Here is a 288358-nt window from a genome sequence, read left to right on the forward strand (position 1 = left end):
AGTACCTACATCACCGAACAGAGTGAATTGATGAAAGGATGTGGCTTGCATGTGTGCTTATACACTGTTAACCTCTGCTTTGACGTCTCAGCCACATGAATCTTGTCAGCCTGAGCGTGTATTATGACGCACTAGATTGATTCACACTACATGTGAATGCCTGAGTAGAGCCTGATTTAACACAATTATAAGCATTGTTAAAATCACCATTAAATCTGACTATTCTTTTTTTAATTTGTATTATTTATTAAAAATGTTTTATCCATGCACATTGTTGTTTTCTTTTCACTTTTTTTTTTTTTTTTTTAAATTGCTTTTATTTGGTACTATTTTCACATGTAAGGGGTACATTTTCAAAACTCTTTGTACAAAACTTTAAACTGATCACACTTAACACATTGTCATTCTTTCAAAACCTGATCTCATGCTTTCATTCTAGTTGCACATATTTTCATTTCACATAATCATTGTTTCAAAACACAAGATCATTGTGATATGTAATGAGAACATTTGGTTAAATCACCAAAACACAACAGTTAGATCTTCTTTCAACTTAGTACTTTTAACAATCAGTTCATTCAGTAGCAAATAATACAAGGTACAGGTTTAAAATCACCCTCACTGCTGAATGAATGTTACTTTACTGTAGAACTGTATACACAGACATCACAATGGATGTTACACTTAGGTTCAAACAAACTGTCAAAAGCCATATTTAAAAACAATTTTTTTGAAAGTTTATACAGTTTATAAAGTTATAACAGGATAAAAGAACACAACAAAAGTCATTTACATAAGCATAAAAAGTATTGGTAACGCTTAGATTACAGCCCGGAAAGTACTGCGTAATTAAGACAAATTTACAGTGTAACTTTCGGTAATTATAGTGTACCTATAAAGTATTTGCATGTAAGTATAAGGGAACAATATGTAAAGTTTGGGGAATAAAGGGGTAACAACCAAGAGAATTACAAATTATTTATACTGTAAGTATTATAGAACTAAGAGGTACTTATGATACAACAATCTTACATTTGGGAGCAATTTAGGAAATAATGGTACATACTGTACTGTACCAATACATACTGTATAGGCTTTTTAAATTTTACATATCTATGCATTTCTTTTTTTATAACAAAAGTGCAGATGTTTTAGTCTGGGCTTACATGTTTCAAGGCAAGTAACTATTGCAATTTCTTTTAAATACTGGGAAATATACTCTTGTTCCATGTACACTCTTAGAAAGAATGTGTCAAAAATGACACAACCTGTGTTAAATTTTAACACATTTGTGGGTGAGCTCCAGGACTACTAGTTTTGTGTTAATTTCAACTCATTCACTGTGTTAATGAGTTTAACACACTAAATGTGTCAGAAAGGTTAACATAAAGATGTGTAAAATATGTGTAAAAGATGTGTAAACATGTGTAACATTACCACATTATGTGCTATCCTTGGCTACACACACTGTGTTAAGAAAGGCATCTAAAATCCTAAATCCTAAACAAAATAAGCATTTGACAAAATAAAGTCTGTGGTTGATTATCTTATTTATTATGACTGACATATCAACAATTAAATTCAATCCAGAATAGAACAATACAATTTAAAGCAGTCAAAAAGGAAATGTCCAACATAGGATAAAACAGTTATTTTCTCAATCTCATTAGGTAACATGACACACTTCCCCACCTTCAAAATAATTTTTTGGCTTGATGTACATTGGTGGCCAAGTTTAGAAAATATTAAGCATTTTAATGTTTTTGAAAGAAATCTCTTATGCTCACCAAATATTTTATTTGATACAAAAGTACAGTAAAAACAGTAAATATTGTGAAATATTATTACAATGTAAAACAGCTGTTTTCTATTTGAATATATTTAAAAAATATTATTTTATTCATGTGATCAAAGCTGAATTTTCAGCATCATTACTCCAAGTTTTCAGTGTCACATGATCCTTCAGAAATCATTCTTATACGATGATTTGATGCTCAAGAAACAGTTCTCATTATTATTATCAATGTCTGTACTCCTCCATCTTTTTCACAGCATTGAAGTAAAAGTGATCATAAAATCAGTCTTTAATAAGCCAGTCTTTGGGAATAAGCATTTGGTTCACCTTTGGGAAAAATACATAAATGAACCTAAACCTAAATTAACTTATCCTGTTCAGAACTTAGTCTTGTTTAGCCAGACCTATCCCTAGACTCTATTGCAGCTTTTCTTGACCAAGGACCACCCAAGAGGACGTTTGACTGACATGTAACGCAACCAATCACAGTTTGTTTTGTTCTGCGTCATGTTTAGGGGCGTGATAATATATGATGTTGATGTCCCTACAATAACAGACTGGCTGCATCTAATAAATTATTCATTCAAGAACGTTAAGCAATTTTACGGCAACAATGGAGCCGCGAACTTCAAATACTTTTGAAAATCCAGCGTTTAGTTGACCCTGGTAAGCGCTCATTGTCACAGTTGTAAGCACAATAGCATTCTTCTTCCACGAGGGGTTTTGGTGTCACGGCATTTGTTTCCAGGCGAACCGATAAAGAACACGACACTCACATCTCCCGAACATCCTGTAGAATTCAACCAATCAGATCGCGACTTTGAAACTCCTGAAGTGTTTCCAGAAAAGTGTGACATATGCATCAGTCCCGTTTCCTGGATGCAAACGTGTCCACCAACACAAATGTGCTCAGTTCTTCTTCAGAGAAGATCGCAGTTCCAACACTATATAAAAATATAATAGGGAGAGAGAGAGAGAGGAGAAAATTACACAAGCATCAAATTGTTTTTAATCTCCATCATACTATAATTCAGAATATATATATTTGTAAGTAACACCCTTTTGTCAGCACATTCAAACATTTCAGTTGAACTGTAAACTAAATTATGCCAGATTAAATTTTAATACTTACATTTCCTTAATTCTCTCCTAAAATGCTGAGATTCGTAGGCTTAACTGCAATCAGGGATTTAGGCTAGCCAATTTCAACTTGTTTGCAGTGAAGGGACAGCTGTTTGAGACAAATACACAGTAAGATACATACATGATGCAAGAAATCCCCATGTGATGATCTTTTTCTTTCCCTCAGTAGTTAACCTACCTGTGCGCTGATAGGCTATGCTTATTAGGCACCTTCCTGGTCAGGTCGGACTCCTTGGCCTAAAAATAGATCAAAAGAATGCAAAAATAAAAACTTAAGTTGTTTAGAATGCTTGATTTGATATGAATGAATGATTTAGTGAGTTTTACTGCAATGCTTACCTGAATAAATTAAATCTGGTGAGACTGAACACGGTGGTCGGTGGAAAATGGTCCATCTTCTGATTGGTTCATTTGCTGTGTAATAAATATTAGACATAATGCAAAGGTCACTTATTTGATATAAAGTTAGCACATGTAAGTTATTGTATGCTAACAGTTACCTAGCCTGCACATCACTGGCTCAAGTGGCTGGCTGTATTGTAAGTCGAGTAGCACTAAGTTACAATCTAGGTGCGGTCACGTTTACCATTGCTTGGCGAAATTTTGCGTGTAAAATCCATTTATTAATAAAGGTCTCTTCATTATCTGGAATTTCGTGTGAAAGTGGAAAAAAATTATGCCGATTTTGAATCGGGGTTTCCACGCAAATTTGCAGCATTGATCAACATAAAGCTGCTTGGTTTAAGTTAGCCGTGCTTCAGCTAACTTTAAAGGGGTGGTTCAGGATTTTCGACATCGGACCTCATTTTCAAGTGAGCCTGGTTGTTATTCATCAGTGGAGACCGTTTTCAAAAAAATTCATCCAGTCCTTACTTTTGGATAGTTCGCCTATGCTAGGCTAGCGCGAGTCAACGGTGCACGTTAGCCTGCCATTAAAAACAGTTTTACCCACTCCACAGCAGTGGTGGACAGTAACGAAGTAAATGTAATTCGTTACTGTACTTAAGTAGCTTTTTTGCGTATCTGTACTTTACTGAAGTATTTAAATTTGGGAAGACTTTTACTTTAACTCCACTACATTTCAAAGTCAAATATCTTACTTTTTACTCTACTACATTTTCAAAATCAGTCGTTCCTTTTTATTTATGAGTGGATAAAAACTTAACTGGTCAAATGAGCCACCAATCACAGTACAGCGCGCACGCTTTGTTTTGAACTTGCCTTGGCGGTATCTACTAAGCGCGAACCAGAGCCGTTAAATATGAGGGTTGCGACCATAGACAGTATCTAAGAGGTTGCGACACACTAGGCTTGTTCGACTTGAACCGGCGCTGCACAGACCGATCAGTTTATGACATCAAAGTATAGAGCGAAATCGCGAGAGCGACTGAAAAGCATACAGAGCCGTCTACTCTCTAATCGCTCTCGCGGTATTTTAATGTCATTCACCGATTGGTCTGTGCAGTGTGCAGCGCCGATTCAAGTTGAACAAGCCTACTGTGATCTCGCCGCCGCGCGGTCACATGATTCGTGTAGCTCTCAATAGTTCCAAACAAATCGCGTTGCCAATGATTTTAAGCGGCAGCTATTATTGCAGCAATTATCAGTAAATATTGATGCATAATGAACATTGCTTATTACGTTGACACTAAAATGACTTGCTAGCATTTTTTTTTCTGGGGAGCAGCAGAAACACTGCATTAATACGTTTTGGTGTTTAATTTTGGAGGGAAATTGGCTGCTCCCATAACGTAGAATATATATATGTGTGTGTGTGTGTGTATATCAATGGCATTGTGCAGGTTTATGTGAATGTATCATAACATTATGATGTTTATAATTATGACCATAGACGCTCGTGAAAAATATATACAGTAAATACTGTAAATGTATTATACCTTATGGGAACAGTCCCCTTCCCTCCAAAATTAATCACACAAAAAATTTATTCAATTCAATTCAATTCAATAAAAAAAAATATATATATAATAATAATATATATATAGACTAATTAATGTCATTTTATTATTAGATTGATGTGCCAAGAGTGACATTAGAGTCTTCACGTAGACTGAGTTAAGCAAGAGTCTTGTGAAAAAAATTATAATAGGACATTATAGCCATAAAAAAAATCATAGTACATGGATACTTAAGTACATTTGAAAGCAAATACTTTTGTACTTTTACTCAAGTGAATGTTTAAAGGCAGCACTTCTACTTTTACTTGAGTAATATTTTACCTTGAGTATCTTTACTTTAACTCAAGTACATGGTATGTGTACTTCGTCCACCACTGGTCACGTGTGTATAGCTTTCTTCTTCTCACCGTTGATTCCTGATGGTTTCGAGGACAATTACTCGAGTCGCCCCCTGTCGTTTCAATGAATAGTACAACGGCGAGCACGTCAAGTCCGTTTGCGGAGACTCGCGTTGCGGAGCCAGGCGAAAGTATAACCAAGGCTTAAGAATGTAGAGTCGTAGGAGCGAGTGAAAGTAGGAGGGAGCTGAGCCTGTGATAGATCTGTAAGCAAGCGTCAATGCCTTGAACTTGATGCGAGCAGCGAGTGGTAGCCAGTGCAGAGAGATGAAGAGAGGTGTGACGTGGGCCCGTTTGGACTCGATGAAGGCAAGACGAGCTGCAGCGTTCTGAATCATTTGTAGAGGTTTGATTGCACACGATGGAAGTCCAGACAGAAGAGCATTGCAGTAATGCTCATGTTCTTGTTTAAGACAACAACAAACTTTTTTTTTTTTTGTATAATGTTACAGCAACAAGGGAAAGGATCAGAACATTACTTTCTTACACTTCACCATTTTTAGATTTGGCCTGGAAATGCAGGCCTATCCATTGTATATGGATGAACCTCATAGATCAGTGCAATGTGAGCGACACTGAATGTGAGCGACTTCATTCTGAAGAACCTGCAGCAGCGAAAGGAGCTCCACCTTCTGTGGACTGAGGACATTTTGTGAGTGTTGTTGAATATTGCTTTGGCAAACACAACTGACTACAGCAGGTGCAATAGGACAGAGATAAAGCTACAAGAACAACACTGGTATTTGCAGTACAGCTTTACTCACTATTTAATCACACAAAATGTGTGTTTAATTCGTTAATTCCTTGTTGCAGTGGTGATTCATGAATTATAAAGTGAGCAAATGTGTCTCAAAAAAGTTCAAAGACTTAATGAGCCATTTGTGTCATTAGTTGCATAATTGTAAATGCCATCTAAAAGTTGAGACATGCAGAAGTTGGACATCACAGAAGATTTGAATTGCAGGTGTGTCAGTGACTTAATACAATAACCTGTTGTCATGAACTCTTATTTTTAAGTTTTGTGTTTCCATTGTTGCTTTGTTCACCTCATGTTTCCCTGCTGCTCTGTTCCCTTGTTTGTTGCCATAGACACTCATTTGACCACACCCATCTACTTATCAGTTTCCATGGTAACTCATTAGTTCATTGGTTCTGCTCAGCATTTGGCCACAGAGCTTGACTGGACCATGGATTGCAGCATGCCGTACACTGAGGGTCCTGAGCCTAATCTTCAGCCATCACAGACGCCACACCAGTGTTCCCGGTCGTCATGAACATCGCACTTGAAGACACCCTGGCATTTCAAGGGCATCTGAGGCTGATCTCCAGTTTGGCGGAGTCACCGCTAATTTCAGCAAGAGTGGCTGGCATCCCAAGGCCTGAACCCTCAAGCCTGTCACCTGCAGCGCTGTAAGTGTCAGAGGCTGTACCTCTATCTTCAGTGCTCCCTGTTATGGCAGTGTCCATTTTGTGTGTTTGGGCTACACACACACACTGACTCGGCTCTTACCGAGGCAGATTCCGCTCCAGTACACAAGTCAACTCCAGAGCCCTCTCCAGTCCATGAGTCAACTCCAGAACCCACTCCAGTCCATGAGTCAACTCCAGAGTCCACTCCAGTCCATGAGTCAACTCCAGAGCCCTCTCCAGTCGAAGAATCCGCTCCAGAGCCCGCTCCAGTCCATGAGTCAACTCCAGAGCCCTCTCCAGTCGAAGAATCCGCTCCAGAGCCCGCTCCAGTCCATGAGTCAACTCCAGAGCCCACTACAGTCCATGAATCAGCTTCAGACTTCAGACTTTTCTTTATTGTCATTCTCACAACATGGATGAGGGGAACGAAATAAGAACTCAGGTCTCGGTGTTGACCAACTACTTCAGTGATTAATAAATACTTTAAAAAAACATAAAAAACACTTCCTTCATAAACCCTGTGTTGTAAAGTTTTCTTTCATCTAAGCAGAGACCAGGAGACAGTTGGGATCGCGTTCAACGGAAGTTATTCTTTATTGAGATCTCCGCTGTACGTTGCTGCAGTACTTCCAACATAATCTAACTCTAATACAGTATGCATTGTAGTTATATACATTCCAAGGGGGAGGGATTACATAGAGGTGGAGACTCTGAACAAAGTATGCAAATTAAGTATACAGGTTAAGGAACCCCCCCGACTCCAGCGGGTTACCAGTCTCAATCCAATCAGCATAACCATTCAAAAGCATATGTGCTAATCCAATCAGCCTAACGATTCATCGTCTAGGGCTGGGGCTCGAGCCATTAAAGACAAAAGGTGCGTCTGGGGCTACGGGCTCGAGCCATTAAAGACAAAAGGTGACTTACAATAGAGAAAAACAGGACTGGCAGAAACTGTTGTTACTATTATCCTAACCTAACCTTAAAATGCTAACTTCAATGTACTCAACTTTTACTGTTGCAAACTAAATTAAACATTTAATAAATTTGTAATCCAACACCTGTCATACTTAAGACATTTCCAATTAAAATAAAATAATTTACAAAGACAGTATCAAAATAGCAGCAAGTTAATAAATAAATAAATAAAGTGCTAATTCTTGAGAAGACAAAGGCATGGCAGTGTGGAGGAGTTCATTAGTCTGACCACATCCGGGTAGAAGCTGTTCTTCAGCCTGGTGGTCCTTGCCTGGATGCTACGCAGCCTTCTGCCTGAGGGGAGGTGGGGAAATAGTCAGTGTGCAGGGTGGGTAGAGTCCCTCATGATGCAGGTTGCTCTGTCCCTGCATCAGCTTGTGTAAATGTCTGAGAGGCCTGGTAGGTTGCATCTGATGGTCCGTTGTGCAGACCTTACCACCCTCTGCAGCATCTCTTTTTCTGCCACTGTGCAGCTGCCATACCACACAGTGATGCAGGAAGACAGGGTTCTCTCCACCACGCACCTGTAGAAGGAGCTGAGGATGTTAGTGTCCAGCTTTGCCTTCTTCAGCTTCCTCAGGAAATATAGGCGTTGATGGGCTTTTTTTTGGGTGATCAAGGTGTTTGATCCAGTCCAGAGCCCGCTCCAGTCCATGAATCCGCTCTAGAGCCCACTCCAGTCTATGAATCAGCTCCAGAGCCCTCTCCAGTCCATAAATCCTCTCCAGAGCCCACTCCAGTCTATGAGTTCGCTCCAGTGTTTAGTCAAGAAGCCGCTCCAACCCCTGAACACAATCCTGTGTCGACTCTAGTCTGTCCTGTTATGACGGTCATGCCTTGCCAGTCCGGTTACGACTGTGGATGTTGTTACTGAATGCCCTACCAGTCCTATTACGAAAGTGAATGCCAGTTCTGAACTCTTTGAGTGTTCTGTTATGAGAACATCTCAACTTTTCAGAATGCCGTAAGCGCAGCGCAGGGTCATGTGACAAAAACCAACCGATCATCTTTGGCCTTTCCGTAACAACATCGAAAGCTTTGCCGAACAGCTGATCATAGCTGTACAGGGCGGGCTTTTATTTCTCATCTCCATAAATATATCTAGTAGTAAAGCTAATGCAAGGGCTGGAAATCAATTAATCCTTTGCTGATACTTCCTCGTCATCATGGAGAGCGCAGTTGACCATGGCTCCCAAATTACGATATTTTTGTCATCCTTGATAAAATACTTCCACACATCTGATCTGTTAGTGACGTTCGCCATTTTTAATTCATTTATGCTTGATGGCATGCACGCTCGAGTAGTCGATTGTTTCCAACAGCGCGGACTAGTGGTTGAAGTAGTCAATCTTTTGACTACTCGTCTAGTCTGTGCAAGCCTTAGTTGTAATGGACTTTTATCTTAAAGTTCTGTATTTCCATTGTTGCTTTGTTCACCTCATGTTTCCCGGCTGCTCTGTTCCCTTGTTTGTTGCCATGGACACTCATTTGACCACACCCATCTACTTACCAGTTTCCATAGTAACTCATTAGTTCTGCTAGCATTTATAGCCCTGCTTGTCATTAGTTTGGTTATCAGTCATTGTATTTACAGACTTTTTATTATCTTGTTTGCTCCAGTTACCTTGTTTTTATTGACCTTGTAGATTATTTTAATAAATCTCACTGCATGTGGATCTGCTTCCCTTGCATGCCTGAATGCCTCATTGTTATACAATAAAAGAAAATTTGTATAAATTGTATTATTATTTCCTGAAAAGTATTGTTGTTGGATGAATCTCACAAAAATATATACATGTTATTTTTCGCCACAACATCAGAAGAAAAAAGGCATGAAATAGTTTTTTAAATGAAGAATATGGAGCCCATTTTAAGACTTAATCCTGTCATTTTCAGAAATGCTCGGGAGACTAAGAAACAAGGCAGAACAACCAGCTTAACATTAACGACAACTGAACAGGACAAAACACAGGGCTCAAATACACAGGAAAACAAGAGGAACTTATGAGACTAATTAACGACACACCTGAAAACAAGGAACCTAATTAATTAGTAACCAAGGAGACAAACAGGTAGGGAACAGAGGAGAACTGATCAACCGACTAAGATTAACAAAGAAACTCAAACATTCACTGAACAGAAAAGCAGGACAAAAACAACCTCTAAACATGACTAAATACACCCAAAAACGTGACAAAAACGTCCTGAAATTAATACTTGCCTAAGAACTCCTGACACATGTGTATTAAACTGTTTTTGTCATCTTCACATAATTACATACAGACATCAGGAATATGACTGTCCTACAGCGATGAAAGGAAGAAGCGCAGCCACAGAGCTCTCACTCACTCTCTCTCTCACTCACTCTCTTTCTCACTCTCACTCACTCTCTCTCTCACTCACTCTCTTTCTCACTCACTTACTCACTCACATACACTAGGGAGACATTAGTGGGTCTTGTTTTCTCTGTGGAGGTTCTTTGGCGTATCCATAACCTGTGAAGGCTTCATGAAGCTCGCGGCCACAGCATGTGTATCCGAACCCAGATATTGCTTGTGCTTTTAGTGCATGTGGTGTCCTCGATCCCTTCTGGCTGCCCAGAGCGCTGTGTGTGTGATGACCAGCATGTTGTCCAGTGCGCTGAACAAGATCTCCGCAGATTCCCAACAAGACTCCCGCTGACCACCCGCCAGCTCATCCTGTCCAACAACCGAATCTCTGATTTACCTGCGCTCGAGCTCAATTTCCTGTCAGACCTTATGTATCTGGACTGCAGCAATAACTCTCTCACACACATATCAGAATCCACGTTTGGAAACCTGAGGAAGTTGGCATATCTGGACCTGTCCTTCAATTCCTTCGGTAAGATTGAGGAGCAGACCTTCAGAGCGCTGGAGAGCCTGGTGATGTTGAGACTGACGGATAACCCCAGGCTGTCAGAATTTCACCCTCATGCATTCTCGCACGCTAGTGCTCTTCAGGTGCTGGACATCAGCAGGAACAACCTGAGCAGACTCAATGTGAGCTCCCTCATGGCACTCGGCGGGCTCAGGTCGCTCGGGCTGAGCGGGAACCCTTGGCTGTGCGCCTGCGACACGGAAGAGCTCTGCTTATGGATGCACACGGACACCGTTAAATTTCAAGGTAGGCTATAGACTTAGGTTACAGTTTGGGTCTAGGGTTTGTCATTTTGCCTGTTTAGGCACATTGGGTAATTTTATTTTAAATAACTTATTTGGTAGCAATTTAAATAAAGTTAATTAGATAACATTAGTTAATATATTAAATTAACTACCATGAACTAACCATGAGCAATACATTTGTTACTGTATTTGTTAATCTTTGTTAACGTTAGTTAATAAAAATACAGCTCTTCATTGTTTGTTGATGTTAGTTCACTGTGCATTAACTAATGTTAACAAGATTTTAATAAAGTCTTAGTAAATGTTGAAATTAAAAAAGAAACATTAAAAAAGATTTATAAATGCGGTGTAAGTGCAGCTAACTAATGTAGTTAAACAATGTTAACTAATGAACCTTTATTGTAAAGTGTTACCCTTTATTTAATAGTGTTGCTCTAGAATAGATTACTATAACAACATTATATAAAACTTAACAGATTTGCATCAGATTTATTCAGGGAGATGGGCAGTGCTTGAACTTGGTTTTGTTTTAGCATCTATTACTCACTGATTATGTGTGTGTGTGAATGTTAGTCACACACAGATTTATAATACTGTCACCCAGGAAAGCAGTGGTCATGTCAGCCCTGTAGTTCATTTATGAATCTCCTCAGTCTCCTACATTCAAATATATTATATGCAGTTATAGACGGATAAATCATCCAGGCTGATTAATCTGCTGAATTTGAGATATATGCCCACTTGGCAGAGTTTATAGTTTGGGCACTTGATTTAAAATTAAATGCTGTACGGCTAGCTGATACCTTTTAATCCAGCAAATATTTCTTAAAAACTTAGTTATGGACAGTGTTGGGGAAAGTTACTTTTAAAATGAATGCATTATTATATTGTGTTACTACCAAAAAAAGTAACTAATTGCATTACTAAGTAACTTTTAAAGCTGCAGTCCGTAACTTTTTTGGGTTAAAAATTACCCCAAATAATTTTTTGAGCAAGTACATAACCAGCCAGTTTTCAAAACTATCTGCTTTCCTTAGCTCGATTCAAAATGGTAAGCTTGTAATAATGTTTTTAATTCCAGTGGTACTGGTGGATTTCAGCGGGAAATTCGGGCATGTCTTTGCGTCATTACGTCACATCTGTACACATAAAGAAGGAGTCTCGGCTAGTAGGCTATATTGAGTGTGAGGATGTTGGAGGTGGAGATTTATAGCCTTTTCTCACAGCACTTGATATAATTAAACTTATCAATTTGATGGCGGATCCAGAAAGGTTCAAACGACAATCACCAGTGACAACTGGAGATTCACCCTTTGTAAAATGCAAAAGACTTTGGACTTCGGAGTGGCTACAGGCTTCAGAGTGGCTGTGCCGTGTCGAGGCACAACGCACGTAAAGTTGATAATTCCGCGAATAAAAGTTGCAGATTTCGTACAGAGATGGCGACAAAGAGGAAAAACTACGGACTGCAGCTTTATTGAAAGTTACATTTTCTCACCTGGGCTGGGCTTGCTTGTAACCATCATGATCACACAAGCACAAACAACGTTTGTTGTACATTGAAAAGTAAATCATTACTTAACTAGTTACTTGAAAAATTAGTCTGATTACGTATCTTGCACTACTTATAATGTGTTAACCCTAAACACTGGTTACTGACATATAGTGTTTGTGATGTGATGATTATCAGTTGACCACAAGAAAAAAAAAGTTTCATGACATTTCGAAACCATGATGTACTAATCTGCTATTTGTTAATGTTTGTAAGTCTTGCTTGTTATTGGACACTATTTTAGATTTAGGGCACAGTAGCACACTGCTAACAATAAATGCCTCACCCAGTCATATTCTGTCTTCAGGGCTTGATGAAGAGGGGGAAATAGACTAACAGCTGGCAATGGATTTGTAAAGGCCATCTGATTGACACGCAAGAATGTGATGCTTAGAGGATGGATGGATGACTAGATAGAGACATAGAGATAGACATATATATTTAGACATACATACACACACACACACACACACACATGTATATATATATAATATGGTATTTGCAGTGTATACACATACATTCTATACTTTATCTGCAGATCATTGTTTAAGCTAATCTTGAGTTCATCTTTTTGGAATGTTCATAGAGTCCAGTTATATCCAGTTATGTTTAGGCTAAGGGCCTCTAGTGTACAAAGCCACACTGAACACTCAGACATACACAAACACACATAGTGTGAGGAATAATACAGAGATATCTCCTGCTTTTAATTGGCACAGATGTATTCCCTCAAGTGCTGCTAATTATTTTTCTCTACAAATGAACATGCAACTATTCACAAACAAAATCTCTCCCTCTGCTGTAAGCTTCTCTAGCCCCATATATGCTGGCCTATTTTTTACCTTTTACTGGCTTTGTAGGGGCTTATTTGTAGGGGCCATTGTAACATAAACTCAGTTGTTCTCAAAGCATGGGGTGCGCCTACCAGGCATAGGTAGCATACATACAGCTGTCAATGCACATTGGCTCAAGAGTCAATATTGAGCTTTTTATCTTAAAGGGCTCGTTACATAAGCATATCAACTATTTGAATATTTATTTCAATGAAAGTGAAAAGCTTTGAAGACATATTCAAAGAGTGAGGATAAGAAAATATGGCGCAAGTACAAAGGGTATTGGATGAGAGAAAGATAAAGGAAGAGACAGACCATACAAGTACTGCACATCAGATGGGTTGTGGGTATTCAGTCACCATAACTAAGGAGAAAGTAATTGCAAGGATGGAGACAGTGGAAAATAGTGAGATTACTGTACATTATATTCCTCTTGCATTTCTTTCCTCATATTCCTCATTTATTAGTGTTTTTTGTTAAGGAGGGAAATCACTATTATTTTACAATGAAGGTAAAATAAAGAGAGAATTGGAGTAGAAGGCGACGTGTCTCCTTACAAAAGCATAAGAACAAAGACTAAATGACTCAGCCAGCCATGGGTTTGAATTATTCAGTGTGTCAGTGTGTACGGTAACATAATATCCATGTATGAAAGGATGCCAAAAGGCACTGCTTTAATTTACACCTAAATCAGCAATGCTCATTTCCAGTGCTACTCATGAAGTTAACCTTAAAGGAAGACATTCATTAGCCATCTTATTTCTATAATTGCACCATGAGGAAGCGAGAAAGGAGGAGTGAGAAAGATTCCTGAGGAGATATGAGCAAGGATGCACAGGTGTATCATATGCTTAAGTCTTTATTGTCGAATTTTACGCACTTAATAATAACTTTATAATTCTCCTCCCCCTTCACATCTGTCACAATAATTTTAATTTATGTTTCTTAAATAACCAACTTAAAGCCATAAGGGCAGATCCTTTGAGCGCAGCTGATGAGCGCTTTGAAGTGATGCTCGAGTGATCAAGGTTATTAGTAGGCTACAAATAAGCTTTCTTTCGATTCCTCCATCCTCATTTTCTTTTCTTGCATCCTTCACTCAAATCCTACGTGTGGTGGGGCTGAGAGTTGAGGAAAGGAAACAAGGATGCACAAATTAGAAATGAGAAGTACCCCAGGTGAGCTCTGATCCTCTCCTACTTCGATTCCTGCACACTACCCACTATAAAAAATTGTTCTGGGAAGCAGTGGTTTGCTATTGGTCAATCTCCCATGAGTGACAGGTTATCCCACCCTCGCACGAGTAAACACCATTGTAAGAATTGAGAAATTCTGGGCAGTCTGGTTGAGGAACGACCACTCCCGAGAAGACAAAGGACCTTCCTGGAAATTAACATTTGACTCTCTCTTGAGAAACTAGCATCCCCGAGTCAATCACCTCCCCATGTTGTCTCTCTCTCTCGCTGAGATCACCAGATATTCACCCAAAAATCTATATGGTTTAGTGTGATTAATTATCATAGAGTATTATTCATGTTTGGGATCATTTGAAATGTCTCAGTGCGACTGGTACAAATGTCTCATTCCCAAAGAAGTAAACCAAAAGGAAATAAGTTCTTCAGAGTTTAGAGATAACTTGCACATAGAGGAGGGGTGGGTCCTCCAGGCAAATGGCATTCTGCTCCCAAAAAGGTGTAAACTCTGAATGCAAAATCCCATTGTTAGCAAATGTTTCCATGTGAAAGAAGTTTCTGTCTATATAAAGAAATGCAACTAGAGGATCAGGGCGATTAGCCGGTCACTCCACATAATGTATTTATAATGTCAGGTTCACATCTTCTCTCTTTATTCCAGACCATTTGATGTTTTGTATTTATCATCTTTGAACTGATTATTAAATTGGCATGATACATTTACCTGACATAATAAATTGTTACATTTGATTTTATTCCGACTGATTCTGAAATTGTTTTCCCAAGTAGATTAAAGGGATTCGTATGTTACCGCAAGTTTTGTGTCAGATTAGTGACGACTAATATTTGGCACTAATTCAAGTGTACTTGGTTTTGCAAAGACAAGAAGTGAATTTCAGTTTAAGGCAGCAAACGTGCTGCTTGACCAACCTAAGTCTGGGTGTGTGTTACCTCGGTTTTAATTTAATGTTACTTTAGATAAGTGTACGTGGGAAACCACGGTATGGCCAATCCAAAGCTATTATAAGAGAAGTAAAGTTGGTTGACTTATATCTGTAGTAGTGGCCATACCTCTAATGAAGTATCAATTGAACGTTACATTATATTCAAGTGTATGCAATTCCATGGGGGCTATACCAAAGTATCTTTGATTGTGTAAGCGTGAATGGGGCCGATCTCAGGTATATAGCAATTACCTCTGTTTGGTGACCGAAGCTAGCGAGATTGTGATCGTGAGACCCACGTTAAACAAGGCGTGAGGACCTCTGAGCGACCTAGCTTCCTAATATGAACGGGTAAAATATAAGTAAAGAGTTAAATAGAACAATCACATGTATTGCTAAACTATTATATAATTGACCAATAACCAATTGGCAATCTAACTTAAATTCGAGGTTGTGATGAAATGGAGTCAGATATAAAATGGAGTCAGATAAAAGCTTAAATGGAATTAAATTACTTTGCCATGCGGAAAGACAGTAACACGCAGAGACCTTCACCCATTCTATCGGATGCCGCCTTTGGACCAATCTAGATGGGCTTACACCATCAGAGAAGAGATGTGTCACGGTTGGTTTTGTTCATGTTCTTTGTTTTCAGGTCTTTTATTTTGAAGTTTAGTCATGGTCATGTTTCCTGGTTTGTTATGTGATTCCCTTGCCCTCATGTGACTCCTTGCTTCATGTGTTATGTTCTCACTGGTCATGTCACCTTTATTTATATAGCGTTTTTTGCAATACAGATTGTTTCTGTAAGCCCGCGCTCAATCGGCCCAATCTAGGCATCCGGTCAGTGGGGAAGGTCTCTGCGTGTTACTGTCTTTTCTCGTGGCAAAGTATTTTTGATTAAATGAAATACATTTTCTCATATGTATTTTCTCGTTATTTCGTCCGACTCCATAAATGAAAAGGTTTTAATGATATCTGTGCATCATTAAATGTGAGTGAATGTTTGACTCTTACTTTTAACTCTTTACTGAAAATAATGTCAGAGTCGATTAGAGTAAAATCAAATGTTTACAATATATTATGTCAGGTAAATGTATCATACTGATTTCAGAATCAGTTCAAAGATGATAGATACAAAACATCAAATGCTCTGGAATAAAGAGAGAAGATGCATTACCGTGACATTATAAAATACATGATGCGAAGTATTTTGCTTGCACTTCGCATTACGGGCTGATCTGGGTTACAGAATCACCCTGATCCTCTAGTTGCATTTCATTATACAGACAGAAACTTCTTTCACATGGAAACATGTGCTAACAATGGAAATTTACATTCAGAGTTTACACCTTTTGGGTGTAGGAGACCATTTGCCTAGAGACCACCTTCCTTTGTGTGCCAGTTATCTCTAAACTCTTAAAAATTGTATTACCTTTTGTTTTACTTATTTGGGAATGAGACCTTTGTACCAGTCGCACTGAGGCATTTCAAATTATACCAAACATGTATAATACCTGATGATAATTATACACATTAAACCATATGGATTTTTGGGTGATTTTCATGTGATCTCAGCATGACAGAGGGGGAGTGGGGGAAGAGGGGAAGAAATGTAGATTAGGATTGCTTAGGTGAGACTTGCGTCTCGAATGATGGTGCTAGTTTCACAAGAGAGAGTTCAAATGTTAATTTCCAGAAAGGTCCTTTGTCCTCTCAGGGAGTGGTCGTTCCTCAAGTAGACTGCCTGGCATTTATCTAATTTCTCAAGTCTTACATCGCCCGTGATGCAGAGAGCCGCCGAGACTCTCAGCATCATGTATTTCCTAATGTCGGGTTCGCATCTCTTCTCTTTATTCCAGAGCATTTGATGTTTTATATTGATTATCTTTCAATTGATTATGTAATTGGCATGATACATTTACCTGACATAATAAATTGTAAACCTTTGATTTTATTCTACGGACTCTGGCATTATTTTCTGTAAAGAGTTAAAAAAGAATAGTCAAACATTCACTCTTAATGATGCACAGATATCATTAAAACCTTTTCATTTATGGAGTCAGATGAAATAACGAGAAAATACATATGAGAAAATGTATTGCATTTAATCAAAAATAATTTGCCAGGAGAAAAGACAGAGACAAAAGACACATTTCAAAGCAGCTTTACAGTGATAACTGTAAAATAATGAAACAAAGTTTGTTTTTCGCCTGTACAGCAGATATATAGCGTAGAAGAAAATAGCATCATAGTCCAGCTTAAGTAAGTTCAGTGATGGTTCATTGTTGTTATTAATTAAATAAGTTATTCATTTTGTTCATATTATAGAAAACTGTAATGTCATCCGTCCAGCTCAGTTCAGTTCTCATATAATGGTGTCAATGCAGGCAGATCAGTAATTTTGTTGAATATTAAGAGTCCCAAACTAAGCAAACCAAAACTCCATCAGGTGGCAGAATGGAGAAAAAAAAACTTAGGAGAAACCAGGCTCAGTCAGGGGACCAGTCCTCCTCTGGCCAACGAACAAACAGTGTATGGTTATGATTCAGGCAGCATTACAGGTCAGAAGTCAGATTGGATTGGAACATTCAGAATATTATCCAGTTCCATCTGGTTGAAGATCGGAGTCACGCCGGTATGGAGACGGGTTTGTTGAGGATCAGTGCCGATGGCTGTCGTGTCGATGAGGCCTTCACAGGGGAGAGTCTAGTAGACACAATCTCTGCTGACACTTCAGAGATGCGTTGTGGTCGTGTCTAGGCGCAGGTCCACCATCTGATCTGGAAACCATATGCCATACTTCTGAAATTGTTTTACTTGTGACAAAATCTTATTTGTGCAATTTTGTGTCTGTGGTTATCATGTTAGACTGTCATGTTTATTAAGTTGCTAAATATATACCAACAATACAAATGTTTATGGAGTTAATGGAATCTTTTTTTTGTGTGTGTGTGTTTTATGTGACTAGAAGAGGGACAGACAGTGTGTGAAGGTCCTTCATTCTTACGGGGGCAGCATCTCTCGGAGTTGGGCCTTTGGCTGAGAAGACATTGCCATCCAGGACTGGGTCACCAGGACTACCTGTTCTTTGTGGTCATTGGTTTTGTCATTTTTGGAGTAGGCATTGTACTGGCTTGGGTCGCCGGCATGGTGATAGTGCTCTGCCAACGCTGTGTCAGATGGAGGAAGGCTAGACCAAATGTTGAAGCGAACGAAGGGGAAAATAAAAGTGGCATACCAGGGAAAAGTAGTTAAGGGGACTTGAGAAATACCTGAACTAGCATAAACCTGAGTCCGGTCCTGTAATGAGTGTTGACTGGGAACATTATGACAGAAAGTGAGGAGACAATTGTTTTGCTCATGATTATGAGCCAGTTGACATAGGGCTGTGTGTGAAAGCTGAAGTAAAAGTAAAAAAGGAAGGCATCAAGGCACATCCGAATTGTATATCAGTAGATTGTATTCCTGTCTACTGAGATACCTTCATCTGCTGGATTTCTGAAGGCAACACGGATGTATCCTTCATTGCCTTTGATATCCCATAATCCTGTGCATTCGATTCTGTGACAGTAGAGCTAAAAAATAAAATGGCGTCTAAAGGTTGCGGATGGTGGTCAATTTGTGTGTAAATATTTTTTAACTTTTTTTAACATTTCATTTCAGTTCTAAGTGAGAAATTAGTATTGTAGAAATAAAAAATTTGCTTGGTTATCTGAAAAAAAAGCTCTCTCTATTTTGTTCATTAGACAGTTACCTTAAAAGCCTGTCTGAAATCAGCTTTCTTTGTACGCAAACACTACCTGCAAAGTAATTTGCAAGGTAGCAAGGCAGCTGCCTAAACTTTCGGGCACAGCTATTGCAAAATATTAATTTATGGGCCATTCTACAGAACTGATGCAAACTGCTGTCCCACAACCAAAAAACAAAACAAAAAAACAACCACATTTAAAAAAAGCATTAACTACTAAAATCGTAGATGTTTATAAACATACTTCTATTATCTATTGAAATCCACAGTAATATTTAAAATATCAGTAAGCTTAATATAGATAAAATCATAATTTATTGGGTACTTTCAATTGGGAGGTGGCTGTCCCGAAACCTAACCCCTAAATTTCAACTTGAGAAAATTATATTGAAATAATTTTAGCAATTTTTTCCATTGTTGTTTTTAAAAATATCTTTTTTGATTTTTGAAGTTCAAAAAAATTATTTATTTTATATTTTCTTCGTAAATCATGAAACTTTATGTTAAAACATTAACTGTTTTTAAAACACTACCTGTTAAGACCTTGAGATATTTTGTGTGTTTATATAAACTGTCCTTGTGTGTATATACTGTCTCTCTCTCTCTCTCTGTGTAGACAGGTTTGTGTTTCAGATGGGCATTACCTCTGTTAACCTGTGGAAGACTCTGATTGGTCCTGCTAAGCACCTGACCCGGATATAAGGACCGCCTCTAACACTCAATGGAGGCCCCTTGAGGGTGTTGACTTTGTGCTTCGCGTTGGTTCTAATTGATTGTGTTTCTCTTCACCTTTGTTCATTTCGTCATCATTTAAATAAGAGTGTCGTGCCAGAGAGATTGTTAGTGTTTAGTGATACTGTGAGTGTGTGTTTGTTGATTGTAATCTTACTTCTGATATTCTCTTTTATCTGACAATTACCTGATTGACTACGCCTTGAATTCCGATTCTTTTTATTTGTACCAATTTTCGCCAATTTAAAATTTTCGCCTTTTTCACTCTGTTTATGGTTAAGGGAGTAGCTGTATTTTTGTTTTCTTTATCTTTTGTTTGAGGTCATTTAGGTTCTAAAAGAAGATTGTTTTGTTTGTTATTTTGGCCTTGTCTACCCCTTTATTGTAAATAAAGCTCCGGTTATTTGTCATCTCTCTGGTAGTGTGACTCTCTTTGTTTTTCCTGTTGCGGCTGACCCCTAGATGGTCGTAACACTACCGAAACAGTGTATGTTTTAGTCCATTGGCTGAGACGGATTTTAACCACACCTGTCTGGGATCTGTCTTTGTTTACATTGTCTCTACCTTGCAAACGGAGGAAGAGGAAGGTTTGTGCTGTTTTACTGTCCACTGTTCGTCCAGAGTCCATCCCAGAAAAAGAAAGTCCAGTGTCGGCTCAAGCCCCAGAGCTCAGTAGGAGCCTGCTCAAGCCTCAGAGCCCACCATTCTTTCTGCAAGGGCCACAGAGCTTGTTCTTGAGTCTACTGCAGCACCCCCAGAGATGCCTGAATCTGTTACAATACCCCCAGAGACTGAGTCTTCATTGTTTTCTCTACCTTGCAAAGGGGGGAGGAGGAAGGTTCTCTCTGTTCTCCCAGAGCAGCATGAGGACAATGTCATGGACAAGAGTGCCAGTCCTGAGCCACCCTTTCTGTCTGTCATAGCCACAAAGGACATTCCTGAGCCACTCACTCTTCCTATCATGTCCACAAAGGCCACTCTAGAGTGTCTCGCATCCTTTGGTGTGACCCAGATGATCATCCCAGAGCCATTGATTCTATATGTCCCAGACACAGAGGGCATCCCAGAGTCATCTGCATTACTTGTCAGGGCCAACAAAGGTCATTCTTGCCAGTCATGTCATGCCCACAGAGGTCGTCCCAGAACAGCCCTCTCTCCCTGTAATGTCCATGGAGGTCATTCCCGAGCAGCCTGCTGTCACTGCCATGGAGTCCTCTCCGCCACAGAACAGCCAGAGCCCGCTTCAGCCCCAGAGCCACCAGAATCATCAATTATTGTTGGTCTTATTACGGCAACAGAGGCTGTTCCCAATGTAACTTTAGTCTTCAAATCTTCTGAACCATTTTCCCTGCCAGTGCAGTCAAGGCAACAGAGTTTGTCCCCAAGTCTGCTCCAGAGTCTACTCTATTAACTCTGGAAGGCATCCTCCGAGGGCATTTCTGAGTCTGTTCCTGCGGCCCCGAAGGGCATTCCTGAATTTAATTCTTTAGCCAACAAATATGTTCCAGAGTCAGTCCCTGAGTTTGTTCCATCAGCCCATGAGGACTCTTCTGAATTTAATTATGCAGCTCCCAAGGGCCTTCCAGAGTCCACTCCAGTAGCCCAGGAGGGTCCTCCCAAGCCTACCTTTTTTTGCCCCCGGGGGCATTCCAATGTCTGTTCCTGAGACATTCACCTTCCCTGCAGTGCGGTCATGGCTCCTGAATTCATTCCTAAGTCCCTCTCTATGCCCCTGGACCTATCCCCACCCTTCCTATCCCGTCCTCTGTGTTTTCTGGCAACTATGAACCCTCAAATCTAACAATTCCCCTGCCCTCCCAGTTGGTACCCCCTTGGTCCCCTGCTGTGTCAGTGCTCTCTTATCTAGATTGGACACCAGGAGGCGTCCGTTGGGGGGAGGGTACTGTCAGGGCTCTGTCTTTGTTTAATGTTTCCATGTTTGTTTTGGGCTTGAGCACATGGCTTTGTCTTTGTTCATGTTGGCCATGTGCTCCCCTTGTCTTGCCTCCTAGTTTCCCCTTACCACGCCCTCTCATTTAGTCCTCATTTCACTAATTTTGCACACCTGGTTCTCGTGTGCTCTACTCCCTTTATATTGTGCTTCCTTGCCTCATGTCTTTGCTGGATTGTTGTGTTGTGTTCATGTTTTAGACCTTTCTGTAGTATCGTCTTTATACCTTTCTGTAATATCGTGTTTATACCAAGGTTTGATTGTCCAGAGTAGTGATGGGAAGTTCGGATCATTTTACTGACTCTTTTGTTCGATCTCGTTCATCAAAATGAACAAATCTTTGTGAAAAAATCCCAGCACTCTCACGATAAACAGCCCCTTGTCTCAGTACAGTGGTCTGTCGTGTAAGGAGGACGAAATTACCGCCACTCACGCAAGATGAATACCCTCCTGTCTCAGTGCAGTGGTCAGTCACGAACATACGGACCAGCTCTTCGTGTGCTCAAGTGCTTTTGGTGAGTGATTAACCTCGCTTATCTCCTAGTCTTGCTGTTGACTACATGGGCTCACAGTTGTCACCGCTATGCCTGCTGACGCTGTGCTCATGTACATACTGATATGTGATCACTGCTGTTATGTTGCCCTGTATCCTTCAGTGCAACTGGCTATTCTGATCTAACTGCGTTTGCTCACAGTTGTTGTCGCTACGGCTGCTGACGCTGTGGTCATGAGTTCTTTTAGCTAGGTCAACTGCTTGGCTTGCTGTCGATCTGGACCTTCGCTATCAACACGGCGGGATTCTATAGGTCCCCGTAGCGCCACCTAACGGTGACACAGTGTCGAGAGACCGACTCGAAAGGGAACGTCTCACTGCGTGCACTGGCGTGTTACATATTTCAGAGTCTTTGTCGGCTGTGCTCTGCTTCAGTCCAAGATTCTGAGGCAATGGCACTCAGCACCGCCCTATAGTGTGGGGGAGCCCGCCTCTATTTTGTGCGCTTGAACGCCATTGGCGGGCGAATTCTCGCCCGCGAGATTTCAGAAAGCTTCAGTAGATTCGGAGAAAGAGGGATAACCCAGTAGCGCCACCTAACAGTGACGAAGTGTCTCTTTCCCTCCTCTCAGGGAACCGAGGTTACGCTAGGTAACCGGAGACGTTTTTCAGTCACATTACTCCAGTGTTTGCCCTGCCTTGTACTTATTTAATGTTTTAGTGGTTTTGTTCTTGTGTCTTTTTTGTCCCCTGTTGTGTTGTGTGTGTGTGTTCGAGTCCTGTCCTGCCCAGCCTGAGACTCCTCTGACTGCTGGTTCCCGGGCTGCTCAATACTGTGCCTGAGTCTCATGTCTAGACCTCTGCTGTGGGACTGTCTCTGGACTGTGCAACTCTTACACACTTTCTTGTTAATAAATCACCATTCACCGCTTCTCTCTGTGCTTGGGTCCTGTTATTTCCAGTGGTTCCTGACAACACCCCTACATTTTTGATCAGGAATTATTCCTGTGTCCCTCTCTCTCATATGGCGAGCAGATACCATCACTTTGCGGTAAATGTGTTCAAAGGTCTGAAAATCTGTGTGTAACTTTAAGGAACATCACTACCAAACACCCTTTTTAAACACCTCAATTAAACTTTTTTGGGTGTAAAAAAAATATATATTTTTTTTTTATGTGTGTACAACTGTTCGGAACTGTGCTAGCTAACCATGTGCTGATTAGCATCTGTTGGCTAGGCTCAAAAGTATCTAAAATTGTCACTACCGAAACAGTCAGGACCAAAAATGGTGTGAAGTTTCGGTTGTGACAACATTGTTTTGGTAGAGACAAAAAGGAACACATAATCCTTTCTTTGGGGGAAATAAACAAAATGATAGTACAGTTATGCAAATCATTAATATTTTAGTATGAAGTATGAAGTATTCTCTTCTTATGTCGACGTTTCTTATTCGGTCTCTTCTTGTCACCCCTTGGATTTTCCGTAAGCAATTCATTTCAATTCCTGACACTACTGAAGGGATTATTCTGCCCTTTTCTTAACAGCAGGTCTTCCTATGCTAATAAAGTTTATAAGTCCATTTTTTTTTTGGTGGAGCGGGAAATCCTACCCTACCTTGTCACTGTACCGTTGTCAACTTGCTGAGTTGGTTCTGGAAGAACTGTAATATGAGCTCTATTCCTTCTCAGTGTTCCCATCTCAGTTTCTACCTGATACGATCTGGGCATTGATGCTTCTCCTCGGACCGTTCCAGTGGTCTTCGATGTCCTGATCCACACTTTCTGTCCAGGGATGATGACTGGTAGATTTTTCGCTCTGTGTCTAGATCTGAATGTTTCTTGTTGTTTCTCTTTTAACAAGCTATCTTTCCTTCTGAACACTTTCAGGTCAGGCCATCTTGGCATGAGAGATTTAGGTGGAACTGGGACTGTTGACCTTATTCTCCTCCCCATCAGGAGTTCTGCAGGTGAGATCCCATGAGCTAATGGAGTCGATCTGTAGGCCAAAAGAGCTCTCTGAGGGTCTTGGTTCTTTCTCAGCATTTGTTTTACTGTACGCACCGCTCGCTCTGCCTCTCCATCGTGGTATCGTGGACTGCTTGTGACATGTTCAAAGTCATAGTCTTGAGAAAACTCTGCAAACTCACAAGATGCAAACTGTGGACCGTTATCTGTCACCAGTGTTTCAGGGATTCCAAACCTGGCAAAGATGACCTTCAGCCTCTCCACTGTTGTTGCTGTTATGAGTTTTGGCAAGTTTGCAACCTCAATGTATCTCGAGAAATAGTCAACCACCACCAGATAATGGCCTCCTTCCCATTGAAAGATATCAGCTGCGACTCGTTGCCAGGGTCTCGCTGGTAAAGATGTTGACATTCTCTTATGTCTCTGGCCACCATATAGATTGCTGTGCTCTTGCAATGCACGTCGTCATTCCTTGATGACCATGATGAAGTCTTTCGAGCATCTCTCTCTGCATGGGTTTTGGAATCAGAATCCGTTCTCCATTCAGTAGAATCCCATTCGCTACATAGATATCTGTTCTATGAGACCAGTATGTCATGAGATGTTCCGACACCGTTTTCTGATGTTCTGGCCAGCCTTTTTGCGTATACTGTTTTAGTTGTTGGCAGGTTAGATCCTCATTCTGCATTTCCTGAATCTTCAGTTTTGTTTTTGTTGCAGGGATTTGTTGAACTATGAGATCCACAAATACTCTGCACTCATCCTCCAATGTTTCGTTTTCTGTTGATTTTTCAGGTCCCGATGGCGCTCGTGACAACGCATCTGCAGTGACCAGTTGTTTTCCTGGGACATACGTGATATTGTACTTATATCTGAGCAGCCTCAGTCTGAACCGAAGAATTCTTGGAGGTAAATCATCAATTGGTCTGTTGCCCAACAGTGATATTAGGGGTTTGTGGTCGGTATGAACCGTAAATTCCAATCCAAGCAAATATGCACTGAGTCGCTCACATGCCCATGTTGTTGCAAGAGCTTCTTTTTCGATTTGTGCATATCGTGTCTCTGTGGGTGTTAGACTTCTTGAGATATATACGACAGGCCTCCACTCACCGTTTTTTTGTTTCTGCATGAGCACCCCGCCAAGACCATAGGATGAAGCGTCGGCTGAAACTAGTCTCGTTGTTCGGACTATACTGTGCCAGTATAACTGGTGAGCTGAGTTCTGTCTTTACTTTTGCAAATGCTTCTTTCTGCTGTGCATCCCATGTCCAGGTGCTGTCATTCCTTAACAGGTCTCTCAGTGGCTTTGTGAGAGTCAGCAGATGAGGTGAAAACTTCCCGACGTAGTTAACCATTCCCATGAAACGTCTCACTCCTTCCACATTCTGTGGCTCAGGCATGTTGAGAATGGCTTTAATCTTGTCCTGGTCTGCTTCGATCCCTTGAGCGCTTATTGTATGGCCTAGGAACTTCACTCTATCAACAGCAAAGACACACTTATCATTCAGCGTCAGTCCTTTTTTTTTAAACTTCTTCAGCACCTCACACAGTCTCTCATTGTGTTCTTTTTTTTCTTTTCCAAACACCAGGACATCGTCTGCATGGCAAAGAGCTCCAGTCGTTCCTGCAATGATCTGCGAGATTCTGAGCTGGAAATGCTCCGGGGCCGAAGATATCCCAAAAGGAATACGCCGGAAGCAGTATCTCCCAAAGGGTGTAATGAATGTTGTTAGTGGCTCTGAGTCTTCGTGTAAGGGTATTTGCCAGAACCCAGATGTGGCATCTAATTTCGAGAACACAGCTGCTCCCTCTAGTTGTCTCTAAAGTCTCATGCACAGCTGGCAGTATGTGTCTTTCTCTGCACACATTAGAGTTCTCAACGTGCCTGAAAATTACAACCCGACCCGACCCGGCCCGTGGCTTTTAAAGCCCGGACCCGATGTAACCCGACACATCAACATGAATTATCTGCCCGAACCCGGCCCGACGCCGCGTCGTTTTTTTTTTTTTTCTCATACACGTATTATCATGACCAGCAGACGGGAATTCAAATCAACCTAATGTTCACGCCTTTTAACAATACAAACAATACAAACAACTGAAACAATAAACTTTAAATATATAAATAGGCTGTAGTAGCGATGGTGAATTCACCTGCGGCAAGTTTACTTTTCACCAACTCCATCTTCTTCTCTCCAGGCTAAAGGCGTGCACGCAGCGGCGTCAGGTCTGCCCCCGCCCCTCTCCATGATGCACGTTGCACGCAGCAGCCAGACTTTCTTTACGGTGAACAGCAGCGATGATTAATAAATGTTTTTTTGTTTTTTTCACTGAGCGGAAAAGATTAAACCCGAGGTCCGACCCGACCCGAGTCATTTGATTATATTTTCGACCCGAACCCGCGGATCCCGTCGGGATCCCGACCCGTTGAGAACTCTAGCACACATTCTCATTCAACCTTGTGAGATCGACGCAAATCCTGATATTGCCATTCGGTTTTGGCACGACAACCATTCCCGCGCACCAGGGAGTAGGCTCTTCGATTCGTCGAATGACTCCCATTTCTTCCATTCTGTGGAGTTCCAGTTTTACTTTCTCCACGAGCGGCAGTGGTACTCGTCGTGGGGCTGATAGTGCATACGGGACGGCTCCTTTCGACAGTTTGATTTTGTAGCTGCCCTCTAATTTTCCGAGTCCCGAGAAAACTTTGGGGAACATTGCCTTGTACTGCTCTCCAGGTTCATGTAAGTTGGCTACCTGTTGCAGTAACTGTAAGCTTTGGATTGCAGGCAGTCCCAGCAGCGGCATTACTAAATCCGTTACAACATATATATCCTGCCGGATTCTCTTTTTGTCCTTCTGCAGGCATGCGCTGAACCCATCACTTTCAAAGGAGTACTGTTAGGTCCCAAGATCACCTTTTTGGAATCTCTGAGTTTCCCTTGCTTTTCAGCTGAATACATATGCTGGAATTGCTGTGACTGCTGCACCTGTATCTATTTTAAAGGTGATTGGTTCTTTATTCACCAGGATTTTCTGTTGCCACATATTCTCTTGTTTTTGGGTCTGGATTGTTCCCAAGAAAGCAGACTCATATGAACTGTCAACTATCGCTTCAAGTCTTTGAACTGACCGGCATACTGCAGCAAAATGTCCTTTCTTTCTACATTTTCTGCATTCCGATTCTCTGGCTGGACAGGCTTTCCACGGGTGTTGTGGACTTTTCCCGCATCTCTTGCAGGAATCCATCTGTTTTATTTTATGAGCTGCATTATAAAAACTTTGCGTTCTCTGAGCTGTCCCCTCTGCTTTCTGCAATGTCATTCTTGCTTTAGATGTTCTTTTTGTCACGACTGCATCAACGTTCACTTCTTTCACTTCAGACTTTTCTCGTCTTATTATTGGCTGCTGACGTTTTATTTCCTCATTTTGTCTGACCTGAGTTATCGTTTTATCCAATGTCAAATTTGGATCTAGTTGCAGTCTTTCTGAAAGCTTTGCATCTCTTATGCCCACTACAATACGGTCTCTGATCATTTCCTCATGGAGGTCACCGTATCTGCAGTGTTCCGCGAGCTTATACACGTCCGTGATAAAACTCTCTGCTGATTCACCAGGCTGTTGATTTCGCTCTCTCATAAATAACATTATGTCTGCCAATAAAGTGCTCACTTAAAGCCTTCTTGACTTTTTCATAACTCTTTTTCTCTTCCTCGCTTAGGGGTAACGTATTTAATATATCGTCACTTTTCTCCCCCATAATGTAAAGAAGAGAGTTTACCAGGTAGGCGGAGGGTTTTTCTGCAAGGCCCGATGCTACTCTGAATCGCTCAAAGCGGCGCATCCACTGTGGCCATGAACTGGGCTCTTCCAAATTGAAACTTCCTGGAGGTGTCAGTGAAAATATCTGATCCATATTTTGACTGTGTTCACTCACTCTTAAAGTGTAAATTGCAGGTTAAATTTTTCACGAAGATAATGCAATGTGTTTATTAAACATAAAGATAAGAACCGCCCACCATTGTTTTTTATACCAAAATGCTGAATATAATATGAAAAATTGGCAGTGACTTTTAACAGTGGTTTTAACTGCTCCCGCTCCCTTCCACTAGATGGGGCGTGACGTCATAAGAGGAACTCACTAGTAGAGTTACCGGCATAGTCATAGCTATAGATGCCTTACATAACTACAGAAAAGTTGGTTGTATGTTTTATTTGATAAAAAAATGATGGATAAAATAACTCAACTGTAAACATACTCGTGTGTGCTGACTTCAAGGGGACCGTGATCCTGCCTGAAATGAGAATAAGCTATTCGCAAAACAAACGGGTTCAGGCACCGGGTTCAGGCACGTCAGATCAGCCTTCGCAGGTCGAGCTGTTCCACTAAACTCCAAAACGCATTCACCTTACGGCAGCACATACTCTCCACTGCTGATTCAATTGGGTGGCATAGCCCACACAAACACAGTGATGGGGACATCGATCTTTTTCTTTTCTGACAATAAACATCGCTAATTAAATCGTGAGAAATAGCGTGGATTGAGGAAGGGTATTACATGACGTTTGAGGCGTCGATGAGACTAGCGATTGGTGTCTGTGCAGTGTGTGCATCTCTACAGCTCTGACTTGGACTGACACCATGTAAGTAAATAATGTCTTCATTCGTTGTCCCTCCTTGCTATTCTACATGACGGCAAACTTTTGAAAAGACTGGCTTGTTCCCTTATATTATCCGGGTTAAGTTTGCACCAGGCTAGCCTAGACTAGCTCTAACGTAGCTACTCACCAGGACACCTGGCCAACCCTCCACTCATTCTCCTCACACCAAGCATTAATAACTCTTTGAGTGCCATGGGTCCTGGCAATTTCCTCCCCTCTCTCACGCCTGACCGGTTAAAAATTGTAGGGCTGTGGTCCATAAAGAATTTGATGGTTTCCCACATCCTCAGTCGTTCTCCAAATAGCCATAATACAGTAGGAATCTAGCAGAGTATGGGTTGCGAGTTCCTCTTATGACGTCATCACCAGTAACTGAAAAAACACGCTACATTTGAAGAAACCCCAATAAATGTTATTTTAACACATTTTAAGACAGAAATAATTAAATATATACAGTACCAGTCAAAAGTTTGGAAACACTACTATTTTTAATGTTTTTGAAAGAAGTCTCTTATGCTCATCAAGCCTGCAGTTAAAAAAAAAACAAAAACAAAAAAAAAACAGTAATATTATGAAATATTATTACAATTTAAAATAATGGTTCTCTTTTTTAATATATTTTAAAATGTAATTTATTTTTGTGATGCAAAGCTGAATTTTAATCAGCAAGTACTCCAGTCTTTGGTGTCTTATGATCCTTCAGAAATCATTCTAATATGATGATTTGATACTCAGTTATTATCAATGATGGAAACAGTTGTGCTGTTTAATATATTTTTTTGGAATACTTTTTTCAGGATTCATTGATGAGTAAAACGTTAACAGCATTTATTCATAAAAACAGCATTTATTCAAAATAAAAACATTTCTAACAATATAAATCGTTACCATCACCTTTTATCAATTTAACGCATCCTTGTTGAATTAAAGTACTAATTTCTTTTTTAAAAAAAAGTTATTGTTCCCAAACTTTTGAACGGTAGTGTATATTGTTACAAAAGATTTCTATTCTAAATAAATACAGTTCTTTTTAACTTTTTATTCATCAAATAATCCTGAAAAAAGTATCTCAGGTTATAGAAAAAATATTAAGCAGCACAACTGTTTCCAACATTGATCATAAATCAGCATATTAGAATGATTTCTGAAGGATCATAAGACACCAAAGACTGGAGTACTTGCCGATGAAAATTCAGCTTTGCATCACAAAAATAAATTACATTTTAAAGTATCTTAAAAAAGAGAACCATTATTTTAAATTGTAATAATATTTCATAATATTACTGTTTTTTTTTTTTTTTAACTGCAGGCTTGATGAGCATAAGAGACTTCTTTCAAAAACTTTAAAAATAGTAATGTTTCCAAACTTTTGACTGGTACTGTACATATAGAGCACTTTAATTTACACATTAATTGGCTGTGGTGGTTAACCTACAACTTACACTTTAATCTCGGGCGCACTGCTCCGCTGTTCCTTTTCTTTTCACAGGCCAGTTCTCAATTGCACTCGTGCACTGTTTACATTTTCTTTGTTTCTAGCAGTCAGTGTGCAACATCGCATTCTTTTCTCACTCAATTCCTTGTTTCATTCTTTTCAGGTTGTGGAAACCACTTCTGACACCATGTAACAGATGGTTATATCTTAAACTCTGAAGTGAAACATCAGGACATGCAAACAGCTCAGACACTGAACATCCATTTATTTTTATTCTTCCCTATACAACACTCTATACCCTTTACTGAACTGGAGTGCCCTCTAGTGTCCAGTTGGTTACACTACAGATTAAAGTCCCCATGAAATCAAAATGTATGTTTTTTGGCTTTTGGTATGAACATGTTAGCCTTACTGTTATCTATAACAAAATTTGCATTTAGAAGATAAGCATTCAAAACATATAGTCTCTCACTTCCACCAATATGGATCAATGATTTTGATGACATCACTCTGCACTTCACCAACTTTTTTCTGTCCAATTAAATGCTCTCTAGAATCTGAGGCTCCGCACCCTACATTATAAAGAGACGCTGAAGCTGCGGCTGAAATCTGTCACTAGTTCACACATTTACTATTTTACATGGTGAATGGCACTGTTGGCACATAGTGCACTATATAGGGGATAGGGAACTATTCAGACAGTGTAAATGTGCTTTCCATTGGGGCGAATGAAGTCTGGTTTCATGTTAGTGTCACGCGAACCCCGTCTGCTCCGGTCCAGAGACACGAAAGCAGAGAGTGGATCATATGCGTGAACCAGAAAACATATCGGACCCACTTGAATTCTGCAGAATACTGTATTTTGTTATGGAATATGCAAATTTTTCCATTATAAATATGCCTTTTTGTGTATGAAGCACTTATGTATTGGAGTCAACCATAATGGTAACCTTATATAATGAAAGTGTTGTTATAAAGCAAGACACTAGAAGTTGTTGTTAATTGATATATTAAGAAGATGGTTTATACAGAAAAACACTGCAATAGTTTTTGTAAAATCATTTATTGAGAAAATGGTTTATAAAGAAAAACACTGCAATTGCTGTTGTAAAATCATTTATTGAGAAAATGATTTATAAAGAAAAACATACCACACTGAATGTTGTCAGCATTTATTAAGCAAATGGCAGAGTAGAGATAAATTGAAAATGTATTAGAAAGAGCTTTGCTAAAGAAAGAAGAAGAATGCAGTCATTACCGTCTATGTGTTGCAGACGAGACACAGAATGCAACAAGAAGAGGTCCGAAGAAGGAGGACGAAGAGGCGGGGGGTTCCAGGAGGGGATTACCAATGAACAAGTTTTAGGGAGTTTCCAGGAGGGGATTTCTGAAGACGTCAAAAGGTTGATGGACTTTAAAGGTGCTCTAAGCGATGTCACGTGTTTTTTAGGCCAAAACATTTTTTGTCACATACAGCAAACATCTCCTCACTATCCGCTAGCTGCCTGTCCCCTGAACACACTGTAAAGAAACGCGGTCTCTGCAGACAGCCCAGACTCCACAAACGGCAAGAAAAACAAACTGGCCCAGCCTGGACCACAAAACATAACAAACTGTTCCACCCAATAACCGACAAGAAGGATTTGGGGGTGGGGTTTGGGGGGTTAGTGTGCGGATGAGGAGGAGGGAGGGTCTAGCTAGCCTCCGTTTTGTTTGACAATACTTTAAACATCAACAAGAAGTGACCAGGAATGACATGTCCAGTCAGACGCTGATTCACCAAGGACGGCCTCTCCGGTGTTAGATGCCTTGCCATTGTGCCTCATGAAGTTAAAAGCTTGTAAATTATTTGGTTTTGATTTACTTTTACTTTATATATTAGTACCTTTTATGTAAACTAGTTAACCTGTATTTAATAAACAAGTAATAAAAACTCAGTGAGTGTTTTAGCGCAATTTTCTGACGTCATGGGATCACAACACTAAGAGATAGTAAATCTTTTTATGTTTTTTTTTTTTTTTTTTTTGTGCGTTCCCGAGATTAGACCTTCCTTAACATAATGCCGAAAACCCGAAGTCTCTAGGTGGTCTGGTTGAGGAGGAGATAGAAGTGCAAGATTGGTGCGCACAGACAGAACAGAAATCATGAGTTAACAATCGCAATTTTGTCCGTTGGAAAATTGCGCTAATAAAAATATATATAATTGAAATTAAGAAGCTCGCCTGCTATAAGTCTCTGTTTAACAAAAGATTGAGCTGAACTGACCACGGAGAAGTCTTCTGTGATCTAAATATTGTAAGTATGGAAATTCAAATGCTTATTATTTAGGACAGATTTGACTTACTTTACCTAACCTGAGAATAATTAAAATAAGGTAAAAGGTGTTTAAAATTACGCACCATAAAACAGTTTTAAAGCGATATGGAGGAGATTAGGAGGAGAAATGGTTAGAGAATAGGAGGAAACTGTGGCTTTACTGAGCTCAATGGCTCTGGCCGAGCTGTGATATAAACCAAATGCTATTGGCTATTTAAAAAAAAAAGTTTGATTACTTTTTTTTTTAGATTAGATTTTTTTAAAATGGGCTTTGCAATGAAGTCACTCTATGTTTGGTATTGATTATGTTTGGTCTTTTCATTTGTCAAAGTAGTAGGCCTATTATTAATAGATATTTTAATTTTCAGGGATGACATTGAGGTCTTTGTGCAGGATTGTGCAGGCAACATTGGCTTAAGAGCAGACCTTATTCACAAATATGATCGTTAAATATTGTAATATCAGTACAAACAAAATCCACGTAAAAATAGATCATCTAATAAAAGGAAATGACGCTTTAAGGTGTCGTAAATGAATGGTTAATGAACAGAAGCTCTTCCGGTCTGTGACTGCTGGACTGAAACTGCACAAATCACGCGTGTAGATCATGGTGTAGATGTAGATGTAGGACAGAGGGGAGGGAAACTCGCTTCCGATTGGGATTGGTGTTTTAGTGGGAGTGTCTTGTCTTCTTCACAGCCCTCCTGTGGACACACACATTCACAAGTGCACCTCAGAGGACGACGCATTGAATGTTTGTATAATAAACTTCAGGTGAGAAGGAGAATCCTAATGGAGAAAACCATTCAACTAGCATATTCTCAAGATCGCAGTAAATATTATACATCATATACATGTAGTATAATCAAACTAGTGTTCATAGTGTACAAGTTTGAATAATTGCAGCCGTTGTTTCCTGATTCATCGTAAGCGACTCTGACATGTTTTACTTAAGCTGAGGTTCATATTTGTCGCGTTTGTTAATGTATCGTTTCAGTGAGACGTCACGACATTAAGTCACTATAAATTGTGATTTAGATTTTGTTGCGAACAAGGTGTTGGATCTGTTCACAATCATCGCATGAAATGAACCGAAAACAAAACTAAATTCTACTAGTGAAAACAACTGAACTAGGTGGACAGAATGTGGATTTATTTCCGTGTTTGATCTACAGCTTTAAATAACCTTTACATTTTTTTACCTATATATAATCATTTTAAAAACCACGAAAAGTACGAATTACGAAAATTAACCATATTTATAATAGAAGTGTAGAAAGCACGTTTTATTGGTGGATTATCATTTTTAAAACCAATTTTAATATAAATACCTTGGTTAAACTATGGCTAGTATAGCAAAACCATGGGCAATTTATGGTTACCATAGTTTAACTACAATAACCATTTGGTTTCATGTAGTAAAACCATAGTGGATGGATTACCATGTTTTACAACGAAACATTTGTGACAAGCTTGTCTGTCTTTCTCCAGAGCAGAAATGAGTGATCCTCTCCTTAACCCACTGACCGTCATATGTGCAGGATCCTGCTTTGCCTTCTCTGGACTGTTTTATAAACTGTACTCCGAAAAAAGACAAGAAATACAGAAGCTGAAGGTAATGATTTCCCCTTCACGGCTTGCTATGTAACAGAACTATTAAACACTGTTGTAGTGTAGCCTAGATCCCAAAAGCTCTGATTCATAAAGTATCATCATTGTGTCTTTGTTGAAGACGCATATCCTCAGTTTACTCTTTATATGAAAGTTTGTCTTTGGCTGAAAGTGGAACAGAATGAGTCAGCTAAATTGTAATATTTTTATAAAAGCTTGCTCGTCGAAACATTGGCCTGTTTCCTCCACTTTGCAGGAGATACCAAGCTTTCAAGCAGACCATCACCTGCTCAGGATTCTGAAGGCATCGTCCAACAAGAGACTTAATTATGTTGCTGTAGAAGGTAGACAGATAAAATACTAAACAACACCTCATACTTTGAAAAGTCTTCATTTATGTATCTTTCTTTTGCCTCCATTGCAGGATTGGTGCAGGCCATCGGAGAGCCCATTTCCAGCAGGAACGTGCCACGGTGTTATGGTGTCGTTCAAAAGATAACTGTGCAGGAGCACTGGAAATACTGGAACTCTGTTCTCAAGTCATGGTAAATGCTTCACTGCCAATCATTTGGCTTGTTTGAAGGATTAGGTCACTTCAGAATTAATATTTCCTGATATTTTACTCACCCCCACTTCATCCAAGATGTTCAAGTCTTTCTTTCTTCAGTCGAAAATAGATGGAGGTTTTTGAGGAAAACATTCCAGGATCTTTCTCCATATAGTGACTTCAATGGGGTCCAATGGGTTGAAGGTCCAAATGGAAAAGTGCAGCTTCAAAGTCTCGACACGATCCCAGCCGAGGAATAAGAGTCTTATCTAGACAAACCATCGCTCATTCTCTAAAAAATAAACATTTATATACTTTTTAACCTCAAATGCTCATCTTGCACTAGCTGCGATGTGCCATAAATTACGTAATCATGTTGAAAGGTCACGCGGCGGAAGTACCAAAGCAAACGTGCAAAGACTAAGTTAAACACCATTAACAAAATAAATAAATAAATAAATAAATAAAAGGTAAAAAAGGATGTTGGACGATTTTCAAGTTGGAGGAGAAAATGAGATTAAGTTTTTCGCCCTACGTTAGGTTACCGCCTGACCTTTTCAACGTGATTACGTAATGCGTGAAGTCATGGACGTGCAAGATGAGCATTTGTGATTAAAAAGTATATAAATATTATTTTTTTAATAAAATGAGCGATGGTTTGTCTAGATAAGACTCTTATTCCTCGGCTGGGATCATGTAGAGACTTTGAAGCTGCACTGAAACTCACATTTGAACCTTCAACCCGTTGGACCCCATTGAAGTCACTATATGGAGAAATCCAGGAATGTTTTCCTAAAAACCTTCATTTGTTTTTGAAGAAAGAAAGACATGAACATCTTGGATGAAGTGGGGGAGAGTAAATTATCAGGAAATTTTCATTCTGAAGTGAACTAATCCTTTAAGCAATTGGATATGAGAAGCCAAGCTGTATTGTGAGTTGAACCAAGGCTATAAGGCACGTTATAAAGTAGATAGCAGATATAGTCCCTGGCATATACAGTAGTCAACATTTGAAGTGGATCAAAACCTTTCATCAAAGTTATACATGAATTTTGAACAATACCCGTTCTTGTCTTAGGATAACTTTGAAGAACTCTTTTGATCCACTTCAAATGTTGACTACTGTAGTGACTACTCTTCATACTGTAACTGTTAAGGTCCTTGCACACTGAGTCTGAAATTTTCTCCAAAGGGTCTCCAAAAATGTGAACAAGAAGCAGACCACCAACACGGTGCCCTTCAGCCTGATCCAGCCCGGGTCCTACACCAGTGAGGTTTCGGTGCGCGTGGACTCGCCTCTGGAGGCGTCCGGTGATTACCTGGAGCAGGTGCACAAGCGCCTCAGGACTGCCAAAGAGGGGCTGGTGGACGTCGTCCTGAATGAACTGAGCGGGGAGAAGCCCGTGGCCCAGGAGGAGCGCGAGGAGCTGCTGCGTGTGGGGACGTCCCTCACGGGATTCGGGGAGCTTGTGCTGGAGCAGGATAAGATCATGAGGCTACAGGCACCCAGAGATGGACGCAGCTTTGTCCTGATCCCCGGAGATCACAGGAGCTTCATGCAGAGACACGAGAACAGCGCTAGCATGTGGAAAGGGCTGACGGCCCTGTTTGGAATAACGGGGACTACATTATTAGCGGGGTTTATCCATAGTAGTCTTAAGGATAAAAAGAACTAGCGCACTGTGATATGAAACAAAATCATGCACATAATTATAAAACTAAATCATGCAACTGTCTTTGATTTTATTTCAGAGTTTTGCTAGTGAAAATATTTTTCAAGCCTAGTACACTCCAAGTGATTCAAACTATCCTTAAATCAGCGTTTTCTCTTTTTATATGAATCTAATATTTCAGATACACTGTGTCACCAATATTAAAAACTATTCACAACTCACGGGTGATCATGTTGATTTTAATCACTGTAATTCTGTTGTGGACGATGAGGTCCAATGAGTTTGTTCTTAAAAATACCTTCCGAAGAAGAAGAATGCATGAGGGTAAATAACAGTATGTAAATTTTCACTTTCGGCAGCAAAACAAGTCGTCACATGGAGAAGATACCATGACGTGTAGGTGTGTAAAGTGTACGAGTCACGCTCGTGATGGTTTACGTTCATCCATCTTCCTCTGAAGACTCCTCGGCCTCTTCTAGCCACTGAATGAACTTCAAGAGCTGTGGAGAGACGAGAAATAAGCACAACTCAAACAGAGACTCCAGTCAATTACCAGAAACACTGATTTTGATCATTCACACTGCCTTCACATCTTTCCCATGTTCTGTGCTTTCATTCACACATCATTGATGGTTTCATAAAGAGGTAACACTTTACAATAAGGTTCATTAATTAACTACCTTAGTTAACATGAACTAAGAATGAACAATACTTCTTCAGCATTTATTAATCTTAGTTAATGTTAATTTCAACATTTACTAATACGTTATTAAAATCAAAGGTGTTTTTTGTTAACATTAGTTTATGCACTGTGAACTAACATGAACAGCTGTATTTTTATTAACTAACATAAACATTAATAAATACTGCAACAAATGTATTGCTCATTGTTAGTAATCCCATCCCAGTAATATTACTAGGGCCTGATACTGGGATTGTATTTTCCGGCATTCTGGCTCTGGTTTGCGTTCATGCACACAGCTTTCCGGCAATTTGTAAGCAATTTTCACGAATCAATGTACAGTAGCTACAGTATCAGTTTCATTTTACAGCAGATACAGTTTAGAGAATCCCACCCCTTGATTCTGGCGGAGCTGTTGGCTCTTCTCTGAGGTGGCACCCTGAGTGAACCAGCGCATGATGACGTCCTCCTCCAAGATCTCCAGCTGGTACATGCTCATCAGCACCTGAAGTGGACAGACAGTACACACGATCAGCCAGCAACAGACAGAACGCGTGTGTTGTGGTCGACTGCAGAAAGAGAGACCATAACTGACTCACTTTGACCATAACTGCCCAATGAGTGTCACATTCAAGGAAAACCTCCTCCATGGAAGTCAGACAGTCCATCTGGTCTTGAGCTCTCTTCACGTAGTTCTTGAAGACTGGCGCCCACTTCTTTAACAACTGTGAGGAAAAAACACAGGGACTGTTTTCAGTATCTTCTGCTATAGTCAAATAACTGAATGTACAGGAGAAGCATCCGATTTAAGATTATACACATCCAGAGATTAAAGTTCTCCATGAATTGGATTGCAGAGAAGCCATGTGTGAGATCAGTGCAGATCTAGATTGGATATTAACAGGGGCTTGTGGTGAAAGTGCCCCCCAAACTAATTCTTAATTCTTGTCCCCACGACTCACTAATACGTCAGCATGTTTTACTAATTAGTTCAACGTGGCCACGATTTAGTAAAATGAGGGAACAAATTAAGGCATATTCTTAACCCAAATAACAAAACAAAAATAATAAATGATTTAACAAAAATAATTCTTAATTTGTGGCTATGATTTTACGAAAACGAATTCTTAATTCAAGCTACAATTAAATGAAACATTTACGATTTAACCAAAACAAATTCCTAATTCGAGGCCACGATTTAACAAACACAAACAAATTCTTAAATTTAACAAAAACAAATTCTTAATTCGTGGTTACAATCTATATTTCTGTCTGCAGAGCGTAAATGGCTGATCATTTGTATAACTAAAGCGTGTCAAGCATTGCACACAAAAGTATCAGGTTTATTTAATAGATTAAAAACAGCTTTGAAATGAAGCAAACAGGCAATAAACAGACATACTCACAGGGCGCAGGTGTGATGAATACTGAGCTGTGCTGATATGTGCCCCCTGCTGGTGGAACGGAAACTCAAGCACAACTCTCATCAAGATCTGCATTACTTCCTTCATAGCAATGTTGTAGGCATACCTGAGAAGTGACAATGACATTTAACCTATTGCAGAGCATCTCCTCTTGTGCGCCATAGAGAAATCATCAGCATTTGATTTGCAACACGGGATCAGTAATTTATCGCTTCATTTTTGGGTGAACAAAGTGTTAAATAACTGGATCTTGGTAACTTTAACTTACTTGAGTGAGTTAATCTCAAGAACCAGATTGTCGCAGCCTATGTTCTCATCCAACCCTCTCTGTAACGTACCCTGAACCTCGTTCTGAAACACTGAGGGGAAAAGAAAGGCTGGTATAAAACTGGGACTTCTGGAAAATATGCATGCAACATGTATGGATTCAACAATGATGTATTTCACGTTTACAATTCTCACCTGTGACATCATCCAGTTCAGGTGACGCAGTGTGGCTTCCCAGGTCATGTGATCCCTCACTGACCTCACTTTCGCTGTCACTCTCTGGGTCGGGATTCAACACTAGGCCTGGAAACATGACATCCCCATCAATGCCTGCATAATCCCCTTTTTAAAATGAAAGTTCACCAAAATTTTTAAATGGTCCTTATTCAGACTCTCACCCCAAATGCCATCCGCAAGCTCATCTTCCTCGGTGTCATCAAGACTGCTGGTTTTCCATCGGTATCCTTTACCCTCTGAACCCACCTCTGCTGGGTTAAACACTGACAAAACACAGTTTGCTCATGTCAATCACGCATTGAACATTTTTATGAATGTTTTTACATTTAACGTTCCTTGTCAATATAGAATGACATCTTTTTTACCCCAAGATTATAAGAACACACTTTATTGTCATGTGTCTTTGTTACGGTGTAATCAAGAACTGAGTACTATTAAGAAGCTGCACGCTCAGTGTTAATTTACTGTTACTGCTATAATAAATACATGTAACATATGACAAGGACACATTCAAATAAAATCACATCAGATTTTTTAAATCTACGGCCCACAAATTACGATCATCCCAGTGACCTCCAGCATTTAAAATCACTGTCAATGTGAACGACAGTCACAGTTATTAGCGTTTCACAGAACTAGTTTACTATGTCCACATAAGGAAATAAAAAGAGCACGGACCTTTCTGTTTGATTTTGTCTTTATTGTAGCCAACATCATGGTCATCACTCAAGAACTCATCATCATCTTCCTCATCCTCTTCATCTGGATGGTGCATGGACAGGACTGTGCCTTCTTGAAGAGTAATATCTGGACCCACCACAACCTGCATATCAACAATTGCTTAGAAAACAAGACAAAAGCTGATTCATTTTATACACACAAGATGGAGAATATTCAGCCTCTGTAAAATGAACTAGGATCAAGTCAGGTGTAGAGACCAAATACTCGTTTAAAAATGTGACCACCTTTTTCTTCAATAAGTGTATACACTGGCCGGCCATTATGCGACTAAAACTTAATTTGATGAAGTTTCCTTCTCGCGATAAGGCATTCCAAAAATCATAGCAACGGACGTTGGTATGTTTATGTATATCCCAGCCACTGCACTGCCCATTATTATTAATCAAAGGAGACGCATGTGTGTTATCCAATCATTAATGGCGAGGAAAGACCCTTATACTTGAGAGCGGCTCATATGAGGTGTATCTCTGGGTGTTTCTCACTCATTTCTGCTTCCAGGTCTTGATTGTGGCATTTCTTTGAGGTTTAGAATCCATTATTCCTGTAATTCTTCTGTCTTTTATGAATTTAATAAAGAACTCTGTCTCGTCTTCTGTCCAAACATACCGCGTCATCTGTCAGTTTCCATTGTAGTTTTGCGAAATATTTCTTTTTCGAATTGCCTGAGAAACCACCTCATGCGAGCGTAAAAACTTTTTTGCGATAAATGGGAGTTTTTGTGAAATTGACGTGTTTCCATTGGGCGTATTTTCAATTCGCAATTTCAATTTGCGCAATTTGAAGGGTAATGGAAACGCGGCTTATGACTGGATCATTATTGCTGTGATTATTCTGTTTCTAGCATGTTACATGTTTGGCAACAGTTCTTCTAACACTAATTGATGGAGTGTGTAGCTTTTCATTTCTTTAATAACCATGTATGAAGACACATCATGGCCATATTCCAGGATGACTGTGTCCAGATTCGTCAGGCTCAAACTGTGCAAGAATGGTTGTGAGGAGCAAGAAGAATAATTTTCACACATGAATCTGCTCCTCTGAGTCCAGATCTTAAATTCATTGAAAGTCTTTGGGATGTTCTGGAGGAGACTTTACAAAGCGCTGGACTCTTGCACTGACAACACAAGATCTGGACCAAAAATTTATGCACCTCTTGATGGAAACAATATTTATGTTCTTCCTACATGGTTGTTTAAGAAACTGTTGCCAAACATATTACATGCTAGAAACAGAATAATCACTGCAATAATGATCCAGTCATACACTCTTAAGCATTTGCCTATTTAAATCCAAACAGCGACTTTTTTTGGGCAGGCAGGCAGTGTATATTAAATATATATAATGCAACAAATGAGTGGTTTCTTACGTTGTAGGCAAGCACACACTGATCATTCAAAACGACTCCATGTTTCACCTCCACACAATCACAGATAACGGACTGCTTGACCTTCACATCGTTGGCTATGTGGACTTTATTCCATATGTACGCTCTTTCCAGAGTCACATTGTCTCCTAAGTAGACAAAACAGCAGTTAGCAGGGTGTCAATCAAATAGATTTTCACACTGTCACATGGCATTTCCAACAATTTCAACTATAAAGACAGTACCGATGACACAGTTTGCTCCAATCACAGTGTTTGATATGGTGCAGTTTGCTCCAATCACTGTATTTCGGCCAATAAGCACGTTTTCCTCCATCTGGCTGCCGTGACCCAGACTGACCCCGGGCTCACGGTACACGTTGTGTCGAGAGTGTGTACAGCTCTGGCCTTCTTGGTCTACAAAGTTGGCCTCAGGTGTGATGGGATAGATCCAGCGTCGGATCATGTCGGAGGAGACCGTGTCGTACATGAGGAGGTTGGACACACGAGCCCCATATCCATCTTTAGTGACATGCATGTGGATCTGGTTTCCTAGGATCTATGGAAAAAGAAACCCTTGATAAGATCATATACGAATTCTTAAATAAGCAAGTCATTTGATTGTGTGTTTCATACCTCTTCATTGACTAGAAGCCCACGGACAAAGTCGTTTTTTGTCTGGTAGTCAAAGTTGTCTGTGAAAAGCTCTGCAACCTGCGTTACACAATATTCATCAGGCAATACGTTTATGAGTTAAACAAACAAACAGGGCTGTAAAAACAAAAAAGCCACACTCACCTGTGGAGAACAGATGCTAATGTGACAATCCAAAAGATCAAACCTAATTTCAAATTCGTCACTTCCACTATGGAAAATATTCTGTGTGGAAAGAAAGAACAACTTTCACAACAAAGAACAAGAGTCAATATACACCAATGCTACATTTTTCTAAATGTCATAATCATTTGTTAACAAACATTCATTCATTACTTCGATGAGCCTTAAATTAATACATTGTTTAAATTAATATATTTTTAGCACCTCGTGTAATTTGTTTATGTACATTTCTGAGATACATAACTAAGAGTTACCTCTAATAACAGATCACTCTAAATTGTAATGTAGAAAGCTGAAACGGTGCTTTGAAATTGTAAAAGCGCATACAAATAAATGTGAGTTGAACTGAACAACTACAGTAGTCAACATTCAACAAGTGGATCAAAACCTTTCATCAAAGTTATACATGAATTTTGAACAATACCCGTTCTTGTCTTGTCGAGCTGACTGAGAATGTATTCATACATTATAGTTTTATTTTTTGGACTGCCGACTTTCATTGAGAACGAGTATCACAAACTCAAAAGTAAAACAGGAGTAGTGCTACTATTTCTTTATGCTAACAGACTTGCAGCAAGTTAGTCTCAGCCTCAGACGTCACGCCCACGGAACGTTGGCTAAACGTCTGATGCATATGGTACACTTAACTGGAAACACTTCAGGAATGTCGAAGTCGTCATCTGATTGGTTGAATTTTATCGGATTTCCGGGGGCGCGAGTGTCGCGTTTATTTTCGGTCCGCCGGGAAACAAAGCGCAGACGTGTGATTGCGGAAGAAAAACTGTTGTGTTTACATGAGTGACAATGCGCATTTATCAAGATCAGCTAAACGTAGGATTCTCAAAAGTATGCGTGCACGAACAGATCAATGACTTACTGCTTGTTTTCTTCTCCTTCTTTGATTTTCTGTGCTGACTGACTTGTTGCAGTCTATGGTTGCACGCCGGTCTGTTGTTGTGGGGACATTTCCACGCCCCGAAACGTGACGCTGAACGAAACGAACTGTAATTGGTTGTTTGACATGTCGGTCAAACGGCCTTATGGGCGGGCCTTGGCCAAAGAAAGCTGCTATGAATTCCAGACCTTCAGCCGTCAGTCTGAAGGTCTGGCTACGCGAGACTAGCAGCAAGTAAGCAACCAAAACACCCTAGCAATCATTTAGACCGTATGAAGCCCCTGCCTGTCCCAGACGAAACATGGCCAATCGGTGGTCGATTTCAGTGTTAATGGCTCCTAAACGCTGGTCCTACTGTACATCATACAGTGAAAGAGGTTTAAAGATGGCCGTTGTCACGGTCTTACGACTAAAGATAGGCTGTGATAATTTTCTGACAGTGTCAGAAATTGTTTGCTGCTATAACCTACGTCTAACTAGCCAATAAAAATGGAATATGAAATGGCATAATGATCAACACGGCATGACGCTAAATCTGAAAACTACTAACCTCAAACTCCATTTGCTAAATTGGCAAGCAAAGTTGGCATCTTTTCACTAGCCATGACCGCATATTCTCCTCTTTCCTCCTCTTTTTTTCGGCGGACATAAAAACCTAAACTGCCAAAGTTTCTCTATTTGTTTACCACTAGCGCATGCTAATGACGTTTTATTCCTCTATACTAACTTGCGTCGTAGCCTACGATTCAATAGGTGTCATTATCGTACAGTCTACATAGATGCCGTACCCACGTTTATTAGATCCATGTCGTACAGTGTGATTTGTAATGATCTTATAGGATTGCCGAGATCACACAGTCTGTAGCAGGAATTAGCAACTACCTGACAACGCCCTAGAAACCAACCACAACACTAGCAAGAGAGTAACAATGCCTTGGCAAACACCCACAACAACCCCTCGTGTTGGCGAGTTCTACACAGGAATGCCACACACACATTTTCTTCATAAAATGTATTTTGATATTCAAGGGCCTCATTTATAACCGGTGCATCGCACAAAACATGCCCTGAAAGGGGTGTACGTCACTTCCGTCCCATAAGTTGTGATTTATAAAAACAAAATTTGCGCACCTGCACGCAAACTCTGACCCATGCGTTATAAATGTTTTGGAGACTAAGCAGTTTGGCGACACCGATGGTGAGCTGAGGTACTGACCGCAGATGAAGGAAAACCCCTTTAAATCTTCATTATGAGTCCTAATCTTAAATACAGTGCATGTTCACAATAACAGTTTAAATACATAAAATAAAAGATTTAAACTATGTTTTACATCTGATTGATATGCATATTTAATCTAAGTGTGCCATTCTTATTAATGGAGTTAATCACTTAAATTACATTAAATCATTACTGAGAAGTTACAACTTTTACAATAGATAGAAATAGTGGATGCGATGCTTTTGAACACTTTTCCTGTGGCATGCTGTGTTTTAATATTTTAACTACAGCGAGGATTGCTTAGCGCAAGATATGGTCTGAGGAAATATTTTTGCACAAATAATGATCAATAATGCACAATAAAGCCAATCTGTTTCCATTAGAAAATATAAAGAAATTAAAAATACTATTTGGCCAGTGGAAAAGATTGAGAAAAACTTTCTCTGAAATGTATTTTATAAAAATAAAAACAAAAACAAGGCAAGGATAACTTTTAGCAATGTAATATGACGGCACGTCCGTTAGTGTTGGGCGATATGCTCCATTTTCATATCGTCCTATCGTCAGCCTGTGAGATCGGCGATACACAATATTATCGTGAGGGGGGCGGGGCTTACTTATTTGATTATTAACTTGCTTATTTACTCGTTAATTTGCTTGTTTTATTAGTTCGTTTTATATATGAGAATTGTTTTCTATTTTGCTAGCAAAGGTGGAGTGTTTATTAATAGGCTAAATCAGGTTATTTCCCGGTATAGTGAGGTAAAAAAGATCCTATAATCATTCTTGTATCTGACTCGGAGTATTTCAACATGTCAGCGGGAAATTTACGGACACACATTATCCTCTCATGCCGTTACAGATGCAGCATTTTGACTGTACTTCTGCACGAGATGGGAACACGTTTTAATAATTTCTTAGGTCAAGAAAGAGTTGGAGTTTGTGATACATGTCCTCCTACCAGTGCTCTCTCTGTCTGGATGCACTTCACATATCGCACTTCAATAAGCCCGAAGAACGCGGGTTAATGTGTTTTAAATGCCGGGAGAAATCAAAGGCAAAAATCTAAAAGTCGATCGGTTTATACTTAAACTTATGACTTGACTCCGATAAAGGAAAACGGGTTAATGTGTTTACATGACATGCATTGTCAGTTTATTCAGCATAATCGAGTTAATAACGTGCATGTAAACGCGCTCATTCCCTGAAAATGAAAGCAGAAACGGACTGAGCTTTCGCTGCATTAACGGCGCGTTCTCTGAGATGATGGTGGATATAACGGTATAGCAACTATCTTAATTTACTGGCTTAATATTTCTCTTGTGGACTTACATTATAGACAGTAAAACAATTAGAAGAATATTACTTGTTAAACAAGTGTTTGAAGTTGCTTTTGATTTTCACAGATGGCAGTTGTGCTGCGTTCGTGAACTAAAGACTGTTATTAGGCCTATATAATTTTAGTGATATTATTATTATCATTAATATTTTGTAATTGTATTGTTTTTAGTGTTATTAGTGTCATTAAATGTTTTGTTAATGTGCTATGGAAACAAAATACTGACGAACAACGATGCCGTCTTCATCTTGGCTCTGTATAAGAATGATGCGTCTGTTAAAACAAGCACTCTTGACAATTTGTGAATGGATCTCATACGCCGGTGATGTCGCAAGTGTGGTTATGTGGTGATGTCGTTATGAATTTATGCAAGGCAAATTAATTGTAGTTCCTAATTAATTTAATAACAATACTAGCTTCAGACGCATGTGCGCACAATCTTCCGCTGACTGGGATTTATTAAGGGAATTCAGCGCAGGTTCTGGCGTACGAACGGTTTTATAAGTCTGAATATACACTTTTAGTAAGGATCCTACGTACAGTGTTATAAATGAGAGCCCAGGAGATTCACCCGCAGCACTGAATGAAAGCCTCTCACCATAGGGAACTGAAGTCTCTTTAGCGTCTGAGCTCTCTGGTAATGGAGAATACGCTTGCTCTTGCTGTCCATGGCCACTATAACGTCATCGTCTTCAGAGCGAGTCTTGTGGCCGGGCGAGGACTCTTTGAAGATCATGGTCATCACTGAGACGTTCTTGTCCATTTTGCGCCGCTGTCTTTAAAAAAACAACAACTCAGGTTTAATGATCTATAAATGCGAAACGATGGGCTGTTTCCTGTGGAGAGAAGACACTCACCTGTGTTCCTGTAAAGCCTGGGAAACATCAATGTTGGACACCACGTCCCCATAAACCAGCAGAAAGTCAGAGCGGACTAGAGATTTGGCGTCCACGTCCCTTAAAACATCTCCGAGGGACCGGTACAGATCAGAGGTGATGATGTGGACCATATTGGGAGATGTGGGGCGACACCACTTCGACTTTCTGTAAAACAAGACAGCAAATACAAAAACTGAGTCATCAGGATCACAGTCATTCTCCAGTATCAACATACAATGTCACAGTGTCTCACTGTAAGTGTTCCTTGATTTTGCTGGACATCCAACAACAGAAGACAAACGTCTCTTGCACTCCAGTGGATGTCAGAAACTCTAGTGTGTAGTCGATCATGGCGACGTTAGCCAGAGGCAGAAGGGCCTGATGGGAGAACGCAAGAGTGGAAAGTTAGTCTAGAAATCAACGTGTCAACATCTCTACAGAATCTAAAATCATCTGGTGATACCATGGTAAATTATCAGGTGCTAATAGCATGGTACTTTTATACATTCAATGTTACTAAATGATTACCATATTCACAATCTGAATTAAGCAGGAAAAAATAACATACTGTTTATTTTATTTTGTTATCTTTTTTTATATTGACACGACAACAACCGCATTCTCTAACCGAACTCACACTTTTTTTTTTTCAGGACACACAACCGCATCTGTGTGAACGATTAGCCTAAAAAGCTTGATTACATTTTCAATGTACTTTTTGAAACTTTCAATGAATGGAAAACAATTATGACATAATAAATAAAAAAAACCAAAAAAAAAAAACAATTAGAAATATTTTTGGTAATATCTTGTACAAAAAAGATCACATATTTAAAATGTGCTATTCTCAAAGCAATCCATTTTAAAAATGTAAATAAAGGCAAAGATCTGAAGCCAGTAGATATTAATTTTATGACAACATTGACATTTCTTTCATCATTATAATTTATCTTTCAATAGAATGCATATAGACATCAATGTTTATGGACTTGTTATGAACAATAACAATGTCTTTCTTAATAACATCCTTATTCAGGTCAAATTTTATACACGAATCAAAGCAGCTTTCTTGAAGGTGAAACCTAGGTTATCTATTTCACAGAGTTTATTTCTAATACGTTATGAAAAATAAAAATGCAATACCTTTCAGGAGTATTTCAACATGATCGACAAAAAAACACGGATCCTTCTGTTCTAATGCAAAGATGTATCTAGTTGTTTCCATGTAAATTATTTTTGTAAATGACAACTTGTTTAAATAAAAAACAACTTTAAAAACAAATTTAAAGTAAATATTGCATGCTTAATAGATACTATTATCAGAGCCCTTTCTATTATCGTAGTGCGTGTCCACATTGTTATCAATATGGCAACATGTTTTTTTGTACCAATTATCTATTTCTTGTAGAATGTGTTTGTACAGTATTGTAGTGATGAGTTAGCAGGACAGAACTGGACAGAGCCACACACACACACACACACACACACACACACACACACACGTCTGGTTCACTATCTTTGTGGGGACTCTCCATAGACTTAATGGTTTTTATACTGTACAAACTGTATATTCTATCTCCTTACACTAACCCTACCCCTAAACCTACCAATCACAGAAAACTTTCTGCATTTTTACATTTCCAAAAAAACTCATTCTGTATGATTTATAAGCTTGTTTACCCATGGGGACCTCAATTTAGGTTCCCACTGTGACACGAGTCCCCATGAGTTTGTGTGCATTCAGGTTGAAGTCCCCATCGGGATAGAAAAACATGAACACACACACACACACACACACACATGTGCTCGCGGTGATGTTGACTTCACTCACCCGCGGCTGGTCTTTGCTGATGGGGAAGAACCTGCGGTTGAAGCTGTCGGCTATGAGAACAGCCTGTAACGGCTGCTCCTCTTCATCCTTCTCCGACACTGCCTTTCTGGGCCGATTCTGTTTCCCTGCTTTGCCTGCCATGTTTGCGTCAGCTGGGTCTGCAGTGTGTGTGTGTGTGTGTGTGTCTGTCAAGGAAACGCAATACAACGGCAACAAGCTTGAGTTTAGTGACCCGGAAGTTGTCTCTAGTAAGTCGGTATAATGTTTCTAATATTAATTTGCTTCAGTTTTAATCCTTAACTGCGTAACATTAGTTTAATGTCATAGTTACAGTTGCTCAGTGTCATTACTCAGTTTTAAATTATTATCCAGATAACGGCTGAAGAGCAACGTAAACGGCGTTATCACGTGACACAAGTTACTTTTCTCAGCGATGGTTCAGAATGACTGGACCCATCACAAGCGAAGATATTCTTCTTCTTTTTTTAAAAAATAAATTGATACTTTAATTTAGTAAGGATACATTTAATTGATTTAAAAAAAAAATACGGTAACACTTTACAATATGGTTCGTTAGTTAACATGAACTAATAATGAATAAATATTAATCTTTGTTAATGTTATTCAACATTTACTAATACTTTATTAAAATCTTGTTAACATTACTTAATGCACCGTGAACTAACATGAACAAACAATGAACAGCTGTATTTGTATTAACCAACGGTACAGTAACAAATGTATTCCTCATGGTTAGTTCATGTTAGTTAATACATTAGTTATTGTTACAATGAACCTTATTGTAAAGTGTTACCAAAAATACATAGTGATTTTCATTGTGAAAGACATACTATTTGTGATTTTCAGTGTTATAGCCTTGGTGATGTTAAGGTTTCAGTATGGGACAAAAATTCTGTCTGCCATGTCCTGTTGCCCCTAAGATTAAAGGGAGAGTTCACCCAAAAATGAAAATTGTGTCATTAATTACTCACCCTCATATCGTCCCAAACCCTGACACACTTTCGTTCATCTTCAGAACACAAATGGAGATGTTTTTGATGAAATCTGGAGAACTATTTATTCTAGTAATTATAGTACCGCAATAAGACTCTTTGAATCATGTTACATTTTGTGCTATGACGACTGAATTAGCAAATGTTTCAAATTATTTCACAATGCCAAACTATCTAAACATGTAACAGTTTAAAAGTAAATATACATTTTTCTCAAGAGGGGCATCTTCCTCAATATTTGTATTTCTAATATAAGTGTATATTATTATTAGCCTATGTCAGTGAGGAATGTCGGCATGAAGATGAACTAAATCGCAGGTATTTATTGAAGAATGAGGTGAGTACATTGGCAAAAAATAGTAACACTTAGCACTATACTTGATAAATGGTCTATTCACAGAAGATAACAGACATTGAGTAACCATTGAGGAGATTTCCTGCAATCGAAGGAGTCACAGGAAAAACAGGCAAATTGTTGAAGAAAGAGGTTAGCAATCCAAAACAGTGAATAGGGTTTGAGTCCTAGTTCAAGACCAGAAGCCTCCTGACTCTGACTCGGCAGTTCAGGCTTCATGATCAATTTACACCAAAACAAAACATAACATGTATGCCTTCACCTTTCTCTTAAATTTCCTAATGAGCTCGTTTTCAGTCAGTCCTTTTTTTGTGAATTGGAATGTGTGCAAAGGATTGTGGGTGATTGAAGGACATGAAGGATACACTTGATGCATCCTTCAAAGTGAGCTGAACGAAGGACTCAAAAGGAAGGCTGCCTTCCAAGGATCCATCAAATTGAGCGGGACGGGATTAGGCAATCATGTAGCGGCTTCAGCGTGGGTGGGGGTAATAATTAGGCAGGGAATCGAAATTAAGTACACCACCAACATAGCGGGAGAGCTCTCCATGGGGGAGACGAGGGAGACAGGAGCCACAGTGACTATTGCTATTAGCCTATTATATCATTAACCCTCATCCTTCCCTCGCACTTTGTTACACATCTTTCCCTCGTGGGTCAAAATGACCTGAAGCCCTAAAATTATACTTTCAGAAAGCTTATTTTATTTAATTTTTAATTTTTTATCAATAAATAATAAATAAATAGTAATTTCAGCACATTCCTCACATTCTTTCATCTTAAATTTAAAATAACTTACTATTTCATGCATAACCCATTTAATTCAGCTCAAAATATCTTACATTGGGTGTCTCTGCCGACCTCTTGTGGAAAAATAATAATATAACATGATATTTCATGGCTCTTGCCACTAGATGGCCTTATAGCTCTATATGGAGCAAATGAGTTGTTTCCGCTGGGTCCTAAAGTCATTTGTCTTCAGTATGCACTCAGATACACATGTAGACATTATAACATAATTTTTTGGTAAAGTTTTAGCATTTTTAGTTAGAATTTCGAGCTTTTTTTAGGTTTTTCTATGTGTACTGAAGCATCCCTTGCATGAGAGATCCCCTGATATGATTGTAAAGCACTTTGGGTGTACAGTATGAAAGTGCTAAATAAATGCCTCAATCATTCATTCATTCCTATGGGCGTCAATTTGACCCGTGAGTGAAATTTCAACCACAAAACTCCTTGAATCCATTCAATTTGATTTGTGTGTATTCGTGGTTCAAGTGAGAGAAAAGTCCTGGGGTCTTGGACCCCTTTGATGAACACTCAATATTTCAAAATAACCCAAGGGAAGGATGAGGGTAAAACATGCTATTGAATGCCAAATAAATAACAGGTTTGATATATAACCTGTATTGTATAACCTTTATTTATATAGGTTTTTGTAATGTATAATGTAATATATTATATAAAACCAAAGATAAAATGCATTAATTGTAGATTCCTTGTTACATCTCAAACTGGTAGTTTATCATGTTGGTGCAACAATAAATAGATATGTATTATAATGCATGTGGTAACAATTATCCATGATACTATATAAAGAAAAGGCTTCAAGTTACCATAAGTTATAGCACCACTGGATTTTCTCACACACACACACACACACACACACACACACACACACACACTAAAAAAACCTAATCTCTGTAAACTTTTTAAAAAGTATATCCCATATGTCATGATAATTAGCCATTCACATTTAAAATGCATTGCATTACAAACTCTACATTATAAACTGTACTGTGTTTTTAGGTCAGCTTGAGTTGTGAACCAGGTAGGTAAGATCAGGTAAAACACACTCAGGCGATAGATAAAGATATGTTTATTGACACATATCCATCAGTGCGGCCTCCAATGCAATTTAACATGCAATACATCCACATCAAAACAGATCATTGTTCCAGTGCTTATTTTACTGAACACATTTGTAAAAACCATGTTGGATTATTGAGGAGGTATTCATCATCTTGATTCATGAGTATGTACACTGACGGAAACCGCTTTGACGGGGAGCTGGGGATGTTTTTTATTGATATTATTAAAGAAAAAAAGCAGGACATGTTGCCTTCATCATGGTTCCACATGCAGAACTTCTGAACTTTGGTTGACAACATTGAAGACATGCAATAGATGGTCCGCTCTGTTTCAAACCCTTTAGGTTCTGGTAAAAATCACACTGTAATAGATATGTTTGTTTTCAAAGTATGATAATAGTAAAGATTTGTTTGGAGAGGAGCGCAAACAGATATGGCAGTAAAATTGTTATCCAAAAGGCACTAGGTGAGCCAAACGCTACAGATGTTTAGTTCTACAAATAAATTACAATTCAAACAGTGCAGTTACATTTGTTAACTTAATGTTTTCCTTTTTGAAACATTTATCTATGAATCAAATGTAAGGCAACACATTACAAAAAAAAAAAAAAAAAAAAATTATTACAGAAACAATGTACCCAATGAACACACACACAGACAATTTATTTTCAATGGTTTCTGTGACATTTTATGCCTCCTGATGCCATTTTGATGGTATCCTATGGCTTGGAGCCTCCAAAAACAATAATAATGATAATGACAATTATGATAATATTATGCATAGACTGTAATGATCTTCCATGCTCCATAAAAAAACCTCAAAATCTTCCCTCAGAAACTCTCAGTACCCAATACTTTGCAACCAAACCCAATTCATTTTGAGGCATAGAATAAGGCAACCAGAGTCCATCAGAAGGCGGCATCAAAGTGGATCGAAGTGGAAATGGTTCGCAAACAAAAAGACCCTTTTACGGTTAATTCCCCAAATTTCCCCATTTGCCATGGTGCCAAGCTATAGTCCCAATCCCAGAGGTTTCAGAGTCCAAACAGAAAGACATGGCCATGAGAACAGCCTATAGTTTCCTTCCCAAGCTGTGAAAAGATGTCAAAGCTTTCCTCTGGACAGTAGGATATGTGGTGTGGAAAAAATGGGGAGAAGAGGGCAGAAAAAGATGATGCCAAAAAGAGTCCATGATGCCTTGCGGTAGGTAAATCCTGAATTTCAGCACCAATTACTGTCTGTTTTTTTCAGTTGTGAAATGCAACTTTAAAAGGTTAATTACATGTTTGTTACAGAATTTTGTGTATACTTTTTTTTTTTTTTTTTTTTTTTTTTAGAGAGGAAAGTACAAAAATCCCAATTTAATCCAGAGGTTCAGATGGTTAGCTGGAGGAAAGAAGAAAAGAAAATGTCCAGTGTTTGAAATAAAGTTTAAATGTAGGATCACTCTTACTGAAATTCCATGTTAAACAGAACTTTTCAGTCATCATCATAATATGATTCACACACATCTCTCGACGTGGGTGAATCGAACAAAAAACCACAACATTTGACTGCAGAAAACAGAGAAACTTTTAGAAGTTATATTTTGCATGAAGGAAATACAGCCTGAAGATATTTGTATGCATTATGACATTATTTTTATGATAAGGACATTTATCCTTAAAATTACTACAAAGCATCTGGATGTTGTATTGAAATCTCTATGGTAATTCTTATTGTTTATTTTAAATGACAGTAATAAGAATAGCTAACTGTCATCACAATACAGTGGCCACGATATGTATTGCAATATAGGTGAGTTTAGTATAACAGCTGGTTACTGAACACTGTATAACAGTACAGGTAGTGGTGTAGGAGTACAACAATATTCTGCAATGTTTGTCTTCAATACAGACACAGAAGCAGCTTTAGTGATACTCAATGTCAATTATGCGACAATACAAAAAACATCCTAAAATTAAGCTTCATCTTCTTCAAGCAAAATATAATCACTTCCTTTGTCAGGTTTTGTGTGATTGACATTTTGTTACCATCATAGAAATTTAAAGAACAGAAAAACGACATCCAGTTCCCCCTCTCTGGACATTATGGGTGTCCACAAAGCTTAGCATTGTCAAAAATACCGACTTTGGTACCAAGTCGGTACTGAAATTTAAAAAATGTGACGATACCAGCATTTCCCTCTAGCATTTTGATTGCTGTTGAAACAGATTCTTAAACACCTCTGATTGGCCATTGTTAACGCAGTCAACATATATGTTTCTGATTGGCCATTGTGTTCACACAGTCTACATATGTGTCTCTGATTGGCCATTGTGTACACGGGCTCAACATATATGTTTCTGATTGGCCATTGTGTTCACGGGCTCAACATATGTGTCTCTGATTGGCCATTGTGTTCATGTGCTCAACATATGTGTCTCTGATTGGCCATTGTGTTCATGTGCTCAACAATTGTGTCTCTGATTGGCCATTGTGTTCATGTGCTCAACATATGTGTCTCTGATTGGCCATTGTGTTCATGTGCTCAACATTTGTGTCTCTGATTGGCCATTGTGTTCATGTGCTCAACAATTGTGTCTCTGATTGGCCATTGTGTTCATGTGCTCAACATATGTGTCTCTGATTGGCCATTGTGTTCATGTGCTCAACATATGTGTCTCTGATTGGCCATTGTGTTCACAGGCTCAACATATGTGTCTCTGATTGGCCATTGTGTTCATGTGCTCAACATATGTTTCTCTGATTGGCCATTGTGTTCACAGGCTCAACATATGTGTCTCTGATTGGCCATTGTGTTCACAGGCTCAACATATGTTTCTCTGATTGGCCATTGTGTTCATATGCTCAACATTTGTGTCTCTGATTGGCCATTGTGTTCATGTGCTCAACATTTGTGTCTCTGATTGGCCATTGTGTTCATGTGCTCAACATTTGTGTCTCTAATTGGCCATTGTGTTCATGTGCTCAACAATTGTGGCTCTGATTGGCCATTGTGTTCATGTGCTCAACATTTGTGTCTCTGATTGGCCATTGCGTTCACACAGTCAACATATGTGTCTGTGATTGGCCATTGTGTTCATGTGCTCAACATTTGTGTCTCTAATTGGCCATTGTGTTCATGTGCTCAACAATTGTGGCTCTGATTGGCCATTGTGTTCATGTGCTCAACATTTGTGTCTCTGATTGGCCATTGCGTTCACACAGTCAACATATGTGTCTGTGATTGGCCATTGTGTTCATGTGCTCAACAATTGTGTCTCTGATTGGCCATTGTGTTCACGGGCTCAACATATGTGTCTCTGATTGGCCATTGTGTTCATGCACTCAACACACACTATATTGCCAAAAGTTTTGACATCCCATTCTTAATCGGTAGGGTTTAATATGGAGTTGGCCCACCCTTTACAGCTGTAACAGCTTCAACTTTTCTGGGAAGGCTTTCCACAAGGTTTAGGAGTGTGTTTTATGGGAATTTTTGACTATTCTTCTAGAAGCGCATTTGTGAGGTCAGGCACTGATGTTGGATGAGTAGGCCTGGCTCGCAGTCTCCACTCTAATTCATCCCAAAGCTGTTCTCCCGGGTTGAGGTCCGGACTCTGTGCAGGCCAGTCAAGTTCCTTCACACCAAACTCGCTCATCCATGTCTTTATGGACCTTGCTTTGTGCACTGGTGCTAGTGTTAATTTTGTCAGCTATTTACATTTAGTCTTAGTCCTGTGTCAAATGTACTTTTTAGTTTTTATCATATTTAGTCAACCTTGCCCTGTTTTCATTCAGTCACGTTTTAGTCGACTAAAAGCCTGGGCATCAATGAAAACGTAGTCATATTTTCGTCATGCTGCATAATGGTTAAACTGATAATAGGCTAAAGATTATTTTGCTTAAGGGGGTCATGAAATGAGAAATCAAAATTCCCTTGATCTTTTAACATATAAGAGGTCATAAAAGTACTATAAAAACATCCTGTAAGTTTCAGAAATCAAAACTTTCTTGTTAATCTAAAAACAGCTTATATTGAAGCCAATCCACCTGAGCGCATGAACACAATGGTCAATCAGAGACATAAATGTTGAGCATGTGAACGCAATGGCCAATCAGAGGTGTTTAAGAATCTGTTCAACAGCGCTCAAAATGCTAGAGGGAAATGCTGGTATCGTCACATTTTTACAAATATCAGTACCAACTTGGTACCGAAGTCGGTACTTTTGACAACACCAGTTGGGTTATGTTTAGTGATAGGGCTATGGATGTGGTTGGACCATCTAGCTCAGGGGTGTCCAAACTTGGTCCTGGAGGGCCACTGTCCTGCAGAGTTTGGCTCCAGCTTGCCTCAATAAGTTTCTAGTATGCCTAGTGAGATCTTGATTAGCTGGTTCAGGTGTGTTTGATTGGGGTTGGAGCTGAACTCTGCAGGACAGTGGCCCGCAGGAGCAGGACTGGACACCCCTGGTCTAGATGCACCCATTACGCCCAGCGAAGGGGAGCTGGACGTCAATCTTCACCCATTGTCTCCTGCAGTGGATACAAGATACAAATGGCAGAATATAGGGGGAAATTTCAAGTTTTAAAGCCAAGACCGTAGAGAGCCTCTGTCCAGATAAAGGAAATTCCCTTTTAATTGGTTAAGTTTGTAACAGAAAGAATTTGCCATTCTTGTAAACAAAAACCCAGAGTAAACAGAAAAGGACAGGCCTCTAAAGAGCAACTGTCCACAGTTAACCTCGACCTTTAAAGCTGTGAATGAAGGCACTGAACAAACACAGCAGCAGTGGACTACACCATTAGACATGTAAGGTGTGGAGAAGCTGTATGATGTTGTCAGCATGTACTGGATGTTGTGTCTGCCGCATGGAGACTGGACTGCGCCCTGCTACAAGACAACAGCAAATAAACAGCCCGTCACGAGACTACCCTGCCTCTACAGCCAGGAACTTATGGCCTTCATTAGCAATAATTACAGCTCTTTATATCTCAATCTTATAAAAACATGTGCCAGTCACATTTCACCCCAAATGTAGTATATATTTTAAAAAATGAATAAGGAATTATGTTAGCATGAAGTTTATTCAACAGTTTGAAACACAACGTAACTGATGAGTGCATAAGTCAATGTTTTGTCATTAATTTTTTTTATCTAGCTGTTTTATTTTATTTACCATTATTTCCTACAATGAAGAACAAAAATCTAATTTAAATCAGCATAAAGTCAGTACTGCAAATACTATGAAATAAATACATTTTAAATACATATTTTTTAACGCTACAATAAAGTTATTTTTGTATTATTGTCACAATACCAAAATAGTGGTCTTTAACAATACATTTTTACACAATTAAACACTCCTTTTAACCGTTTAACTACTTGAGATATTTATTTATACAAATTTACTTAAGCAAAGATGCACATCAATCAACTGAGAGTTCAGTATTTTTCTTTTTCTCTCAGCATTAGCATTATTTCTTTTTGATTGTTATTAATGATAGCACAGACAATATGCACAGGATGTGACGGTGGCAATTTCTTTCTTTTCTTTTCCTTTTTAAAAATAAACAAACACACTGCCGTGGCGAAGGGCCATCGACCACCAGACAGTGATGTTTGGGGGTGGTGTGCACTTTGAGAGGGCTGGGGGAAACGGGCAGGACAGAACCACCCTCAAACACTATAGAATAACACACGACGCCTCACTCGTATTGTGCAATAAATGTATGAATAAATCATATGGTGGAATAATTCCCGCCTTCCGTTAGAAGCTCCGATTTCTATAGAAACAGTCAGATGCGCTTCCACTGCCAGCTTGATCCAGCATGAACAATTTTGTTTTCTGTCATGAATCGAGCATTTAGAAACAAAATTTCTGAGACAGTTGTTGTCAGATTTCATTGGTGATTTCAAATATGAAATTTAATCGAAAGCTTGGTGAACAGATTTGGAGAATTTGATGTTTCCCCATTCAAAGAGATAGGAGCTGCACTTGCATGCCCGAGAGGCGTTTCAAAATGGTCGCCGAGTGAAATGACTTGTCTTAAAGGGACTTTGATGAATGATCACTACTAAATGGAACGACCAGAATCTGCCAGTGCTGCAGAAAGATTATTGAATCATGTTTTTTATTTCATCACTACATTACAGTAATAAGAAATGGGGGAAATGTGTGCTTTTTATTGTCCTGAAGACATTTTATTATTTCTTTTGGAGTGAAATATGACTTGCAATCAAATCCAGAGAGAATGCTTTCTGGTTAAAACTATGCTGCACTGAAAATCCTATTCTCTGCTCCAAATGCATAATGTGCTTTAAGATTGGTGTGACACGGTATGGTTGTAGTTACCTTGGCTTTCCTGGCATGTTTTTGGGGTTCTTGCGGAAGGACTGGTTTGCTACGGAGCGAGTGGACATTGTGCGTGGAGACGCCCTTGAGAAGGTAGAAGGAGGGGTCTTGGGAATCTTCTTGCCGAGATGACCAATCCATTTCTTCTGCTCATCTTGGGACAAGGCCAGAAGCAGCATGTCTCGAGCTGATGTCACATCATAATTAACTGAGGGACAAGAACAAAATGAGTGTTGCTGTGAGATGCCTTGTCATTAGCCATTTTCACAATACAATCTTTGCTGTAGATTAAATGTAACTTTCTGATTAGAGGGCCCGTTACCTGCATTTTTTAAAATCAGCATTTACAGGTAAAATTCACTGTCAATCAAACAATCAAACAAGAAGTGCAAGAGAAGGGGTAAACAACATCTCCCGCCTCGCCAAGTTCTGCCACTGTTCGATCCAAGATATCGGTCACGTCATGAAAATCGTAGAGGCTGACAACCAGGTCTTGCGAAACTCTGATTTACTTTGCCGGCATTTGAAACAAATTACATTACTGCTAAAATCAAGCCCACCTTTGGACCCGCATCACTGATTTCAACTATGGAGGTGAAGATGTAGAATGGGAAGCGGACTGGCCACAGCGACATACCAGCTGAGATCTGGAAGATGCTTGGAGAGTGTGAAGCAGCAGTTTTGAGGTCCTCATTCGAGTCATGGCTGAGAACAAGCCCCCCCAACACCTGAACAACCAGCACAACTGTGCCAATCAGGAAAGGTAAGGGCAACTACCACCCAAATTCGATTGTTCAAAAGGTATTTCAGTGGGTACTGGACCAACACCTCCAAAACATCACATCCAATCAGTGTGGCTTCATCAAAGGATGTGGCACCATGATGGACCCTATCTTGCCACCTGGTTGCTGACGGAGAAGCATCTGGAGAAGAACGGTGCACATGGCATTCCTGGACCTGGAAAAGGCATTTGATTGAGTTTCACGCAAGTTATCTGGCGAAGACTGCAATCTCATGACATCCCTGAGGTGTATGTGGTCTAATATCTTTCCTGTAATGTCACAAGCATGGTTTGATGCCCAGTTGGGATTTCACCACATTTCAACATCACTGTCGGTGTTCACCAAGGCTCAGCCCTCTCGCCCCTTCTGTTCATCCTTTGCATAGACACAGTGACAGCAGACTTCCAATCACCGCACCCCTGGACACTCTTGTACGCAAAGCATTGCTTTTGCAGGAGACCTGCTCTGTGCTTCAACATCCAACGGCTTAGTGAAAGCAGAATGCGGCTAAACATTCAAAAGATTGAGTACCTGGATTTTGGCCCCCCAAACCAATGGCACCATCAACATTGATGGACAGGATTTGAAGAAGATCATCTAGTTTAAATACCTTGCGACACCATCCTCGATGCCCAGGGAAGAATCGATGCAGCATCGCTCAAGTGGAGACAGGTCAAAATCTATAAGACCGTAGTGCATTCAGTGGCCCTTTATGGGGCAGAGTGCTGGGCCACAACAAAGCAGCACGAGCAAGTCCTCCACACCAAGGATGTGAATGTGCTCCAGGAGACACTTGGCCTGACCGTCTCAAAGGCTTGGAATCACCTCGATCATGGAGAATATGCGGGAAGCATTGTATACGGCTATATAATGAGCAGTAACAAGAGCTCTGTGGCAAAAACAGCCCTCTGTTTCAACCCAGGAGGCCACTGACAGCATGGAAGACCAAAGAAACGGTGGATGGACAGTGTTCCAGTATATATGTGGGCCGTGGACCTTGCCCAGAAGATGCTAAGGACTGGGCCAAATGGAGAAGATAAAGCTGAATTGCAAAAACCTTGTAAAACGATGGGATAAACAGTAGCAAAGAGAGATTCTTCATAAAACTAATTTACACTGCGTGAGAAAAATAGTAAGTTTGTTGTTATATATTAAATCAAGATCAGTATGTGCTGGAAATAATTTAATCTCAATCATTTTTATTTTATTAATCAAAGAAACAAGTAAGAGATTAACTCAATATCAAAATAGTTGATAGTTCATGTTTGCATGTTGTAATCAATACTTAGTTTCAGTCAAACCTTTTAAATGTAAAAAAAAAAAGAATAATAAAAGAGTAAACACACAGAGGCATTTTCTGCTTGTGGCTCACCTTTGCAAGGGGCGATAACGTCCTCCTTCTTGTCCAGATGGTCCTTGTGGCACTTGACGTGGCAGCGGCGGCACTCCAGGGCTGGCGGCGGCTTGAACACGTGCCACAGGGGTTTGGAGCACGCCTCACAGTTAGAGGGGAAATGGTAGAGGGTGGGGATGAACTCATGGCCTTTGTGGGGCAAGCAGTTGGCCTTGTCACCCTGAGGAACACTCTCCATGTCCGCTTCCTTCCTACACTCACCCTCATTAGCATAAAGTATCTGAAGAACAAAAACATATTTTTCAAATTGTACATTTAAGTAAAAGTTAGAGGGTCATGAAACATGTTTGAGACATTAACATACATGCATATTGCACAATGTATCACACATTTTTATAAAAGCAAAAACTGTTATAGCTGTTTTACACAGAATCCTGCCAATCGCATCAATTTTATGATTTGGGCTTTTGTACAAAATTTTTATTTCTGTGTAAACTGTAAACGTCTCTGGTTACTTGTGCGGGTTCTCCGCCTATATAAAGTAGTGCCGAATTCCAGTTCTCATAAATTCAAGAATTAGAAATGCAGCCAGCTTACGCAATATCATGTTCCTTCATCTCAGGGAATCGAGGATATGCATGTAGCTGAAGACGTTCCCTTTCCATTTTGGTTCACTTGACATTGCATCAGTAACTGATACTATGGGGGACTGTAGTTAACTAGCTAACAATAGCAACGAGTTAAATAACTCTGGGCAAGCTAGTAGATTTTAAGCTATCTGGTGAAGCGACCAGGTACACACATCAACAGTCCACTAGTGTAAAACCCTTTGGAAAAGCAGGCCCAGACACACTTAGAGAGCAAACAAGCGGTTCTAATGGCTCTTTGGAGCAGCAGCAGTACATACATCATGGTGATGAATCTGCTTGTTTGATGCAGCAGCATGTTCTACATTCTCTTAACAGCATGCACACATCGGCTTATATTGTTCATCTTCAACAGGGTTTTTCACACTGCAATTAACCCCGGGTTATCGTTGTACTAAATCTTTGAACTCCGGGTAAAGAAACGCTTCACACGTGTAATTTAGAAGCAGGGTTAACACTTCTTATCTAGGTTTATGAATCTCTGCTCTGGAGGTGTTAACCCTGCATTGATACGGTGTAAGAATGATGTGGCTAGAGGCTTAGCAAAGGACACCCAATCACATGTCTCATATTCACATGCTTTGGTTAGTCACAGAATTGCTGTGTGTTGTATAAAAAGTAGACTATGTTTCAGCAAATGGTGACAGAAAACGTGAAATTTACAGTCTGAAAAGTCCACTCAGTATTAACTTGATAGTACAGTCGTCAATATATTATACAAGGATGCACAATGCTAGAGCCTTTTCTGCAAACAGGTCGTGTGCTGTGTTCGCCCAATCAAAGACACTGACATTTCACACATGCAAATAAGGACATTATCCGAGGTTTTAGGAAAGTACAGTGTGAAACGTCAGCTTACGAATAGTTTCCCAGCACAGTTTTTGAACTATGTCTATTTATGCACACAGCATTGATACAGTGATACGTCATTACAGGGAATTTCATGAATATTTTTTAAATAGAATCTCCGTGCAAAACATTGAAAATAACTGACCTGGAATATTCGTGGAATTTCATCCGTCTCAGCTCGATAAACGTCGCCTTGTGTGACAGGACGTACATGGAAAAGTTTGCTGTTTTGAAATAATATATTTTTGTTATTTAGCAGAAAGTGTAATCATTCAATTTTACATACACGAATGAATCAAGTGGCAAGTTAACATGGATAAACTGATCCATGGATAGTTATTCATCAGAATACTTACTCAATATCTAGTACCATAGAGGGGTTGGACTGCTCTTTGTCTTGTTCATCATTGTAAAAGAGAATCTTTTTACTGCTCACCACAACATACTGAGGGAAACAAAAACAAATATTGAAAAGGGGGGAATAGAGCAGGTCATGCACGTCTAAATTCATGGACAATAATAGTTTAATACATAATTCTTCATGGAAGTCTTACCTGCTTTTTCCAGCCATATCTTTTTATATTAACCCTATTAGGTATTGCGAGCCAGCCTTCGAGCCTTGATTCTGAAAACAAATAAATTCCATTATATCCAAGTCAGAATTTAAACAAGCAATAGAAATAGACATGCTGTAAAACTGGGAACACAAACCAAGGTTGTGACACAATCTACAAAAACCGATTGGCTTTTACTAACATGCGTAAACCAGGTACACTTTAAAACAACTGCCCACATCACAGGGTTGTAGTTGTAAAATCCCATGCTGTTTTGTTAAGTGAAACTAACAAGGAAAACAGGGCAGGCCTTTATTTTATCGATCAAGGATAAGTAAGATGGTGAAAATGAGATGTCCCATACCTAAACAGATCCTGATGTTATTGTGAATGTGAGAAAACAATGGCTAAATAGATTTTTGACTCATTACCCAATCAATATTGACTATAATAGCTCACATGGACCACAGCCTTAGTGATGTCAGTGGAGGAGGAACACCAAGTTATTACATTTTCATTAACAATTATAAAGAATTGTATTTCTATTTGGAATAACGGGCACGATTGCTCAAAACAACAGCAGCTACAGTACTAGCTCTCTGGCTTGATTAACATGATCAAATAGGCCAATAGGAGATGCTAATTTATTACGGTACTACATCTGTATGTTTTTCTGAAATATTGCATAATAAACCATCAAAATAAACCAATTTTATCATCAAAGAATGTAATTCTGCCCCTTTTCTGGAAATGTCAACAGAACTAAGATGCAATTAAATTAAAATGTTACTGGTTTAAAGGCATATGTTCACGCAGTGGTTGTGAGGAAGACAGGTAGGTCACATAAGAATTGTTTTTAAAAAATCATGCAAAAACTGTGTGACCACTACTGAGTGTGAATGCTTAATGTCATTCATTCTGTAGTGAGCATGCTTCCAGTGCAATAGATAAACCAACCGTACACATAGTCAACATACAGGAACATGTGTGCTTCACAGGGCTGGGTATTGACACGGAATTCCCAATGTGATTAGATAGATTCATTCTTTTGGGAATATGTTATTTTCAATTAAATTTTCAGGTCACTTTGGATCAATTTTAGGGTTGGATAACTTCAATCATTTGGATAAATTAAAGGGGTCATGACATGAGAGATCAAATTTTCCTTGATCTTTTGACATATAAGAGGTCTTTCTACCATTAAAACATCCAACAAGCTTCAGAGCTTAAGATCTTGCCCTCATTATAAACTAGCCATTTATCAAGCTCAAAAAAGGCTTGTTTTGTTTTTGCAGTCACTCAAGGGTTTTTCTGAACCTGGCTTCTCAGAAATCTGGTTGCAGCCATTGATAGCTTCCTTTTTCTGCCCTGTCCAGGTAGAGTAACCACTGTTCCTTTAACTTTGAACTCGCAAACTATGCTTCCAACTGTGTCTCTAGGAACATGTAGTGCCTTCGCTATCTTTTTGTACCCTGGTCCTTGTTTGTGAAGGGCAATCATACCTTCTTTTAACTTTTTGGACCAAACCTAGCCAGTTCAGATATTTCATGTGTTCTAGCTCAAGCACACCTGGTGTAACTAATGAAGCCCTTGATTAGTCGCATCAGGTTTGCTTGAGACAACACTTGTTTTGCAGATGTGTTCTGTCGAGAGGGATTCGATTCAGGGGGTTGAATCATTTTGAAACTGCAGAAGTCATTAAAAGTTTCATTTTCAGTTAAATTTGGGCAAACCACTTGAAACATTTGTTGTGTTGAGCTATTTCATCAGCTTTTGTTTGATTTGTTCATTGCACACATCTGAAAGTCTGAATATTTTGATTGCAACTGTTTTTTTTTGTGCACACAAAAACCTTTACTAACATTGTAAGCGATCCCTAAGGAACACATTAAAATATATATAAATATAAAGAAAAAAAACATGTCATGACCACTTTAAGGGTTTTCAAACTTTACAGAGCAAGGGAGGGACAAGCCATGCTAAATGAATAAACTTTTACTTTTGCAATTATTACATGATCTTTTGTGAGTAACTTGCAATTTGAAGGCAACGCCAAGTTCTATATCACATTCACATATTTCTATTTTAACCCAGGCCAATAGGAAAACAAAGAGTAAAGCTATTACACACACACACACACACACACATTCAAAGAGTGTGACTTGACCTAAAACACCTCTGAAAGGTGCTCAGAGTAGGTTAGTCTAAAAAGATTTTAATAAGCAAAATATGTTTCATTGATTTCAGCAATTTCGTTTAATAAGTCTATTTTAGCATTGCTCTAGCTGTAAAGTCACTCTGAGTAGCTTATTTCTGAGGCATCACCAAAACACATTTGACATTCAGTAAGATGCGTTCATTAAAATAAAAATAAAAAAGTAATGAGAAGAGACAAAATGCCACCCAAGAGCACAATCCAGGCATAACGGGATCCCGATCTTAAGGTTACTCACAGAGGAAAAAGAATAGAAGATACACAGATAAGGAGAGCAAGAAGAACTGACTATATATGAGGGAGAACAAGAGATTAGACTTTAAACACAGACATTGGAAGATGATGATTATGTACACCACCTGGCAACATGAAACATCATCACCTTCATCCTATCATCACAACATTACAAGTCATAAGGACAATTTGTGTGCTAAATCTAAACAGAATACAGGCATAATCACTTTAAAAAAAATATTTTTTCATGTTTATTTAAAAAAAAAAATGCATTCCAAAGTATCCCCTCTCTCCAAGTCTTTTTTTCCTGAAATGCTGACCAGCATTGTGGTAATAAATTAAAATCTCAATTTGTCTATACTGTTGATTTTACTTTCATAGTTTTAGAAGAGTTTTACCAGTGGCTTTCATATTCATTTTGAGTTATAGCATGCAATTCTGTGTGGTGATGGAAGTTGGAACAATATGAATGACTTTTGCCTATAGGTGTCATAACTGCTTTCAGAGAACTCAGTTTGGGGTATTGGGATTAAGGGTGTGTTCACACACGTAGTTCGATTCTCTTGGTTCTTTTGGTCCAGACCAAAAAAGAAAATGATACATCTAGTCCTGGTTCGCTTAGCGTTCACACTGTCATTTTGTAACTAAATATAGAAGGAAAAAACCCAACTGTTTTTATGGCGTATATTTTGCAACAAAACTTACCGGACATCCAAAACAATGCTGTGTGCTGGACTAAACGCGCTCGTTGTGTGTGCGGACATATGATGGTATTTTTATTAGCTGAGAACTTGTGAGGAGCTTATAAAAACTGTAAAGGAGTCAAAACAGCAACAGGATTTGCTCCACTGCACACAAACGCAGATCTGCTGCGAGGAGACGTGGTTTCAACACCTGTACTGAACTGTCATCAGCAACACAAGTCCTATGATGAGAAAAACCAGGTGTGCTTGAGCATTCTGTCCTTTTTAAGGTCCGATCTTGTGACATAACGTCTTGTCTTTGGTCTATGTTGCGTTCATAAATCTCAGCTAGGGATGCACGATATATTGGCCACCATTTCGGTATCAACCCATATGTAAATGTTTTATGTTTTTGATATATTAAAGCCGATAAATAATGGATTATTTCCTTCAGTTGACACATTTCAGATGCGCACTGTTCAACATGAGGGTTTTGAATTGCTTGAAATATGATTGAAATCATTTCAAAAAAGGAAAATACAGTTAAGTGCAACATGTCCAGCACAAATCTGTTATACAGACTACATAAAATGAAATGAGAACATTATAATTGTGTGCTTGGGAAATGGATTTTAATGGTGAGACTTCTGTTTTTGTAATCAGGCCCTCAAAAATTATATTAAAAAAAGATTCGGATTTTGATTTATCGGTCAATATATCGGTTATCGGCTTTCAAATATAAAGAATTATCGGTAATCGGTATCGGCCAAAATGCTCATATCGGTGCATCCCTAGTCTCAGCTGAAAAAAAAACCCCATCGTATGTATGAGTCCATAGTTTTGGATGTTTGGTAAGTTCCGTTGCAAAATATACATTATAAAAGCAGTTATTGCATCTTTAAGTTGGCAAAACTTACAATTTTTAAAAATATAAAACAGGGCAAAATGTATACATTTTCTTTTTTGGTCCGAGATTCGAACTACAAGTTTGAACACACCCTTAGTCACACCAAACTTGATGCGAACAGGCCCGTACGGTGGCATTATGATAACAAAGGCAAGTTTGCTTAGTAGTTACCTATTCTAGTGTTGCATTTTAACAGTGTCACATGCTGATTGATAAAATACAAATGAGCATTGAGAAATATGGGTAAACTGCTTCTAATTTTTTGCATTTCATCTACTCTGCGTGTTTTTTCCCCCCAATGAAACGATTTTAAATCCATTCCTAAAAGACTTTCAAACATGGACAGGGATGATAGCAAGACGTAGTCAAAGCTTCAGAATTATCTGGGTATTGTGGGCTTTCCAATCACTACAAATGCTAACCAAATTACTTAAAATTCTATTCCTTAATTTACCTGACATTTATATAACAGAAATATTTATGCTTTGTGAACGTTCCCTTACCAGCAGTGTTACTGTCCAGCTCGTCCGTCTGCAGGCTGGTGACGCTGGAGTTTTCCACGCGGAGCTGCAAGTCGTTCAGCTTCTCGCGGAGTTGCTCGATGTCACTTTCTTTGCTGTCCAGTTGCATCTGCAGCTCATTGCGATATGTGCACTCCTCAGCACATTGCTGCAAACACACACAACATCATTATCATGCTGATTATCATGCTGATTATCATGCCGATGTGGCTTCCTGGAGTGTGCAGTCATGAAACTTAATAAATTTTCATGAGGCAATCCTCCACTAGAACAGTCTTGTTGAAACTGATTTAGAGAATCATCAGATTCCACTGATGTTGGCATCAGTTTTGTCCCTGTGAAAACGATTAAACATGAACATGAACTTGCCGCTTGCATCTCGTTGAGCTCCTTCTGGTACTTGATGGCCATGTGGTTGAACTTCTCCTTCTCCTGGTTCAGCTCCAGCTGCAGTTTGCGATTCTCCTTCTCTTTCTTGCGCAGGTCAGTGGTGCTGCCTCTCTTCTTCTGGTCCAACTTCATGTCCTTCCGGTTCATAATCTCAGCCAGCTTATTCACCGCCTGCAGGGACATGATGAGGTGTCAAAGTTTGAGCAAAGAGCAAAAGATTCTTTTCCTTTCAGACATGTCATATAAGCTGCCTACACAGACAGAAACCTAACTAAAATGGATCCTCATAATTGAATGATAATGAACGCTCTTTATAGGCACCATGTAAATAGTGGCAAAGCACATAATAGATTTTGATGTTAATATTAGGGCTGTCGATTTAATGCTTTACTTTGATTAATTAGTTATGGAGGAAAAATAACACGTTAAAATTATTAACGCATTTAGCGCAGCAGCTCCGCAGCCCAGAGCTACAAAGGTCATCTTAGATTTCATCCAGTTGCTTGGATGATGATAAAATTTAGATTTTTGGGTGACCCATACCTTTACTGGGTTTTTTATTAATAAGGAAATATAAAATATTTTTATATTTATATTTTTATATGTGAGCATGAAGCATCACTGTGTGATGGAGCCTATAGATAATTAAGATATTATATAAGATAATATAAGATAAGCCTCAAGATATTAGGGCAACAACGCAAAAATTCTGTCTCATATTTATATTATTTGGTATAGTTAAGCAATTTCACACGTGTAACAAGCGCAATATCACACAAGTGCTGTTTTGTTTCGAATAGCATGAGAGCAAATGTGATATTGATTTCATACAACAGTTCAATAAATAATAAGTTGATATTGTGTTATATTTTAGACACAATATGGTCTAATTTTAGCTTGATTTTGCCAGTGAAAATATCAATGAAAATATTACCTGAAGAGCCAGAGCAGAACTGTTGAGCATCTCCGAGAACACACACAGTGATGTTTCGTTCTGAATAAATCTGTGTTTTGAGCGAATCAATCGGGTGAACCAATGATTCAATGACTCATTCATAAAGAGAGCCATTTACTTCATTCCTGAATGAATCAGCTGTTTGAGCGAATCGAATGAATCGAACTCCATGACTTCGTCATTAAACATTTACCATTACCTACTGGTAGTTTTAGATTCTTATTGAGAGTATCATTTCATTATTTTTTTTATTTTTATATTTCCATATTAATAAAAAACCCAGTAAAGGTATAGTTCACCCAAAAATCTAAATTTGATCATCATTTACTCACCCTCACAGCTGTTGAGGCCTAAAAGTTTGTGTAATAAATTCTTTTGAATAAAAAAAAAATATATATTTTTAAAGCTAATTTTTTAAATGTCTATTTGATGCTTTTTTCATTTAACACAATAATGACTTTATTTTTGGGGGGTTAATTTCTCAGCCAAATTTGATGTGCGATTAATTTGCAATTAATTATATTAATTAATTGCCACATTGTGTAATTAACTAATTAATTTTTTTTATCTCTTGACAACCCTAGTTAATATATTAGTCAACGACCTGATATTCTAATAACAATAAAATTACACATATACCATATAAATATTAGGTAAAATTGCATTGATTAATTAGGTTAAATTTGAAAAGATTGTAATGTTTCTAATAATGAATTTTCCACCAATTTGGATGATTTTAATATGCTTTAAGACAAACCATGTGTAAATTCATAAGTCAACACCATTGCTGAGTATTTTCTTCCTAAAACTGCAGTGAACCAAAGAAAGCCTCAAAAACACGGTTTGAAATCGCTGGTGTTTCTGACTTCACAAACTACCTTGTAACCAATCAGATCAACGTGTGATCATCAACGAGTGGATCTCTGAGCTACTGTGAGTGAGTGGAGGCGGGGCTCATTTGCATATTCATTCATATAGATGAGTCAAGGGTGTAGAGTTACATTCAAGCTATTTTAAGGCATGACGAATTATTTTCAAGGAATTCTTCAAAGAGTTTTATAGAATACAAATATTGACTACAGGGGGACTTTAAATTTAGTCTATGTTTACATTTGACTCTCAAAAGACTTTTTGAGTTCTCATATTCTGTTCACTTTCACACATTCAAATCTATGGTGATGATGACATTGACTTTTTCACTATTAACACATCCATTACAGAGTTGCTGCATTGTGGCCATACCTGGATCTTCAGAGTTCTTTCTATATTAAGGATCTTCTCGTAGTTCACCTTTACTGAGTTTTCCACCTCCTCCTTCTCTGCTGCAAACTCTACAGGAAGACATTAGAAAAGTCGTGTTAATGCGTAAAGATAAACTGTAGTTAACCACTTGGAATTAAGATTACCTTCTTCTTGAGCTCGGAGCCTTTTATCCAACTCGGTCTTCTCCTTACTGAGGATCTCCACGTCTTTGGTAAGGGTTTTAATGGATTCCTCAAGCTAAACGAAAATGCATTATACTCCAATTAAAAGCCACTGATACAACCACAAAGTTGACAATAATGACAGAGTAAAATTGCAGGAGGCATATAGAGTTCTAATCCTGAAAATGTGCTGGAAGACAAACGGACTACATAAATGAAATAGTCAGATTGAGAGAAGGATGCCTGTCCTTCGCTAATAACAGACCTGTGTGATGCTGGAGTCTTTCTCTGAGATCTCCAGTTTGTAACGTGACACAGCCTTCTTGTTCTCCTGAGAGAGTTCAAAATACTGTTCTTCCTGAAGCGCACGGGCCAACTGCTCCGACTCTGCTTTCGTCATGGTGAGGTCCAACTGAGCAGAGAGCGACTCCCTACAAAAAACATTTATGGAGGAGGAGTTCACAAGAACGTTCAACGGTATTTCTAAGTCACAAGACACTCTTTAGTTCCTTTAACATTTTTCTAAAAGCAACAAATTCATGAAGAGGACTTTTACTTCTCTGAGTACATGTCCTGGACTTTTTTGAGAGCGTCTTGAATTTGTCGATTCCTCTCCTCTATCTCCTCCTTTAGCTCCTTCACCTGAGTTTTATAGAGTGTCTGAAAACAGGAAAAAATGGCTTGAGAATATATAAACGATGCTGATTTACTCTCATGATAAGACCACACACAAGAACATAACACCCTGACATGGCCTTAACTCATTAAGCTGAGCCTTATACCATGGCATTGTCGATTATTATTTGTTGATTGATGTTTTTAAAAATGTTAGGTAATTTGTATTATCAAGTTCAATTTCCATTTCCATATCACTTTGCCAAACTCCATCAATTCCGTCCTAAGCCAAGGCTAGTGCCAAGTTAATCAGAAGAGTGGCTTCAGGCCAAAGACCTGAGAAATGTATTGAGAGAAATGTAGTATATTAGACATGCACATCTGTAATTATGGTAAAAGCAGAATACTTAACTCTGCACCACTTAATTGCAGTGGTGGTCCTCTGTGTGTTAGGAGTTAGAGGTTTTTAATTAAGGAGATGAGATTGGAAGTGACTATCATATTTATTTAAGAGCGGGACACATCATGCCGACGGTTTTTGAGCATCGGTCGGCTTGGTTTTTTCTGTGTGTTCTGCACTGTTGGCTCTAGTCGGACGGCGTCAGGGTTTTTTGGGGGATTATTCAGCATGTTGAATCAGCGTCAGGCTGTCGGTGAGAGGGATCACTGTGATTGGCTGTTTAGCTTAGCGAACGAATCAGTGCATGAGAATAAAAGCGAAAGTGGTGAAAATGAGTAAAGAAGTCAAGACGGTACAGACAGAAGGCTGTTATAATTTTACATAATCTTTGGCCTTGTTTACACCTGGTATTAAGATGTGTTTTGGTCGATCGGATCATAAGCAGACGAGTGAGACACATGACCGTTTACACCTGGTGTGTTAATCCGTCTCTTTTGTCCTCTTTCAACCACTTCTGACTGATTTCTCCGAGGGGAGGGTCTATGGGTGGGTGAATGTATGGGCTTTTTCAGATCTTTCCATCTAGTGGACAAAATAAGCTCACGCAGTTTAATTATGAACTGACCGGAGAAAACAGAAAAACATACGGCGAGCAGCAGCTTTCGTTTCTGCTCAAGATCAGAAATGGTGGGAGAACATTGTGTTTGGTACGTTTTTCGTCTTCAAACCAAACTTGGGTCTTCAGCCGACAAAGTTTAAATCCCGTCTGGCTACACACTTCCCATGTTTACGCATTAGGTCAGTTGGCGTAGAGAAGACGATCATTTGTGGCTGTTTGAACGCATTCGACCACATGAGCGTTTACTCTACGAAAGCAATCCGGGCGAATGAGTTTTTGACTCCCTCTGGAAGTGGAAACACTCAAAACATTTGAGACCCTGTTTACACCTGTATTTAACGTCGTTCACTTGTGATCCGATCGACCAAAATGATTTTAATATCAGGTGTAAACAGGGCCTTACCTGAGCATTTGAACGCACTAATATTTTCATAATAACATGAGCCGCCTGGAATGAAGAAAGTGATCAGTGTAATTGATATTCAAAATGGTCAGCGATCACTGCTTTGTATTTATGCAGTCCTAGTTTTGGTTTCCCTTTTTGAATGATGGAAATAGACTATTGATGTCTAGACAGATATTTCCTTACACGCAGGAGCAGAAACCATGTGATAGTTGACAGTCACCTTTAATTGTTTTACTGTGTTCAAGCGCAGCTTTTTGACCGAGACGCAGACGACGAGAGGCGACAACAGTCAGTTTTCACCATTGCTAGTTCTTTGACGTCAGCTTGGTGTGTCCCGGGCTTTATTCTGGTTACTGACAAATTTGTTAATCTCAAGAAAATTGGTAACTAGCTAGGCTTCCATCAATGTATTTTCATGCTCATTTTGTGACATTGCATAAAAACACACACACACACAAAATGCTTGTTTGCAGTGAATATGTTTTTTTGTGCATAAGATATTATGGAAACACATCAAAAAAGTCATGTGACTTCACCTAAACAAGTCCTGTGATAATTTGCTCAGAGAAGACATTATATGATATAAGCATCTGCCTCTGTTGTGAATTGTGTTGGTTTGTCTACTTGAACTAAGCTCAAGTCATTTATTACATTAAAAAAAGAAGCCACGCACGGTAGCTTCTCCTGTATCTACAATTTCCATTTCTGTTGATATACTGAAGCATTTCTCTTGTACATTCTTTTCAAGAATCCATTTTTTTTTTTTTTACATAAATTGAATTCGCAACCTGGCACATATGAAACATGCCTTGAACCCAGCAAGTTTTATGGGACTTTATATGCGCTTTACACCCGGAAAAGGTAACAAAAGCATTGCTAAAGTTGAGAGTCATGGTTAAATTTTTTCTTTTTTTTACCGTGATGCTACAATATCAGGATTAGGAAGTATTTTACCTCTGTGAGGCAAGAATTGCCAACGACACAACACTTTAAGCAAATAATGTAATGAGCAAGATGATGATCACACACACGAGGAACGATCGCCTAAAGCGCTTGATGCGTTTTCACCTCATTAAGGAAAAGGAAACTTGGAAAGGAAATGTTCAGCAGTCTGTGATACTCACTGAGAAATACTGTTCAGCCTCCAGCTGGTCCTGAAGTTCCCTCATCTGACCCTCATTTCCTCTGTACTGCCTGAGGAGACACACGCTTCCATCAATCAGAGTCACTGCAGCTTCACAAACGGTATTTATTCAGACTCCACAGCTCAAGCAAGTGGAAATGAGTGTAAACCTGGCAGGTCCACCCACTAGGTCTTTTGACACATTAGGGCAAGTAGTCTCAAGCAAAAGTCATTTGATAGATAAACCAAGTCATTATATTTTGATAAAAGATTACAGTTTTTTTTTTTTCTTGGATTAATGTAAAATGATGCATAACTCACAATAAGGTCAGGAACCTACGGGAGCTTGTTTCCGCCAAGCAATGTCTTTTTGACTCACAATTCTGACATTTTTTCTTAGAATTGCGTGATATAAACTCGCAATCTGGACTTTTTTGCTCCAATATAAATTATACAGGTTCCTCTGGAAGCTTGTTTCTGCCACAGAAAAGATAATTGCACTGACAAAATCTCGCAATTGCGAGAAATAAAGTCAGAATTGAGAGATAAAAAGTCGCTATTCTCTTTTACATGTTTTTATGCCGTGGCAGAAACAAGCTTCCATTGGAGCCTGTTAATATAAATCGGTTAATGATTTTATGCAGACTTTAAGACGAAAACAATCCGACAGAGGGGAAGTTAAAAGATTAACTGGCAGTGGATCTTGACCAGACGGAGGTCAATTCTTAATCCACTCGTGTAAATACTGGCAGCCAATAGTTTTGGCCAGATTTACACATAATCGGCAATAATAGCCTTTTCTACAACAGAAAAGCCTTCTAAATATTCAGTAATGTAATAGCTGTTGCCAGTAAAGCATTTTATGGACAGAACAGTTACAAGTAGGGTCCAACATGACCAATATAAATGCTTGTACTAAAAAAAAAAAAAACAGAAATAAATAAGTTAAAAGGATGGTTCACCCCAAAATGAGAATTCTGTCATAATTTACGCACCTTCATGTCATTCAAACCCATAAGACTTTGGTTAATCTTCGAAACATAAATTAAGATACTTTAAATGAATCAGAGGTTTCGGTCCCTTCATTTTAAGTCCAGGTAATCAAAACTTAGAAGACCCAAAAAGATCAGGAAGGCACCATAAAAAGAATCCATATTAATTTGAACGGTTTAATCCAAGTCTTGTGAAGAGATATGATTGGTTTATATTAGGGATGCACTGATATGAAAATTTTGGCCGATACCGATTACTGATAATGCTTTATATTTGAAAGCCAATAACCGATATATTGGCCGATATATATATATATAATTTTTATATAATTTTTGAGAGCCTCATTACAAAAACAAAAGTCTCACCATTAAAAGCCATGTCCCAAGCACACAATTATAATGTTCTCATTAGATTTTATGCAGCCTATATGACAGACTTGCGCTGGACATATTTTCCTTTTTTTCAGTGATTCCAATCATATTTCAAGCAATTCAAAATCTTCATGTTGAACAGTGCACATCTGAAGTGAAATAATCCATTATTTATCGGCTTTAATATATCAGCCCAATTTTCTTATCGGGTCGATGACGATAAAACCATAAATGAACATATATCGTCCGATACCGATACGGTGGCCGATATATCGTGCATCCCTACTTTATATAATGAACAGAATAATTTAGGCTTTTATTTATATCATTTGGACCCTGTTTAGAAACTAGATAATTTTACTATGGCTGGCTAATAGTTCCAAAGAACATGAGTTTTGTGTCTTTTTTAAAAAAAAGGGAGAAATGTACATATATATTCATGACCCTTTGAGGGCAGGAGAGCAAAAGAGCGTACTTGGTGAGCTGTGCCAACTGGAACTCGACGGAGCGTTTGTTCTCGAGGGCCGCGTTGATCTCCTGTTTGAGTTGCTTCTCCGATCCTTTCAGGCGTTCAGCCTCCATCGTCCAGCTTTTCAGCTCGTTATGGGCCAGCGAACGCTTCCCAGACTCATGCTCCAACTGCACCCGCAGCTCCTTGACCTGGTGGGGAGGAGAGAAGACGAAAGATGCTGGATTCATAACACCTTTAACAGTTTGTAATCTTTTCAAGCCAAGCTGTTAGGTGGGTTGACACTCACCTCGTCCTCCAGCCTCTCCTTCTGCTTCATCAGCTGCTCCATCTTCTGCACAGACTGTTTGAGGTCGAACTCCAGCATGGAGCACTGCTTCTCCACCTCCACCACCCTGCTCTCCGCTCGCATCCGCAGGGTGGTCTCCTCCGACACCTTCTGCTCCACCGCTGACAGAGAAACAGAAAGACAAAGACTGAACACCATGGACAAGAGCAGTCGATCGATATATTGGTCGATATTTGGCATTTCAAAATTTTGACAAATATGCAATTAAATGAATCACTGTTAATTGTATCAGGCATAGTATCATAAAAAGTGTACTTTGAGTCTCTGACTTATGAACGTTTTGTGAATAAGATGTATTTTGTCCCTGGACATGCATGAGAGATCAACTTTAATTGTAGATTTTTTGTTCATCAGCCACTGTGGCTAGTGGTTTTCCAAAGTTACTTTTCATTTTCACTGCATCGATACAATGGGGGAAAACGGCTTCATAGATATTTTTAATATTATCTCGTAATTTGACAGCAGGTTTATTAGGCTGCTGTCACTTTAAGATCTGACACATGGATCCATTATACTGTTATTTCTTTCTCAACTGTTTACGTTATTTTGTGACATTATTAGTTTGTTTTGTTTGACTGTTTAAGCAGCAAAGTCAATTTAGTAATGTGAGGCGGCTTTATGTGCGCGCACTTTGGGTTTGAGCACAAAATCTGCAGGAATGAGTTAAATTATGGGCAATAAACGCAATCCCACACCGAAATTCCAGCCCTGTAACACCAACAATATTCATCCGGAGCAAATGAAACGAGTGAGTGAGGGGGTGGTGTCCGGGCATGCAGCTAAACATGACGCCGTGCAGCTCTGGACACGTAGTAAGATGGCATTGGTGCGTCTTGCACACACACATACCGTGCATAGCAGCTGACTTGGCTTCCTCGATAGACTCATATTTGTCTGTGAGTTGAGCCTTCGTGATGCGGTGCTCGGTCAATTCCTGGTCTAGCCGCTGCTGGAGAGTCTTCAGCTTGTAGTTTAGGTCAATTTCCAGACTGTTCTTCTCCTGAGGACACAGAGAACATAGAAACACCGGTTACACAAAACACAGTTACTACACACAGAGAACACATAAAATAAAATGTATGTGGGTGGATTTTTCTTTAAGTAAACACTTTCAGTTATCCTTGAGTGAGACTATGGCATGAGACTATATTTTCAAAACGGTTTATCTCGGAGCAATTCTAAGTGTAACTGTAAACCAGTCTCATTCTACTGTGTGTACAATGGTTATACATTTGAAACAGACTTTTTAATGGTGAGACAGTTGCAAACAGTGAGAAATGTTAAATCCTAACGTTGCTGCCTAGGTTTCCATTCTAAGTGCATTGCTGAAAATGACTAGTTCAGTCATGAAACTGTAAGGCGCAGGCTGATAGGTCCTTTACATACAATCTGCTAGCAATCACATGGTTTACCACATGGTTTACTACATGGTACAAGCTGATTGGCCTCTGCTGTATTGCAGCCAATGAACTAGCTTTTTCAACATTTGAATAGTCTGGTTCAGTGTTTGCTGTAAGCCGGTCTATCAGAGTTTCGGAGACCCTCCACCTCCCCCAGCTCCGCTTGTTTAGACTTGCTATGGGATTGAAAGTGCACCTTTTTATGTGGCAGCAGCAGCATGTCTTACATGCTCACAGCAGAATGTCTGTGTATGTATTGGCAGTAGCAAGTCTCCATATTTGCTCTGCGGCAGCAATAATAGCAGCAGCATGCGTAGCAGTCATGTCACTGTCACTAACATGCTAAGACTATCCAGAGAAATACCATGAGAAGTGATATATAGCCAAATCAGCTTAAATGTCAAAGTCTTGAATCTTCCCGCCCAAACTCTATTACCAAAATAGTGCAGACTGACCAACAAACCATGTCAAGAGAATGGTTAAACTCAACATTTAAACTAACATTACATTTACTTTCCTACACTGTCAGAAAAATGTGAAAAAATGTAGCTTAAAAGAGCATTGCCACTGGACCTTATAAGGACAATTTTATATCTTATCTACCCTTAAAATTGATAATGTAATGTATGGAAAAGTAAATCAAAATAGTCACAATGCAAAAATATCTTAATAGCCCCTAATAGACTGCAATTATTATGTAAAATATATTTAAAAATTGCATTTTAAAATATGTTTTTATTCATTTTAAAATAATATAAAAACGCCAAACCTTCTCAAGAACGTTACATCTGTCTTGGACTTGTTTCCTCTCCAGCTCCACTTTAGACAAACTCTGCTTCAAGTTCTTATTGTCCTCCTGTAGACCAGTGATCCGAGCTTCAAAGAGACAAAGAACAGACTTAGATCCCACTGGATTATCACAATAGTTGCAAAGGGAATGTTTTGAAATTTTAAATGAATATTATCTACACTATTTGCACACCATAGAAAATGTTTTTATTAATAAAGAATTCAGACCTTTACTTTTTCACATTGTTTTGTTGCAGCCTTTTGCTAAAATGCTTCAAATCATTTTTTTCCACGTCAAACTACACCCCATAATTACACAAAAAAAGTGATAACTTTGTTAATTTATTAAAAAGAAAAAACTGAAATATCACCGATATAAGTATTTAGATCCTTTGCTATGACGTTTGAAATTTAGCTCAGGTGAATCCAATTTCTCTTTGAGATGTTTCTACACGTTGATTGGAATAAATCGGTGGAAAATTCAATTAGTCGATTTGTGTGGAATGCATCAATTCGTCGCGCTGTTTATGTTCCCCAATGAATGATGCATGCTGAAAATCAGCCGTTATTACAAAAATATCTGGCTGATCTAAAGTGTAAGTGGAAATGTTTTAAATCGAGTGGCTTCAGCTGTTTGATCATGCAGTTGAATGAACATATTCAAGCAGGCACTTTAGATTATTCAATTAAAACAAAAAAAAAAACTCTTAAAACTACATTCCGTGACACAACAACAGTGGTATTTGTAAAATGATGGTGTTTGCTCGTCTGCCATGACACTCGCTGTGAGAGAAATGCTGCAAGCGGAGAGAATGCTACAAACAGTGATATGGTTCCTGTGGTGATACTGAATTTTTTTTCTGTAATTAATTGTGATATCGCACATTCAGGTTTTTAATATATTTTTATATTGTAAAATACAGTGCACCAAAATGGATTCAATTCATTATTTTCCTCAATATTCTACAAACATTACCCCATAATGACAATGAGAAAGAAGTTTGTTTGAAAACTTTGCAAATTTATTAAAAACATCCCCACAGCATGATGCTGCCACCACCAGGCTTCACTGTAGGGATGGTATTGGCTAGGTGATGAGCGGCGCCTGGTTTCCTCCAGACATGACGCTTGCCATTCAGGTCAAATAGTTCTATCTTTGTTTCATCAGACCAGAGAATTTTGTTTCTCATGGTCTGCGAGTCCTTCAGGAGGCTTTTGGCAAACTCCAGGGAGGCTGTCATGTGCCTTTTACCGAGGAGGGGCTTCCGTCTGGCCACTCGACCATACAGGCCTGATTGGTGGAGTGCCGCAGAGATGGTTGTTCTTCTGGAAGATTCTCCTCTCTCCACAGAGAAACGCTGGAGCTCTGTCAGAGTGACCATCGGGTTCTTGGCCTCCTCCCTGACTAAGGCCCTTCTCCCCCGAAAGCGGCCAGCTCTAGGAAGAGTCCTGGTGGTTCCAAACTTCTTCCATGTACGGATGATGGAGGCCACTGTGCTCATTGGGACCTTCAATGCTGCAGACATTTTTCTGTACCCTTACCCAGATCTGTGCCTCGATACAATCCTGTCTCGGAGGTCTACAGACAATTCCTGGGACTTCATGGCTTGGTTTGTGCTCTGACATTCACTGTCAACTGTGGGACCTTATATAGACAGGTGTGTGCCTTTCCAAATCATGTCTTCAACTGAATTTACCACAGGTATTTCAGGGATGATCAGTGGAAACAGGATGCACCTGAGCTCAATTTCAAATGTCATGGCAAAGGCTGTGAATACTGTGATTTTTTTAGTTTTTTAATTTTAATAAATTTGCAAAGATTTCAAACAAACTTCTTTCACGTTGTCATTATGGGGTATTGTTTGTAGAATTTTGAGGAAAATAATGAATTGAATCCATTTTGGAATAAGGCTGTATCATAACAAATTGTGGAAAAAGTGAAGCGCTGTAAATACCTTCCGGATGCACTGTATACACAATATATATATATTGTGTTAATATAATCTGCCTGTGTCCTCATCTGTGGTCTATGTTGATGTAGTCAAATGAGGGAAAGCGTGAGCCGCTCTCACCTTGCAGTTCTCTGATCTCCTCTGAGCCCTGGCTGCAGGAGCGTCTCTCGGTGTCCAGCGTGGTCTGCAGTTGCAGAAGCTCTTTCTCCAGCTGCTGTTTGACACTCTCTGCAGCGCGACACTTCTCCTGCAGCTCACGGTTCACTCCCTCCAGCTGGCTCATGGACTTCCCCATCTCCGTGTGGCTCTTCCTCAAACGCACCACCGTGTCCGACTCAGCCCGCAGGAGGTCGTTGGCTTCCCCCAGCTGTGTGAGATGATGTTTCTTAATTATCATGTGGTGTAAACACCTTTCGAAGAACCCCAGAGCCACACTTGTTGGATGATTTTTTGAGGAAATCATCCCACAAATGACTTCCAAAACAATTACACAATACCATAACAAAAGCTATTGGAACACTTTCCCTTTAACTATTTAAATATATGAAAATAAAAATACATAAATTAAATACAATTAGTAAGTCAATTATTAATGCTAATAATAATTATAAGTTAATAATACATTGAAGCATTAGCATGTAGCCTTCAAACACTGCTTTAAAAAGAATCACATTGTCAGTAATAGAAGAAAGTCAACTCTAAAGGCTTGAAGCTACTAAATGTCTTTGTTTTCTTTTTCTTCTCAGTGTTGCGGCAACAGGATTATAAGTCTGCATTTACACGACACAGATTTATCCTGACACTTTGTTGGTAATCTTTATTGTCAATCGTCGCAATTTGGGGAGCGGGGCTCAACGCTAAATAGTTTTTCTACTGCCCTGGTGAGGCCAGTGGTTCCCATTTTTACTTGCCCTAAAAACATATTCACTGGCCCAATCCCAAAAAAACAGGAGGGTTATTAAAACCAAAAACAGTTATTGTTAAAAGTTATATATTTATATTAATATATTTAAATTTGAGAAGTGTTCTTGATAAGCTTACTTGGTTCTGTAGCTGGGCGATCTTGTCATTGTTTTGACTCATTTTCCTCAAGTCTTCCAGTTGCTCCTTCAAAGTAGACACTAGAGAAAAGGAAATTGGATTTAATACTGGGCGGGGGAATGCTTCATCTTTCCTTATAACATGTTAACAGAGCAATGAAATGTGTATTATACGGACCTATATGGCGCTTGGGTGAATTATATTCATGTTAGGGCTATTGTCCTGTTTCCATTAGCTAATTTACAGACTGTCATAGTCAAAGATCAGACAAATAACTGCTCTTTGCTGGATGTGGTTTTCCACAGAACATTTAATGACCTGCAGTGCTCAACTCAAAAGCCTGTTTAAGGCTGAGCAAATATGCCATGAAAATGTAAACATTTTCCAATGATAGAGGTTCTGCCATGGGGTAAACTCCAGAAAGCAGGGTTAATGTACCTTCATCTAAACCCAAAGCTCTCAAGTCAATTCACATTTATTTCTATAGCACTTTCTATAGCACTTCAGATTGCTTCAAAAGCAGCTTCAATTTCAGCTGAACAGCTCTACAGAAGAAAAGTGAGTTCATGATGAAAACCCAAAGACATTGCCAACAAATTGCTGAATATAAGGCATTTTTCAATACCAAGAACGCCAAGTACGACTGAGCAGTACGTCTCCTGAAGACAGGAGGATGCAAGGACTTTAGTATGGTGCCATTTCAAAATGTCACTCCCCGTAAAACGTTCACTCCCCTGCTTCTGATTGGTTTCAGTGGAGCTGCTGCCTGCCGGCCCCTATCTCTAAAGCCCACGCCTAATCCTCACCCTCATAGGAAGAAGCAGAAGAGTCATAGGCCTTTTATCAATACGCGTCCTCAAGAACACAAGTGCAGAGAATGCATTAAAGTGCTCAGATGTGTTCTTGATATCGAGAATGCATCGAGTGCAGAGTTGAGAGAATCGAACCGAAAACACCAGAAATCAGCACAGGCGGACGATGAACAGAAGCCTGTAAGCTTTAAACTTCTCTTGTTCTCACTCAAGAGATTTCTGCTGAAAGCTCGCAAATACCCGGTGGCTTGTGAAAGTCTGCAGTACTTTTTAATTGGCATATTTAAAACAATGTTAATGTTACACAAATACTCATGTAAAATAAGATATCCAATAATAACAATAAGGTAAATAAGTAAATATTTTATTAGGTTATGACATCTGCGATGTTATGTTTTATTTATTGTGCTTTGGATGGTACTGTCCCACTGCCTAAAATGTGCTGAACGATCCTCGTGTCCTTCCGAATTCGTTCTTTCAAGGTAGCTGGGCAAGACCAGTCTTCGAAGAGCGCAAGTCCGTTCTTTACATTGAGAAACTTATCTTGGAAACTATGATTACCTTTCACTGTATACATATTTATAACAAAATGAAATGAAATGAAAAAAACACAACCTTGCCTCTTTTGGGTTTTATTTTTAAACTATTAAAAAAAAGGAACGGAGCAAAAACACATCCAGGGATTTGAACTGTATTTGGCTAGAAGTGAACTCTGAATTGGAACAGTACTCGGGCAGAGACTGATGAGGTTTCACAAGTATAGACAAGAATGCATATTGAGAAATGGATCAAGATCACCATAGGAAAAGGATGGTAAAAGAAGCGCGCCATACATTCACTAGTTATGCAATCCTTTTTTTATATATATAGTTTTTTCTTTTTCTTCTTTCACCATGTCATACTTTATTGACAATGTTTGATGTTTTGAAACAATGTTTTTTTTTTTATTACTGTGAAAAAGAATATATTTGTAGGGTTATAATATAAGTTTGAAGCTAAATAAAAAAAATAAAAAATCTGTGCTAGCAAAGATAATATGGCTCTAAGTCTTTTTTTAAATATATAGCTGTTTTACTTCCACATTCGTGGTAAGGTGAGATGTATTTCTTTTATTTCATTTTTTTTGTATTATAGAAATACATTATAACACTTTGGAGATTAGAAAATTAGAATGCGACCCCGACGACTCCTCACCCTCATTCTCCAGATTTCTTCGTTTTTCAGCCTCCTGGTCAGCCTTCCTTTGCTGTTCTGTTGCTCGGTGCTGGATCATGATCTTGTCTTTCTCCAGTGAAGACATGTTAGCCTCCACACTCTTCCTTAGGTTACTCTGAAACACGTATATATTTCACCAGATATAGTTAAATTTAACTTGAATTATCTATTGGAGCTTTGCATACAAAATGCATATCCTCTGTATTCATTCAGATACATGCTTTAGAGATTAAATCATTTCACTCACCTCCTCATCTAACTCTTTCATTATCTTGTCTAGCTTTGTATTGGATGCCCTGAGGGGGAAACGAATCAAAGAACAGATTTCAGACGCCTGATTTTTGAATTTAACTTTAGGTTTGGATATAGGAATGAGGAGATTAAATTGGGGAAAGATGGATTTATTGTTGGGGATAGATGGATCTTCACATGGCTGGTTGAGAGTTTGATTTGAGATTGAAGATGGTGATTTGGGATAGGTAGATGATGTATTGTGGCTGGATGGACAGGGTTCCCACACCTTGGTTAACTTCAAATTCAAGGACCTTTTCAAGGACTTTCCAGGTCCAATACCCTCAAATTCAAGGTCTTAATGTGGGGACACGTTTCAAGTGAGAGAAAGGTTACATCGTGTTACCTTGTTAATACATTGTTACAGTTTTGTGCGAGTGAACGTCATGGCAACGTACAACAAAAAGTACCTCACGTGGGAAACACTTAATGTAAAGCGTAAATGCGCTTAACTAGCGTAAATCAAGCAAGCTAGTATGCATAGGCCACAAAGTGTTGGCGAAATAACACATTAGCGGACCGGAGGGAATACTATGGAATTTTCTTTTAGAAAACTTCTTGCACAAAATGAATTCAAGCACTTTCAAGGACCTGTATCTATGTATGTTTATTTTCTAAAACTTTCCAGGGCCTTGACATTTTTTTTTTTCCAGATTCACAAACTTTCAAGGATTTCAAAGACCCGTGGGAACCCTGGATGGATGAAGTGTTTGGTTTGGTTGGATGTATGATGGATAGATGAGGCGTTTGATTGGTTTGGATCGGGTGTTTGGTTGTAGGTGGATGGATGAAGTGTTTGGTTTGTTTGGATCGGGTGTTTGGTTGTAGGTGGATGGATGAAGTGTTTGGTTTGTTTGGATCGGGTGTTTGGTTGTAGGTGGATGGATGAAGTGTTTGGTTTGTTTGGATCGGGTGTTTGGTTGTAGGTGGATGGATGAAGTGTTTGGTTTGTTTGGATCGGGTGTTTGGTTGTAGGTGGATGGATGAAGTGTTTGGTTTGTTTGGATCGGGTGTTTGGTTGTAGGTGGATGGATGAAGTGTTTGGTTTGTTTGGATCGGGTGTTTGGTTCTGGATGGATGGATGATGGATGGATAAAGTGTTTGGTTTGTCTGTATTGGGTGTTTGGTTTGGGATGGATGAATAAGGTATTTGATTGTTTTGGATGGGGTGTTTGGTTCTGGATGGATGAATGGATGGATTAGGTGTTTTATTTGTTTTGGATAGGGTGTTTGGTTCTGGATGGATGAATGGATTAGGTGTTTTATTTGTTTTGGAAAGGGTGTTTGGTTCTGGATGGATGATGAGATGTTTGATTGGTCTGGATGAGGTGTTTGGTTTTGGGTGGATGGATGGATGAAATGTTTGATTGGTCTGGATGAGGTGTTTGGTTTTGGGTGGATGGATGGATAAGGTGTTTTATTTGTTTGGATATGGTGTTTGGTTCTGGGTGGATGTAAGGTGTTTGGTTCTGGGTGGATGGATGGATGGATGAGGTGTTTAATTAGTTTTGGATAGATGGATGAGGAGTTTGGTTCTGGATGGATGGATGAGGTGTTTGGGAGGTTTTGAATGGCTGCGTGGTGTGGATGAGGTGTTAGATTGGTTTAGATGGACAGATGAATGGTTGAAAAAGGTTATTTGGGTGGATGGGCAAGCAGACAGATAATCACCTGCACTTCTGCTCCATCTCGTCTCTCAGCTGCATCTCACTGTGAAGTTTTTCTTCTAGCTGATAAATTCTCTTCTGAAGATTCTCCAACTGAGAGATCAGAGAGAAACAATCAATCATCCTCACAGTTTAAGACAAAGATTCACTATTATAGTGCTATAAACTCTTTAATTTAAAGTCTCTGTTTAGAGGTTCTTACGTGACTCTTATCTTCCTTTGTTGAGCTGCGTTTGTCACTCTTTATAGTTGATTCCCGAGGAAACCTGATAGGGAGTAAATAATCATTTTTTTCTCACTTTTACCAATATAACACAAACACCTGGGATCTAAGCACTGACTGCCTGTACTCACTGGTTATTGCTGTAGTAGGTGAAACCCACGAACGGAAGCTGGTTGCCTACGAACGCTTTAGGAATGGGGAATGTCTCCTCCTCCCCTCGATCTTCCTCAATGTCGTCGAAGTTGCTTGTGTCTACGTCACTGCTTAACTCCGGCACCACTGGAGCAGCCGCTACATGCAACAATAAAGTAGTACATTTTAATGAGAACAAACAAAGAATGCTACAAATGCAAAAAGTAATGTCTGATGAAAGGAAGGTACAATTTCAGTACAGTTGTCCTTGGTATATTTGTGTCTCTACTCAGAATCAGATGGACAGCATGCCCAAAATTACAGCAAAATTACAAAAAGAAAAAAATATAACTGAAAACTGGTGAATACAATTCCAATGGAGTAAATGTGGCCAGGACACCGGGGTTACACACCTACACTTTTACGAGAAGTGCCATGGGATTTTTAATGACCACAGAGAGTCAGGACCTCGGTTTAACGTCTCATCTGAAGGACGGTGCTTTCTCACAATAGTCACATCCATGAGACGAACCATCATTCCCAAACCTACAGCTCAAGTTTGATGTAAATCACTCAATCCATGCAGAATATTTCAGACACTCCAATAGGATTTCTTTTGTAATTTTTTCTGACTCAGTTAGACAATTGTGGGTGGAGTTAGTGTAAATAGCCTCTGCCAACAAGCCAGGCTATTTGCACTTGGTGTGAACAGATACTATTGAATCTTAATATAGAGAAGAACACTAGACAATACGCAATGGATTCTACTGCACACGTGTTTATATTTTCTTAAGGAAATGTGAGTGTTTGCCATGGACTTATTATGCAATTGCTTAAAGGTTCCCAGTGGGTTTTAGTGCATTGCTGTGTTGTTGCTAGGGTGTTTTGGGTGGTTGCATTGTAACTCAAGTCAAAGGAGCTTACCCCCAAACTTCAGTGATTTTTGTGGCCAGATTTACTAACAGCTAACAGATTACTAACAGATTTACCAGCGCAAACCCTTTTTTGGCGTTAAAAAACTACTGTCAGGATTTACTAAAGACAAAAATTAGTGCTGAAAAGGCACGGACAGGGTTATTTTTGTGGCTGACCTTATTGCATATGCATTTGTAAGAGTTTCTCTTTCAGATGCAAAATTTATGGGTGGAGAGTATATAAATTAATGATGCAAGGTAATTTACTAAGGTCTGCGCTAGTCAATTCACTGATATTTGCACCATTATTTACCGCCCCAAAAAGCATGTCTTAGGGGACGTTTACACGACAACGAAATGCTTAAAACAGAGAAGTTTTTCCTTTGAGTTTTCCGCATACATACGACACCATTGTCAAAACGATCCTCATTCACACGGATCCACGAAAATGAATAAAAACGTTGTATTTGCTGCCAGGCCATTAGACGGCGATTAAACACTATAGACTGAACACGTAATGTGCATGTGCAAGACGTCATCGTCTTCAGAGATTCACGTTTTTGCTGTTTAAATGGAGACTGTTTTCAAAAACTTGCACTTTGAAACCCGTTTTCAAAAGTTCGCGTTTTCAGGCACCCAAAACGCCGGTGTCGTGTAAACGAACAACAAAAATGCATAAAAAGTTTGACGTTTATAGTTGAAAATGGTGTCAGGTAAAACAGCCCCTTAAACCAGATGCTATTTTGCACTGCTCTTGGTAGATTGCACTGGCCAATATGGAAATGATCCATTAAATGTTCTTTCATTTGCGTGTCGTCAGTAGATCACGCGCAGAACTTTCCACTCCCATCGGCACTTTTATTGGATTGCGTTCCCACGCTAATTTGCCTTGTTTAGTAAATCTGACCCTTGGTGTCTAGATCACGTCAAACTCTGCTCCTGTCCAGCAGAATGCATCTCCAACCAGCTCCAAAACACCTGCCTGGACGTTTCTAGTAATCCTGAAAGCTGGTTCAGGTGTTTTTATTTAGGGTTGGAGCTGAACTGGACAGTGGCCCTCAAGGAACTGAGTTTGACACCCCTGGCCTAGATGATTCATTTTTTTTTTGAAAAAGTGCATTTGAAAAAGGAAACTCTCTCACTGAAGAGCTCAACTCAGCCCTCATGTTCTTTCAACCTGTGTGCATTTCTTTTTCTGTGGAAAATGAAAGATGATATTTTAAAATGTCTTAAAATTATTATTTTTTTGGTCCATATAATTAAAGTCACTGGGGTCCAGTGTTGTTTTGGGGTCCAGTGTTGTTTTGGACCCCAGTGTCTTTCATACCGTAGTATATACAGTAGATGGTTTCAAAGATAAAACACAAGAATCAAAAAGGTCAGAATTTTGAAAAGATGACTAAGCTGGCAGATCTGAGGTTCAGAAACTCAACTCACTGTCTCTGATGTTCTCCCATGCCCACTGGTCGTTCTTGAAAAAACCGTGTCGCTTGATTTCATCGACTCCATTGCGTCCTAACCGCACTTCCCTAGTGAGAGATGAGATGAGATTAGCACAGTGTATTTTGAGTTAACATGCTTTCGTTCAATCCCAGATATGCAACTGATCGGTGCTGAACACATACTATATATTATTTGTAGTTTTAAAAGTATTTTTTGTATGCAAACCTGTCGGTGAGGAAAGCACAGATGAGGTTTTTTGCATCCTTTGAGATGTCGCTGTCCTCGGGGAAGGTCAGGGCATTCTTGTGATTCATGATCTTGCTGTAGGTGCCCACCAGAGAGTCAGCATAGAATGGCGTGTCACCTGAGGATACATTGAACAACACATAACACTTATTCTTCTGAATGCTTCCTCTATCCCAATCTTTGTGATCCCTCCATCTGTTGGGAAGTCTCGCATTCTTAGGAATGTGTCTTCGTCTTTCGAGTTTAGTTTCACCTGGAGCTAAAATGAACGAACAGCTACTCTTGTGCTTCTGCCAAGACCTTCCCTCTTGATGAAGGGATCTATGCTCAGAAGTGTACATTTATGCATTTGGCAGACGCTTTTATCCAAAGCGACTTACATTACATTTCAAGGTACACATTTACATTCTTATCAGAATGTTGTCTATTAAAAGTGTAGCTTTTAATAGACAACTTCTATGGTAATTTGCAACATGAGGATTCTAAACAAAGCAGTTTGAAATGTGACGAGATAAAAAGACTGCGCCACAAAATAATACGAATAATAAGAGAACATGTGTTTCTAATGAGCTGTCCTTGCACAAACACCATGTACTCTGATTCACCAACAAATGGCTTATAACCTGGTTATTTAATCAAATCACACAAGTTACCGGTTCATACATAAATCAAGAAAAGAACACTCCTTTTAAAATCACTTAAGCGGTCCATCACTTCTGCGAAAAGTCTAGTTATAATAACTGAAGCTGACTACACTACACAATGAATCTCTTGTTTTCATCGAGTTTGCACTTTATTGATTATAATGAGAGGTCGCTGAGCTCAAACTCGAATGAAACTGTTCTGAGCAGCAGATTCTGAATAACTTAAACACCTCTGATTGGCCATTATGTTTAGGCGTTCAAAACCACAAGGTAAACATTAACCTTTAATGCTCTTCAAAGAGCAAACTCAAATATACTCTGGAACTAAATACGAAAACTAAAATTAGTTAATGTTTGTGGGGCTGTGAAACGATTAATCACATCCAAAATAAAAGTTTGTTTACACATAATAAATGTGTGTGTACCGTGTATAATTATTTTGTATCTATAAATACACACACATGCATGTACATATTTAAGAATTTTTTTATTTATATATAAAATATTTAAATTTATATATAACACAATTTATATATAAATATATATATACAGTATATACATGCAAATATTTCTTATATATATTTTTTTAATTAAATGTACACTATGTAACTTTTGACCTTCTAGCGGTTAAAAAGCAAAACTGCATGTATTTTGTGGAAGAATATTGTTTTGGTTGTGCTTTGGCTCCGCGGGACTGTGCGGATGAATATGACCCTTCACTTTAGATACAGTTTTACAATGAACTCTGTTTGAGAGCTACACATGGCACTTTATCTGTTCAATAAAACACCTTACTCACCACTAAAATACAACATCACATCTCGCCATCTACGAAAAGCCAAGCCAATGTTGATTCTTGTTTTATTACGAACTCTGTCGTGTTCTCATTTTGCAATATTGACATTTAGCATATAAATCCATGTATGGGAAACGGACTACCACTTTAATGCAAATCAAACCAACTTTTCGTAACAGAGGAATCATCTATAATACGGTGTAGTGCAGTGTCGTCAAACGCAAGCACATGACATTTACTATGCTGCTTGAATTTGTTCTGAATAACAAACATATTCACATAAGCTAAATTTGCTCCTGTGAATATGAATTATTTTACCTAAAGTATTTTTCTTAGATTACCGACTGACTGCAACCGTCAAATCTAACCCAATGGCACAGAAAGGTTGACTAGCACTCATGAAAAATAAACGTTCGCCTGATAACCTGTGGGCAAAAGCTGCAAATGCATGCAAGCTTTTTTGCAAATGCGAGACTGATGCTAAACTCACCAACGAGCATCTCATAGAGGAAGACTCCCACAGACCACCAGTCACACTCTCGGCCATAGTAGCCGTCTCCTCCCTGCGACTTCAGTACCTCTGGAGAAATATAGTCTGGAGTTCCTACTGCTGTGTCACATCGTACCATCCCATCCTGAGAGGAGGAAAACAACAGAATATAGTCTGCGGCAGAACTCAAACAACAGTGCTTTGTAGGAATGGTTCAGGATGTCATTCACCAACTGACTTGTTCATTTTTGAGGTTGAATAGCTTTAGATGTAGATATTTTTTAGATTATTGTTTTGATTTAAATATTTTTTAGTAATGGTGCTTTAAAGGTATAAGAGATTGTGTGGATTGCTGTAAACAACATTCACTGCTCTGTGAGACAGACAGCTGCCATATCATCCAGTACAGAGGATAATTTACATTTTTTTAAATGTTTATATATAGTTGTATTGATAACTATGATGGTGGGTTATTCTTGGGTCATACCCAAGTAGAGAAGCTAAAGAAAATGTTTAATTAATGATGAATCATATGATGAATTATTCTTACTTCGTCTGTATGTCAAATGCAGATTCCTGAACACAGCACCCGACTTTATAACTGTCTAGTGAAGTTATAAATGTGAATAGTTTTGTTTTCCCTGTAAGCAATTGTTGTATTTCAATTGTTAAATGTCTTAATTTCCATTGAACATCAAGTATGGGGTTATAATTGATGTCATTTTCCCCAATAAGATTCGGACACAGTTTAATTTACAATATATCAGGTGAAATTCTATCATACAGTAGTGGCAAGAAGTGATGTCCGGCATAGGAAAATTAACATCTTCAAACTTTATTTAAATATTATTAAAAATTAGTTAAAGATATGAACATGCAAACACAAGAGAGAATCAACAAAATATTAATGTACTGTACAGTACTGTGCTAAAGTACAATCAGATGCTTCACAAAAACATTTGTTTTTAGACGATTATTTATATATATGAAATAAATATTATTAGGTAAAACTTTACAATAAGATTCCATTTGTTAACATTAGTTAGCAGCATGGACTAACAATTGAATACACTTTTAAAGCATTTATTAATCTTAATTAATGTTAATTTTTACATTTACTACTACATTATTAAAATCAAAAGTTGTATCTGTTAATATTATTAATGGACTTGAGCTGACATGAACTAACAATGAACAGCTGTATTTTTATTATCCAATGTTACCAAAGACTAACAAATACCATAACAAATGTAATGCTCATTGTAGTTAATGTTAGGTAATGCATTATCCTACGTTAAGTAACGGGAACTTATTGTAAAGTGTTACCGTTTATTACACAACAATATGGTTATCAGATCTAGGAAAGGATTAGGAATTCTACACTAAGCACACACACACACACACGTGACAATGACTTTTATGAAAATGTGTAGTTTCGCACGTCTCTAGTACCTTGTTCATTTTCATGCAGGTCCCAAAGTCTGCCAGCTTCAAGTGGCCTGCCTTGTCTAGCAACATGTTGTCAGGCTTCACGTCCCTAAGACGAATGTTAACACACGCATATTGGTTATCTTCAAAATTTCAAGCAAGCAAGCACACCAGAAAAGTGCAGTTTAATGTGTGTGTGAGACCTGTGAATGAAGCCCATGGAGTGGATGCCGTCCAGTGCCAGCACAACCTCAGCAGTGTAGAACCGTGCCCACTTCTCAGGCACGTCATAGTTGCTCATCAGGTTGACCAGGTCTCCGCCTGGCATATACTCCATCACCATGTAGAGGTAGCGGTTGTCTTGGAATGCATAAAACAGCTGGATGACATAAAAAAGAAAAAAATTATATACATCATATATTAATAAACATCTCAACTGTTTATGTTCACTTAAGACACATCTGACTGTTTACAAGGATACTTCCCAATATGGGCATTTTTAAGCGCAAGACGACGTGAAAGAGTTCAGTATTCACGCGTATTCTGCAGACACAGATTTCTGATGTTTATGCACAGAGAACGTCCCACACAGCGAGTACTTGAGCTCTCTTTCTCGTCTTCTTACGCTTGAATATTTCATGTGGCGAGGCTTAAACTTTCGTGACGATGCATTACTGGCCCATCAACTGTCCCGAGAGTCGTTCACGTTTGTTCGTGTTCTCACAACATTGCATTGCTAGAATTCATAAAAACATAACCGACCAACTGGCGAATAGGGCTGTCAAAATGGCTGAAAAGCTAAATTCAAATTTCTTTGAAGAAAGTATTGTTTTTGAAGAAGTATTGTTCATTCTTAGTTCTTGTTAACTAAGGTAGTTAATGTTAACTAATGAACCTTATTGTAAAGTGTTATCACAATATGTTCTAAGAAAGCATTAAAAAATAAACTTGATCAATGGCAACAAAAACAATAAGCTTTATGCCGAGGGTCACATGAACAAACAGGAAAACAGCTCTCATCGTATCCGCTCGTCGGAGAAAGTGTTAGCAGACATAAGAACTGAAGGTGATATCTATGCACTTTTATGCTAATCAGCTAACCTAGCTAGCTATTTTTATTGTTGCTTAAATAACCAAATTTTAATTGGGAGAAGAAAAAAACTTTTAGATAACAATCTGCATCTGCGATGGACATCGGTTATGGCTCCGTCATTCGTAGCTGCTTTGAAGGCATCTTGAGCAAAACGTTATATTTAACGAAGCGCATACAAAAGGCCTGAGGTTTGTTGCACATAACCTGAATGTAATGTATTCAGTTTTTAAATCTGTTTTTATATTAACTAGAGAGCAACTAGACATCCATCCACATTCAAGACAAATCACACAGCTGATTATGATTAATAAACATAATTAATCAATGGATTCATACCTGTACTACCCAATTACTGTTGGCAAAGGCCATAATATCTCTCTCTTCCCAGAAGAAAGCAGAGTCCGACCTCTTGATCATCTCAAACTTGCTGAGCAGCTTCATGGCGTACACTTTCCTCGTGGCTTTGTGCCTAACCTACAGAACAGGAAGACAGGGAACATGAATAGAGCTTGTTATTTACTTTACCTTCACTATGACACACTAAGAAAACAATATAGAAAATAACACTCACATGCCTTCAACTGTATTCACACTGACGGAAAGTTAAAAATGTAAAGCAAAAACAAACTGCACATGTAGAAGTGCTGAGCAGTGTGACCAAAAATCGAGATTCTAGCATTCCCACTGTATTTTATTCCTTTCATTGACTGGGCATTTACTTATAGTTGCTTATTTCTGTCAGCAATGGTGCACAAAGTACTACACAAATACAGTAAAGAACACACAGCTTCCCTCATAAAATATTACTCCTGTAAAAGTACTTATTTTCATTTTACTTGAGCACAAGTATAAAAGTACTTTATATGTAATGTACTTAAGTATTAAAAGTAAAAAATACTGACAGATGAACCGTGATTATTTACACTAGTAAATTAGTGCAGACAATTTGCAAAAGACAATCTGCAAAAAAGCAAGTTTGATTTTATTAGCAAAACCTAAAAAAATAAATAAAAAAAATCGAAATATTAAGCTTAATATACTAAAATATACATTTAAGATACTCAAGTTATTCAAGTGTACAAACAAGTAGGGCTGTGAAATGATTAATCGCATCCAAACTAAAGTTTGTGTTTAAATAATATACGTGTGTGTACGGTGTATAACTAATTTGCATATATATATATATATATATATATATATATACACACACATATATATAAATAATTATACACAGCTCACACACACATATTATCTGAACACAAACTTTGATTTTGGATGCCGTTTCACAGCCCTACAAAGTATAAAGAATATACCATATTGTATTTTAAAAAATGTTTGGGAACCACAGCTACCAGTGAGATGTCGTATGGGGCAAAATGTGTTAACAAAAGTGCTATACTGTTTTATACTGTATAATTTGACATTTGCGGGATCTGAGCACTTTTCATTCAAGAATGGTTGTCTTCATGTCCTCAGTCAGCTGCGAGTCATTTTCTCCCACAGCAAGAACGGTTTCATTGAAGAGATGGAGCTCTGGTTTGAGGTACGAGACACTAACACCAGTGTTCACCAGACAAGGCATCAGTGAGCTCCTGAAGTGTCCTCAACACCTTGTTCACGGCCTCCAGTAAATTCATGTCCTGCCAGCTTTCAACACCTGACTTATTTGATGTACTGTAGCGACTAAGCATCTCCCAGCTGTTGTTAACAGACTGTTATGCTAGCTGACTGGCTAGCAATACCCAACATGCCATTTGGCGGTGTAATTCTGCGAATGTACACTTTTTATAATAAGCTAAACGCTACACTTGCTCAGCATTTCTCATGTAAACTTTCTTTACTGTAATGTACACTGTGTAATCATAATCATATATTTATGTGCTTCATGTTTCATGTTTAGTGTTCTGCACATGTCAGAACATGGATGTTTATGTTGAATCTTTGTCATCAGAAGACCGAGGTATATGATCACGCATGTACATCATAGTAATAAGTCCTGGAAGACAGGCGATAGAAACTGATGATGATTCTTTCTAAAGAAATATGAAGCAATGCACACTTTTGGGCTAAATGCCCCAATGCTTTTTTGTGTTCACAAAAAAATATATCAATATCTATCAATTGGTTTAGCATGTTGACAACTGTCACTGTAATAGTTTTATCATAAATAGAACTCATAAAAAGTCCAAAATCATTCTAATGATAGACAGTTTGTCAAGATGAAATAAGAAAGCCATGGTACAAGCTCTTCATGATGAACAGCGTCACGTAGTTTCAGCTATGGTAGTATATAAAAAATACATATAATATGTGGAATTAAAACTGGCACAATATATAAATGTAAAAAAACAACAACTGAGAGGTAGTTTTTGGTAAAAAGTTGTAACAAAAAAAATGTATGTAATTCTAGGTAATGGTATATACAGTATGACAGCATTAAAACTAACCAGTAATGGCAGTGACAAGGCCGATATATCAGCCGATATTACGCCTTTTTTAAATATCCGCTTTTCTGTTTGGCCGATGTATTGGAAGTGGGACTTTTATTTTGCCGGCGCTGAGAATGTGTGTGGCGGTCAGTCCGTGTGAATTCAGCGCTGACAGGAGAGTTCAGCTTCACTGGAGACACTTTAAACCCTTGATTTTAAACTATGCAGCGCTATATCCAGTTGCCCACTGTGTCGTATTTATGTCATTATCACTGTGTGCTATAAGTAAAATTAGTGTTACCTTGTCTTTATTTAAAAAAAAAAAGGATTCCCAGTGTGCACAAACTTACCACATTACTGAGTGCTCTATTAGTTACTTTTTATTCATATTTTTTCAAACAATTTCTTCATTTGTGAAAAACACTGGAATATAGAATCAAGAAGTTGCCATCCAAAGTAAGTGTTTAGTTTAGAGATTCTTTTTTTAAAGATTAATTTAAAAAAATATATATCGGCTTCATATCGGTCATCCTGCCCTCTAAGATATCGGCATACAGCATAAAAGACGACAATACGCGATACACTTACCAGTTGTACTTCTCCAAATGCCCCTCTTCCTATGACCTTTACCACTTCATAGTCCTCTGCTCTCATCCGCAGCTCCCGAATCTTGCTGATGGTGTCCTTATCTAGAAACAAACACACATATGCACAATATAACCCAGAGCTACAAGAGGCCATCAAGGGGCCAATTTTATAAAGCGCTTTGGAGATTCATATTTTGTGAATAAAGTGATAAATTATGTTTTTTGCACAAACAAAGCATTCGTGTCGCTTCATAAAATTGAGGTTAAACCACTGGAGTCACATGGATGGAGAGACAGAAAGCTCTCAGATTTCATCAAAACGTTCTTCATTTGTGATCGAAGATGAATGAAAGTCTTACGGGTTTGGAACGACATGAGGGTGAGAAATGAATGACAGAATTTTCATTTTTGAGTGAACTAACCCTTTCATGCTACACCTTTCTGTTTGCTTTCTGTTTTTCATCACAAGGCCGTATCATTTCTGTGCTTCAGTCGAGCAAATCACTGTCCTAAAAGCTGGATTAACTGATCGCAGCGCACTCTCTCAGTGTTTGCACACAGCATCGGCTGCCAGCTGGTCCAGCTCGACGCCGAATGGCACGTTTCGCCACAAGGGTTGTTCGGCACAATGGTGGAAAAGCAGCCAGAGTGAGTTCTTATAAAGTCCTGTAGATCTCCCCCTCCACTCTGATAAACCATTTTATCATATGCACTTCTGGCTGTGCCTTTAGACAAGCATCTGCATATTGTTAAGAATCCATTAACAAGAGAGAGAGTGGAATTAGACAACCTCGCTGTAGGAGGAAGTGGAAAGGAATCCATTTAGGTGAGTTTGTGTAGCACTGAGGGCCCTAAAGGCTTTATCTGACACAACAGCTCTGCTTCCCTAGGGGACAGATAACATTCAGACACATTTAGTCATCGCAGAGCGAGACACATTTGGCACAAGTATGCATGGACGGGGCAGAGGGGCATCCAACAGATTTAAAAATACAGCAGAGAAACAATATGATTTGAATCATATTCATTCAATTTAATGATTCGTACAAGTTTGAAAACGTTAGAACAAATAGGGCAATTGCACACTTGCATGTGTGGCTCATTACAGAGTGTTTTATTAATAGCAAAGAAATGTAAATGTATAATGTGAATTAATACACATTTATGGTTAATGTATTTGTAAACATTTTTGGACCACTTACATTTAATTGAATTAATAGTTAATAAAGGAAAGTTAAAAGCATTTAAAGGTACAATATGCACGTTTTCGCCACTAGAGGTCGTTTACTCTAAACAAAGGTGTAGTTTGATGATGCCTTGATTTCGCTGAATCATGGGAGTTGTTGTCTTCGCCTCTACAGCCGGTGGAGAATACGACGGGACTCGGGCAGAAATCATATTCATGGATGACCGGTAATGTTTTAAAGATTTATTAACGTTACAAAAGCCGCTGGAGCGAAACGAGCCGCTGGAGCGATTGCTAATGAGAGACGAGCGCGACACACGGCTCGAGAGCAGTGGAGCTTTTATTATCCCGCAGATGCTTCCGCTTCTTCCGCTCATGAGTATGTGTGGTAATACAGCGCTGTCATATTAGACACATTTGAGTGTGTTGAAAGTTGTTATAAAGCTACTCTGTGCGTTCGCTCGGCGGCTGCTATACGAGACACTTGCACACGGCAGTGAGCAATGCAATACGTTGCACACGGCAGTGAGCTAGATCGATATTAGGCATGGTAAAACGGTACTCGCGGTAAATCAAGAAAATGAGATTTCAACATTAAGACTAAAGCACACTGAGTCCGAAATTATTGCATGCGTTTTTTTCTTGCTACGGATGCAGAAAATCGAACCTGATTCGATTTTTTTTTGACAGACGAAAGTTTCGGAGGCAGTGTACAAGCGTGATTGACATAACGTGAGGTCGTATTTATTTTTTAATGTGCAAAAAATTCGGACGCGAATTTCGGACTCAGTGTGCAAGGGCCTTAACTGTCTCAGTGTTTCCCACACATAGACTAATTTGTGGCTGTGCGTGTGTGGATTTTGAGTTAGCTGTGTGGATTTTGTGAAGGTGTGAAGCATTTTTGATTAATATTTAATATAATAAAGTTCTGTGTAACAAATTATTAACGAAGGAATTATTCTGAACCACATCATCAGATCAGCAAAAGGACGAGACACCTCAGCATGTCCTACACATGTCAAAGTGCTCATTCTATAAAATCTGAATACAGATGTACGCTATGTAAGGTGTGCACATACAGCCTAATTTGCCTTGTACAGTTATTCACTAAGGTTATGCAATTATGTTGTGTTGTACAATATTATCTTATTTTGTAAAGTAATAGTAAATGTACAAAAAAGGTTAAATTGGTGTAATATCATAGAGTGCAACATAGTAACAGGGACTATTATTGCAAAATGTATTGTTTTTGTGAATTAATTTCTGCAAAAAAATCCCAGATGTTAATGCTTAGTATTTCCTGCACAGATTTACATATGTAAATATATTTTGTGTTGAGTTAATCTAACTTGTGTCGTCAGTGTGCAGTAGACATACCCATTTAATTGATTTCATACATTGTAACATTTACTGTCTATTCAAAGGTGCATTGCGCAAGTCTCTGAGTTTTTGCAGAACTATGCCCCCTCTGGCGACAAGCGAAACTGCAACCAGAGGTGTGCACGCTCATGGACCACACGCACACGCACGCTTGCACGAGCACGAGCTGTTCATAACCAAAGGAGCATCAGCCGCACAAATCTTTTGTTTACAGTCATAATGTCTTCAGAGGTAATAAAGTTATAAATCTGCAAGTCATTTTAAATATGTGAAAGGAAAGGCATTTGAGTAAATTACACACTTATGTGTGAGGGGAAAACGGGGGTAGTAGAAAACTTCGGTTTTTGTTTCCATCTATCTCCATGTTGAACTGTTTTATGTGTTTACTGTATCCACTTATGATTGTATTATTATGGAAACACGTTCATGAACAATATAAGTTATTACTTTGTTATTACTTTGTAAAAGCTCAAAATAATAATCATACCATACACAGTTGGTCAACAAAGTACACTCAAATGTCTCAAAGTAATATTCATAGATTATTACATCATTTGTTGTCATACATAGATTTGCCGTATCAGACATTAGAGACTGGGCTATATTTTACCGTTTTATCAAGAAAAAAGCCAACTGAGGATCCCGTTTGAGCCCTAGAGCAGACCGGAGATTCCAACGAACAGTATTTATATCGTTTTTACCTTTTGTACACAGCCACGTCCAAGTGATCTGAGGGCGCGGGCGCGGGCGCTTCCTAGTGTGTGCAGCAGACCGGAGATCTCTCCATTTGTTGAAAGCCTTCCCGATGTTGACTCTCGTCTTATTCAGACGCCTGTGGCACTAGACAAAAGTTTTCTTTTCTTTGTCTTACGTGGAGTTTGCGTTGGGGTTTGGAATGAACTACAAGCCGGTCTCTTTGAATCCATCTTTTACTTTTGTCTAAAGTTGACTAAAGTTTTGTTTTGTCGCTCGAGTTGTCTTCGCTGATACGGAGAATGGCGGCGAATACACAAACCTGCCAGACATTACCAGGTGAGCGTGAACGTGCATGACGTCACGCCAAGTCTCAAATTCCGTCCCGAATCCCTGTTATTTATTTTACTGTACAGGATTATAGAGGCAATCACAGTGATCAGAGAAGGGCTCATTCAGCCCATCAGGCAATTGTTTAAGCATGTATGGGTTAGAAAAACGGGTATTTTAACATGAAATGTTGCGCAATGCACCTTTCAAGCAGGATAAGCAAAGTAACAATTCATTTACAAAAACTAATCCTGTGTGACTGAAACACAGGTGACTTTAGGTCAAGGTTTTGGCTGTTTGGCTTGAACGCTTCACCGCCCGCTGGCGGTTTTTGTGAGCAATCCAGTCATGGTGAATGAGATCAGGTCCCCCATAGATGAGTGGCTAGAATGCAATGCAATATTGTTGCTTTTCGTTTTGTTTTGGAGCAAATGGGAATGTGAAAATTATATTTGCTATGATGTCTTATTTTCTCATTTATCCTAATATAGTTTACTTCTGCGTTCCAAACTTGGAAATGTAAAAAGGATCCATTGTAGTTGCTAGGTTGTTCCGGGTGGATGGTTACTGGCCCAAGTCCAAAGAACCCACCCGTGTCTCTATGACATTCTACATCCCAGATAAGTCTATTAAGAGTAACAGCACAATATGTGATGCTGTTTGTGTCCGTAGCACACATTATATTAAAGTTACAGGCCCAAGTTTACTACTTAGAGCAGTAAAAACTGTCATTCAACGTTATGCCTCCAATGTAACGGTGAGAGAGAGAGAGATAATGACATGTGGGTGACCACCATGCAGTCCCGAAAGACCTTTTGTTGAGGGAATACTTGGACAGACAAAATAGTGTCTGCCTGAAAGTACTGACCCAAAAACAATCCCCGCTTGCAGTTAAGCAGCCTCCAACAGTTTAGAACAAGCTCCAGACAAAATACTTACATCTATTTAAGAAGTTATCGATGCTTTTGTTTTTCCTCAGGGCCGGAAAATCAAGGTCATAAACCAGAGCATCCAAACTGTCCTGAAATGAAACAAAAAAACAAAGATTACTTCAGTGGAATGTGCATTTTGTATCTTCTGATCGGTAGTTGAGCTGCATATAATCATTATTTATCACTTTCACAGAATAGATGATAAATGTTTTTGCATCCTTTTGTTTTTGCAAGTCATCAATGAACCATCTGTGGTAAAATGAATGAATTTGCAGTGTTCTCTGATAGCAGAACCTCTAGCGTAGGTGACCTCAGCCTGTCAACATGATAAAGCACAGCACATTGTAAGCATGCTAAAAACTAGTAAGCATGCTAAAAACTTGTACAATTCTATTCTTGAAATTGATCATCTTCAAAGCATAGCCATTTCAAATATTAAAGCTCAAGTAAAGTCAATGCACCTGTATCCACAAATCATTAGTTAGTTAAGTTTGACTTATATAGCACATTTAAGAATGACAGCGTCGACCAAAGCGCTGGACAAAAGAAAAATAGATACATAAAACAAATAGCAAAATAAATAAAAAAAATTTTAAAAATCACACAAAAATGAAGAAAAAAAATCACAAATTTACCCAACAATAAAAATTCACACATAGTAAAGTATTATTACAGCAATTACTCCAGCCCATGACCAATTTTAAAATGCTAAGTCTTAAGCAATGATTTAAAAACCTGAGGAGAATTGGCAGATCGTACACAGAATGGTAAATTATTCCACAATCTGACCGCTGCCGCTGAAAATGCACAATCTCCCTTAAGTATTCGATGACCTTAGAGGCCTATTGGTCTGATGGTAAGAAAGAAGATCAGACAGTGTCAAGCCTACCAGGGACTTATAATAATACCTTAAACTCAATTCTAAACTCAATAGGAAGTAATGCAAACTATTTAAAACAGGACTAATACAGGAGATGTTGATAAAAGTAACCATCTGATTCTGCACGATCACACACTGATTGATTAACCTGTTGTTTAAATACACACCAGCAAGTGCCGGCTCATTGTTATGTGGCAGGCTTGCAGCCTTAGGCTATGTGTGTATTATTTTTCACATCCATCTCCATGCCTCAGACTGACAATACAAAAAGCAAATGTGTGATCAACTGTGAATGTACATTTATGGAACAAAAAAGTCACTCACTTTGCAACAACCAAACAAAACATGCCTTGAAAGTGACAGCAATATTTATGCGGCCATCTGTGTCATTAATGTTAATCAAACAATCTTATTGTTCTTTACTGAATCGCTTTTGTAAATTGAATAAGAATAAATGTATAGCCAATTTAATTTACACAGTTAAGACTAAGCAGTGTTTTTTTTTCTTGTACATTTGATTACTTTATCCAATTTATGCAGTATTTCTATAGGCCTTTCTAGAGCCTGAAGTTTTTTAGGTAGGTCTATTTCATTTTTGTCCATTGTAGCTACTTTTTTGTTCTATTACAAAAAAAAATCTATTTAAAGCAAAAATAACTATATTGTGATATACATATCGTGAAATAAAATAACTAAAAGTAAAGTTAAAAGTAAAAAAGAAGTTCATATTAAGTGACTTAAAAACTACAATATTGTCTATATGGTCTATTTTTGCTCAATTTCGCCAACGAAAACAGATCTGAGAAGAGCCCCAGCAGAACCGTTGCACGTCTTTGTGAAGGACGCATGACTCAAGCAATGTAAGGTTATCCTGGAAGAAAACTTGCTTCCTTCTGCTCTAACAATGTTCCCCAACTCGAAGGATTGGTTTTGCTCCATGTCACACAGTCAGGACAGTCAAGGTGAGGATGGAGGACCACCAGATCTAGACCCTGTCACAGCCAGCCTATTCTCCAGACCTGAACCCAGCTGAAAACCTCAGGAATGCGATCAAGAGGAAAGACACAAAGTCACAAGCCATCAAACAAAGCCGAGCTGCTTGAATTTTTGTGCCAGGAGTGGCATAAAGTCACACAACAGCAATGTGACCGACTGATAGAGAGCACGTCAAGATGAATGATAGCTGGGATTGGATGTCAGGGTTATTCCACCAAATATTGATTTCCGAACTCTTCCTTAAATAAAACTTTAGCATGGTGTTGAATATAAACTTGTTTTCTTTGCATTTTTCGAGGTCTGGAAACATGGCAGCTTGTTATTTTGACCAGTTATCATTTTCTGCAAATAAATGCTCTAAATGACAATATTTTTTATTTGAAGAAACATTGTCAGTAGTTTATAGGATACAACAAAAATGGTAATTTTATTCAAACATATACATATAGTGCTAATTTTGCAGTGGTCTCTTTTATAATATAGGCATATATATATATATATATATATATATATATATATATATATATATATATATATATATAGCATTTTTGAAATAAGTCTATTCTGTTCGCCATGGCTACTTTTATTGAATCAAAAATAAGAGTACAAACAGTAATATTGTGAAATAATATTACAATTTAAAATAACTTTATTGTAGTATATTATAAAATGTAGTTTATTCCGGTGATCAAAGCTGAATTGTCAGCATCATTGCTCTAAATCACTCTAATGTGCTGATTTGCTGCTCAGGAACATTTGAAGGATCGTTTTGATAAACTATTATTAGACCTGGCAGTGAATCCAGAGACAGAGATTAAGGCTTGTTTTAGTCTGTATATGACTGCACAGAGTGATTCTCAGCAGAGATATTCATTTAAAAGGGACCTATTATGCAAAATTCACTTTTATAAGGTGTGTGTGTGTGTCCACACAAATGTGTGTAAACAACAACCAGCCTATAATGGTAAAAATCCACCCACTCCTTTTTTATAATCCCAATAAATCATAAATAGTCTCTCCAAAAGAGCAGTTCCAGATTTCCCTCAACTCTTACATAAGCCCCGCCCATGACTGATGACGATCTGCCCTATTAGCATAGATCCCGCCCTGAGTGAGACGCAGCAGCTGCTGTTTCGGTCTCCTCGCTGTAGCAGCTGGAGATATGCAATGTCACCCAAAAATTAGGGATGTCCCGATCAGGTTTTTTTGCCCTCGAGTCCGAGTCCGAGTCATTTGATTTTAAGTATCTGCCGATACCGAGTCCCGATCCGATACTTCTATAATGCAAAAAAAAAAAAAGAATAAAGAAGAGTGAAAAAAACAGATCCAGGATGTTCCTTATTTTTTATTTAATTCACCTTATTTTAACATTCAACAACTCTTTTAACAAACAGAGCACTTCTGTGAGGTAGCTTGAACAATCAAGTAATAAATTCTTCACTTTTGGACTTTAGTGCAACAGTAAATATTAAAAAAAAGTCTAATATATAAACAAATAGCACCTCAACTTAAAATATCCGGTAGGCATGTAAACAAATAAAAAATAAAAGTGCCACAGTGTTTGCAAAGCCAGTAATGTGCTTTTAGGAACTGCCCTCCTAACTCTTACGCTGGTTTCACACTGCACTGTTAGCAGAGCGTGCAGCGCGTATTTTTTTCGCCGCCCATGTTAACAGATTAAACCAGGCTTTAGAGCATTCACACCGCACGCAGAGGTGGCGCGGCAGTGCGTAGCAGAGCAGAGCAGGAGTGCCGTGATCGTTTCGGCGCCGAGTCTATTTTTGCTGTGCCGCTTACGCTGAATTAAAGTGACAATGCATTGATCATGGCCAAAATACACCGCAGTTTTATCCAAAAAGTGCATTGATGATATCTATTGTGTTTTAAACAGTCAATCAAATGACCAACAGCAATTTAAAAAGAAAACAAATGTCCAAAAACAAACTTGTTGCCATAACAATAAAAACAAAGATGAACCAAAAGTTATATAAATGAAATTATTAATAAAATAAGCTTCTTGACAAGTCTTTTCTCTTAAATGTATTTGAAAACGAAATAAAGCAATGCCAACTTATCCATTATAGACTCTGTCTGTACACAACCCGCGGTTCAGCCGCGCGTGACAAACGCTGCCAGTATGAAAGCAAAACGCGCGTGTCCTGCTCCTGCTCACCATATGCACTGCTCCTGCGCTGCTTACACTCTAATAACGCGTGCAGTGTGAAACCGCCGTAACTCTGTGTCACCGCATAATAGAGGTGTTAAAAAATAATGAGAATATAAATACATATATATCCGAGTCCTGATCGGGAGGTAACGTCCGATTCCGATCGAGTCTGAAAACACGCGATCGGGCCCGATTTCCGATCACGTGATCGGATCGGGACATCCCTACCAAAAATTAAAAGAAAATTACAAATGTTCTGTTACTGGATGTACCAACAAGCATAAGAGTCTCCACAGACTCCATAGCATCTGAGCCACTGAGGACACACTGGTTGAATTTCGTTTATGAAGGAAATGTGCCCAAGAAAGCCGTTAAAGTGTTATATATTTGGGCAAATCATTTTATGCCAGACTGCTTCACAAACAAGGGTCAGTTCCATGCTGGATTTGCACTAAAGTTGTTTCTAAAAGATGTTTAGATTAACATGACGGTACATGCTAGTCGATGATTGAATCAACTCCACAACAACTACATAAATGTATCCACTAACCATTCAGAAAAGTCTAAAAGTTGTAACTTCTTCCTGAGTTTCTCCATCATCATGTCCGACTCCGGTTCGAACGTGTAAGGCTCAACACCGCTACTGACCATTTCTGACATTTTGGCTGCGTGAGATTCTCCAGTTTTGTTGTTGCCGGAGTATCCAAGGCACGAGCTGTAAAGGCTCCGCCCTCTTCTGGAAAGGGGGCAGGGCGCAGCAGCTCATTTGCATTTAAAGGGACACGCACAAAAACGGCGTGTTTTTGCTCACACTCAAAGAGGGACAAATTTGTCAAGCTATAATACATTTTCTGTAGGGTATTTTGAGCTGAAACTTCACAGACACATTCTGTGAAGTTGTGTGAACATGCATCAGAGACTTATATTACATCTTGTAAAAGGGGGCATAATAGGTCCCCTTTAATTCTTGCAGTTTTTAGCTGTCCATCTCTCTGGAGTGATGTGTCACAGGGATGCCAACTAAAGTAAATTTTATGTGATCAACTTTGTGCCTGACTACACAAAACACCACTGTTGATCTCGAAATAATCATCAAAATAATGTGCTACATTTAATATTCATTTAATTCAGCAATGAACATTACACCATAAGCAGCAATGAACATTACACCATATTTTAGTGTTTTCCTGCAAAGGGTGTCAAGGAAAATATCAAAATGATAAAAAAGACTGTCATGCCCCCTTTAAAAGAGGAGCCTGAAGATTAGGGTTGGGCTCAGTTGAGTCTGAGGGTTTGAGTGATCACACGCTTGAACTAGTCACGGGTGACTTAGACATTGAGGATTACACTAGATTAAGATTAATCCTGTTGATGTCACTTATGCCACTGCTAACCTGGTTAGATCAGTCTGCAGTTTCTTAACCTTGAAAAGTTGATGGGCATGTATACATTGTATACAGTATGTACAGTATATACACTGTACGCTACCAGTCAAAAGTTAGAAATAATATAGTTTAATGTTTTTGAAGTCTCTTATGCAAACCAAGGCTGTATTTGTTTAATCAAATATAGTAAAACCAGTAACAATATAAAATATTACAAATTAACTCTTTCCCGGCCAGCGTCTTTGAAAAATGTTGCCAGCCAGCAGAAAAACAGAACATATCCTCTGCTTTTAAACAAAAAAACCTTTTTATTCTACCTTCATGCATTCTTTTTTTTATCAACAGTTAAATTTGTGAAAAATATATGCATATACATAAAAAAATGTGCATAAAAAAGCAACATTTTAAACAAAAAGCTGAGAAAATCGAGTTGTTGTCAAAGACTACATCTGGATCGGATTCAGAACGATGATCAAAACACAGATGGAGTAGATCGAGTCCATCATCCCTAATGCTTCACAGTCCAATACCTCGTCCTGGGTCGACATTTCATTCAGTAACGTTAGGCATTTTGATTTATTTGCTGTTTAATATGATCATCATGTTATTTTATATACAGTTGTGGTCAGAATTATTGGCACCCCTGGTAAATATGATCAAAAATGGCTGTAAAAAAATAAATCTGCATTGTTGGCCACAATTATTGGCACCCCTAGAATTTTTTATGAGTAAAATATCTCTGAAGTATATTCCCACTAATATTTACCTTTTTTTTAGCACACCAGGGTGACTAAGAACATGAAATTGTCCAGCTATGACTTCTTGTTTCACAGGAGTTTAAATATGAGGAAACACAAAGGCCAAATTCCCTTAATCATCCATCACAAAGAGTAAAACCACAGAATATAGTTCTGATGTGCAGCAAAAGATTGTTGAGCTTCACAGAATAGAAAGTGTTGTAAGAAAATAGCTAAAGCGTTGAAAATCCCCATTTCCACCATCAGGGCAATAATTAAGAAGTTCTAATCAACTAAAGATGTTACGAATCTGCCAGGAAGTCTATATGTGTCTATATCTATATTGTCTTAATGCACGGTGAGGAGGAGAGTTTGAATGGCCAAAGACTCTTCAAGGATCACAGATGGAGAATTGCAGAGATTAGTTGAGTCTTGGGGTGAACCCCATACATCCCCACATGTTGTTTGGGAGGGTTTCAAGAAAAATCCTCCTCGCTCATCCAAAAACAAACTCCAGCATATTCAGTTGTCAGACACGACTGGAACTTCAAACGGGACAGGATTCTGTGGTCAGATCAAACTAACAAAATAGCTTTTTTGCAGCAAACACACCAGATGGGTTTGGTGCAAACAGGGATAAAAAGTCCCCCATGTGTACAATTTAATATACCACTGGATCTTTAATGTTGCGGGCTTATTTTTCTGCCAGAGGTCCTGGACATCTTGTTCAGATACATGGTATCGTGGATTCTAGCAAATATGAACAGATAAAAAATCAAAACCTGACGGCTTTTGCTAGAAATCTTATAATGGGCCGTAGTTGGATCTTCCATCAGGACAACGGTCCAAAACAAACTCAAAATTCAAGAAGATGAGTGGGCTGAACTGAAGAGAAGAAGCACCAGCATGAACTTGTGAATCTGAAGGATCTGGAGAGATTCTGTATGGAGGAATGGTCTCTGATCTCCAAACTCATCAGGCGTTATAGGAGACGACTCAGAGCTGTTATCTTGGCAAAAGGAGATTGCAAAAAGTATTTAATAAAAGTGTGCCAATAATTATGGCCAACGTGTTTTGGAGAAAAACATTTATTTCATAATGTGATTTCCCCCGCACTTTCAATTATTTTACTTAAATGAACGATTCGATTTTTGCACATTTTTGGAATGAAAGATCAAAAGGATAAACAATGCAGATTTATTTTTTACAGCCATTTTTGATCATATTTACCAGGGGTGCCAATAACTCTGACCACAACTGTATGCATCTGCTTACATATGATATCGCTTGTTTCTGCTTCTTCTTAGCCTGTGTTTTGATCAGGAGATTCAGTACATTCAGAAGATGCCTAATAGCGCTCCCTACCTTATAACAGTGAAAACAATGAAAGCCGGAAAATTCCGGCAATGGCAGGGAAGCGTTTTCTCATTAATGACGGAAATTTTTGTCAATGGCGAGGAAAGAGTTAAAAGAATGTTTTATTTTATTTTAATATTTTAAAATGTAATTTATTCCTGTGATGGCGTTCAGCTGTGCTGCCGTTCCTGGTTCCAAAAGAACAAGATGCAGGAAGAAAAACAATTGTCATCAATTACTCAACCTCATATCGTTTCAAACCCATAAGACTTTTGTTTACCTTCGAAACACAAACGAAGATAATTTTAATGAAATATGAGAGAATTATATATTTTCATTGACAGTCCACACAACTACCACTTTAACACTTTAAAACGTTCTTAGTAATGGTTTAGTCCAAATTTTGCTTTATATGATGAACAGATTGAATGAATTTTATTCACATTTTATTTTATTACAATTGTTATATTTTACTGTAAAAAAATGAGTATCATACCTTAATTATAATCGGTTAAACTTTATTTTAAGGTGTCATTGTTACAGTGTAATTATATATTTAAGTACTGAGTAATATTAAGCAACTACATGTACTTACTATAGGGTTAGGGTTTGGTTGTGGGTTAGTTGCATGTAATTATGCATAATTTACTGTTATTACTACGGTAATTACATGTTACATATGTAACAAGGACACTGTAAAATAAAGTGTTACCATAACAGTAAATTATGCATAATTTCATGCAACTAACCCTAAACCAAAGCCTAACACCAACCACAAATATATAGTAAGTACAAGTTGTTAATTAATATTACTCAGTACTTAAATGTATATTTACACTGTTACAAGGACACCTAAACTTTAAAATAAAGAGTATCCTTAATATAATAATAATTTAACTTTACATTACAACTAGAGCTGCACGATTAATCGTTAAAAGATCTCGATCTAAACACCCACACAATTTCATTCCTAAATGATGATTCGTCTGTGTCTATTAAAGGTCCCGTATTATGCCCCTTTTCACAAGATGTAAAATAAGTCTCTGATGTCCCCAGAGTGTGTATGTGAAGTTTCAGCTCAAAATACCCAACAGATCATTTTTTACAGCATGTTTAAATTGTCATTTTTTGGGGCTCAGAAAAACACGCTGTTTTAGTGTGTGCCCTTTAAATGCAAATAAGCTGCTGCTGGACGACCCAGGGGGCGGAGCTTCATGAGCTCGCGCTCAGTCTCTCAGGACAATTTCATCTCACGGAATGATGATAATATCAGAAACTCTCAGTAACGGTGTTCATTTCGAGTCGGACAATAATGCCTACAGAGTCAGAGTGCTGTATAGAGATGAAACAGGTATAGTTTAGTAGTTTAATTACGGTTATTATAACGTATTTGTCATCTGCTTGTATGTATACATTATTTATTAATAGCCTACAAGTCTGCTGTTTCGGACCAGGTCCGAATGATGATCAAACATATACTGATGAGTTTAATAAAGTTTATTGTACATCACACAAAAGATGAAGCGTCAGTTTTACTTCAGAAAATCACCGTAAGAGCTGAGTAAACACAGTAAGTTATAAGAAGTGCGCAAGTACATAAACGAATTTCGGTAGAGTTGAGGGAGCATTCCTGTGGGCGGAGGTTAGTCAAAAAACTGTTCTACTGACGTCATTAAAGAAGGAAGTAGAGGGATGTAATCCAAACGGGCCGTTCGATGTAGGCGACTTCTGTTAAATAAAATATCTCGCTTGGCATTGAACTTTGAGCTTTATAATTTTACAGATATTATTTATGCTCTAACAACAACATTACACACTAACTAAAGTTTGAAACATGGGATCACGAAGAACGGGACCTTTAAATTAATAAATCACGACAAAATCACACCAGAACATTCGGATTTGTGTTGCCGCTCTTCTGATCCAGAGAGAGCAGTTGTCAATGAAAGAAGAACCAGAATGAAACTTTATTGTTCTGAAATAAACACTGCTGCTACGGAAGCATTAAAATACAGTAAATCACCTTTAGAAAGTAACATGGCACTTCAAATAACGCTTTAATAGATTACATCGTTACGCCATCGTTGGCGAAAAGTAGCCTAACTTTAAAAAAAAAAAGTTTTTTATTGAATTATTCATTCAAGAGATTTGTTCAAAAATGCTGATTCATCCAGTAATGAAAAAAGTTAAGTATTTACGAATGAGTCATTGAATGATTAATTCATTCAAATCTTAAATAGACTCAAGCAATTAACATCTTGTGAGAACCTCTAGTAAATTACGTTATTTTGTTATTAAGTTGTCTTCAGAATCGTGATCTTTGTTTGAAACAAAAAAAAAATCGTGATTCTCAATTCATCCAGAATAGTGCAGCTCTAATTATTACAACTGTAAAATTGCAAACAGCGGCAGACAATGAGCTTCTAATGTGTAAAAACACACTAAAACATGTGGCGCACCATATTCATTTTATCATCAAATTTGCAGTTTGATAATCGCATTAAGCCATATTGCAATTTCAGTTTTATTTTGATTATTCGTGCACCCCAACATCAATGTCTCTTTTTTGGCATTCTGAGCTATAGCTTTAGTGTTGTTATTCCTCGACATACCCATAGTTTATAATTCTCCTCTTCCAATCAGCTGTCATTAAAACAATGCCATGAACAATTCTGTGCCCCATTAAACTGAAAACTGGACGTGCAGATTCAATGATTTTGGGCACCAATGTATCACAAGTACTTGAACGTACAATTATTTTTACTTTTTAAATCACACTAGATGTAATCAGACACAATATAATATATTTTTAAAGCATTTTCAAGGACGATATTCAAAATTCCGGCAATTTTAAACCTTGAAAAAATAAAATCAAGCATTTTCTAAGCATTTTACAAACTGTGGTAATAACAAACCTCTCCGTTCAGAAATGAATGTTTGCATAACATCCTGCCAGAGAGAATTCTGGATGGCCACAGTCACATTCCTCAGCAGGACTGTACACGTCAGAGAGCTATTTTAAGAATGCAGCCAAACAAGCTCCCAACAAAGTAGAGGAAAAAACAGCCGAGACCACAGTCAGAAAGTGAAGAGGGCCTTGCAGGGCTCCAGACTAAGATTCGAGAGGCGTGCCTCCAACTTCTACAGACGGTGGCACCGCACATGCAATAGCCTATTATTAATATTACATGTGTTGTCTCTCAGAAATTTGACAGGAGCTCAATCTGGGATACAGATGTACATTTATTTTCATAAACCCAAAAAAATATTTTTAAGCATTTTTATAAGATAAAATTGTAATATTCTAACTGACGGAGTTAAGATTACTACCTAATTAACATTAGCCATTGGTCTTCAATAGTATCATCCATATCATCCAACTACAACAGTAAAATTTAACCATGGTTTCTGTGGTTATTTTATGAAAAATAGCCTAAACACATTTAAAAGAAACTAATACACAACAACTGCTATAGCTTAATATTTAATAAAATTCTATATGAATATGCAATGCATCTGCCACAATACCATGGTTACAGTTAGTGTTAGTTAGTGTTAAATCCATGGAAAATGTTGATGATTTGTGGGTTAAAAAACACACAGACTGGATCGTTGTGGCTCAATGTTTCTCCTGTTTTCCGCATCAGCGTTGTTGAAAATGTAAGCACTGGTTCATCTGGCTATAAACTAGTTGAAATCACTGAGACATTTGTGTTTTTTATCGGAGAAATCAAACAGTTTGATCACGTGATCGTGACCGGTCAACGAGTAAACGTATTTGTTCTAAGCTCATGCTGAGCTGTTGTTTGGAGCAAAGCTGATCAATGGTCCGTGTGGAACAGGAATGGCAGCACTTATCGAATTGGTGTTGGCACCCGTGCAAGCAGGTCCTTAACCTGTAGGCTATATCAAAAGATAAACATGGAGACTGAGAACAGTTTCTAAAAACCGGCCAAAAGCCAAGGCCATAATAAAAAGTGTTTTTAAAATGTCTATTGTAACCTCAGCAATCACAGATTTGACTAGTGTTGTAAAAAAAATGTAAATACTGAAATTGTAAAACTGTAATGTTACCAGTCTTTCTGCAGTATTGGTAGTATAGAGTACTGATTTTGTTCAGTATTTGAGGACAAATGGAAGACAAAGGGAAGTGAAACAGAAGATATTTGAATAAATTTGGGATCCAAACTTTCATTTTCCACAGAAAAAAAAAAGAAAGTCATACAGGTTTGGAACAACACAATGGTGAACAAACGATGACCGAATTTTCATTTTTGGGTGGACTAGGTTAACCCTTTAAACGCCATTCTTCCGTCAGAAAAAAAAACAGTGCTTGACAATAAACAGCAACTGAATGCTCCTAGGTGTAACAGTTCAAGTGAACACAGAGACTGGGAAATGTTCTCATGCACTGTCATTTACTTTTTTTAACACAGTATATGATATTTTCTTACGCACATACATCTGATTATCTCTCAGCATAAGAAAACCTTCTGAACACTAAAGTCTGCCTAAGAAGCATCATTTCATGACGAGAAATCATATTTGCTTTGATATTTTGACATATAAGTGGTCTTTGTACCATTAAAACATCCAGAAATTTTCAGAGCATAAAACATCCTCCTCATTATAAACAAAGGATTTATTTGATCAAGCTCAAAAACTGCTCGTTTTGATATTGCCGTGACGTCACACGGGAAAATACATTTGCATATGACTGCATCCAATGCAAAAACATAGACGAATAGTTATACATCATCGCACCATAGGCCCCGCCCACTGGCGTTCAGTCGCTTAACGGCTGACATTTGCCTAAATTGGATGTGAGGATCGCATCAAAAGCAAATTATAATGGCACCCATTATAATCACTGACGCTGTCTACACCTGATACAGTATACAGATGTGCGTTCAGTTTCTGACATACTCTACACGCTCGGGTCTGTCAACAATAATCACAATATAGGCCATATTATGACCCAAATTTAAGCTCTCTTACAACTATAATCAAGACTTTTGTTATACCATTTACAGTGTTTCCCCTAGGTTTACAGGTTTGGGCGGGGGGGGGGGGGGGGGGGGGGTTGGTTGGTTGGTTGGTTGGTTGGGGAAAATTGACACAGACACTATCTATCCATCTATCTATCTATCTATCTATCTATCTATCTATCTATCTATCTATCTATCTATCTATCTATCACATTAATTGGCTGTCTGGGAGGGTAATGCTATGTAAAAGTTAACATAAAACACAAATGTTTAAAAAAAATGTTAACATAAGATATCTCTTTAAAAAAATTAAATAAACATATTTAAATCTTTTTAAAATTGACTTTTCCAAATAACCTTTGTTAAATTTATAGAAGTATTTGTTAATATTAATGGACCAGAGCTTAAATATTTTTATTTTTTAACTAACAACTAAAAAAAGATTTATAAATACTAACAAATATATTGCTCATTCATTGTTCGTTAATGTTAGTTAATACATTTATGACAAACAAATTTTAAATGGGCTTTTTTGTGAGAAGTTTTTATTTCTATGATGCATTTATTGGAGAGAATAATCCTGTCAGACACAGCACTGCTGTGAACGCGCGTTCACGTTTAAACACAATTTAAACAATGTATTATTCAATGCATTACTTCTATATAATTATATATTAAGTTGCTCAAGCAAGTGGTAAAATATTTAACCATGTATTTATATTAAAATCTTTTGCATTTCAATTTTAATACAATAAATCTTGCATGTCACAAAGAACTTGTTTTTCCACCTCCACGAATGTCATTATGTCGCCTTGTTGAGGTAAATTGTAGTTTTCCTTGCTTTACCCCGGTCTTAAAATGAAAAAAAATAGTATTTAATTAAATAAATTTATGGTATAAATACATACATTTTATTTAATTAATCGCACTTATGGTGAAATGACTACATTTTCAGGTCAATATGTGTTCATTTTGACCACGAAACATGCGCTGTCACTTTAATTCAGCGTTTGCAGAACAGCAAAAATCATAGACAGTATATAAACGGCAAAAGTAGACTCGGTGCGGAAACGATCGCTGCACTGCTGTATACGCACCGCAACTGGAACGGATCGATCATCGACGGACTGCATCCGCGTGCAGTGTGAAAGCTCTGTAAACATGGGTACGGAAAACATTACTCTCCGCACACGCACTGCAAACGAAATATGTGTGAAACGGGCGTAGACTTGGAGCAGGAGAGCTACTCCGGCTGCTACTCGCAGTAGAGCGAGTGTTGCCATCTTCAGTTCAGCGACATATTTCCCGCCGCGCGCTCTGTCCGCTAGTGCTCATCTGTATTTGACGCAAGTGTTTGTTTGTGTGTGAGTGTGCGCGCTTGCGCACTCATTGGATAATTGTAAACGCGCAAACACATACAGAAAAGACATGTCATCGTGGAAATAAGATAAATAACATATTACTTAAGGGCTATTTAGTTTTTGTAATAAAATAAAAACATTTAATCTGGCGCTATAAAGAAAATCAAATCAAATTGACTTGACCTTCAAGGGGGGCGGGGGGAGCCGTTAGGAGGGCGGGGCGCCCCCCTTATATAATGGTAGGGGAAACACTGATTTAAGTTATTTAAGATTTTTCTATTATCTTAAATTTGATCAAAATGAATTCAGTCAATTCAAGACTTTAAGGACCCGCGGGAAAACAATGAATTTCTGTGTTCCTGAACATTTCTACGTGTGCATGATGATCTCAGTATGTGTGAGTGTGTGCAAGCATGCATGCGTTTTAATAAGGACAGCACAATTTAGAATGGTGATTAAACGGACTGAAACTACCTGAACAGTTTTAATACTTGCCTTCCAGCCAATCCAAAATCCAAAACCTTTTTTAACATAAGTGAATCTCAAGGAACATTAAAATAATAAAACAGTTAAAGTCATGACCCCTTTAAGCCCCTTGTACGTGATACACTTCCTGCCACCAGTTGGTGGCGCTATGACCATTCCTCACATCCATGTGATCAGCCTTCTTCACCAAACATACAGCTCAAGTTTCATCTAAATCACTCGACTTGGGCTACACACAGTAGACTTAGTATTAGATATTTATAGAGTGATTGCTCAAACTTATGGTTTGTCCTTTTCTTTTTATTCTGCCAAAGTTGGCCCTCAGAAAGCATACTCATCACCTAAAAATAAAAATTATATTCATATTCTGGTCTCATGTGCTTTTCTGTATGCTTTATTAGTATGGTGTTTACTGAGTTTGGTCTTTTCATATCACTGTTTTAATGAATTAAGCCACGTTAGTGTTTCAGAGCGTCCCAGAGACCGCGGGTGTCATGACAGTCTCGTACAAAAAAAGTCCCATTTCATGCCAAACAATGAAACGACCCCTTTACGCTCTCCCCCTGCTCGGCCGTTGCAATTGCACTAGTTAGTTATGCATCAGATATATTAGATAACAGTTGCAAAAGTCAAGGTGCGAAAATTTGAAATTGCAGTGACAGATTTGAGAAGTTGCAAGTGCCTAATAGAGGTTGTACTGTGAACGTGAATGAAAGAATAAGTGCAAATATGTACTACAAGTTTGTGTCTGTTATAGTATTTCTGTGAATGGCATTTCACACATCAGGGACTACTTGTCTGCAGCTTCAAATTCAGAATACAGGTTTGTGACAATGCGAGTGCAAATCTCAACATTCAACAATGAGTGTGTGGTTTTTTACCATTATAGGCTGGTTGTTCTCACACACTGCGGACACACATCGGAGTTCAAACGCCTTACAAAAGTGCATTTTGAATAATAGGTTCCCTTTAAATCCAAACTATTGCCAAATAAGCGCTTTTACATTTCGCTTTGAAACCAAATCTTCCGCCACCGTCTTGTCAGTCAGCTCACCTAACTCTCGTCACGCTGAGTCCGGCTGCGCATCTGTGCTGCTACTCTCGTCCGGCTTACGCTGAACTGAGTCGACACGTTACATTTTTAACTGTAGTGTCTGTTCTCTAGCTGAAATAAATGTTTTTTATTACTATAAAAAAATCTAAACGACAGCGGGGGACGGTGCCACGGTGGGCAAGTGATGTAAACACTGACAGTCGCAGCAAGCCTAGTACACATTCAAATTCCATTGGAAAGTGGCATTTGAGACACAGACATTGGCGTATAAAGTGAAATAAGTGCTGCATTATGGGACATTCACACAGGACATTGAATGGAACAGGAACTGGCAGTTTCATACTGACAAGCACCACTCATTTTCTTCAAAAAGCTAGTTTGAAAAAGGAAATTATGAAAGTTTATGAAACAATCCTTTTCTTTAGAATATAAAGTGACTATTTCGCTTCACCTACCTGCCATCAAGATCACATCTAAACCACTTCTTCATTCTGAAATACATCCGTGCATTAGCTGTGCTTCGCTGCACATGTGCTGGTGAGTGACGTCACAGCTGAGACTTTGGCCGTTTCTCAACATTCACAGAGGACACATAAAATTACCTGGATGTGTTTTTGATAAGGACGCATCGATTGTGGACTTGATCAAATCGAACCAACAGAAATCCCAGAAGTCATTGTGGGCAGAAGCCAGCAAGTATTAGAATATTTTTGTTCTCAATTAAGAGATTCCCGCAGCAAGCGCAAATGTGTGATGGCTGATGAGAGTAGAGTACACATCTGTTGTTTTGTTTGGCATAATTTTAATAAAGTGATAAAGACACTTCATCACTTCCAGAAAGCCTGCAGTACTTTTCATTGGTATATAACATTTAAAAACCATGGGCATAAAAATGTTTTAAACAGTCTACCAACTTAAAATGTGAGCAACAAGCTCAATCCTCACAAACATGCGTTTGGTGTCCTCGTGTCCTTCGTTCTTTCAAGGTAGCTTGACTGGTCTTCACGAGAACGCAAGTTCTTTGTGTTCTTGGGAGTGAGAAACAGCCTTACTCACCACTCATTCACCTCCTACTTTAGCAAGCACTGACAAAACCACAGACGGTTTTTCTCTAGTAATTACGTGACATACAGCATGAGAAAGCCCGGAAGTCTTTCAGCAGTTAACACAACCTCAGGGCGAAGAAACAAATCTGCTAGCAAGAGGTGTAAAGGAAGTGCCATGCTTTGTTAGTATCACAAAGTCTGTTTTTTTTTGAAGTGACACTGAACCACTAATCCAGATCTGTTGTGTGGTGTAGGCCTGGACTAAACATCTAGTTCAGGGGTTCCCAAACTTTTCCATGCCAAGGCCCCCCAAATACCACTAGGTTCTGGCCAAGGCCCCCCGTATTGAACCCATCGACAATACTACGGCACGGCACATGTAGAAATAAATAAATAAAACATCTAGGTGAACATCAGATTATGTGATGGTGTTTGATACCAGCCAATCAGAAAGATGAGATGCACCGATTACAATTTTCAAGGCAGATTCCGATTTTTCATTGAGTTTGACCTGCCGATACAGATTTAAGCCGATTCTGATTTCATTTTTTCTAACCACTTTACAGCACACACAAATATTTATTTTCTATATATATATATATATATATAATAAAACACCACTTTTACCCAAACTGGTTAATAAAAACAAGTTTAAATGGATACATTCTCTATAAATATTTTTGTCTTCATTTTCTTTTCTGACATAGCCTACTCCTTGTTAAAACACACTATACATGCAAATTATGTGCATTTTTTTGAGTGAAATCATATTTATTTTGTCCATCAAAAGTGCTTTCACTTTAACTGAGCGTGAGCAGCGCTACAAAAATAGACTCGGCGTCGAAACCCTCCGCTTCACTGCTGCTCATGCGACGCTCCTGCTTGACGTTCACGCGCTGCTCCAGTTCGCGGTGTGAATGCACTCACTGAACATGCACGCCGAAAAAAATACTCATATTAGCAAATATTTATTTTTTAACTTTTTTTTTTTCAACTTGCTGCGGCCCCCCTGGCGCCCCCCACTTTGAAAACCCCTGATCTAGTTGACCTCATACTCAGCCTTTTTTACACAGTTGTACAAGCCAGCAACACTGATACAGATACAGTACATAACATTTTGCCTTCTGGTGATCTTGTAAATAAATTAATGTCTCTGTGACTAAACTTTCTCAATGAAACATCTTACTCTAATTCACTTGCCATATTTGATATGCTCTATGCATGTGCGTTGATCAATATTTATATTAGTGTTGTCAAAAGTACAGACTTCGCTACCAGCATTTCCCTTTAAGTGTTTTAAGCGCTGTTGAACAGATTCTTAACCCTTGTATGGTGTTCGGGTCTGTTGGACCCGTTTTCATTTTTTATCAAAAGAAAAATGATACAATTAATTATTTTTTCAAACTGAGACTCATTGGCCTTGGCTCATTTTCTGTGAGGAATATATATCAGAACACATTTTCAATGAAAACACACCGTACACCCCCCCTACACATTTATATTACACACAGGATGTTTAGGATGCTCATACTAAAACATACTAAATGGTGTTTTTTGAAAATCAAAAAATGCCAAAAGTTGTCTGTGATTAGTAGGTTTAGGGGTAGGGTTAGTGTAGGGGGATAGATTATCCAGTTTGTACATTAGAAAAACCATTATGCCTATGGAGAGTGACTGTACACCACATATCCAAGTGTGTGTGTGTGGGGGTGTGTGTCTGTGTGTGTGTTGTGGGTGTGTGCATGAGTGTGTGTGTGCGTGCGTGTGATAGAGAGATTGTGTGTAAGTGTGAAAGAGTGCAAGAGTGAGTTTTGTGCTTCTACTCCTGCCATTCCCACACGAGGTTGCAATTCTTAAATGTGATCTAACAAAGGTAAAGAGAAAATATTAACCATATATGCTGTTTATATTGCTAGTAACTGGGATGAAGTAAACATCTGTTGAGTATTTTAACATAACATTTTTGATTGTGTTGAATTAAAAACCCAAAAATGCAGCGGGTCCACCAGACCCACGAACACTGGCTGAGTAACAAAAATATGAACACCACACAAGGGTTAAACACCTCTGATTGGTCATTGTGTTCACACGCTCAACATATATGTCTCTGATTAGTCATTGTGTTCACACGCTCAACATATACATCCCTTATTTGCCATTGTGTTCACAAGCACACGCTCAAATATGTCTCTGATTGGCCATTGTGTTCACGCACTCAACATATATGTCTGTGATTGGCTACAATGATCAACGTTTCAAAAACATGTCTTCACCGAGCGCTTACACAGATACACACTGGAGTGTTTTAAAGCAGGCGTCTTTCAGTGGATCCCCAATATATCCACTGATAGACGCCTGCTTTCAAACACAAGAAGGGTGAATGCTGAGAAACGGCCAAAGTCTCAGCTGTGACGTCACTCACCAGCACATGTGCAGCGAAGCACAGCTAATGCACGGATGTATTTCAGAATGAAGAAGTGGTTTAGATGTGATCTTGATGGCAGGTAGGTGAAGCGAAATAGTCACTTTATATTCTAAAGAAAAGGATTGTTTCATAAACTTTCATAATTTCCTTTTTCAAACTAGCTTTTTATTTTTCCTGAAGAAAATGAGTGGTGCTTGTCAGTATGAAACTGCCAGTTCCTGTTCCATTCAATGTCCTGTGTGAATGTCCCATAATGCAGCACTTATTTCACTTTATACACCAATGTCTGTGTCTCAAACGCCACTTCACAATGGAATTTGAATGTGTACAACAGCCCATGTAGACAGTTGTCAGCTATTAAAAGATTGAACACCAGTGGGCACGACCAATCAACAGTGCAATATGTATAACTATACGTCAATGTCTTGCTCTGGAGGCAGGCAGTCTTATGCAAATGTGTCTAATATTCACCCATTTAATGGATTTTAAGCTCTACACCACCTCTCAGTCAAATTGATATTTTTTTCAGATCAAGCGCAATAAGACCGACTGAGGTGTTTACAGGAAGGATTTGTTTAGTTCAATTGAGGCATCAAATGGATTATTAAATGGATTAGTATGTATTAGCATGTAAATGTAGCCTTGTTTTCGTTTTGTCACATTAAACTCTGGCCAGGTCTATTATTCCTCCTTACTCAATTTCTGTTACTGTAATGAAAAAAGGTTCTGGTTAAATTCACACAGTCCCTGTTCTGGTCCACATCAATGTGATAGGGTCTTAGTACTTTCTTTACACACACACAGTTCATTTTTTGGATGTTTGTATATAGTAATAATGCCCTGATTTTCAATTTCACATGCCATTACAAAGCTATCAGGTTTAAAACCCTTGCTCTCGAGGACCGAAGGATGACTAAAAAGCAAACGAGATCAGAGGCTTTAACTCTAAACACTGCAGAATATGCATCTCACACTGACAAGTCAAAACTGTTTGAGTCTTCAAGAGATAGAAACAATTATTCATATATATTTTTTTGTAAATGGTCAAAAGATTGTCACCTGCTCTAGACACATCCAATGGCCCATTTAGTTAGTGACATACTACGTAATTCAGGAATGGGAAAAAAAATTGCTCCAACAAAGTTTCATTTTTCCACATGACTCAAACTTTGCTTGTCTAGGATCAAGTCCTGCTATTTATGAATCACCAACTTTTTTTTTTTTTCCAAACTGCAAATCTGTGCCTCGAACCACAAGAATATACATGGGCCATAAAGCATTGCACTGTAACACGCATACACTTGGAGCCACCCTGTGGTCCAAGACAAGAGGTTTGTTGATAATCTGGGAATTTTATTAAGAGGTGGGTTGGGTGGCCGGAGGGTGCAGGAGGGAGGGGGCGAGCAAAGGACTTCATTTATCAATGGAAACTTCTTAAGGGCAAAAACAACACTCTCGTGTTCAGAGGCCTGGGAGCTTGTCTTCAAAGATCATTACTATTCATCCTCAACCTATATAAAGAGATCATTTCACTTCACTAGACTTGGGTTTAACCGCTCTATTCATATGGATTTGTTTTACAACACATCCTTTTTGGATCTTTTATGTTTTGGTGATCTGGACTTTCAATGGAGGGGCAGAAACCTCCCGGCTTTCTTTTAAAAAAAAATGGTGTTTCAAAGATTAAACAAAGTCTTTTGGGTTTAGAACAAGATCAAGGTGAGTAAATGATGACAGAATCTTCATTTTTTGGGTGAAATGTCCCTTTAATGTTAACCAGAAAACAACTGAAAAAGAGAAAATCACTCACTGCTCTACAATGAATTAAACTTTTGTAGATAAGTATTGTTGTGGATTTAATTCATACACTGAAGACTATGCAGTGTTTTGTTTGTATATATAACTTCTTATTTTAATTGATGAAAATTGCAAATTCTTAACCTTAAATCAGCAGTAGCAGCAGTATCTTTCTTTCTTAAATCACCCATTGTCGACATGATTGTCAATAACTTGGTCTTATTACTATTACAATGAACGTTTCCTTACAAAAAAATATGCATGCTTATGCTATGATCTCTTTCTGTATTTTAGGACCAGTAAAATGGGATCTCCTGTTTGAAAGATCAGAAGATTCCTGAATGCTCATTACTCAGGAGTCAGGACTTCCTGCATCTGTCAATGCGTGATGTATTGAAAACATGCTTTCACTTCACAGAGTTAAGACTTATCTGATGTTAATGAATTCATTCATTTTAGTTCAACGAAGACAAAAGCTCTTTGAGAGTGAAGGCTCATGGAAGCTGACTCTCGTTCCAATCCTTTTTGCAATATTTAAAACTGATCAGCTGATCAGCCGTTTTATGTAGACCAGTTTTTATTTTCTCATGTTTGAGTCTAAGAAAAATCACATTGGTTCAATGTGATGGTGATAATTCCAATAGAAACAAAAATCAACATGATCACAAACGTGACGCTGATTTTATGCAACCGTTCCAGAAACAAGAAGTTTATTACTAAGTAAAAATAATTTTAGACACAATTGAGTGGTGCAGGTATGACATCACTGTGTAGGCCAAAACGCTGTAGCAAGTTCACATTTTAGCACTTCCGGTTCCATCGTCCCGAAGTCAGTGGGTTTTTTGAACGGGGTTTTGGTTAAAAGGCTGAAATAAGGTCTGTGGTGAACACTCAAGACACTTTCACGTTTTATTCTACGACATTAAATACATCAGTATTATTACCCCACTCGTGATTTTTTGAAGCTGTTACGTGTCTTGAAAAAGGCGGTTGCTAAGAAGTGGCTAATGAGACTACAGAGGCAGTCGAGGAGATTAAACGTCATCAGACGAACAGTTAAACTCAGTCCTCTTTTACAGCAGCGTTATGCTTATAATTGTGCTCGTATAAACTATTCTAACACAAACGCTCTGGGAAAATGTTTTTAGATAAAAACTGAAAGATTTGTCGAAAGCTTAGTGATTGTGACGTTGAAGTCGTGGGACCGCGGTGTGGTTCATTTATAGCCTTTAGCTTTTTACTTCTGGCGACTGCAATTAGGCTTCAAAATTCATCAAAGTTGTGTTCATCTGTGATAATTATCTTGATGGACAAAACATGCAAGTATCATAAACTTTTGTTGATCACAGAGCTTGTTTTTGGCGATAATCCAAAAGTCGATGGGAAAATCCTATTGGGTTTTTCTCGAGGGAACCGGTGTGATGCGAACTGCCGGTTGACCAACAGTGACGTCATTCCTGCACCGCTCTATTCGGTTTGTTTTTGCTATGCCAAAAAAAAGTCCCAAACAAGGTCATGAAGTCACTTTATGTCTCCAAGCAACACCCTGGTGTTTCGTTCCTGATTAAAGACTCAATGACCCCATAATGAGACGTATGCTCAACAGCTAGAGAATACCCATAATGCACTGTGAGAGTCGCGCGCTGAATCTCGCCAGGAGATGGCGCCCGCAGCTCAACCAATCATCCATCCATTTTCCAAACCGCGCTGGACCAGCCTAATATCATACAGGTATAAATTCCCTTTTAATACTATTAATACTATACTTTACAAACTATGCACGAGCAGCAGCCCGAATTCCAGTGTCCAAATTCACTCACTTGTTTTCATTCACTCCTTCAAGTGGACTATATTAGTGGACCAATGATGATTTTATTTGATTGGCAACAGCCCTATGGTGTCTTATTACTATTCTGATTGAACTTACTGATTCATTTCTGGCATTAAGTCAATAATTTTATAAATAATCTTACAATACAACTAAAAAAGCACCTGATTTATACTGTATTATATGTATTAGAGGGTCTAAACTTTGACTATGTTCTATATTCATCTGTCTAGAGACCTCAAAGCATAGTCAGCTTATTGTGCAACTCCAATGAAGTTCTAGTTGATGTCATTTGTAGAGTAGGTAGGGCCCTAACAATGACTTAAACACATTCACAAAATCAAAATTAGGTCAGTGTGCGGTGAGAAATGTTGTCGAAGTAGTAATTTCTGACACATTCCTCCAGGAATGTAAAGTCAGAGGAAAATATAACATACGCTGGAAACACTGATGCCGGTCGCTCAGAGCAGAGGCCAGGGAAAAGAAACTGTCACGAGCTCCCCGAGCACAAAGTGTGTTTGATCGGCCAGTTGCCCTGAGGTAAACGCAGTTCTAGACGCTCTGAACACTGCAGCTTCATTAGACATGTCATATCTCGAACTAACCCTGGATTAGGAAGCATTAGAGGCGGATGCGGGGACAGGCGAGACGATACACATGGAAAAAACTGGCCAGAGGTGAAAGCTTCAGATGAATAAAACAAAAGCGACTCTACTCTTTCTGTTTGCTCTTCGAGAGAGCAAACACAAGGCGTAAACCCATACAAATGTGTACAACTGACTGAAAGGCATCTGAATTTATCAATCACTTGTGCCATGTAATTCACAGCCGATCTAACAGGATGTTTTTATAAACCCATCGACTCTAATCTACAGAAACTGCATTACCATTCATTCATTCAACTTTTCCAGTAAGGTTCCAAGCACCCAACCCAATAGATATATGTATAATATACCGCATAATTTAAATGTAACAATTTATTTGTACAAGTATGTATAATGTATTGTGGTTGGAATACTAGACATAATTACATTTTATATTTTATTTAATATGGACCCCAGGAAGACTTGCAACTATTTTATGGAATCTCAATCTAAAGTTATTGAATCTGAGTTATTTATGCGTGACGGTGGAGTTATTCATGGGTTATTCATGTTCACCCTCATCATGTGGTGTTTATTTACTGGGAGTCTGAAAAACGCTCTAGAAGCCCTAGATAGCTGTGATAATAACTTCCAAATAATGAAGCATCTCAGAGCAGAACATTATTTACCCTATAGAACAGATAGATAATATACACCTACTGAGAATCAATTATTTTTTAAGGTAAGTTGCACCAGTTTAGCGTAAGTTATAACCTTAGTAAAGTTGGCCAGGACATATGAGAAGTATGTTAATTCCAGAATGAATTGTTAGTTTGATTTCTCAAATATGGATTTCTCAGAATGCTTTTATTTCATGAGCACAAACAACTGAATAGAAAATGTTTTTTTTTTTTTACATCCTGATCACATGGTTTGCCAACTTCAGAGGTGCAATATTTGCACAAGATTATAGGTGGTATTACAGCTATTCCATACAGTCTCTCTCACACGCGCACACACACACACACACACACACACACACACACACACACACACACTTCATGTAATCACGAGAGCACCACGACGCATGCGCGAGAACTGAGAAGATGACGCTCACGATCAATTGATGGGAAAGCGTGAAAGGTAAGCCATTCATTCGGACATGCAGGAAATGCACACTTTAGAACCATTTTAAACGCGACATCAAGACCCATCTGCGTCATCTTCTCAGTTCGTTACGTCACGCGCATGCGTTGAATAAAGTCGTTATTTTTGTGTGTTTTTTTGCGCACAAAAAGTATTCTCGTCGCTTGATAAACTTATGGTTGAGCCACTGTACTAGTCACTTGGACTATTTTAAACAATGTCTTCACTAACTTTTCTGGGCCGGCAGATGAAATAACCTCGCAGCCTATGAAGGAGTGAGACAGCTCTCAGATTTCACCAAAAATATCTTAATTTGTGTTCCGAAGATGAGCGAAAGTCTTACGGGGTTGGAACAACATGAGGGTTTCATTTTTGGGCGAACTAACCCTTTAAGTGTTTTCAGCGTCTGCCGTCTCAATATACGAGGACATGAACACGTGAACTTCATCTCCAGAACAGCTTTGAAAGTCACTTCACAGGCTTTTCACCGATTCATTTGAGAAAAACTAGCATAAAATACACACTGAAACTGAAAATAAAACTGAAAGATCTTCACGACAAACCGTCAAAATAAAAGTTTGGTTTGACTTCAAGAAATTATGACAGAAATACACTAAAGTATACTAGTGAGTATAGAATTACATTTAGAGTATACTAAAATGTACTTCTCAAAGAAATAATAATAATCTTTTTATTTCTAAGTAACATCATACAGCCAAGATATTTTTTCATCCGTGTTTTAAATTTATACAGTTCTGTTGTGCAGAATCTTATTTGACAAAAATAAAAATGCAATGTTTTGTTGTAACAAATTAAATGAAAACAGAATTTAGGGGGAATAACATGGATTTCATGGGGCCCTACATTTAAAAGTAGTAATTCTGTGGAGTTTAATTGTGAACAAACAAGATTACATTCATTCTCAAAGTCTAACAAATACTGTATGTGGAAAGCATTTCCTTCCCCACGAATGGTAAATGAATATCGTGATAATTGTCGATATCGAATGATATGGAAAAAATATAGTGATAATATATTTGGCCATATGGCCAGCCCTTTATGGAATTGTATACAAATAAGTTGTTAATTTTAACCTTTAATATTATGTGTACCAGCTGACTGGGTTCTCTGTATAGTTTAAAGCATTTTGAAAGTTTTTTTCCTTGAGAAAAATTATGTACTGTACCTTATATTTATCCATATGAATCAAACTGAATCTATATCGGAATCGAATCACAAACTTATGCTTATTTTTAAGAAAATTTGTGTCAATGTCCAGCCTCAAAAACACAGTACCAGTAATTGTAGCAGTGGACTATTGATGATTTCCGAGGAGGACAGAAAACCGGAAGGAGACTGGTCAAGTTCAATAAAAAGACACTTCCAAACACTGGTGAACACAAGTGATTTCCTTGATACATTTATTTAGTTAGAATAGGTATAACTCAATATTTTAACTAATTGAAAATGCTAAATAATCGATCAAAGCCTTCTCATTAATTGGTGAAATAATCAATGATTAGTCGATTAATCGTTCTAATAATCATTAGATTAATCGATTATCAAAATAATCATTTGTCGCAGCCCCATTATATGGTGTGGCAGAAAACTAGTTGTTTAGTTTCGTTCATTCAGCGCGGGTTTGTCGAGAATGTGGTTCTGAGTCCTGAAAACGTGCAGGTGTCAGTTCGGTTACAGACACGGTTCACAATCGTAAAAAACAAAGCGCTGCACTACTAGTCATGAGCATCTGCTCTAGGCAAGTCTTGTTTTGTGAAACAAAACAGGGGATTAGGGATGAACATAAACAGTGAGACGCATACACACATTGCACACAAATAATCGGTGACGTTGATTACGAAAATACGTCAATTTGTGTGGAATGACGTGTCGGAACAGGAATTACCCCAAAAGCAAACTACCATTTGTAGTTTGCTTTTGGGATCTGATTGCCTGAAAACTGAAAAATATATATATATTTTTTTTTTGCACACGTCCCTATTTCATACTTGAAGCGCATTTAATGAGGACATGGCAGCGAACAACAATACCTGCTTGTGGCAGCGCTTGAAAATAACCTGCATCTGAGGCTGTCACTAAATATTAGTATTATACTTTAGATGAAAACTTCTTGATTCTGTAATCCTATTACAGTATTTTCACAAATAAAGAAATTGTTAAAGTCCCCCTATAGTCAATCATTTTTCCCTTAAAACTCATCTTTGATCACCAAAATTACACATTTAAATGTTTTTTTCCTTGAAAAAAGATGTCTTCATGCCTTAAAATAGCTTGAATGTATCTCTACACCCTTGCCTCATTTAGTATACGTGGTTCTATGAATATGAATACACTCACTCAGCTCAGAGATCCACTCGTTGACGATCACACGTTGATCTGATTGGTTACAGAGTAGTTTGTGACGTCAGAAACACCAGCGATTTCAAACCGTGTTTTAGAGACTGTCTTTAGTTCACTGCAGTTTTAAGCAGCAATGGTGTTCACCACATAGACATATAAAACATTAAAAACTTGGGTTTCACCACAGGGACACAAGGACTTTAAAAAATATGAATAAAAGGAAGTAAACACTGTAACCAACAGGGCACTCAGTATAAACACTAATTCTACATACAGCACACAGTGAAAATGACATGAATATGACAGTGGCCGAATGGATACTGCGCATTGAAGTCAAGGGTTTAAAGTGTCGATCGTGAGCCTCCAGTGAAGCTGAACTCTCTTGTCTGCATTCAGTTCACACAGACCAACCGTCACACACACAGCACACGCATTCATGCAGGCTACACATGCGCACTTCAGAACATCTCACAACTGGATTCAACTAAGTCTGCAAGGTTTGTAAATGTTTATTAGATATTCAAAGATTTGTTTATAAAACGGATAGTTCCAGTCCTTGATTCTGATTGGTTGAGCCGCGTTCAAAGCCGTTGTAAATGACTCAACAAACACACACCTGTGACCGCATTACATTAGTGTTACTGCGCAACTGCCGTTTGTGATGCTTTGTTGCTGCATGTGTTGCTTAGCAACCTCTTTGGAACTACATTGGTGGAGGAATAAATGTGTTACAACGTTATATTTTTTGTTGCTGGTGTTTATTTTATGAATGAAATAAATATTGAAATGAATATTTTTATGGAGTAACCGTTTTATAAAAGCAATAAGCCCCTTGAAGTCGTGTTTTACAGTGGATTACAGTGGACTCCGCTAAGGGGCGTTGTTAGGTATGACGCGGAGCGGAGTCCACTGTAAAACACGGCTTCGCGGGGCTTATTGCTTAATTATTACATGTTATAAATGCTTATTACATGGCTTGGTTGAATTCTAATGTAGAATGTGGTCTGTTATTTCTTGATAACAGACCGCTGCTAAGTATAACAACACCGTTGCCATGAAAAACAGAGCGTTGCTATGGACGCAGGATTCTAACCGTAGAGACGGAACAGACTATTTTCTTTAGCGGAAGTAATACAATAGTTTTTGAATCAATAAACTCCTTTTTAAATCAATATTTTGTGTCAAATTATTGATTTATTTGGTAGGTAGCCATGTAATAAGCAGAATAATGTAGAGCTCTACATTATCCCTTACATATTTGCTAAATGTTGACAGTAAATGAGAAAGTATTATAGTGTTTTCCTTGTTATTACTGATAATATATAATCAAAAGCTATAGGCTATAAGCTAATACTTTTTCATATAGCCTAGCTTTTAATTTCTTTGTTTAACAATAATGTGATAAACTGTTAAACAGAGACCATAAACTAATGAAGACAGAGAATGGATGCGCTGTGTGCTCAGGCGTTCTCAGCGGCGTCAAAATAAAAGTCCTGCTTCAGACACATCGGCCAAAACAGAATCCCTAATGGCCTGATGCTGAAATTTGAAAAATGTCAAATATTGGCGATATATCGGTTGACTACTATAAAAAAATGTATTCAAATAAGTTTTGAGTCAAACTGCCTTGAGCAACGAAACTTATATCACCACTTAGCATCCAACCAGTACAGCACTAATACTTGTATTGCCAGTTTGAACACCGCTATGAAAATTATTATAACGTGGCATGTCTACTCCACAGGTAAATACAAAATATTCCCTTTTAGCCTAATAGTTAAATTGTTAAGAAAGAAATTGCATGTTGTGTAACAGTAAATTTAACCTGTGCATAAGCTCTTAAAGTGACAGCTGCCTAATAAACCTGTCATGTTAATCAAAGAACAAAAGACAAAGAGAAAATCACTTGCGGCTTTTGACTGAATAACTTTTGTCACTTTAATTGCAAGCATTTTAATAGGTATAATTTTTACAATGGAGACAGACTATCAAGTATTATTTTACATTTGATTACTTTATTTAATCTCTGTAGTATTTCTTACCTGAATACTACTGTTGGACTTACCTGAAAAATGTAAAGCCACATTTATTTCATTTGTCTATTTATTCTGTTGTATGTATTTGTGCTATCATTTGCAATTTCTTTATTTGTTCTTATTTTATTACTGATGTTTAGTTGTCTTTTTTTGTAAATTTAGTTCAAAGTTTCAAATAAAGCCTCCCTGTGCTGTGTGAAAGCAATTCCAACAAAATTACCCAAATGATAAAAAAATTATGAGATAATAATAAAAATATCTACATGGCAGTATAAATGGCAGCTTTCCCCGTGGTATCGAAATGGAGTAGAATATTGATATTTTTTTAAGGTATTCCAGTATCGTGACAACACTACCTTACAGTGCTCTTTGTAGCTGAATTCTTCATATATTAAAATGTTTCAGAATAAGTGGGAGACATTTCATGTCAAATAGCACTACAACATGTCATGAGGTATATGATAAAACCATTCAAAAGACCTATATTCTATTCTAAAACAATAATTACCACAAAAAAATAAATAAAAAAAATAAAACATTTCTAGTATATAACTGTATAGCTGTATAACTCCAGCAGCTGCATGAGCAGCCGAATGAACTGATAAAATGCATACCTGAATGCAAAGCAAGTTGCTATAAGCATAAATATAGCCTATGGTGTGGTAACAGCTATTTCGTGTCACAGCTGTTATTTTATTGGAGATTTTACTATGGCTGGGTGATTTTTCAGATTTTTTAGATTAATTCGAATTTAATGTTTTGCCTTTTATCATTTTTTAAATTGAGAAATTGCAGTTTTGAATACATGTTAGCAAACGTTACAATTAGAAATGTTGACAACACGGCAATGATGACTAAAAAAGCTTATTAGACACGAGTTGAACTTCTAACTTGAGCGCCGCTTTTTTAAAATGGCGTTTCATGGTTGGGACGCTGCAAAAGACACGAGTGCAACAGCCAAACACGTCCGCCAAACATAAAAACTATAGAAAAGCAGCACAATGGAATGCAAAAACCTGTAAAGAATACTGTATGTTTAATATTTCATGTTTGTATGATGGTGACAGGCTGAAAGGTGCTGTTATTTTGTTTTTACAAAGCATTTGCTGTTAATAATGGCCTATTACTGGTGTTATACTTAGTCATTTTGAATTTGAATGGCCTTGACTTTTTGGGTTGACCTCTAAAACTCAATGTCTACTTGTTGGCTAAGAAATATTCAGCATTTTTCTTATTTTATATTATTTCTGAGTATATAGGATATGTTTTAGATATTTGCCTTCATATTTCATGCATATTTTCTGCAAAGATATTTAACAAATAAGTCATTTGTTTTACATTAACACCATGTTGATCACTTCAGGTGTGGCGCACTAATAGAACTTTTTAAACCAGATGGTTAATAAAGAGAATGTTTGTTACTTTAATCATATTGTACTTACATTTTTAAGTTGACGAAACAAAACTATCTGTTTTAAAAACAAACGCACTTGTAATTGATCAACCGGAAAGGGTTATGAATGGCTGCAGTCATGTATAAATATGCATTTATACACACACACACATATAATTTATAGCTGTCTGATTCAATACTTTACTATACTGTGAAATCCTGTGACCTGTATTTACTACAGTGGTTGTCAAAGCCTGTGAGACTCAAGACTACACAGAAAGAGTACATATGAAGTGGCATTGATGCCACTATTAATAATTGAAGCTCTCAGTGAGAATGCTATTAATGTAAGGCAAGATTTAATACTAAGCTATAACTATAACACACACAATCTGTGTGCCTGAGTATGCAACGTCAGGAAGGCTCAAATTCCTAAAGAAATGTAAGAAATCACTTTACAAATGGCACATTTCATGACGGGTAAACGCAGAGTACAAATGCAGATCAAATGTAAGTTTATTGAAAAATCTGAGCATGGAATATGGGTGGTGAGGCCTAGTGGTTAAAGACCCTGCTGGTTACCAAACGGTTGTAGGTTCAACCCTGAAAAAGTAGGCATGAACTATTCCCTCCTTTAACAAGAAACTGAACCTGCTGGTTCCGGGGCCAGTGGTCCTGCAATGACTGTGTTTGTACTCCATATGCAAACGGCTAACTTTGAAATAGCCAGAATTAATACAGTAATTATCGTAATTCATGAAAAGAAAAAAATAGAATCAAGGTAACGTTAGTTACAATCAGTAAGAATCTAGAAAAAATATTCAAATTTAAATTCAGCATCATTACCAAGTCTGACCTGTACACAAGTAATTACAGGCTGGCGCGTGCACTGCAATGTCATTAAGCACGATTTTGCATATTTACAGCGTATATAGCGTATTATTGTACTGCACTGTACTGTATGCATGCATTTCAAGATTTATATTAGATTGTGCCTACCTTAGTAACAATTACGCAAACAAACTCCTTGTAAAATGTTGCAATAAATCTGATAAACTCACCAGCAGACAGTCTGTGTTGATCTCCGATTTGGGATCCTTCAGCATAGCATCGATCTTCTCGAAGCGCGCTGTCAAACTTTCTCCAGCAGACATATTCATAACTGATCCGATTCAGACGTATGAAAGAGATGCGAGTCTACTGGCTAAGGTTAGCAAATTAACTCGCCAACTTCCTCTGCCCTCACAAAGCAAGCACTAGTTTGATCAAAGCAGCGTTTTGTGTCTTACAGTCTTATTATCGCTCTCGTTGAAACGTGTACAACACCGAGAGGTGACGAAAAGCCACATTTTCAAAAACAAAACAACAACAAGACAAGGTGTCGGATTAGTCCATGACAACTTGGCAAACACAAAAGCAGCAGCAACAGATTATAGTGCGCTAAGCTAATTTAGCTTCAGGAGATATGTGGAGAACAAGCTCTTTTAAAACAGACGAACAGATCATATCCGCGCAAAAAGAAGAAGGGATAAAACAAATGTTGCAGAGTTAGCATGCGGCCACAATGAAATGAAGTTTCTCCAGGCCTCTGTCCATAAATGCCTGCCAGGCCAAACGAGTCTGACAGCTGCAAAGTGAGAAGTGGCGAAAAAAACTTCGCCTTACAAATTTCGATCAGTTAAAACAAGATCCTGGTTAAAACGATCCTTTACGGTTCTTCTGCATTAAACATCTTCGAGTCCGCACGCCGGCTTCTACTTTTCCAAAAAAGTATGTAATCCGCTGTGCTGTGACTGTAAGGATAGTTCAAGCTTTAATCGATGTTATTATTCAAAAAAAAAAAAAAAAGAAAGACTGGGTGCCCGATTTTCTCCCACTGCCTGACCAACATGTCCGCCTTCCTGTTGAAACACCCCGGAGAGTCAACTTCGAAACCTCTCCGACTGCGCATGCGCATGCATGCTTGCTCGCTCTCTCTCTCTCTCTCTCTCTCTCACACACACACACACGAGTACAATGGCGGGTCGTGTTGTAGTAGTATCCGCTTGCAGAACGGCATAGCCATCAGTTTCAGGACAGCAGCTCCAGGCCAGTCTCTACTAAAGCTACCGTTTAAATACGGCAACTTTTCAAATCGTACATGCATAATGTATCATGATTTATAACGAGCATTTTTTTTTTTTTTACATAGTAATCATGTTTAAAGTTAATGGATACAAACATAATAGTTCGTTACTCACATTGCATGAAGTAGAATATACAATTTTGTATTAAAAATATGAATAAATGCTTAAACTATATTAACCAAGAGATTAACAAATACATAAACAGTGCGTTTTGACAATATTTTTAACCTGTGCAGTTCATGTAACCTGTTGTAAAGTGTTTCTCATTTGACCTAAATGGCTGTTGTTGGCCTGGTGTTATAGACCAGATAAACTAAAACAATGTATATATATATATATATATATATATATATATTTACTTTTTTTTTTTTTTTTTTTTTTTTAGTTTCATAACACCAGGCCAACAGCCATTTAGAAGTCAAATATGTGTATTTATAATATATATATATACTGTGTATATATATATATATATATATATATATATATATATATATATATATATATATATATATACATTATATATATATATATATATATTTATCTATCTATCTAGATAGATAGATAGATAGAAAGATAGATAGATGCAATAAAGCCTGACAATAAATTCAACCTTCAATAAATTACTGAAGCTTTCAAAGCTTAATACATAATATTTCTTGAGGATGTGACAGTGATGGTATTTGGCTTTTTATCCATAATTTTTATTGCTTGATTGTAAAGTGAACCAGTATGTTTTGTTGCAGACGGAGCTGCTTGCGCCCAAACTGTCATGCAGTATGAAATATGTTAAAAGACCATAGCATGCATGTACAGCAGGGCTGCCTGGTTTGGCATATAGTTTCTGATTAGTTTAAAACAGTTAAGATTACTTTGTATTGTTTTAGAGATGTTCTATATGTTTAGTAAATTTAAGTTGAGGATCTAGGACCAATCCAAGATATTTCAATTTTGTAACAGAGTGAATTTTTTCATTTTGTAAGTTAATTTTAAATCTTTCGTTTAGATCAAGTGTCTTAATAGAAAAACACATGGAGACTGTCTTTGTAAGATTTAGCACCAACTGATTTTGATTGAGCCACTGTGTGACATCTGCCATGCATGTAGACAGTACATCAGCAGCCAGCTCTGGGGCCTCATTTATAAACGTTGCGTACGCACAAAAGAAGGCGTACGCCGCTCTCTACGCAATAATTGGTATTTATAAAAAGCAAACTTGACGGGAAAATGTGCGGTCCTTCACGCAAGGTCTGACCCAGGCGTACGCACAAAAACGGGTGAAATGAGAAATGGCGACACCGTCGGCAGAATGAAGAAACACGTGAAAGTGTGTGAAACTGTAGAAACTGTAAAATAAATGGCAATACTGCCTCTCATAAATAACATGAAGACTTAGCAAGTCTTACAATTAACAGCCGACACGAACACCCGTTTGATCGATCTGCAGTGTAAAACAAACAAAAGCAAACGAAGATTACAACAGAAATGCAAATTAACACATATTTGCAAAATGAAAAGTGAAATATGTTCTGCAATAATATTGGCATGTTATGCAATTCATCCTCATAACACATCTGTAGCTTGTCAGATGCAATCAAATGGATGGTAATAAAATGCCATGATGCCGTCACAAGGCGTAATGACGTGAGTGAAGTTACGTTTCTTGGTTTTCCTCTGTGTTTGCCATGATTTCGCAATCGATGAATATTAACTTGTGGGCGTTTCACGGACTATTTATGGGCAACTATGGGCGTGACATGAAGCCGCAAAAGCTGTGCTACATTTAGAATTGATTGTGATTTATTAAGGGAAAACTGCGTAGGATGTGCGTGCGCACGGTTTTATAAATCCGAATATTTCTTTGCGTACGCACGTCCTATGTTTCATCCGTACGCCACTTCTGACGCAAATCCTACGCAAAGTTTTATAAATGAGGCCCCTGGTGACTTGGCGGTGATAAAGAACTGCATCATCTGCATAGAGCTGGAAGCTGGCACCTGAACAGTTTAATGGTTAGATATTTATAAAAAAAACTGAACAGTAAAGGACCAAGTATAGAGCCCTGTGGTATGCCAATTTTGATGTTCAAGAGCGAAGATTGAAAGACGTGCACAGATTCAGTTTTTTAAAGTCCCACTGTAGTCAATAATTCTATCCCTTAAAACTCATCTTTGATCACCAAAATTACATATTTAAACATTTTTTCCTTGAAAAAGATTCCTCCATGCTTTAAAATAGCTTGAATGTAACTCTACACCCTTGCCTCATTTAGTATACGTGGTTCTATAAATATGCAAATGAGCCCCACCTCCACTCACTCACACCAGCTCAGAGATCCACTCGTTGACGATCACACGTTGACCTGATTGGTTACAAGGTAGTTTGTGACGTCAGAAACACCAGCGATTTCAAACCGCATTTTTGAGACTTTCTTTGGTTCACTGCAGTTTTAAGGAGAAAACACTCAAATTTCCCTTGATCTTTTGACATATAAGAGGTCTTTGTACCATTAAAACATCCTGCAAGTTTCAGAGCTTAAAATATTCCCCTCATTATAAACAAAGCATTTATTTAACAAAGCTCAAAAATGGTTTGTTTAGATATTATGGGATCTGTGATGTCACAGGGGCAAATACATTTGCATAAGACTGCCTCTAGAACCAGACATCAACGAATAGTTAAACATACTGCTTAAACATCATTGCACCATATGCCCCACCCACTGGCATTCCTTCACTTAATGGCTGCACCAGTCTACAAAAGCAAACAGAACCCATTATAATCACTGACACTGTCTACACTAGATATAGTATACAGATGCCCGTTAAATTTACACTCTACATGCATGAGTCTGCTGACAACAGGACAAATGGAAGAGTAAAATAATGCTTGCTTTAAAGCATTCTGTTTTAAACAGCTCATTTGCGACTCTGCACCCCTTGTGGAGGGTTTATTTTTAATGGCGTCCCAGATCGCATTAGAGGATTATATGTTTGTTCGGAGCGTTTGACTTCTGTATTAGTCAAGGCACGATGTAGTAGAGAGCTCACATAAAACTCTCTAGCAGCCAACAGTATTAGATCTGACAGCTACCTTGCTGTGATTGTGACTTATTGTGACTTATATCTGAGTAAAATGGCTTCTCGAACAAGAAAAAATGTAGGGCAGGATTTGATTTTGTCCATCCGGAATTGATTCGACAGTTGTTGAGGTTATTGTAGAGGAAGGGAAAGTTATTTTGTTAAAGAATACGATAGCACATGAATTAAAAAAAGATGTGCATGGATAAATCATTTAAAATAAACACTGCAATATTATATAAAAAAATAAGAATTGTCAATTTTAATTTTATGGTGACTTAATAAAAAATAAATAAAGAGAGATAAGATTCCCTTATTTTCTCAACCATCCCCCAAATTCCCTGCAAACTCCATTCTCATTCCAGCTCATACATCCTATCACGCATGCTCAACATTTTCAGGAATATTATAAACATCACATTAATCTGATATCCCCTTTGTCATTATATAAAGCAGAGGTCTTCTACCCTGCTCCTGGAAACCCACTGTCTGCAAAGTTCTTCTCCAACCTGCTTCAGCACACCTGCCTGTGATTTCCAAGCGATCCTGAAGGGCTTGATTAGCTGGTTAGTGTTTGAGCTAAACTTTGCAGGACAGTGGGTCCCCAGCAGGGTTGAAGACCTCTGATATAAAAGGGTTGATTTTTTAATCTTGAAGAGGCAGATCCAATCTTCTCTCTCATTGCCCTCCACACAACATGATCAGGAAGCAAACAAAAGTTTCATTTTTTCAGTTCTTTGTGTTCTCAGCATTATCATAAATATTTTCATCATGAACAAATGACATCTCTCTTAGGCCTTACTTCTTCCATCCATTACAATCCTAATAGCTACTATTTCTGCTGAAAACACAGATCGCGGGTCCAGAACCTCCAGGCCCATCCTGGAGGTGGTGGGCCACAACACTTCACAACATTGCCAGAGCTTCTGTTCCTTGAGCCTGGGAGAAAGCTAACACCCTTTTGTGTTGTCCCAACATCTTTGTGATCCCTGTGGATGGAGGTTAGTGGTGGAGACCTGAGGGATCGAGGTCATTGTCAATCTTGCGGTGCTGGAACAATTTGTCACCCGTCTGCCCAAGGAGACGTTAAGAGTGGGTGTGGTGCCACCACTTGACTGGCTGAGGAGCATGCAACGGTGTTTTCAGGGGCTGACGAGTTCCAGAGTGTTTCTCTCTCCTCTCTTTTTGTCGTACTGTAGTCGACACCTCATGGCGAGGAGCGCCAACATCAGAGACCTCTCCTCATCCCAGACCTGCTCCTCATGGGGGAAGTCCCCTAGTCCTTAAGAGCTTCCCTTTTCCTATTTCCCTCTCTTCCATCTTAGGTACCCACTAGTAATAGCCATAATTCACATCAGGGGCCAAAAGCATATAGTGGAGGCGGTGGTTAATCTCCACCTCAATAACCCCCTGATCTTGGGCATTAATTGGCCAGCGTTTTCACTGTTATTGGGGAAATATGCTTGGGAGCTTTCTGCCGGTAGCAGTACAGCGTGCACTTATCCCTATTTTTCTACTATCACGGACAGGTTGACAAACAAAAGATGATACAACACGACTCTTAGTCCTGAAGAGCCGTCGGGAAATGTTGTTCTAGGTGACTCAACATAATCCAATGGCTGGACACCTCAGGCAACAAAAATCACTTAAATTATCTCATTGCCTGTTTCTTTTAGCCGTGAATGTCAGCTGGTGAATCCCCCGGACACTCCTAAAGCACCATTGTGCCCTCTCCCATTAATTGAGGTCCCCTTGGAAAGAATTGGGACAAACCTCTTCAGGCCATTAGAACGATCAGCTTGTTGGCATCACTTTGTACTTGTCAGTATAGTGGATTATGAAACACAATACCCCGAGGCAGTACTTCTCTGCAACGTGTCGGCACAACATTTTGCGGAAGTTCTGTTTCATATGATCTCCCGAGTGGCGGAAGTGAGTGGTAAGGGAGAATTTGTTGAAAAATTACTAACAGCTGTTATCAATTGCAGTGAGTCAGAAGAGATGGAATAAAAGCTGACTGTCCATGGGAGGAGAGAAAGAGCCAGACTAGGGAACCGCTGTGAGTGTGTCCCATGAGAAATTTGTCCTATGCTGAAAAGCACATTTTGTTGTTTTCATCATTTCCATTAAATAAAAAGACGTACTACAGACATCCCCCTCTTCCTACTTTCCTTTGAGACAACCAGACCTGTCAAAGTCAGTTAGCAAGACACAACGATCATGTTAGTCAGTGATTACAGTTTGTGCATGTAATGATAACAATATAAGGATAATATTTGAAATTTTTGTATGATCCAAAGTTGGCATTATCTGGAATCTTCACAAGTGTTGGCATCGTCTAAAGCCTTTGCAAAGGCAAGATCCAAACTCTGGATCTCAATCTGTAGTTACTTCAGGATGCAAGAAATTGAACAGAGAAAATTTAGCATGGCTGCTGTTCAATGCATTTCAGAAAATAGATGATCATGTGTATTTGGTACTATTTAATAGGATATAATTGTATTACAAGTTTAAGGGAATGCTTGGCTAAAGAGATATGTTTTTAATCTAGATTTAAATAGAGAGAGTGTGCCTGAGCTCCGACTATTTTCAAGAAGGCCATTCCAGAATTTAGGAGCCAAATGTGAAACGGTTCTACCTCCTTTAGTAGACTTTGATTTCCTTGGTACTATCAAAATCGCAGAGTTTTGTGACCTTAAAGAGTATTATGGATTGTAGGCTAGCATGATTTGAGATCTGTTAAGGACAAAATAGCTAGACCGTTAAGGTATTGGTTCCCAATCCTGGTCCTGGAGTATCCCCAGCACAGCACATTTTAGATGTCTCACTAATAAGTGTAAGGCTCAGTAAAGACTCCAAAACCTCAAACATGTGTGATAGAAGAGAGACATCAAAATGTGCAGTGTTGGGGATACTCCAGGAGGAGTTTCTAAGGTGTGAAAAATGCTATGAATTTCAAAAGATAAGTTGATAAGTTAAAAGTTTTTGTGTAGAGGATTTTGGTCTAATTAATAATATCTCTGTTTTATCAGAATTGAATAGGAGAAAATTACCGGTCATCCAGTCTTTAATGTCTTAAACACACTCTGTTAACTTGGATTTAGAAATTGTATCTAGCCTGGAAGAAATACCTAAGTATCATCTGCATAGTGGAAATGATGACAGAATTTTAATTTTTGAGTGAACTATCCCTTTAAGCCTCGGATACAGACAGGAAAGTCCAAAATAATTGTATTCATTCAATGATACTGTACATGTAGGCTATTGTCTGTTGTGCTCAGTCACGTGTGGTTATGTCATTCTAAAGGCAGTATGTTGATTATCTGTGTTGGTTATCAAGTATAGGGCAATAGATTGATGCTAAGATGTTTCTAATGAAGTGTGCGGAGTATATATATATTTTTTATTATTATTATTTTGATGTACCATTGTATTTTTAAAATGGTTTTGTCAATAACAATATTTATTTGTACTTGAAACTCTGTGAATTACTCAAAAAGCTGTTAAGACTTGTGGCTTTAAGCCAAGGATTTGCCTCCACCAGGTCATATGGCATCAGTTGTCGTATAGTCAAATCACAGCAAGCACTTTACAAAACTTCTCCCATGATCCTGTCTGTATTTTTAAACACAGACATAATATAGTTATGGAACATATTATAGCAAATTACATCCTATACAGTGGTGAAATACATAGCAATATTTCGTATGATTTGACTTTTTATTTTAATGCATATCAAAAATATAAAAGGTGTGCATCATACCTGACACCTAGATGAACACTTCACAGTTGGTTTTATGACTGTAAGACATTGTCTTCAAATCCTATTGAGCTTTAAATTATGGCATATTTTGTGTATGATCCCATACAGTAGTGAAATATAGCAATATTTATAGTTTTGTACACATAGTCATGTTAATTATAATCAAATGCATTTTTTTTTTATTGACCACAATATTATCATTGATATTTGTTTGAGATGGGCACTTTTGATTAATTTTGAAAAAGGGCAGGGGCTTGAGCCCCCAAAGAGCACCCATTCTTGTGATCACCCATTTCTTTACATATTTCTGTGGATTCCACTGATTCACACGCTGCCACAGGCCAAGCAAAGAAATGAACATCAGTGCTGACACCTTTAGGATTTTTAGTTGAGCTCTTAGTGGTGTTATTGTGATGTTCATTTCAGAGAATCCCCTTTCACAGTCAGCACTGCTAACAGCAAGTGATTTCACTGCCTGCTGCAGTTTTAGCAGCCCAGCAGTGACAGGAATTTCTGGATGCTCTTTGAAATCTCTGAATCTCTGTCTGACACCAGACAAGCTGATGTCAAAAAGGTCACAGAGCTCTCTTATCTCATCCTCTCCATAAAACACTGGCAACGGTGATGGCCAGGCTTCTGGCACAAGATCATTCATTTTGTCAAAAAGTGACTTTTCACTTTTAGTCACCATTCTTGAGCACACACTTTCAGCCAGAGCTTTATACATTTTTTGAGGATCAACTGGTTTTACCCTCGGGTCCTTTTGTATATGTCCCTTGACTGCAAACTTTCAGATAGCATATCTTTAAGCTCCTCCAAAGCATCAAGCATGAGACCCATGTTCTTTATAAAGTCCCCTGATGAGAGCTTTGTTGCAAGACCATGAAACATGCATCTCTCATTTGGACTGCGTTCAGCATCATGACTGGCTTTGCAGAAGTGAGCATAAAGCGCCTCATGCATTGTCCACACTGCCTTCAATGTTCTGTATGATGAGGCCACCCATCATGCCAATCTTTTTAACCACAATTCCTAATTCTGAGACGGCAGAACTAAGCTCCCTTTGATTCTTGGGGGATTGGTGGTACAGACAATACAATTTGTCCATGAAACTTGAATGATTAATTTCTGTGCACTGCTTAACAGCATCCCCAACCGCCAGCTCATGTCTATGGTTTAAACAATGTACTCTGCCGATGTTGACCCCATTTGCCTTTTGCAAGTCAAGAAGTTTGGGTGGTCTGTGAAGGGTTTATTACGTTTTGCAATGTAATAAGCTGTTCTGAATACTGACATTGTAGAGGAGGTTATCTCCTCTTGTGCCACAAGTAAACTTGAGTCTAACTTCTTTTCTGATCTTTTTCAGTATTGCAACTGCCTGTATGTGACTTTGCGATGACTTGTGTTGATGTATTTTCTTCCGCAGTGATGTCATTTGTTTGGTTTTTGTTCTTCCATATGGGGACATTTTACAGTTTTGCCATTCACTGGAAAAAGTGTACCTTTGAGATCCTTGTCTGTAAACACCAAGTGATGTGGCACTTTTGCACACAGAATACCCTAACTTCTTGTTAGAGACATAGATAAATGGTTATGCTTGTTTAAAATATTCATATTGAGAAATTCCCCAATAATCTGGCAAATTCTGTAAGTGCTACTGCTTTGGGTTAGGCTACTGGTACTGTTTTGGGCTGTGGTGTTGATGCTGCTTTGGGCTACGCTGTTACTGGCCTGTGCTGCTACTGCTTGGCTGGGCCGCTGGGTTGCTGCTGAGCTGTGCAGTGGTGCTGATGCTGGACTGAGCTGCTGATATTGGGCTGCGATGCTACTACTGATGCTTCTCTGGGCTATGACCTGGGCTGCTTTCATTCCCTGAATCATGGTGAAAATATGGAATTTGAAAAGTGGTACTAAGAGTCACTTCAGCTCAAATCATGATGACTGCAACAGTAAAAATGGAGAACGCAATCTGCTCTATAGTACATCACAGCGCAAATTACCCAGTTCCAGGCCACTAAATAACACTAAAGACTAAAGTTATATTAAAACACTAAATATTCATTGTCCAATTCATTATCAAAACATCACATAACAACAGTGCTTGGGAGACTTTATAGGCTATCCATTGCCTGATTTAAAAAAAAATAAAAATCTAAAAACAATTACTTAGGCTATCAGCTAGTCCTTCAGGGTAATTTTCTTCCTTTTCTGTTTAGGCAGCATTTCCAGACCAATCCTTACCCTTGGAAATAATCAGTGATCCTTCATTTGCATCCTCCTCCTTCTATAAGAATCAAGTTATGAAGAAATTAACATTACCAATAGGGCTGCATGATTAATCGCTATAAATCACAATTAAATCGCACGCGATTTAGCAAAGGCTGCGATTATTTTATGCGCAGCTTGTCAGTGCAGTACGGCTCTGTGATCAGTAGTAAATGCTCCGTCTGAAAGCCAGAGGGCGCTCTGGCACAGAAACTCCAAATATGCCTTGCCGCAGAAGATAACGCATGTCATTCCAGGAAATATGGGCATCATGCGATCGCTGTGACTGAATAAACATAAGATTGAAACGTTTTGATTAATTAAACATGACTAATAAACACAAGACTGCTTTTGTAGCAGGTATTGAGAAGAGAATATTATTGTTATGATTGGATTAAGGCGAGCATGGAGAGTTATTATTAGGTACACGGTTCCCTTCCCCCACTCATAATACAGAGATTGAGGGAAACGCAACAAGTGTCTGTCCATATTTTAATATTTCTATGTTCCCCTTTTCAGGGAGACTACATTTGGAGGCACCACTGGGATGTTCGAAGTGAGGTTGGTGTCCTCTAACAGAGGAACTGACCACACATCGACCATTCTCCAAAATCGACCCAGATGGTAGACAGCGCAGTGGCCCTATCCGGCCCAAGGTGCTTTATTCACTAGGGAGGCAACAACAACGGCAAGGCAAAGGCAAAACACTAACCCATAGTCCGAGCCATTACTCATCTGCCAAAATGGAGTCAGAGATTGAGAACTTGCAATTTGAAATTAAAGGATTGTTATTTCAGGTCACCATTGAACAGTTGATGCGAGTAAGTGACTTTTTGAAAATATCAGGGCCCGTATTCATAAAGAATCTTAATGCAAAGAGTAGCTCCTAGTGACAAAATTCTAAGAAAATTCTTAGAAATGTGGGCGTTTACTCTTAAAATTAAAGAAAAAATCCTAGTAAAGAAAAAAGTAATTCAGAAAGCATCTTAACCCTTAAAAGAGGTCTTAAGGTCAAAATTGTTAGGAGCACGGACGAGGACTTTTAAGAGGCTTAAGAGTTTCTTTAGCAGAGGAGAAAATGGCAGAAAGACGAAGAGGGAGAAGAAATGTGTTGCAGACAATGGATGACAGTGAGTTAATAAGACGCTATAGATTAGATCGTGCAGGGATCATGTTTGTGACAGATCTTTTTAGAGACACGCTAATATCTCCAACACAGCGCAGAAATGCCATAGCGCCTGAAATGAAAGTAATCACTACATTACGATATTTGGCAACTGGGAAAATTCCATGTTTGATACATTAAAACCAACATTACGCATGTAATTTCAAAGTGAAGGCTTAGAATAGACCCTCTACTTAAAATCACTTTTTTTCCCCTTCTTGGACAACCAACCAATCACAGTCTTCAAAAGATTGTGTCATACATAGCAACGGGGTCAACCCCGCCTCCTTACTAAGATAAAAGTTTTTGTCTTTTCCTTACTCAGAGTTGCTCTCAGATCGGTGAATTGCTCTTAAGCTAAGACTCCTACATAAAAGTTTTTAAGCTAAATTAAGAGTTTTCTGAGAGGATTCTTAGAATCTTTATGAATACGGGCCCAGGAGTTGACAGGGAAAAGTTTGCAGATAAAAGCCGAAGCTCTCTTGTTTCTTACATCAGTCAGTATATTGACCGTGACGAAATAGCCGAACTCGCAGATGAGGGCATGGCGGAACTGTTGAGCTTATTGGACATTGTCAAAGGCTTGCCTTTCTTTCGTGAAAACACCAAAGAGGAAGAGGTTAAAATAGATGAACAATCCAAATTAATGAGAGAATTAGAGAGTTTACTATTGGCAGTCCAACAAAAGGAAATTGAAATGCAGGAATTGACAACAAGGGAATTGTTCCAGTGAAACCTACCAACAACCCAGGTAAATAGCCTCACATGGCGAAAAGACTATAAAATCTCAGGCCAGATTGGTGAACCGGGCCAAAAGGACCAACTCATGTTTTCCAGTTTAGCGCGTCAAATTGAGAATGGCCTTAGCAGAGGGTATTCAGAGGCAAAAATAGTGGATGCTGTTATCAGGGCCATTGTACTTGGTCTGCAACTGCGAAGCTACCTTGAAGGTAAAAGTGATCTATCTCTGCCTACACTTAGGAGAATTCTCCGTTCACACTATCAGGAACGGCGTGCCACAGAGCTTTATAAACAGCTTGCCACCTAAGTGCAGAACAATAAGGAGACCCCGCAGAACTATTTAATTCGAGCAATGGACCTCAGGCAAAAAATATTGTTTGCATCACAAGAGGCAGAGTCGAATCTGAAGTATGATCCAGTACTCGTACAGAGCATGTTCATGCACACTATACTTACAGGTCTGAAGAGTGATAACATCAAAAGTGACCTCCAACCCTACCTGTTGGAACCGACCACCTCAGATGAGTTGCTTCTAGAGAGACTCAATGTAGCATGTGGGCATGAGAAAGAGAGACAAGATAAAAGGCGGCAGACACCACAGCGGTCAGCAGGTATGCACATTGTACAGTCTAGTGATGCCAGTGAAGATAGAAAACAGACAGCTCAGCAGCACACTGTTACTTTGCCCCCAGATGTGTTGTCAGATTTAAAGGGTCTCAAAGCAGATATGGAATTGTTAAAAGACCTCAAAACCGAGATGGCGCAGATCCGAGAGACCATCCAAAAGACAGATCATGCTACAGGATAGAACTCTTCTGTCAACAGGGAAATGGATTGTGAGTCAGCCCAACAACCAATGAATTCTCAGCCTCAGTTTGCCCCTTGGAACACAGAGAGCCCTACTGCTCTTCATCAAAATGGCAGGCTAATACAGGACTACCGTGGCGGTGCATGTGTCAAATGTGGAAATGTGGAACATGTGTTATTTGATTTGTGCCTTATGTGTATTTTTGATCACTGATTGCTGTGTCACTGGTTGCTTAATTGTGGGCCTAAATACTCACTAACAGTTATGATTGACAGACCCCACTTTCTCCCTCTGACATTGGCGGCATTAGCAGCGCTGCTCGGACTAATGGATTGTTGATTAAGGACAGGTGCGGCAGTTTGCATGATAAGAAGCGACAAGCGAGAAACGGAGGGGAGAGTGGGGCAGAGTGAAGGTGTGCAGGGGAACGCACGCACACCACGAGCCGAACCTACGGGCAGGAACACCGATTGCTGCGATTGATTACAGAGACTCACAGTCAGACGAGCAGTGGGCACGGATCTGATTACAACGCATTAATGGAGATAAGTGAAGGAAAGTGCTCAGCTTACTGGTGTTTTGGGTGTGTGTGATCCATGCCTGCGTGTGTTGCGATCTGAGGGTTTTGTGTATTCCTCTACACCGGAGCAGAAGAGGAACATAGATGTTCATGCGGTGGATTCAACACCTGATTTGAGCTAAGTAAAGGAAAGTTGTCCTGCTTATGTGTGTGTGTGAGAGCTGGGCCAGTGTTTTGCGTGAGACTGAGGGCTGCTTTTACTCCTCCTCAGTGCTGCCGCTGCTTATATTGGATCACGGAGCTGCGTGAAGGTACAAACTAACACTGGTAGGGACGTACCAGTGAATATCTTGTGAGAACAGCATGTCATGGAGTGAATGTACCGAGCCACAGTATTATGCAAGTTAAGAGCAGAGTACAAACCAAGCCACTGAAAGAGGACACAATGTTAGATTTTGAGCCTGATGACAACGGCCAGTGGCCAGATGGACTTGAGTTTTGTGATACCCTAGTAGAGATTAAAAAGGGAGCACCTCCACACATCACCCTCATTGTGCAAAATTCAACCACCCATGATATTATGCTGACAGGTAAAATCACTATTGGCACTGTGCAGCCAGTTGCGTCTGTGTGTCCACTTAGTACACCCTCGCACACACACTAACCTGTTGAAGTAAGCAGTATTTAGATTGAACATGCTAAAGACCAGAAAGCGGATGCAGACCTCTGGGACCCCCCAATCGATCTAAGCCACCTAGAAGAAGACAAGAGACAGATAGTTTGTGAGATGCTGCGGGAAGAGTCAGGCTGTTTTTCCTGATTTGATAGCGACATAGGCTGGATTGAAAAGTTGCAGCTCAAGATTTCATTGAAAGACCAAGAACCAGTGGCACAGACCCCAAGCCCTTATATGAGGAAATGAAAGATTACTTACTTGACCTAATAGCACAAGGGTGGATAGAGAAATCTCATTCTGCACACCCCGGTAGTATGTGTCAGGAAAAAATGTGGTTCTCTCCACTTGTGCATTGATTATTGAGAGTTAAATCGCAAGACACCCTGACAGGCAGCCAATCCCTAGAGTTCAGGATGTGATGGATGGCCTTGGAGGTAACACTATGTTCTCGCTATTAAACCAAGGAAAAGCCTATCACCAGGGGTTCATGACAAAGGACAGCAAACACTTGACAGCCTTTGTGACCCCTGGGGATTGTATGAGTGGGCTAGGATACCCTTTGGGCTTATGAATGCGCCAGCCGCTTTTCAGCGCTGTATGGAGGAGTGCCTAGAGGGCCTCTGTGACAAGATCTGCGTTTCATACCTAGACGACACTCTTGTTTTCAGTAAAACATTTCAGAGTCATGTTGAAGCTGTCAGAAAAGTGTTATAAAGACTGAGGCAGTATGGCATCATATTAAAACCCAGTAAATGTGAGCTATTCAGAATTGAGATTCGTTACCTGGGAAGGATAGTGTCTGCAGAAGGAAACAAAATGGACCCTGCCGACACTGCTGCCATCAGGATTCTGAAAGAGAAGAGACCAAGTACAATTGGTGAGTTGAGACAAGTGATGGGTTTATTAAGTTATTACCGTCACTACGTGAAATACTTTTCCTGCATTGCCGGTCCCCCTGTATGATTTAACTAAAGGGCCTAGTGTGGCAACAGAGGAGAAAGGTGCCCAAAAGCTGCACCCAAAAGGGAGGACATCCAATAGAACGAGAAGTGTAAGCATAGTGCCATCACATACTCTCATTGAATGGACTGATACCCATCAACAGATTCTTGAGAAACTGGTAGAATGCCTGGTTCAACCCTCAGTTTTTGCATTCCCAGACTTTTCTAAGCCATTTGTGTTACACACAGACGCTTCTAACAAGGGACTTGGAGCTGTATTATATCAGCAACAAGATGGGAAGCTCCGTGTAATTGCATATGGATCACAAGCGTTGATAAAATCTGAGAAAAACTATTACCTCCACTCAGGTAAATTGGAATTTCTTGCTCTTAAATGGGCGATAACTGAGAGGTTCCGCGACTACCTTTATTATGCACCCTTCTTCACAGTCTACAGTGACAATAATCCACTAACATATGACATGTCCACCGCTAAGTTAAATGCTACAGGAAGTAGATGGGTGGCAGAATTAGCTGACTTCAACTTTTATTTCTTCAACTTACTATTAAGTACCGCCCAGGCAAGGAAAACACAGATGCTGATTTCTTATCTAGGATGCCATTAGATGCAGAGACAGGGCTGGATTACTTCACAGAGGAAATCTCATATGATGCAGTAGGAGCTGCCGTGGAGTCGGTAGGATTACAGTCAGAGATGACTGCAACTTGGTCAATGGCCATATCTGCTGAGGATGTATTTGTGCCTCAGAGCACCGTCGTTGCTTCACTGGCACCAGCACAAATCCGACAAGATCAGGAAGATGACCCACACATTGGACCAGTGTTGCAGTGTAAGTTGTCCGGTGGAAAGCCATTGCGTTGCAAGCTGAAGGACTTCAGCCCACAGAGTCGTTGTATAGCAAGGGAACTGGATAAGCTGGAAGTAAATGAACATGGAGTCCTCTGGAGGAAAATGGCCCACAGAAAACAGCTGGTAATACCTAACAAACATAAACTGCACGACCAAATGGGACATCAGGGAACCGACAGGACACTATCTTTGATTCGAGACCGCTTCTTTTGGCCATATATGCAGCGTGAAACAGAACAGCATGTTATGAGTTGTACATGTTTAAAACAAAAGAAACCCAACCGTGAAACTAGAACACCTCTCGTAAGCATCACCTCAACCCATCCATTTGAACTTGTGTCTGTTGACTTCCTCCACCTTGACAAAATGTAAAGGTGGCTATGAATATCTTTTAGTAATTGTGGATCACTTTACGCGCATTGCGCAAGCGTACCCGACCACATCGAAATCAGGCAAGGTAGTAGCGGACAAAATATTCAATGATTATCTCCTCAAGTTTGGTTTTTCGATGAGCATTCATCACGATCAAGGAGGTGAGTTCAAAAATCAACTCTTTTCACAACTCAGCAAGTACTGCAGTGTAGCTGGCTCAAGAACAACCCCTTACCACCCACAGGGGAACGGCCAGGTGGAACGGTTTAATCGAACCTTGCTACAGATGTTTAAGACCCTCACAGACAAAGATAAGGCCAATTGGAAGAACTTTCTGAACAAGCTTATATTTGCTTACAACTGTACACGCACCGAAGTGACAGGGTTTTCCCCATTCTACCTTTTGTATGTCCGCTCTCCGAGATTACCTGTCGACATGTTGTTCAGTCTTCTGGGTGATGTAGATGGAGGTAGTCAACAGAATTATGCGGAACAATGGAAACATGGAATGCAGGAAGCATACACTATTGCAAGGGAAAATGCTCACAAAGCTCCCCAGAGAAATAAGAGAAACTATGATGGCAAAATAAGGAGCACAGTACTGAGTCCTGGCGACCATGTGTTGATCCGATATTTGACTCCACGAGGTGGACCTGGAAAATTGAGAAATCATTGGGAGGACTCAATTCATGTTGTTGTTAAACAAGTGAGAAACGATGTTCCTATTTATGAACTGAGACCTGAACATGGAAAAGGGAGATCGAGAGTCATGCACAGAAACCTCTTATTACCATGTGATCACTTACCGTTGGAAACTGAGGGGCTTCCACCTGTAAAACCAAGAAGAAAAGATGCCAGACCAGCGAAAGTCAGGAGAGAGCTGGATGGAGAGGTAGAGGATGATGAGGATTACGATTATGTCATGGAGTTCCAGCTACCACAGGAAGTGGCTGAATGTGAAGAAACACCTCAAGTCGAAAGGCATGCAGTAGAAACAACAGAGCTCGAGAGGAATGATGATTGTCTCAGTCAGGATACACCAGCCAGTGACTTACCTGGGGTAGTGGAGGATTTAGTTGAAACTGAAACAGTTGAAGAAATACCACAGTTCTCTGGAAGCAGTGATGGAAGTGAAACAGAGACTATGCCTAAGCGACCACAGAGGGAACGTAGATCACCAAAGATCTTTAGATATGATACAATTGGGTCCCCCTCTTGTTATAGCCTTACTGCACTACCGTACCATGCCTCAAGCGTGGACATATCACTTGCAACCTTACTATCATCAGCCAGTTTACTCTTATGGAATGTAAGTTCAAGTACTTTATTGATACACTAAAAACTAAGTGTATTCACAAGTCAATGAACTACATTTCAGGATTTGAAATAATGCTGAATTGAGTAGTTGAACAGGACTCTTCCTCAAAGACTCAAATTTAGTATGAGTACATGAACATTTGACACGCAGCTCACAGTCTGGGATTTGAAACAGTAGTGGGTGTTGCTGACATCCAATGTACTGTGTAGTCTGAGACTAAATGAAGTAATGTAGTGTACTGGGAGTAATGCAGCAGGTATTGAGAAGAGAATATTATTTTTATGATTGGTTATTTCATTGGTTCATGTAGTTTGTTATGGTGCAGTACCAAAAGACTCCAGCACGGGGTGGGGCGAGCATGGAGAGTTATTATCAGGCACACAGTTCCCTTCCCCCACTCATAATACAGAGATTGAGGGAAACACAAGTGTCTGTCTGTATTTGAATATTTCTATGTTCCCCTTTTCAGGGAGACTACACTTTATTCTGTATAAGAAACCACATAATCTCACAAAAGGATGCTCAAATGACGCGTGTTGCTTTTTCAAATGCACATAAGTGACTCAAACTCACAGATCTTTCAGATGGATTAGCATTCACTACTGATCACTGACATGATGCGCAAAAAAATTATCGCAGCCTTTGCGATTTCATTATCACACTAAGCCACGTGTTTCCCAATTAGGAAACAAGTATTCATGGACATTTTTGTCTCTGTCAAAAGTGACAAGCTGGAGTGCTAGCCAACTACCTTGCAGTTAACGTTCGTCATTGACTAGCAGATGAAGAGAGCCATACGGTCCTGCAAATAGTCTAACTCAGAGCCTTGTACTTTCTTTAAGTTGTGTTTGTTGCCCTGTTTAAATCATGGAAATTTTACATTAGCCTACTTCACCTTCGACTTTAACATCCACTTGCTCTGGCTAGAACAGCAACAGTAAACACAACGACTTTGTCTGCATGCGTGAACCGGCATAGATGCACTCCAATCAGACAGGAGAACCGCGACTGAGAACATAACGTTGGTAAGGTGCAGAGGCTTTAGAGGCCTAATGGTTAGAGAGTCAGACTTGTAACCCAAAGGTTACAATAAAGGCAGCAATAATGGCTGCCCAGTGCTCCAGGTGTGTGTGTCCACGGTGTGTGTGTTCAATACTCACTGCTGTGTGTGTGCGCACTTGGATGGGACACCATACTTGGCTACACTTGGCTACACTGGTCACTTTCAAACTTTACAGGACAGTCCCACTTCAGGGTTTATACTACATTTGGCATCACTGAAGAGAAGGAGGAAGGCCATCTATAACAGCAGAGAAAGCTGTGGATCAAGAGACTGAGCAAGCAAGCTGAGGCTTCAAACATCTCATCCGGGTCGCCTCACCTGATAGAGGTTGACTGATTTTCAAGAGACCCAAAACATCACTGATGATGTGTCTTCGTAGATTACAAATTAAATGTCAAATGATACACCTACATGAAAGAAAACATTTGTATTGATGATCATGTCTCTACTTGTACAAATCACTGTACATTCATTTAATTCTGACTTTCGCAGACAACATTTTTGTTTTTTTTTGGTTGTGTATAGTAAGATACATTTATTTGCAACATTTCAAGTTAATTGTGCATACATTTGTTAATTTTGAGAATAATTGCATTCCATAAAATCTGGACATGCCAATAAATTTGAGAAAATAAATCATACATTATAATGTGGAGTTATAAAACTTAAAACTAAAAGAGTTTGGGGCATTTGGAAATCAAAGGTTGAAACAAAACCTTAATGAAGACTATAGCTAATATCCACAGTCTATAACAGGCACATCAATTGTTTGTGGAAAAACCTTTCGTTTTCGCATTTGTTACATTTCAGAGCCGACAAAAACAACAACAACAACAAAAAACCTTTAGGCACACTCAAGACAATTAAATTGGTGCATTGATACAGATTTCACAATTCGAATAGGTTTCACAAGCTTTCAATGTGATTCGATACCAGTTCATTTCTAAATATATGTCATTTTTAAAGAAAAAATCTGCAAATGCTGTGAACTATAGGGCTAATGGCTTACTCTCACTTATTTTATTCTTATTCTAGAGCTGATGTAAAGCCAAAACAATCTCTGTTACTTTAATTTCCTGTTATTTATCACTGTAAAGCTGCTTTGAAACAGTCTATATTGTTAAAAGCGCTATATAAATGAAGGTGACTTGACTGACTTGACTGAACTTCTCACATTACTATTGAAGGTTAAACTTGGCAACACAGGCCAAACTATTATATTCAGTTGGTATTTCAGGTATAAAAGGCTAAACAAATCAGTTGAATACAAACATTCAGATTAAACACATTTCTAGTTTTAGTGAGTGAATGAAAAAAGGCAGTGATATATGTATTAAGCTGTTTTTAAGTAAAAATAAAACATATAGTGCAAATATTTAGCAATATGTCCTCTCTTCATTCTGGCTATTATGGACTTTGAATTACTTTCCTGAGGTAAATGTCATTTTGTTTTTTATTAGCTATTATTGACGTCTTCGCAGTAGAAACACAATATTTTATAATTATATAAAAGATTCTGATATTATGATGGACTGTGATGGACTTTAGAGTAGATTTAGAGTAGGCGAGTGAATGTTAATGTAGATATATTACTGCAAACGGTCTCCCTCCAATGGAAAAGCAGTGTATTACAGTTTTTCAAAAATGCTTACAATTTTTGAAACTAAACTACGACTCCATTTCTATAAACTCTACACACAAAACACACACACACACACAAGATGCAAAACGTCACACGTCTCTTGCAAAGGCAAACACTTAATTCGAAACTATTTTAACTTTTATAAAAACACTATTTGTGTGTAGTAAGTAACTCCACAAAAAAATACACGCCAAACTACACACAGATGTAAAAACTGTAAAACACTACTCTTTTGCTTGTTCAGTGTGCAGAGTGTACAGGATTTTGTCAAAGGTGTAAAAATAATTTCTTTCATTTTTTAAAACGAAGAGTTTTTATGACCAAGTGATCAATTTATGTAGGCCTATATAAGTGCTTTCACATATCATTGGGTGTAGGTCATCAGCAAATGAGTGGCATTTAAAATGGTAGTGTTTCTCACATGAAACACAAGAGCTGTTAGTTTTGAATTAAGTGTCTAATGTAGAGAACTGAAAAAGTTTTGCTTTACAATAGCAAACTTAAAGCGTATAATGTGCTTGCAGTTTTGCAGACTTGGTCTAAAGATTATGAGTGAATGTTTTCAGCGAGTGGGCCTCAAGTATCACTTTTAGTGTCTAAGGATTTTTTTTTAAACTGTTAATGGGACTGCTTGGTTTTTTAATATTCATTATTCAAGCCTTCATCATTATGTAATTAATATTCATAAATAAGGGCTGAAAGGTCTGGAAGACCATCGTTGTTTCGCCAATAAAATCTCAAAAAAAAGAAGAAGAAGAAGAAGGAAGACCTTATTAATATTCATAACCCAATCCTTCGTCATAGTAATCTGGCATGAGGTTAGTTAGTCGCTAGCCGAGCTCATCGATCTGGTCATCATGCAGTTGCAGCGTCATTGTGGGCTGTCGTTTGAATGAAGTTACAAGACGCACAGATCTTCCGCATCCCAACTTAAAACCCGGCCTTTGGAGAAGAGTTGTTCAAAGGACAAGCAAACAGAAAGATGCCCGTATTTACAGGTCTGTTCATAGTATGATTTGACATAAATCATAGTTAGCCTTTAAACGATAAGAGGTAATTGAGAAGAGGCAGCGCCGTTAGCATGAGACATTAGCTTCAGGCCTCAGTTGATGGTTTCAGTTTAAAAACAGAGGGAAAGCTAAACAAGAAGCAGAAATCCCATAGCACGCGTTCTGGGGTGACTTGTATTTAGGCGTTGCGTTTATTTTATATGGAAATGTATGATGTGAAATGTAAACGTTCAGACTTGAGTAACGTTATGAAGCATGTTATCATGCCGGCTAGGCGGCTCACACTTTATTTAAATACCTTTAAAACTAACCTATTAGCATTTTCAATCAACAGACAGCATTACTGAACAGTGGATACAGACTTTACACTAAAAACGTTTTGTTGTTGCAAAATTGGCTACAGGACAGCTTGTAGACATCAAAACTGATGCATCATGGCTTGTATCCATAGTTGTATCCGCCGTGCTGCAAATCTGGTGTGTTGTAGATTTACTTGTTCACTGCAATGGATTTCCAGTGATAAATGTGTTAAAGCTATATTATTTATATATGTCTTACTGCTGTAACAACTTTCTAGTGTTATTTTTGTAGCATCTCATGTGGTTAGCATGTTTTGTGTGTAGTCTCATATGTCAGCTGTGTTAATGGGGGTTCAAACTAACCGAAGCAGAAATAAAATTGTATTGTTTCTGAAGACATGAAGGTGAGTAAAAGATGATTATATATTTACTTTTGGGCCACTTGTAAAGCATGTGCTACACATTTGAGAGGTTTCCCGTATGGACCCTTTTCACATTTCTGGGATTCTCAGAAGCAGCAAGTGTCATGAGTCATGTTTCCATCCACATATTGTTATGCGCATTTTGGGATATCGCATTAAAAAGATGCTGGATGGAATTGTCAAGATGCGCATACAGCTGTGATCACAATCATTGGCACCCCTGATAAATATGATCAAAGATGGCTGTAAAAAATCTGCATTGTTCATCTTTTTGATCTTTCATTCAAACAATTCGCAAAAATCAAACCATTCATTGAAGTAAAATAATTGAAAGTGGGGGCAAAATCACATTATGAAATGTTTTTCTCAGAAACACGTTGGCCATAATTATTGGCACACTTTTATTAAATACTTTTTGCAATCTCCTTTTGCCAAGATAACAGCTCTGAGTCGTCTCCTATAACGCCTGATGAGTTTGGAGATCAGAGACCATTCCTCCATACAGAATCTCTCCAGATCCTTCAGATTCACAAGTTCATGCTGGCGCTTCTTCTCTTCAGTTCAGCCCACTCATCTTCTATAGGGTTCAGGTCAGGGGACTGAGATGGTCATGGCAGAAGCTTCATTTTGTGCTCAGAGACTCATTTGTGTGTTGATTTTGAGTTTGTTTTGGACCGTTGTCCTGATGGAAGATCCAACCACGGCCCATTATAAGATTTCTAGGAGAGGCCGTCAGGTTTAGATTTTTTATCTGTTGGTATTTGCTAGAATCCATGATACCATGTATCTGAGCAAGATGTCCAGGACCTCTGGCAGAAAAATAAGCCCGCAACATTAAAGATCCAGCGGTATATTTAACCGTGGGCATGGGGTTGTTTTTAAATCCCTGTTTGCACAGAACCCATCTGGTGTGTTTGCTGACAAAAGCCCTTTTTTTATTAGTTTGATCTGACCACAGAATCCTGTCCCGTTTGAAGTTCCAGTCGTGTCTGACAGCTGAATTTGCTGGAGTTTGTTTTTGGATGAGCGAGGAGGATTTTTCTTGAAACCCTCCCAAACAACATGTGGGGATGTAGGGGCTGTTTGATTTTTCGCCAATTTCCCAGGAAGTGACGATTATGTTCTCTTGAACACATTTATTTATTTATTAATTATTTTTTTTGTCTTTTTAACACCAAGGTAATATAAGTGTAGTTATTAATGTACAATACATTTAAAAAAAATTAAAATATAAATATTTGACTATTTCTTATGTTAATAATTGTGAAAATCACTGTCCACTGGAAACACCAAGCTCATGTTTCCAGCACTCTGCAGATCAGCTGATGAGTTAGGAAATGTGCAGTACTGGGTGTGGAGAACCATGGGATAGTTTGAAAACCCCTGCTTTAATTAAAACCATACATCTTTTCTTAAAACACAAGATGCAAAGTATGAAGTCTGTATCTCGGTGCTCTTTGGATGTGGGATATGAGGCCAAGGCATTTGAGAATGTAGAAAAAATATACAAAGCCTTCTGATGAAGTTTTATTAGCTGCAACACACACACACATTCTCTTTCTGTAGACTATCAGCAATGTGCAGATGCGTGGTACTGAATAATTTTGCTGCGTCACTATTTTTTGTCTTGATTTTTCTTTTGTTTTTTTCTTTGAATATCTTAGTGAATGTGAAATGGGGAAAGGAGAAGTTTGATGCGGTGGAGCTGAACACGGAGGAGCCGCCCATGGTGTTCAAAGCCCAGCTTTTCGCTCTAACAGGAGTTCAGCCGGAGAGACAGAAAGTCATGGTGAAAGGAGGAACACTGAAGGTACTGGCTGGGATCTTTCATATTTACTGTGCTCTGTTATTGCAGATGTTTGACTTCTTTTACTTTTTGTTCACCAGGATGATGAGTGGGGCAATATCAAGTTGAAAAATGTAAGTATGTGGCTGTATCTTGACTTCTGGTAGATTTAGAAATTGCCCTTAAAGAGTCGACCTGTAATAAGAGTTCAGCAGCTAATAGTTAAATATTGAAACATAAGATCCACAATAGTTTATCCAGCAGTACACCTTAATTTAATACGTTTGTTGATGGCCAATCGCGTGCTTGTCTAGAACAGCGAGCAGTCGCGTGACTGACTGACTAGCGTAGCAGCTAATCGCGTGACTGCTGGAGCACTTCAGGTTTTGGTGGACTACCGAAAACAATGTTACATCCATTCATGAATCGTATGAATACATTCCCATTACACAACTCCAGTTCAAAATACAAAATGATTGGCAGGATTTATTGATAACTTGCGAGTGAGCAGCTTTATTGTCATTTCAGCTCAATGCAGCCCTTACATAGCGAAACGAACCCGCGTTCCTCCAGGACCAGGGTGCTTCATAATGCACGACTGCAAAAGAACTAAACTGTACATAATTAAATGATATGAAATAGGCTAAAAAGGTTTTAGCTAAAAAATAACTAGAATACCGTGTTAATTTTGACAGCCAGTTTTGATTTAGTTTGAGTCATATTTAGCTGAATTTCGAACCTGCTCACCAAACCTGCTCCGTTGAGAGGGGCGCTTGGGAAAGAATCAAAGGACATTTGGCTTATTAGAAGTCAGTGTACCATTAGAATCATTTTGAAACTGATATTTCTAGGAAAAAAAATTAAAACTTGCGTACAGTTGCTTTCACTGCATACTCAGGTCTGGCTCCATGGTTTCATGTTGACTTTAAATGTGCGTTTTCTTCAGCTAAATAGATGTTTTGATCCATGTAGGGGATGACTCTTCTGATGATGGGCTCCGCTGACGCCCTGCCTGAAGAGCCCGTAGTGCGGCCCATGTTTGTAGAGGACATGACGGAGGAGCAGCTCGCGTCTGCCGTACGTTTGCAGCCGACAGATCTGCTGTTACAGTGTTTTAGCAGGAATCAGAGAAACAAGCCAACAGCTGTGAAATCATCTCTGCTCTCTGTGTCATGTTCAGATGGAGCTGCCGTGTGGATTGACGAATCTGGGCAACACATGCTACATGAATGCAACAGTGCAGTGTCTACGCTCCGTGCCTGAGCTCAAAGGCGCTCTCAGGAGGTACAGTTTAGGCATGGCCTTCATGTCAAGTCCACAGATGTTATGTGGTGTAATGCATCAATGTGTTTTTGTGGTAATTCGCCTCCATCTGTAGGTATTCTGGTGCCTTGCGGTCTTCTGGAGCTAACGCACCTTCCCAGTACATCACAGCAGGTGATCAACTTCCACTATCAGTTTTGAGGTTAAAGAATTCTTGACTCTTTGATTACTTATAATCCCCAACTATTTGGGATCAGTACGTCCAAGCTAATGCATATAAGAGTCAAGCTGTGTAGCCATACTGAATCGCACAGGGTTTGTGGGCCGCATGTAGCTCATGTTTGATTCTTCTCTTAGCTCTGCGTGATTTGTACGAGTCCATGGATAAGACCTCGTCAAGCATTCCACCCATCATTCTGCTGCAGTTCCTGCACATGGCCTTCCCACAGTTTGCCGAAAAAGGAGACCAGGGCCAGTACCTTCAGCAGGTCAGGTCACATATCTTTGGCTTAATACATTTCAGCAGAATGTTCTGTCAAAGTGGAACGTTTTTATATATATATATGCATTTTTCCATTTACTCAGGATGCCAATGAGTGCTGGGTCCAGATGATGCGGGTCCTTCAGCAGAAATTAGAGCCTGAAGAACTAGAAACCCCACCAGAGGCAAGGCTACTGGGTTTTATATATACATATATGTTCTTTCTATGGTATTGAAATTGATACTGACACCGTGAAATTTCACTGGTATTTGTACCGGCTACTGGAATTTTAGTACCGTGACAACCCTAATATATTCAAACTCTTTCATTACAGAAATGCAGAGAATTTAGTGTAATAAAATGGGTCTTTATCATATTTGTCTGGAAGCTAAAAAACTATTTTACAAATAATGTATACATTTTTCTCTGTTTGTTTTTGGTGGAATAACAGACTGACAGTGATAGTGGAGCTGCTGTCGCCGCAAAAAAGAAGAATTTCATCGATCAGTATTTTGGTGTTGAAATTGAAACTACGTATCCTTTGATAAGTGCCTCTTGTACAAGTCTATATCAGCATGTGCTCTCTCAGTCAGTAATTCTGTGGGCTGCCGCTGTTTTTACTTCAATAAACTGCATTTCTTCAATGTTTACTAGGGTTGGGAATCGAAAATCGAATACTTAAGGTCAAGAATCAGATACATGTTCGATTCCTCTTATCGCTTCCTTTGTGTGCATCTTAATATGGCTTTAAACCATTTAAGCGTAAGAAGACTCGCCCACTGTTTAATGCGTGATACTGAGTTCCTTACGCGTCTTTTTGCACTTGAACGGACAAATACACATAAAAACGTCAAAAGATCCTCAAACAAAAAACTGAATAATGTATGTTTTATTTATAAAGTGCAGTGTTTTTACATTTGATTAGTTTTTGTACCTGAATACCGGTTTATTTCAATGGTATTTTTGTTTAGTTGTATTTTATGCGATTCTTAATTTTATTTGTTCTTTTTAAATTACTGAGTGTTTACTTGTCTTTAAAGCTGCAGTCCGTAGATTTTTTGGGTTAAAAATTATCCAAAATATTTTTTTGAGCAAGTACATAACCAGCCAGTGTTCAAAACTATCGCAGGGCTTAAAGTTCTCAGGCACCATTCCTGATTTCAGGCAATTTACTTTAAAAGAGCACTTTTAAATTAATTCAATACATTGTGCACATTTCCTCCCGGACAACTTTTCAGGCCTCAAATCTTTTCTTGCTTTAAGCCCTTGCACTTGCTTCTTGCCTTAGCTCGATTCAAAATGGTAAGCTTGTAATAATGTTTTTAATTCCAGTGGTACTGGTGGATTTCAGCGGGAAATTCGGGCATGTCTTTGCGTCATTACGTCACATCTGAACACATAAAGGAGTCTCGGCTAGTAGGCTATATTGAGTGTGAGGATGTTGGAGGTGGAGATTTATAGCCTTTTCTCACAGCACTTGATATAATTAAACTTATCTATTTGATGGCGGATCCAGAAAGGTTCAATACTTAATACTTGAAATTTATATTAGTTAGGCTAGTTGTTTTTTGCTATGGTATTTTTAAACCATATAGGCAAAAATGTCTTGTCTACGTATTCTTTAGCCTGCTGATTTTTTTGGTAATGGTATTCAGCTACAATGAAATGTTTTGCAATAGAAAAAATGTGAATAATAACTACGTTTATTTCTTTATTGGAATCGAAATTAGTAATCGATTAGAATCAGAATCGATAAGCAGAATCGGAATTGGTCAAATTCAATCGATACCCAACCCTAATGTTTACCTGCTTCAGTGAATCATTCCCTCACACCTCCAGAACCTGATTTGGATTTAGTAAAACGATTCAAATTATTCACACCCTGATCCTAATGGTGAACATGGAGATTACGCATCAGATGTTGTAGTCTGAGTTCACTTAAAGCCCAGGTATACTTAATTTTCTGAAGAATACTTTGGGCTTTACGCTACTCTGATAACACTGAGAAATGAACTCCTGAAGAAAATTGATACGAGAAGGATGATCGACTTTTCACGTTTGGGGGAATGATCTATAATCCCGCTGACTATTTGATTATGTAACTCTTTTGAATTCACTGCACGATTATGCTTAGCAGCCATAATGATATATTATGGGGATGGCCAGACTGAGCGTATTGTGTTTTGTAGTCTAATTTTCACCAGGCCCATAGATATGAACATGTGACATTTTTACGGTACCTAACCTTAATGTGTCCAGTATGAAATGTACCGAGTCAGAGGACGAGGATCCAACTAAAGGCTCAGAGAGCCAGCTGCAGCTCAGCTGCTTCATCAACCAGGAAGTGAAGTATCTCGCCACTGGACTCCGACTGGTGAGTGGAACGTCCCGTACGCAGATGAGCCACCAGTGCCCACAATCCCTGTTAATATTGACCTGTCTCTCATTACATCCAGAGGCTACAGGAGGACATCACGAAGTTCTCCCCATCCTTACAAAGAAATGCCCTCTATATCAAATCGGTATGTTTTACCTTTTGGCATTTCTGACTTTTGTGGCGTCAGTGGAGAAATGCTGCTTTTTCGTACATGAATAAAATGAACAGTCACTTTTTATGTTTCTGCATTCAAGTCCAAAATCAGCCGTCTCCCGGCTTACCTCACGGTTCAAATGGTGCGGTTCTTTTACAAAGAAAAAGAGTCTGTGAATGCCAAAGTCCTCAAGGTAGGTCTTTTACCGAGGAGGGGTTTGGGATATCAGGTGTTGTCACCAAAATATCTATACATTGATTGTAAACTTTAATTCTGCTGCATTTAGGATGTCAAATTTCCTCTTATGCTGGACGTCTTTGAGCTGTGCACTCCTGAACTTCAGGAGAAGATGCTTCCTATGAGGACAAAGTTTAAGGAGGATGAAGACAAGAAACTGGAGATGCAACAGCAGCCGAAAGCAAGTGCCCTGTGACGTCATGCTGAACACTTCGTGCTTTTTGAAAAGCCATCTAACATTTTGTTTCTCATTCAATAGGTGATTCAGAAGGTTGGGGCTCCAAAGGATAAAAAATATGAACCCTTCTGTTTTTCTGAAGGTGAGAACTCACTGCAAAGATACTAATTTCAACATGGTTCTGCAAGTTGAGTCTGCAGATTGCTTTATAAGCTGTTGACTTCTTTCTTCTCTTCAGACTTGGGCTCCAACAACAGCGGTTACTACGACCTGCAAGCGGTTCTGACGCACCAGGGCCGATCCAGTTCATCTGGCCACTATGTCGGCTGGGTTAAAAGGAAAGAAGGTCAAGTATTGTCGTTGTCAAATCAAGTTTTTGCTTTCATTATTTGTTAAACGTACTTGCATAGTCTTGATTTTTGCCTTTGTAACTGTAAACGGCAAACGCGACTTGATAGCATTCTTTCCTAGGGTTGGGTAATGTTACTTTTACAAGTAATCCATTTCAGTATTTCATTATTCCCTAAAAAGTAACTAATTATTTTAGTTGCTTTTTATGGGAAGTTATGCACCCACAGTTCCCTCTAAGCTACGCACGTCCGTGCACGAAAAAATAAATAAAAAACGATGTGAAAAACGTAGAAATAAAATGTGTGGGGAAAGCCATTACATTGTATTCTAGTGAATAATACATAATTGCAGTGTTTGGATCAACCGCTGTAGAGTTAGATAGACAGGTTTCATAGAGCATGATCACTCCCTGTCGGCACACTTTAATGCACGGGGTACAAAACAGCTCAATAGATTCAGCACAAATGCAAATACATGAGAAAAAAAGTCATGTTTTAAATAAGTGGTTTGATCAAGTGCTGGAAATAACTATGATTAGCGCAGCACAGTTTACAATGACACGCTCTCTACGGCTGTTGCATGTAATCTCAAAATAACTCGAGTCTCAAATAGATGTTTTTGTGTGCAGTGCATCATAGCTCTTGAACCACAGTATCTACATGCTCAAAGCACTCCTCGGACACCTGCCACATCACTCCCATCCTGAGGACACGAGTCACTCAGGAAATGGAAAGAGTGACAGGCTTACTCGTTTATAATAACTACATGTCTTGTATATTTAAATTAGTTACTTGTAAAAGTAATCTGATTACTGTAATGTGTGTTACCCAACACTGCCTGGTAATATCTAGGCAAATGTGCAAGATAAATCTCCAGCTCAAGCTTTTTATTTTTTGGTTTATTTCTCCTGATGTAATTTGTGCCGAGCAGGGGTTGTCCAGTCCTGCGTTGAGGAGCAGCTAAACCGCTTCTAGCATTCCTTAAAGGGATAGTTCACCCACAAATGAAAATTTTCATCATTCTCTCACACTCATATTGTTCTCAACACAAATGAACTTTCTGATGAAAATCTGAGCGATTTCTGTCCCTGAAACTTTGACGCTTCAAAAAGTTCATAAAGAGATCACAAAACTAATTAATATGAATTAAATGGTTTAGTCTAAATTTTATGAAAAGACTCGAAAGCTTTATATGATGAACAGATTGAATTTAGGCTTTTATTCAATCTCTTATATTTCATCAAAAGGATCTTCATTTGTGTTTCGAAGATGAACAAAAGTCTTATGAGTTTGGAACGACATGATTGATGACAGAATTTTCATTTTTGGGTGAACTATCTGTTTAACCAGGATTGGATCACCCTGCTAATGCTAGAGTACTTTGCTGTTGTATCTGGTATTGATACTTCACTCTCTCTCTGAACAGATGAATGGATGAAGTTTGACGATGACAAGGTCAGCGTGGTGACCCCTGAGGACATCCTGAAGCTGTCTGGTGGAGGCGATTGGCATATAGCATATGTCCTTCTGTACGGCCCGCGGCGTCTGGAAATACTCGAGTAACGGTGTTTCACAGGAGAAACTTAAACCATAATTGCCATTTTCAAAGCACTGTCTGTATAGATGTGCAAATAAATTTGTGTCTTTAAAAACACGACCTTAATTTCTGAACTCTTCATGCATCAACTCGAGTGGCGTATCTGTTAAGGGTGTTTTCCCCCTTTCATGGATGGTAGATTGATGGACCTGATCCTTTTTATTGGACTTTTTTTTAATGTTTTCTATATGCATTGAATATTTTTTAAGCCTGTGAAAAGGTGTTCATGCTCAATAGACAGAAGTAGTGACTTGGTATCTAAAGATGCTCTTGGCCACAAGTTTTGGACATGTAAAACAAGGAGTTGTATGATACTGGGATCTGTTGTGTCTGATCTATCAAAGGTGGATTTCATATCAAAGCACTTTGAGAGGATGTTTTTTCTGCTCAATTACTGCTTCTGTCTTCTAGCTGCCATGCAACAAATGCCACTGTAAACTTATCTGTCCTGAAATACTCAGAAACAATCAAACAAAGAGAATTTACCTCTGTAATAAGTTATTGTTTACTGGCTTTTCATAAACCGTGAAGACAAATAAACATGCCATTAACACTCCTGTGTGTATTTTACAAACAAAACTGATTCATTTCAAATGACCATTTATTTAAACAATGTAAAGTGAACAACTCATCGAAGTACAGCAAAAACATATCAAATAGTTAAAATGGAAGAAGAAAAAGGTTATGTTTCGTTGAGGCCATCTGTGATGTTCCTGAATCCAGCAGTGTTGAGGGCCGTGACCAGGCTCTCCATCGTGGCTTGAGGGCCTTCTCGGTCCTGCCAGGCCACCAGCAGCATCTTGGCCTGTAGCTCTACATCCTCGCTGTCCGACTCGATCACGCGGATCTCCTTCTCGCTCATCTCCAGCTGATCCGCCAGCGTCTTCCACCGGGACCCGAGCTTGGCTGCGATCTCGTCCATCTGACTGTTGGTCACCGCCTTGCTCCGAATGCTGGGACCTGGACAAAGACAATTTCACTTTGAGTCGAACTAAACGCTCCAAAATCTACACCATTCATAAAGCAGTAGCCATTTATCTCCTGTGACCACTTGTTCTTGGATTTCATAATCTACCTTACTTCCACTGACTCGCTGAAAGGAGTTCTCAGCCCAAATGGAGATAAGGCAAACCACGGGTATCCATATTGTATATATGATTTTAAGGGTGAAACCACAAAGGGGCAAAGACCTCTTGTGTAATCGTTAGGTTTGGCAGCCCATAGAACTATATGGTAAAAAAAATAAAACTTCTGTGTTAGGTGAAACTTTGAGCAGTTGAGGGATTTGAGATACTCTATAATTAAATAATTATTAGCATTAAAGCCTATAACCAATTTCTGAGTTGAATGCATAACAGTTTAAGATATTTCCAATTCGAATTGTCATAACCTACTCGTCTTATACGGTTCAGTCCATCATGAAAATTGGCTCAGATCATTGTGAGGCCATGCTGGCAAAAAAAAGTTTTGTTTATGCCAAAGTAGAGGTGAGGCTGCATCTCTGAAACACTGGTGTGTTGAGATGAAACTGGACAACCTTCCATCACACGCATGACCTGAGGAGCAGTTTTGGAAAGGAAATAAGAAAAATGGCTAATTTAAATTGGCCACAATTTTTTTTTTGTAATATTACAAGACTGGACTTTTAGATTTAGTGCAGCATATAGAGATAAACCAAGCCCAGTTTTCATACCGGCCATTTTGAGTGTCTTTTGGAATTCTGACCAAAAAGAAAAAAGCTTTATCTTACAAATGCGTTGGTGTGTCATTATAAATCTTGATATGTTATCGCCACCGAGCCCTGAAGCAGTGTTTCCAACCCTGTCCCTACCTTAGGTTTGGAGGACAGCTTTCAGCTATAATTACCATGAGTCATTTGATTGTATAATTTATTGTATGTTTTGCTAATAGCAACACCATTCATTTCGCTGACTTCTCCAGTGTAGTTGTTACCCAGCAACAGCTGCCACTGTTGATAATGCCGTTCTGATCCAAACAGTCTAGTGTGAACAGAGTCCAGTGGAGGCAATAGCAATAAAAATGGCTTTTGAGGTTAAATAATAAAAAAAGAGCAACAGAGACTCACTGTCATTGCTCTCTTTCAACAGGTTATCTCCATTCTCATCATCATCCTCCTCTCCGGTTTTTATCTCCTCAGAAGGAAGGTCTTTCTGTCAAAAGAAAAACAAACATTCTGTCACATTTATGCATTCATAAAATACTGAATATTTGAGTAAAATAGTAAGCAAAATATTTTAGTAGGTTTGTGTCTCACTTAAATTGATTTAAATGATATTATACATCGTCCTCCACTAATACAGGCATCCTTCATAAATACGAGCAAAACTAAAGTATATGTGGAATATATGTTTTTCCTCCAAAATATGTGCCAAAATTATTGTCACAGCTGCAAATTCTAATGAATAAAAAAAGAGGAGTTTTGGATTAGTTACCATAGTTGCCTCCCCGTTTAAACTAGGGATGGGCGATTAATTGATATATATTTTTGTTATTCCACCTACATCATTAGATGATCAGGCATGTATCGCTAAAAAGACTGCATGTAAGTTTCCATGGCCATATTTACAAAGGGTGGCAAAATGTGTTGACAGCACTGCATACATGTCATCTAATAGAGGCTTTCTCACAGGAGGAACATGCAGAAGTCGGGGTCCACCCTGGAGGCTAGTTCCTATAACTGAGTTGCTAATAGCTAGCCGATGCGAAAGTCCATCAATATTAGCCACTGAAAAGGCTCTATTGGTCAAGCACAAGTTTGAATGTTATCTACTTTCTAAAAAGGTGGATGTCCACTCACAGGAAGCTCTTTGGCCAGTTTGATGACCATGTTCTCCAGATAGTCGGCCAGGCTCTTGAACTGCTGATTGGTGGGCTGGAAGAAGTGAGGACTCCTCCTGGACAGCAATCGCAAGGCTCGCCAGCCGTAGTTTGAGTTGCGCACAACTCTGAGGGAAGACAAAGAATTCATTAATTCTGAGGTATAGTTTGTAATCATGTTGATTTAAGAGAGTAAATGATTAATGTACTTGTACTCATCCTCCACCATGTTTGATGGATCTGCCTGTTCAATAGCTTCTACAAAAAACTCCTCCAGTGATGGCATGAATTCCCTTTAAACAAAACATGTATTAATGCAAAATGTCTTGTATTAAACGCCTCTAAGCAAGTGTTTGCCACACACACACACACCTGCTTTCTGACTTGCAGGCCTCCATATTGTCAGGGTTCAGATTCCAGAGTCTTGTGAGTTCATCGCTGTTGATGGTCAAGAACAGCAGAAGCGCAAATTAAGATCTGAATCGAAGTCTCGACGAAGTTACACAGTAATCAAATATTATCTTACTTTCCCATGATGATTTTGCGATCAGGACCTTTCCCCAAAAAGTCTTCAGGTGCTTGTCTCTTTCGGCTGGGGCGGATGGGTTTGGTCTCGGCGGGTCTGAGAGAAACAAAAGATTTGATTCACAGATTCATTCAGAACTTCAAAAATAGCAGTGACCAAAACTGCAAACTAATGAGACATGAACGGAAGATATTTTTTCACCGATTTCAGAGTAAAAGTACAATATGATAAAGGCGTCATCATTAACCTCGCATGAATGCAGTGTGTATCTAATGTGTAATGGGATAAAGCTGTTCGTGTGCTGTTTTTATTCAATACCTTTCTTTCACAAAGCTTGGGCAGCCCTCATTTTTCCAAGAGTTCCAGTTATCTTCTGTGTTTAGGATGTGCTGTTGGAGACATAATTCATACATTTCTCAAGACGAGAGCGAAACCTAAAACCCATACGCCCATTTGCATACTTTACAGACACTCCTTACCTCAACCATAGATGCAAACTTGTCACCATCAGGAGGGGTTTCTCTCAGTAACTGCAATGGTAAGGAAATAATAATAACACAGTATGACACAGCAGAGTGATTAATATAGAAGTCACTCCTGTTTGCTGTACCCAGGGTCCACTGTTCCCGGGATTCAGAGGGTTCTTAAGAAAACATAGGGTCCTACTGCCTATATGTTAATGAAATGCAGTTTTTTTTACCATAAATTTAAGTTCACTTCCATAAAACTTAAAATGCTGCTCCCATGTTTTTATGGCAAAGTGCTGGCAACCACAGATGCTGTTTTTTAATGTAAATTTTATGGGTTTATATTTTACAGTGAGGGAACCTGAAAGAGCTCTGCATTTATATTTGCTTAATATGACATGGGATATTGTGGAACTTGTCAAAGGTTAATCTCTCAATATCATAGACTTGAGGGAACTAAACAAATGGTTGGAATATCACAAAAGGTCATTGCTTCCTTAGGTTAGGGTTAGAGGGCTAGTTGATAGGGCAAATGTAGTCCTGAACTTTTAAAAAGTTTATTTACAGTGTGTTAACAGACCATTGAAATGGGGAACATAGGACCCTGGGAACATGGGACACTTTTTCATATCTGGGAACATAAGTATACTCTCTCCACCTCCAATCAGTGACACATAAGGTTAACACTGACCTGATAGACTAGTTTAGCTGTGTCCTCAATCCACAAAGACTGATCATCATTCAAAACACAGCCGGAACTGCAAAGGTTGAAGACAAATTGCAGAAAAAACAAACATTTATTGACACTGACAGCAGGGTAAACTTCTCTTCACAGCTGGAAAAGATAAGCGTGCGGTTTCCCCTGACCTCTTGAACTTGACCTGGCCCTTGAGATACTGGAAGAGGATGAGGTATTGAAGCAGAATGTGTCGTCTGAAGTTGCTGTCACTCAACTGAAGGTCCATCAACTGCAGAGAGATGGGAAATTGCCTTGTGTTATCAGGTCAATGACTGGAGGTTTCTTTTTATTGAATAGTTGACTGAAAGACTGGAAGAACTGACTTTCTCACTGGTGAGGAACTTGGCAAAGTAGACATGGTCTCCAGCAGAGGTCCTCATCTCCTTCATCTTCCTCTTCGACGCTTGCATGTCATCCAGCTTATAGCTCTTGAACACAGCTAGAGTCTCATCTGAATACTGCACACAGAATACAAGTGAGGGAACATTAAAACAAGATGCATGTGGACCAATCCTGTCAGTTTTCCTTTTTCAGATGTTTCTAGTCAGTTTCCCTCAAGCTCACAAAGGTGACCTATCAGAGTAAACATCCACTACGGACAATCACAGTGTTGATATACTTTGGTCTTAAATGGTTAAAGTTCTAAATGTAGACAAATGACTTAAAATGACATTTAATAACCAAATTTTAAGAGAAGCTTGACCAGACCAAAGTGCAAACTCTTCAAGAGTTGATTCATGACCTATCACCACTTTGCCCTTCATAAAATATATTCACCTCAAATGAAACCAACAGGACTGCTTTCGAGGAAGAGATTTTGGTAACACTTTATTTTAAAGTGACCTCGTTACATTGTTACATGTACTTTGACATGTACTAGTAATAACATAATAATGATGCATCATTTTCTAAATGATTAGCCCTAACCATAACCCTGTAGTAAGTACAGTTAATTAATATTACTCAGTACATGTTTGTGTAATTACACTTTAACAAAGTCACCTTAAAGTGTAACCGATTTTTGTATGGTTTGGATAAAAAAAAAATCAAAAAAAAAAAAAAATCAAATACCTTAAGGAAAGTCATCCATGAGAACTTGTCGTAGCATTGTACAGGGTTTCTGAAATAGTCCTGCAGGGTCCAGAATTTTCTGTACAAGTTGTAGTCAATAGGAATGGAGCTACAAAACAAAAGCCCTCTGAATTAGACTAACAAACAAGAGTCTGATAACAGGCTAAATAAAGCAAACGCAAGACTTGGGCTGCGTCCGAAATCACAAACTCTATTGATATTATTGATACTATTGGCACATGATAACTACATCCTCTATGATGTCATTATCATGTGATAATGCACCAGTTACATCACTTCACTGTCATTCACAAATCCTCTCCTGTGGCCTCATGGGATAGTAAAATGTTCATCATATACACACTTCAGAATCTCACCAGAAGAAGTAGGTGATCCAGGTACTTTTTGTCTACTGTTTTATGAGTACTGTGAATTCAGACATACTACTCTTGTCACATACTGCCTTTCGCCTACTATAGAGTAGGGAAGTATGCGATTTTGGACGCAGCCACTGACTTTGTAACTTAAAACTCAAATATCTTTTACCACGGAGCAGGTGCATCTTCGTCACCCATCTCTCCCTCCTCCACCTCCATCCCATCCTCCTTAACTTCTGCGTGCTGGGAAAAAAAACACACACACAAAAACATGTCTGACATCTGATGAACAACCCTCTAGAGATGTCTAACTGGCTATGTTTCCATTCAAGATGTCAATTTAACTTATGTGCTTATGTTACTTAAAATTGGAACATCAATAAAACAAGCAGTGTTTCCACCCCATGTGTTCAAGAGGACAAAATCATCACTTCCAGGGAAATTGGCACAAAATATCTATAATAAAAATGGAAGTTGCTGCAATCGGGCAAGAAACTGTCTCTTCTCTTCTCCATCATAAATGCCTCCGAGCAGCAGACGAAACACAATGCGCTGTCATGTTCTCCTGCGTTCGGACGCCTGGTGTTCGGGACACTTCAGGCAGGGAAATTAACCAAATCATCCTGATGACAGATGCCTTTGTCTCAGGCATTTCAGAAGGATCAAACCAAGATTTGAGATGCTGTGCGAATGCGTTTGATTCGGTAAATGCGTTTCCATCATAGTTTATGCCATGTCTTCTAAGAGGATATTGAGAACGCCTTTTTTATTGGGATAAAACATTTATCTGCCTCAATTCAATTTATGCACATCGTCATTTCCATCCAGCATTTTTTTATGCAATATTCCAAAGATGTACATAAAGTATGTGGATTTTCTGAGGTCCCCCTGCAGCCAATAATTTGATCCCTTAAACTCATCTTTGATCACCAAAATGAAGCGTTTTTTTTCCTGTGAAAATTTCTTCTTAAAATAGCTTGAATGTAACAAGGGTGTAGCCCTTGCTTCATTTCGTATATGTAGATCCATGAATATGCATATTAGCCTCCACCTCCACTCAAACACAGCAGATCGGCCTAGCTGATCCACTCGCTCAGATTCACTGTAGTAAACGCTGCACAATGGCAAGTGGATATATAGGTTTACTTCAGCCATATACAGTGGGGAAAAAATGTATTTAGTCAGCCACCAATTGTGCAAGTTCTCCCACTTAAAAATATGAGAGAGGCCTGTAATTTTCATCTCAGGTACACTTCAACTATGAGAGACAAAATGAGAAAAAAAATCCAGAAAATCACATTGTAGGATTTTTAATGAATTTATTTGCAAATTATGGTGGAAAATAAGTATTTGGTCAATAACAAAAGTTTATCTCAATACTTTGTTATATACCCTTTGTTGGCAATGACAGAGGTCAAATGTTTTCTGTAAGTCTTCACAAGGTTTGCACACACTGTTGCTGGTATTTTGGCCCATTCCTCCATGCAGATCTCCTCTAGAGCAGTGATGTTTCGGGGCTGTCGCTGGGCAACATGGACTTTCAACTCCCTCCAAAGATTTTCTATGGGGTTGAGATCTGGAGTCTCCAGGACCTTGAAATGCTTCTTACGAAGCCACTCCTTCGTTGCCCGGGCGGTGTGTTTGGGATCCTTGTCATGCTGAAAGACCCAGCCATGTTTCATCTTCAATGCCCTTGCTGATGGAAGGAGGTTTTCACTCAAAATCTCACGATACATGGCCCCATTCATTCTTTCCTTTACACGGATCAGTCGTCCTGGTCCCTTTGCAGAAAAACAGCCCCAAAGCATGATGTTTCCACTCCCCATGCTTCACAGTAGGTATGGTGTTCTTTGGATGCAACTTCTCCTCCAAACACGACGAGTTGAGTTTTTACCAAAAAGTTCTATTTTGGTTTCATCTGACCATATGACATTCTCCCAATCCTCTTCTGGATCATCCAAATGCTCTCTAGCAAACTTCATACGGGCCTGGACATGTACTGGCTTAAGCAGGGGGACACGTCTGGCACTGCAGGATTTGAGTCCCTGGCGGCGTAGTGTGTTACTGATGGTAGCCTTTGTTACTTTGGTCCCAGCTCTCTGAAGGTCATTCACTAGGTCCCCCCGTGTGGTTCTGGGATTTTTGCTCACCGTTCTTGTGATCATTTTGACCCCACAGGGTGAGATCTTGCGTGGAGCCCCAGATCGAGGGAGATTATCAGTGGTCTTGTATGTCTTCCATTTCCTAATAATTGCTCCCACAGTTGATTTCTTCACACCAAGCTGCTTACCTATTGCAGATTCAGTCTTCCCAGCCTGGTGCAGGTCTACAATTTTGTTTCTGATGTCCTGTGACAGCTCTTTGGTCTTGGCCATAGTGGAGTTTGGAGTGTGACTGTTTGAGGTTGTGGACAGGTGTCTTTTATACTGATAACAAGTTCAAAAAGGTGCCATTAATAGGTAACGAGTGGAGGACAGAGGAGCCTCTTAAAGAAGTTGTTACAGGTCTGTGAGAGCCAGAAATCTTGCTTGTTTGTAGGTGACCAAATACTTATTTTCCACCATAATTTGTACATAATAATACAATGTGATTTTCTGGATTTTTTTTCTCATTTTGTCTCTCATAGTTGAAGCGTACCTATGATGAAAATTACAGGCCTCTCTCATCTTTTTAAGTGGGAGAACTTGCACAATTGGTGGCTGACTAAATACTTTTTTCCCCCACTGTATGTTTGAACCAGAAACTGATTCAGAAGAAGCAGAGGAAGAGTGAATTATACAGGCTCGCATACAAGTCCATGTCTCAGTAATGCGTTTTTATGTATCGCTTTTTACAATTTCGGACACATAACGGTAATTAATGTGATTAGCCCTTTGCTTGACTACGTTATCAAACAGCTAATAATGTGATGCTTATGTTCCACAAACCATGTTCGCGTTCACCATCTCAGAGTCAGACAGATGCCTTCTAAAAATCAGCATCAGAAACGCTTTGAACAACTCCAGTGGAGAAAAGCCCCGCCGCATGCTGACCGGATTGGTTACATGTTTGTGACGTCAGAAACACCAGCGATTTCAAACCGTGTTTTTGAGACTGTCTTTGGTTCACTGAATATACTCAGCAATGGTATTGACTTATGAATTTGCACATGGTTTGTCTTAAAAAAAAGCATATTAAAAACAGGAAACCGACACAAACAACATTAAAACCTTGACTTTCACCACAGAGGGTTTTTCACATTATCTTCTCACATGCAGGTAAATCAAGCCCAGTATGCGTCATAACTTTACCTGCAGTCCAAGAGTGCTATCCTGCTCATTCTTGTTGAACACGGTGATGTTATCAAGGTTGAACTGACTCTGTAAGTTCAGTCCTGTAACACAGAGGACAAACCTGTCAAAAACAACCAATGAGCAAAGAACTAAGAAAAACAACTAATGTAAAAAAGTATACCTGATTTTTCGGACAGAGGGAAGAGACGTGCTAAAAACAGCTGGATTCGTCCACAGAACACTGTATTCTGAGACTTAGAGAGTCTTCTGAGGAGGTCTGTGGACAAACACATGGCCATGTCAGGCTCCTTCAGCACAGTCGTAAAGAATACTGATGTACTTGACTCGAGTGTGTGTGCACATGGCCAGTTCATAAGACTCTGAACAGCAAATCCGTCTGTGGGAGCTAGATTATTTTTCCATGAAACAGGGAAACTCTGAAACAGTCTTAAATTACATTAAACTGACTTAAAAGAGTTGAATCTTGTATGACTTATAAAAAAGTTGAAAATTGCTTAACTTATGATGAGTTAAAGCAATGTTGTTTTGCTTTAAAAAAAAGAAGAAAAAAAAAAAAAAGAAGAAATTGACAGTATACTGTAAAACCAGGAAGAAAACGTATTCCCTGACACTGTATTACTCTCAGTAGGACTGCTTAGATGTTAAAATTAAGAAACATTTGCACAGATTTCGACAGTAAAACTGCTTTGAAGCTGTCTGGACTGGATCAAGTATTTAATATATAAATATAGATGTAAATAAACTTGAAACTCACCATTGCACATTCTTAACAAGTAATTTTTTCCAGCGGAGTAAAACGTATTCTGTGAACATGAAAGAAAGTGCAAACACATAAATATAGCCTTAGCCTAGCTGCAAAACAAATACACCGAACAAACCATTCTCATGATTATTTTTGAGCTGATTTAAAATCCATCCAAATGTTGTAAATATCTCCTGTAAATATCTTGTTAATGGATATGGCTATCTTATGATAGCCATATCCATTAACAAAAAGTGGCATTACCCCTACTTTTGTCAGCATCCCTCTGGCACATGAACTCTACGTTTTAACATATTCCTCAAGATACACAAGAACTCAATCAGCCAGGTTATTATATCAGTGGTTTATATAAATCTTAGTTATATCAGTCAAATGAGTTGAAATAATGCATTTTACTATAAAATTCCCCAAAAATGGCCAACATGGTAAAATAATGTACAGCTCCACTGATTTAAGCATTGCTCGGTCTGCCACACTGAATCCGAGTAGACTAGTCTCCTGGTTTTTGGACAAACTGTTCAGTTTAAGCAACTGTGCTGATCCTGTTGACTACCCTAATGGGTTCTTTCATCAATTGTGAGAAAGGCTGGTGTGAAAACATAACTTCTATAAGTTTTTGCCAGCATTTTCTAATGATGACGACATTAGAAACTTAGAAAGACTGCCTGAACCATCTTGCAGAGATTTTAAAACAAAGGTTTTTCTGAAAAACGTCAGGTGGATATAGAAACATTCAACTCAGCTCAAAAGTTATTAGCATATACGTGTGAAAATGTGAGCTGTTGGTGGCGCTGGATGGTTTGAAATAGAGATATCTAATTTTCTAAGGGACAATGGTCCACTTTCTGTGTGCAAAATTCCACAACTTTCGGTTCTATGGGCTACTATAGACTTCAATGGTGGAAGAATAATAAGAAAACGAACGCATACAACAGGTTTCGACACTCCTTTGGTACCTGGCCTCTAAATATCGGTCTAATTTATATCTATAACTAACAAAAACTAAGCACTACCACCTAAAAGCTCCAAACTTACAGACTTCCATGTAGAGACATTTTCTTCAACAAAGGAGAAGATCTTGTCACACTGATCCAGAGGAAGGCAGTCGAGAACGTCTCCCAGCAGAAGGAAAGGAGTGGTAGCAGAGCAGATGCCTGTGTAGACACGAGAGATTGATGATCTGCAGATCAGTTTTATACGCACTGCTGTATGTGTGCAGACTCACAGGTGTACCTTCAGTCACGCCATCTATACTGATGTAGATCAGAGAAAGGAAATCTTCAACATTCACTTTCTGCTTCACCTGCAACATAAAATGCAATCATCGGACTCGTACGCAAAACAATTGCATGCATGCTAATGTTCCAAGATAATAAATAATGCACACATGGACTCACTATTTGCTCTTCAAGAACTCCACGCAGAGCTTGATCGAGAGTGGCCTTCTTCTCAGTTTCACTGTGAACAATCACACATCTCAACAGCAGTACGAAACTAATATACATTCAAACACATCACTGGAGTTCAAGCGTAATAAACGAACTCCCTGCAGCACAATTAAAAAGCATGATAATATTAATAAAAAGCAATTATTACTTTCCAGGCAGATGACTGAACGCGCTGGTCAGGGGTTTGCAGTTCCTGATGTCCACAGCACTTTTAGTGGCAGCCTGCAAACAGCACACAGAAAACAGCATGACTTCCACTGAGCAACTGACTGATGTGATTGTATTATGACACAAGCAATAAAAGCATTATGACATTACATGGATAATAATAATAATAATACCAAAGTAATAAAGTTTTATTAAGCACTTATATTGAAAATGTTATTTTGGCCATGTTGCATATTAATACCATGTTTTCAGTTAGTAAGAAGGCATTATTATGGCCTTCACAAACATCATCATCGTTTTTAAAGCAATCACCAACAAATTACTGTACACATATGACATATAAGTGTCCAATAGGCCTGATTAATTATAAACATATAAAACGATAAGGTCTAATATTACATTAGAGAAGAGACAGAAACAAAACAAACAAAAGAACAATTTTTATTTTTATTTTAACATAGTTGTGATGACACTCCACTAATAATTTACCGTAAATGTATCTCTGGCTTCGGTGAAGTCGAAGAGAGACGGAGGAGACATCTTCACTCTCTACTGGCGCTTTGTCTGTCTTCTTCTACTTCCGGTTCTCCTTCTTCTTCGTTTACTGGCGATACACATTTTATGCGCATATCTCCACCTACTGGACTGAATCATGAGTTATTTCTTCCGATTTTTCTTTTCTTTCCCTGCAATCTCATGCAATATGTCTCTATAATATATTATTCAATATACCAGCTTGTCAGATCAGTAACAACACGGTTCTTTCATCTCTTTATTATTATCCAGATTTAAGTAACTAGTAAAGTAATGCATTACTGTTAAATTTACATAAAAATATCTGAGTTAATTTTCAAAAAAGAAACTCAAGTTACTGTTTTCCCATGTATTGACGACAGCTCTCCTGAAATCAGGAGTGTTGTGTGCGCTGTGTGAACATGATGCTTATTGTAGTTCTAGACTAAACGTGAGAAGACATTTACTCGTCGTCGTACACTTAATATACAACAATAATATTAGCTATTATTATACACTATTGGATGAGAGCTGAACATCAGTGTTTTCTCCAGAGCTGCTTTTATAGATGAATTGAACTCATTTCATAATTAATGCATTTTACAGTTATTGAACCGAATTAATTTCAACTGAATACTGACTGTTGTTTACTACTGTCTTTTTTGAGCTGCTTTACAGCAGAATTGAATTCTGTTTGCATCAACGTTATTTTCCTGTTTATCTCTGTAAAGCTGCTTTGAAACCTTTGCACTGTATAAAGCACTATATAAATAAAAGTGACTTTACTTTGACAAAAACAGTATTCCTCAAAATGAATAAAACTAGTGAACTGCAAACTTGGAATATTACACAAACCTTCAATATATGATTATGTTAATACAAACATAGGGTGTGTCTCAATCAGGGTCTCTGGCTCCTCCCTCAGTTGTATCCTCCTTTTATCCCTTAAAACTCATCTTTGATCACCAAAATGACACAGACACACACACACACACACACATATATATATATATATATATATATATATATATATAATTCCTTTACATTTTTTTGTCATGCCTTAAAATATCTTGAATGTATCTCTACACCCTTGACTCATTTAGTATACAGGGTACTATGAATATGCAAAATAGCCCCGCCTCCACTCACTCACAGCAGCTCAGAGATCCACTCGTTGACGATCACCCGTTGATCTGATTGGTTACAAGGTAGTTTGTGACGTCAGAAACACCAGCGATTTAAAAAAAAAAATTGAGACTGTCTTTGATTCACTGCAGTTTTAAGGAGAAAATACTCAGCAATGGAGTTGCCTTACGAATTTACACATGGTTTGTCTTAAAACACATTTAAAAAAAAAACCACATAGACATAAATAACATTAATTTTTTGGCAGCCAACAGGCCAAGTCTTGGAAAGCTGAGGAAAGAAATATCGTTGGGGGCATAACCTGTTTATTAGAAAATTTATCAGAAGAAAATTAGCTGATCTACAAACGAAATGTGATGAAACATAAACAGGAAAAGCCAAAGGCCATATGCAGCACTGGCTTGATTATTGATTATAAATTCAGTTTAGTTTAGTTAGTTAATTCATACATATTTGATTGATTTTATTTTCTTATTGGCTAAATTACATATACATAAATGCAAATTCTCAAAACATGAACAATGTTTTGTAATGTTTAAAAAAGAAGTAATGCATTATGTTGAGTCAATCTTGCCCTTAAAAAAACTGAAATATATTCAGACTGTACATGCATGCATTTCTTTTCATGTTTTTGTATAATAGTCTTTGTGTAATATTTGTACTTGTTTATGTGCATGTTATTAAATAATTGAAAATAGAAACTCAACAATGACTATGAGAGCGGCCGTGCGCTAGCTGTGACATCATCACAGCGAGGCGAAAACATACATTATCAAAAACGTGCCAAATTTTGTTCAAAACTACAAACATATAAAAAAACAATATGAAAGGAATGTTATTGTAAAAACTGCACTCTGAACTGCTTGTCCTTATTCCAGCTTCTCTTTCTGCTGGTTGTATAAAGCTTGCGGAGGGCGTGAGATGTTGTTTAAATTTGTTATGTTTGGTACAGATGTTAAGACAACGGCAACGGTGTACTAATTTTTCCTTTGCGTTTTTCGCGTACAGATTGCAAAGTTGTCAAACTGATCCCCATTCACACGGATCCACGAAAATGACTAAAAACGCTGTATTCTGCTGTCAGGCCAGTAGTTGGCGATGTAACTTTATAAAGAAACACTTATAGATTGAACACATAATATGCATGCGCATAAAGTCGGCATTTTCACAAATTCGCAGTTTTTTAGTTTATATGGAGACAATAAAGTTATCGTTTCAAAAACATGCACTTTGAAACCCGTTTTCACAAGTTTGCGGTTTCAGGCCCCCAAAACGTAGCCTAGAAATCTAGACGCACCCTAGCGGCAGCAAAATTTATTTTGCAGCCAGGGCAGTCTAGCAACTCTCCGTTGACTTTCGAGCTGGAAAAACCAAACTCTAGTCAGGCCAATCACATCGTGTATAGAGTCGGTGGGCGGGCTTTACATAATGACGACAGAGTTGTGATGGTCCTGCTACTTGAAAACAAAGAAGAGCTGCTGCTGCTGGCGAACAGCGGTCTTTCGAATCGGCTTTGGCCGCGACTCTGGAGGACTTGGAGTTAAGCTTTTCTTTGAGAAAAGAACAAAGAACGGCACTTAAGTCATTCTTAAAAAAGATGTGTTCGTAGTTTTGCCGACCAGATACGGCAAAAGTTTAATCTACTAGCTCCGCTGTTGGGAAAACGCTCTGGTTGGTTGAAGCGCTATCCTATTACGTGCCGAGGGAATTTGAAAGACAGCCGTTTATCCCGCCCCTCGGATTGAGCCGTGCCAATGCTGAGTTGCCAGACCTAACATCTTGATGTAGGTCTGGCTTGCCAGGCTACCCAAAACGCTGTTCTGTAAATGAACGGCCGAAAGCATGAAGAGTTTTCCGTTTTTAGCTGAAAGCGGTGTTGTGTAAATGCCCCCTTAGTGATTAATTGTTCAGACTTAATGAAGCTACAGATGAACATATGATGAAAATCAACTGACCAGAACAAATCTGAAATGAACTTCGGATTGTTATGCAACACTGGATATCAAAAATAAAATGATGTAGACAGAGAGCCATAACAATCTCAGCCGTGTGGGGTGAAATATATTTTATGAGCAGCTATTTTTGAGAGCTATTATTGCATGTTATTGGGTCATGTTTGGTAAGGACGCAGCATTGGGATTGGATATGAGCACAAATTGCCTACTGTAATTTCGGACATGCGCTTTTTGTATGACCAAGCAGAGAACCCAAATAAGTGAAACTCTTTCCACATGAATGACACTGATACGGCTTCACTCCAGTGTGGATCCTCTCATGTATTTTCAGATATTCTGGCCGTTTGAATCTCTTGCCACATTGCGGACACTCATAAGGCTTTTCTACAGTGTGAACTGACTGGTGCAGTTTCAGTTCAGAATCTCTAATGAAGGACTTTCCACACTTCGAGCAAATGTGATCCTTCACGCCGCTGTGTCTTTTCAGATGTATTTTTAAATTACCCATCTGCCTAAAACCCTTCCCACACAAAGAACACACGTGAGGCTTCTCGTTTGTATGGAGCTTCACGTGGTCCTTCAGGGCATCGGCCCTAAAAAACCTTTTACCACAATGATCACAGTTATAAGGTCTTTCTCTAGTATGAGTCCGCAGATGTACTTTAAAAACACCGGCCTTTCTGAAACTCTTCCCGCACTGATCACACGTGAACAGATTTTCTCCAGTGTGGATTTTTATGTGATCCTGAAGGCTTGGTTTCCGTCTGAAACTCTTCCCACACTCGTCACATTTGTGCGGCTTCTCTCCGGTGTGGATTTTCATGTGTTCATTAAGGGTTACTTTTAGTTTGAATTTCTTCCCGCACTGATCACACGTGTGCGGCCTTTCCCCAGTGTGGACTTTCATGTGTTCGTTCAGGTTTCCTTTATGTGTGAAACTCTTCCCGCATCCATTACACGTGTACGGCCTCTCTCCAGTGTGGACTTTCATGTGTTCGTTCAGGTTTCCCTTCTGAGAGAAACTCTTCCCACACTGATCACATGTGTGTGGCTTCTCCATAGTGTGGACTTTCATGTGTTCGGTAAAGCTTCCACTATGTAGAAAGCTCTTCCCACACTGATCACATGTGTGTGGCTTCTCCATAGTGTGGACTTTCATGTGTTCGGTAAAGCTTCCATTATGTAGAAAGCTCTTCCCGCATTGATCACGTGTGTGCGGCTTCTCTACAATGTGGCTTTTCAGATGATCATTAAGGTCTCCTTTTTGAGGGAAACTCTTCCCACACTGATCACGCATGTGTGGCTTTTCTGCGGTGTGGATTTTCATGTGTTCAGTAAGGTTTCCTCTAATTGTGAAACTCTTCCCGCACTGATCACATGTGTGCGGCAATCTATGCAATCTTGCGTGAAAATTAAGATTTTGTTCGCATGAGAAACTCTTTTCACACTGAGGGCAGGAGAAACATTGTTGGGTTTTTCCTTCCAATGAGTCACTCGAAGACATTTCTTCAGTTTTGACATGATGATGTTTCTCCTTCGCTTCCATCAGGTCTAAAATAAAAGTAAAAGTACAATAAGTTCCTACAGTTTGATTTTCAGTAAATCATAAAAAAAGCTCAAATGAGAAGCCATTTTAAAGCAATTGTTTTCAATGAGTCAAAACTAATATGATGGACGTGTTCATATTAGCCTTTATTTTTTATATTATGTCTTTTCTTTTTAGAGGTACAAATCATGTCATTGGTGACATCTGCTCTGATAAACTGAATGCCTTTAACAGGTACCAATAAACCTCAAACCACTGTATTCATCATTTCATAGCTCTTATGATTTTCTAACGGTAACCACTAAATCTGATAAACTGCCTGAAGTTTTATAACCTAACTGAAGAGTCAAGAATAAACACCAACCTATTTGTTCTTCAATATCTTCCTGTTTTATTCTGCAGGATTCAGGATAATTTATGTTCTCCATGTTCTTTCATAAACTCTTCTTCACTTGTAGGCTGATTGGAATATTCCAGCATTTATTGGTGAATTTCTGTGGGAGGAGCAGATCTGCAAAAATAAATCTGTTATTAAATTGATGCTTTCAGTAATCCACACTGTCACATTTTAAGCATGTTTTGTGTTCAATCGATCTAACTATCGAAATGTAAATTTATTTGCTTTAAAACATATTCACATATTGTAATTTAGCTGAGTTTTTGTTCATTGTTTTTATTGTTTTATTGTTGAAAACATTAAATGTGGTTTATCACAGACTTTATAGTTTGTCTCAATCTATGGACATCAATCAAATGAACTGTAAGTGTCAATTTACATGTGATCTGTTGACATCAGCATGAGAAATGAAGTAAAAATGGGGACTATTGACATGAAATAAATAGGTTTTTCAGCGGCTCTGTTAATAGATACTCCCGAAAGTCCTTTGGTGAGATGAGAGACCGTTTCATTAACCTCAGTTAAATTAAAGCATCATATAGCAGTGTAGCATTAACTTTAACAGACATTTGAACAATTACAGTATACCCAAACAAACAACTGCACGATATATCGGCCACCATATCGGTATAGGCCAATATATGTTCATTTTTAATGTTATCGTTATCGGCCCGATAAGAAAATTTGGCTGATATATTAAAGCCGATAAATGGTGGATTATTTCCTTTTAACTGAGACACTTCAGATGCGCACTGTTCAACATGATGGTTTTGGTTTCATAGAGGCCTAAGGCTACATAAAATTAAAATAAGAAAACATCATTATAATTGTGTGCTTGGGACATAGATTTTAATGGTGAGACTTTTACTTTTGTAATCAGGCTCTCAAAAATTATATAAAAATTTGGATTTAGTTTTATCGGCCAATATATCAGTTATCGGATTTCAAATGCAAAGATTTATCGGTTATCGTTATCGGTCTTAATTTTCATATCGTTGCATTGCTCTGAAGTTCATCACATCGTTGCCGGCTAAATGTTTATTTCGGCAAACAGATGCCAGAGGGCCATGTATGTTTACCCGTTTAAAAGCTTATCTGAAAAGGAATGGAAAGATGGATTGTGTTTTCGTTTAGTTTAACAAACGGAAAATGAGATTTCGGCTCGATTTCTAATTTTTTTTGTTGGTGGTTTTCAAATCGGTTTATAGCTTCGATATTTCATTCTTGCATGTGGTTGGCGCTGAAACGCACCTTTCATCTGATTGGTCAAACCGCTCCGTGTTCAGTCCAGTCTGTCAGGCAGAATAAGAGTCACACCGCCAAGTCCCAGTTTAAGGGCCGTGACACACCAGGCTGATGGTCGGCCATCGGTGAGCATCTTCCACACGTCGGCTCTAGTCGGGCTCACGGCGACGGCAGTTCGCCCAATCCAGCATGTCGAATCTGCAGTGGAGCCGTCGACGAGAGAGAGATCACTCTGATTGGCTGTACAGTATAGCAAACAGGTCAGTTCACGAGAATAAAAGTCAAGACGACACAGACAGAAGGCTGATCTAATTGTACGTCATCTTACCTGAGCCTTCCAATACATGAATATTTTCATAACAACATGAGCCATCTGAAATGAAGAAAGTGATCAACATGACTGATATTCATAAGCAAGCGCTGCTTTGTTTACGGTTTGTATGCAAGTCAAAATCTGCTACGGGGTAATAATGGAGCAACAGTTTTAAAAGGGGATTTTTCACTATTATTTACCACAGGATCTGCATTTTTACACGGGTTTAAATAAAAAACATTTGGTTGTAAGTGACAATAAAACCCCCCGCATCAAAACCACTCCTTTCCTGGTAAAAAATTAACTTTATTTTTAAAAGTCAACGAATTTGTGGCAGCTGAATGTAGCATTTTTGAAGAGCCAAACATGTTACTCTCTAAGTAACGTAATTTAAGCTACAAAATAAACATATTTAGTAAGTTTGGGAGATAACGAACTATTTTGAGCATTAACGAGCATTTTGAACGTCTCGCGCATGTTTTATAATTACCCAAAAATCAATTGGTTGCAATATTAGAACTAAAAACAAGGACACACTCATGGGTATCAATCACGTCACAGCATACTTGCCAGTTAATATGTAAATAATTATTACTTTACAATTCATCTGTTTTCAAATCCACATCGCTGTTTAGAGGTCACGTGATCAAGACCGATCAGCGAGTAAACGCATCAGGCGGTGACTTGTTTCCTCGCTGCACTATCAGGCAATGACTGTGCACGAAGGTTCCTCACAAAGCAGTAAACAGTAAAATAGAGCGAGCTTTAGTAAAAACTAAGCGAATATTTAACTACCGCAATAGTAATTTCTCGTAAGAAATGACATCATAAGTGGAAAACGTTGATCAAAAATGTACATTTACACACAAACTGACGTCCAGCCGCAACTTTCAGACGCCATCTTTATTTTTTAGCTCTTCTGTCACTGAATGTAAAGCACAGGATTGTGGGATATCAAAGGCAGCGAAGGATACATCTATGCTGCCTTCAAGAATCGATCAGATGAAGGAATCTCAGGAGACCGGGAGTGAAGCTAACATTGCATTCGGACGTGCCTTGATGCCTTCTTACCTCTTACACAGGCAGCATTTATCAGTTTCCGGACGCAGCCCCTGTAAGCTGCGGATAAATGATCCGTGTGGCCAACGAGCTAGGGACCATCAGAATAAAGTGAAACCAAATAAACAAATGAATAGATTTGACTTTATTTTGATGGTCACATTATTGTTTTTACCCGTTTGTGCTGCTTGAGCTTAAATGCTTTTGTTCTTTATATATTTTTTTACACATATTTTTTAATGTTTAAAAAGAAAACCTTAAGATATAACGTAAGCTTGTTCTGTGTATTGCCTAATTTTAAGCTTGTTCAGAAATTGTGACAAAAAATGGATAATAAAACGTCTTTCTTGTTAAACGTCATTTAAATAAACAAATATTCGTTGTTTATGAGCCCAAATATTCGAATACAATATTTTTGAAAAATGCCCATCCCTAATTCAAATAATGTAAATTATAATGTTCAATGAATAGGAAAGCCTATTTTCATACGTATCTACTGTAATCTACCTCACCAGAAAATTATTTATCAGGAATTTTACTAAGGCACAGCAAGATTTTACTGTAAAAAGGGTCTAGCGACACCTCTGCTAACGGGTAAAACTCTTCTACTCACTATAGTCTGCTTTCACAGCCTCTTGTGTTTATAACTGTGCTCTTGCAAACTATTATAACCTTCAGGGATTTTTTTTTTTAAAGACTGAAAAGTGATGGTGATGTTGAAGTGTGACTGTGGTGGTGTAGTTTATAGCCAACCTTAAGGTTTTGACTTCTGCCGATTGTAATTACGCTTCAAAATTCATAAAAGTTGTGTTCATTTGTGAAGATAATCACAATAAACAAAACTTTTGTTAAGTCATATATACCTTCTGTTCTGCAATAATCAAAAAGCCAATGTTGAGGGAACCAGGGTGATGATAACTTCCAGGTTGGCCCACAAAAATAAGTGATTACCGCAGCGCTCCTATCACCCCATGGCCAATTATGAAAATAACTTCCAATAAACTGTAAACAATCAGCAAAACATTTACTCTATGAACACAATAATAATAACAATTTACAAAAACTGGGTACAATGAGACTTATAATACATTTGTTACATTATTTATTAATATTTGTTAATGTTAGTTAATAAAAATACAGTTGTTTGTTAATACTGTAGTTTACAGTGCATAAACTAATGTTAATAAATACAACTTTTGATTTCAATGCATTAGTAAATGTTGAAATTAACATTAACTAATAATAATGCTGCACAAGTTTTCTTTATTAATGTTAACTAAATTTGTTAACTAATAAAACCTTATTGTAAAGTGAGAAGAGCTCTTGCCATATATTCTTGTTATCATCATGTCACATTAAAATACCAAAAGTTACGTTATTCTCTTGACGTCTGAAAAAAAGTATATCAAATGAAATTTTATAGTTCATTCAGTCAAACTGACGGATAAGAATATGTGTAGCGAAAAAGGTGCATATTTATGCTGTTTATCCATTTTGGATTTATTGCATAAAGTGATATGAAAACATGAAAACGTGATATGAAAACGCATATGTGATGACAAATACGGTCGAAATTATCCGCCAGAAAATACGCACAAATAGCGCTGTACCAGTTGAAAACAATTCAGAAATGACCCTGAACAAAATGTGTTTTCATAAGTGTGTAAATATGAGAAGCAGCTGTGAACTAACCTCAGCTCAGGGGAGTGTGTCACTGACGTAACGTAAGGGGCGGGCGCTAGTGGTGACGTCTGCTTCTTCCTCTGATTTGATTGGCGGTTGGCAACCAGCTTTAGAGGCGCGTTACCGCCACCTACCAGACTGGAGTGTGGAGCAGGAGAAAGAAAGAAAGAAAGAAAGAAAGAAAGAAAGAAAGAAAGAAAGAAAGTAAGTTCTCTCTATTATCCCAGTAGTCTTAAAATTACCTTCTAAGAGGCTTTTAACAGTAATATTTTGATGATCTTTTTCATTTTTCTCAGATCTTTCTTTCCTCCTCACAGCCCTATACACTCCAACAGCACATGTTGCTCCGATTCTATTTCATCACAATTTGCACATATTGGGTGTTTACCTGAGTCCGATGTGCCCATAAATCCTTATTGAGTAATGACTGCCTCTTCCTTTCGGTTCCTGCCCCACCCACTCTACCAACCAACCTGTTTCTGGATATTATGTTTACTTTACCTGTATTTCCCAGTATTCTGGCCATTTTTCACCATTTGTCTCTTTATAAGCGCTTCCCCCCAGCTTTAGGAGCTATTTAGGAGGATCTGTTGACAGAAATGCAATATCATATACATAACTATGTTTTCAGTGGTGCATAAAGACCTTACATAATGAACCGCTGTGTTTTTATTACCTTAGAATGAGCCATTTCTATCTACACACACCGCGGGTCCCCTTACATCGACATGTTTCTACAGTAGCCCTAAACGGACAAATGTTTCGTCAATATGTTGTTCTCCGTGCAAGGAAGCTTGCTAAAGTCAGCGAATAAAACACTGACACAATGATGAAGTTACAAGTTACAATAATATTTGCAATAACATATTGTTCTACTGAATAATTAAGTAAAACTAATTTTTTAATTTATCTTTGTAAAGAAACCTCATTGCTGAACTGGCTACTCTCTGCTGTCTCAGACGACGACATCTTTTCCTGTCGACCACCGCAACTTCTGTTGATTGCAATTCGCAACCTCACCACTAGATGCCGCTAAAAATTACACAGTGCACCTTTAATGGGATATTAATTTTTTACTGTTTGCAATTTTGGTGATAACTTAGCCAGTTTATCAACAACCTCATTTCCATCTATTCATGGGCAGGAATCCAAACATATAGCCAACTATCAAATCTTCTTTAGCTGTGTAAGCAGGGCGGGGCCGAGAGCTGCGGGTACGGAGCGAGAGGGACAACGGTGGCCTCGAGTTTCTCACGGAGGAGCTCTGGGAGGATGACAGGTGGAGTGACGACAGTGAAGGATGAGAAAGGACCAGGCCTGGACTTTACATTGTATTTCATTTATGTGTGTGTGGCAGTTGTCCTTGAGGGACTGCCTCTTACCTTTGTTTAGTTATTTGCGTTTTTAAAAAAAACGTTTGCCGATTCCTGCACTATAAAAAAATCCGTAAAAATAGGGCACTGTATTAATATGACGGAATTTTCCGTATTTATTTTTTACAGTGTTTTACCTGTATTTTGAATGTTGAACTTCATTGCGTTGTGTTTTAGCGTTAACGAAAATTACCTTTTCTTTATTTGTAATAGCTGACTTTCTATTGTCTTCCATTACATGTATCCTTTTGAAGCTGTCAAAAGGCTGCAAACACAATTCAACAAAAACTCAAAACACTTCAGATAAATAGGAAATCACACAATGGTAGCAGAACAACACCAACATAATGCCGAGAACTGACACCATGATGGTGGGATAGACTGAGAAGCTGCTAAATGAAAGCCATTCACCACTTTACTATATAACTGTTATCATCACTACCCTCTACTGATGGATGATTGAATTGTTCTTCACATAGCATTTAAAATTTCTCCCAATCTGCCTTATTATATGCCCATCTTACACCATAATAATTACATTTTTTAAATTTATTTCACAGGTCACTGGAAAATGATCACTGCCTATTTTATATTTAGATACTGACAATATACATTTACAAGCTAATGATGCTGAAACTATTGTGATATCCAAACATGGCATTCCACCTCTTTCTTTGACTATTCTAGTTGGTTTCCCATTATAGACACACTGAAGAGTTCTCTTCCATGCATTCTTCTATCCCCCATTTTTATCTGTAACCCTGCATTAAAATCACCACATATAATCATTTTGGCCCTTTTCAAAATATCTATTGTTAATTCTGAACACGGATAACTTTAATACTCTGATTGTCCTCTGTATATATATATACATATATTTAAAATCCTGTCCATAAGCGATCAAGCTTCTGGCATTTCAATAAAGCAACAGGAAATACATGATATTGATGATAATGTTACAGAGCTCTACAAAAAGTATTGGCACATTTGGCAGTGACATACATTTTGTGTTTTGCAAAGTTTGTAGAGTCTTTTTTTCACATATTTCCATGGTATGCTGGAAAACAATGATAAGCATTTAATACATTTTAAAGGCTTTTTATTGTCAAAAACATTCAATATATGCAGTGTTGACCCTTCTTCATAACCTCTGGCGTGCTGGAAATCAGCTTCTGGGCCTAATCCTGACTGATAGCGATCCATTCTTCCCTTATTAGCGCTCGGAGGTGGTCACGATTTGTTGGCTTTTGTCCACTAGCCTTTCGAGGATTGACTACAGGTTCTCTATGGGTTTAAGATCTGGGGAGTTGCACTCACAAACACCTGTTGCCAATATTGAGCAATACATCTATGGTATATCATCATTTATAAATGACGCAGAGATTAAAATTGCATTTAAAATACAATAATAATATTCAACCAAAAAAAAAAAAAAATCACATTTTTGGATTATATGACATTCCCCTCAGCCAATAAAATTAAAATCTATGTGCCATGTGCTTGACATTTGTTGCAACAAGGAAGTAAAGGAGACATTAAGCACATGTTAGGTCACATGCTGTCAAGGCTCCTTTGTGAGTTTATTCAGGAAATACATATAAATAAATAAAAATAAAATAATAATCATTGTACATCCAAATGAGTTTTAAGTTTTTGGTAAATTTTAACGCCCATTTAAAAAAATCAATAACTCAAGGACCAAAAACTCCTTTGATATTTTCTTGAGTATTGCCTGTGTTTTAGGTTGATGTTAGTAAGTTTTATAGAAGACAGAGAGGAAAATCTGTACCTTTCCAGAAGTATTGATGATAGTGACGGCAGTGCATCAGAAAATAAGGTCGTAGTACACTGTAAAAAATGTTATGTGCTACTTACTAAAAAAAACAACAACAATATGGTAAAAATATTACACATGATATTTTTGAGTAGTTAAGGCTTGATTTCTTTCATGGAATCTACCTGAATAAATCATGTAAAATCCCCTAAATTATTTAGTCTATTACACAATGAATTTAATATTTTTAGTTAAATATGCTTGTGTATTTTAAGTTGACTCTCAAAATCGTGTGAATTTGAGTGAATGGAAATGACCTATCAATATGTGACATAGAGTTATGTTGTATAATTAAAAACACTGAATGCTATTACCACAAAACATACACAAACTTGTTATTAGCAAAGTTATTGCTTAATGATCAAAGCAACATACTTCAGAGTACAGTTATTCACAGCCTAACCATAAGCCCTACTCTTCTGCACAATGGTAACCATCAAAACTTGTAACATAATAGAAACTCTTTCAAATGTCAAACATAACTGAACATTAAACATTACCAGATGTTTCCCTTTACTCAAAAACACATAAAATAACACTTAATTTCAATATTTGCAGCAACATAGACAACAAGAGCAACAAGAGTAAGAAAACAAGTCTGTGTTGGCTCTGTACTTTTAGCAGCTTTAAAGATAACTTTTAAAGCACTCTTTTTACGTGTCCTTTTAAAAGCAATGTTTAAAAATAGGCCTATTTGATTTTTTTATAGCTATTTTATAATAAATCCAAAATCAAAATGTGAAAAGAACTACATTAGGAACAAAATTAGTGTCCTCTGCTGCCATCGACTGGTTATAATGGTAATGTCATTATGTCATTTTTATTTTAAAAGTCTTTGTTTTATTGTCTGGGGTCCAAACATCCAAGTGTGCACGATAGAGGAACGGCCCCGATTACGCAGACCTCCTAAAAGAGTTCAGTTTAGTATGAAAAGTCAGCTTAATATGCTGGAATTTTTCAGATATCTGAAAAGGAGGCATAGTTATACATCTCTGTTTTAGCAACTGTTTTACTCATTTGGAATACAGTGTCAGTTCATTTATTTACCTTAATTATTATTTGTGGAACAGATAAGGGTCTAAACAGACCGCCTAACTAATGCTAAACTGTGGCTTTGTAATCTGGTTTAAAATGATATAAAGTTGACCTACACTCTTAACCCTTGCTGTAAAAAAGGCCAAATTCTGACAGCATCATACCATTTTCCATTAAAACAGTAATATCCCGTAGTTATATTTGTCATTTTCAAAAAAAATAGCCTATACAAGAATATACATATATTTTCCAAATCACACCCTATACCCTCATTCACTATTCCCTACATTAGTTCTCTAATATAGTCCACTAGAATGAAAAGAAGTGAGTGAATTGAGACACTGATAAAAACACCTGATAAGCACACAGCATAAGTGTGCAGTGTTTATATAATCCACACTCAGAGTGTTATAAGTAACGCTGAAGCAGTGTTAAAAAGTTACTGAGATAATTAAGTGATTAATTGAGTGATGATTGAGCACTATTGAAGACACCTGATGTTAACGAGCAGAATCACTGAAGGAGAAAATCACAAATTGTAAGTCATCAGAATGGTGATCAGTGTTTGTATTATTTGGGCTACTAATGGCAGTGGTTTACTGTAAAATTTACTTTTTTTTGGTCACCATTGTGGTGAAGAGTAGGGTCTGTGCTTCAGTCCAGGAGAAGATCTACAAACATTGCTGATATACTGCATGATGCAATTTAACGGTGACTGTATAGTTGCTGGTCCACTGGAAATCTATTTATTTACAAGAGTTTTTTAGTTGTCTCAAATTAAATAAGATCACAGTAATACTTTGCTCACATTATACATCTGCAAACATCTGTTTGTGTATGTTTTTTTTAAACTAATTCTTTTTAATATTACATATAATAAGTGACACATTTAAAACATTTACACATTTGTCTACGAAACTTCTGGATTTATATATTTTTCTCACTTAAGATGCAAATGAAATAAATTATTTTGGCAACATATACCTGAATTTTTTTATTTTTTTTTGTGTTGTTTTAATTTTGATAATCCATTTCATATTAAAATTGACAGAACCCCCACCACCACCTTTCAGACCTGCGCTACACCCCTGAACATTAGTCTGAGACGATGGACTACTGGTTAAAAACAGAGATGAACTCATAATCAATTGTCCCGTTAAAGGAATCGCCTGGATTCATTGCTAGCCTTGGTTTCTTGAAGCACAGCAGTACGTTTGGGATAGCTAATTTAGGCTTTTTAAAGTGTCAACTGATTGATATTTACTTCGCCATTTGCAAATTCAGCTCCACAAATGCGCAATTCTTACAATTATAACTTGGATCTTAAGATAACATTGTGGATGGGATGAACAGAAACTGACGAATTAAAGCCTGTTTAATTTTTATTTTGACATTATGATATGCACCTAGGGAGAGGGAAAACTAGATAATTGACCATGAAAACTTGCATTTAATCATTCTTTTAACTAAATAATAATAATAAAAAGTATACATTCAGTATAATTATTATTTGTTGATTAAATTATTTCATACATCTTTGGAAAATGGATAACTTTTGATTGGGTGGGCCACTGGTCTGCTGTTTGCTTCAGTAAAGATCACAAATTATGGAAAAAATCATGCCTCTGTTTTTTTAAAATTTGAACTTATTTGAACTTGAGCGCCATGTTTTTCGAAGCCAGCGTCATGCGCACGAGCAAGCGCAATGGTCAAACACATTTGTATGTGTTTACATGCTAGACAAACAATGAAAAAGCAGAGCAGTGGAGATCTTTTCTGTGTGGTTGGCTCCTAAGCTGTGTCACCCAAAAATATCACAATACAGAAGTAAGGTTGGTCGCAAATTTCATTTAATACAGACTTAATGCAAACAATTATTATTATTTCTTTTGCAAGATACATTAGCTTTAAATTGATTTATATATATATATAAAGGTATAATTTCCAATAATGGCAACATAGATAGGGCTTTAAATATCTAATTTCAAGAATTATATATTTATGATGTAAATCATCAGTGCAATATTACTTAAAAATAAAATATTATACTGATCTGCAGATCAATTTCTTCAACATTAAGAGTTTTCACTAAAGATGCATTAGGCCTAATACCCAGCAAGCAATTTTGCATTTAAAAGATGTCTAATAGCCGTCCAAACACAGCCCTGACGTCTAGGCTAAAACAAGGCAAAATTTGGGCTGTCAGTGAAAATTGTATAGATGTCTAATAGCCCAAAAATAGACACACGCATAGCACATGTCAAAGAAATGAAACCAAACACATTGTAATCACTGTTGACTTTGCTTACATGATAGAATGTCATACATCTCGCAAGTTATTTTGGCAAGAACGACATGTAACCAAATTCAAGGTTATTTTGGCTAGAAGCGGTTTACTCTTAGCCGGACTATATGGGGTCTATAGTTAGGCTATTGCTTGCTGGGTATCCAGTTAATTTAAATCTGTCAAGAGAGGAGTTTGCCTGGTTGTTCTGAAGTCCATGTTTACTCAGCTCCCAGACCTCCTGCAACAAAAACAAAAAAGACAAACACAAGTCAGATAACAACTTTTTTTTATGCATTTTTATTGTATTTCTGTAAAAACAAACAAAACCTGAAATTACATTCTTGGCAACAAAACAAATAAAAAGAAAAGTCTGTTACAGGGATAGTGGTGTGGAGAGTAAAGATGTAGGTTAGATATTTTGACAATCATCCTGAGTTTGAATCCCGATCCCATTCTTCTCTCCTATAGACTGCGGCTCATGCGGCTCACATTGTTCAAGACACCTTTAGGGTTAATGGTGGGAATGCCTGAGATTCACTGGGGGGTGGGGGTATATTTTTTATTTTTAAACAACAGATTCCCACTATATTTATGTATGAAATTTGCATAGCATTTGGATGGTATTATGTGGATAAAAGATGTAAATCCTCTACATTGTGAAGTTGAACTGGTCCACCCTTGAAATTCACTCCATGAACTCATTCCCCCTGAGACTCCTTGAATTTGCTTTGCATTTCGCTTTTGTCAAGCAATGCAACTGTGCTCGAGGAGATCTACAGTGTGTGCTTGTTTATGCCTCATCAGCACAATGTGAGGAAACTGATAACTGAACTTTTGGGTGTTGCAGTTCTGTCACTTGATAAATGTTGTTCAAAAGTCTCACTCCACCCTCAGCAAAGCCACCAGTATAAACTCTTCTCTATGTGTTTAGGTTGCAGGGGAAGTTAAAAGCTCTTAAGCCAGCAAATTTTCATAACACGTTTGGTTTACAATTTTTCTTCAGTTGCAGAATGACTATTATTATTATTCTTTATTTTATTTTTTATCTTTGAGTGTGCAAGTTTAAAAAATGTTGCAATTCCCATTATCACTTCATGGTTTTTGAGATGACTGGATACGCTCCAGCATCCCTGCAGAGGACAAATGGTTTGGAAAATGGATGGATAGATGGATAGTCTGTGTCTGGCAAACAAAAAACAGAACATGTAAAGTATCATTTACAAAAAATTGTAAATTACCACAAGAATCATTTCACTTAAATTTATATATTTTTTTGTGACAATTTATGAATTGTTTCACAAACAATTATTTGCATTCTATGACAGATTCTGCATGGATATACATAAGGATTTCTTTTACAATTACTTGCAACAATTGTCAAAGAGACTACATGTGCAAATATGCAACATGTTCTATGAACGAGGTCCAAAAACGTATTTTGAGTAAAGGGAACAGGTAATCGCATGCCTTGGTCATCACCTGTCCATTAGATTGTGCTGTTTCCAATCGTTGGAAACTATTTTTCCCTATATTTGATTACCAGATATACAAATATTGTCGAAAATCATTTGAAAAAAGACTAAAACTGACTTTTTAAACAGCCATCTGCGTCTCTAATCAGATCTCCTTCACTGTGTTAATTTTTATCTACCTCATAAGACAATAAAACAGAAATCATAGTTTTCCAATGAAACCGAGCCAAAAGTTATGATTGCCATTTAAATGCCGGCCAAGAATTTTAGGCATGCACCTTAAATTCTTGGCAATGCTCCAATGCAGATCTACTCTGATGCATCTTGGGATGGCTTTTTTTTTTTTTTTTTTTTTTTTTTGTGGTTTTAAAAACAGATGCTAAGCATTGATGATTATTTCTCATAAGCGAAATGCTCTCCCTAAAAGAGATTTAGTAGATACCTGACAGGGTTTGCTGTAGTCCTCATTAAAATGATAAATGTGCTAGTGGATATATTAATTTCAATTATGTTAACAGTTAGTACAGAGCAAACAGCATGAGACATTCAGTTCGTGACATTGTCCAACAAAGAGTTTCGTTAAATTGTTTGTAACTCGTGGCAGTCAACAAAATGCTGACTTGTGTGACAGCTTTAGCATCGGTTAGTCTGGAGGTGATACAGAAGTTGACATCAGGTCGGTTTGGTTATACTTGTTAACTGCTTTGCAGAAGTGTTCTCATAAACCTCTCAGTACAAAGCTGAGCATATATTGCTACAGATTTGCAAATGCTTAATTCTTTCAATGTTAAAACACTTTCCTCTTTCCCAGTGTAATATCAAGAGACAGCATTCATAAGGCGAGACTTTTGAAATGTGTTGAAACTGTGGCTTTTTAACTTCTTCAGAGCGTTGCTGTGTTTGTTTGATTATCCCAGTTAGGCCGACATAACAGGGACAGGGGATAGTGTTGGGGAAACTTGTTTTGCAAATTTGATATGCTAGTGCCACAGAAACTTCTGTAATGTGGTTCTTGTCTAATTTGTAAAATCATACTGTTCACAATCCATACATTTTCAAACACCGGATAAATATTCTGAATATTACTGTTTACATGGAGGTCTTCAACAACCACAGTCTAATAATGCTGCAATGTCTGAGAGAGGAGAGAGACTTCATGAACCCATTATGCATCTAAGAGAGAGAAGAACAGAAGATCTAAAAGACATCACCTTATTATACAGTTGTGGTCATAATAATGTTAATAATTGTAACTAAATAAGAGGGGTAACAACAGGATGATCAGAGTAAGTTGTACTTATTTTGTCTAATGTTGGAAAATATTGTTCTTCAAATATGCAGAATATGCTGGAAAACCAAAGAAGATGAACAAATCTTAGAGGATTTTTCTGAAGAACAGTGTTTAACTGCTCAGGACAATTAAGGGAATCATGTCAACTACGAAAAAGAAAAAAAGCAGTCGTGGATCATCCAGGTAAAGAGACACATGCAGTATTAAGAATCAAGTGTATGCAAACTTATGGACAGTTTGTAAATACATTTACTGTTTTGTCTTGTGGACAATATGTAAACATCTATTATGTGAAATAGCTTATTCATGGAACTACTAAATAAAATAAAAAAAGCAATTTTTATAATCCCTCTTATTTTGTTAAAATTATAATTATAATTATAATTATTTTGAGCAGATTCTTTAAGGTTTATGTAAACTTATGACCACAACTGTATGTTTACAGTATAGGGCCACCAGCAAGTTACCATTTGAGACTGATTACATAAGAATTGATAGGAAAATAAATATAGATAGAAAAATTATGGCAAACTCAAAAGTCAAGATAAGTCACGGTAATGCTGAAAACAAGATTAATTTATTCAATCAACTGCCAGCCCGTAAAGCAAAAATAATCTGCCTCCCCAAGAATAAATCTGTAAGTGCGCTGAATGCTGTTACAGGAAATTCCTGAGATGACGGCAGAACACTTCCTAAAGTGTTGGAAGTAGCCGTGCAAGTAGTCAATTTAGCCAGAACGATGCTGCTACACAGAGTAAGACACTAGAAGAAGCCGACTAAACAATCATTTTGACAACAACAAAAGAAATGATGTTGTATATTCTGGTAATGTATGTAGACATTTAATGAAGGTTAAAGACACATTTCAGGGCCGAGGCCACTGACCAGACCCAGATCTGGGGGTTCGGGGTTCGATTAGGGGTTCTGTCGCCGAGGCGTCCGGATCAGCCGTGCCCTTCAGAACCTTCATACGCTTGCCAAACGCTTCCTTTTTTGGGTAGAGCAAGAAGTCATACACAAGAGCAGCAGCCACCCCACCGATCATGGGTGCAATCCAGTATATCTATACAAGGAAATAATTGTTAATTATTTGATACCATTTTTATTTTGCACATAGTACGCAAAAGAACAGAACCAAACGTTTTCTTTTCTGGCCTATGAATGCTTTTGAAGAAGTAATACTATGTCACAATGTTTATAATGCAAAAATCAAATATAACCAAATCATAAAATGACTAATCTCTACCCTCAGCAAAGCATTTAAGTTGCCCTTAATTTTTGTTTTTACTCAAACAGCAATTGCAATTTGTTCTTGTTGATAAAATGAGGTGCAAACTTACCCAGTGGTTTTTAAAGGATTCAAGAATAACGGCTGGTCCAAAAGATCGAGCAGGGTTGATGCCGCAGCCGGTGTAACTGATCTGGGATGAGAATGATGAGCTTGTAAGGTTATGCACGCAGCAGAAAAGAGTCTTGACTAAGCTTGGTTGGAAATCTACTGATCTAAGAACATTGCGTATGATTTATGTTTGGTTGATGAAAAGTCAATTATCAAGTGCTTACTGCTACCAGGTGCCCTAAACCCACTGATAGTCCGATGGCTAGGGGTGCAGAGCCTGTGACATCGGTCCGGTTTTTGTCTGTTGTGGCCAAGACACAGAGGACCAGCTGAAAGGTTGCAAAGAGCTCAATGGCAAATCCCTGTCCCTGTGACACACCGTTACCCAGCTATAAGGAAAATAAGAAAATAAAAAATATTGGATTACCTTGTAATCATGCAAAAAGTTCAACATGATACTACTACTGTCATATTACAATTGTAGGACAAGATAATAAATGTGATTTCAAGAATACCTCCTAACATCTGATTGAAATTTGAACATTTGCACCATTACTGTAGAATGGTGAAGAAAAAGACTCATTTAACAAACATTTACCCCATTAGCAGGAAGTGTAGTCACACTACATGGGGAAAATAGTCACAATGGGAACCTATACCATTAAATATTGTAGACTTTTTATAGTAAAATTTAAACAGTGAAACAATTATGAAATAAAATTAAAGAGCAAAAATGGAAAATATAATATAAACAAAATCAAACAATTGTTTTGGCCTACAGAAATGGAAATTAAAACATTAAAAGAAAAGAAAAGTTAATTATTGCCTTTGTATTTTGTTATGGCACTAAAGCAAATTGTTAAAATATTACCTGGAAAATATTTATATTGTTTATTGAGTTGACAGCTTATGAAAATGTATTATGTATATGTATAAAAGAAATAATTACATTAAAAATTTACGTTAACTTTAACGTTAACTTTCGTTAAAACGTTTCTTTTTATTTTTAATGGACTCCATAGAACCCTTTTGCAGCCCCAAATAAAAATAAAGAAAGAAAGAAAGAAAGAAAGAAAGAAAGAAAGAAAGAAAGAAAGAAAGAAAGAAAGAAAATATTCTAGTTTAAGACAATTTTGAGTTTGAAATCAACATTCAAAAATCACTGCTAGATAAAAAAAAACTTTTGTGTAACTTATAGTTACTAAAATATCCCCATATGACAACTAACCATGTAATACAATTTTGAATAGTGTTAGTGGTTGAAATTTAATACTCTGTATAAAGCAACTTACCATATTGAGCCCCAGTTTTGTGTCAGGGTCAGGGCTAACTTTGAACATAATGCCACTTGCCAGCACAGCTCCCAACATCTGGGCGATGACATACATGAAGGCCCTGAAGAAACTGATCTGACAGCTAACCAAAAGTCCTAAAGTAATAGCTGGGTTCAAGTGGGCTCCACTGATATGCCCCAAACTCTGAGCCAGTGTGGCAATCGCCAGACCAAAAGCTAAAGCTACTTTAACCTCTTGGTCAGGATATCTGTTATGCCTGTTTCCAATGGCAGAGGCTATACCAATAAAAACAAAAATGGTCATCCCAACAAACTCGGCCAATACTGCCCGCCAAAAGGACCAACTTTTAAGCTCTCGTGCCATTACAAGAATTGTTCCTCTTCTGCCTTTTAGCTGGTAAATGAAAATGCCTGCTAAGCTACCACTTATAAACACTTAGTGAAAGATGACTGACAGGAAACTGGTTTTAACAAAGGAACCACAGTTTTAGACCAGAAAACGGTAGGAAGTAGTTAATTGCTAACTGTCCGAGAGCTAGTGTCACACAACAACCCTATTAAATTGTAGTTCTACCAGAAAGACTTGGGAGAATACATACCGTAAAAGGTATACATTAATTAACAGCTCAGCAAGCAAAATTATGATTATGAAGTATTTAGAGCACGATTGGATAATGAGAAGGTAATTGGTGACGTAACGATTGAGTCTTCCCGGCAGAACTATAGCACTAATGCACAACCACCCCAAGCTACTACCCTGAGGAGCAGACCACACCCACCAATAAGGTTTAGAGGCCCACAAAATAATTTAAAACAAAGAATGTATTGAAGTCGAACAATTAAGAGCATCTCTAAAAGCAAGGCAGTCGCCCTTTGCCACAGTGTATCTCTGGGTCTGGCTTTAGTCAGAAGTTCCCCCCACACTCCCCCACTCAGAGGTTGCCACTACCCGACCGGATGAGTCCCCCCCGGCAGATGAACTGGAAAGGCGAAACAAGAGGTTACTTTGGTGCAGCCCTAGCTGCCAATGGTTGAATTGCAATGATTCACTAGCACACTACACAGGCTGTTACCTGGGGGTAAGGTGTGCCCGGCTCGCTCCCAGGTCGCTCGGTCTGACACGGCCTGGGGAAATCCACTGCAAACGTGGGACACACTTTGAAAGAAAACACCACAACACACCAAGGTTCAAGTGAGACTTCACCGCAGTCTTCACACCAACAGTCAGCAGGTGGTTGACTCAGGACAATGGCAGGCAGGCGGCGACGTCGGCGCCGGCGGTGCTGGAGTGCGATATTCAGTCGGGTACACGCCAGGGGTGAGGCAAGCTGGATGGTGGGGTTACAGTTACACACTTAGAGCGAAAAGCTGGAGGCCTCAAGCTGTAATGCAAACTGGTAATGGCAAGGCACAATGATGCAAAGGCTTTATAGGACAATGCAACAGCACTCATGGAAGTTGGCTACAACACAGGCACGGCAGCAATAATACACATCCAGTATGGAAGTCACTAGAATAGTACAGTGGGGCTGGTGGGTCGTTGGCTATGACACAGGCAAGGCAGCAATAATACACATCCAGTATGGAAGTCACTAGAATAGTACAATGGTGCTAGTGGGTCGTTGGCTACTATACAGGTGATCTGTCTATACTGGACATATACTACTTAACAAGACTTTGATCACAATAAACGAGGGGGGAGACGGGAGATAGGCAAGCGCTGGCGGTATATTTAAAATGTTCTACAACTCAAACAATCGCGATAAGTGGGAGTGTTTACTTAGCTTGCAGTAGCCCCAATGATTCCTCTTGTCTCATCAGATGCGGTCGTCCACAGCCCAAGGCAATCCGGATCCCATTTCACTCGTGGTCGTTGTCAACTCCTCATTACAAGCTCTAAAGTTGCATCTCCAGTGTATCCAGGCAGCACTATTCCCCGATCGGTAATCCGGAGCTCACCAAGAATGCACGTCTCACCCCTACAAGGTCTGCCTGAAGACTAAACGTCACAAGCTTAATTGCTGGTAAGAACTTGAAAAAGGAATTTTACGAGACCCTTGACCAAAATAGTACATGCCTTTTGGACATTTTCAGAGCCAAAAAGGGAGTTGCTGGTCAGCTCTTGATGAACCTTCTGAAGCAAACAAAGGTTAGTTAGAAGTTCCAATAATTTATCCTAGATATATCTTAGAAGAAAGTAGACTGTTATGAAACCTGTAAAAACTACAATATAGACTTCATAGTTGATCTCTGAGTAAATGTTTAAAGGCTGTTATGAATTCCTTAAAAATAATGTATTAATAACAAGTGGTTGGATTTAATACAATTTTATTTTTTCCACACAAGCTATCAGAGCCAACTGAGGTCCGATCTCTGGTGCTTCAAGGACTACCCCTTTGGTTTGGAGATGACTCTCCTGCTTTCTTTAAAACATGTCTGGTAAGTATTCCACACATATACACACTCTCTCACACATTCACACTCTCTGTCATTCACACACACACACACACACACACACACACACACACACACACACACACACACACACACACACACACAGAGAGAGATTGTATCAATCTCAATCTAAAGGGTTAGTTCACTCAAAAAAGAAAATTCTGTCATTCATTACTCACCCTTGTGTCGTTCCATCTTCAAGACACAATAGATTTTTTTTAATGAAATTTGGTAAGTTTCTGTCCCTCCACTGACATCCAACGATGAAGGACGATAGGAAAGACTCTGTTACAGTACTCTGTACTACAGTACTCCAGTGGTTTAACCTCAATTTTATGAAGCAAAACGAGTGCTATGTTTGTGCATAAAAACATAATTTACCAGTGTATTTTTGAAAACGTTCATCTGCAACGCCCGTTCATGAGAGTATCGCATGTGTGTTGTGTTCAGATTCGCACGTGAACAACACACATAGCACCACGACGCTTGAGTTTTGTGTTCATGCGAGAGCAGACGTAATTGCGTGAACGTGCGTTGGAGATTAATATTTTGTAAATAAAATGGTACCTTTTTTTTTTTTTTTTCGCAAACAAAGCATTTGTGCAGCTTCATAAAATTGAGGTTAAACCACTGGAGTCACATGGATTACTTTAATGATATCTTTCCTACCTTTTTTGACCTTGAAAGTGGTAGTTGCATTGGATCTCTAGTATGGAGGGACTGAAACCTCTCAGGTTTCATTAAAAATATTTTCAGCAAATGAAAAATGTTGTTCCAAACCTGTAATACTTTCGTACTGTAATACTTCTCTGTAATTTAAACTTGCCGGCCCATAAAGTTAGTAAAAACATCGTTAAAATAGTCCAAGTGACAGTACAGTGGCTCAACCTGAAGTTTATCAAGCGACGAGAATACTTTTGTGCGCAAAACAACCCCAAAAATAATGACTTTATTCAACTATTAATTTTCTTCTGAGTGGGCCTCTGAGTGAGTTCATGTAGTGTAACAGCACAGCGCTTCTGGATTGTACGTCAGAATGTAGGCTCACTGTTGGCCAGCATTACACACATCACACACATGACCAGCGTCGGCCAATAGTGAGCCCTATGTTCTGACGTACAACCCAGAATCGCTGCGCTGTTACACTACGTGAAAATGAATAGTTGAATAAAGTCGTTATTTTTGTTTATTTTTTTGCACACAAAAAGTATTCTCGTCGCTTGATAAACTTCAGGTTGAGCCACTGTAGTCACTTGGACTATTTTAACATTGTCTTTACTAACTTTCTGGGCTGGCAAGTTTAAATTACAGAGAAGCCTATGGAGGAGTGAGACAGCTCTCAGATTTAATCAAAAATATCTTAATTTGTGTTCCGAAGATGAACGAAAGTCTTACAGGTTTGGAACAACATGAGGGTGAGTAATTACTGACAGAATTTTTATTTTTGGGTGAACTAACCCTTTAAGTTGCACATTTTGAAATGTACATGAGATTGCATGCATGTGAATTTATTTTCATTTGTTAATGTTTATTCACTAGATGTCCGATGATCACAGCTCTGATGTGCCAGTGGGGATTGTGATAGTTGAAGATGGGACGACTCTTAAGCCCCTCAACTCTCTGCATTTGTCTCCCTCTTCGATTGGAATAGTAATAAATACTTCACAGAAATACAGGCAAGGGGGGAGGAGTTTTGATATGCATAAAAGATAAATTTAAATGTCACACAGTTGAATTGAAAACCCCTCTGGAATGTCTAGCTTTGAATGTTATTTTATCACCTACAATGAATTTTAATATTGTTGTTATTTATAACCCACCTTCACATAACACTGCTTTTTATGATGAATTAAGTCTTGTAGCTAAACAACTTGATTCTTATAAAGAAACTGTATGGTATGGTGATTTTAACATTAATTGGTCAGAAAAAAGTGGTAAACAAAAATTAAAAACAATTATGACAAAATTTAATTATCTACAAATGATTAAAGGGCCCACTAGGATAACAAGGCAGACCAAGACCATGATTGATATGGCGTTTACCAATAAACGCCTCGGTTACGACTGTAACCTCGGTTCCCTGAAGAGGGAACGAGCGTTGCGTCGAGATTGACGCTATGGGGAACGCTTTGCGTGATGACGTCTTGAAGCACATGTAAAATCAGTCCAATGGTGTGGCGGAACGTCAGAGGCGGGTGACGTCACATACCAGGAAGCTATAAAAGCCGGCCCGAAACAGAAAACGAAAGCTTCGTAAGAGTCTGAAGTCGAGCTGACAGGCATGAAGGAGATATGGCAAGGCGACGCAACGCTCGTTCCCTCTTCAGGGAACCGAGGTTACAGTCGTAACCGAGGCGTTCCCTTTCAAGGGAACTCGCGTTGCGTCGAGATTGACGCTATGGGGAACGTCTATACCAACGCCTCCATAGCTACGAATGTCTGTCCTGTGTGAAATCTGGAGAGCAGCACTAGGAAGACAAAACATGAGACCCTGGAGCAGAGTCTAGATCCAGAGAGTAGAACCTGACGAAAGTGTGCGGTGAGGACCAGCCTGCCGCATCACAGACGTCCTGTAATGATACTCCTGATAAAAGGGCCTTAGAGGCCGCCATACTCCTTGTAGAATGGGACCGGACAGCCATAGGAGAAGGCTGCCCAGCCGCCTCATAAGCAAGTGAGATAGCCTCGACCACCCACTTGCTCATCCTTTGCTTAGACACTGGACCTCCCTTGTTAGGAGACCCAAAGCACACAAATAATTGATCACTTTTACGCCACAGGGCAGCTCTGTGGACATAAGCGTCTAACGCCCGAACAGGGCAAAGCAAATTATTAGCCTCCTGGTCAGCATTTTGAAAAGGAGGAGGACAGAAGGCCTGCAGAACAATAGGTCTGACCACATTAGTGGGGACCTTGGGGATATAACCCGGTCTCGGATGAAGAAAAGCTTTAACCATACCCGGAGCAAACTCTAAGCATGACGGAGCAACCGACAATGCTTGCAGATCCCCTATTCTCTTGAGAGAAGAAATAGCAAGAAGGAAAAGAGCTTTCAGAGTTAAAAACTTCTCAGGAACCTCCTCAATGGGCTCAAAGGGGGCCAGGGACAAGCCTTGTAATGCAATGGACAAGTCCCATGGTGGTACCCTAGAGCGAACTGCAGGCCTCAGCCTCCAAGTGCCACGAAGGAAACGAGATACCAAAGGGTCTTTCCCCACAGACATTCCACCCAAAGGAATGTGGTAAGCACCTATGGCCGCCACATAAACCTTTAAAGTGGACGGGGTCAACCCTGCCGTGAACCGGTCCTGCAGGAACTCCAGCACTGTACCAATTGGGCAGTTAACTGGGTCCAACCGACGGTCACTACACCAAGAAGTGAAGACTCTCCACTTCAGGGCATAAAGTTTCCTCGTGGAGGGAGCTCTGGACTGGAGAATGGTCTCCACAACCTCAGTTGAGAGACCTGACTCTATGAGCTGGGCCCCCTCAGAGGCCAAGCCCACAGGTTCCACAGTTCTGGGCGGGGGTGAAATATTGAGCCCTCCGCCTGGGACAGAAGGTCCCTCCTGACGGGTAGCTCCAGAGGAGGCCCGTCGAGGAGCGACACAAGATCGGGAAACCATACTCTGCCCGGCCAGCGCGGGGCTATAAGAAGCAGGCAAACCCGGTCCCTGCGAACTCTCTCCAGAACTCCCGGGAGCAGAGCAACTGGGGGAAAAGCGTACAGACATAGCCTCGGCCACGTCTGCACCATAGCATCCAGTCCCAGAGGAGCTGGATGCGTGAGGGAGAACCAAAGTGGACAGTGAGACGTCTCTCGAGACGCAAACAGATCCACTTGAGCTTGGCCAAACTCCCTCCATATCAGCTCCACCACCTCGGGGTGGAGCCTCCATTCCCCGGGCCTCGGCCCCTGTCTCGACAGAGTGTCTGCTCCTATATTCTGGACCCCGGGGATGTAAGCTGCCCTGAGTGACAGTAACTTCCCCTGGGACCACAAGAGGATATGGCGTGCCAAGTTGGATAACGGGCGCGAGCGCAAACCCCCTTGGTGGTTGATATAGGCGACTACCGACGTGTTGTCCGTGTGTACTAACACATGGTGTCCCCTGAGATCTGTGATAAAGCTCCTCAGAGCCCGGAAGACAGCTAACATCTCTAGGCGATTGATATGCCAGGAACGATGATGGTCTTCCCACAGACCTTGAGATGAGCGACCCTCCAGGATCGCTCCCCAACCCGTGAGGGAAGCATCCGTCGTTAGCAGTTTGCGACGACAAGGAGCTCCCAACACTGGGCCCTGGGACAGGAACCAAGGTTTCTTCCACATAACCAGGGCACGTAAGCATCGCCGCGTGACCCTGATTGTGCGAAATGGGTTGCCCCTCGGGGAAAACCCCCTGGTCCTGAGCCACCACTGCAGGGGCCTCATGTGCAGTAGTCCAAAAGGTATCACGTTGGAAGCTGCTGCCATGAGACCCAACAGTCTCTGGAACTGTTTGACAGTGAGTAGCTGGCCTAGCTTTACACTTTTCACAGCTGCAAGGATGGACTCTATACGTGGCGGTGACAGGCGCGCCTGCATCGACACTGAATCCCAAACCACGCCTAAGAAAGTGGTCCTCTGGAGTGGAGAAAGCGCACTCTTCTTGGCGTTCAGCCGTAACCCCAACTCTCTCATGTGGGCGAGAACAACATCTCGATGTTGAACCGCCAACTGATGCGAATGAGCTAAAATCAACCAATCGTCGATGTAGTTCATGATGCGAATACCCTGGAGGCGCAGGGGCGCCAGAGCTGCATCCATGCATTTGGTGAAAGTGCGGGGTGATAAAGCTAGGCCGAATGGAAGTACTCGATATTGGTATGCTTTGCCCCCGAAAGCAAACCTCAGGAACTTCCAATGACACGGACGGATGGAAATATGGAAATATGCGTCCTTGAGGTCTATCGTGACAAACCAGTCCTCGGACCTGATCTGTGGCACGATCTGTCTCAATGTTAACATTTTGAACTTGAGCTGCATGACTGACTCGTTCAGAACTCGAAGATCTAAAATGGGACGCAATCCCCCGTCCTTTTTCGGAACTATAAAGTACCGGCTGTAAAACCCGGTTTCCCTGTTGGAGGGAGGTACATATTCTATGGCCCCTTTCTCTAACAGAGTGTTTACTTCCTGTTCCATAACCAGAACCTGCTCGGGGCCCACCAGTGTGGGCAGGACCCCCATAAACCGAGGTGGGCGTTTCTTGAGCTGTATCTGATACCCTTTTTCCACGGTCTGCAGGACCCAACGAGAAACATTTGACAGTAGCTTCCACGCTGTCAGAAATTCTACTAAAGGTACCAGCCTCTCGAGACTGGTTTCTGGATTTTGTTGTTGTTGAGTAGTCAGTTCGTCGCCCTGTAGCGGCGCACCGGCAGGGAACGACCGAACAGACTGCTCTAACACCCTCCTCAGAGGGGGCGGGCATCCCGAGGCCACTACGTTTCCGGGTGGTCCTTGAGATATGTGCTCGCCGGAGACCGCTGCGCCCTGTAACACCGGAGGCGGCAGGGTTGGCAGAACGGTCCCCTGAGGGTACCGAAGAGAGACGGGCACCGTAAAAAGAGGTGTTGACCGCTCTGCTTCGGGGGGGACTACCCTCATTCGTCCTGAGCCCTCGGACATCAGGACTTTTTCCCAGCAGCCTTCTTGGCGGTAATAACGGTCCGCAGATCCGTTCTACCCCTCGAGGGCTGCTGGGTTTGAGAGCGCCCTCCGTGTCCCCGAGATTTTTGTGGGGGAGCACGGGAGGACACACTCTGTTTTTGAGTGGCACGATGTTCAGCGCTTTTTTTAGAGGAGTGAGGCTGCTCCCGCTCAGCAGCCTCATAGAATGAACGGCGGGGGAGAAGTTTTTGAAGTGCAACTGCCTGTTTAGAAGCTTCTTGTGATTTAGCAACCGCACTGTTAACAGCATCACCAAACAGACCAACTGTGGAGACCGGAGCATCTAAGAGAACATGCTTTTCTTTATCTTTTATGTCGCTCAGATTGAGCCACAGATGCCTCTCAGTGGCCACCAGGGCTGCCATAGACCGCCCGATTGATTTAGCGGTCTCCTTGGTGGCCCTGAGAGACAGATCTGTGGCTCTGCGTAGTTCAGCCACTGTGTCAGGACCAATTCCCCCGCCCTCCTCTAAATCCCCCAATAATTCAGCTTGATAAGCCTGCATAATGGACATCGTATGCAGACACGCTGCAGCTTGACCAGCGGCTGCATACGACTTATGAACCAGGGAAGATGTCATTCTAACTGGCTTGGATGGAAGTGTAGGAGCCTTCAGGGAAGATGCCGTTGCTGGAGAGAGATAGCTCGCAAGCGTCTCCTCCACCTTCGGCATCTCCCCATAACCATACTCTTTATATTTATAAATTGAAGAGTAGTGAGATGTGTGTGGTGTAAAAACTCTGTAAGACACTGGTTTTCCCCACGATCTCGACACCTCGGTGTGGAGATCGGGGAAAAACGGAAGGCTCCTGCGCTGGGGCTGCGCACGAGATGGCAGGAAGCGTTCGTCGAGCTTGCTTTTCGAACGAACGTCCTGCCTATCCTCTGGCCACTCAATAGAAAGTCTGTCAACTGCTCTAGTGATTACATCGAGCAGTTCCTCAAACGCGTGAGACTGAGGTGGCGAATCCTCAGACTCAGCGTCAATACTCACAACATCCAACTCCTCAGAGCTGGATAGTTGCAGTACTGGTGCCTCTATCGGGGGGGAAGAAACCGCAGCGCGTGCTTCCACACCCTGATGAGAGGCACTGGATCTATCAGAAGGTTGCTGAGATAATTCAGAGCCCGTCTCAACATCCACTGATAGATCCATTTGTGAACCCCAGGTCTGAGATCGACGCCGTGCCTCGGCAGCGGCGGGACCAAAGCCCTGGGGAACATGATCGGGATTGAACCGAGCCAAACGAGATCGGAGCGTACGCAATGGAAGCGCGTCGCAATGCACACAGTCACCACCCTCGAGTGCTGACTGGGCATGCTCCTCTCCCAAACAAACAACACAAAGAGTGTGAGTATCACCTCCCGTTAAATAACGCGGGCAGGGATGAACACACACTCTAAACTGCTGCTTGCTCGCCATACTGAATAATATATATATATAGACAGACAACACCAAATAACAAGGACAGATTTCAACACAGAGCGCGACTGAAGACTCAGAAAGCTTTCGTTTTCTGTTTCGGGCCGGCTTTTATAGCTTCCTGGTATGTGACGTCACCCGCCTCTGACGTTCCGCCACACCATTGGACTGATTTTACATGTGCTTCAAGACGTCATCACGCAAAGCGTTCCCCATAGCGTCAATCTCGACGCAACGCGAGTTCCCTTGAAAGGGAACCAGAACGTATAACAAGGACGTACAATCTGATAACAGGTCTCTCAGACCACAACATGATTCTGACAGTTAGAAAACTGACCAGAAAGCGGCTACAGTATTTTGGCAAATCTGGTTGTGATAAATTATCATTTATCATTCCTGAAGCTAAAACTGTGCAGTTCGAAAGAGAACTTAATAACTTAAATTGGGAGCAGATCATGGCTGTGGATGATGTAGACGAGTGCTGTAATTCTATGACTACAGCTATTTCAGGATTAATAGACAAATTTCTAATAAAAAAAAGATGTAGTAAGAAAGACACTGTACCATGGATAAGTAATGAAATCAGAAAGCTTATGAAGAAGAGAGATTTGGCTCTGAAAAAATCATTATGCTCAAAAATGAATACTGATTTGTTAACCTACAAAAGTCTAAGAAATAAAGTGGTGTTAGAACTACGTAAAGCAAAAGTTTCATATTATACTCAACTTATAGGTAATGCTAAAGGCAATAATAATTCCATTTGGAGACACTTAAACAATCTGACTAATAAACCAAATAAACAGGGGATCAAGGAACTTAACATAAATGGAAAGAACATAAATAATAATGCCATTATGGCTAATGAATTAAATTCATATTTTGTGCAATCAGTAGAAGAACTAATTAAAGATTTTGAGTCTAAAGACTTCAATTATACAACTGGAGTGACTTCTGCAGATTCGTTTCATATTACAGAGGTTCCGGAGACAAACATCTTAGAAATTATTAATAAATTGTCTAATTCCAAAACAAATGATTTATATATGATGAATAGTTGGTTTTAAAAAAAATATGTAACAGTGTTAGTTAAACCTCTTACACATCTTGTCAATCTTTCTATAAGAACCTGTACATTTCCTTTAGGATGGAAAAAAGCAGTAATTGTGCCAGTATTTAAATCAGGAAGTCAGGACTCTGTGTGTAACTATCGTCCCATATCTATTTTACCTATTTTAAAATAAAGTTGTAGCAGCACAAATGGTTGATCACTTAGAAGCCAATCAGTTCCTCCACCCACAGCAGTTTGGTTTTAGATCAGGTTATTCCACTGAAATTGCAAACTGCTGTTTTATTGAAAATGTGAAGAAATCACTGGATAGGGGTGATGTGGTGGGAGCTGTTTTCCTTGACCTTAAAAAGGCATTTGATACAATCAACCATAGTTTACTTTTAACTAAAATGTCATCTTTTCATTTTTCTACTAAGGCAGTACAGTGGTTTGCGTCTTATCTTCAGGCTAGAGTTCAGTGTGTTAAAGTTAACCAGGAAAAATCCTCACTCTTGAACATCAAAATGGGCATACCACAGGGCTCCGTATTTGGTCCTTTGCTGTTCAGTCTTTTTATTAATGACCTACCATTAAACTGTTCAGGTGCCAGCTTCCAGCTCTATGCAGATGATGCAGTTCTTTATGCACCCGCTAAGTCACCCGCAGTTGGCTGCTGATGTTCTCTCTGCATGTATGGTTGATGTCGGACAGTGGCTCAATCAAAATCAGTTGGTGCTAAATTTTACAAAGACAGTCTCCATGTGTTTTTCCATTAAGAAACTTGATCTAAATAAAAGATTAAAAATTAACTTGCAAAATGAAAAAATTCAATCTGTAACAGAATTCACATACCTTGGATTGGTTATAGATCCTCAACTTAATTTTACTAAACATATCAAGAAAATCTCTAAAACAATACAAAGAAATCTTAACTGTTTTAAATTAATCAGACACTATATACCAAACCAGGCAGCCCTACTGTACATGCATGCTATGGTGTTTTCACATATTTCATACTGCATGACAGTTTGGGGGCAAGCAGCTCCGTCTGCAACAAAACACATTGGTTCACTTTACAATCGAGCAATAAAAATTATGGATAAAAAGCCAATCCGCTATCATCACTGTTACATACTGGAGAAATATAAAATATTAAGCTTTGAAAGCTTTGGTAATTTATGTTTCCTTAAATTAATCTTCAAGTGTATTAATAATTTAGCACCTGAGCCTCTTAGTAAATTTATTGAAATACAGAACAGCCAAAGAGTTACTAGAAGTAGTACAAATCATAACTGTACAATACCATACTGTAGGACAAGCTTTGCACAGACTGCCTTTTCTGTTAAGAGCTGTAGGCTATGGAATGCATTACCATCTGATATTAAGGCCATATCTGACTTCAAAAAGTTCACTTAAGCTGTGGCTAAAGACAAACCAAAACTGTATACATTTTTAATTGTTGTTATAATTGTGTATGATTATGTATGTATGTATGTATATGTGTGTATGTGTGTATGTGTATATGTGTATATACACTCACCTAAAGGATTATTAGGAACACCATACTAATACTGTGTTTGACCCCCTTTCGCCTTCAGAACTGCCTTAATTCTACGTGGCATTGATTCAACAAGGTGCTGAAAGCATTCTTTAGAAATGTTGGCCCATATTGATAGGATAGCATCTTGCAGTTGATGGAGATTTGTGGGATGCACATCCAGGGCACGAAGCTCCCGTTCCACCACATCCCAAAGATGCTCTATTGGGTTGAGATCTGGTGACTGTGGGGGCCATTTTAGTACAGTGAACTCATTGTCATGTTCAAGAAACCAATTTGAAATGATTCGAGCTTTGTGACATGGTGCATTATCCTGCTGGAAGTAGCCATCAGAGGATGGGTACATAGTGGTCATAAAGGGATGGACATGGTCAGAAACAATACTCAGGTAGGCCGTGGCATTTAAACGATGCCCAATTGGCACTAAGGGGCCTAAAGTGTGCCAAGAAAACATCCCCCACACCATTACACCACCACCACCAGCCTGCACAGTGGTAACAAGGCATGATAGATCCATGTTCTCATTCTGTTTACGCCAAATTCTGACTCTACCATCTGAATGTCTCAACAGAAATCGAGACTCATCAGACCAGGCAACATTTTTCCAGTCTTCAACTGTCCAATTTTGGTGAGCTCGTGCAAATTGTAGCCTCTTTTTCCTATTTGTAGTGGAGATGAGTGGTACCCGGTGGGGTCTTCTGCTGTTGTAGCCCATCCGCCTCAAGGTTGTGCGTGTTGTGGCTTCACAAATGCTTTGCTGCATACCTCGGTTGTAACGAGTTGTTATTTCAGTCAAAGTTGCTCTTCTATCAGCTTGAATCAGTCGGCCCATTCTCCTCTGACCTCTAGCATCAACAAGGCATTTTCGCCCACAGGACTGCCGCATACTGGATGTTTTTCCCTTTTCACACCATTCTTTGTAAACCCTAGAAATGGTTGTGCGTGAAAATCCCAGTAACTGAGCAGATTGTGAAATACTCAGACCGGCCCGTCTGGCACCAACAACCATGCCACGCTCAAAATTGCTTAAATCACCTTTCTTTCCCATTCTGACATTCAGTTTGGAGTTCAGGAGATTGTCTTGACCAGGACCACACCCCTAAATGCATTGAAGAAACTGCCATGTGATTGGTTGATTAGATAATTACATTAATGAGAAATTGAACAGGTGTTCCTAATAATCCTTTAGGTGAGTGTATATATATATATATATATATATATATATATACATGTATAGTTTTGTATTATTTCTTGTTTTTTATGTATGTATCTGTTTTATAATGTTCTTAGAAATGCCCAACCAGGGACAGGAGTTGAAAATTAGCACTAGCTATAAACTCTATATGCTGCGCATCAGTTACAGGCTTTGTATTGTAACTATGTTTGCTTGTATGGTCCCTGTTAAATAAACTTTAGAAAAAAAAAAAAAAAAGGGAAAATTAGTGATGGACAATCTACATGACCTTCCTGAAGCAATGTGCCTTCTGTTCAGACTAATTTATGCATTGCACCTGAGTTACCCAAAGTCGCTGAGATACACGTTTGACTTCATTCAGCGCATTCTACTTTCCTTGGGGCAGAAAGACCTGCAGCCTAAAACACAGTCGTTGGCAAACTGGCTGTTTGGTTAAAATGGCGCACTTTTAATTGCAACACATTTACATTGCACATGGTCTTTTGAAAATGAGACTGTTAAAAATACGAGTTTACTGTTTTGCTCATGTGTCTTTTAAAAATGAACTTACTGTTTTGTAAAAATCTGAGCTTACTGTTAAAAAAAATTAGTTTACTGTTTTGCGCATGTGTCTTTTAAATATGAGCTTACTGTTTTGCTCATGTGTTTTGTAAATTGTGAGCTTACTGTTATAAATATGAGCTTTCTGTTTTTTTTAATGTGAGCTTAATATTTTGTAAAAATGTTAGCTTACTGTTAAACATCAGCTTAATTTTTTAATGTGACTTAAAAATGCAGCTTACTGTTAACAATATGAGCTTACTGTTTTTTAATGTGACTGTTAAAAATGCAGCTTCCTGTTAAAAAATATGAGCTTACTGTTGTAGGACAATGTGAGCTTACTGTTAAAAATATTAGCTTAAAGTGTTGTTCATGTGTCTTAATGTGACTTAAAAATATGAGCTTAATGTTGTTAGCAATGAGCTTAATGTTGTTAGCAATGTTTCTTAAATTAATGTAAATGTATAAACCTAATAAAGCAGTTTATGGAAAAACAATATTTGTATTAAATCATTTATAAATCATTAAAACAAGTAAACAATCATATAAAACTGGAAAATTTAAGTTAAGTCTATTTCCCTGTTAAAGTTATCTGTACTTGAGCATTTAAGTTAATTCAATGAAGAGACCAACATTAGGTCAATTCAACTGAATTGAGTTGTTAATTTTGCCATTACTCAATTTTACTTACACAACCACTTTCCTCAAATCATTTGAGTAGTCTCAACTTATTAGGGTTTACTTGAACATTTAAATTAATTCAATGAAGAGACCAACATTAGGTCAACTCAATTGAATTGAGTTGTCAATTTTGCCATTACTCAGTTTTACTTACGCAACCACTTTCCTCAAATCATTTGAGTAGTCTTAACTTACTAGGGTTTACAGTGTAATTATATAATTAACAACAAGTGCTTTTGAGCAGAGCTCGACATTAAGCTATTGATGTGTAAATCGGTCATTCACTTGTCCATGTAAAAAAGTTGCTTTTCCGGAAAATATAGGATTTTTGTCTTGTAAAATAAAACAAAATTCTCATCATCTTTAAAATATTTAAATCTGCATATTTGTTATATTTACCACAAGGTAATCCTGCCGCGATCGTTTTGGCGCTGAGTCTATTTTTGCTGCACTGAATAAAAGCTGATTAACATGAAATAAACATATTTCACCATAAAATTATGTAAGTGAGGTGTTTCTATTTCACAATCACCATATGACATTCAGCACTGTGGAAAAAAACCCCACAACAACACAAAAACACATCATTGCCAGGAGATTTCATTGCCCAGACTTCAAAGGCCTGTTTAAAGGGGCATTCCACCCATTTGAACATTGTTTTTTATTTAAAGTGGGTCATATATGTAGTCGAAATGTAAAATAAATTTTGAATTTGGTGCCTTCGTGACCGAGGAAAGACAAAAAATAACTTCAGGACGCATTTGTACGAAAGACAACAACTCCCACAATGCACCACATTGCACAGCTCCGCAAGCCACTCCCACTAATCCAGAACAGCACATATCTGCATATAAGAGAAATCACTCTTCCGTCTACAAGGCTAGCTACCACCAGAGCTTTAAATTCATTTCACACAAAATGTCTAGTTAGTTGGCGAACTCATTAGTGCATTACTCCTCGTTTTTATTTCTTTCGAAAAGGTGAATTATTGCATGGTACCGGGATGTTCAGTCAGAACATATGCGGTGCGAAACTAGGATAGTTCACAACACAAACGTCCGTGTCCTCGTCTGATTCAGAGATTTCGTCCAGGAGAAATTGTCATTGTTGAAATTCTTTGCCGCAGACGGACTCTATCTCTGTGTTCGTAGCGGTTCGTAGTTGCATAGTGAGATCACTGGCGCCACCAGTCCGCCCTAACTCGAGCCAGTCTGGGCTCCTCGTCCGCGGCAGCCAGGTCTTCTGCCTCGGCTGCTCTTCGCTATAATGCGGCTTGTAAAGGTAGCCACAAACACCTGATTCAAGCATCAGACTTCCGAAATCCTCTTCTTCTATATCATATTGAGCACTCTCCTCCGCTATTGTCATAACTTTACATCTGTCTCCACAGCGCCTGTTAGCTTAGCTTCAAACAAGATGGAGGATATTGCTTTCAGTTTCAGAGAGTAAAGTCCCACCCACTGATCAGAATAACAGGCTCGGCAACGCAGGACTCAGTGGGCAGACAGCAAACGGACGATCCGCAAACGATTCTCATAACAGGCAGATGAATCACAGAACAGGAACACAGGAACTCGCGTCCGATCCTCAGAACAGGCGGATGAATCACTGACCAGGAACACAGGAACTGGAGCGAGGAGAAAAGACCGTGAGCAGAGCCCGTGAACCTCCACAACCATCTGACAAAGACAAGACGAGGTGACAAACAATATATAGGACATTCTCATTCAGAACAGCTGGCGCTGATCAGCTCATCAGCGATAACAAGCCGTGCTGATGAGCCGCGCCCATTCATACAACACGCACTCACATAGCGAGGGCGAGTCAATGAATCCATGAATCGTGACATATAGGCCTATATGTTGGCATAAGAACAGGGGTCCGTTCTTCGTTCGTAGCTTAATACATCCAAGTTCAAACGACACATCCAAGATGATATCATCTTGCTAATGATCTGGCTTATTAGGTTCTTCGAACACACCTGTTGTCTATTAGAAGAAAATAAACAAAACCCTAGGTATTTATTTGAAACAGTGGCTAAACTAACGAAAAATAAAGCTTCAAGCACAGAAGTTTCCAAGCAGCACAGCAGTAATGACTTTGATTCATTCGTTGCTATAGAAGAGGAAGAATTCGTTAAACTCGTTAAATCATCTAAATCGACAACATGTATGTTAAACCCTAGACCGACTAAGCTACTGAAAGAGATGCTTCCAGAGGTCATAGATACTCTTATTAATATCATTAATTCATCTTTGTCATTAGGATACGTACCAAAAACTTTTAAGCTGGCTATGATTAAACCGCTTGTTAAAAAAACTTGATCGTACAGAATTAGTCAATTACAGGCCAATCTCGATATAGAGCTGAGTATCATCAGCATAAAAGCTAATTCCATGTTTCCTAATGATATCTCCCAGGGGTAGCATGTACAGAGTGAAAAGCAACAGTCCTAGTACTGAGCCTTGAAGTACACCATACTGAACTTGTGATCGATGAGACATCTCTTCATTTACTTCTACAAACTGATAACGGTCAGATAAGTATGATTTAAACCATGTTAATGCAATTCCACTAATGCCAACATAATTTTCAAGTCTATTTAAAAGAATGTTGTGGTCAATAGTATCAAATGCAGCACTAAGATCGAGTAACACTAATAGAGAGATACAACCACGATCGGATGATAAGAGCAAATCATTTGTAACTCTAATGAGAGCTGTCTCGGTACTATGGTATGGTCTAAATCCTGACTGAAAATCCTCGCAGATATCATTTCTTTCTAAAAAGGAACATAGTTGTGAGGATACTGCCTTTTCTAGTATCTTTGACAGAAAAAATTAACGGAATGCATAGCTGATATAAAAAATTGGATGACTAGTAATTTCCTACTACTTAATTCTGAAAAAACAGAGATTCTAATTATTGGACAAAAAACGTCCTCACGTAATAATCTAGAATACTGTCTAATACTTGATGGCTGCTCTGTCAAGTCTTTGTCGTCGGTTAGGAACCTGGGTGTGCTCTTTGATACCAATCTTTCATTTGAAAGTCACGTGTCTAGTATCTGTAAAACTGCATTTTTCCATCTTAAAAATATATCTAAATTACGTCATATGCTCTCATTGACAAATGCGGAACAATTAGTCCATGCGTTCATGAAATCAAGGCTAGATTATTGTAATGCTCTACTGGGTGGTTGCCCTGCACGCTTAATAAACAAATTACAGCTGGTCCAAAACACAGCAGCTCGAGTTCTTACCAGAACCAGGAAGTATGACCATATCAGCCCGGTTCTGTCAACACTGCATTGGCTTCCTATTAAACATTGTATAAATTTTAAAATATTGCTTATTACTTACAAAGCACTAAATGGTTTAGCTCCCCAGTACTTGAGCGAGCTCCTAATGCATTATAGTCCTTCACGTCTATTGCGATCTCAAAATTTCGGCCAGTTAATAATACCTAGAATATCAAAATCAACTGCTGGCGGTAGATCCTTTTCCCCTCTAGCACCAAAACTTTGGAACAGTCTTCCTACCATTGTCCGGGAAGCAGACACACTCTGTCAGTTCAAATCTAGACTAAAAACACATCTCTTTGACCTAGCATACACATAACACATTATAGACTTTTATAATTCAATGTTAGGCTGCATAGATTAGGTCAGCCGGAACCGGAAACACTTCCCATAAATCCTGATGTACTCGTTACATCATAAGAAGAATGGCATCTACGCTAATATTAGTCTCTCTGTTTATCCCAAGGTTTACTGCAGTTCGCCAGATCCAGGCCGTATCCAGATCTCATGAAGGTCCTGCGCCTGGACGTGACCACAACGCAGTCCTGAAGTGTCAACTAGTCTCTCCCCTGTGAAGGCCTCCCTCCCCTCCCTTTACCTATCTACAGATAAAGCGTTGTCGGGATAATTCCGGTTCTCGTGGCTACGCGGAAGCGGAAAAAAAATTCTGTATTATAAATTTTAAGGCCAGACAAGTAGTATGTTGAGGGTTGATTTGTAGGGAAGGACTACACGCCTGCGCACATATACAGTGAGGAAAATAAGTATTTGAACACCCTGCTATTTTGCAAGTTCTCCCACTTAGAAATCATGGAGGGGTCTGAAATTGTCATCGTAGGTGCATGTCCACTGTGAGAGACATAATCTAAAAAAAAAATCCAGAAATCACAATGTATGATTTTTTAACTATTTATTTGTATGATACAGCTGCAAATAAGTATTTGAACACCTGAGAAAATCAGTGTTAATATTTGGTACAGTAGCCTTTGTTTGCAATTACAGAGGTCAAACGTTTCCTGTAGTTTTTCACCAGGTTTGCACACACTGCAGGAGGGATTTTGGCCCACTCCTCCACACAGATCTTCTCTAGATCAGTCAGGTTTCTGGGCTGTCGCTGAGAAACACGGAGTTTGAGCTCCCTCCAAAGATTCTCTATTGGGTTTAGGTCTGGAGACTGGCTAGGCCACGCCAGAACCTTGATATGCTTCTTACAGAGCCACTCCTTGGTTATCCTGGCTGTGTGCTTCGGGTCATTGTCATGTTGGAAGACCCAGCCTCGACCCATCTTCAATGCTCTAACTGAGGGAATTACCCAGACGGCAGGTGACTGCGATCCAGATCCGTCTTCAAACCGGCAAATCCGCGTCACAGTCACCTCCGTTTCACTGCTCTAAAACGGATCCAGCCCGGGCCCGTTTTCAGTGGGCGGGAACAACAGTCGCAAAACAGATTCGGGCCGTATCCGTAGAAACGAGCACGCAAAACATTTTTTCTGGAGTTTAGAAGAGGAGGCTGCCACGGTCGGTACTCGGTATCCTACTCAAACACTTCACCAAGGTAAGTCACACATGGTCAAACTGTTTTATTAATAAATTTCTTATTGATTATATTGTGTACTCGTTAGCTTTTAACTAACTAATTTTTAACTTAAGTTTTGGAGTTTGTATTGCTCGATCGGCACTGAATCGTAATGTTAGCTAGCCTAACTCTTATTTATGTTTTCAGAGGGCATATGCTAACACGAAGACGACCCAGAGGATTGTAATTATATGTAATTGACGAATTTTAACTGCTTTAATTTATTTTCACTGTTGTTAAAGTTTTTACTGCGGTAATGTTAGTGATAGGCTAGCGTTAGCTTAGCTAAGGCCTCCCGCAGACCTTCACTTTATAATAAGGTTTCATTTGTTAACATTAGTTAATATTAATTACAATTAACTAACCATGAACAATACATCTGTTACTGTATTTGTTAATGTTAGTTAATATAAATACTAACAGTTGTTCATTGTTTGGTCATGTTACTTCACACTGTGCATTAACTAAGGTTAACAAACAGCCTACAACATTTTATTTTAATAATGCATTAGTATATGTAGAAATTAACATTAAAAAAAGATTAATAAATGATGTAGAAGTGCAGTTAATTTTTAGTTTGTCAACTAATGATGGTAGTCTCTTCTGCTCACCAAGACTGTGGTTATTTATTCAAAAATACAGCAATATTGTGAAATATTATTACATTCTATAGTAAAATAGGCTAATTTATTCCTGTGATCAAAGCTATAGTTTTCAGCATCATTTCTCCAGTCTTCGGTGTCACATGATCCTTCAGAAATCACTCTAATATGATTTGCCTGTAATGTTTTTTTAACTCTCAAACTGACTGTAGCTATTGACTTGCATTATACGAATCATCAAGGACCACATTTTCAGCTAAATATCTTCTTTACTGTTCAACTTGTAGTTGCTTAGCTGTCAATGGAGGGAAAGAAATCTTAGATTTCATTAAAAAGATCTCAATTAATTTGTGTTCAGAAGATGAATGAAAGTCTTATGGGTTTGGAACGACATGAAAGTGAGTAATTAATGACAGAATTTACATTTTTGTGTGAACTATCCCGTTAATGGCAAGTAGAGACTTAAGTGTTTTATATAAACCGAGTACTTGTGCAAAAATGATCAACATAAAAAGAAAAGATGCACAGTGGCACTGTTTTGCATTGTTTTGTGAATTTGTTTTAATATGCTTAATAAATAAAAAATGTATCAAAAGATAAAGCCCTTGAATATGTCAAATTTATTGTCCAAATAATTTTTCTTTGAATGCATGTTGTAACCGCACTGGCATTAGTACATTAATATTAATATTAGCTCAAATGATCTATAGGGAATTTTAATAATTAATCATGAATATGATTAATATTTTGCATTTTACAGTTACATTAATTTATTCGAAGTTGAAAATAGATCGATTTGTATATATGAATAATCAATCACAACGAATTATAATTCATCATTCATATATCAAAAATCCTATTTCAGATCGATTATGAGATAACCCTTAATGGAAATGAATAATCATCAAACGGGAAAACTTTGTCCAGCAAAACGGCCGTAAGATTAACTTAACAATTTCCCAACAAAAATTATCTCTTTCTTATAATTTGAAGAAAGCTATTTTCTGGCCATAAAAACAACTCTCCTGTTCTTATAAGATTAGGTTACTTAAAGTAACAAATCAGCTTTGTAGCTTAAGATCGAAAACATCTCATTGACTTTAGTTATGAGCAGGCAGACAGAATCAATCAAGTATATATGGAATTTAATAATTGGACTAATACATGGAACTAATGAATACAAAATACTACAATTTACACGAGTAAATATGTATGTACAGGACACGTAAACAAAATACAAGACTAAACGAATAACAGATGAGAGAGGGAGAGGATGAAAGGGAGAAAGTGAAACTAAAGTTCAGGATGAGAGAGATCACCGAAATGATCTCAGCATGGCAAAAATCACAGACAGTAACCTTGAGAGACAGCAAGGAATCAAATCACATTAAAAGTTCAATAAACTTATCTTGCAAAATGGTTCTCTTTGTTGCTGAAGAACGCAGAGTCGTGCGTGTGTCTCTTTAAGAAAGCAGGGCTTGCTTCGGTGAGCGCGTGCTGTGTCTTCCATGCGAGCGCGAGCGCGGGAGGTTCAAAGAGTCTCTTTCTTTGAGGTGAAGTTGCCGGGAATGATTCAGGCTAAGTTCATTCAGCCCGTGAATGAACAGAGGCGAATAGGAAAACGAAACTAGACTATAGAAAAACATAAAAAGAAATAAAAGAGAAGAAAAGAGAAGCAGGCCGAAGCCGGTCCGGACTTGGGTTTCCAAAGTTTTTGAGGAGGGAGAAGAGAGTGAGGAAACTGAAGGTTTAGGCTTTTATCAGTGTCCCGTGTACCGTCCCCTTTTTCGTGGTCGACGAATCCTCTTAGAGCATTCCGAGCAGAAGATTTTCTTGTGTGTTAATGTAGCCCGACCCTCGTGTGGAATCACGAGGGGACAAAGTATGATATTATGCTCAGGGAATTAAAAACGCATGGAACCATAACGTTTATCACAGTCTCTTATCAAAAATCTTCTTCGTCATGCAGAGGAGATCAAAACAATACTAAGGACGTATATTGACAAAGATAGCAACATAGAGATACATTCTTTTGTTGAACCAAGGCACTTAAAGATTACATCACTGTAATTCAAAAACACAACTATTCTAATATCACACTGGTGAACATGCAAATCACCTGGAACACTCTCTGTACATTTTTAATAGTTAGTAAAATGAAATTTTACTAGTGGAAGTCCATATATGTCAATGTGTGTGTGTATCTGTGAGGTCGGCATCTGTTGCATCTCGTGGTGCATACCACGTGAGGGGTTGGGGGCTATTTGAGAATGTGTTACTCGGCAAAAACAAAGGTAGTTCTGTGGGCAGACTAACTTGACAGCCTGAGGCGTCATATAATTTTGCTGAGAGAAGCAAGATAGTCCTAGTTGTCCCAAAACAACTGAATGGGGTAAGTCTTGCAATTTTCCTTCAGTACACAAAGAACAAACGTTAGACACAGTAAGGGAATTGTGGTCGCAGCACGTGATAGTATGAGAAACAAACAGGGGCCTGTTCGTTGATTTCATTAGGTCGGGTAAAACATTAACCAGGGCCTGCTTGTAGAGACTTGTGTCAGAAAGCTAGTCAATTAGGGCTTTCTGAATATGAACGTGTAGTGTTCATATTTAGTCAGCATGAGAAGAACAATCATGATTCGCTACTTCAGAACATCTGACCGGACAGACGGTCAGTGTCGTTACATCTCCCCCTTTTCGTCGGATGAAGTCCCTGTGTGGACTTCATCGGACGACAATCATCACGATGGGCTGATGGCAGGTGAATCATGATGGTAGGATTGCAGGTGGATCATGATGGGGGAAGGCAGGTGGTTCTTGGAGCTGAGGCTTCAGCTCGATGAGGTTTGGCGTGGTCTCTGACTTGACACCCCCTTTCCGGGGATTCCATCTGAGACCTTCGGACACAGCTTTCGTGAGCTCGGCTGTATCGCATCTCGCTGAGTCTTCTGTACAGGATGGAGGCCAACCTAGTGTTAGGGTGTGGCTGATTACCTGCAGAGACGCACAGCTCAATGTCGGCAGCATTCCAGCCTCGGACCGCAGATGAAGTGTTCAGAACGGGCCGTCGAGCCGGTGCTCGGAGGGCTGTGTTGACAGGAGCAGGGTCAGTGAGTTGGGACCCCCTTTTCTCAATCCAGAGTTTCAGTCCTGGATTCAATGTGAAGTTGAAGTTCTTGGAGGATGGTAGTTTCAGTGCTGTCTGGTATTCTTTGCTCGGAAGAATGTACAATGCTAGGTCATCAAGGTGTAGGGTGACACTTTTCGGTACTTGAAGTCCCGTATTCTGGTTAAGCATGTTGACACGGCTGGTTATGTCATGCTGGTCGTGAGTGAGAGTGGCTGTGCGCACGGAAGTGTTGACGAGCCCTCTGTCACCTGCAATCTCTGCTTGCGTCTCGGTGACTTGTGTACGAGGCTTAGCGTCGGCAGGGCAGAGATGATGAATGTCTTTAGTCAAAGTACACATGTGCGGGTTTGAACCCGAGTACCGTTGTGTATTGCTGTCGTGGTAGGCCCCCACGTCTGGAGGGCGTACCTTGATGTGGGTGTCGCGTTCCCAAAACCTGACTTTGACAATGTCTGTAAGTCTGTAGACTTGGCTTGACTCGATGATAGGCAGATTTGGGAGAAAACCCACTTCTCTCTGCTCGGGATAGACGTAGAGTGGGATGGCGCTACCCAGAGAGTAGGCCAGGTGTTTTTGTAGAAGGTCAGCTGGCATGTCGATGGCGGAAGCCAGCACAGTTAGCACGAGGCTTGAGGGTATCAGGTGCGGTAGGATTACGCCTGTGGCTAGGCTGTCACTGGAAGAGTTAACCTCCCACAGCATGTCTGTCGTTAGCGCTGTAACCAGCTGAGTCTGGACAAAGTCACTCTGTAAGACAGTAAACAGCGGCTTCATGGAGTTTGCGGTCTGGTTCGCTGCATTTACACTGGACATACCAATGTTAAACAGAGTTCTGGCAGCAGTTACGACTCGGAGCAACACTCCCAGGAGCCATCTGGAGTGGTGGTTGGTGCTTAGGAGTCCCGATTGTGCGACAGTCACTTTCTTCAGTTGGTTGAGCATGTGTTCGACCTTGGCCTCGGCATGAGAGAGGGGGTCCTCTGTCCGTCGGGCACTTGTCCAGATGTATTGGGCTACGGAGCTGGGGTAGTGTGCTCTGTAGACCGGGCAGGGCTGGATGAGTCGAACATGCACTTGCTGGGTGTAGGTCCTGCCGTCGGTGATCTGGGGTCTCGGTCGTTCTCTCAGTGGCAGCTGTTCTCTGGTTAGCTGACAGTACAGCATGGCGAACCACAGTGGCAACCTGGTACAGACAACAGGGAGAGAGAGAGAGAAAGGGGAGGTAGAAGCCAGCAAGGGTTGTCTTTGATTGGACGGGGCAGTCTTTTTACTTCGTGGGCGGCGACTGGGTTTAGTTCGCCTTGGCCCATGTTTTGCCACATCTTGCTGCCGGCTTGTCGCTTGCTTCAGTGTCTCGTCAGTGTCTCTGGTGCTGCTGTGTGTAGCACATGATGCGTAATAGACGAACATTAGCAGTTTACCCCCCTTTGTGCGCCGTGGCATTACAAGCCTTGGCATTGTGATGTCAATCGGTGCACAACTCAGAATGTTTTTCTGTTCACGCAGCAAGTGCGTTGTGTCATGCAGTGGTCTGAGGCACTGGTTGTCAGTGAGGTCAGATGGAATGCAAGGGTGGTTGGAGGGGTTTGAGAGGTGGGCATTTAAAGACTTTATGTAGATGTCAGAAGCCCGCATGTCTGTTATGGTTGTTTTTGCAAACAGCGGAGCCAGCGTAAGCGGCTCTGAGGTAGGCAGTTGAGCTTGTAAAGTTCTTATGCTGTGTTTAATCTTCACTTTCTTTAGGGTGGGTGGGTGGGTTGAAAGTGACCACAGCTTGTTGTTTAGTGCGCCAGGCATGGCGATGGCTTGAGTGAGGTCATGTCGCTGCAGGTCAGTCATGACATTGAGGCAGCAAGTGTCAAAGTCTTTGGTGGGCTGTAAGGTGCAGGGTAGCGGATTCGGACCTTCAGTTGGTGCTGAGTCTGTGTCTTCCTGGCTGGCTGTGGGAGTTCCCATGAACTCTGTGACCTTTGTGACCTGACCGTCTGGCTGTGACTGGAGGGGGCAAAGTTCTCGTACTTGAGCCCAGACTTTGAGCTGTTTCAAGTCCAGTAACGGTTCAAAACGATCTAGAAGGTCTCTGCCGATGAGGAACGGAAAAGTGTCCATTTTTGAGATGAACACTGGATGGAGTAGACTCAGAGGACCAATTGTCAGGTGAATGTGAGCTACCTGTTCGAGCCGGATGTCATGTTGACTGTATGACTGTACGTTCAGTTCACAAGCTTGAGGTGTAAGAGTTTGATCTTGTCTCTTAGCTTCAAATTGGAGTCTTTTGAAAAGTTGATTTGAGATCACCGTAATGTCTGATCCTGTGTCTATCAGGGCTTCCATGCTCACTTCCTTTTCCAACGTGATGTTCAGGTAGAGTTTTTGGGCCACCCCCTTTTTGATCAGGTTGCCCAAAAACATTGGCATCGGGACAGGTGTAACGGTCGTTTGGTGGTTAGGACCGGTCTCGTGTAGCTTGCTGTGGAGGCAGTTAGACAGAACAGCGTTTCCTGGTACCTTTGTATTTTGGTACCTGGTGTGAGGAAGTGTGTCGTCTCGTTCAGGGTGTGCAGCTGTCAGTTGTGGAGCTTTGGTGATGCTGTCACCTTGTGATGTGACAGTTAGCTCTGTGGTCTGTGGATGATGAGCAGTGTTCGAGGTGCTTGGCTCAGTCAGATGGCGGTCAGACGGTTTGGTTTCAGTTCTTATGCTTAGGCATAGGATGTCTGGCTCGTCCTTCTTGTCTTTCTTGCGACGTGTCTGGTGAAGAAGCTCTTTCAGCACCCTTAGGATCTCTGCTGTCTCAGACGTGGCTGCACTGTGGTTATCTGATGTGAGCTCAGGCTTGAGCTTACCAGTGTCGTGTCGAGAGTGGTTCCACTCTCTGTCGGGGCTTGTTGTCCTGGATGGTGGAGATCGGTTCTTCTTGGGTCGCCGGCCGGCTTCCCAGAATCTTTCAGAGCGCTCGCTCTGGTGCTTTGAACGAGCACCACCGCGATTGTGTTGCCCTCTGCTGGTTTGGAACGGTCGTGACTCTCTGTAAAAATGTCTGTGACTGTGGTGTTGTGGGGCACCCTCTAAAGTCAGTTCTGAACAGTGCTCAGAGACAGAATAGATTGTGGGGTTTTTCACAGTCTTTTCAGAAATAGTCTTTTGCTTGGTGTAAGCTTTATGGGCTAAGTCACGCAGCTGTTGGGTAGACATGGTCCGTGCATCGGCCAAAACCCCAATATGATGGGATAAGGTTGGATGGAGATTCCGCAGGAAAAGAGTTTTAAAGGTAACATCCTGTTCCATCCCGGGCTCATTCCGTGCTCCGAAGAAAGCTTGTCGGAGTCGGTTGTAGTAGATCTGGGGGTGTTCACGCCGACCTTGCTTGAGGTCTACAGCAACGATGAAACCTTGATCGGAGTCTGGATCAGAGAATTCACGGATCAAAGCTTGCCGTAATTGTTGGAAGTCCGTTTTGACAGCCTCAGTTTGACGGTCTAGGAAGCTACGAACATCACTGCTAGCCGTTATTCTTAACAGATACAAATTGTCCCAAGCTGTCACGTTGGCGACAGTTTGCAAGTGAAAGTCAATGTCTTTTAAATAAGCATGAATGTCACAACCTTCTGCAGAATCTGGATCGAACATAGGAATGTTTCGAGCTAGCTTGTCAAGTTCTCGGGGGGTCGTGTTGTGGTTAGTGGCATGGGTTGTCTGAAGGGGTCCTCCCCCTTTTGCTGCTGACAGGTGTTCTTGAAAGCTGGCTGGTGATGTCTTGAGCCGTGGGCTTACATCTCCCTTTTCAGTTTTGGGTTCTTGGCTGAAAGGGTTGGGGTGGCTGGCCGGGAGAAACTCTGTGATGTGTGTTTCTCCGTTCCAGCCACTCTGCAGTCTGTAAGATTGTCTCAGTTCTGCATGAACAGTGTCAAGTTCATCTTGGAGCTCGTCTCTCTGCAGAGTAAGCTCGCCGATTTTAGCTCGGGCCGTTTGCAAATGTTTTTCGCAGGCCCTGGCTTTTGCTTCTGCTTCTTTTAATTCAGTCTCGGCTCTCTCTAGGAGAGCGTCACTTTGTTGGAGTTTTTCGTCGAGTTCTTTTCTGGTTTCTCTCTCCAACTGTTCTCTTTGGTCTGTGTCGAGGCGCAGATCTTGCAGGGCATTTCGAAGTCTTTCTACTTCTTTCTGTAGTTCTGGATCTGTGGCGTCCTCTTTCTCGCGTCGGTACTGGGTCTCGAGGAGGAGCTGATCTAGACGACTCTGGGTTCGGGCCTGGTCCCTCCGGGCCTCCTCCGCTTGAAGCTTAAGCGTTGCGGCTTGCTGCTCCAGGTCGATGTTGCTCCGTTCGCTGTGCCTCGCCTGGATGGCGACGCTGCTGACGATCCTGGCCCCGTCTTTGTAGTTGTAGCTTTGGGTAGGATCGTGTGTTATCAGTTCATCTAGCTCGGTGTCCAGTTGCGTTTGGCTCAGATGCTGCAGGTCACTGGCGTCCTTGGCTAAGTGCTCCCGACGGACCGCGGGACTGGATGCACGGGACATATTGGCTTCACTGTAGGCGAGAGAAGCACAGCACACACACAAAGAGACCAATGCAAGTTCGTTCTAAGCTTAATGAGCTATACTCATACGGGCTATGCCGTTTATGAGAATTTTGGGCTAACTGATGCACAGTTAGACAGTTAGCGGAGCCAATTGACTTGGGTCTAAGGACCCGAACTAGAGATTTGACAGGCAGTAGCCTCGCGGGTCACGTGATGACACCAGCTGCTTGGTTTGTCACTCTACTATTTAGCTTCCTTGGTGGCTCTCAAAGGTCACTTGTCTCTAGGTGAAATGAAAGAACCAAATCACAACAGAACAAAGGATAGAAAAGATCAAAGTGAAACAAAACACTTGAAATGAGATAAAACAATAGTAACACGGTATGTGTTAGGGAGAATAAGGAGGCCTAAGCCTGCTGCTAGGGTTTAAGATAGGGCCAACAGGTGAGTGGGGCTATCGGGGTAGAAAACCTAGGAAGATGGTGTGGCTTAGAGAAGAGATGGGCCAAACACTTAAAGTATCCGGGAGATATCTAGTGTTCTGTGGCTTATAGTAAGTGGAATGGGTTTTACCAAATTTAGTTTACCTGCGGTGAATTGAGGCCACTCAGGTGGAAACCAGTGGCTCGGTCAACCTCTCCGACGGTTCTCCAACACTTGACCGCAGTGCTCTCGGGCAACCTCGTCTCTCGGTACCACGGTGTGCCCACTCAAACCACTTGCGACTTTAAACACAAAGTGGCAGCGCCAAGGTGTCAATCATCAGACGGCACGGAAAGATTGAGTTTTCCTCGGAACTCTCCTTTCGGAGTGGTCCTTTCAGCAGACCCCAGTTCGAGTGATTGTCTCAAAATTGCCTTGTGTGTCGCTGACGTTGACTTAACCTTTTGGCGGGCCAAATTGCTGATGTCGGGGTGGCGTGCCACAACCGGAGGTACGAGATTCGGAAGAGTCCGAGACACACGGCCAGTGCCAGGTAGCGTCGGACAGATGACCTCGCTCGCGGAAACCAACCCGAGATGACTGCAACTCACCACAGTGCTCTAGTGAATGCCACCTATAAATACACAAAGGATAAACAAGTGAAACTTAAAGTGAATTAAGGCTAGTTTGTTTAAACCAAATGGATTAATTATTTGTGTAGCAATCAGAGTCACAGGGTTTACTAAATAATAATAAAATGAAAAGGAAATTATGATAATGATGGTAATTATCGAAATAACCTAACCCAAAAGAGAGATAGAAAAGTAGAAATAAAATAATATAATAAAAACAAAAATTGAAAATCAAAATCAAAATGAAATGACAGGAGGTACCCAGGAGAAGAGGGAGGCCGCAGTAGTGGGTTTTCACCACAAGGGGGCGTGCTCCCTCTCTGTGCTCAACCTGGCAAACCGAAAACTTAATTCAAATTAGAAATTCAAAATTTGTTTAAATTAAAATTTGAAATAAGCATGCAAGGAAATGTAAAAATCAGAATGATATCTTATAATAATCCAGATACACTAAAGTATCAGTCCTATTTATAAAAATAATCAGGAGAGAAAGACGATATAATAGAGTGAAAGGAGGAAAATAGTGATGCCGACTTAGTATCCACAAGGCCACACGATGGTGCTGTTTCCTCCAAGTGGATATCAGTGGCTGAATAGACAACTCAATTTAAATTTAAAATTCAAACTAGTTTAAAATCAAATTTAAATGAGCATGTAAAGAAAATGTAAAAGGAGGACTCAGAATAATATCCCATAATAATTAATGGTGACAATGAAGTCTCATCAATAATTATAAAGATAATCAAAAGAGAAAAGTGGAAATAAACAATTCCCGACAGGATTTGAAGAGAGAGAAAAGAGAGCTGAGTGAACCGACCTAGCGGGAGGCGGCCACTAGGTGCCGTTGTTTCCTCTACGTGAATGGCTGGGATTTAATCTAAGTTTTAATTCAAATCTAGTTTGAACCAAACTCAGAGTAAATGTATCAGTCAAAAGCAGGAAAATTTGTCAAACATGAAATAATATTTGCACAAGCCAAGCTGTGAATGCGAATAGTTATTTAGAGTTTAGACATTAATTCACCGGGAAATGAATTCAGCCGTAATTGGAGACTGCTAAACACAAAGGACTCCCTCTGGTGTTTAGTCAGTGGAATTACAACCGCTTCACTGTGATTTTAAATCTAAGAGCGTTCAGATCGCGTCACGCGCTGATTCTCTACAACAAATCACAAACTAGACAGAGGTCTCGGCGGACCTTTTGGTGCTATTAATTCTGCACAGGAGAGTATGGCGGGGTTTCTTCGCCGCAAATACTCAAATGTGGACAACAGGAATTTTCCGTCTGTTGCTAGACTCCCATATTACACACTTATCAAAATAGCACTTATGATTTGTGTATTTAGGTTTTCGATTGATTAGCTAGGTCAATGTTAACCAGGAGTTTACCGTTTTGTTGAATATCACTGGACTAACCACGAATTCAATAACGATAGCATGCATGCAAGGGGCCTATATGTTTAAAAGGAATCTCGCTTAAAAACATATTTATTAATACCGGTTATACGCACGTGAGAATTCTTCATTCACAGCGATTTACAACAAATATTAGAAATGTCTCCACTGCAGAGCGATTCTTTCGTCTCTAACAGGACATTTGTAACATTGATACTGCAGGTACTCAGCACTTAACAGTGATAAAAATGTCTAGGCATATTTTAGCAGCTGTTAAAAATGTAACGTTAGGCCTACTGACTTTGGCTTTTGCCTTGGTCAGTTAGAAGTGAGTTCGCGTTTGCGACTTATCTCACAATTTCATAATTTCCTAAAATGTGTGCACAAAAATTATTAATATTCATATAAACAGATTGAAACTGAATTGCTCATAAAACAAAGTTTGAAATGCGTCGCGTATCTCCACCATAAACTGTAACCGCACTGGCATTAGTACATTAATATTAATATTAGCTCAAATGATCTATAGGGAATTTTAATAATTAATCATGAATATGATTAATATTTTGCATTTTACAGTTACATTAATTTATTCGAAGTTGAAAATAGATCGATTTGTATATATGAATAATCAATCACAACGAATTATAATTCATCATTCATATATCAAAAATCCTATTTCAGATCGATTATGAGATAACCCTTAATGGAAATGAATAATCATCAAACGGGAAAACTTTGTCCAGCAAAACGGCCGTAAGATTAACTTAACAATTTCCCAACAAAAATTATCTCTTTCTTATAATTTGAAGAAAGCTATTTTCTGGCCATAAAAACAACTCTCCTGTTCTTATAAGATTAGGTTACTTAAAGTAACAAATCAGCTTTGTAGCTTAAGATCGAAAACATCTCATTGACTTTAGTTATGAGCAGGCAGACAGAATCAATCAAGTATATATGGAATTTAATAATTGGACTAATACATGGAACTAATGAATACAAAATACTACAATTTACACGAGTAAATATGTATGTACAGGACACGTAAACAAAATACAAGACTAAACGAATAACAGATGAGAGAGGGAGAGGATGAAAGGGAGAAAGTGAAACTAAAGTTCAGGATGAGAGAGATCACCGAAATGATCTCAGCATGGCAAAAATCACAGACAGTAACCTTGAGAGACAGCAAGGAATCAAATCACATTAAAAGTTCAATAAACTTATCTTGCAAAATGGTTCTCTTTGTTGCTGAAGAACGCAGAGTCGTGCGTGTGTCTCTTTAAGAAAGCAGGGCTTGCTTCGGTGAGCGCGTGCTGTGTCTTCCATGCGAGCGCGAGCGCGGGAGGTTCAAAGAGTCTCTTTCTTTGAGGTGAAGTTGCCGGGAATGATTCAGGCTAAGTTCATTCAGCCCGTGAATGAACAGAGGCGAATAGGAAAACGAAACTAGACTATAGAAAAACATAAAAAGAAATAAAAGAGAAGAAAAGAAAAGAGAAGCAGGCCGAAGCCGGTCCGGACTTGGGTTTCCAAAGTTTTTGAGGAGGGAGAAGAGAGTGAGGAAACTGAAGGTTTAGGCTTTTATCAGTGTCCCGTGTACCGTCCCCTTTTTCGTGGTCGACGAATCCTCTTAGAGCATTCCGAGCAGAAGATTTTCTTGTGTGTTAATGTAGCCCGACCCTCGTGTGGAATCACGAGGGGACAAAGTATGATATTATGCTCAGGGAATTAAAAACGCATGGAACCATAACGTTTATCACAGTCTCTTATCAAAAATCTTCTTCGTCATGCAGAGGAGATCAAAACAATACTAAGGACGTATATTGACAAAGATAGCAACATAGAGATACATTCTTTTGTTGAACCAAGGCACTTAAAGATTACATCACTGTAATTCAAAAACACAACTATTCTAATATCACACTGGTGAACATGCAAATCACCTGGAACACTCTCTGTACATTTTTAATAGTTAGTAAAATGAAATTTTACTAGTGGAAGTCCATATATGTCAATGTGTGTGTGTATCTGTGAGGTCGGCATCTGTTGCATCTCGTGGTGCATACCACGTGAGGGGTTGGGGGCTATTTGAGAATGTGTTACTCGGCAAAAACAAAGGTAGTTCTGTGGGCAGACTAACTTGACAGCCTGAGGCGTCATATAATTTTGCTGAGAGAAGCAAGATAGTCCTAGTTGTCCCAAAACAACTGAATGGGGTAAGTCTTGCAATTTTCCTTCAGTACACAAAGAACAAACGTTAGACACAGTAAGGGAATTGTGGTCGCAGCACGTGATAGTATGAGAAACAAACAGGGGCCTGTTCGTTGATTTCATTAGGTCGGGTAAAACATTAACCAGGGCCTGCTTGTAGAGACTTGTGTCAGAAAGCTAGTCAATTAGGGCTTTCTGAATATGAACGTGTAGTGTTCATATTTAGTCAGCATGAGAAGAACAATCATGATTCGCTACTTCAGAACATCTGACCGGACAGACGGTCAGTGTCGTTACAATGTTTACTGTGAAGTGGCTGTGAGTTAGTGCTGACACTAGATTATCAGGTGGTATTTTACTGTAAAAAAGTACAGTAATTCAACTTTTTATTGCCTAAGCATTTTGTGTTAAAAACAGGAAAAAATATCAGTGGCATAAGACCATAAGATTAGATCATGTAACTGAGAAGATTCATGAAATTCTAGATATGTATACTAGATAGAGCGAGCGAGTGTTTGTGTACGGTCAACAAAATGAACTGGCCCTGATCCGGCATGATTCTGGACCAGATCCAGAACAGAGCTGGACCAGATCTGGCCCACAATTGGCCCAAATCGCCATAAAGGAATCCGGAGCTGGCCCAGTTCTGGTCCAGATGAGAAAAAAACGTATCCGTGCCGGTGTTGGCCCGTTGTGCCAAAAGACACCGGCCCGAGTCCGTTGCGCGGATCTGGCCCAGAACTTCCGAAGTGTCTGGGCCAGATCTGGGCCAGATGATTTTTGCTATCTGGGAAGGAGGTTGTTCCCCAAAATCTCGCAATACATGGCCCCGGTCATCCTCTCCTTAATACAGTGCAGTCGCCCTGTCCCATGTGCAGAAAAACATCCCCAAAGCATGATGCTACCACCCCCATGCTTCACAGTAGGGATGGTGTTCTTGGGATGGTACTCATCATTCTTCTTCCTCCAAACACGTTTAGTGGAATTATGACCAAAAAGTTCTATTTTGGTCTCATCTGACCACATGACTTTCTCCCATGACTCCTCTGGATCATCCAAATGGTCATTGGCAAACTTAAGACGGGCCTTGACATGTGCTGGTTTAAGCAGGGGAACCTTCCGTGCCATGCATGATTTCAAACCATGACGTCTTAGTGTATTACCAGCAGTAACCTTGGAAACGGTGGTCCCAGCTCTTTTCAGGTCATTGACCAGCTCCTCCCGTGTAGTTCTGGGCTGATTTCTCACCTTTCTTAGGATCATTAAGACATTTACATTTACATTTACATTGATGCATTTGGCAGACGCTTTTTATCCAAAGCGACTTACATTGCATTCAAGGTACACATTTAACATTTTGTCAGTTCTTGCTTTCCCCACGAGGTGAGATCTTGCATGGAGCCCCAGTCCGAGGGAGATTGACAGTCATGTTTAGCTTCTTCCATTTTCTAATGATTGCTCCAACAGTGGACCTTTTTTCACCAAGCTGCTTGGCAATTTCCCCGTAGCCCTTTCCAGCCTTGTGGAGGTGTACAATTTTGTCTCTAGTGTCTTTGGACAGCTCTTTGGTCTTGGCCATGTTAGTAGTTGGATTCTTACTGATTGTATGGGGTGGACAGGTGTCTTTATGCAGCTAACGACCTCAAACAGGTGCATCTAATTTAGGATAATAAATGTGAGTGGAGGTGGACATTTTAAAGGCAGACTAACAGGTCTTTGAGGGTCAGAATTCTAGCTGATAGACAGGTGTTCAAATACTTATTTGCAGCTGTATCATACAAATATATAGTTAAAAAATCATATATTGTGATTTCTGGATTTTTTTTTTAGATTATGTCTCTCACAGTGGACATGCACCTACGATGACAATTTCAGACCCCTCCATGATTTCCAAGTGGGAGAACTTGCAAAATAGCAGGGTGTTCAAATACTTATTTTCCTCACTGTATTCAAACGCGCATACCTATAGACTGAACTCGTAATACGCATGTGCACGCCATCGGCGTTCTCACTGGTTCGCGTTTTTGAATTTGCGCAGAAAGAACTTAAGAGTTTTCTGTTAAAACGGTGTCGTGTTAGCGGCCCCTAAGTTAATAACTAATGATCGTTGTGACGGAAGTGAATCAATCTAACTAACTTTAGCTGGACAATAACTTTAGTCTAGAGCTGCTAAAAACTTTAAAGCCAGTTACTTTAATTTCCTATTATCACTGTAAAGCTGCTTTGGAACAATCTACATTTTTAAAAGCGCTATAAAAATGAAGATGACTTGACTTGACTTTATGATTAGTCTCGCTGGATTAAGTTCTCTTACGAGAGTCCTCTCGTACTGCGTTTTATCAAAACGCTACGGGAAAAGTCTCTTTTCACGAAACACTGAAGCAAAAAATTATCCTTTAATTTTCATATATGTAAAACGCGTTGCGGCAGCAGCAGTCAGCTATGGCGAGACGGCTTGCTCGCTCATTGGCTGCTCTGCGGCAACTGCTTAAGCCTATCGAGCGAGGCCTGAGATGACATCAGGCCAATGAGGGCGCTTCGCGCCCTCCTCGCCACTTCCCGCCGAAACGGGCGTGGCTTACCTCTATAAAAGGAGCTCGAGAAGGCTGATTCACTTGATTTTAATCTCTTCAGCGAAGCGCACGCATCGCTGGATCACGGAAGCAAGCGTCGTTCGAAGCAAGCACTTCAGCGGGACGAGCCCTCGAAGCCGCTGGCCAACGCCGCCTTCTACAGCCGTACCTGCTGCGCTTTCCGACGCCTATATCCTTTATTGCTATATTGCTCTGTTCTCTGTGTGTGTGTGTGTGTTCGCTGCAACACTCACCCCTAAAAGAGCTGCGTCTTTTTCAAGACGCCTTCTCATGCAGCGCTCGCGCTCGCTGACGGCGAATCGCCCTCACTCCGAGCCAATTGCCTACGGTGACTCTGAGGACTCGCCAGGCATCCTTCCGAGGCTGCCCTTCCTGGAAGCGGACGGCGGGATTAGTTTTTCTTTACGTTACAAGAAAAGCTACCCTGCCTCCGCACGCGTCATTCACCGGCGAAGGAGAAAAGAGTGTTCTCAGTCCCACCGTTGGTCGGTCTCACCTCTTTTCTCTCATATTTCTCAGTTCCCTGTTCGGCGACTGGAAATATTATTGCAGCAAGTGAGTCTGTTATAGCACGCTTGCCTGCCAGCAAACGCCGAAGAATACATGTTGACGCCGCCTTTGCCGCCAATGCTTCACTCTGTCAGTCCCCTGAAGGCGACTGCAGAGATGCATTTTGCAGCCAGCAAGCGCGTAGTACCCGCTTGCCTGCAACCGAACACCGTTTCTACGGTTCCCGTGCGTCACTGGCGAAAGGAGAATGGAGTGTTTTCAGCCCCGCTGAAACTGGGCGATATCCACTCTTCTCACATTCAAAGCCTATATCCCCCTGTGGCTCAGTGGCGGAATTATAGGTTTTCCGCATGGGAGACCGGAGTTCTAATCCCGGTCTAGCGGCATATATTTTTATGCCGCCAATGCTTCGCTCTGTCAGTCCCCTGAAGGCGACTTCGGAGATGCATTTTGCAGCCAGCGAGCGCGTAGTACCCGCTTGCCTGCAACCGAACGCCGTTTCTACGGTTCCCGTGCGTCACTGGCGAAAGGAGAATGGAGTGTTTTCAGCCCCGCTGAAACCGGGCGATATCCACTCTTCTCACATTCTGGCATATTTCAGGCGTCTGAAAATGTTAGTATTGCATGTCGTGCTTACTCGCATGCCTGCAAACTTTGTCTATGTATCTTCACTGTGGTCCAGTGGTAGATTATTAGGCTCTCGCGCGGGGGATCCGAGTTCGAATCCCGGGTCTGCCGGCAGAAAATATTTATGCCGCCGAATGCAAATCACTCTGTTTGTTCCCCGAGAGGCAACTGCAGACGTGTTTGTTTTTGCAGCCCACGAGCGAAGTCCCGGCCACGGCCGATGATGCTATATGTGTACAGAAGATGCCCACTGCTTGTGCCCATCCCTACACATTAGCACAGCCCTTCACACAGGGCCCGCGCTCATATATTCGACTCGGGTCGATCACGCACACAACATAGTGAACGTGCCCACTGCCTAGTGCCCACAAACACTATGTTCTGCATGCCTTGTGGTTTCTGTAAAGACGAAACCGGTGTGCATTCACACTGCTCAGGCAGACAGTGCACTCATTGCAGTAATTGTGCCCGCTCTCCCGCGCCCACACTTACTAATGGCCATTATATGTCCTACGGGACTCGCCCAGCCCTCCCTTGCTCGGTTAAACACCGCAGCGGGGTCGAGCGCAGGCATTCTGCCCGGCCACGGCCGATGGTGCTATAAATGTAGTCTCGATGCCCACTCCTCAGTGCCCATCACTACACGTAAGCACAGCCCTACACTTAGGGCTCGCGCACATAAAATCGACTCAGGTCGATTGCGCCTCCAACATAGTGAGAGTGCCCACTTCCCAGTGCCCACGAACACTATGTCTAACAGATCACAGGCTCTCTGTAAAAACGAGACCTGTGAGCGCGCGCTCTGCTCAGGCAGACACCGCGCCCAAAGCAGTAAATGTGCCCGCTCCCAGCCCACATCTACTCGCTCACATGAGTCCTATGAGACTTTCTCAGTCCTCCCTCACTCAGCTAAGCACTGTAGTAAGGTCGAGGACGAGCGTTCCGCCCGCTGTATTAAGCGCGCGCCCCGCCTCAAATGCCACAGGCATAACGCCTATGTTTTTATCCCCCGAAGCGCCTCTGTCGCACGGCGAACAGAGCGCGCTCCGTATCCAGCCCCTAGCCAGCCATGCAGAAGCATGGGCAGCGCTTCCAGGGGTTTCGGACTGGGTGCTAGGCATTATAAAGAGAGGCTTCTCGCTACAGTTTTGTCGACGCCCTCCCCGCTTCATAGCGCGCGTCGAAACTACGGTTTCGTTAGAAGTAGCACACCTACTTCGAGCCGAAATATCAAAACTGATAAGCAAAGGGGCGATAGAGCGCGTTCCCCCAGGGGGGCTATACAGCAGATACTTTCTAGTCCCCAAAAAGGACGGCGGTATCAGACCCTTACTGGATCTAAGACGGCTGAACAGAGTATTAGTGAAACGCAGTTTCAAAATGCTCACAACCAGCAAAATTCTCGCGCATGTTCGCCGAGAAGACTGGTTCATGTCGATAGATCTGAAGGATGCGTATTTTCAAATACAGATAGCGTCACATCACAGGCGATACTTGAGATTCGCCTTCGAGGGTCAGACATACCAGTATACAGTCCTGCCATTCGGCTTGTCCCTGGCACCTCGTACATTTACGAAATGCATGGACGCAGCGCTCGCTCCTCTCAGACTCAGAGGCATGCGAGTGCTGAACTATTTGGACGACTGGTTGATCCTAGCTCAATCACGATCACAGCTCGTGGAGCACAGAACCATTTTACTCGATCACCTCGAGAATCTTGGTATCACAGTCAACTGGACAAAGAGTTCATTGAACCCCAGTCAAACGATTTTGTTTCTGGGCGTCGTTCTAGACTCACAGTCTATGACAGCGCGGCTGTCACCACAGCGCGTGTTGCGCATTCAGCGCGCGACGAGATCTTTCCGCCGCGGCGCTTTCACCCCGCTCAGGAAGTTTCAAAGGATGCTGGGTCTCATGGCCTCAGCATCGTCAGTTCTCCGGCCGCATGTGCCCGCTGCAGTTCTGGTTGAAAGCGCGGGTACCGCGCAGAGCGTGGGCGACCGGTCGATTACGCCTCAAGGTCGATCAGAGCTGTGTTTCAGCCCTGGCGCCTTGGATGGCGGACGACTGGTACCGATCAGGTGTAAGCCTGGGGACTTCCTCGAGAGTGAGGATGGTGTCGACAGACGCATCCACCTCGGGATGGGGAGCGCTGCTCGAGGGCAGACCGTTCTTCGGCCTGTGGTCGGAACGAGAAAAGCTCCAACACATAAACTGCCTAGAAATGCTGGCAGTGCACAACGCGATGACGCGTTTTTGTCCCCACATCAAGGAAGAGCACGTCATAGTCCGTTCGGACAACATGGCTGTGGTGTCCTACATAAATCGCCAGGGCGGTCTGAAATCCATATCCCTGTACAGGCTGGCGAAACGCCTCCTATTATGGGCTCAGCACAACTTACGCTCGCTGAGAGCAGTGCATATACCTGGGCTTCAGAATGTGGGCCCAGACAGACTGTCCAGGAACAATGTTCCCCCGGGCGAATGGTCTCTACACCCACAAACAGTCCGGCTGTTGTGGGAGAGATTCGGCAGAGCGGAGGTGGACCTATTCGCGTCCCACGAAAACGCGCACTGCCCCGCGTTCTTTTCAAAGACCGACAGCGCGCTGTCCCGAAGGTGGCCGCGCTGCCCGCTATACGCTTTTCCCCCCGTCTCCCTCCTGCCACAGGTGTTGGAACGGGTCAGGAAAACAAAATGCCCAGTGCTGCTTGTAGCTCTGTTCTGGGAGAACCAGACATGGTTCCCAGTTCTGATGCAGTTGGCAGATATCGCTCCATGGCCACTGCCGTTGAGGAGAGATCTCCTCTCGCAGGCCAGGGGCTCGATTTGGCACCCACACCCGGAACTGTGGTCCCTTCATGTGTGTGCGCTCAACGGATACCCGTTGGTCTCGCAGAGGGAGTCGTGAATACCATCACTCAGGCTAGAGCGCCGTCGACTCGGCGGCTTTATGCTTCAAAGTGGTCGGTTTTCTCCAGCTGGTGTACAGCTCGGAGCCTTTCACCCCTCGAATGTGAGGTAACGGAGGTTCTCTCCTTCCTACAGGAGCTGTTGGATAAGGGCAGATCCCCTTCCACGCTCAAAGTGTATGTGGCGGCTATTTCAGCGTTCTCTGGTTCAACGCTGGGTCAGTCGCTGGGAAGGAATGATTTAGTCATCCGCTTCCTCAGGGGAGCTAGGAGACTGAATCCACCCAGACCTCCTTCAGTCCCTATGTGGGACCTTTCTACGGTCCTGGCGGCCATGAAAGGTGCCCCTTTCGAGCCTATACAGTCTATTAGCCTCAAACATTTGTCTTTCAAAACGGTGTTTTTGATGGCTCTCGCTTCAGTGAAGCGCATAGGCGACCTGCACGCGCTCTCTGTGAGCCCGGCGTGCTTGGAGTTTGGTCCTAATGACTCTAAAGTCATACTCAAACCTAAGCACGGCTATGTGCCGAAATCCCTCAACACGCCTTTTCGGGCTCAGGTCATTTCCCTGGCTGCCCTGCCGGCATCGAGTGAGGAAGGGGACTCGAGTTTTCTTTGCCCTGTTAGGGCTTTAAGAGCTTATATGTCCCGCTCTGCTGTCTTCAGACAGACAGAGCAGCTCTTTGTCTCGTTCAGCGGACGTTCCAAAGGAATGGCTGTTTCGAAACAAAGTCTATCCAGATGGATAGTTGACGCCATAGCGCTGGCTTATACTGCCAAGGGCATTCCATGCCCGTTGGGAGTCAGAGCGCACTCTACGAGAAGCGTTGCTTCTTCGTGGGCTTGGTCCAGCGGGATTTCCCTACAGGATATATGTACGGCGGCAGTCTGGGCCTCTCCGTCTACATTTATCAGGTTTTATAACCTAGAGGTTCCCGCCTTACAGGCTAAGCTTTTGTCGGTGTAATCTGTTCAGCCGTCTAGTCAGACCGCTGAAACCCATGCGCTACCGACTATCTTGGGCAGAACTGTGTAAGACCCACATTTCCCACATTAGTTCAGGTTCCCTACCCTGTCTATGTGATGTTATACTTGCGTCTGTGGACATGTCTATTCTACGACGCTACAGTATAGGGAATTAAGGCTCCCACCCTTATTCGCTGACTCTGTGTGAGTCAATCTGGTGATTATGCACTGTATGCCTGAAATAGCTTCCGGTGATCAGTGTTTTTATCCCAGCACGCACGGCGTTTTGCAAGGGGTTCCCGTAGCGTTTTGATAAAACGCAGTACGAGAGGACTCTCGTAAGAGAACGTACTCGGTTACTAATGTAACCTCGGTTCTCTCTAGAAGAGGGAACGAGTACTGCGTTCTCTGCCGTGCGTACGGTTCACTCTGGTTCGCTTCGGCGATCAAAATCAAGTGAATCAGCCTTCTCGAGCTCCTTTTATAGAGGTAAGCCACGCCCGTTTCGGCGGGAAGTGGCGAGGAGGGCGCGAAGCGCCCTCATTAGCCTGATGTCATCTCAGGCCTCGCTCGATAGGCTTAAGCAGTTGCCGCAGAGCAGCCAATGAGCGAGCAAGCCGTCTCGCCATAGCTGACTGCTGCTGCCGCAACGCGTTTTACATATATGAAAATTAAAGGATAATTTTTTGCTTCAGTGTTTCGTGAAAAGAGACTTTTCCCGTAGCGTTTTGATAAAACGCAGTACTCGTTCCCTCTTCTAGAGAGAACCGAGGTTACATTAGTAACCGAGTACGTTATCTGAGATAACTGCACGTTCATGTGTTTAAAAGGTTTAAAAAGGTTTAAAAGGGGATATGTATCGATAGCAGAAACATTCATCAGCAATGCTGCTATTGGCTGCTCACCATGGTCAAAGAGCGCACACCAGTTGTTCTCCGCAGCAGAGCAAGAGTCAGTAGTCGAAGTTTATGCAGAATTTGAATGTTTAATCAAAACGCCAGGGAACACATCAAAGTCTGCAGAAGCCAGGAGAGAGGGCTGGCAAAAAGTAGCAGACAAATTAAATGCCTTAGTTCTGTTAGGATCAGCAAGTGTATGTAATTCAGTGAGCTTGATATTTATATTTTCCCTTACCACATTCAAAAAATGTGAATAAATGTGACTCTTTGAAAATTCTTGAGGCATGCACAGATCCTGGCCATTTTGCTTACACATTTGTGATATGGAACATAGACATACACCATCTAAGAGATTTTTGTCAGTCAACTGCATACTTTTTTGATTCTATTCCTTTTTTTAATTTGATATAATAGTTCTAATCTGGAATATTAAGAATCTGCACTTGCCTGCACATTTACATTGTGAACCCCCTTTCGGTTAACAAAATACCCTTCATTGAGGCCTTGAAGGGAATGTGTGTGCAGTCTATGGCTCCAATCACATAAGGGAAGCCTGAGGAACACATACTGTAAGTCATACTTATTGGCATGATCGTGATTGCATGATCTTCATTAAAAAATTATAATGTACTTGCATTGGCAAAAAAAAATAATTCTGCTGTACAACCTTGGGTCTTAAGTGGTTTGGAAATACCACAAAAACACCTAAAACCTGTAGCACTTTTCACCAAGTTCTCTGTATCTCTAATAGTGTAAAGGAAAGAACCCTTACGATATCTCTCAAAAAGTACACTATCGCGCTGCATTAAAGGACTTCCCATATCACCTCCGCTTATAAAGCCACAATCTAATCTTGTTTACATGAAATAAGCCTACTCCCGAGCAGGTTTAAAGGTACACTAAAGCCGTTATGTACCAATAAGCTATGATAACGTCTTCCAATAGCACTTCATCGAGTTTAACTATACATGTTCTACTGTTATGATGCCTATGAATTACACAACCAAGCAATGAAAAAAAGCTTTTAATTTAGACCGTAACATTGACTTACCTGTCGAGAAGAAAGCAGGCAACTTCAGCGTCCCTTTCAAAGTCTTTCTCCTTCATTAGCTCTTTCCACCTGGGAAAAGCTATCCCGATATTTACCCTCATTTTTTTAATTCGCCGGTCATGTTTCCTTTTAAATTAAATATTTTGCTTTTTTGGCGACGAGGATTCCTTCTCCTGTGGCTCGGCATAAGTATAATTCTGCATTATGAAGTACCGTGCAGTGCAGCCTTTCAAATTTGCCAGTGGCAGTGACAAGCGCCTCTCACTGATCTCCTTGTCCGTTTCAGCTGGTTTCAGTCACATTACGCTGGCTCTGAACGAAAACGCGTTGTGGAAACGCGTTGAGGTAGGCTAGTGCTTTTTGTCCCTCTCTGCTATTATAGTTTTTCAAAATGGCGGAACGACATGGAAGCCTCCTTGGACTTACCCATCCAGTGTAAATAAAGATAAGAAATTCTTCGCTTACGAGTGAGGTTAAGTCATATCATTGGCAGAGGTAATTTTACACCAATGAGGACATATTTATGAATAAAGACATTGATTTTAGGTAATAAAATACACACTTGTGCACTATGACAGGAAGTCCGGGATTAGCGTCGAAGAACCAAACAATACAAGATCATGCCAAATCGTCAACAATCAAATCCAGCTAACTGAGTTAGCAACGTATGAAGAACGGACCCCAAATGTCATGCTGACATCATGCTGACAATCATTAACAAAAGCAGGTGGTGTCACAGGCGGTGGTCTTCAGGAGCAGGGAAAAGAAGGCCAGGTTCATGGACAGAAAGCAGGACAGGACTGAGGTGGATCGAGGGGCCAGGGCGGATCTGACAATTCAGGGGGCCAGGGAGGCACCGACAGCTGTAATTGTCAGGGATCCACCAGATCTGTACACTCCGCCCACTCGTTCACTCTCCCCGGAATACTGATTCACCACACCTGCACCTCATCATCACCTCATCATTCACTCCCTTTATATACAACCCTTCACCTTCTGTTCAGTGTCTGGTCTCATCTTTACATGGACACACAAGACTCACTACCTGTTACTTACCTGATCTACCAACCTGAGATACTCATCTTCATTCTACATTCTGATCTGCCTTCTCCGTTGATCATCTTCATCATCCGTTCTCCACTCTGGTTTCCACTCCACCTGCAAAGACATTCATATTACTATTCAGCTAAGTTCTATCTTCATCTCAAGTTTGCATGACCTACTCACCATTACATCTGCTGGTTCTGTGCTTCTGTTCTCAATAAACATTGTAGAACATAAACATATTTACTCACCTGTTTGAGTCTTCTCTAAACCTGACAGTAATGCTAAGTTGATGTAAAATTCGAATGGCACAAAACATTTTGTGTTGGCCTCAGCTACATAACCAATCTGTACAATTTTGTCATCATTGTACTTTTTTCTTAAGAAACAACAAAGTGATTAAATGGATGCATTTATTTACAATTTCAAAATTTGACACAGTAAGCACATATAAATACCAAAATCAGATGATATATATATATATTAGGGCTGTCAATCTTCCTCTATAATACTATTCGAATTCCATTCCTTATTCTATTTAATATTTGAATAATATTTGAATATTAAATGCTCAAATTCATCCTATTATTAATATTTACGACATTACACAGGCTTATGGATTGTCAATGCCACTATAGCATTTGGTTGTTGTTACACGTTCTGTCCACTAGAGGGACAGCTAACATTACAATAAACATTTAGAAACGGGTGATCGCTTTCTTATTAACAATAAAACAGCAGAACAAAATGAATGACTTTAATTTGTCAACTTTAATGGACATTTTATATATATATATATATATATATATATATATATATATATATATATATATATATATATATATACATATATATATATATATATATATATATATATATATAAAAGGGTGCTGAGACTGCATCTGTAACGGTCACCAGCTGGAGTGCCCTTGAGAACCACCAGAGGGCACTCCACACCAGACTCTCCTATTCACTCACTAACTACATTTCCCATAACTCACTGCCCGGACTCATCATCTCTGATTGCATTCACCTGTGTCTCTTCACCTGTGTCTCATCACCCTGTTAGTCTCAACCTATTTATACCATGTTCACTCATTCACACACTGCGAAGTTTTGTTTGTGTTACACTGCATCTCTGAGCGTTTTTCCCTGGTTTTCTTGTTTCTTGGTTTTTTGGATATCTTGCCTTGTTCCCTGGATTACTCTCTTGCCTCTGGTCCCTGCCTGTTTTGTTGGTTTGTTTATTTGTTTGTTTGGACTGCTTACCTGTGTTTCTACCATTGCCTGTTTATTGGATTTCGTCTTTGGATTACCCCTCATTAAAGCTGCATTTGGATCTCTACCTTCGTGTCTCGGAGCAGTGCGTAACAGAAAACTTCGCCACACCCAGATCCAGCAGCTATGACCTCCAGCAATCCAGCAGTACGGATCTCTCCTGATCTTCCCAGCATGAGCCGGGAGTTCGCTGAACAGATCGCGGCCTTGGCCCTGGATAGCCTCGATCTGTTCCAGTACACCTGGGGGTTTGTTCCTCTCGCTGCCTCTTGCTCTCTAGGTGACGAGGCAATTAAGTTGTGCTACCGGCTGGGGGCTAAGGAGGTCGACCCAAGGGAGCTCCCCGATCTCTCTGGTCTGGATTGGAGAGAGGCACTCTCCAGATGTCTGGAGAGCTTCCTTCCGTGGCACGCCATGTCACCGTCTGCACTTCACGCCAGTCCAGCCGAGCCCGCACTTCACGCCAGTCCAGCCGAGCCCGCACTTCACGCCAGTCCAGCCGAGCCCGCACTTCACGCAAGATCTGCCGAAGCCAAGGCAGTATGCGTCATGCCCGCCGCCCCTGAGACTGAGAGCGTCATGCCCGCCGCGCCTGAGACAGCAAGCGACATGCCCGCCAAGCTAGAGCCTTCACCACTGGTCTCGTCCAGCACAGAGCCCTCTTCACCACTGGTCCCGTCCAGCACAGAGCCTTCTTCACTGCTGGTCCCGTCCAGCACAGAGCCCTCTTCATCGCTGGTTCCGTCCAGCTCAGAGCCCTCTTCGCCGCTGGTCCTGCCCAGCTCAGAGCCCTCTTCGCCGCTGGTTCCGTCCAGTTCAGAGCCTTCTTCATCGCTGGTCCTGTCCAGTTCAAAGCCCTCTTCATCGCTGGTCCTAACCAGCTCAGAGTCCTCTTCGCCGCTGGTCCTACCCAGCTCAAAGCCCTCGCTGCTGGTCCCGTCAAGCTCAGAGCGTGCTGATCCTGATCCAGAGACTGTTCACGTCACTTATGCCGAGCCAGAGCTTCACGTCAGTCCTGCCGAGCCAGAGCCAGAGCTTCACGTCAGTCCTGCCGAGCCAGAGCCAGAGCTTCACGTCAGTCCTGCCGAGCCAGAGCCAGAGCTTCACGTCAGTCCTGCCGAGCCAGAGCCAGAGCTTCACGTCAGTCCTGCCGAGCCAGAGCCAGAGCTTCACGTCAGTCCTGCCGAGTCAGAGCCAGAGCTTCACGTCACGTCCGCCCATCCAGAGTCTCGTCCAGCCGAGACTGAATCTGTTCCTGAGCCTGAATCTAATCCTGAGCCTGAATCTGATCCTGAGCCTGAGCCTGAATCGGTTCCTCTTCCTCTTTCTACGCCGGTGTCTTCGGACAAGATGGCCGACTCCACGCCTGTGTCTTCGGACAAGATGGCCGACTCCACGCCTGTGTCTTCGGACAAGATGGCCGACTCCACGCCTGTGTCTTCGGACAAGATGGCCGACTCCACGCCTGTGTCTTCGGACAAGATGGCCGAAACCACGCCTGTGTCTTCGGACAAGATGGCCGAAACCATGCCTGTGTCTTCGGACAAGATGGCCGAAACCACGCCTGTGCCTTCGGACAAGTTGGCCACCGCCGAACCAGTGTCTCCGGACAAGATGGTCTCCGCTGAGCCGGTGTCTGGTCCTGAGCCAGTGTCTGTTCCTGTCCCTGTGTCTGTTCCTGTTCCTGAGCCGGTGTCTGTTCCTGTGCCATGGTCGCCTGGAAGGTCGTCTCCTCCCTGGCCGCCTGAAGGCTCGTCTCCGCCCTGGTCGCCTGCACAGCCTGCTCCGCCCTGGTCGCCTGCACAGCCTGCTCCGCCCTGGTCGCCTGCACAGCCTGCTCCGCCCTGGTCGCCTGCACAGCCTGCTCCGCCCTGGTCGCCTGCACAGCCTGCTCCGCCCTGGTCGCCTGCACAGCCTGCTCCGCCCTGGTCGCCTGCACAGCCTGCTCCGCCCTGGTCGCCTGCAGAGCCTGCTCCGCCCTGGCCTTCCGCCCTGCCGGAGTCTTCAGGTCCTCTTCCGCTGCACGGGCCTGGCCCGCCATCCCGCCCCCAGGTCCGCCTCCGCTCCACCTCCCTCCTGGAGAATTTTGAGCGTCTGGAATCCGCTCCTTAAAGGGGGGGCTATGTAACGGTCACCAGCTGGAGTGCCCTTGAGAACCACCAGAGGGCACTCCACACCAGACTCTCCTATTCACTCACTAACTACATTTCCCATAACTCACTGCCCGGACTCATCATCTCTGATTGCATTCACCTGTGTCTCTTCACCTGTGTCTCATCACCCTGTTAGTCTCAACCTATTTATACCATGTTCACTCATTCACACACTGCGAAGTTTTGTTTGTGTTACACTGCATCTCTGAGCGTTTTTCCCTGGTTTTCTTGTTTCTTGGTTTTTTGGATATCTTGCCTTGTTCCCTGGATTACTCTCTTGCCTCTGGTCCCTGCCTGTTTTGTTGGTTTGTTTATTTGTTTGTTTGGACTGCTTACCTGTGTTTCTACCATTGCCTGTTTATTGGATTTCGTCTTTGGATTACCCCTCATTAAAGCTGCATTTGGATCTCTACCTTCGTGTCTCGGAGCAGTGCGTAACAGCATCACTAACTGCACAGCTTCTATTGAACACAACCGATCTTCAAAAATTGAAGAAAAACAATTAAAATAAAATGAAGATGCCTAAATCAATGTGCGTAACATTTGCATTTAACATTACAAAAAACATTGGCAGGATTTAATCCCTAAGGTTGTTGGCCAAAAACACAAGACGATCAACGTTTTCTGAATCTAGTGCAGAGCGTTTTTTATTTACTATAATCCCAGCCGTGGAGAAAACCCTTTCTGCTCTAACTGAGGTGCCCGGGATGCTCAAGTAGCGCCGTGCCAGCTCGGCAAGGTGGGAGTACCTAGACTGTGACGTCTTCCACCATGATAATGGGTTGCTATCGGTGGGTAGTGGGGTCTCACTTTCGTAGATCAACATTTCTTGCTCTAGCACGGCTCCTATATCTAAGCCTGATGCACCACCTGATGCGTCTGCTCCTCGGCGGTAAACATCACCAAAAAGGTCCCCCATAGCACTGAGAGCGGTTTTCTCCTGGCGCGTTATCCCCGTAGCCATGGCTGCTCGCTCTGCAAACACTGGCAGCTGACTTATCTCTGCTTTTATTTTCTCCCGTACCTCCTGCCGTTGGTCTCGTTCTAAATGAATTAGCCAATGGAAACGTGGGTCAAGGTAGCTAGCCGTATTAAGCAGCTTGAAGGCATCTTTGTCTCGAGTGTATCGATTGTAGAGGTCCGTCTTTATCTTAATTTTCATTTCATTGAGTGCTGCCGGATCACTGGTGGATGGCTGAAGATTTGACAAAAGTACATACTTCAGGGGGAGAACAGCTGATGCTGTTGGAAATCGGTCGGTGGATAACGGCTCAGTGGCCACTTTGAATGGCTTAAGCACTGCTCTCACCTACGAAAATACACACAAACATAATTAGAATAACTTTATGGCTAGCAGCTTAACGTAACGCAGCTATGCATATGCTGCTATGCCCTCTTCTGTAGCCTATTATTAATGAAAAATCTAGCCTATTAATTGGTCAATCAGTATAACCTTGTTATTACATGTAATGCATACATTGCATGCGTACATCATTTTTGCCACTCACCTGCTCCATAAGGGTCCACTCGCTGGTAGTCAACTCGAGATGACCAAGTTTCTTTTCCATGATGACCGCTGCTACCGGAGCGTGTTGCTCGGCTGCCTGACACACCATGTCGTAAGTGCTGCTCCATCGGGTAGCGCAGTCGTTTATTAGCTTAGCAGGTTTAAGACCAAGCAGCTTTTGTTTGGATTCCAAAAGGTAGCTGTCGGTAGTGGATTTGTTAAAATGCAGTGCTGTGGCCTTCAGTCTGCTGATTGGAGTTTCTATAGCTCGCACTGCCAGCCCTTTCCTCACAGCCAAGTTAATGGTGTGTGCCATGCACGGGACATTGACGGCCTGCAGGTGCCTCTCGACAGCGTTGATATAATTAGCCGCGTTGTCAGTGGTGATGGAAAGCACTGACTCACGACTAACGTTGTACTCTCCGAGTATGTTTGAGATGCACTCAGCAACGTTCTCGGCGGTGTGGCTTTTCTGCGCTTCAGCCGTTTTGAGAATTACATCTTTTAATTCCCAGTCATTATCTATAAAATGTGCCTCCGTGGCAAGTGACGTCCAGCCATCTGTGGTCAGGGCGATCTTTTTTCCACTGATCATTTTTCTGATGTTGTCTGATGTTGTGTCATAGAGTTTCACAACTCTGTCAGTGATTGTTTCGCGGCTAGGAACCGCGTACCTTGGCTCAAGCTCGTGAATAAAATCTTTAAATCCAGACCCGTGCGTGATGTTGATCGGTCTCTTATCTTTACAGATAAACTGTGTCAGTTTGTCGCCTTTTGGCGGACAGCTGGTAAGCCCCGTGATGAAGAGAGAGGCAGAAAAGAAGTCATTCTTGCCTGTTTTAGCGGCGGTTCCTTGGACAGATCGCCTAGCTTGTCAGGGTGTAGCGTTGTCAGATGTGCCCTAAGGTTGCTAGTTGAGGAGTGATATTTCATTCAGATTTTGCATATTCTGCAAATTGCCACTTCTTTATTTGTGATTTTTCTGTTTATGGTTTGAAATCCAAACACCTTCCACACATCGCTTCTCAAATTGTCAGGAGTGGTGATCTCCATTTCCGTGGAGACATTACTCTCCGCCATTATTGGCAGTATTGTTATGACGATGCAGCGTGGATAACGCGCACAATTGTGTTACGATTCAAAAACTGTATTGTTTATCAGACGAAACAAAAGCATTTCATTTTCACATGCGTGTGTAAGCCAAGTTGGCGAGAAAGGCAAGATTGCATATAATAAAAAAAATATATATAAAAAAAAGCAATATTCAAATAGTAACTTCAGCATTCGAATAGTATTGATTTTTTTAATATTCGAATTATATTCGAATTTCAGAATTCGTTCCAACAGCCCTAATATATATATATATATACACCTACACACACACACACACACACACACACACGCAGGTTTCAAGTTGAGCAGGAAGTTAGGCTATTAACCATTTTCAATATACACAATTTTACACAGTGCCTTACACAGGGGCTGTTTACACAACACCGTTTTCAACTAAAAAGGTCAAACTTTTTATGCGTTTTGGCTGTTCGTTTACACGACAACAGCGTTTTGGGTGCCTGAAAGTGCAATGTTTTGAAAACGGGTTTCAAAGTGCAAGTTTTCGAAAATGGTCTCCGTGTAAACAGCAAAAACAGTCGTTTCATCCGTGTGAATGGGGATCGTTTTGACAATGGTGTTGTCTGTACGCATAAAACTCAAAGGAAAAACTTCTCCAAGCTTATCGTTGTCATGTAAACCTACCCTTAAATTGGTTTTCAGAATGTCCTCTTTGGTAAATTTGCTTGCAAATAAACCCTAAACCATAGCCTATTGTCTTGCCAGGACACTCTACCTTCAGGGGAGCTGAAAAATGTGCAAAGCTTTTCACACACATCGTAAGCTTCTCTGCATCCCCTTCTCTTCCACCCATGTTTCTAACAGGTGGTAGCACTTCCCCTCTTTCTTCTGCCTTATCCAGCCACCTTTGATTTTCCGATGGGTTTGTGAGTTTGTCAGTTCCGAGTCCAGCCGAGCCCGAACTTCACGCCAGATCTGCCGAAGCCAAGGCAGTTTGCGTCATGCCCGCCGAGCCTGAGACAGTTGTTGGCCGAGTTCCGAGTCCAGTTCCGAGTTGGAGGGTCGGCTGCCCTGTCGAGCAGGAGCCAGAGCCAGTCTTCGAGCAAGAGCCAGAGCCAGAGCCAAAACCCTGACAATAACTTGTTATGATTAATTATTAATATTTGGGTCAGTTAATTGGATTAACTTGATGTAGCTAAATTAATATTACAATCAATTAATCAGTTCATCCAACGAACTCTTTTGATTATTCATTTATTCTAAGCAAAGCGTATCTTTCATGGCCACTGAAAAATAAATATTTCTTAGCATGTACAGCGCTTAGAGCATGTAACAAGATCAAGATCGTAAAATAAACTTTGTTGCAAGCAGAGAATCAGAACCAAATACGTATTGTGCACAAGTTTTATTAACTAAATCACAAACATAACTAATCCAAACACACATACATACATGCATAGGTAAAATGGTGAGTGACAGAATGGATCAGGAAGCAGGAAATGGAACTATGGAAAAGATCCATTTAATTATGAAAAGAACCATCAGCTTATCATTTTCAGAGCACCTCATTAAATGTATACTTGCATGGCCTTTGCAATGGAAACAATTCATGAAGTTCTTGGAAAAGGATGTTGATGGTTCGGAGAGTGTCAAACGTGGAAGTTGCGATCGTTTTCTTCTCCATTGCATGAAGAAGGTATGATTTGTTGAGTGGTTTGTTTGACTCTGTTCTGGTTGAAGGTCTTCTCTCTCTCCATGAGCACATGACTGACCACATGCAGATTGTGACCTGCCAGCCCTGGGCCAGAAAGGCCATGCAGGCAACCAAGGAGTGAGGAAGTCGAAGATGGTAAATTTGCGGTTTTCTTCTGAGTTGGATTGAAGAAAATACAGTCTGACTCTGTTGGGAGAGTGAAGGCATAGCAGGATGTGGTCACGGCCTTGTCCCCACAGACATCAACCTGAAGAAGCAGCAGTGAAGGCCAGAAGAAGAGGAGGAAGAGCTTGTGAAGAGACCATTTAAAGCCAGAGAAAGGTCCACACTTTCAGGGTTGGCTCAACCAATAAGAAAGGGGGAATTTCCAAGCAGGAGATTCCTCTGTGGGCAGGATTTATGACACTATCTCAAGTGTGGTTCGACAAAGGCCTGACTGTTTGTGTCCATTAATGCTCAGATAGATATAACAAACACACATTGCATTCTAAGAGAAGGTGATGTACACTAAAGTGTGAGTCATTAAATGAGGATTAATTGGATAGGAGACATGATACAGATGGGGTTACATTGACCGTTGGTTGTATAATAAAATGCATACCTTAGTATCAAATACATAATAGTACACAAGACAGTAAATTATTCACACAGTTTCTGGGATGCATGTTCATTTATAGCTCAGTTTGCCTATGATTAATGCAGCAAAGTCTGTTTTACAGTCTGTTTCTGTCTTCTCTGTCTTGACCACGTGACCACATTCTTAACAGCAATAAAACCATCTTATCTGATCGTAGTCATGGTAACCAAAGACGTGTCTTGCCCTTGTTGGGGGGATGGGACCACAGATCCCAGAGTGAGTTTTAAATATTATTTGTTAACTAACAAATAATTGTCTGATTTGTCTCAGTCGTTACAGCAGGGATAAAGTTTTGGCCTCCATGGCTCTTCTGAGAGCAGAACTACTGAACACGCCACCATCGCTTGTTCTACCAAAGTCTCCGACCTGGACAAATGTAAACCTGTAGTCTGCATCTGCTAGTGATAGAAGAACTGTAGAGAAAGTCCTATTGTAATTAAAAAACAGGCCACCAGAATGTGCAGATGACACAATGGTAGCATTTTTCCCATCAATAGCAACTAGGCAGTTTGGGAAGTTCCAGTTTTCCCAAAATCTGGATACTATGGCTCTCCACATGTCCTCTGCTGCCATAAGGAACTGTGATGCCACCATTTGTTGCTCAATTGCTCTACAGGTCACGTGGACAGACTCCGCAATGGTGCTTTTCCCTACACGTTACTGGAAGGTCAGGCTGGTGAAGCTCTTTCCAGTTCCCAGAAATCTGTTAAAGACATAAATAAATATAACAAATGTTTTTTTTTTTTTTCTGTATTATTAATTTATTTATTTATTTTTAACTTGGCTGGCAAAACCTGGCTGCCATGGAGTTAAAGATGAAGGTCAGAGGCAACATCAGCCCACACAGTGTTCCCTAGCAGAGGTATCCTGCACCAATAACCATCTGGATTTCAGCCTATTCACCCCATACCCACCTACCATGAGGAACAAACCCATCATCCTCACCACATCACACACACATCTGAACAGTATTTCTCGGTTCCCTTTCGTTCGGGAACTCCTACGTCTCGTCGGAGGAGTTTCCAACGAATTGGGATCACGCTAGGGAGACCAACTGTCTTTGAGTGAAATAAAACGAGCCAATAAACATTGGCATGCAGGATTTGCATTCCGCGGCCCGCCTACCAGCGCGGGTATAAAGCGGAAGCAAGCGCATACACAAACGCTTTCTGCTTCGGAGCCGACCGGTTGTGTCCTCTGAGTGTATGAGCGTTTTGGATTGTGTTTCCGTGAAGCTCAACGAGTCTGCTGTTTCAAGAAGTCTCTTTGTGTTGGTGTTACGGCGCGGCAGTGATCTTCGCGATCTCCCGGATCCCATCTGTCACTTCAGGCGAGCTGCTTTTTTCAAAGAGCTGTTGTCACAGCTGGTATTCGGTTGAGTGCACACAGCGGGCTTGCAGTTTCCCCGCTGTGTTGCCGCGTTGATCCCTGCGTGCTTCGGCACACTAAAAGAGTATTTTCTCTGAAAGAGCAACACGAGTGAAGATCGCGTCCTTTTAAGGATGACGTTTCACCCGTGTGTTTCTGGGTGCGGTCAATATCTGCCTCCGGCTGATGGTCACGATCGCTGTCTCACGTGTTTGGGCCTCGCGCACGCTGAGACAGCGTTAGTGGATGAGTCATGTTCTCATTGCGGGAACATGACCATCGCAACATTGAGACTGAGACTGAGATCCCTCAGACGAGGGGGAGTCCCTTTGGCGATTCCCCGATCTAGCTCTTCTTCTGGTTCACTTCAGAAGAAGTCTACTTCGGCTAATCCCATGGGTGGTCTGAGGATTACTGTGAGGAATAACCCGCCGGGTGAAAGACCCCCACGGACCCCTCAATCCTCCGTGTCGCAGCCATCGGAGTCTTCAATTGAGACGGCTGGGTCATCTCGTGTGACTCCAGCGGTTTCTTTTGGAGCTCCACCGGAGAACCAGATGTCGATCGCGGCATCGGAGGGAGAGCAGTCATCTTCTGGGGATGACGGTTCGGCTGCGTTGCCCCCTTCGGGTGTGGTAGCGTTGCCCGAGTCGGACCCGGAAATGGCTGCTATGCTTGCCCGGGCGGCCGCGAGTGTCGGGCTCGTGTGGAATCCTCCACCGTGTCCCGAACCCTCGCGGCTCGACGATTGGTATCTTGGCGCGGGCCGTGCTGGTTCTCAGCGCGCCGCTCCAGTGCCTTTCTTTCCGGAAGTGCATGAGGAGGTGACGAGGACGTGGAAGGCCCCTCTGGCGGCCTGACACAGACTCTCTCCCTCCTCCTCCCTCACCACTCTTGATGGCGGAGCAGTGAAGGGATACGAGGGCATCCCCCCAGTGGAACGGTCGGTGGCGATGCATCTGTGTCCCAAGACCGCGTCCACCTGGCGGGGTAACCCCACGCTCCCCTCCCGCGCCTGTAGGTTCTCTGCCGGTCTGACCGGAAAGGCTTATAGTGCGTGTGGGGAAGCTGCTTCCGCCCTGCATGCCATGGCGCTTCTCCAGGTTCACCAGGCGAAAGCGCTCAGTGACATGCAGGAGAGTGGTACTGATCCAGGGGTGCTCCAAGAGCTGCATACGGCGACGGACCTTGCCCTACGGGCGACGAAAGTCACCGCACGTTCCCTGGGTCGGGCGATGTCCACGCTTGTGGTCCAGGAGCGACATCTGTGGCTCACCTTGGCCGATATGAAGGAGTCGGACAAGAGTAAGCTCCTGAACTCCCCCATATCCCAAGGTGGGCTCTTCGGCGACGCGGTGGAGGATTACGCCCAACAGTTCTCCGCCGCCCAGAAGCAGTCGGAGGTCATCAAACACATCATGCCACGGAAGAAGGGTGCTGCTGCCCAGTCTTCACCGGCTCCGCCTCCTGCTGCTCGTCGCCGAGGGCGCCCTCCTGCCGCCGCCTCCGCCCCTGCTCAGCCTAGGCAGCAGCCTTCTCCTAAGCCACAGGGTGCCGGCCGCAAGAGAGCTGCCCAGCCTGCTCCCAGCGCCTCTAAACCTCCAGGCAAGAGGAGAGGGAAGAGACCCTGAGACAGGCGACCCAGGGGACGTACCTGTTGCTCTTCGGGAGGGTGCCTCTGCACCTCTCCTTCCCCCGGAGGAGGGCTGGGTGGAGAATCTTTGGTTTCCTTTTGTTTCTGTTCCGCCGCTGGCCAGCAGACCAGCGGTACCCAAAGTTTCAATAAAAGAGCAATTTCTATTTCCCCTGGGTCATACACGGTCGAGACTGGTAGTTCAGGACGACGCTCAGTTGCCTCGCCGTTCTCAGTCTCCTCCGTCCAAGAGGGCCAGGATGACAGTGTGCGCCGCAGCATTGCCTCGCCGCTCTCATTCCCCTCTTTCCAGTGCTCAGATGACAGTGATGCCGCCTCGGCCTCATCACTCTCATCTCCCACTGGGCAGGGAGGTGCGGATACTTGGACTCGATCCCCTCGGGCGTCGTTCCTCGTTTCCCCTCCCTCCTTCGCCTCGGGGCAACGAACAGCCGAACGCCTCCGTGCCTTCCCTGTCGATTGCCCCCGCGTGGAAGCAGGTTGGTGTTGCATGTCACACCCAGATTCCACTTCTGGCCGCCCCAGGGCCTCCGGAGTCGAGTCCCTGCCTTCCACCTCGCTGCCCCACCCCGGGTACGCCGGTGGTTCGGGTCGGCTCACTGGTACGGTTCTTCGAAGCCTAGCTAGCGCTTCCCAGGCCGTCCCGGTGGCTCACCCGTACCATCCGGCTCGGCTATGCAATTCAGTTTGCTCGCCGGCCTCCCAGGTTCAGGGGCGTCCACTTTACCCGTGTGCGGTCAGAGGATGCCCCTGTCTTGCGGAAAGAGATCGACGTCCTGCTGGCGAAGGACGCGATCGAGCCGGTCCCTCCAGCCGAGATGAGGTCTGGGTTTTACAGCCCTTACTTCATCGTACCCAAGAAAGGCGGTGGGTTACGGCCAATCCTGGACCTGCGAGTTTTGAATCGGGCCCTTCACAAGCTCCCGTTCAAAATGCTTACGCAGAAACGCATCTTCGAATGCATCCGTCCCCGGGATTGGTTTGCAGCGATCGACCTGAAGGACGCGTACTTTCATGTCTCGATTCTTCCTCGTCACAGACCGTTTCTTCGGTTTGCATTCGAGGGTCGGGCATATCAGTACAAGGTCCTACCCTTCGGGCTGGCCCTGTCGCCCCGTGTCTTCACGAAAGTCGCGGAGGCGGCCATTGTTCCCATGAGAGAACGTGGCATTCGCATTCTCAACTATCTCGACGACTGGCTTATAATAGCTCACTCGCGAGACCTGTTGTGCGAACACAGGGATATGGTGCTTCACCATCTCAGTCGGTTGGGACTTCAGGTCAACTGGGACAAGAGCAAACTCTGCCCCGTGCAGAGGATCTCTTATCTCGGTATGGAGTTGGACTCGGTCGGCCAGACTGCGCGCCTCACGGAGGAGCGCGTCCAGTCAGTGCTCAACTGCCTCAAGTCCTTTCAAGGCAGGTCAGCGATCCCACTGAAACATTTTCAGAGGCTCCTGGGGCATATGGCAGCCGCAGCCACGGTAACGCCGCTCGGCTTGCTGCATATGAGACCGCTTCAGCGCTGGCTTCACGATCGAGTCCCGAGATGGGCGTGGCAGAGCGGCACGTTCCGGGTGAACATCACCCCACACTGTCGCCAAACCTTCAGTCCTTGGACGGACCCTGCGTTTCTACGGGCCGGAGTGCCTCTAGTCCAGGTGTCCAGGCATGCTGTGGTCTTCACAGATGCCTCTGCCAACGGCTGGGGGGCCACGTACAACGGGCATGCAGTTTCGGGTCTGTGGACGGGGCCCCAACTGCATTGGCACATCAACTGCCTAGAGTTGCAAGCAGTACGCCTAGCTTTGTGTCGCCTCAAGGGGTTTCTCAGGCACAAGCACGTACTGGTCCGTACGGACAGCACTGCGACCGTTGCGTACATCAATCATCAAGGTGGTCTACGCTCCCGTCGTATGTCGCGACTCGCCCGCCATCTCCTCCTTTGGAGTCAGAAGCATCTGAGGTCGCTTCGAGCCATTCATATCCCTGGTGTGCTCAATCGTGCGGCCGACGAGCTTTCACGACAGCCGCCACTTCCGGGAGAATGGCGACTCCATCCCCAGGTGGTCCAGCTGATATGGGGAATCTTCGGAGCCGCTCAGGTAGATCTGTTTGCCTCTCCGGACACGACCCATTGCCAGTTGTTTTATTCCCTGACCGGAGGAACACTCGGCACGGATGCACTGGCGCACAGCTGGCCCCAGGGTCTTCGCAAATATGCGTTTCCCCCAGTGAGCCTTCTCGCACAGACCCTGTGCAAAGTCAGGGAGGACGAGGAACAGGTCCTGCTAGTTGCGCCGTATTGGACCACCCGGACTTGGTTTGCAGAACTCATGCTCCTCGCGACAGCCCCTCCTTGGCCCATTCCTCTGAGGAAAGACCTTCTCTCTCAGAGACGGGGCACTCTATGGCACCCGCGTCCAGACCTCTGGAAACTTCATGTCTGGTCCCTGGACGGGACGCGGAGGTTCTAGGTGGCCTACCACAGGCTGTGGTAGACACCATCACTTCCGCTAGAGCCCCCTCTACGAGGCGCCTCTACGCGTTGAAGTGGAACCTATTCGTCGATTGGTGCTCCTCCCGCCGGGAAGACCCCCGAACTTGCCCGATCAGTGTCGTGCTTTCCTTCCTGCAAGATGGGTTGGAGTGAAGGCTGTCTCCCTCCACCCTCAAAGTGTATGTTGCCGCAATAGCCGCACATCACGATGCAGTAGAAGGTAAGTCCTTGGGGAAGCATGACCTGATCCTCAGGTTCCTCAGGGGTGCTAGGAGATTGAATCCTCCTCGTAATCAGCACCCCGTACCCTCTTGGGATCTGACTCTAGTGCTCAGAGCACTCCAGAATCCACCTTTTGAGCCCTTGCATGCAGTCGATTTAAATATTCTGTCAATGAAGACAGCTCTCCTGCTCGCTTTGGCATCCATCAAGAGGGTAGGGGACCTGCAGGCATTTTCGGTTGACGAATCGTGCCTAGAGTTCGCGCCGGACTTCTCTCACGTTGTTCTGAGACCCCGGCCCGGATATGTGCCCAAGGTTCCTACCACTCCGTTTAGAGATCAGGTAGTGAACCTGCAAGCGCTGCCCCCGGAGGAGGCAGACCCAGCCCTGGCTTTGCTCTGTCCTGTTCGCGCTCTGCGCTGTTACATTGACAGGACTCAAAGCTTTAGTACCTCAGACCAGCTCTTTGTCTGTTACGGAGGCCAGCAGAAGGGGAAGGCTGTCTCCAAGCAGAGGTTAGCCCACTGGCTAGTGGATGCTATCGTCCGGGCTTATGATTCCCAGGACGTGCCTTGTCCACCTAGGTTGAGGGCACACTCTACTAGGAGTGTTGCCTCCTCCTGGGCTTTGGCTCAAGGCGCCTCGCTGACAGATATTTGTAGAGCTGCGGGCTGGGCGACACCCAACACGTTCGCTAGGTTTTATAGCCTTCGTGTAGAACCTGTTTCCTCCCGTGTACTCGCTTCGGCCAGTAGCGCGAGGAATTAGGTTAGTGTCGGCTTGCTACGCCATTCTCGCCCCATGGGCCAGATACGTGCGTTATTCTGCTCCGTTGGTTACCCAACAATTGGCTAACCTCGTGAGTTCCTCCGTTTCCCCCTCCGGTGACAGGCGAGGCGGATCGCCAGTCGCCAGGCCTTCTCTATGTGAGCTGAGTTCAGGCTGGGGTCCTATGCAGTGGTTCCTACGGTGACCCCATAGGTGTTTTCCACGCCAGGTTACCCTTCGGGTTAGCCAGTGTCTTCCCCTTGACAGACTCTGTCTGTCGTCTCTGCTGAGTACGCTCCCACCCTTCGGGCTGGGACTACCTCAGAGACTGCCATGTGTTCACTACCCTACGGGCTAGTGCACATGTGTATTCCTAGTGCCTCCCTTCGGGCAGGTTATGGGCTCCGCAGCGTTCCCTTCTACATCTTGGGCACGCTTTCCCAGTGTTATCCAATGTCCACTGAGCGGGTCTTGCGGAACAGCAGTGTGACTCTTCCCGGCTAAGCTTCCGCACATAGGAGTAAATTAAGAGAAACTGCTGCTGAAGCTTAGGTAGGGCGCTGGAAGGGGCCAGCACCATGGCGTTTTATTAGGGATCCCAATTCGTTGGAAACTCCTCCGACGAGACGTAGGAGTTCCCGAACGAAAGGGAACGTCTCGGTTACGTATGGTAACCCTCGTTCCCTGAGTAGGGAACGGAGACGTCTCGTCCCGTCGCCATGCTGCTGTACCTTCGCGGAGGACTGGACACCGTTCGGCTCCTCAGCGAAAAGCGTTTGTGTATGCGCTTGCTTCCGCTTTATACCCGCGCTGGTAGGCGGGCCGCGGAATGCAAATCCTGCATGCCAATGTTTATTGGCTCGTTTTATTTCACTCGAAGACAGTTGGTCTCCCTAGCGTGATCCCAATTCGTTGGAAACTCCTCCGACGAGACGTCTCCGTTCCCTACTTAGGGAACGAGGGTTACCATACGTAACCGAGACGTTTTCCATTAACTGTAGTATTACAGTTTAACATTACAAAGGTTTTAATTTTTAGTAATAGTGTTTTGAAAGATTATTTTTTGTAATATTGTTCATGTAACCATGTTGTTAAGAATATATGTTTATAAATTTCTGTATGACTTTGTTGCGATATTAGTGAGCCATTTGATCTGCACTTGAAGTAGTTCAGAAGCCGGTCACGGTCAAGACGCAGTTCAACAACAAGATGGTAATATGCACCATATTCTTGCCTGCGTCGGTTTATGGAGTGAAAGTGAAAGTCTACGTCTATTCTCGTAGTCTTTGTAACAACAAATATAGCTTGATGGCCTTCCTTCTCTCAACAACTCGCACTACACGGAAAACAAAGACAACAAAACAAAGATGAAACAAGTTATATAAATGATATTAATAAAATTAGCAAGACAAGTCTTGACAAGACTTTTCTCTTAAATGTATTTGAAACGGAAATAAAGCAATGCGAACATACCCATTATAGGAGTACTCTGTACAAAAGCTGGTATAGTCGAGGTACGCTCTTCTCTCCTCTCCTCTCTAGTAATTTGGCTAGAGTTCAGGTCCACTACAGAGGGACCAGCACGTTCAGTAGGAAGCTCCACCGGCTGCGGTGTGACAGAGGAGTGAGGGGCCCACGGGGACTGGTTACCGGGTGGGGAAGCCCTCACTGTGATCCTCAGATCACCCATCCCACACGGCGCAGTAGCTCTCTTCTGGGTTTGGCCAGAAGGGGCACTAGAGTGGGACGTGGGAATGGGGACTCTACCTTCACAGATGAAGGCGAGTCTCAATCTCAACACCGAGATAGTAATGTTCCCGCAATGAGAACATGAACCATCCACAAAAGCTGCTTCATGCTTATGATCCTATCTTACTCTATCTTATCCCTATCTTGCTGTTCACTTTTCATATAATCAACATAGATTATGACATCATATTATTTAAACATAAATATGAAACTAAATGCGTTTTCTTTAATGGATACAACACGTATAATATTATTAAAATATACTAAAGTACTTTGTAAAGTAACTTGAGTTGTTTATCAGCAAACTAAGGGAAACAAAGTCCAAACGGTGTGTATGTGAGACAATTAGATAATATTGATGATTACGTTATATAAAGCAATATAAACAGTAATAGAAAGGACACCGCTGTGCAACAGTGAAAACAGAGCATCTGGATGATTGTTAAAACATCACAGTAATGATAAAAAGATTAGACTTTGGATTAGACCAGTGAATAATGATCAATTTATCACCATTAATAAGTAACCAACATCACTTGATCTCCTTATATCTTGGCTTCCTTTGTCACTGCAAATGTATTTTCTAAACCCAATAAGGAAAACCATCATATATAGTCAAGTTTCAACAAAACGTTACCTAGAGCTACACCTTGGTTAATTCTTAATAACTTTTGTACAGTTAAGAAATAAATAAAGTCAAACTGGTTTACATTAAGTGAAGATTGTAATACTGTGTGTGGAGTTATTTAAAGTCTGCATGAAATCAAAATTGTCCTTATTTACTGTGTTAGTACACATTACATTAAGTGTTTTTATTAATGTTGAGTTCTCACAACTTGTGCGCTTTTTCTGCCAGCGGAGTGAACTGTAGAATTAACTAATAGAGTGTCATGAACACATAGTTGTGCACAGGAGACCAACGGCAATGGGCAGGATTTTCATCAAATAACACATTAAATTTAGGTATGTTTTTAACCAAACCCTATTGTATACCCCCAAAACACTTATGTGTGATAATACAAATAATTAATTGAAGGATACAACGATGGATCCTTCACAGCCTTTCCTACCCCAGAATTCATTGCGTGCCAGGTATGGCAGGATTTTTTTTGTTGTTGAGAAATTGCCGAATTACACTTTTAAATATTAAGTTTCAACCCTGTTTTGTTTTTAGGCAGTTGAATTGAACTATATAAACATTATTGCTGCTCATCAACGGCAGCTGTAACAACGGCAATGCTCGTCAACGGCAGCTGTTGCTTTTCTGTGAAGAGCAAACATTGAAGTTTTAGTCTTATGAGGGCACTTATAAAGGGCACTTTATGGTTTACATTTTAATCGGCAGTATGCCAGTCAATAAAGTAATCAGCCTCCGAACAGGTCTAAGTAAACCCACATAACATACTGCTGATCTGGAGTTTTAGTGTGAAGATGGGATACAGTACATGCCTGATGTGAACAAGGAAATTGTTCTGATCTTGTACAAATTCCATGTTTGAGCCTATAATGTTTAAATAGCTGTGCTCTCTTTTCACAGTTATGAGGGCAATACTTACACTTCCAAAGCATCTGTTCCTTTGACCTGCAACACAAAACAAGATAGTCTGCCATTAAAGAGGGCTATGAACCTAAATAAAACAAGAGTACATCCATCCGTTTGTTCATTCTTTGTACTCTTTCATTCAATAGCTGTGTTGAAATAAAACCTGGTCTCTAAATTATTTCACTCACCATATTCGCGCTTCCATCTTCTCCTCTCCGCTGGAAGCATGGCCGCGGTGTGTGGCGTCAGCCAGAGGTTAGAACCAAATTTACACTTCAGGCAAAAAATATGCCGAGTGAGAAAACTAGCTAGCTAATTGGATGAAAAATGTCCCGTCCTTTAAACAAAGGTTTTTTTTGATTTTCGCTGCTCACAAACAGTCCATCGAGGGAAACAAAGAAACGATGAAAAGGTAAATGGCGGAAAATAACATCAGTAGAACTGGCTAAAACAAATTTGCCAACATCTAATCAACAGCTCCTTGAATTCACACTCAAAATGGTGTTATTACCTGAATCCACAGCATCAAACCCAGTGTGGGGGAGGCATGGTCAGGAGATAAACTTCATAATTTGAGTTCATTTAACCAAAATTTATTCACACATTCAAATATGTCAACAAATTAGTAGAATCTACATATATTTTAGAAGTAATGCAGTCAAACTTAAATATTTTAAGCAAATGAGACTTGCAATATAAAAAAGAAGACTAGTTAGGTAGTGCTACTAATTGAAATTAGATAATTTCCTATTTATTCAATAGAATGTGAGAACCCTGTACGATTCCTTTGGAACAGCATCTACTGCTGAAACAATTCATTCAGCGCAACACTCCAGTACATTATGGCTATTAGCTGTTGCATGACTAGTTTGTGACACTCGTCTTGATTAGGCACTTGTGAGACATTCTCCATCTAGTCGCACAGTTTCATGTGCCAATGTGTTTCTTGGAAGCAAAAGTATGATCATGGTGACTTCCAGTGTTGCGCTGAAGCAGGTGGCTACTTGAAATAACGTCTACAGACAAGTCGATTGTAATCCCCTGGAAATACACTTGGGAAGTTAAAAACAAGCTAAAGTTTAACATGGAAGGGGAGAAGCAAAAAAGGGTTAAAAATAAAGCAGGCTCCAAACGGGAAAAAGGAGAAACAACCGAAGATATTGACGGCTGCGACGACGGTAATGGAAATAACGGTGGTGCCGGAAAAGCAAACGAAGCAGTAGTTAGCTCTGGTATACAGGCCATTCGAGACGAAATACGAGCATTTTGAGCGGACTTCAAAAATTATATGGGTGCATTTCGACTCTCCCTTCGGGATGATATGCGGAATGAGCTGAACGATTTTAGAGGAGAAATTAATCAGAAATTTTAAGACTTCTCAGGTGAACTGCAAACCACGAACACCAGAGTGAGGGAAGCAGAACAACACATAGCCAACATGGAAGAATGGAATGTAGCGGCAAGTGCCGCACTCCTTGAAATGTTGGAGAATCAAGATGCTCTGCAAACAAAGTTAACTGACATAGAAGCGGTCTCTAGACGCAACAACCTCCGTAGGGAGGGTCCGAGGGAAGCAACCTACTAGAGTTTGTGATGAGGCTTATAAAGTCGGAGCTTGGCCTGTTGTTCACGGAAACGGAGATTGGAATACAGCGCTGCCACAGAGCACTCACACCAAAGCCTCCCCGCGATGCACCACACAGCATGGAAAAAGAAAGAAGTTCAATTCGAAGGAAAGAGGATCTATTTCGACTCGGACTACTCTCCAGAGATATTGAAAAATAGGAAGGAATATGTGGGGATTTTAAAGGAGCTCAAATCCAAGGGGATTCGATTTCAAACGCCATACCCAGCAAAGCTGAGAGTGTTCTTCGAAAATGGTACCCAAATCTAAGAGAATGCAGCAGTTAAAGACTTGAAGAAGAAAGGATTATCTTTTGATAACTTCAAGGAGCCTGAATCAAAACAGCAGAGACTTGCAACGTGGGAAAGAGCAGGTGCAAATCGACACCGCCATGCAGTCATGGATCAAGAACGGATACGGGAGAAGTTACGAAGCTTTCACCATGTCACTCCGGGATTAACTGATATTGATGCATGATAGTCGGGAATTGATTGTTTGATCAGGAGGTCTATGGCAGAAGCCTCTTTGTTATGATTGTTCGAACTTTGTTCACTCTGTTTATTAGGTTGCCATGGGAAACGTTATACAAAGTTATGCGAATTGAAACAAGTAAGTGCATAGTCAGGAATCTAAAATAATTACACTTAATGTCAGTGGGCTACATAATCCGATTAAAATGAGTAGAATTATTGCAAAAATGAAACGAGAAAGAATACTGGTAATTTATTGGCAAGAGACCCATTTAACTCCACCAGAACATGAGAAACTAAAGAAACTTGGTTTTCAAAATACTTATTACTCATCCCATAAATCAGGACGCAGTAGGGGAGTGGCTATCTTGATTTCTAATGCGGTGAATTTTGAATTTAAGTCTGAAATTAAAGATAAAGAGGGAAAATATATTCTAGTTACAGGCAAATTAGATAATAAAGAAGTAACGTTATTTAATGTATATGCTCCACCAGGAGACACTAAATCTCTTATTAAGAAAATACTTGATTTAATAGCCACAGAATCCTAAGGAACCCTTATATTTGGTGGGGATTTAAATGTGCAACTTTAGCCTGGACTGGATACAACTAATCCTTCTAAAAAGAAAAAACTCAAATACTAAAATGGTTCAAAGAATGCTTAAAGAAATGGGTTTGATGGATATATGGAGAGTTACACCCAAGGGAGAAACAATTTACATTTTATTCTTCAAGCCATGCTATGTACTCAAGAATTTATTATCTATTTATGTATAACTCAGATAGACATAAAATTGGAAATTGTAATATTGGTACTAGGGATGTATCGGACCACTCAGGGGTATACCTTACTCTACATTTAGATAATCAACAGAAAGTTACACTTTGGAGACTTAATACGAGTATCTTGAATGACACAGCAATACAGAAGCAGATTGAGAATGAATTTGAAATGTATCTCCAATGCAATGATAATGGAGAAGTATCTCCAAGTACCCTGTGGGATGCCGCAAAGGCTGTAATTCGAGGCAGAATTAAACAAAGAAACAAAAAAAGATTATTAGCTTTACAGGAGGAAATGAAAAACTTGGAGATCAAACGCAGCAAACAGAAAGACCCTCAGATACTAATTCGATTAAGTACAGTTAAACAATACCTAAATGGGATTTATGATGAGGAAATAGAGAGACAGATCAAATTTGCTAAACAAAGGTATTATGAAAGAGGACCTAAAGCAATGAAACTTCTATTCTGGAGGATAAGGAAACAACAGACAAAAAATACAATTTATAAAATTAGAAACCCTAAAATCCAAAAGGTATGTAATAGATATTCAAAAATCTATACAATACAAGATATTCAAAAGATACATACAAGATATTCAAAAATCTTTTGAATTATACTACAAAGAATTATATACTCAACCAATTAGGGCCGATACTCCAACTATAAAAAGATTTTTGGATTCTATAGATCTTCCATCAATAGGGGAACAACAGAATACAATACTGCGGGCTGAAATAACAATAGAATAATTAAATTGTGCCATATCAAAGCTGAAAGCAAACAAGTCACCAGGCACAGATGGTTATCTGTCTGAATGGTACAAAATATTTAGACCCCAAGTAACACATATATTGCTTTAATCATATATTAAGAAAAGGTGAAACCCCAGAGTCATGGAGAGAAGCTGTAATTTCAGTTATTCCAAAGGAAGGGAAAGATAAGAAGGAATGCAGTTCATATATACCTCTATCAGTCCTAAATGTGGACTATAAATGATTTGCTTCAATCTTGTCTAAGAGATTAGAGGTTATCATCCCTGAGTTGGTGGATCTTGATCAAACTGGCTTATTACAAAACAGGCAAACACAGGATAATAAAAGGAGAGCATTGCAAGTCATGTTGTAACAGAAAATATAAGTGCAATGTTGATGAGTCTAGATGATGAGAAAGCATTCAACTCTGTTGGATGGGATTACTTTAATGATAATTTTATTCAATGTATTAAAGTGTTATACTCCTCACCAGTAGCTAGGATAAACGTTAATGGTCACTTGTCTGAAACAATCCATTTGGAAAGAGGAACACATCAGGGCTGCCCCTTAAGTCCGGCTCTGTTTGCCCTGTTCATTGAGCCTTTGGCCCTAGCAATAAGAGAGGACTCAGAGATAAAAGGGATCTTCTGCTTCTGCTTCTGTATTGCTGTATCATTCAAGATACTCGTATTAAGTCTCCAAAGTGTATCTTTCTGTTGATTATCTAAATGTAGAGTAAGGTATACCCCTGAGTGGTCCGATACATCCCTAGTGGTGGTGGTGGCACAATGGATAAGACACATGCCTTTGGTGTGAGAGACCCGGGTTCGAATCCACTGTGAGACACCAATGTGTCCCTGAGCAAGACACTTAACCCCTAGTTGCTCCAGAGGCGTGCGACCTCTGACATATATAGCAATTGTAAGTCGCTTTGGATAAAAGCGTCAGCTAAATGAATAAATGTAAATGTAAATCTCGATTAGAGGAGATGAACATTGTTTCTGACAAATCTAAAGTCTAGTATTCCTAAATTGACGACCCTTTTAAAAACATATAATTTATATTCTGGGTATACAATAAATATCCAAAAAACTCAAACCCTTTGTGCCGAGCAGGATGAGGCTGAGGGCTGTGGGAGAATGGTGCAAGTCCGGTGGTGTGATTGCTGATGAGAGACACCTGCGCGACGCACCGGTCTTGTATCTTTCACAGAGGAGCAGAAGCATAAAAGGAGGTGCGACGACGGTGAAGGACAAGAGAGGCCAGGCCTGGATTTTATTTGATGTTTTGTTTCTGTTTCATCCGTGAGGGACTGCTGCCTTTACTTTTGTTTTGTATTTGTTTATTTTACGTTTATTAAAGTCTTTAAATGTTCACCGGTTCCTACCTCCTTTTTCCCTCAACATCTAAACAACCTAGTTGAAACACGCGCCGGAGAGGGGCGTGGCCAGGAAGCCTTACAGACACTCCAGTGGTTACTCAGTCGTGTTCCCCTGCACAGCCAGAACGTGCGGTGCAAAAAGGGGGAATTTCTCTGATGTAGAACCTGTCTTACAGTTGTCACGTAGCACAACAGAACAGTAATTGCTGAAAGGCAACTACAGTGCTATGCATAAGTTTAGACACCCATGCTAAAGTTGACTAAAAAGAGGAATAAAAAATCATCTTTTGGAAATTGAACTTAATGCCTTAATTAAAAAAATTAGGAAAAATCCAACCTTTAAGGACACCAATTTTCTTTGTGAATGAATAATGTATCGTAAATAAATAAATGTTCTTCCTTAAAATACAGGGTGCATAAGTCTGGACACCCCTATGTTAAATTCCCATAGAGGCAGGCAGATTTTTATTTTTAAAGGCCAGTTACATCATGGATCCAGGATACTATGCATCCTGATAAAGTTCCCTTGGCCTTTGGAATTAAAATAGCCCCACATCATCACATAGCCTTCACCATACCTAGAGATTGGCATGGAGTACTTTCCATAAGATCAGCTCTCAATGCAAATCAAACCAGCTATTAGGCTAACTGAAATAAAACCATGCCAATCTCTAGGTACTGTATGGTGAAGGCTATGTGATGATGTGGGGCTACTTATGCACCCTGTATTTTAAGGTTTAAAGGTTGGATTTTTCCTAATTTTTTTAATTAAGGCATTAAGTTCAATTTCCAAAAGATGATTTTTTATTCCTCTTTTTAGTCAACTTTAGCATGGGTGTCTAAACTTATGCATAGCACTGTATGTTCTGAATACAAAAGGCGACCTTATGGCCACAAATATTCTCTGGATTCATAGCTGGCTCAAGCTCTATGAAAGGGGGTGAGGCATGGCTAGATAACAGTCGTGTGGAGCAAGCGCAGAGAGACAAAGCGAAGGAACAGCTCTATAGTCAGTGCATCATGAGGGCTACGGCCGGCGTCGGCGCCAGGGTGTACAGTGACTAGTGTAAGCGACACTACACCTTTATGAAAAACAATGGCCAGCCGGTATTCAACATAGAAGGCAAGAATTTTTCGTAGCACCAATGTAAGTAGCGATATAGCATAAGCACACACTTCGTCACAATGTAGCAGCACACCCAGAGTGCTTATCATAGAAGCGATTACGGCGGTCATGCCATTCCTCAGGGAAACAGGGTGACGACAGTAATCAATAACTTCGAGAGCGGTCACTTTAGTATCGCGTCAGGTTGACGCTGCGAGAACAGAAAATTCAGCCATGTGAGAGGTTAAAAAGATATCGGCTTGATCGAAGATACCTAAGGCTACACCAATCACAAAGTAGGACAACAGCCAATAGCGTCATTCCTCTAAGGAGCTCTCACAGCTGATAGGCAGGGCCAGACAAATGAGCTGCTCAGCTCAAGTACACCCGAATTTGCTTATCAGCTAGAACAGTGGTTCTCAACTCCAGTCCTCGGGACCCGTTGCTCTGCACATTTTGTATGTCTCTCTTATCTGACACACTCAGTTCAGTTCATGGAGTCTCTCTTAACGAGCTGATGATCTGATTCAGGTGTGTTAAATAAGGGAGACATACAAAATGTGCAGAGCAGTGGGTCCCGAGGACTGGAGTTGAGAACCACTGAGCTAGAATATCATGTTGCACTGAATATACGTGGCAGCATAACAGCAGTAATCACATATTAGTATGTACATCAGCAGCCGTAGCAACAATAACTGTGAATAGACGCAGTCAAATCAGAATAGCCAGATGCCCTGAAGGATACTGAGCAACATAACAGCAGTATCATATATCAGTATGTACATGAGCACAGCATCAGCAGCCGTAGCAACAACAACTGTGAATAGACGTAGTTAGACCAGAGTAGCCAGTTGCGCTGAAGGATACAGGGCAGCATAACAGCAGTAATCATATATCAGTATGTACATGAGCACAGCGTCAGCAGCCGTAGCGACAACAACTGTGAATAGACGCAGTCAGATCAGAATAGCTGTTTGAACTGAAGGATACAGGGTAACATAACAGCATAATCACATATCAGTATGTACATAAGCATACTGTGTCAGCAGCTGTAGTGGCGACAATTGTGAGCCCACATAGTCAATAGCAAGACTAGGAGATAAGTGAGGTTAATCACTCACCGACAGCACTTGAGACGTGATTTATGGCGGCACATTCAACTTGCATGTCCCTTAGTACAGTCAGCCACCATAGGCAGCACACGAAGAACTGGTCCGTTTGTCTGCGACTGACCACTGCACTGAGAGCATAACAAGCCAGACTTATGAAGATTCTTTCTTTGTTGACACTTGGCGTCGTCGGTGGCTGGGAAAGCATGATACTGGCGCTGCTCTAAGACAGGGCAAGCAAAGCTGTATTGTCCTGAAGGTTTCTTGTCATTTGTTTTGATGGACTAGTGCAGCGCTGCTCCTGAAGAGCATCGCCCAGGCAGAAGCGCCGCAGTCCAGGAGGCATCTTGAAGAAAATATGTCATACACGATGGAACGCTACAGGGGAGCGGCAATCCTTTTGGGCTCCGACCCTGAGAAGCACGTACATCAATGGTGAGCTAGCTTCTTGTAGCTGAAGGAAAAGATTCTGAGGCAATGGCACTCAGCGCCGCCTTATAGTGGAGCCTGCATCTGTTTTGCGCGCTTGAATGCCATTGGCGGGCGTATTCTCGCCTACGAGATTTCATAAGGCTTCAGTAGATTTGGAGAAGGAGGGATAACCCCGTAGCTCAAGAGACCGACTCGAAAGGGAACAAACAAATTCAATATAGTTAACACATGTAACTAAACAATGTTACAGTTATTCCAATTTTACTCAAGACACACAGTCTAGAATGCATAGAATCTATAATAGGCTCATAACTTTTTGAATTTCTAATAAAAGATTTCCTGTATCATAAATCGATGAACTTTTGCTTAAAATTAATGAAAAAGTCCCTTTTTCCTCTAAGTTTAAAAAAGATCACCCCAGATAAAATATTGGAACAACCATAACAAACATCACTGCTTATAAGTAGCACTTCCTAAAACTTTCTAGAACTGTATAGAACATTCTAGGTGTCAGGTTTAGAGAAGACTCAAACAGGTGAGTAAATGTTTATTTGGAACAGAAGCATGGAACCAGCAGATGTAATGGTGAGTAGGTGCATGCAAACTTGAGATGAAGATAGAACTTAGCTGAATAGTAATATGAATGTCTTTGCAGGTGGAGTGGAAACCAGAGTGGAGAACGGATGATGAAGATGATCAACGGAGAAGGCAGATGCAGATCGGAATGAAGACTGAAGATGAGTATCTCATGTTGGTAGATCAGGTAAGTAACAGGTAGTGAGTCTTGTGTGTCCATGTAAAGACGAGACCAGACACTGAACAGAAGGTGAAGGATTGTATATAAAGGGAGTGAATGATGAGGTGATGATGAGGTGCAGGTGTGGTGAATCAGTATTCCGGGGAGAGTGAATCAGTGGGCGGAGTGTGCAGATCTGGTGGATCCCTGACAGTACCCCCCCCTCCATGGGCGGCTCCTGATGACTGGGTGGAGAGATGACGACGAGGTCTACCACGACCTCTGGGAGCTGGTCGGTCAGGGTGTTCGGTGTGAAACTGGGTGAGGAGTCCTGGATCAAGGATAACGTCCCGTAGGACCCATGAACGTTCCTCGGGGCCGTAGTCCTCCCAGTCGATGAGGTATTCGATTTGGGAACCTCGTCGCCGTGAATCCAGGATGGTATGAACCCTGTAGATAGGCTCTTCTTCGTCTAGGTTGGGAGGAGGAGGTACGTCGGCCACACCAGGATCTGTGGGAAGAGGAGTGACAGGTTCAGTGTGAGGTTTTAGGAGAGATACGTGGAAGGAAGGTGAGATACGGTAATGTGGTGGTAAGTTGAGTCGATAGGTGACCTCGTTGAGCTGCCTCTGCACAGTGAATGGACCTATGTATCGAGGACTCAGCTTACGGCAAGGCAGGCGTAGTGAATTCTGTGCGTATTCGGCCCAGGGAAGGAATTGGCTCCAATATGACATCAGGTATCTCCCGATCTCTTGGATCTTCTGCTCAGTTTGGCCGTTAGTTTGTGGGTGATAACCGGAGGAAAGGCTTACAGACACTCCTAGGAGTTTAAAGAAAGCTTGCCATACTCTGGATATAAACTGCGGTCCACGGTCAGACACTATGTCTTCAGGGATGCCGAAGTTGCGAAACACGTTCTGAAAGAGAGCCTCTGCAGCTTCGAAGGCAGTGGGTAGTCCTGGAAGAGGTATCAGCTTGCAGGCTTTGGAGAACCGGTCAACAACGACGAAGATGCAGGCATGATTTCGTGATTTAGGTAGATCCGTCATGAAGTCAATGCCAGTGTGAGACCATGGTCGACGTGGAATAGGGAGTGGAACGAGCTTGCCTTCAGGGAGTTTCCTCGGGGTGTTGGTAATGGCACAGACTGAGCAACCTTTGACGAATTGGGAGACATCCTGAGGCATGGAGGGCCACCAGTAGAGTTGACGTAGGAGCGAGAGGGGTACGCCTGCTACCTGTGTGTCCAGAGCCCAGAGAAGTGTGAGCAGAGTCCAGAAGGGCTGGACGGAGAGGAGGTGGTATGTAGAGGAGCCCTCTGGACCTCCCGGTGGAGCAGGATTGGTAAGGTTTTCCTGGGAGATTTGCTTGATGCTCCAGGTGATGGGACTGACAACAATGGCTGGAGGGAGAATAGGATCCGGATGGGTTTCTTCAGGAGATGGTTGATGAATATGAGATAGACAGTTCTTGGTGCCAGGACGATAGGTGACAGTGAAATTGAAGCGGGTGAAGAATAGTGCCCATCGAGCCTGGCGAGGATTGAGCCTTTTAGCCTCCCTGAGGTATTCTAAATTGCGGTGATCGGTGATGACTTTAAACTGATGATTTGCTCCCTCCAGCCAGTGTCTCCACTCTTCTAAGGCAAGCTTAATTGCGAGCAGTTCGGTTACCAATGTCGTAATTCTGCTCCGCCGGGGACAGCTTCTTAGAAAAGAAGGCACATGGATGGAGTTTAGGAGGATCACCCTGCCGCTGGGATAGGACCGCTCCGACCCCAGTAGAAGAGGCATCAACCTTGACGATGAAGGGGATATCTGGATTCGGATGAGCCAGGATCGGAGCGGTCTGAAAAGCTTCTTTTAGCTGTTGGAATGAGTTGGAGGCTTCTGGGGTGAAGGACAGAGACTTGGGCCAGCCTTTGAGGGTGGATGTCAGAGATGAACTGATGAGGCTGTAATTGTTGATGAATTTCCTGTAGAAGTTGGCGAATCCTAGGAAACGTTGTAGCTCTTTGACGGTAGTTGGTTGAGGCCAGTTCCGGATGGTGTCCACCTTCCTCTGTTCCATCCCATGTTGGTCGATGACATATCCAAGGAATTGGACTGAGGTGGTGTGGAACTCGCACTTCTCCAGCTTGAGGTACAGTTGATGTGCACAAAGTTTTTCTAGGACCTGCGTGATGTGGTGCCGGTGTTTATTTAATTACACTTCAAATATCTTTTTTCCAAAGGTGGTTTCTTTCATTTGCTGTCGTTTTTATCACGCTGATGTAAGTTCAAGTGTCTGTTTCAAAAATAAGTTGGTTTTTAGTTAGTTACGTGATGCGGTGGTGTAACATCATGATGGACAGCTGTGATTGACAGGTCCTCTGAGCGAAGTAGTCACTGAAGCACCAACGGACATTTTTTTCGGGATCTTCGGAGGACTGAGGAGATTGTATTTACTTTATTTTAACAAGCCTCTTGTTGTACTGCAATCAATTTAGGGCTGACTTCTAATAGTCGAGGATTCGACGATTCGATTCGGAGAGGTCTGATTCGACTATGAACCTCATAGTCGAATACATGGGTGTCAGTTTGGTTTGAAATGTGCTGGGGACAGAGACGCATTCGCATTTTCAGAAGGGCTGGGTACAAAAAAATATTTTCCGCTTTCGCGCAGGTCATGTTTTGAAAGACGATGTCCTGTAGCTTACTAATGTAAATAAATAAAAATGTATTCAAAAATCTGCTTCACATTTTCAGCAGGGCTGCGGAGCGGCTGTGGGTTGACTCCACACGGTTCTCATGGGCTTTATGTATATAGGCTAAGTCCTAACGTGAAAAAAGCTTTACGTGGTTTAATGTACCTAAACAATGATAACCAAATTTCCCTCTCATATTGCTCCTCATAATCACTGAAAATGGTCAAAAAATCGAACCCAGAGTCCAATTATTATGGACGTTATCTGATATTAAGCGTTTCTGCTTCACATTTTCAGCAGGGCAGCGGAGCGGCTGTGAGTTGACTCCACACGGTTCTCATGGGTGTGAAAAAGCTTTACGTGGTTTAATGCTACCTAAACAACGATCACCAAATTTCTCTCTCATATTGCTCCTCATGTTTATGAAATGTTATGATATATGTGTGATATGTTTTGTTCATCTGGCTTTAAATGAATAAAAGGTATTTGTTACACACCATGTTTTTCTTTTAGTTTTTTTTTAGCTCTTTTGTTTGAAATGGGAAAAATCTAGCTGCTATCTAAAAAAAAAAAAAGAAAAAAAAAAAGGTTCGACTATCAGTCGACTACGGCAAAATCTAACGAATCAGATTCGACTATGAAAATCCTTAGTCGAAAACAGCCCTAAATCAATTTTTAAAAAAGTGTGCAGAATGCACTCTCCCTGAGTGCATTCTGTGAGAGTGAGGGCGGAGCGTTGATTTCGCCGGATTCGTGGCTTTACTTCCTGCTCACTACTGCACAGGTCTGGTTCCGAGATCGCTACTGCGCAGACTCAAGTTCCAATATGTCAGCGCCATATCGGGACACTGGCGGCTTCAGTTCTCATCAATGGAAGAGAGCGAAGGGGCGTCGTCCATCTTTTTTTTACAGTCTATGGTTGAGATGAAGTTTCCCACTGAACCGGAGTCGACGAGGGCTTGCGCAGAGACACATATATCAGAGGTTAGGGCATGAACAGTAGTGCGTGACAATGTTTCAATCTTTGGTGGTAATTGGATTGTACTCACCGCCGGGCATTGGGGTCGTACGGGACAGTCATTGATGGCATGATTTTCTCCCCCACAGCACAGACATAGACGATGTTGGATCCGGCGTTGACGCTCCGCATGGGTCAGGTGGTAAGCGTCGAGTTGCATGGGCTGTGGTGCTGGAAGAGCGACAGATGGTGCCGTGGGCGGAGGACATGCAGCGGGAGATTGAGATGCACAGGCGTTGAGATGTTGTATTGGATGGTCTTTTGTATGAAGTTTGAGCCTCATCAAATCGTCATACACTACCATTTGTTGGCGAATGTTGGCATTGAGCCTGTGGCGGTAAGCTGTGAGTAGAGCAGTTTCGTTCCAACCGCTAGATGCCGCCAGGGTGCGGAACTGGAGAGCATAGGCACAAACAGATTGTTTACCTTGATGAAGATTGAAAAGCTGATCATGGATTGATCATGGAACTCAGACGCTATTTGGCCAAAAACTTATTTGAAATGTTGGATGAAACTGGAAAGGGATTTAGTGACTTGAGCATTAGAATTCCATATATGGCAAGCCGTTTTAACATTTAATCATTTAAACCGACTAGTCTCTATTTTCATGCTACTAGTACTTATTTTTTAAACACTAGTATCTATTCCATTAAGTACTAGTACTTATTCATTAGCTACTAGTGCTTATTCTTTAGGTACTAGTGCCTATTCTTTAGATACTAGTGCTTATTCTTTAGGTACTAGTACCTTTTTAAAGATACTACTTATTCATTAGATACTAGTTCTTATTTATTAGATACTAGTACTTATTCCAATAGTGACTAGTTCTTATTTATTAGATACTAGTACTTATTCATTAGATACTAGTTATTATTTATTAGATACTAGTACTTATTCATTAGTTACTAGTACTTATTATTACTTATTCATTAGATATTAGTACCTATTAAATAGATACTAGTACTTATTCATTAGATACTAGTACTTATTCCAGTAGTGACTAGTAATTATTCTTTTGTTACTAGTAATAAATTATTTTTTTTGCCATTGACTTCTATGGGGATCTGTCATTCAGATATCAACTATTCAGTTCTGACTAGTATGTATTCCAATTGTGACTAGTACATGTATATTAGATACTAGTAGTTATTAATTAGGTACTAGTACTTATTTTTTAGATACTAGTACCTATTACTAGATACTAGTATGTATTCAATAAATACTAGTACTAAGTCATTAGATACTAGTACCTATTAAATAGATACTAGTACCTATTAAATAGATACTAGTACTTATTCATTAGCTACTAGTACTTATTCAATAGACACTAGTACTTATTCTTTAGATACTAGTACTTATTCATTAGATACTAGTACCTATTAATTAGATACTAGTACTTATTAATTAGATACTAGTACTTATTCAATAGATACTAATACTTATTTATTAGACACTAGTATCTTTTGTAATTGTTACTAGTAACTATTCTTATTTTACTAGTCACAACTGCTTTTTTACTCGTCTTATGTTATGACTAGTCAGAAGGGCCACTGGAGAGTTCAATTAAAAATCTTACTAGTAAAATAAAAAATCTTACTAGTAACATTTGGAATAAATACTAGTATCTAATAAATAGGTAGTAGTATCTATTGAATAAGTACTAGTAGCTAATTAATAAGTACCAGTATCTAATTAATAGGTACTAGTATCTAATGAATAAGTACTAGTATCTATTGAATAAGTACTAGTAGCTAATGAATAAGTACTAGTATCTATTTAATAGGTACTAGTATCCAGGGCCGTAGCTAGAGGATATAAATATTAAAAATATTGATGTGGGCCCTGTTGTGAACTTAGAATCGAAAGACCAGGGGCCTCATGTACAAAGACTTGCACAAAAAACCCCAGATGTATGAATCTCTGCGTACGAAGGATCCCACGCATATTCTCTTTGTACATCCCAGTTAACGTAAAATTGAGCGCACATGCACGAGCACAACGCCCCACCCAGTCTCCTCCCTTAATTAAATTAATTTAAATATGGTAATGAGTCCACTTTGGCAAAATAAAGCAGTAAGAAAATGGCGGCAAGAAACGAAACTTTACAGAAAGTGAATTGGAGGTGCTACTATTGGAGGTAGAAACGAAAAAAAAATGTTTTATTTGGAACTTTGTCCTCTGGAATTAATAACAAAAGGAAAAAATATGAGTGGGAGAGTTTGGCTGATGCTGTCAATGCGGTGGGATCTGAAAGTCGCACTGTAGAGTAGACTGAGTACAGTTGAGACACTTTTTGCGTTTTGATTTTTCACACAAAAATAGACACTGAAAAGATGTGAATTTCCACATGACATGCCACATTACATTTCATAGCTTGTAGACTAAGATATTATCAATCAATAATACCCACAGGTAGTTTATATTTTCCACAATTAGCTCATAAAAATAAGGTGCTTTTTGTCTCAACTTTGTCTCAACTTTGTCTCAACTTTGTCTCAACTGTACCCATATGTGGTACAGTTGAGACAGTGCATGGTACAGTTGAGACACCCATTTTTAATGATGTGAAGGTAACTAACCATTCATTGTAAATATAAAAAATAAAGACAAATAAAGAAAATAACAATTGGGCAACATTTTTGTTTATTCATCCATTTATATTCATTCATTTTATTTAAATTAGCACAGTTTAAATATAACAAATATCAAATTTTATTTTCATTTGCGTCCTATGCTGGCTAATTACGGCGTTTAAACTGTTATCATAACACTGAACAACTAAACAGTGTGTTTCCTATAATAAAACTCTATCGGGGGTACAGTAGACGTGTCTCAACTATCCCCCGCTGGCCACCTCGCACATTTCTCTAGATTTTGCAATTACCTTGCATGACACAATACCATGAAATATGCCAGTTTTTAGGAACGTACAGAATAACGTTTGTGGTGATACCAGTTACGTTTAACAGTCACATAAGGAAAATAAGCTATTTATTGTGGAGAGTGCATGGTGAAGTGAACGTCATATCTTAGAAAAAAAACCTTTTCCAGATATTTTCGGGAATGCGTCCGTTGTTCAAATTTCCCACGATCAAAGAGGACACTAATACGCACGTGCACAGCAAAAATCACAACTTGTGCTTGCTGCGAACGCAAGTTATTTAAGGTGTCTCAACTGTACACGTCTCAACTGTACACAGTCTACCCTAAATGACCTTAAAAAGAAATGGTCTGATATAAAGGTGGACATTAAACCAAATTTGTCATTGCCATAGACTATGGGTTGTATCAATTTGCATATGCTTTTATATGTTCTCAGTTGCATAATTGATAGAATATTCCCATAAGGCTCGTGTGACAATATATGTCAATTATTTTATAAATTGCAAATTAATAGCAATGCTTCCCACAGGTGGTGGTGCGATAGACTTGTAGAACAATTCATTGTGTAATGTTTGCAACTTCACTTCATTGCCTGTAAGAGTCGCCAACGGACAAAAACAATGAGAAATGTACGTACGCCAGTCATGAAATTGGCGTGGAGGAACGCACATTCTCGCGTTAATTTCACTGTTAGTACATACGACCGTGAGCGTGAAAGCTGGCGTACGCAAAGTTTTTGTACGTACGCAAGATTGATACATGAGGCCCCAGGAGACTTGGTTGTTTCTTCAGCAGGTTTCTTTATTGAGGACACGAGCCGTCGGCAGCTGCAGTCACCAAGCCTGACGTGAATGTTCGCTTACAGTTTATATACATTTAGGGGCAGGAACAGAAAAAGACAGGTTTAGGAACTGGATTTAGACTGAGAGCATTGCCCACCCTAATCCACTCAGCATATCTATTCAAACACTGAGACCCGAGTACAGGACTGGCTGGACTTTCTTGCTAAAACACAAACTCCAAGAGTTTCAGTAAAACAGGACTGACCAGAGTCGTTTGCTAGAAAACTCTGATAATCATAATTTATACCTAACCTTAACATGCTAAATTCAATGTAAACCTAAATGAAACATTTTAATACATTTGCATTCCCACAGCCCCCTCCACCAATATCATATACTGTAAATAGATGAGCATGGAGGCCCAAATATAACAAAAGATGGTGATGTTGTTGTAAAACCTTTATTTTAAAAGTTAAATGTTTATATAAAAATTACAACTAATAAAAACTAACAAAAAGCAAGAAATTGTTGAATAATAATAAAACCAATTTTAAAAAAGTAACAGCAAAATAATGTTTTTTTTCCCATCAGTCTGTTATAATTCATAAATCAAAAAGTAAACATTTAGAAACTGACAAGAATGCAGTCAAATTTAAAAAATAAAATCATTTATTGTCTTATTTTTTAATAAAGATAATATGGAACTGGTAATATATTATTAAATAAAGCTAATAAATGTATTCATCCAAGTGCAGTGTGTTGTATTCGTGTTTTCTTGATGTAATAAATACTTCATCAGCCAGCAGGTAAGGTGCATAATGCAATGTGTCATGACTCGTGTACATTTTTTAACTCTATATACATTAGTGTAAAAAGAGAAATTTTGACCATGTAATCATTCGGTCGATTGTGGTGCGCATAATGAAAAGTGACAGTACCCGAACCGGCAGGCTTTAGTTGACGGTAGTTTTCTTATTCCCAGCGAAATAACAATGCAACCTGTCTTTAAGAACGTATTGATCGACTGGGATACAACAACTCTCCTGGCCTCCCTCCTTCTTTTCATGGCATTTCTGGTACCCTGATTTATGTTTTCTTTTCCCCGAAATTTTCAGTCAGTCAGTCTCCTGCTCTTCCACCAAGTTCATCGTTAACTTCAGGCACTGCCGCCTCAACTCTGATTGGTTCTGTTCACGAGCTGGGGTGGGACTTACAATTTTATTGGGTCCATCTGATGTTTGTCACTGATTGAATAATTAATAAATACTTTAGATCGGACTAAACCATTTTTAGGGAGGTAAGAGAAGCAGATATTTGGAAAAAATATTTAACCAAATTTCATGTTTTTGTGGTTTTCATTTAAATCTCATCTCAAATATTATAATTATTCATACAACAGGGGCCTATATAGTATAACTGCTGGATTTTGTGGGGCCCCCTGGGCAGCGGGGGCCCCTATAATTGTCACCACCTTTCACCCCACTAGCAACGGCCCTGCTAGTATGACTTAGTACTAGTATTTATTGAATACATACTAGTATCTAGTATCTAAAAAATAAGTACTAGTACCTAATGAATAACTACTAGTATCTAATAAATACGTACTAGTCACAATTGGAATACATACTAGTCAGAACTGAATAGTTGATATCTGAATGACAGATCCCCATAGAAGTCAATGGCAAAAATGTAAAATTTCTTACTAGTAACAAAATAATAGTTACTAGTCACTCTCGAAATAAGTACTAGTATCTAATGAATGAGTACTAGTATCTATTTAATAGGTACTAGTATCTAATTAATAAGTACTAGTATCTAATAATAAATACTAGTAACTAATGAATAAGTACTAGTATCTAATGAATAAGTACTAGTACCAATTTAATAGGCACTAGTATCTAATAAATACGTACTAGTGTCTTTTTAATAGGTACTAGTATCTAATGAATAAGTACTAGTATCTTTAAAAAGGTACTAGTACCTAAAGAATAAGCACTAGTATCTAAAGAATAGGCACTAGTAGCTAATGAATAAGTACTAGTACTTAATGGAATAGATACTAGTATCTAAAAAATAAGTACTAGTAGCATGAAAATAGAGACTAGTCGGTTTAAATGATTAAATGTTAAAACGGCTTGTCATATTCCATAAAGATTGAGCCCATTGAAGAGCACGGCCAGACAGTAATGAAATCACAAATGCCACTCTGGCTGAATCGCTGGGGAATTAATGAGCTTGCATTTCGAAGTACAGTGAACACTGTAGGATGAAACCGCTGCAGTCCTCCGCCTCACCGGTGAATTTCGCTGGTCGGGCCATGGGACTGGCAGAGGCAGCTGGTGGTACAATGGGTGATCGAGGAAGAAGTGACTGGCGTGCAGCATGCAGGACATCAGCGGGAATGGTCGAACATGAGAGTCGAACAGCAGAATGAGAGTCGAACAGCATGTACCAGCTCAGTGAATGGATCGCTTGGTGGATCCATCGCTGATTCTGTGGGGTTCTGCATATGGTCTGGTCTTCTGTCAGGTTTAGAGAAGACTCAAACAGGTGAGTAAATAAAACGATGTTTATTTGGAACAGAAGCATGGAACCAGCAGATGTAATGGTGAGTAGGTCATGCAAACTTGAGATGAAGATAGTACTTAGCTGAATAGTAATATGAATGTCTTTGCAGGTGGAGTGGAAACCAGAGTGGAGAATGGATGATGAAGATGATCAACGGAGAAGGCAGATGGCAGATCAGAATGTAGAATGAAGATGAGTATCTCAGGTTGGTAGATCAGGTAAGTAACAGGTAGTGAGTCTTGTGTGTCCATGTAAAGATGAGACCAGACACTGAACAGAAGGTGAAGGGTTGTATATAAAGGGAGTGAATGATGAGGTGATGATGAGGTGCAGGTGTGGTGAATCAGTATTCCGGGGAGAGTGAACGAGTGGGCGGAGTGTGCAGATCTGGTGGATCCCTGACACTAGAACTTTCTGGAATTGTTTTTCTAGAACAATCGAAATCTTGGTATACATATAGGAGAGACGGATAGAGAGAGAGGGAGCTATATGAGCAAACAACTCATTTTGATACTTTTTGATATGTTTCAGTAGCAATATATAATGTCGCACAAGAAAAGTGATACTACCTTAAAGAAGAACAAGGCTATCTGGACCAAAAATTTCAGCAATCACAAAGAAGAATGCCTTTAGAAGAATCTTCACTAGAAGAAAAGCATAGAATAATGCCACTCCAAATGCAAATTATTGGATGTACCAATTTCTTGGAGCAGAAATCAAAGAAAGTAAGGAGCGAATAGTAGAAATTCCAAGAACTAATCAGTGTGCAGAACATGCAATCAAAGTGATGGAGGAAATGTATTCTGCCTGCAGAAACAAAGACAAACTGCAACTTAAATTTATTCTAAGCAATAAGCAGTGATGTACAGTACACTGTACAAGTATTAGAACATTTGTGAGCTATTTTTTTTATCATAATACATACGATATGTATATTAAATATAAAGTTCCAAATGCCAAAATGTATTGATTTTTTTCTGGGTGACCTTTTCTAAAAAGATATTGAAATGAAAGTTCATTTCTTTGCTTAGACAAGCACTCATCGAATTAAAATACGGGAACATGAAGTTGTAAAGAAGTTATTACCCTAATCTACAACATTTAACCAATTTATTGCATACAAAACTTACAGTAAAGCAGTCATGTATTTCGAAGAATAAACCCAACTTGTCTATGTGTACATGTAATAACACAAACAACTATAATGCGTTTTCTATGAGCAAAATGTGTTTAACACAATTACAATTTTGAAAATACAAAAAAATGCATACCTAACAGCGGAGAGACACACAGCAGTGTGTGAGTTCCCTGAGTGCAAAACTCAAGACACTCACACAGCAGATTCCCAAACACTATTCTGCCAGTTTCCCTTAAATACCAAGACCAGAACAAAAGAGTTGTTTTGGGGGTTTTGGTTTTGGGGTTGAGGAGCCATGATTATAGATATCTTGAAAGGACAGAACCAAAAAGGAGAACAGAATTATTGTAATTGCGTATACTGACACTTCAAACACTGCAAAGCTTTTCTTACTTGGTATTTTCTAGTTCTAGTCTAAAAATTCTTACATCAAGATGAATGTACTAATTAAGTAAAGTGGCAAAAGATATCATGTCTTGTTTTATGGAGAAAGATTATTTATCATACCTCACTGGCAGATAATTTTGCGTCTTAAGTGAAAACTCACTTAACCCCCCAGAAAACAAGACATAATATCTTATGCCATTTTACTATATAGTAAATGCATCTTGATTTAAGAATTTTTAGATATTTGGACCGGAAACAAGACAAGTAAGTAAGAAAGAACAGAGTCTATAGATTACTTTTAACTAGAGTGATCATATAAAAACCTTTAAGTTAAAGAATATTAAATCCATGTCACAGGCTACAGATCTAGTAATAAAACAAATAGCTTCCTCAAAACGGTCAGACATGATATACAATACCTTAATACACACCTTCCTGGTGGGGGTTATTCACATAATTATTGCTCTATAGTTATTAATTATTAAGTACAATAATTATTAACCTCTTTCGCAGAAATCCGCCCTTCCCCTTTGTACAAGATTCGCTTTCTTATCACAAGATGTTTTATACCTCACTGGTACAGGTTGTTTCTGGAAAAATATCATTTTAAAGAATTAAACATGAGATTTAAAAATCGGAGGATTCTGAAAATAATCTCCATTTCAGTGTCCCTTTTTTTGCTGATCTATCTAGGACGGATGACAAATTGTCCTCATAAGAAAGAGCTGGTATTGAATCACTTACTAAAGCAGGATGTTGGAGAACTACAGGCTTGTTCTGCTATTATCCAAGGAGACATGGACGGAGTGGACAAGGACATTTTCGGGAAGCTCTTGGCCTCGAAAAAAAAGAGGAAATTCCTGCTGTCCGAATCATTCTATCTCAACGCAACCAAGGATTGTCCATCCTACATCCGAGACAGAGGGTTTCTGATGTTTTCTCTCAGTAAAGAGGAGAAAGATTTCCCCATTGCTTACTCAATGGTGATCCACGAGAAGATTGAGATGTTTGAAAGGCTCTTAAGGGCCATTTACACTCCTGACAATGTGTACTGTGTTCATGTGGACCAGAAGTCACCTGATATATTTAAAGAAGCAGTTAGGGCCATTGTGTCCTGCCTGACCAACGTGTTTGTGGCCAGCAAACTGGAGAATGTGATATACGCCTCCTGGTCTCGAGTTCAAGCGGACATCAACTGCATGCAGGATCTGCTCAAGTCACCTGTCCAGTGGAGGTATCTGCTCAACACCTGTGGCAGTGATTTCCCAATTAAAACCAATGGAGAAATGATTCAGTCTTTAAAACTCCTGAACGGAAAGAACAGTTTGGAGTCCGAGACCGTAAACTCCAAAAAGGTGCGCTGGCAGTATCATCACAATGTTACGAATGTTGTGACTCGGACCGATGTTACAAAGTCACCCCCGCCAATACAGAGCCCTATGTTCTCAGGAAATGCTTACTTTGTGGTTTCAAGAGAGTTTGTGGATCACATCTTCAAAAGCAAAGAAATTCAAGATTTCATGGAATGGGAGAAAGACACATACAGTCCAGATGAGCACATGTGGGCTACGTTACAGCGGATGCATTCAGTACCAGGATCCAACCCTCCAAACAGAAAGTACGAGCAATCAGACATGAACTCAATTGCTCGTCTAGTGAAGTGGAGCTACCATGAAGGAGATCTAAAGAGTGGGGCTCCCTACCCACCATGCACTGGGACGTACAGACGGGCAGTGTGTGTCTATGGAGCTGGGGACTTGAAATGGATTGTGAGGCAACACCATCTTTTGGCAAACAAGTTTGATCCAGAAGTAGATGATGTAGCAATCAAATGTATGGAGGCTTTTTTAAGGTACAAAACTATTTATGGTCGATCATTAATAACAGTTTAAAAATCGGACATTATTTTATGATGTTTTAATGACATGTACAGTATCTATTTGTATATTTTCTAAATATTATAGGAATCTTTTTATGGATATGAATGTAAATGTAATAAAGTATATTATAAACATTTATATATTTGAAGTTGGTTTTATTAATAGGATGATGCAAATCTTCAAATACTTTCAATTAAATTAGTCATTTGTGTTTAAAAATGAAGCTCTCTTTGTGTTACAATTAATACTTAATATAAACCAACAGATTTGGAAATAACATCAATAGATCATTACTTAGACTACCTATAGTTAGAAAATGAAACCTTTCTACATATAAATATTGATGCAAGTAGAATCAGAAAACAATGAGTTAATGAAAACTACACTCTTCACGTGGAAAAGCAGAAAAACCTCACCATTTCACAATGGTTAATTAAAAAAAAAAAAAAGAAAAAAAAAAAAAAAAAAAACGGAACAAAAACCTAATGTTGGAGAATTACAGTTAGAGCCCATCACGAGACCAATGTGCTCAATGAAGACCAGGAGTCAAAGTTGAAGTTCAGTAAGTAACGAGAGAGAGTTTACTAAAGACAAATTTCTCCAGACTTCCAAAGGTCGTAGAAATTAGTAAGAGGATCCAGCCTTGAACTAACTTAGGATACAGAAACACATGTACTTACACCCTTGTGAAAAATAAATATACTGAAATGTATTTTAAATACATTTATTTTATGCTAAATATACTACAAATACATTTACATATTTATGTACTTAATATAAATACCATGCAATTGTATTTTTGATATATTGAACTGGTATACTTTGGAATGCTCTGTTATACTCTGCTTAATTGGAACAAGTATTTTTGTATGGTCCAACTAAAGATATACTTGCGTATATTTGATTGTGCTAAAGTGAAACTATTGCAAGTATACACTTTAAATATCTTGCATTTAAATGATACAGTGATCATACTATCCTTACTAATAGTGATATTAAACACATTTTAGGCTTAATATTAAGGAATGTGCATTGTGCAATAAAGAAGAACTCCAAATAAAGTTGAATTATAATATTTATATCAGCAAGTATCAAGCAATATGTCAGTACATATATTAATGGGTTTGTAGTATAGTTAGTATGGAATAAAATGTAGGCCTATTTTAAATATATTTTGGCATAGGTTTTTTTCACTAGGGCAGACTCTGCATTCATTGCCTCTGACATGTTTTCTCACTGTCACTCACCTGACTCGGAAACTCTTAAGAAAATCCAAAGTTACCAAAACTCATAATTATGAATTGTGCTGATGTTCATGTGCATTTTATCTCATAAATACATTCTGACATGACTTGAAAATACTGTAACTGCCGAAGCTAAACCTTGACCCCCATTGGACTGCCCCAACGTCCTACCATTGGTTGAACCAGAAGTTGACACGTCAGACCGCTATGCTTGATCTATGTTTCGAACACATCATAAAGCCAATACCATCACACTCACCAACAATCGGTTTTGCTGTACTTTTGCTAAACAACCGAACTTTAGACCTTTAGAGTCTAGAAACTTATTGCAGCTAAAGACACAAGTCTCACCATGTATTTCAAATCTGAGAATGATGAAATTATTTTTTAGATGATGAAGTCTTTTAGAGACTTTCTTTTTGTGCAAACCAAAGAAAATGTGAGGTATGAACTGAAGCATCTAGTTTGTTTCTGCTAACAGATGCCATAATGGCAGACTTTCCAAACACAACTTTTGCCTACAGCGCAAATGTAAGTTACATTCAACAACTTAAATAATTTTATTTGCAAATTGCTCAAGAACTACTTCAGTAATTTATTTTTGTTGAATCCTCTGTTGACATGATTAAATGTTCAATGAACTGTATATGAGTTCTACACTGTAAAATAGAATCAGTAAGACTTACTTTAAAAAAAAAATCATGCAAACCGATTGCCTAAAAAAACAAAAGCAAACAGGTGAAATAAGAATAGTATGTTGTACTGACAAATGTTTAGTTAATATAGTTCAGTTACACAAGAGTTCTAGTACTTTACTTATATAAAACCCAATTAAACGTTTCACAAGGTTTTTATGACATAGGCCTAAGTGTTAGCAACAAAATTTAAAAAAATCATTCACTATTTCGCCTGCCCATTCAGCCTTAAAGGTTAATAATAAACTAAATTGGCTTGCTGTCCTTGGAGGAGACTTGAACCCGAGGCTTGAGTTGCGCTCCGGCTATTGGTTAATGGTCGCAACAGAAATGAATGGTATAAGCCAGGGGTTTTCAAACTTTTTGTGTGTGTGGACCACTATTTGTAATCAAGAATTTTCGCGGACCACCTCATAATGCACATAATAAAATATGTCTACACACAGTCCTACCTGAATTAATCCGCACCTCTAAATAGGCTTACTAGCACTAAAACTATAACGGGTCATCACAGCAGTACAACAGGCTTGTTAAAAGAAAGTTTACTGCACACAACGGCTGCCACATATTTAATTTATTTACTCAAGCGCCCGAGGGCACAATCAGGTTCATTTGAACAACAGGCTTATTATAGCAATGGAGTATGAAATCTATACAGTAATAAGAACACTTGGATATAGTCAACATTTCAAAACCTTTGGCGATTTTAGAGGATTATTAATCTTCAGATCGTTCAAAAAGTAGGCTTGAGTTTGTCCACTTAACAGCACATCCGCAAAACATTTCAGAAACGGGAGATCAAGAAACTAACTGGAAATTAAAATAATAACAGGCCTTATTCATTCCATTTATAAACATTTTGTATAAACTGCCTATAAAGGCTATGCGTGTGATGTGATAATGAGAACATGTCTGCCTCTGCCCTTTCTGTTGCTATCCACCGCACCGATCCATGTTGTGATTCTAACGGCACTGAACTTGAACGTCACGGCCGAGCGCCACTAGCCTGGTAATACCAAACTCTGCTACTTCGCTTTGCTTTGTAGACAGAGTCTGGCATGGCACAATTGAAAAGTGTTTTCTTTCTCGCGGGGGGGCGCTTGTCTGAAGTTTAAAATCATTGGTTACCTGTAAGCCAATCACATGACGTTTGGTTATGGCGTGTGTTATGCGCATGCTCAGCCGCATCTAACTTCCACTGTAAACACATGTATGATGCGAAAACAAAACCATCGAGCGAAATACCGGAGTAAACATGGCTGTGAACGACTTTTGCAGATTATGTGAAGTAAATCTACGCATCCACGGTACAATCAGCATCTACGTCACGGCTCTCAGCCCGCCCTCTGTTCGTTGATTGGCCCGGCCGTCCGAAGGCCGCTGGAAAACTGAAAGATAGGCTGCTATCTCAGACTGACTACAGAAGCGAAATGAAATTGAGCGGAAGTAGGAAGTCTGACATAGTCAGGCTAGAGCGCCACTAGCCTATTTTAGCAATCACACGATAACTTGACAATTTAATTTAAATTTTATATCAATATAGGCGTACATATTATTTTTACTCTTTATTTTTTATGGGAATTTCCTGGTAAAATGAAGGTAAAAAATACTATTTTATATTTTATTTTGCCTTTCCACGGACCACCTGCAGTACCCTCACGGACCATTAGTGGTCCGCGGACCACAGTTTGGGAATGGCCGGTATAAGCTACATTTTATGATGTGTGTATGGTTATAACAAAAGAGCACAGAACAAAAAAATTTCTTCTCATCCTTAAGTGCTTAGAAGAATGGAAAATGTTTTTTTCAACGGATAGAGTAATAATTGGGGGAGATTTTAACCTGGCCCCTGATCTTTGGTTAGACCGCCTTCCATCCAGTAAGATGGCGCTGCCTTGCGGTGGCGACATACAGCAGTAGCCGCGTGTCTATATCTGTCGTGTTTGTTTTTGTATTTCGTCTATCATAGCGGCGGTAATATAAGAGTATTCCAATATTCAGTGATTAACATGGATTTGTTCAACACATTGCTTATGAGCCTGCTTACTCTTGGGACTGTTGTGAACCATCGTCAAACCAACTCGTCTCATAGACTGCAGTACAACCGGGACTTCCTCATCCAATACAATGGTTCAGCCCTGCAGACTATTTGCGATGAAATTCCACCAGAGATTCGCAGATGTGGGTCTGCTTGCCTCGATCGACAAACGGAGCTGGGGGTGAGGATCCGCGGACGAGGCAGAGGAGCATGCGGAAGACACCGTGGGTCTGTCGCCGGATTGCGGGTGACGGCAGCGGGTCGGGTGAGAAAGCGTGGCCGGAGGGGAGGAGTGCGACGGAGGCTACGCAGAGCTGGATTGCGCCGCCTGCCACTTCCCTCGGTCGTCCTTGGAAACGTGCAATCATTAATGAACAAAGTGGACAAACTGCAGGCAAATGTTAAATTCATACCGGAGTTTAAGAATGCTTGTGTTATAGCTTTGACTGAGACTTGGTTAAAAGAACATGATTTGGACCAGGATCTTGAAATTGATGGCTTTGGCCAGCCTATTCGGTTGGATAGAGACGCACAGCTGACTGGTAAAACACAAGGAGGGGGCGTGTGTTTATACGTTAACCCCCGCTGGTGCAAAACTGTCATAGTAAGGGAATCTATCTGTAGCCCACATATCGAACTTTTATCTATCTCATTGCGTCCGTTCTATCTGCCACGAGAAATTCCTCAAATTTTCATTACACTGGTTTATATCCACCCAAGAGCTAATTTGACAGATGCAGCAGCTGAAATTACCAAACTTGTTCACCGTTTACAAAATATTTCCCCCGATGCCCCGCATTTTATACTTGGTGATTTTAATACGTGTAGTCTTAAGAAACATCTCGGGCACTTTTATCAATATGTAAGCTGTCCTACTAGACATGGAAAAATTTTAGATATGTGCTATGGTACAGTTAAAGATGCCTATAAATCTTACGCAATGTCACCCCTGGGTTCTTCTGACCATAGCTGTGTCTTTCTGGCCCCGATCTATCAATCAGACCTTAAGAGAGGCAAAGTTGAGCGTAAAGAGGTCTCTGTATGGACAGATGGCGCAATTAAAGAATTGAATGGATGCTTTTATAGTACTAATTGGGACGTTTTTAAGGACTCATGCACTGATCTAGACGAATTAACTCTCACTGTGACAAGCTATTTCAGATTTTGTGAGCAAATGATTATTCCAAAAAAGAAGATTACATTATACCCCAATAATAAACCCTGGGTGAGCAGATCACTTAAGCACGTTCTTAATAAGAAAAAAATAGCTTTTCAACAGAATGATATACATAAAAAAAGGAGACTCAAAGGTTGGTTAAGAATGAAATAAAATTGTCCAGAAGTCAGTTTAAGAATAAGGTGGAAGATCAACTGAAGAATGGCAATGCTTACTGTGCTTGGAAAGGGATTAAGGCCATGGTGGGAATGAGTGATAAGAGAAAAGGGGTAATTACATCTGACAAACCTGACTCTGATTTGGTGGAGGAGCTGAATCAGTTTTATTTAAGATTTGACTCCCATGAACTTAATGACGATCTGGCTGAATTTAGAATTGAGTCTGAGGGAAGTAAGATTTTGATTGATGAGATAGATGTCTGGAAGACTCTTGAGCAGACGAGCATAAGGAAGAGCCAGGGGCCTGACCACATCAGCGGCCGATTGCTTAAAAATTGTGCTCTGTTTCTGAACAGTATTTTTGCATTTATTTTTCAACTTTCACTATCACAAAGAAAAGTCCCATGGATATGGAAAGAGTCAGTAGTGGTTCCAGTGGCAAAAGTTCCCTCTCCAAAGGTGTTGAATGACTATCGTCCTGTGGCCCTGACATCTCTAGTGATGACGGGTTTTGAGCGCATTGTAAGGAGGAGTTTACTTTGCATGACTCAGAGCATGATTGACCCATTACAATTTGCATATTTACCAAGTAAGGGGGTTGAGGATGCCACAGCAACACTGCTGGACTTTGTTACTGGACATTTAGAGGGCAAGAAGACACATGCACGCTTGTGTTTTGTTGATTTTACATCAGCATTCAACTGTATGCAGCGCCATATTCTTGCTCACAGACTCTTGAAATTTCCTGATATTGACTTTGGTACAATTTGCTGGCTGGTGGATTTTTTAATCTTGAGGCCACAGAGGACCCGGGTAAATAACACTTTATCTAAGGTCCTCATGTGTTCAACAGGGTCACCTCAAGGGTGTGTTTTGTCACCACTTTTATTTGTGCTCTACACCAATGACTGTCAGAGTATGTTTGAATCAAGGCATATCATTAAGTATGCTGATGATACTGTGATAATTAGTCTTCTGCAGGATCACGAGGAGGGTCATGGACCAGTTTTGGACAATTTTATCTCATGGTGCAAGGACTCATATCTCCACCTCAACGTCTCTAAAACTAAAGATATGTGTATTGACTTTCGCCGTAATCCTTCAACCACAGCTTCAACTTTGATTGATGGCATAGCGGTAGATGTGGTAAGCCAATACAAGTATTTGGGTGTCATTTTAGATGACAAATTGAACTTTGACACCAATACAGACTATATATGTAAAAAAGCTAATCAGAGACTTTTTTTCTTAAGAAAGTTGAATGGGTTTACTGTTGATAGATCACTTCTGAAAGCTTTTTATTCGTCCTTTGTTGAATCAATTTTAACCTTTGCTATGATCTGCTGGTTTGGCAATTTGAGCGTAACTAACAAAAATAGATTGGGGAGAAATGTAAGCATATGTCGGAAAATAATTGGCATTGATCTTAACAGCATTGAGCATATATACGAGGCCAGAGCTACACAGAGGGCAATGGCCATTTTGGTTAACATCACTCACCCACTACACTCTGAATTTTGCCTCCTACCATCAGGAAGGAGGTATACCTACCGAAAACGTGCCAGGTCCAACAGATATTTGAAATCATTTGTACCATTAGCTGTTGGGTTTCTCAACAAACTATAGGTACATGTGTATTTATGTTTTTATCTACCTATTATCTTATGATTTTATGTGTTTTGTGCGAATGTGTATGTGTTGGCTACTTGTTGTGAACCAAATTGCCCCTTGGGGACATTAAAGATATTTCAACTTCAATCAAAGAGACACTGCCACACATTTGATGAAACAATAGTCGAACTGATCACAAAGGCCAATCTAATAGATTATTGGAGAATGAAAAACCCAACCAGAAAACAATTTACCTGGTTTAACTCATCTAATAAAGGCCAGTGCTCAAGATTGGATTATTGGTTAATCTCAGACAATCTAGTTAATGAGGTAAATAGATGTGAAATCTCAGAATCACCCCTGACTGATCATTGTGTAATATTTTGGACACTTTCTCCGGGTGGAAGAGAGAATAACAAACTCCATATGGAAATTTAACAATACCCTTTTGGAAGATACTGAGTTTTGTAACGTAGTTCAACAACTGAGAAGCAGGTGAATTGGAAATGGGAATGGTTCAAGTTCAAAGTCAGATAGGTATTAGGACAAGTAAGCAATCATCAACACTTAAAAAGATAAGACAAAGGGACATCATTAGTCACATTAATATGCTGTGCTGTAAAGATGATTTGACACTGGAAGAGCAGACTGAATTAAACAATCTCGAAAATATATATCTGGAAAAGGCCAAGGGAGCATTTATTCGTTCAAGGGCTCGTTGGATCGAAGAAGGGGAAAAAAAAATCTTTTTTTTAGTCTGGAAAAACAAAGACAGACGAAGAAAAACATTCGGAAGTAAATATCAATGTTGTTATTGTTTAAAATCAAGAAGAAGTAAAAAAAAAAAAAAATCAAAGCTTTTTATAGTAATTTGTATGTAACGGTGCGGTTGAGGCAGAGATGATGTGGAGAAGACCCTTCGGGCGGCCACGGCGGAGAAGACCCTTTGGTCGGCCACGGTGGAGAGGACCCTTCGGGTGGCCACGGCGGAGAAGACCCTTCGGGCGGCCACGGTGGAGAAGACCCTTCGGGCGGCCACGGTGGAGAAGACCCTTCGGGCGGCCACGGCGGAGAAGACCCTTCGGGCGGCCACGGCGGAGACGACCCTTCGGGCGGCCACGGCGGCAGTTCAGGAGACCATGGCGGTGCGGCCTCCATGGTCTCATTGCGGGACCTACTGCCCCCCCAAAAAATTTTCTTGGGGGCAGCTACGGGGTCATAGGCTGGAACAGACACCGGCTCAGGAGCAGGCACCGGCTCAGGCACAGACACTTGCTCAGGCACAGGAGCAGGAACTGGCTCAGGGACAGGAACAGACAACGTGGCAGTGGCCATCTTTGCTGAGGGCTCAGGTTCAGCCATGGCGGCGGCAGCGACCATCTCTGCTGAGGGCTCAAGTTCAGGCGTGGCGGCGGCCATCTCTGCTGAGGGCTCAGGTTCAGGCGTGGCGGCGGCCATCTTGTCCGGAGACACTGGCTCGGCAGACGTGACGTGAACAGTCTCTGGCTCGGCAGACGTGACGTGAACAGTCTCTGGCTCGGCAGACGTGACGTGAACAGTCTCTGGCTCGGCAGACGTGACGTGAAGCTCTGGCTCGGCAGGACTGACGTGAAGCTCTGGCTCAGCAGGACTGACGTGAAGCTCTGGCTCGGCAGGACTGACGTGAAGCTCTGGCTCGGCAGGACTGACGTGAAGCTCTGGCTCGGCAGGACTGACGTGAAGCTCTGGCTCGGCAGGACTGACGTGAAGCTCTGGCTCGGCAGGACTGACGTGAAGCTCTGGCTCGGCAGGACTGACGTGAAGCTCTGGCTCGGCAGGACTGACGTGAAGCTCTGGCTCGGCAGGACTGACGTGAAGTTCTGGCTCGGCAGGACTGACGTGAAGTTCTGGCTCGGCAGGACTGACGTGAAGCTCTGGCTCGGAAGGGCTGACGTGAAACTCTGAAGGTACTGGGTCGGTCGGGACCAGCGATGAGGGCTCTGGACTGGACGGGACAGGCGGTGCAGGCTCGGGACTGGACGGGGCCGACGGTGCAGGCTCGGGACTGGCAGTCTTGGCAGAAAGGAATACTGTGGCGAATACTGTGAAGTCGCGGGGCTCCTCGTCCACCTTACCCACAGTAAAAGCTGAACCACTCAGTTGCAGGACAATGTCAATATACTGCTCCAAATTACCGTGAAGATCAGGGTCGGGGATCAGAGACCGGAGTGGTTCCGATAATCCCCCGCGGAAGAAGATCATCAAGCACTCTGTGCTCATTTGTGCGAGATGTGCCAGTTCAACGAAGTCCGCAACGTACTCTTCTATGATGCGATTCTCTTGACAGAGAATCTGGACATCTGGACTCCAGAAAGGCATGGCTGCTGGATCACAATGTGGTGAGTTCTTCTGTAACGAGGTGCAGTTGAGGCAGAGATGAGGCAGGATCCAAATGCAGCCAGGAACAACCAACATTAACGTGCTACAGCAAACTGTAAGACATACAAGAACTCACAAAGACAAGGCTGAAACACAGGGTTTAAATAATCAGGGACAAACGAGCTAGACAAGATAACAAGGGGGCGTGGTAAATCAGAAACACCTGGGATAACTAATAGACAAGACAGGGAACCATAGAACCTGACAGGACACAAAACCCACATCGTGACATTGTATAAATCCCTTTTTTCTAAAGAAGATTGTTGTTTTTTCTTAAATAAGATTCAGGGGTTTAAAAAGACAATGGATGATAACTTTAAACAACTTATGGAAGATGAGCTAAGAATTGAGGAACTAGACTTGGCAGTTCGACAGATGTCTAAGGGGAAATTACCTGGAATAGATGGGATAACCGTGGAGATTTTATCTTTCTTTTGGAGTGATATCAGGGAAATGCTCTATAAATCTTATTTAGATTGTATCTCAAAAGATAATCTTTCTCCCACTATGAAATCACTCTTAATTCCCAAACCTAACAAAGATAATCTTTTATTGGATACCTGGAGACCAATTACCTTGTTATGTAACGATGATAAATTATTGGCACTTGCCTATGCTAATCGTATGAATGAGGGATTATCACATATTATTGATGAGTGTCAATCAGCTTTCATGAGGGGTAGAAATATACATAATCATACCAGATTGCTACTAGACATGCTTGACTATCGAGATCTCATTGATACTGATGCCTTTATTTTATTTCTAGATTTTTATAAGGTATTTGACACTGCTGAACATGCCTTTTTATTTGAAGTCTTAGATTTTTTAGGTTTTGGGAACAATTTTTGTAAAATAATTAAGATGTTTTATACTGACATATATATATTCTATGTCCCTGAATCCTGGTATGACTCCTAGGTTTGAGGTGCTCCATGGCATTAGACAAAGGTGCACGATTTCTCCCAAACTGTTTATTCTAGCCACCCAATCACTTATCATGCTCATTAATCACAACCCCGATTTGCATGGGATCTCAATATTTGAAAAGGAATTTAAAATTAGTCAATTTGCAGATGACACAGCAATCCTTTTAAGGAATAAATTCATGGTTGATGTTGCCCTTGATTTTCTCTAAAGCTTCAGGATTAACCCTCATTATTAAAAAATGTGAGCTACTTCCCATTCACTCATCAACGTATTCCATCATCTCTTCAATCGAGGTTAAATCTGAAGTAAAATATCTAGGAATAGTCTTATCTAAAAATGCTATCAGAAGGGAAGATGTTAATTTTTCTAACCGATTAATAGATATGAAGAAATCTTTGAGTCGATGGCTTACCAGAGACCTCACTATCTTTGGTAGAGTTATTCTATCTAAAACAGAAGGTATTTCCAAAGTAATTTATCCATGTCACTCCCTGTATGTTTCTTCGGTTATATTAAGAAAGCCAACTCAATTATTTTCCAATTCCTGTGGAAAAATAAAACCCATTATATTAAGAAATTCCAAAATTCCTGTTAAATTATCAAACTTCCACAAACAAATTCTCCAATATTGAAAAATGATATTCACCCATAACTTTTCTCCACGTGAATCCACCTTATGGAACAATAGGGTCATTATAATCAATAGGAAATAATTGTTCAGGTATGATTGGTATGAAAAGGGCATTGTGTTTGTGAAAGATGTTATAGATGATAATGGTAACTTCTTGGAATATAAAGATTTCTTAGACAAATATAATTTAAAATGTACAAATAGCGAATACAATAAGATCTGTAAAGCAATACCTGTACCATTATTACAGTTATATACAAGAATAAGACCCTTATACCAACATTACCAAATTTAGTTATTAATTATTGTACTTTAGTTGACAATACATGTAATAATAAATATATTAATAATGCTTTGAAATCTAAATTGTTTTTTGATTATAACAGGATTGTGTGTACAGGTTCAGAATATGGTTGCATTGTCCATAGAAAAAACACATTTTAAATTCATTAAATGGTCCATTTCCCCAAAAGTCAAAGAGACTCACTTTAAAATAATCTATAAGATATACCCGGTAGCTGACTTTCTTAGAAAAAGATTCAAATTTGATGTAGACTCTTGTGTATTTTGTGAGATGGCTGATGAGACTGGAACACATGTTTTTTTTGTTTTGTTTTTTTTTTGCCCAGTGTCCAATAACTTCTGGTTCGAGCTACATAATTGGCTGTTACTTAAGATTGATAATATCCCTACTCTCACCTTGCCACACATCCTCTTTTATATGGATAATGTAGATTCTTTTTCCCCATGAGAGTTTTGTATGTTGCTGTTTTTTGTCAATAAAAAAAAGAAAAAGTCTTTTACTTCTGAACGGGTGACCCACGGGACGACCTGACGTG

The 288358-nt window shown here is 40.1% G+C and overlaps 10 protein-coding genes and 1 long non-coding RNA gene across 18 annotated transcripts; 4 read left to right on the forward strand and 7 right to left on the reverse strand.

Annotated features, from left to right (window-relative positions):
- Positions 1 to 2951: 2951 nt before the first annotated feature.
- On the reverse strand, positions 2952 to 3403 carry LOC311085975. Its single transcript, XR_014606983.1, has 3 exons — positions 3278 to 3403; positions 3117 to 3175; positions 2952 to 3026 (listed from the first exon to the last, which is right to left on the reverse strand). It is a non-coding gene; the product is annotated as an uncharacterized lncRNA (long non-coding RNA).
- A 6768-nt stretch (positions 3404 to 10171) lies between these two features.
- LOC311087531 (leucine-rich repeat-containing protein 52) lies at positions 10172 to 20210 on the forward strand (the record flags this gene model as incomplete). Its single annotated transcript, XM_084120857.1, has 2 exons — positions 10172 to 10787; positions 18280 to 20210. The coding sequence occupies 2 exons, from the start codon at positions 10172 to 10174 to the stop codon at positions 18564 to 18566; spliced, it is 903 nt and encodes a 300-aa protein (XP_083976983.1). The 3' UTR covers positions 18567 to 20210.
- A 12957-nt stretch (positions 20211 to 33167) lies between these two features.
- On the forward strand, positions 33168 to 36664 carry mul3 (mitochondrial E3 ubiquitin protein ligase 3). Of its 2 annotated transcripts, none has more exons than XM_084119404.1 (5): positions 33168 to 33386; positions 34104 to 34227; positions 34480 to 34567; positions 34648 to 34768; positions 35963 to 36664. In XM_084119404.1, the coding sequence occupies exons 2-5, from the start codon at positions 34111 to 34113 to the stop codon at positions 36444 to 36446; spliced, it is 810 nt and encodes a 269-aa protein (XP_083975530.1). In that variant the 5' UTR covers positions 33168 to 33386; positions 34104 to 34110; the 3' UTR covers positions 36447 to 36664. The 2 variants fall into 2 exon arrangements, with proteins under 2 accessions (XP_083975530.1, XP_083975531.1); XM_084119405.1 differs by having other exon boundaries at positions 34109 to 34227.
- A 2-nt stretch (positions 36665 to 36666) lies between these two features.
- eif2b5 (eukaryotic translation initiation factor 2B, subunit 5 epsilon) lies at positions 36667 to 48395 on the reverse strand. The gene is made up of 16 exons (XM_084119402.1): positions 48156 to 48395; positions 46578 to 46702; positions 46304 to 46489; positions 46045 to 46222; positions 41955 to 42035; positions 41793 to 41870; positions 41403 to 41715; positions 41161 to 41306; positions 39732 to 39876; positions 39215 to 39316; positions 39012 to 39119; positions 38818 to 38908; positions 38532 to 38655; positions 37725 to 37850; positions 37520 to 37630; positions 36667 to 36943 (listed from the first exon to the last, which is right to left on the reverse strand). The coding sequence occupies exons 1-16, from the start codon at positions 48294 to 48296 to the stop codon at positions 36884 to 36886; spliced, it is 2115 nt and encodes a 704-aa protein (XP_083975528.1). The 5' UTR covers positions 48297 to 48395; the 3' UTR covers positions 36667 to 36883.
- Positions 48396 to 51385: 2990 nt separating this feature from the next.
- On the reverse strand, positions 51386 to 130677 carry rock1 (Rho-associated, coiled-coil containing protein kinase 1). 2 transcript variants are annotated; one of them, XM_084119701.1, is made up of 33 exons: positions 129794 to 130677; positions 98714 to 98795; positions 94187 to 94287; positions 91506 to 91643; positions 90280 to 90455; positions 90101 to 90185; positions 88649 to 88793; positions 86698 to 86836; positions 86467 to 86558; positions 84115 to 84274; positions 83963 to 84026; positions 83765 to 83853; positions 82050 to 82098; positions 81782 to 81917; positions 79776 to 79855; positions 78855 to 79101; positions 76763 to 76869; positions 75443 to 75593; positions 74534 to 74694; positions 74251 to 74435; positions 72413 to 72482; positions 69805 to 69908; positions 69514 to 69679; positions 69231 to 69324; positions 69067 to 69155; positions 66849 to 67040; positions 66462 to 66627; positions 61920 to 61990; positions 61722 to 61810; positions 61511 to 61589; positions 59888 to 60149; positions 57734 to 57941; positions 51386 to 52781 (listed from the first exon to the last, which is right to left on the reverse strand). In XM_084119701.1, exons 1-33 carry the CDS (start codon positions 129890 to 129892, stop codon positions 52778 to 52780), a joined length of 4080 nt encoding a protein of 1359 aa, XP_083975827.1. In that variant the 5' UTR covers positions 129893 to 130677; the 3' UTR covers positions 51386 to 52777. The 2 variants fall into 2 exon arrangements, with proteins under 2 accessions (XP_083975827.1, XP_083975826.1); XM_084119700.1 differs by lacking the exon at positions 51386 to 52781 and adding an exon at positions 56075 to 56271.
- Positions 130678 to 150905: 20228 nt separating this feature from the next.
- usp14 (ubiquitin specific peptidase 14 (tRNA-guanine transglycosylase)) lies at positions 150906 to 160788 on the forward strand. Its single transcript, XM_084119703.1, has 16 exons — positions 150906 to 151078; positions 153476 to 153621; positions 153699 to 153731; positions 154570 to 154674; positions 154778 to 154881; positions 154976 to 155034; positions 155218 to 155348; positions 155446 to 155526; positions 155794 to 155876; positions 157602 to 157716; positions 157799 to 157864; positions 157974 to 158066; positions 158160 to 158291; positions 158370 to 158430; positions 158527 to 158634; positions 160065 to 160788. The coding sequence occupies exons 1-16, from the start codon at positions 151063 to 151065 to the stop codon at positions 160199 to 160201; spliced, it is 1470 nt and encodes a 489-aa protein (XP_083975829.1). The 5' UTR covers positions 150906 to 151062; the 3' UTR covers positions 160202 to 160788.
- Positions 160789 to 160818: 30 nt separating this feature from the next.
- Positions 160819 to 172556, reverse strand: thoc1 (THO complex 1). Its single transcript, XM_084119702.1, has 21 exons — positions 172415 to 172556; positions 171906 to 171979; positions 171707 to 171767; positions 171543 to 171612; positions 171345 to 171463; positions 170301 to 170349; positions 169707 to 169802; positions 169544 to 169626; positions 166423 to 166496; positions 165877 to 165985; positions 165129 to 165263; positions 164934 to 165034; positions 164758 to 164824; positions 164079 to 164129; positions 163918 to 163988; positions 163600 to 163695; positions 163446 to 163511; positions 163283 to 163366; positions 163054 to 163201; positions 162322 to 162406; positions 160819 to 161195 (listed from the first exon to the last, which is right to left on the reverse strand). The coding sequence occupies exons 1-21, from the start codon at positions 172463 to 172465 to the stop codon at positions 160918 to 160920; spliced, it is 1968 nt and encodes a 655-aa protein (XP_083975828.1). The 5' UTR covers positions 172466 to 172556; the 3' UTR covers positions 160819 to 160917.
- Positions 172557 to 173663: 1107 nt separating this feature from the next.
- Positions 173664 to 181825, reverse strand: LOC311086969 (uncharacterized protein). 5 transcript variants are annotated; one of them, XM_084120212.1, is made up of 6 exons: positions 180963 to 181124; positions 179636 to 179770; positions 179056 to 179100; positions 178734 to 178967; positions 177450 to 177596; positions 173664 to 177090 (listed from the first exon to the last, which is right to left on the reverse strand). In XM_084120212.1, the coding sequence occupies exons 5-6, from the start codon at positions 177511 to 177513 to the stop codon at positions 175745 to 175747; spliced, it is 1410 nt and encodes a 469-aa protein (XP_083976338.1). In that variant the 5' UTR covers positions 177514 to 177596; positions 178734 to 178967; positions 179056 to 179100; positions 179636 to 179770; positions 180963 to 181124; the 3' UTR covers positions 173664 to 175744. The 5 variants fall into 5 exon arrangements, with proteins under 5 accessions (XP_083976338.1, XP_083976340.1, XP_083976337.1 ...); XM_084120214.1 differs by lacking the exons at positions 179636 to 179770; positions 180963 to 181124 and adding an exon at positions 181792 to 181825 and having other exon boundaries at positions 178734 to 178925; XM_084120211.1 differs by lacking the exons at positions 179636 to 179770; positions 180963 to 181124 and adding an exon at positions 181792 to 181820.
- A 6027-nt stretch (positions 181826 to 187852) lies between these two features.
- Positions 187853 to 194100, reverse strand: aqp1a.2 (aquaporin 1a (Colton blood group), tandem duplicate 2). Of its 2 annotated transcripts, none has more exons than XM_084120445.1 (5): positions 193706 to 194100; positions 192638 to 192802; positions 192415 to 192495; positions 191960 to 192137; positions 187853 to 188549 (listed from the first exon to the last, which is right to left on the reverse strand). In XM_084120445.1, the coding sequence occupies exons 1-5, from the start codon at positions 194069 to 194071 to the stop codon at positions 188530 to 188532; spliced, it is 810 nt and encodes a 269-aa protein (XP_083976571.1). In that variant the 5' UTR covers positions 194072 to 194100; the 3' UTR covers positions 187853 to 188529. The 2 variants fall into 2 exon arrangements, with proteins under 2 accessions (XP_083976571.1, XP_083976572.1); XM_084120446.1 differs by having other exon boundaries at positions 187860 to 188549; positions 191965 to 192137; positions 193706 to 194095.
- Positions 194101 to 240721: 46621 nt separating this feature from the next.
- Positions 240722 to 242246, reverse strand: LOC311087532 (E3 SUMO-protein ligase ZBED1-like; the record flags this gene model as incomplete). The annotated part of the gene is made up of 2 exons (XM_084120858.1): positions 240722 to 241453; positions 241653 to 242246. The coding sequence occupies 2 exons, from the start codon at positions 242244 to 242246 to the stop codon at positions 240722 to 240724; spliced, it is 1326 nt and encodes a 441-aa protein (XP_083976984.1).
- A 33471-nt stretch (positions 242247 to 275717) lies between these two features.
- On the forward strand, positions 275718 to 276629 carry LOC311087533 (beta-1,3-galactosyl-O-glycosyl-glycoprotein beta-1,6-N-acetylglucosaminyltransferase 3-like; the record flags this gene model as incomplete). Its single annotated transcript, XM_084120859.1, has 1 exon — positions 275718 to 276629. The coding sequence occupies one exon, from the start codon at positions 275718 to 275720 to the stop codon at positions 276627 to 276629; it is 912 nt and encodes a 303-aa protein (XP_083976985.1).
- Positions 276630 to 288358: the final 11729 nt, after the last annotated feature.

The sequence above is a fragment of the Abramis brama genome, assembly GCF_963993115.1.
Source record: "Abramis brama genome assembly, chromosome: 7".
Lineage (NCBI taxonomy): Eukaryota > Metazoa > Chordata > Actinopteri > Cypriniformes > Leuciscidae > Abramis > Abramis brama.

Bases quoted from the DNA above. Each gene is read 5' to 3' on its own strand.
- eif2b5 (XM_084119402.1), bottom strand. From the start codon at position 48,296: ATGGCAGGCAAAGCAGGGAAACAGAATCGGCCCAGAAAGGCAGTGTCG. The intron at 41,871-41,954 runs GTGAGTGTGGCT...TGTGTAACGCAG, and splicing joins TTAGCATCTGTTCTCCACAG to GTTGCAGAGCTTTTCACAGA. The intron at 36,944-37,519 runs GTGGGATTCTCT...GTCTCTCCACAG, and splicing joins AGCTCCGCCAGAATCAAGGG to CTCTTGAAGTTCATTCAGTG.
- LOC311086969 (XM_084120214.1), bottom strand. From the start codon at position 177,513: ATGGAGAACATAAATTATCCTGAATCCTGCAGAATAAAACAGGAAGAT. The intron at 177,091-177,449 runs GTTGGTGTTTAT...CTTTTATTTTAG, and splicing joins AGATATTGAAGAACAAATAG to ACCTGATGGAAGCGAAGGAG.
- rock1 (XM_084119700.1), bottom strand. From the start codon at position 129,892: ATGAATATGTCTGCTGGAGAAAGTTTGACAGCGCGCTTCGAGAAGATC. The intron at 69,325-69,513 runs GTCTGTTATTAG...ATTTTCGTTTAG, and splicing joins AAGACTCCAGCATCACACAG to CTTGAGGAATCCATTAAAAC. The intron at 56,272-57,733 runs GTAACTACAACC...GTTGTCTTGTAG, and splicing joins AACATGCCAGGAAAGCCAAG to CAGGGCGCAGTCCAGTCTCC.
- usp14 (XM_084119703.1), top strand. The intron at 155,527-155,793 runs GCAAGGCTACTG...GTGGAATAACAG, and splicing joins AACTAGAAACCCCACCAGAG to ACTGACAGTGATAGTGGAGC. The intron at 158,635-160,064 runs GTCAAGTATTGT...CTCTCTGAACAG, and splicing joins CTGGGTTAAAAGGAAAGAAG to ATGAATGGATGAAGTTTGAC.
- thoc1 (XM_084119702.1), bottom strand. From the start codon at position 172,465: ATGTCTCCTCCGTCTCTCTTCGACTTCACCGAAGCCAGAGATACATTT. The intron at 165,264-165,876 runs GTATTTGATTTT...TTCTGTGTGCAG, and splicing joins CATGGATGACTTTCCTTAAG to TATTCAGATGAGACTCTAGC. The intron at 164,825-164,933 runs GTCAGGGGAAAC...CAACCTTTGCAG, and splicing joins GGCCAGGTCAAGTTCAAGAG to TTCCGGCTGTGTTTTGAATG.
- aqp1a.2 (XM_084120445.1), bottom strand. From the start codon at position 194,071: ATGGCACGAGAGCTTAAAAGTTGGTCCTTTTGGCGGGCAGTATTGGCC. The intron at 192,496-192,637 runs GTAAGCACTTGA...TTCTCATCCCAG, and splicing joins GTTTAGGGCACCTGGTAGCA to ATCAGTTACACCGGCTGCGG. The intron at 188,550-191,959 runs GTCAGTGGCCTC...TTTTTGTTGCAG, and splicing joins AACCCCCAGATCTGGGTCTG to GAGGTCTGGGAGCTGAGTAA.
- mul3 (XM_084119404.1), top strand. From the start codon at position 34,111: ATGAGTGATCCTCTCCTTAACCCACTGACCGTCATATGTGCAGGATCC. The intron at 34,228-34,479 runs GTAATGATTTCC...TCCACTTTGCAG, and splicing joins AAGAAATACAGAAGCTGAAG to GAGATACCAAGCTTTCAAGC. The intron at 34,568-34,647 runs GTAGACAGATAA...CCTCCATTGCAG, and splicing joins TAATTATGTTGCTGTAGAAG to GATTGGTGCAGGCCATCGGA.